The sequence below is a fragment of the Cervus elaphus genome, chromosome 4, assembly GCF_910594005.1.
Source record: "Cervus elaphus chromosome 4, mCerEla1.1, whole genome shotgun sequence".
In the NCBI taxonomy this organism is placed as follows: domain Eukaryota; kingdom Metazoa; phylum Chordata; class Mammalia; order Artiodactyla; family Cervidae; genus Cervus; species Cervus elaphus.
In genome coordinates this window covers 21,813,024-22,101,381 of record NC_057818.1, presented here as the reverse complement: position 1 = coordinate 22,101,381, position 288,358 = coordinate 21,813,024, and the positions used below count along the sequence as shown (strand labels likewise).

At 40.4% G+C, this 288,358-nt stretch overlaps 1 non-coding gene across 1 annotated transcript; it reads right to left on the bottom strand.

Annotated features, from left to right (window-relative positions):
* Positions 1-12,738: 12,738 nt before the first annotated feature.
* On the bottom strand, positions 12,739-12,810 carry TRNAG-GCC. The gene has a single exon. It is a non-coding gene; the product is annotated as a tRNA-Gly (tRNA).
* Positions 12,811-288,358: the final 275,548 nt, after the last annotated feature.

Sequence of the window (288,358 nt, the reverse complement as noted above, 5' to 3'; positions counted from 1 at the left end):
GTCTTCATCGCTGCCTGTGGGCTTTCTCTAGTTGTGGTGAGCAAGGGCCACTCTCTAGTTTCAGTGTGAGGGCTTCTCATTGTGGTGGCCTCTCTTGTTTCAGACTCTAGGCATGTGGGCTTTAGTAGTTTCAGTGTGTGGGCTCAGCTGTTGTGGCTTGCAGGCTCTAGAGCTCGGGATTCAGTAATTGTGGTATGCTGGCTCAGCTACTCCACGGCATGTGGGATCTTGCTGGACCAGGGATCGAACCAGTGTCCCCTGCATTGCAAGACAGATTCTTAACCACAGGACCACCAGGGAAGCCCCATTTTGAATTATTTCTTGTGTTTAGGTATTGCTTTAATAGTAAAAAGGAAGCTCAAAAACAAAGTGGGAGACACTGTTTGGGAATGACTTTCATGTTTGGATCTGGATAAGGGACTCTTCTAACGGCCTCATTCCCTGATTGATGGATATGCTTTCTTACAAGCTGATTGTGTCTACTTTTTGTATAAGGAGATGGGCTACATGTGAAACATTTTCTATTTATTTAAATCATTTTGCATTGAAAAAAACTGCTTGTCAACAAGTTTTTAATCTTTTTAGCATTATCTGCCATTTCTCTGAAAGTAAGTATACCTTTAATTTTATAAGACTGAAGTGGTTTGACAGGCCACAGAGTAAAAGAGAAAAAGATGAGTTGATACTTTAAAATCTAGAAGACCGGGAATCTCTTGCCTTGTACAGTCAGGGCAGATTATTCTTAGTTTTCCTATATTTGAAATAACATCTAGGATGCACTGAATGCTTTCTATTTGACACGTTTGTGCTGAGCACTTTCTGTGCAATATCTTGTTTCATCTTTCTCACAATCTTATGAGGTCAGTTCAGTTATTATTTTAATTTCATAGATGAGGACACTGAGTTTGTTACTGATTAAGCAACTTGTCTGGGTTCCACAGCTAACAAGGGGGAGTCATTTTTTTCCTGATAATTGAGAGATGATCAGATTCCAAATGGTGGAATCGATGTATGAAAAGGGACTGATTAGATGACTGAGATCATATTGCTGTTAAATCTTGGCCATTTTTTCCCTTTGGGTTGGAGTAAATATGGCAAACAGAGGGCATGTATACTTACACTCTCATTCACATGATTGCTTGCTTGTTAGTCACTCAGTCCTGTCCAGCTCTTTGCGACCCCATGGACTGTAGCCCACCAGGCTCCTCTGTCCATGGAATTCTCTAGGCAAGAATACTGGAGTGGGTAGCCACTGCTTTCTCCAGGGGGTCTTCCCAACCCAGGATTGAACCTGGGTCTCTTGCATGGCAGGAAGGTTCTTCATCATCTGAGCCACCAGAGAAGTGGGATTTGAACCCACACCTCCAGGGGAACCTGTGACGTGAAGGCAGCGCCTTAGACCGATCTGCCATCCTGACTACCCATTCACATGACAGTAAGGGAATAAAAGTTATCTACCTATATGTATGCCTAGATCTGTGCCGATACAGACAGAGAGGAGAGGTCACAGATGAGAGGTGTCAGGATGGCAAGCAGAACATAGAGCAGTAATTACCTTAGGCAGAATGTAGAGAACCGTAGCCCAAGTGCTTGTGGTATGAGGAGGTAAAGCAAGGATGTTTGCTCTGGAGATTCATGACAAAGTTCAGAGATTGAAGGAATCCCAAAGAACACCTATTTATTTACCCATCTAGTTATTTTTATTAAAATATTTTATTTTACTTATTTTTCTGGAATAAATTTCTTTGAATTTTGTGTTGGACTGTAGCCAGTTAAGAGTTTCGTGATCATTTCAGGTGGACAGCAAAGGGACTCAGCCACGCATATACATGTATCCATTCTCTCTCAAACTCTCTTCCCATCCTGTGTGCCTATAGCACTGAGCAGAATTCCTTGTGCTATATATTTCAATTTTTAAAATTTTATTGGAGTATAGTTGATTTACAATGTTGTGTTAGTTTCAGGTGTATAGCGAAGTAATTAATTCAGACATATACATATATTCATTCTTTTTTAGATTTTTTTCTCATATAGTTTATCACAGAATACTGAATAAAGTAAGATAGACAAACAACAAGGACATGCTGTATAGGACAGGAAACTCTACTCTTTAAAATGTTTTAATCCATTTTGTAGAATTCTTACTTTCCAATGCATTGCTTTGCGATTGTTTCCTTTTTCTTGGTTTTTCTTTGTTTTTCAAATTAGAAAGTTTTAAGGTTTTTAAATTAATGCAAGCATCATATTCATATTACAAGAATTTCAAACAGCGTGGAAATGTAGACAGTGATAAAAAGAAAGTCTTTCACACCTCCATATGATTCTCTAGCTGTACTATCCAATATGGTATCCACCAGCTATGTGTTGATATTTTAAATTTAAATTAATTAAAATCAGCTAAAATTAAAACTCTGGTTCCTCAGTTGCACTAGCTACATTTCAAGTGTTTAGTGGTCACAGGTGGGGCTTCCCTGGTAGCTCAGCTGGTAAAGAATACGCCAGCAATGCAGTAGACCCTGGATCAGTTACTGGGTCAGGAAGATTTCGTGGAGAAGGGATAGGTTACCCACTCTTGTATCCTTGGTTTCCCTGGTGGCTCAGATGGTAAAGAATCTACCTACTATGCAGGAGATCTGGGTTCGATCCCTGGGTTGGGAAGATCCCTTGGAGGAGGGCATGGCATCCCACTCCAGTATTCTTGCCTGGAGAATCCCCATGGACAGAGGAGCCTGGCGGGCTACAGTCCCAGCATGGGGTCGCAAAGAGTTGGACACGACTGAGTGGCTGAGCAGAGGACAGCAGTCACAGCTGGCCTGTGGCTCCTGTACTGAACGGTGCAGAAATAGCTCATTTCTGTTATCATAGAAACTCTGTTGGCCACCATTGCTCTAGAGGTATTCACTGTTAACAGTTCATTGTATAATTTTTCAAAATTCTTTCAGTTGTACTTAGAAGTAATAATGTGTCACAGGACACATACTCATGGTTTTACACAAATAGTTCAGCTGCTTTTAAGGAAAAACCTTGTTGCCTTTTTCCACCCCTCACTATCCCCAGCTCAGCTTCCCACAAGCACCTACTTATCATCTTTCAAGTCGAATTATAGTTATGCATTGTAACAAGCTAAATAATGCAGAAGCACAAGAAAAGCACCCTTGACCATCTCTAGTCGTATCATATGGAGACCAAGTCTGTTTACTGTTTCTACTTTTTGCTCTTTTGGTGACTGCTTCCAGAATTCCATTTCTTGATTTATCTCTCAGTCAATATCTATTAACTCCTCAATATGGAAGATGAGGATTAGCTCTCCCATATCGACCTCTCCCCTTTTTATCCTCCTCCTCGTGTTTGAAATTGTTACTCTCTAATAATTGCCCCTCTAACTCTAAATAACATTGTTTAACCTCCATTTCTTATTTCATCCACTTGCCCTGGACTTGCAACATAACTCCTCAACCCTCCCCTCTGTCTCTTCCTGCCGTTTCCAAGTCTCACCCTATGCGGCCACTCTTCCCCACGTATTGTATATTCTGTCTGCCTACCGAAGCTGTGTTCTCTGTGCTCACTTCACAGTTCAGCTCTAAAAGTCTGAAGCCAATTAGTGACATTTATTTGAAACAAAATACATGGCTTGAACTTAAAACACTCCAAGGTCGCCTAATTTGGGGTATTCTACATACTATCTACTTAGCTAGATTTGATGTTAGGTCATCTGATAGAAGCTCGACTCACACCAATGAGGGGAGAGTCTGTATGTGTCTGTGTGTGTGTGTGAATGCACACTCCTGTTTGCATGGGGGAGTGCTCTTCTCTGATCATGTCAGGTAGGAGGTGCTTGTTTAGGGGCTTTGGGGGTCCCTTGGAAACAAGCTACAACAGTGTGGTTCTGGTTCCTTTGATTGTGTACAGGCTTCACATCCTGGATCTTTGTTCATACACTGTCTCTCTGGCATGGCCTGGGGGCTGTGGATACTGTGGAGCTTTCTGATCTTCCAGAGTATAAAAGATTTCCTTGACTGAGGTAGAAGCCCATGGTCTAAAAGGCACGAGGAGCAAACTTTCAATCCCAGAGATCTATGCAAATGCATGGAGATATCTATATTACATAGACCATGCAAGTTGACACAATTTATTCATAATTTTAATGACAATAGTGGATTGCCTTTAATATGCACTAGGTGAAAGGGGGAACTAACCAAAAGCTAATATTGGAGCCTGCTTTCAGGCTGCTGGGAGGCCCCCAAGAATCTCACTGGCAGGCTCTTTTGAAGATCAGTTCCCAATGTCCATTAAACCAAGATTAAATTAGTTAGTGGGAGCTGCTTTTAGCATTTGCACTATTACATTATGCATGATTCCTGACTGCACATCGCATGAACAAACTACACGGAGCTCCATTAGTGATTTTTTAGGGCTGTGCTTAACTTGGAAATGGATTGATTTTGTGTAGGTCAATGTGGAGCAGTGGTGCTGCTGTGTCCTTAAAAATACCCTCTTATATTTGATATCAATAGGGAAGCTCTCTTGGGGGATTATGGCTCATTTTAAAAGGATAAATTATGTAGATTGCATGATTAGAGAGCAGTAAACCCTGTAATAGTACCTTGTAATATCAGGAAAAGTAGCATGCCCCTCCTCCATGCCTTCAAGAGGTCAGGCTACCTCATTCAGTGTTTCCCACCACTTCCCCACGTGGTAAAATGATATTCCCAGGATCATTTAGCAATCAGGACAGAGCCAAACACTGAACACATACCTTTTAAATTCTGATTGTGGAAGACTAAGCTTTGAGGAATCTTCGCTCATCTTTCCCACTAGAGGGCTACGTCCATTTTTCTGTTCTTTATAGATCCAAGCAAGGTGCCTAGGTTAGCCAAGATGTTGGTATACATTTGCTGAATGGAGCTAAACAAATGCAGCTTTCTCACTTTATAGAGAAGGTGACTAGGACACAGTTAAATATTTAGTTAAAAAGTACTTTCACCAAAAGTGTATCCTAGGCCGGGCCCAGAAATCAACCATCCATGGCTGCTGCCTTCCAGTAGCTGAGAGTTCAGTGGGAGAGCAGATAATAGACAGGCAATGCCTCTGGAAGGAGCAGAGTGGAGCAGGTGAGCAGGGCGAGAAGAGGAGGGGCTTCCAGCTGCTTCAGGGCCATGGTATCTATGGTGAGTCAGGCAAATGATGTGGAGGAGAGGTGTGAGTGTGGGCACAAGGAGAAGAAACAGCACGAGTGGGCAGGGCTTGGTAAGCATGGTGGGCGATGGGGCAAGACGGAGGGCCAGGCAAGACAAATCAGAGGGGGCCTTCCTTGCCAAGGGAGGGAGCTTGCTTTGCCCAGGGACGTCTCATGTTCCGTGACAGAAGCGGGACTCAGATTCACTTCTCTTGATTCCCCAAGCTGCACCATCCACCTCTACCACACTTTTTCTCACCTCTGTCCTGGAGGGGTTTTTTTTTTTTTTTGCTGCCCCTCCTGGGAGAACTTCTGCTGCACAGCTTTCTGTTTATTAGTATTTTTTCATGAGAAAAGTAATGTGTTCTAATTTTTTCTAAGGACTGAAAAATAGAGAAAAATAAAATCTCCCCTCTTGTCTACTTTCCCAATCTCAGACTGATAATGGTTTCTTACGTATCTTTCCAGACAAATTCCATACACACAGGTGTGTAGTATATATATATACTATGTACCTTCTATATACATATATGCATATATGCAAAATAATATATTTTAAATATAGTAGAAAATGTATGAAACATGAGTTAGATACCACACCTTTTTAGATAGCACCTCCACCACACTCAGAGTGGATTAGATACACTCAGAAGTTAGGCAAAGGATTGCCTTGAAAAAACAAATGGGGAAGCACAAAGTATTTCATGTTTATCTGTAATGTTTTATTTCTTTAAGAAAAGATACATAGCAAACAAAGTAGCTACATGTTATTACATTATTGTTTGTGATTTTCTGTATCTGTCAGTTCTACAGTTTTATTTTAAAAATACACACACACACACACGCAAAGCAAATAACAGTTTCATTCTGTAAAATATGCATTGTTTTATTTCCTGTAGGGATACTCTTGAAAAAACTGTCCATTAGATCACAAGAGAAGCCCCTCTGATATTCTTCTCAAAATCAACCCCAGGATTAAAGGAGAGTTTGTAAGTTTCTAGTTTATTTTAAACCATGCGGCCAAGGGGAAGCAAGAGAGAGGGGAAGGCAAGCAGATAAGCTCCCCCTCTTGTCACCATTTTCTGTGGTTCTTCCTTGAGCCCTTCTGGAAAACTCCAGCGTGTCAGACAGGTTTACTCACCAAGGGACCTCTTGTGTTACACCACCTTGACTCACGAAGATGTGGCCAGTCCAGGAACTTAACTCCTCAGAGGCTCTGCATGTTTCCTTCTGCCTCACCTTCACCACTGTGAGCTTGCAACTTCCAAGTAAAACATCAGGACTTAGATCCCTGCCTGGCCTCTGCATTTCAGAGGAATCAGCACATCCCCATGACCCACATGTTGGTTATGCTGTAGGGTTTCATGGGGAGCCTTGGAAACGGAGGTCTCAAGTGTTTCTAGAACCAGGCAATGCGGTTTAGTCAAATATAGAAGCAAATGTGGAGCCAGGTGTCCTAGATTCAAGCCTTGGCTCTGGTTCTTATTAACTGTGTGGCCTTTAATCTCGCTCATCAGCCTAATGGACATGACATTACCTGCCCTTCTTATCTTGAGATGCCATCATCAGGATTAGACAGAGATAAGGTTTGAGAAAGCCTTATGTGTAAGCTATAAGGTGACATACAGATTGATAAGTAGCACTATTAGACATGAATTTGGTCTAGTGAGTTTGGTTGCCTTTTTAAGTCGGTACAAGATCAGTGTTAAAATTTTGTAAAATTGTTAAACTTCAAGAAGTCTATTGTTTTAGTTGCCTGGGGCTGCTATAAAAAGCTGAGTGACTTAAAGCAACAGAAATTTATTCTCAGACAGTTCTGTAAGCTAGAAGTCTGAAATCAGGGAGCCAGTGGAGCCATGCTCCCTTCAAAGGCTAGAATCCTTCCTTGCTTCTTCCAACTTCTGGTGGCTCCAGGTGTTTCTTTCCACGTTTACCTGGCTGTCTTCTCTCTGTGTGTCTCTATGTCGCCAAATCTTTTTCTCCTTACAGGAAACCATCCTCCTGTTGATGGTTGTTCAACAGCTAGTTGCGATTTTGGTGTTTTAGTGTTCTCCCAGGAGAAGATGAGCACATGTCCTTCAACTCTGCCATCTTGGTTTTTTGAGTCAGGTTCAGCATCTCGGGCAAGCTCTCTACCTCTGGTGTCATCTCCTTCTAGTCCTGTGGTGTAAGTGCTGGCCCCATGTTACCAAGGTAGTGCTCAAAAGCCTTTAAGCTAGGCTTCAACAATATATGAACTGAGAACTTCCAGATGTATAAACTGGACTCAGAAAAGGCAGAGGAACCAGAGATCAAATTGCCAACATCCATCAGATCATAGAAAAAGCAAGAGAATTAAAAAAGAAAATCTACTTCTGCTTCATTGACTATGCCAAAGCCTTTGATTGTGTGAATCACAAGAAACTGGAAAATTCTTAAAGAGATGGGAATACCTGACCACCCTACCTGCCTCCTGAGAAACCTGTATGCAGGTCAAGCAGCAGCAGTTAGAACCAGACATGGAACAATGGGTGGTTCAAAATTGGGAAAGGAGTAGTCAAGGCTGTATATTGTCACTCTGTTTATTTAGCTTATATGCAGAGTACATCATGTGAAATCCCAGGCTGGATAAATCACAAGGTGGAATCAAGATTGCTGGGATAAATATCAACAACCTCAGATATGTAGATGATAGCACTCTATTGGCAGAAAGCAAAGAGGAACTAAAGAGCCTCTTGATGAGAGCAAAAGAGAAGAGTGAACAAGCTGTCTTAAAACTCAACATTTAAAAAACTAATATCACGGCATTCAGTCCCATCACTTCATGGCAAATAGAAGGGGAAAAAGTGGAAACAGTGACAGACTTTATTTTCTTGGGCTCCAAAATCACTGCTGATGGTGATTGCAGCCACAAAATTAAAAGACCTTGCTCCTTGAAAGAAAAACTATGACAAACTAGACAGCGTATTAAAAAGCAGAGATATCACTTTGCCAAACTCTGGGAGATAGTGAAGGACAGGGAAGCCTGGCATGCTACACTTTGTGGAGTCTCAAAGTGTCAGACTTAGCGACTAAACAACAACAAGGAAACTTTTCCTTGAATTTCTGCCACCCTAATCCTATACAATCTCATCTTTTCTTGATTATACCTACAAAGATCCTGTTTCTAAATAAGGTCACATTCACAAGTACCTGGGGTTAGAATTTGAACATCTTATTGGAGGGGGGGTTACAATTCAACCTACAAGGGTTGTGAAAGCTCTTAAAAAATATATACGTATTTGTATATGTATGTGTATGTATATTATATACAATATTATAGATTTATGAAGCTAATGATGTGAAGAGATGTACAATTTTTACTAATAAGCAAAATAATCTAGCTCTTAGGAACCTTTCCCCAAGATCTATGTTCAAATTAATGTCCCTTAATTCCAGATGCCCTGCCCCCGATATATCATAACTTAGCCATATAATGGTCATTTATTTCTGTGTCATGAAACCATCCTTTGAAGAAATCCTTCCAGCGTTTCAGTAACTGAATCATCTTGGCAAGGGAAAAGAAGGAAAAATGGAGAAAGAAAGTCAAATTTACTGAAGCCTTATCATTACTCAGTGTTACAATGATTCTTTCATTTCATCATCATAACCAGCCTGTAAGGGAGATGCTGTTTTTGTTTGTTTTGTAGATAAGTGAAGTTGCTCAGTTGTGTACGACTCTTTGCGATCCCATTGACTGTAGCATAAGAGGCTCCTCCATCCATGACATTTTCCAGGCAAGAATACTGAAGTGGGTTGCCATTTCCTTCTCCAGGGGATCTTCCCGACCCGGGGATTGAACCCAGGTCTCCTGCATTGTGGGCAGATGCTTTACCATCTGAGCCACCAGGGAAGCCCTTTATAGATAAACTGAAGCTCAGAAGACTTGTGTCATGTCTAAAGATTCATCAAATAGGGGAATACGTGACTAAAACTCTACTGTTCTGAATCTAAATCTCAAGATGACTTTTCTTATTCTTAATTTAATTCTAGAGTATATATGGTAGGTAATAATAGACCCATCTCTTTAGACACTTAAGAACTTTAAAGTTATGATCTGAATAGTGAACAATGGTTCCCCAATCTCTTTTACTTTAGTGTCCAAGTTTTATGGTTGAGGCATCTCTTCCTTGTCTTATACTAAGTCTGAATGGGCCAGTTCCTGGATTAAACCTATCTTCCACCTCAGTGCATGGTTGCTTATTCATTCATCCATTCAATAAATATTATTGGACATCAACTATACTCTTAACTGTGGAGTTCCAATGGTGACCAAAAGAAGCCCTTACAAAACTTACAGTTTTATGGTAATTAAAACATTGGCTTCATAGGTCAAATCAGTGTTTCACATTTGGTACTAGAGTTAAAAATGATTTGGGTCAAATCAACTTAAAACTCAAACAAAAGGAGAAAGAAAAAGCAACATGCATACACCTGATGTGAATCAGTTCCCGCAGGCCTTAGAACGCTGCTTGGCTCACAGCCCAGTAAATTATATTAAGATAGAAGGGGGTGCAGGAAAAAGAGAAAAGCTAAAGAATGGAGAAATTGCCAAAGAAAGAAAAAAAAGGGAGGGGATAAAAAGACTATTCATGTGGGTAACTGATGGTTGCAAATTTTCCTTTTTCATATAGAGGATGGTTGAATAGAGAATCTTGCTTCTAAATGCATACATACTGACCTGCTTTAATAATTCAAATCAGAGTGCAGGTTCACGGAGCTTCCAGAACCCTCCATAAAATCAAAGATACATAAGGCGGGAAAGGCTGCAGCCTAATTAGAGTTTGTAGAAGCCAGCCAGCACGAGTTGGGGCGGGAGAGTCAGGTGGGGTCAGCTTCCACAGCGCCAGGGAGAGAGAGCCCTGGACTATGTCTGGAACAACTGGGGACAGGTAAGAAGTAGGGGAATCTGAGGCACCTCAGGGTATTTTTACTTTCTATAGATTCCTACATTAGTGGAGTCTTTGGAAATTTTCAGTGTAATCCATTCGTCATCAAGGCAGATAAAGCACATTTGCAGTCAGCCAAGGAAAATTTAGCAATGGCCTAGTTGTGTCTGGGTCTGGATTTTGAGCACTAGGTCTATGCAGAACTCAAAGCTGGACAAGGTCAGAGTAAGTTCCCATCACCAGGCTTTACCAAGTAGTCATGGGTCTGGAAGGAAGCAAGTCATACATGTTTACTGAACCATTGTTTGTGGCTGTAAAAACTAGGGGCAGCCAAATTTAATAAAGGGAAGTTGATCCATATACTGTGATATATTCAAATAATGTAGCATCATACAAGAGTTCAGGCAGAATAACTGTATCTATATGTAGTAACATGGCTAGGTCTGAGAGGCTTGTTGTAAATACTTTCAGCTGTTCACCCTGAACATACTTAATGTGTATATGTATTTAGTTACACATTATGTACACGTTCAGTTTTGTTTCTAAAGTATATACTACAATGGAAGTGAAAAAGAATGATATGAAAGATAGAAATGATAATACCTCTCAGAATTTGATTATAGTTTAGTGACCCCTGCTCTAGTAGGGTATTATTTCTATAAAAGCCCCCAAACACACATAACCTACCTGCAGTTAGCACAATTTTATAAACTTTTAGCAGTGATCTTGTTTTGACTGAAGGCAACCAGAGATTGTGAGACAAAATTCTTGTTCCACAGCAATAACTATTATGTTATTAGTATATTTGTATGCTACTTCATGGCTTACACTTTGCTTTCTCAAACTTTATCTCCGTCTGATCCTGATGATGGCATTTCAAGATAAGGAGGGCAGGTAATGTCATGTCCATTAGGCTGATGAGAGAGATTAAAGGTCACACAGTTAATAAGAACCAGAGCCAAGGCTTGAATCTAGGACACCTGTCTCCACATTTGCTTCTATATTTGACTAAGCCACATTGCCTGGTTCTAGAAACACTTGAGGCCTCCGTTTCCAAGGCTCCCCCTGAACTCTATGGCATAACCAACCTGTAGGTCATGGGAATGTGCTGAGTCTTCTGGAAAGCAGAGGCAAGGTGAGGATTGAAGTCCTGATGTTTTTACTTGGAAGTTGCAAGCTCACAGTGGTAAAGGTGAGGCAGAAGGAAGCAACGCAGCGCACCTGAGGAGACAGTTCCTGGACCGGCCACGTCTTCTCCGTGGGCCATGGTGTAACACAGGAGGTCCCTCAGTGTGTAAATTTGCTTGGCACACTGTAGTTTTCCAGAAGGGCTCAAGGAAGACCACAGAAAATGGTGACAAGAAGGAGAAATGATCTGCTTGCCTTCCCCCTGGTTCTTTCTTCCCACTGGTTATTATTCATCCCATGATGAGATGACTACCCTTCCACCCACTTCCGGGTGACCTCATTTTACCTTCTGTGGCACTAAATATATATCTCAGGGTGATGAGAGAAGGTTGCACTGCTCATGTATGCTTAATCTGTTTTTGTTACTGACTTTTTCTCCTTTCTGGTCGCTAAAGTGGTATTGCAGAAATGATAAAGGAAAAAATAAAGATCAAATACAACCACAGTTCTCTCAGAAACTTCTGTTTCCAAGGGAAAAGGAAAAAGGACAGGATGCTGTGAGGCCTGTGCTGAAGTATGTAAAAATCAAGAGCTGCTCACATATTAAATACTTGTGTTCTTGCTGCTAAGTGTCTTACATGCATTGTCATCCTCATTATGAAATAAGCATCTGTATTTTGTAGATGAGCTATCAATTCAGTTCAGTCACTCAGTCGTGTCCAACTCTTTGCGACCCACAGACTGCAGTATGCCAGGCCTCCCTGTCCATCACCAACTCCTGGAGCTTGCTCAAACTCACGTCCATTGAGTCAATGATGCCATCCAACCATCTCATCCTCTTCTGTCGTCCCCTTCTTCTCCTGCCTTCAATCTTTCCCAGCATCAGGGTCTTTTCAAATGAGTCAGTTCTTAGCATCCGGTGGCCAAAGTGTTGGAGTTTCAGCTTCAGCATCAGTCCTTCCATTGAGTATTAAGGACTAATTTCCTTTAGGATTGATCTCCTCACAGTTCAAGAGACTCTCAAGAGTTTTCTCCAACACCACACATTATAGAAACCAACACCAACACTATAGAAACTTCTAAAAGATGAATAATTTGAGAAAATCAACAAAAAGTAACATATTTGTCAAGCTCAAAATTTGTGCCCAGATTATCTGCTGCCAAAACCGGAGTTCACAAGCATTGTGTCATATACTGTGTGCGTGGGTGCCAAGTCACTTCAGTTATGTCCCATTCTTTGTGACCCCATGGGTTGTAACCTGCCAGGCTCCTCTGTCCATGGAATTTCCCAGGCAGGAATACTGAAGTGGGTTGTCATGTCCTCCATCAGGGGGTCTTTTCAACCCAGGGATCAAACTCACATCTCTTCCATCTCCTGCATTGGCAGGTGGGTTCTTTACCTCTGGCATCATCTCTTTATCATTATTTCTTCAAATCTAAGCCAGTGCTGATTGAAGTCAAACCATTATTTTATGTGTGATTAACACGAGTACTGGAGTGGGTTGCCATTTCCTTCTCCAAAGGATCTTCCCAACCCAGGGATCGAACCCAGGTCTCCTGCATGGCAGGCAGACGCTTTACCGTCTGAGCCACCAGGGAAGCCTAAAGAAAACTCGTGCCAATTAAATTGGTGCACTCTTTTTACCTATTAAATGTTTTTCATTTTCTACTTACTAAAACTTTTCTTTTAAACTTGTTTAGACATACCGTTATCACACATAGATAGAAAATATAGTTGAAATAAATTTGTTAGACTATTTCTAAAACATGTTCACTTTTGATGTCTTGAAGATGTTTTGAATAACATTTCATCTGGGATGTCAATGCTTGCGTATTCTATATGACCAAGAGTCTTGGTGATAAAAACTTTGCTTAAGAGAACCTGTTATTACCCCCATGATTTTCTTGCAAACTATTGACACCCATTCTACACATGTTGATGCCCATGAAGAGACAATGACCACCACACTGTGACTGACCCCTGGCCAACAGTGATTATGCACCCAGTTTTAGAGATGCAAAAAAGGTGAGGAATACACATTTCAGAATCTATAAAGTATGGAAATTTTATCCCTGGTCCTCACTTAGATGTTCTTTTCCATTTTGAATAAAATGTTTTTCTCTCATGACCTAGGAGATTTTTGCTGGCTGTGTAGGCTTATTGGGGGGGAAAAATGTAGAAAATCTTTCTGTTGCAGGGTTTCAATAATCCGAGCAACAGCCTTAATGATTTGGATTATTTTATAAATAACCCAACCCCCTCCATTCTTTGCCGGCTTTGAGATTAAACTGTGTTTGGGAAAGTTTTCTGCTAAAACTCCTGGGCTTTTAACTTATGTGGCGTCTTAAGTCGAATTCATCGTCTTATCTAATCTGATATCCAAGGATAGCTTTGTCAAAGCAAAGTCAAGTATTGGCAATCCCTCAGAAACTTCAGAAGAATGAATAAAAGAAAAATGATTTAAAGCTGAAAGATTTAGGTAGAAATTTGAAATCTTTTTAAAAGCAGAACAACAGACCCCTTCCTGGATCTGCTAATGCTGGCTTTGGAATATGAATAGAACAGCAGACTCTGAGAGCAGAGATGGATCTCAGGATAAATACCATCTTGTCTATTGCAAGAGGAGTATCCAGCATCCGGCCCAGATAGCAATGTTATCTGCCCAGATAACAAAGTAGTGATTCCAGAAAATTCCCTTGAAGAACAGATTCCCTAACTGCTGTAGCTATTCTGTGCCTCACTTCCCCAGAAAAAAAAACAAAAACAAACATGCTCCACATTTTTATTGATATTACTTTTCCTTGCATTTAGAAGATACAGAGAAAGATGACCCTGTCCCTTATATAGGGCTTCCCTGGTGGTTCAGATGATAAAGAACCTGCCTGCAATGCAGGAGACCTGGGTTCAATTCCCTCGAGGGGATGAATAGTATAGGGGTTAAAATATGGATCCAGTCCCAGTTTTGGATCCCAGCTCTGCCACTCTGGAATTTATTGGCAATGTGACCTGAGGCTAGTTTTGCAGCATTCTGAGGCTTGTTTTCTCATTTATAAAGTGAAGAACATAATTGTGTCTGTTTAATGGTATAATTATGAGTACTAAGTGCTTCCATGGTGGCTCAGAGGGTAAAGAATCTGCCTGTAATACAGGAGACTTGGTTTTGATCCCTGGGTCAGGAAGATCCCCTGCAGAAGGGAATGGTAACCCACCCCAGTAATTTTGCTTGGAGAATTACATGGACAGAGGAGCCTGGTTCGTGAGTTCACAAAGAAATGGGAATATTTGTTAAGCCCTAACACACAGTAAGAACCTGGAACCTTTTAGGTGTTTTGTAAGTGCTTTTTAAATAAAACATAAGTAACAACTATTTTCATTAATTCAAGTTCTTGTAAATAGTGTAAACTGAATTGGAGTCCTTTATCATGTCATATGTCCATTGCTTCTTTCAACTTCAAAGGAAAAGTAGTCAACCAGTAACAATAAACCAGTATAATCACCTGGATTGTTTTTCCTTGGCATATTTATCTCTGAAGATATACTTCCATGTTTTTCCTAAATTCTGAAAGATGAAGATGAGAATTTTCTGGGTTGATGGGCAGCCTGTTCTGTGTGTAAATGCTATATGCATATTTAGCTTTCTTTGGAGTTGACTTTACATTTGTGCTTCTTGCTACATCAGGAAAGATGGAAATTGGATATTGCATTTTGAAGAAAGTTTGACAAAAAATGTGCCTGGCACCAAAGTCAGAGCTCTTAACTGCAAAGTTTAAGGCTCTTTATTCTAGGACTCTGCTCAGCCCACTCCTAGAGTTACCTCTTTCTATTCTGTTATCTTCTGGAAAAATTGTTTTTGGACTTTGGTTTCTAATGGAAGGAACCTAAACGTCAGTATACTTTTCTTTCTCTCAGGCTACTTCTTAGGCCAGCAGCCACCCTCATGTAACAGCATGGCACTACCTTTGTGGTTCGGGTGTGAACAGAGGCCATGGTTACATTGATTGGAGCATAAAAGGCAAGATTTACTCTAGTAGCAAATAGATTGATGTATACGATGCAGACGTCCTGGGTGTACGTTTTCCATTCATGGAAGCAAAATTCATCAAGTCCCGATCAGCACTTCTTTTTGCACACTGAGAATTGACAACGTGGATTTGTTAGTAGAATATGATCTCCACCAGATCGGGCGCACATCACTGAGTCAGCCTTGTCTGGCTTCGTGTGCCCAGTGGCTCTCAAGTTATCCAGCCCACAAGGGACCCTCATTCACTATTAAATGAGAAGGGTTTGTTGTTTCCTTTGAAGTGACTTGTGTTTTAAATTAAAATATTGGTCAGCCAACTCAAGAGGTCACTGTAACTGTATGAAATTTGTAAGGAAAGTTTCAATTATGCTAGATGAGAAGCAAGGTAAAGAGCTGCTCTGTAGCATAGTGCCTTTGGTTAATACGATGCAGTGCACCTCAGAGTTTATTCAGAGGCTGGATCTCATGTTAAGTGTTTTTACCACAAAACAACAACAGGGACAACAGCAGACACCAAGGAAACAGAAATGTTGGCTATGTCTTATTATCTTGATTGTGGTGATGGTGTCATGAGTGTTTTCATAAGTTCAGACTCATCAGATTGTCCACATTAATTCTTCATTGATCAATTATACCTCAATAAAGCTGTAAAGAAATGAATGGAAGGGAGGAGAGATGGAGGAAGAAAAAAATGAGAGGAGGAAGGAACCGGGCCTCAGTCTTTCTGAGTCGTTGAATTGAGAGTGACTCTTGCTGATCATTGTGGTTCAGGACCACTCTTACTTCCTGAGAAGTCCAAAGCCTTGTCCTAGTAACCACCAAAAACTTCAAGCTAGTTGGAAAACCCATTGGATTATAAATGAAAATGCATATCTGGGTCCCTTTCTCTCTTTTAGAAATTATAATAGAAGTAATTGCTCTTACATTTTTTAAATCCAAAAATAAGAAATGTAACAAAATGAAAGTCTCCTTTCCTCTTCGTGCCCTTTCACTCTTATGTCTGTCCTCAAAAGTAGTCTCATAATCAGTTTAGTGTCTACAGTTCCACGACACTCTCCTATTATATAACACAAATAAAGGGGTGTGTGTGTGTATTATATGTATTTACAGAAAAACTGACACGTATATTCGCTATGGATCTTAGAACATAAGCTGCAGGAAATTCAACCTCGAATTAAGGTTTCTCTGGCTCCCGTGTGTTGTGCCAGGATCCTAGGGCTTTATGAGACATCATCCTGAGGGCCCCTTGGCTCTCCCCTCCACGCTGGTTACTGCTGAGGTGTCCATGTTCTCTGCTAACATGGTCCTTTCCAGAAATCCTAGACAAAACCTGTGCTGGTGGCAAGGATTCTGAATGCGCAAAGGTGATGGTAGGGAAAAACAGGAAGAAAGCAGCATTTATTATATAAATGGGCATTCTACCTAGATGTGTTTATATTGTTTCTGGAGAGACAGAAATGAGGATATTATGGCACATGTCTGCATAAAAAAATAATTAGAGTTAGTTCACAAAGCTATCCTTATATTATCTATGAAGTTAAATTGATTTTTCTACTCTCTCTTCCTGATAGTGAATTAACAGATTACAATAAGCATAAGGAAAAAACTGCATATGCCTCTTATCTGATTCAGGCTCTGTGTGTATGAAGTTCTTCACTAATGAATCCTTTGTAGTGATGCTCAGAAACAAGCCTCATAATTCACTAGAAGCACAGCAGTATGCACCGTGAGGTAAATCACTACTTGAATTCCTTGAAAGGTACTGTCGGCCTTGTAAAACTACCCCTGGTTTCTTCTCATTATGCTTTTCTCCCTCTTTCCTCATACTTCGTGGCTGCACTGATTAGTGTTTATTTCTGTTTTCTTTTCCTTCTGTTTGTCCTACTGTTTGTCCTTATTTTCCTAACTGTGGCAGAAGCTCAGCCCACTGCACTGCAAGGGATGAAATCTCTTAATGAAACAGTTGGAGATAAGGACCTGGGCTCCTCACATGCTGTCAGTAACTATCTTTGAAGTTTAAAGGAGAAGCATGAACCTTGTGACCCTGGAGGAGCCAGCTTACTTTGCAATTTAAGCTGATCAGTTTGGATGATATATTTGAGGCACTGAGGGAGGAGAAGATGTGACCCATTTCTCATCGCATACCCAACTTGAGTTCCAACCAGTTTCTGAGGCTTCAGCTGAGTCAAGGAAACTTTAAGATCCCCAGGACTCACAAAATACATGAGTAGTCCAGAAACATTCATCATGTTATCTTATCTGATAGTGACGTTTCCCCCTTCTGTTCACCAAAATAGAAAAGTCAGTGCATTTGCGTGATGTGCCCTTGGCATTGCAATATAAGGCATCTTGAAGTTTTTCTGGTCAAGTTGATAGGTGCTGTTGGGGTGTGAGAAGTCAGTTTTTATCTTTCAGCTCCTGAAATTTCTCTCAACTGGAAGTGCAGCTGCTATCTGAAATCTGAATGTCCATTGAGATAACATGTCAAACTCTAAAATTGATATTGGAGCAGCTAATAAAGTATTAGTTGCTCAATCGTGTCTGATTTTACAACCCCATGGACTGTAGCCTGCCAGGCTCCTCTCTTCATGGAATTCTCCAGGCAAGAATACTGGAATGGGTGGTCATTCCCTTCTCCAGGAGATCTTCCTGACCCAGGGATCAAACTTGGGTCTCCTTCCTTGCAGGCAGATTCCTTACTGTCTGAGCCACCGGGGAAGCCCCACAGCTAATAAAGTTAGATATCAGTTAAATTATGTGCTTAGGGGTGGAGAAAAATGTAAGCAATTGGAATCCTTCATCTTTTAAGCATACTGTCTCAATCACTATTTATTTTTAGTCATTCTAATATTTTCCATTATTGTAAGATAGACGGTTATGGAATTCTGACACATTTCTAGTCCTTTTGCCCCCAAATGGTACAGATGACTCAGTAAATTGCCACATTTATTTTGCTTTCCTCTAACTTCTTCAGTCCCCAGACATTTCTAGCTGTGTCATATCAGACTTATGATTGTCATCAAAATCTCCTGTATCCTGTTCTTTAAACGTTCTTTCCAGCATCGTATTCTGAGACCTGGCTACTCTTTGCAGATATTGTTTCCCATAATCTTGGATCAGGGTTTGGAGATTGACCATCTCCTCCTTTTCCTTATTGCTCTTTCCAGATCATTTCCCTCTCCTCTCCCCTACATAACAGTTCCTTTGAGATGCACGCTATCAAACTGTTTACTCCCACTCCTTTTTGAAAGAGTCACCTATTAATGACCAAGCCACTCTGCATCCCATTCATTGACAACTTAAACAGATTAATGGTTCTCGCCCAGGGACTTCCCTCATTGTCCACTGATAAAGACTCTGGACTCCCAATGCAGAGAAATAGGTCCTGCCTGCTGCAGTGAAGACGTCATACTCAGCAATAGCTGCGTGCTGCAACTAAGACCTCGTGCAAACAAATACATTAAAAAACAAAATGCAAAACTTCTCTCACATTGTCACATCTTTATCATTCCCGGGAAGTCCAGCCTCTACAAGGATGATACTTCTAACCTGTTGGCACCTTACACTCTTGCCCTCCTCCCTTCCAAAGGTCTTCTTTCTGCACGCTGCCTGTTTTAGTCATCCTTTTTCCATGACATCATCCTAGACCTCTAAGCAGCTGACCCCCATTCCTGGGCTTGTACAGTTTAAAAAATATTTATTAATTATTTATTTTATTTGGCTGTACCGGGACTTATAGGATCTTCAATCTTCGTTGCAGCATGTGGAATCTAGTCCCCCAAGACTTTTGCGTTTATCTGGGACATTTTCTGCACATCTCTCATGGGTTGTCCCCTCACTTGTACAAGTCTCTGTAAAAATGAAACTTCCTGGGGAGGCTTTTTGGACTACCTTATCTAAAATAACCATCCTGCTCCAACCCTCACCCCTCCCTATCTTCTTACTCTTTTTCTTCATGCCTCTTATTACCATCTTGACAGTATAAAAGTATATCATTTCTCTCTCTCTGGAATGTCTGCTCGTGGGGATAGGATTTTGTCTGCTTGTTCACTACCATGTTCCTTGCACCTAAACTCTGTCAACTCATACTAGGCCCTAAATAGGTATTTGAGAATTAAATAATGAATGTATTATATGTGTTTATGTATTAGTTACATACTCATTTACTGTGAACACTTTCAGGCCATTTAGTGAATTATCACACTATCTCAATACTCATATGGTAACTCTTATATTAAGAGCATTCCTGGGAATAATTTCCATCAGAATTTTTATATTTCCCCACTTGAAATTTTTCTGATGCATTCTAATTAATCCAATCACATTCATAGCCTATCCTGAAGTGCTGTGTAGATTTCCCCTGGGAGAAATTTTGAAACAGGCAGGCCAGCTCTTAATAATATTTCTAGCATAAGTTTAGATAATTCTCTTTATACTGGATGAGAAAAATTGCATAGATGGCAAGGGTGAGAGAACATGGGTCATTCTTGTGAATGAGAAGATTTATTGCTTGCTTAATTCTCAAGGAAGTACCTTTAACTCCTTCTTAAACTCTGGGTCACAGTTTTCCTGTGTTTATGTAGTAGCTTTATTCATAGGCCCAATATTTGGCCTGTTCTGAGATCCTGAGTCAGAAAAAAAGCTCTGCTTTGTGTACAAAGATGATCTATTGACCTGCTGACTCTGAGGCCTCCTGCTGGGCTATTTCTCCAGAGGTGGGGATTTTTAACTTTTTTTCCTAAGGCCTTTACTAATTCTTTTCTGACTTTTCTTCTGATCAGTGGCCTGTGTTTTTAAGACATCTAGCAGTATCCAAAGACCTAGACCGATATGAAGAAAAGACTTTCCCCTTGTGAAAACCTAACTAAACTTTAGATAGACTTTGACCTCATTAGTTCCCTTTTCTAAGCAAGCCTGTAGCACACTACTGTTAAAAAACAAAATCCAACTGAGTATGAAAACTACTGAGCATGAGAAATTTAAGAAAAGAGTACTGAAAAAATAAAGAAATTGCTGTGTATCTGTGTGGTTTCCTTCACTTTGTACTTTCCAAAGAGCAGATACTCATGATAGAAATTATTTTCAGTCATTTTTTCCCAGTACTGTTATTTAATTGAATGTATGTTTATGTCTCAGGGCTCATTTTTATGAGGTGTGCGTAAAGTGACCCCTGACTGGGGATGGGAGGGATGGTCTTTCAGGCTGTCTCTGGACATTCAGGTGATTAGAGCTGACTTCTTATCTGAGGAATCAGAGAAGGCTTCCAAAAGGGATGGTATTTTACTTAGGCTTCAGAAGGTGGGTGAAATGTGGATCAACAGAGACAAGAGGCAGAACTTCTAGAAGAGGCAACGATGAAAGTGAGGCAGCACAGATCAGGGAGGGGCTTGGGGCTCGGTGTGGCCGCTCTCTTCACCTGGAATATGTTGTTCACACTTGACCATCCTCAACTCTGCTTTTACCTGGGCAAGTCTTACTCATCCTTTAGGCCTCAGCAGACCTCACTCCCTGCAATAAGACTTTCCTGATTCCTCTCTGCGTGGTATTATGGGAGGCTCCTGGGTATGTATGTGGTGAAACCCAGGGCTTCTGTTATTAGAGCACTCATCACAATAATGGAAGCTCCCGTTATCTCCCCTGTATCCAGGAGGACAGAACTTCTTGCTCGTCATCACTTTTACCCAGCATCTATCACCAGGACATGGTAGTTTCTTAATAACTGTGTGGTTTTCTTTTCTTTTTTCCAAGAAATACTTAAATGAGAGAGACAATCATTGGGGATACTTGCTGAAAAATCCTGGAAGATGCAACATGGAAGACACTGGTCTTGTTGGACACCTAACCCAGTGGCTCAGACTGTAAACAATCTGCCTGCAGTGCAGGAGACCTGGGTTCAATCCCTGGTTCAGGAAGATTCCCCTGGAGAATGGAATGGCAACCCACTCCAGTATTCTTGCTGAGATAATCCCATGGACAGAGGAACCTGGTGGGCTACAGTCCAGGGGATTGCAGAGTTGGACATGACTGAGAAACTAGAAAGTGTAAAAGTGTAACCTGCCAGGTGAGTTGATAACTCAATCATAAGCTACCACTGTGGGAGAAGGTCATTAGAAATATGTAAGTTATCTCCTCCTTGTAACAGACATTTTAGAGTTGAGGAAGCAGAGGTGATGAGAAGTAAGGTATCCAAGTTGCTGTTTAGTTACTAAGTCGTGTCTGAATCTTTGACACCCCATGGACTGTAGCCCGTCAGGCTCCTCTGTCCATGGAATTCTACAGACAAGAATACTGGAGTGGGTAGCCATTCCCTTCTCCAGGTGCAATTCCTGACGCAGGGATCGAACCTAGATCTCCTGCATTGCAGGCATACTTGTTACTGCCTGAGCCACTAGGGAAGCCCAAGGTATTCAAGAGAGGCATTCAGTTACTGCCAGCTGACTATTCTTTATTAGTTGCCACACTGGTGCATTTCCCCGTGCCATGTGGTTACCATAGAAATTTAAAAATTAAAATTATTTTAATTTAATGATCAGAAATTTGCAATCCAATACTGGAAAAAAAAATCATCTCTAAAATGCCATGCCCCTACACACTGAGGAAACCAGATCTGAAAGAGACACGTGCACCCCAATGTTCATCGCAGCACTGTTTATAATAGCCAGGACATGGAAGCAACCTAGATGCCCATCAGCAGATGAATGGATAAGGAAGCTGTGGTACATATACACCATGGAATATTACTCAGCTGTTAAAAAGAATTCATTTGAACCAGTCCTAATGAGATGGATGAAACTGGAGCCCCTTATACAGAGTGAAGTAAGCCAGAAAGATAAAGAACATTACAGCATACTAACACATATATATGGAATTTAGAAAGATGGTAACGATAACCCTATATGCAAAACAGAAAAAGAGACACAGAAATACAGAACAGACTTTTGAACTCTGTGGGAGAATGTGAGGGTGGGATATTTCAAAAGAACAGCATGTATACTATTTATGGTGAAACAGATCACCAGCCCAGGTGGGATGCATGAGACAAGTGCTCCGGCCTGGTGCACTGGGAAGACCCAGAGGAATCGGGTGGAGAGGGGGGTGGGAGGGGGGATCGGGATGGAGAATACGTGTAAATCTATGGCTGATTCATGTCAATGTATGACAAAACCCACTGAAATGTTGTGAAGTAATTAGCCTCCAACTAATAAAAAAATTAAAAAATAAATAAATAAATAAATAAAATGCCATGCCCCGAAGCAAACTATAGCTAAGACTCAGAGAAGTGATAGAATTTATTTGCGTGAAATATTAAATATAGAATCCAGTCCGCAAACTCCCCCACCCCACCTACTTCTTATTCCAAAGTCTGTTGTCACTGTTGTCAATCACGACTGCTCCAGCTCTTGCCCACTTACATTTATATTGAGTATACCTGTATGACTTTAAGGTACAAGCAGCCATAATCAGTTCAGTCCAGTCACTCAGTCGTGTCCAACTCTTTGCGACCCCATGGACTGCAGCACCCCAGGCTTCCCTGTCCATCACCAACTCCCAGAGCTTACTCAAACTCATGTCCATCGAGTTAGTGATGCCATCCAACCATCTCATCCTCTATCGTCCCCTTCTCCTCCTGCCTTCAGTCTTTCCCAGCATCAGGGTCTTTTCCAGTGAGTCAGTTCTTCACATCAGGTGGCCAAGTACTGGCATTTCAGCTTTAGCATCAGTCCTTCCAATGAATATTCAGGGCTGATTTCCTTTAGGGTGGACTTGTTGGATCTCCTTGCAGTCCAAGGGACTCTCAAGCGTCTTCTCCAACACGACAGTTCAAAAGCATCAACTCTTTGATGCTCAGCTTTCTTTGTAGTCCAACTCTCACATCTATACACAACTATTGGAAAAATCATAGCTTTGGCTAGACGGACCTTTGTTGGCAAAGTAATGTCTCTGCTTTTTAATATGCTGTCCAGGTTGGTCATAACTTTTCTTCCAAGGAGTCTTTTAATTTCATGGCTGCAGTCACATTCTGCAGTGATTTTGGAGCTCCCCAAAATAAAGTCTGTCACTGTCTCCATTGTTTCCCCAACTACTTGCCATGAAGTGATGGGACTGGATGTCATGAACTTTGTTTTCTGAATGTTGAGTTTTAAGCCAACTTTTTCACTCTCCTCTTTCACTTTCAATAAGAGGCTCTTTAGTTCTTCTTCACTTTCTGACATAAGGGTGGTGTCATCTGCATATCTGAGGTTATTGATATTTCTCCTGGCAATCTTGATTCCAGCTTTTGTTTCATCCAGTCAAGCATTTCTCATGATGTACTCTGCATATAAGGTAAATAAGCAGGCTGACAATATACAGCCTTGATGTACTCCTTTCCCAATTTGGAACCAGTCTGTTATTCCATGTCCAGTTCTAACTGTTGCTTCTTGACCTGCATACAGATTTCTCAGGAGGCAGGTAAGGTGGTCAGACATTCCCATTTCTTGAAGAGTTTTCCACAGTTTGTTGTGGAAAACTGATCCCCACACAGTCAAAGGCTTTGGCATAGTCCATAAAGCAGAAGTAGATGTTTTTCTGGGACTTTCTTCCTTTTTCGATGATCCAATAGATGTTGACAATTTGATCTCTGGTTCCTCTGCCTTTTCTAAATCCAGCTTGAATATCTGGAAGTTCGTGGTTCACGTACTGCTGAAGCCTGGCTTGGAGAATTTTGAGCATTACTTTGCTAGTATGTCAGGTGAGTACAATTGTGCGCAGTTTGAGCCTTCTTTGGCATTGCCTTTCTTTGGAATTGGAATGAAAACTGACCTTTCCAGTCCTGTGACCACTGCTGAGTTTTCCAAATTTGCTGGCATATTGAGTGCAGCACTTTCACAGCATCATCTTTCAGGATTTGAAATAGTTCAACTGGAATTCCATCACCTCCACTAGCTTTGTTTGTCGTGTTGCTTTCTAAAGCCCACTTGACTTCACGTTCCAGGATGTCTGGCTCTAGGTGAGTGATCACACCATCATGGTTATCTGGGTCATGAAGATCTTTTTTGTATAGCTCTTCTGTGTATTCTTGCCACCTCTTCTTAATATTTTCTGCTTCTGTTAGGTCCATACCATTTCTGTCCTTTATTGTGCCCATCTTTGCATGAAATATTCCCTTGGTATCTCTAATTTTCTTGAAGAGATCTCTAGTTTTTTTCATTCTATTGTTTTCCTCTATTTCTTTGCATTGATCACTGAGGAAGGCTTGTTTTTTTATCTCTCCTTGCTATTCTTCGGAACTCTGCATTCAAATGGATATATCTTTCCTTTCCTCCTTTGCTTTTATCTTCTCTTCTTTTCTCAGCTATTTGTAAGGCCTCCTGAGACAATCATTTTGCATTTTTGCATTTCTTTTTCTTGGGGATCATTTTGATCACTGCCTCCTATACATTGTCAGGAGCCTCTGTCCATAGTTCTTCAGGCACTCTGTCTATCAGATCTACTCCCTTGAATCTATTCGTCACTTCCACTGTATAATTGTAAGGGATTTGATTTAGGTCGTACCTGAATGGTCTAGTGGTTTTCCCTACTTTCTTCAATTTAAGTCTGAATTTGAAATAGGAGTTCATGATCTGAGCTACAGTCAGCTCCCAGTCTTGTTTTGCTGACTGTGTAGAGCTTCTCCATCTTTGACGGCAAAGAATATAATCAATCTGATTTTGGTATTGACCATCTGGTGATGTTCATGTGTAGAATCTTCTCTTGTGTTGTTGGAAGAGGGTGTTTGCTCTGACTAGTGCATTCTCTTGGCAAAACTCTGCTAGTCTTTGACCTGCTTCGTTTTGTACTCCAAGGCTGAATTTGCCTGTTATTCCAGGCATCTCTTATCTTCCTGCTTTTGCATTCCAGTCCCCTGTAATGAAAAGGACATCTTTTTTGTGTGTTAGTTCTAGAAGGTCTTGTAGGTCTTCATAGAACCATTCAACTTCAGCTTCTTCAGCATTACTGGTTGCTTCATAGACTTGATTACTCTGATATTGAATGGCTTGACTTGGAAATGAACAGAGATCATTCCGTAGTTTTTGATATTGCATCCAAGTACTGCATTTCGGACTCTTGGTGACTGTGATGGCTACTCCATTTCTTCTAATGGATTTTTGCTCACGGTAGCAGACATAATGATCATCTGAGTTAAATTCACACATTCCAGTCCATTTTAGTTCACTGATTCCTAAAATGTTGATGTTTACTCTTGCCATTTCCTGTTTGACCACTTCCAATTTGCCCTGATTTATGGACCTAACATTTCAGGTTCCTATGCAATGTAGCTCTTTACAGCATCAGACTTTACTTCTATCACCAGTCACATTCACAGCTGGGTGTTGTTTTTGCTTTGGCTCCGTCTCTTCATTCTTTCTGAAGTTGCTTCTCCACTGATCTCCAGTAGTGTACTGGGCATCTACTGACCTGCAGAGTTCATCATTCAGTGTCCTATCTTTTTGCCTTTTCATACTGTTCATGGGGTTCTCAAGGCAAGAATATTGAAGCGGTTTGCCAGTCCCTTCTCCAGTGGACCACGTTTTGTCAGAACTCTCCACCATTACCTGTCCATCTTGGGTGGCCCTACAGGGCATGGCTCATAGTTTCATTGAGTTAGACAAAGCTGTGGTCCATGTGATCAGTTTGGTTAGTTTCTGATTGTGGTTTTCATTCTGTTGGCCCTCTGATGGATAAGGATAAGAAGGTTTTTTTTTTTTTTTTTTTGGTAAGAGGTTTATAGAAGCTTCCTGATGGGAGGGACTGAGTGTGGGGGAAACTGGGTCTTGTTCTGATGGGCAGGACTGTGTTCAGTAAATCTTTAATCCAGTTTTCTGTTGATGGGTGGGACTGTGTTCCCTCCCGGTTGTTTGACCTGAGGCCAAACTATGGTGGAGGTGATGAAGGTACTGGCGACCTTCACAACGTCCCTGCGTGGGGAGCCTGCTGCACTCAGTGCCCCAGGCCCTGCAGCAGGCTCCCCACGCCTTCGCCAGAGACTCCTGGACACTCACAGGCAAGTCTGGGTCAGTCTTCGGTGGGATTCAACATTCGCCTGTCAATGGTTGTTCAGCAGTGAGTTGTAATTTTGGAGTTCTTGCAGAAGAAAATGTGCACATGTCCTTCTACTCCACCATCTTGTGGGTTGAAAAATCCTTCTACTCTGCCATCTTATGTGTTGAAAAATAGAGTGCAGTCATAATAATACGTCTGCCTACAATGTGGGAGACCTGGGTTCGATCCCTGGGTCAGGAAGATCCCCTGGTGAAGGAAATGGCAACCCACTCTAGTACTCTTGCCTGGAAAATACCATGGACGGAGGAGCCTGGTAGGCTACCGTCCATGGGGTCACAAAGAGTCGGCCACGACTGAGTGACTTCACTTTCTTTCTTTCTTTCATAACAATAGGGGCTATATGCTGTGCTTAGCTGCTCAGTCGTGTCTTTGCGACCCCATGGACTGTAGCCCACAGGCTCCTCTGCCCATGGGGATTCTCCAGGCAACAATATTGGAGTGGATTGCCATGCCCTCCTCCAGGGGATCTTCCCAAGCCAGGGATCCAACCCAGGTCTCCCAGTCTCAGTGGGACGTGGATTCTTTACTGTCTGAGCCACCAGCTCTCAGCTGGGGAATTTGGCCTCAGAGTTCATGCTTCTAACCACCACACTAGAATACATGACTCCAGGCCAGAGCTCCAGGTTGGCAGGACAGGAGAGAGGTGTGTGCTGAAAGATGAAGCAGGAGACATAGATGGAAAAAATTTGGTGCCTTGGAAGCTTCCAGAAGGAAATAGGACTCCCTCCTGAGATCAGAAGGACGCCTCTGGGAGATTAAGAGTGAGAGTGACAGGGTTAGGAGATTCTTCTTGCTGCTATTTGGGCGACGAATTAGTTGAGGACAATGATACAAAGATGGAAACAAAGGACGAGACTTTCCCAGTTGCCTGATAAGGAAGGACATTGGCTTGAAGTAGGTTTATGGCAACAGAGTTGGGGATTTCCATAAATGTGCTGGGTTGGCCAAAAAGTTCATTTGGGTTTTTCCCTTAGATGTTATGACTTCCTTGGTGGCTCAGATGGTAAAGCATCTGCCTACTATGCAGGAGACCCGGGTTCAATCCCTAGGTTTGGAATATCCGCTGGAGAAGGAAATGGCAATCCACTCCAGTATTCTTGCCTGGAAAATCCCATGTACTGAGGAGCCTGTAGGCCACAGTCCATGGGGTCACAAGGAGTCGGAAGTTCACTTCACTTCTTAGATGTTATGGAAAAACCTGAACAAATCTTTTGGCCAACCCAGTATCTTTTTTCAAATGGGAGTTTTGGTGCTAGAAGAAATAGGACTTGGTGATTGAGTATATATTGGGAGATGAGCCTTTAAAAATTATGATGGTATGTAAATCAAACCATCATGCTGTATACTTTAAACTTATACAGAGATGTATCTCAATTATTTCTCAATAAAACTTAAAAAATAGCCAAAAAAAGAGAAAAAAGTTATGTGTATAGCATACACTCTATAAGCCAGAGGGGAAAAAGATTTCTTATTTTATTAAATAAATTAAAATAAGATCCAAAAGAAAAAAGAAAGAAAATGTATTATAGTGTGACTTATATATAATATTCAGTGATATGTTATCATTATACCAAAATATTTTAAAACTGCAAAACATCTTGGTGATGACAAGTCATTCAAGATATGCTGAATGTATTTCTGTTTGTCCAAATACATGCTCTGTTGTTAGATTCTGTCTGCTTTCAGTTCCTCCTCCATCCCATTAGGAAAAATTTAAAGATAGGAAATGTACCGCACAGTGGAATGTGTTAATAGCTCATGGGCTCAGACCTCAATTCACTCCCCATGGTTTCTCTTCATATGCCTTTAAAAAAGAATCTATAGTATATGGAGATACAAAATGAGTCTATTTTTAATAACACATGTAGCTCTAAGATGTGCTGTCTTAGCCAAGCCATATATTCGTAGATGAATTGCCTTTTTGTAAAGTATGTTTTTCTTTATTCCTGGTGAAAAGAAGTTTTGGGCCCCTCATAAGGAACGGGGGTGGGATAGAGTGAGGTTTATCAGAGGCATAGGACACATCTGTTTGGTCTGGAGCAGCCCTTCCCCAGGTAGTGATCACTGTGGTGGTAACTTCCTGGTGAACCTACCTCCGGTCCAACACCAGTCTCTGCTTTGCAGCCCAGCTTCTCATCTGGCTGGCTTTGCCAGCGCCTTGTCTTAGAGGGAGAAGGGTGGGGTGTGGGCTTCCCACCAGGTCCTTGGTGAGAACAGTGCTATTAGTTAAAAATATTTTTCCTGAGCAAAAATAATTCTAACTGGAGTTTAATACCAACTGCAGTGAGAAGCAACTGACTCAGAAATAAGGTGAAATGAGTAAATGATTGAGGAGCAAATGGAACAGAGGCTCCCAGCTTCCCAGTAGAATAAATGAATACTCTGAAGACATCTAGACAGGATTGGGCATTGAGCCTTCAGGAAAACCTGAAGGCCATTTCCTTCTCCAGGGATCTTGCCGACCCAAGGATTGAACCTGCATCTCTTATGTCTCCTACATTGGCAGGTGGGTTATTTACCAGTAGCGCCATCTGACAGGGTCTAGCTAGAATGTAATAACATTGTTTTATTTTTCAGGTACTTTCTATTTATGGCAAGGGGGATGCCAGTGTTCCATTTATGTTTGTGTTATGGATCTTCCTTTAAAAATAAATGTATATAAGGAAAAGAGGAAGTTGATGTGAAATACTAGGAAATATTAAAGAAGCTATGCAAATAGAGCAAACATCATGAACAACTTAAGAGGCATAGTTATAACACTTGTGCTCTGATGCAGATAGGCAGTGCTGTCATCTGTCATAGAATCCTGAGTGGTATGTAAAAGAAATCTGTGCAGTGGGCAGAATTATTATGAGAATGAACAAATTATTTTTGCTGAGTTTGGCACATGTTCTTTATTTTCTTCTTTGACCTTTGAACTCCCAGTCAGGTGTGGTCCAACGAACAATCAGTTGAGGAACAGGATTTGGTACTTCTGCCGTATCTAGTGATGTTCATACTTGAACTTCATTAAGTTTATGAGAACTATACTTTTGTAACTGTTTCTTCTGCTTTCTTTTCTTCATCTTTTATTAATTTTTATTTCAAAAGGCAGAGCACAACAAAATTGCTGCCAATTGTTTGAATACTAATGTAAATCAAGGGCCAGCAAGGTCAAACCTGAGCTGTTGACTGCCAGGCAGAGCCCCATTGATGGCTTAGAAGGAGGCGTGAAGAGCAGATACACAGATGTCAAGTCAGGTGGTTGAGGGGTGTTGATGGACAGAGGACAAAATTGTCTATTAAAAGGAAATTGAACCTTCAGAAGTTCCTCTTGTGATTTTACAGAGTGCGGTATACTTGTGTTACATGTTCAGACTTAATCTTAAATGCTGTTTTATGCTGTTTATGAATTGATTTGTGTTTTGCTTCCAATAAAAATTAAATTCTTGAAGCTTAAGTACTTACTGTTTTGATCCCCAGCCCTGATTTGAGGTGGGAATATGGATGCTCTTTATCTTCACAGAATCTCTTCTTTTGGATGGGTGCCCCCCAGTTTTCTTTTGGGAACTTACCCTTTGTCTAATCCATGTAGTTTAGTTGGTACTGACTTCATCCCAGCCTCCAAGGGTGGACACATGAATGAAATATGGTTAAGTAAAGGACTATATCCTGTTGGTCAATGTAACTCATTGAGAATGGGTGCATAGTCCAGATTGCACCAATAGGAACCCTACCTAGAGTTTTGCTTGAACTGGTAGGGTAAAGGCATTATCTTTCTACTGCTAACTAAGTAGGACGTAAGCCTGGAATGACCAAGGCTGCAGTCTAGAAAAATCCTGACCAAGAGGAAAGCCAATGCAGAGGACAAGTAGAGCCCTGAGTGGTGGAGAGACTAATAAAATCCAGATGACTCTTTTTGTGCCCCTTAGTTTCAGCTGTCCCTGCGGACATTACCCTTGGACTTTCCATGTATATGAACCAATGTATCTCTGCCACCTCCCACAGCCATTTTTATGTTTAAGCTAGTTTCAGTCTGGTGTTTGCATCTTGTTTCTGAAAGAGCCTCAGCAGTACATCCCCTCTTCCCGTCTGGCAAACTGTCACAGTGCCACACATGTGATGTGCACATGTGATGGTAAACACTTGCTGATTAGAGGGGCCTAAGAAACATCCCACGGACGGAGGAGCCTGGTGGGCTGCGGTCCATGGGGTCGCTTAGAGTCAGACACGACTGAGCGACTTCACTTTCACTTTTCTCTTTCATGCATTGGAGAAGGAAATGGCAACCCACTCCAGTGTTCTTACCTGGAGAATCCCAGGGACGGGGGAGCCTGGTGGGCTGCCGTCTATGGGGTCGCACAGAGTCGGACACGGCTGAAGTGACTTAGCTTAGCTTCTTAGCTTAAGATCCCCCTAGATTTATGAAACAGGATGATGTAATCCCAAGAGCACTGGGACAAGAGTCTGAAGATTTCAATCATTCTTTCACTTCAAACATTTTTACTGAGCACCTGCTTTGTGCCAGGTGCAGTTTTATTACTGAGGACACAGTAGTGAACAAATAGACCAAGTCCCCATTTTAACAGAAATGGTATTCCAGTAGGAGAATATATAATATGTCAGGAGGTGATATATTATATGCAGTTGTGAAGAAAGACTTCCTACTAATTAGGTCTGGGACCTTGAGAGAGCCACTTTATCTTTCTGAGTTTCCTTTTCCTCATATATAAAAAGAGGGCATTGCAATGCTTACTCTTTGTTTCTTTCCTTTCCAGAACGACCACCATCAACAGCAGTATTTCCATTTCATGATGCACTTTGATGAACCTGAATTCTGGAGCACACCTGAAAATGTGTTCATTGATAGTTGACATTTCCAGGAAATTTTATGTTTTTCTGTGTTTATTGTTATGCTTCTCTATGCATAGTTTTGAGAGTTATGAATTCTTGCCTATTCAGGTTTCCCAGACATCAGCTAGATTCCCATAGGACTTGGGAGCCGCCTAAACTAACTGAATTCCCTCGAGGTCTTCGCTTGAAAGCACTATCTGAGTCTACCTGTTCTGTCCATGAGCTTTCCCTGAAATCAATGACAGATGGTCTGTTCCATCGCTTTTCATTTGGCGAAAAGTTGCTGTTATCTCTCATCTTTGGCTAAGTTGAGACTTTTTCTACCCCCCTCAGCTCCTCAGTTAATCACTTTGCTTATCATGATCTCTGGTCTTGCCTGCCTCTTCTTATAAGTTTTCAGAATTCTCAGAACTTTTCTGGCAGTGGAAATGGTCTCAGTAATGTTATCACTGTTGACTTTTAAAGTGATACCATAAATATAATTTGACTCTGAAGAGGGAAGAGCATTCTGCTTATTTTTTTCCCTTGAATTTATCTTGGAATATAGTTGGCTTACAATATTGTGTTAGTTTCAGGTGTTCAGCAAACTGCTTCAGTTACACACACACACACACACATCCTTTCTCTTTCAGATTCTTTTCCTATAAAGGTAATTTTATGGGTATAGGTAATTACAGAGTATTGAGTAGAGTTCCCTGTGTTAGCAGGTCCTTGTTGGTTGTCTATTTTATATATAGTAGTATGTTTATGTTAATACCAAACTCCTAATTTATCCCTTCCACCTTTCCCCTTTGGTAACCATAAATTTGTTTTCAAAGTTTGTGAGTCTGTTTCTGTTTTGTAAATAAGTTCATCTGTATCATTTATATATATATATATACATATATATATATATATGTAAGTCCCAGTCTTCCATTTCATCCATCCCTACCCCTTTCCCCCTTGGTATCCATACATTTGTTCTTTATGTCTGTGTCTCTATTTCTGCTTTGCAAATAAAATAATCTATACCATTTTTCTAGATTCCATGTATGTGCATTGATATAAAATAATTGTTTTTCTCTTTCTGACTTCCCTCTGCATGACAGACTCTGGGTTGGTCCACGTATACCTGCAAATGACACAGTTTCATTCTTTTGATGGCTGAGTAATTTCCACTGTATATATGTTATTAATACCTCATCTTCTTTATCTGTTCCTCTGTTGATGGACATTTAGGTTGCTTCCATGTCCTGGCTACTGTAAACAGTCCTGCAATGAATTTTTGGATCCATGTATCTTTCTGAATTATGATTTTCTCTGGGTATATGCCCAATAGTGGGATTACTGGGTCATATGGTAGTTCTATTTTTAGTTTTTTAAGGAACCTGCATACTGTTTTCCATAGTGACGGTACGAATTTACATTCTCATCAACTATAAAATGGTTCCCCTTTCTCCACACCCTCTCCAGCATTTATTTTAGACTTTTTGATGATGGTTATTCTGACTGGTATGAGGGAGGTAATAGTACCTCATTGTAGTTTTGGTTTGCATTTCTCTAAAAACTAGTGGCGTTGAACATCTTTTCATGTGTTTATTGGACATCTATATGTCTTCTTTGAAAAAATATCTATTTAGATCTTCTGCCCACTTTTTGATCAGGTTTTTGTTGTTGTTGTTGATAGTGAGCTACATGAGCTGTTTTGTGTATTTTGGAAATTAATCCCTTCTTGGTAGCATCATTTGTATCAGGTAGCCCTACTTTAGTTTACAACTGCTGAGAATGTCCCACCGTCTTTGCCTTGTCTGTCTCCATATGATGTGTGTTGGAATCGCTTCTCTAGTCCCATGCTCACACTATTTGGTGACAGTTCTCCCAGGGAGAGAGAGAGTGCATCTTATTTCTGTTCATCTTCCCAGCACCCCGCACACAGTTTTGCATGCAGTGAGGGGCCAGTGAATGTTTTGACAATTGGATTTTGAATCAGTTACTTTCTTGGATAGCTCTTGACAATATCCCAACTTCTTGATAAAGTAAAACCTGATGTTAGTCATTTAATTTCTATCAAAGGCATTGCAAACTAGCTATTGATTTTTTTTTTTTAAAGAGAAATTAATCTACCACTTGATACTTATTCTTGCACTAAAACATGAGCTAGGACAACCAGATGTGACTCGGGTATCAGATGAAATCCCTATAAATTAATAATAATAAAAATAAAAGACTAATGTGAAATGGGGATTTAATTAACTTCAAACAGCAGCTAGTCACGGTATCCAGAGAAAGTCTCAAGAGCTCTTCATAATTTTGTAAAGGTTTCAGGACTTAACTCTGTGTTTCTGTCTATTTCTCCTTTTCTTTATTCATCTGTGCCGCTCAGGCTGTGTCTCACCCTCTATCAATCTCAGCATGAGACTCAGTCTCTGCTCTGTTTCCACAAAAATTCATTCACACACAAATCTCATAACATGGTTAAAGAATGGGGAGAATTGGGAGAGAAGCCACATGGAGAGTATACACCTACTCCCATCTCCTTCCATCCTGGCAGCCAATGGGGAACAGTTTGTGAAGTGTATTCACTGATACTCTTGCTCTCATATAGAGCCACAGATTCTGGAAATGTGAGGCCTCTCGATGGCTGACCAGGAGAGGAATTTAAACCCCTCACTCACCTGCAATATTTAACCAGTGTTACTGACTTCCAACCCTTCCAGGTCTAAAACGCCACCTCCAGATACCTGCTCCTGCCCTTTCAGTTCTCAGCGCAGAGTGGAAGGCAGGCACACGCTCATTGGAATGAAGGTAAGCAAACAGACTGTAACCTCAGTGATGCCCTCTGGAGTTACCCAGTGCAGAAGCCCAGTGTTACCTGCTCTTTTGGAGGAAACTGAGCCTTATGGAGATCAAGGAAGTTGCTTTAAGTTGTGTTGATTCTAAGGGTGGTGTCTGTCAGGCCCACATTCTTTCTCTGACCACCACTGCCTTGCCTGTTGCTAGTTTATGGACCAGCTTCCTTCAGAGGGGCCCTTCTTCCTTCTCCATCTATTTCTTTGAAAACCCACCAGGGCCTTTCCCAAGAAAAGGACAGCCCAGTGATTCCTGGGGCCTCCTCAAGAGGCCTGGGTCTGAGCTGTCCCTTCTTGGGCCTCTCAGTGGCCTGGTCTCCATTGAAGATTTTCCCCTTCAGGAGGCCCAACTGCCGGCCACATTGTCAATTGCTAGCTGGTTACCATGGAAACAGGTCTCAAGAGGGATCTGCTTTTCTGCCTCCTTGAATGAGGAGGAGTAGAGGGCTTTGTGAGGGGCAGCGCTTCCTGCTTCGTGGCCAGGAGAAGGACTGGCTTTGGGTGATGGGGCCTACACAGTTTGCCCGAGGACCCCACTCTTTGTCAGCATAAGATTGCCAATTTTTCATTCTGAAGGATGACTGTCCTTATTTGGAATACAAATCTTTTTTTCCTTTTTGATGGTTGAAGTGCCTTTTCTTTTATGAAATGATTATGATAGAAAGAATGGTTTAAATGATGTTATTACTTGGTAAATAAAAAGTTTGTTAACACAGGCAACAATGTGGATGAGTCTTAAATCCTTACGCTAAGTGATATAAGCCTTGCAAAAAAAAGAAAAAGAAAGGAGTACATATTATATGACTTCACTTACATAAAATTCCAGGAAATGCAGACCTATCTGTAATGGCAGAAATCAGACTAGGGTACCGAGGTGGGAGGAGAGAGGGATGGACTATAAAAGGGCATTAGGAAAGTTTGGGGAGTGGGAAAAATCTTTCTTACCTTGATTATGGTGGTAGTTTCACAAGTGCATACATATTTTCAGCTCAGTTCAGTTCAGTTGCTCAGTTGTGTCTGACTCTTTGTGACCCCATGAATCGCAGGATGCCAGGCCTCCCTGTCCATCACCAACTCCTGGAGTTTACTCAAACTCATGTTCATCGAGTCGGTGATGCCATCCAGCCATCTCATCCTCTGTCGTCCCCTTCTCCTCCTGCCCCCAGTCCCTCCCAGCATCAGGGTCTTTTCCAATGAGTCAACTCTTCTTATGAGGTGGCCAAAGTATTGGACTTTCAGCTTCAGCATCAGTCCTTCCAATGAACACCAGGACTGATCTCCTTTAGGATACATATTTTAAGACAGATCAAATGTAACACTTTAAATATGGATAATTGAGGGTACTTCCCTTAGACCTCAACAAAGTTGAAACAAAATAGCAACCTTTTGCTGAACTTCAATTTTTATTTTTGTGTGATTTAAGCAATCTGTGGAAAACCAAAGTGTGAGAAGCACAGGGCCCTTTTGCAACGTTTCTGGATACACTAGTGAAGAAGGTGAAGTCTGTCTCTCCTGTCCTCTCTACACTCAGGCTCCATCACCAGGGTTCCTGTGACAGGTGAAAGGGATTCTATAAACTAATTGGTCCTGAGGTATCTGGATACTTAATGTGACTTTTTTCCTAGTGGCAAAGGATTTATGAAGGATTTATTTATAAAGAATTCTTGGCTGTAAAGAAGGGTCATTTTGACTACTGTAGCTTGGGTGGAATGAACTTAAAAGACCACTGTGGCAATCTAGAGAAAGACTGGTGTCCTGAACTAGGGTACCGGAAAGGGGGTGGAGGCAGGCGTATATTGGAAAGGCAGTGTCTTAGTTAGAGCTGCTATAACAGAGTATTATAGACCACATGCCTTAAACATTCATTTCTCACAGTTCTGGAGATTGAGAAGTCCAGGGTCAAGGTATTGGCAGATTCAGTATCTGGTGAGGGCCTGCTTCCTGGTTTGCACATGACGCTCTTCTTATTATATTTTCACGTGGGCGAGAGAGAAGTCCTCACTCTCCTGTTTCTTCTTATAAGGGCTCTACACCTTTGTGAGGGCTCCACCCTCATGACCTAATTACCCCACAAACGCCCTGTGTCCTAATACTGTAACCCTGGGGGTTAGGGTTTCAACATATGGATTTAGGGAGGGCACAAACATTTAGTCCATAAATAACACACAACAAAGTTGGGTTCAACACAGCTAGACTCAACAGAATCATTGGATATGAGTGGGAATTTAGAGAAGGGAAAATTAGGAACGGTGTCCAAGGTTTGTCTTTAGATAACGGCATCATTAGTTGATGCAAGATGGTTCTGGTTTAAGTAAGGTTGTGGGGGATGAGAAGTTCACTTGGGGCCATGCTGAGTTGGATGTGCCAGAGATGCATCTAGAAAGATCAAGGAAGTCAGAGAGACTTAGGGATCTGAAACTCAGGCGGTGAAGCCGGATAGAGATTTAGCATACTGATGGAACATGGAACCATCAGAAGAGAAATAGTAAATGCAGGTTGAATTAAATTGTCTATGTTTGGTTATTTTAGTCATTACTTTTTACATTTTACAGGCCACTTTCTATTTACACAGTGGGCAAAGAAGTCCCAAATGCATGGCAGATTTAACTGATAATCTGTTGTTTTCTTGACGATAGGGAAGGGCATGACTTTTGGGGATAGAAATGTGGAGTTTGGGTTAGAATTACCCAATGTCCTCAGTCCTTTGGTTTTTATCTGATTATATACATTTATTTTTAGAAAATATTCCCTCTTTGATGGTCCTACTTAATTTGATACACACCCCCATAAGAGTACTTCTTAACTTTGGCCCCTTTTATGCATCTGTTTCTCCTTGTGTATTAAGCTCACTGAGGCCAGGTACCATGAGTTATTTTGACATGCAGTCAAGGATGGGTGTGCTAAACTGAGTGCTTCATCTCCACAGTTTTCATGTTGAGTTTTCTAGCAAATTACTCTTGACTTCCCCTTTGACATTTGTGTATTCATGAGAATAAATTTAAAGGGAGTAGTATAGGTTCTCAACTGAAAGGAAAATTTTACTCATTCTTTCATAAGAAAAAATTAAGTGAGTGTATAATGTGTTGCTGAGTCCTACATTTAAAGACATGTTCTTGATGCTTACTGTAAATTTGGAGCACCGGACATATGCTTCTCTTGGTTTTTCGTAGAAACACCCAGGAAATCCTTTTCACTTTGGTCGTTGGGCTTTCTGTGATTTTCCTTAGCTTGCCAGACCAAATCTTAGCTCTCCAAAATCACCCAGAAAAGTCACCAAAGATACTGTTTCTGTCAAATGCTAAGATAAACCGATGACATCAGGATGTTGTCCGTTTGTGTTTACATCTTAATTTTAAGCCAACTGTTTTTGTGTTTACAATCTGCATCAATTAATTTAGGACATCATGAAAACGGTTTATGTTTGATGGTTGAGTTTCGTAATGAGCAGAATTTCTGCATGGATTTCTTCCTCATTTAACAGCTGAGAACATGTCATTATTTTACAAGCACTACTGATAAATCATTTGGCAAAGGACTTCTCAGTCCTTTAAAATAATTTTTATTTCTTGTGATTTCAATTGTCTCTGCATTTTTCCTTGTAAATAGTTGAAGAGTAAGCACATTTTCAAAGAGCTGTAGGGAGGCTAAGATGCCAGTTGCATTTTAACGATATAGGGCATTATCGTTCTTACTGTAGCCAATTCTCTTTTAAATCATTGCAGTTTCTGCTCTAGCCTCCAGCTATAGAATTCTTTTCAAGCTGGCAGTGAACTTGGCAGGCTGCCAGAAGAAATATAAAGGTGTTTTGGTCCACCGAAGTATTTTGAGTGGTTCTTAGTGATACAGTTTTCTTCAGTACATCTGCAAAACATTTTTCTGAAGTGAATTTTCATGTGAAAGCCTCCTTAATCATCACCAGCATTGTTTGTTTCAATGCAGTTATTTAAGTGCCCCCCTGGGTGCCTACAAAATAAACAAGGGAATCTTCTAAAGAGTTTTAAAAGTGGCAGGTGCTGGGGCTGTGCCCTATTCACTTAGTTTGCAATGACATTTTTGTGCTAATCTATAGACAAACAAGAGACAGGTGACACACCAAATCAAGTACAATGAACAAGAGAAGACGGCGTTGGCCAGTGGGGTCAGCTCTAGATAAGATGCTTTTCAGGCAAGCAAGTAGCAACTGCTTTTTAACCCTCTTGCTGTTTGTATTCTGGCTGTAAAAATCTGATATTTAAACTTATAAAAATCTGATTTTTAATCTGATATGTTAGCTAAACTTTTTTTTCCTGTATTTTATTTTGGAAGTTTAAAAAATGAATCTGTTATGTTTACATCTAAAATCCACTTTGAATTTTACATATATATATATGATGTAAGATGCAGGTTAATTTTTTTGCATATAGTAATCTAGTGTTCCAACACCATCTAACTGCAGCTTTCTTTTGATTAGCATTTTTAAAGATTTTACTGAAGTATAGTTGTTTACAATGTTGTGTTTAATTTCTGCTGTACAGAAGAGTGACTCAGTTATGCATATATGTATATATATATGCCTTTTCATGTTCTTTTCCACTATGGGGCTTGTCACAGGATATTGAATATAGTGCCCTATGCTATACAGTAGGACCTTGTTGTTTACTTTAATGATTTTAAATGAAAGCAAAAGGAGATTCAAGATGAAAATATCTCCATCTGTGAATACATAAGTAAATATGTATGTGTGTATGCTTGCTTACACACATGTATATATTTACCTTCAAAGATAAAGAATACTATGATTAAAACATTAAAACATGTAAAAATTCCCATTTGTTTGCTATTTTGGCCATGAATTCAATCCACATTTGTTCTGTTTCCACAACAAACCACCCTATTTACATGCAAAATACCACACACATGATGAAACATAAGAAATAAATGATTAAGCACATTTTTTATATTGTTTCCTCTTTACCAGTTGCCATTTGTATGTATAAGTTGTGTTTCTAGGGAATTTTATTTTTTAAAAAAGTTTGATTAGTCATGAGATACTTGATGGGAAATTAATTTTATTAATGCTAAATTTCGATGCAGGCTAATTATTAACCACCACCCTCCTATTTCTTTTTTGAGGTAATTTTCCTCATGAGTTGGTGACAAAAAGAATTCGGTAGAAGATTTTTTTTTTTAAAGCTTATTTTTGTGTGTGTTAAAAATGAAGCGTAGCTCTTTGGTGAATGCATAAAAACACTGTAAAATCACTAAAATATTCCACTGCAGTAAGGGGTAAAGCTTTGAGAGCATTTATGCACTGCTTCTGAAGAATTAAAGATTTTGCATATAATACCCCTTTCCCACCACACACGAAAAAGTACTAGACAGTAACATTTTATACAGCCTTTTCTTAAGACTCCATTTTGGCAGTCTGGCAAAATGGCAAGGTCCATTTTGATTATTGCAGTCAAGAACATGAAGTAATGACTCTGTTGTTGGTTAGATCTTTCATATCATTAAATTTTAAGCTCTGGGTCTAGTGGTTTCAGCTCAGCTGCTTCCAGGGCAATCAGCCGTGGTTTACAAAAAAACGTATTATTTACTGAGTGGCTAATTTAATTGCAGGATATATTGACCTCTTCTTAATAAACCTAACAATCCTACAATTTAAGAACTAAAGGAAACTTATATATCAGTTATGTGACTTGGGAGAAAATGAACTTTATTACAATTGAATTGAGAATCCATGAGCCAAATGCAGCAGTTCATCAGATTTGGTTTGGTTTGTTTGTGATAGGGTAGTTCAGTTCAGTTCAGTTGCTCAGTCGTGTCCAACTCTTTGCAACCCCATGGACTGCAGCATGCCAGGCTTCCCTGTCCATTTCCAACTCCCGGAGCTTACTCAAACTCATGTCCGTTGAGTCGGTGATGCCATCCAACCATCTCATCCTCTGTCATCCCGTTCTCCTCCTGCCTTCAATCCTTCCCAGTATCAGGGTCTTTTCCAATGAGTCAGTTCTTCACAGCAGGTGGCCAAAGTATTGGAGTTTCAGCTTCAGCATCAGTCTTTCCAATGAATATTCAGGACTGATTTCCTTTGGGATGGACTGGTTGGATCTCCTTGCTGTCCAAGGGACTCTCAAGAGGATGATGTAGAGTCCTCTACTAAAGTTAGAGAAGACTGCCTGTTGATCCAGCAGCTGAATGGTGGAGGACCTGTTGCCATCACTTGGAGGGCTGTTATGTGCTGGGTTTTATCAGGCAACTCTCAGCCAACTAGGTAATAAGTCAGTGGAGAGAAAGGAATTGTTCAGTCTTCAGCAAGGCTGCAACAGCTTTCAAATGTGTAGCCTGCTACTTTTCCTACTCACCATATTATGATTGTTTTTCCATTAAAGAATGACTCAAGGTTTATCAAAACAATAAAACCCCCTGATTACTATCTCTGGACCTTGGCCGTCAGAGCCACCCTCCCGTTTATCAAAATATCATATTTCAGTGCCTGCCAGAGGATGGGAGTAAACAGAAGAGGAACTTAATGGCAACCTCAACAGGAATAAGTGCCTTTAAGGGATATATTGTCTGAGATAAGACTGTTCAGTTTAAATACACTGCAGGTGTTCCTTCCACTTAAAAATGGAAACAGTTACAGTGAGATACAGATTATATAGGTGATGCCTCTTCCTAAGAAGAGGTTAGGACATGAATCCCTCTGGTAACTTGATGAAATATATGTACTTTTGTGTACACTTACCTGGTGGCTCAGACAGTAAAGAGTCTACCTGCAGTGCTAGAGGCCTAGGTTCGATCCCTGGGTCAGGAACATCCCCTGAAGAAGGGAATGGCTACCCACTCTAGTATTTTTGCCTGGAGAATCCCATGGACAGAGGAACCTGGCAGGCTATCGTCCATGGGATTGCAAAGAGCCAGACATGACTGAGCACCTTTCACTTTCACTTCTCATGTACTCTTGAGTACATGTACACACACATGATTACACATGCACACACATATTTACTATACATACATATGAATAAACACATGTGTATAGTAAAACTTTAGAGGAAACAGAGACCCACTTGATGAAATCCACAGACCTTCCCAGGGATGGTGGGCCCCTGGTTGAGGACGCTGTTAGAACACAAACAGTATTGCCAGTACATATTTTCTTGGGTGCTGGACTTCCCAGCTGGCTGTGTTAAAGAATCTGCCTCCAAACACAGGAGACGTGGGTTTGATCCCAGGATCAGGAAGATTCCCTGGAGAAGGAAATGGAATTCCACTCCAGTATTCTTGCCTGGGAAGTTCCATGAACAGAGGAGCCAGCTGGACTACCGTCCATAGCATCGCAAAGAGTGAGACATGGCATTAAATTCTGCTTTTACCTTGATGGCCGGCACAGAGTGGAGGAACAGAATTGATTCCTTGAATTGAACAGAGCGTAACCAAGATAACTTGCATTTCCACTGGGCCTTACACTTTGGAAACCACATTCCCATCTACAGCCTTGTTGAGCAAAGAGTCAGTACTGTAGTAGATTATTATCTGCATTTCACAGGAGAATAAGCAAATGTGGAAGTGAAGTGCCTGCCCCAGGCCAGTGATCCCTAACCTTGTATTCCTGCTGCTACACTGCTCTGACAAGGGCTTTATTTGAATCTGAATCAAATCCTTGTCAAACTTGACTTTTCTTTTTTAGTTTTCATGCACTTGAAGTAGTATGGTTTTTTTTTTTTTTTTTTTAGTAGTATGGTTTTGATATAATTTACTTGTGTTCTTTCATATGAGTTTTGTGTAGACGCTATTGATTTTAGATGTTTTAGGCTAGTATTTGAAGAGTTTCTGTTGCTAAAGAAAACATACCATTTTCACTCTAAATAAGACATTTGAAGATGAAATTTTTAGTCACTCAGTCATATCCGACTCTTTGTGGCTCCATGGACTGTAGCCTGCCAGGCTTTTCTGTCCATGGAATTCAGCAGGCAAGAATACTGGAGTGGGTTGCCAGTCCCTTCTCCAGGGGGTCTTCCTGACCCAGGGATCAAATTTGGGTCTCCTGCATTGCAGGAAGATTCTTTACCGTCTGAGCTATCAGGGAAGCCAAATAAGACATTTGCCATCCCATGGACAGAGGAGCCTGCCAGGCTACAGTCCATGGGGTCCCAAGAGGTGGACAAGACTGAGTGACTAAACCACTACCACATCACTTAATTTAGCTTCCCAGGTGGCGCTAGTGGTAAAAAATACCTGCCTGCCAATGGGGGAGATCTAAGAGACGCAGATTGGATCCCTGGGTTGGGAAGATACCCTGGAGGAGGGCATGGCAATCCATTCCAGGATTCTTGCCTGGAGAATCCCCATGGACAGAGGGTCCTAGCAGGCTACAGTCCATAGAGTCACACAGAGTTGGACAAAACTGAAGCAACTTGGCACGTAAGCAGGTAATTTAGCTTCTGTGGCTTTCTTTACAAATATTCTGCAGAATCTCCAAACCATAGGCATGTAGTTCCTGCATGGATTAATTTTGTTTCATTTCACTAGAAACTGAAATTGAGAACAGTGACAGTTTTTCGGGTGACTAGAACCAATGCAAGAAAATAATTACAACTGCTTCTTGAAATATCCAGACAGACAAATCTGATCCACATGATGAGACCTCCAGACCCTTCCTGAGGTTTTGTTGCTCAGAACTGGCATTTCTGTGCCTCTTTCACCAGCATATTCCAGAAGGTGGCTTGTTTAGAAAGGCAGTCAGAACACTCATCAAAAATAACCACACTTGATATTTATCCCATCTCTTTAACATTGCAGTATGATCTTGCATCTATTTTCTCACGTGCTTCTCACAACAGTTCTAGAAGGTGCTCAATTTAGGATGGTTGCACTCAATTTACAGGACACTCTCAGACCCTGAGAAGTCAGATGTGGTTCAGTCTGTTGTTTTCACTGAGTCCAAGCCACCAGCTTGAAAGATAAAAACTTCAACTAAATATCCAGCAGATAATTTAATACCATCTCCAACGTATTTTCACCTCTATAATTTCATTTTATCCTCAGGTGTTGAATCGCTAAGCAGAGGGCTGGGATCAAGAGTTAAAAGTGGGACAGCTAAGCCTGAGAGGGACTGAGGAAAAGAATGAGACTGGAACCAAAGTCTTCTCAATTCCAACCTTTCCCATTGTCTTGGAGTCACTGGTCCATTTTACTGACATGATTGTTATGCTAGGGAAGGGCCAATGAAGTTTGTCCTGATTTTATACCTGTTTCTTCTGACCCTCCTATGTCCTTGCAGGCAGCACCTCAATTGACTTTCAAGATTCAGGTAACCAATTTTCTTGCTGTTTGCTTAAGAGCACTCGTTTTGAAGTACATGAAACTGGCTTAGACCTTTAGACAGATCCCCAGGGGATGACTTATGTGTGCAATGGTGAAAGTCGATTTAACAAAACCATTAATTTGAGTTTCTGGGAATAAACAGTAGCTGTCACCCGCCATCACAAAATACACAGATAGTGCTTTGTAATCCAAATTGCAAAGTGCCTGAGAATACGACTGAATCAAGGAAAATAACTTTGGTGGTTGTTCAAGTCTGCGTATTGTTTTAACTTTCTGGCCAGGATGGTTCATTTCAGTGTGGTTTTCAGAAAACTAGATATTGGGTTGTGCCTGCCACATTTCATCAGTCATGCTGCATTACTGCATTAGGAGGCCCTATGAATTCTTTTGGTCTCAGATTTACTGCAAGATGAGGCAGAAATCCATTTATGAACCCAAGGAAAGAGACTGTTAAAGATGGTCCCCCTTCACCAGGGGAGACAACACATGCTTCTATGACCATTCTCTTGTGACAGTCCTCCTGCCAAGCCCAGCCCCTCCCCCCAAATAAAAAGACAACTCAAGTAAAGCTAAATTCAAATAGGGAGAAAACATTTTTTTCAAAGACGCGTGGCTGATTGTAAAATTGTCTTTTTTTTTTTTTTTTTAAAAAGAAAACAATCCATAGTAGGCAGCATTACTATGATGAGCATAACAAAAAGCTTCAGCATCAATGATCTGATGAGCTTGTGAGAGAATAGCTACTGATATTCTTAAATGCCTGGAATCTGTGCTTGTGAACAAGCCAAGTTCATGGATTTTTATGCTTTCAAATTACTTAAAAATATTTAATAAGGAATAGTTAAGACATACAGAAAGATAGAGAGCACTCTCCTTGACATCATCATCCAGATAGAGCTAACCAATGTGAACATTTTGCCATATTATCTTCAGATCTCCCATTTCTTATATAAACAACACAATAATCTATATTGCAAAGATTCGGGCACAACTGACACATATACACACACATAGATAGACATATATGTAAATATACATATGTCTACACATACACACATATAGATAAACAGCTTTAAAAAAATTTTTTTTTTGGTTGTGCTGGGTCTTCATTGCTGTGCAAGGGCTTTCTCGAGTTGCCACGAGTGTGGGCTACTCTTCATTGTGGTGTGGGGGCTCCTCATTGTAGTGGCTTCTCTTGTTGCAGAGCTTGGGCTCTAGGAGATGCTCCAGGCTTCAGTAGTTGTAGCATTCGGACTCAGTAGTTGCCCCTCATGGGTTCAAGAGTGCGGGCTCAGTAGTTGTCGGGCACTGGCTTAGTTGCTCTGGGGCATGTAGAATATTCCTGTATCTGTAGGGATCAAACCTGTGTTCCCTGCATTGGCAGATGGATTCTTAACCACTGTATGACCAGGGAAAGTTCTGTAGCTTTATATAATATATGTGCACACATAACTGACTAGAGATCATACTCACTAAAGTCATTGTCAACAAGCATACTGTTTTGGGTATGAGAAGCTTTCTCTATATATCTGGGACCTTAAAGCCTCAGTGCAGTATGTCTGCTGATAATTCTTTTACAATGAACATCTCTTGTCAAATTCTGTAAGTCTTGGCATGTTCAAAAATGTATTTATTTTGGCCTCATATTTGAATGAAAATTTAGCAAATGGTATTCCACTTGGCTTGGGTTACATTTAGGCTTGCATATAGTGGGAGCCAAACCTTAGACACTGTAGGCTTTTGATATTACCTCATTCAGTGCTTTGCAGTTGTCTCCTATTTCTGCCAAGGAGATGTTTATCTTGTCTTTAAACTCTGACTATATCTTTTATCAATATTATTATTTTCACTCTCTATTGCTACACATAGGAGTCAAAGGGGTTTTCATGGATTGGACTATCTACACCACCCTTGGCCTCTACTGAAATAGATATAATGGAAGAAACAGGAGTGAAAGTAAAGTTTTAAACTATTAATCTTATTATGATTGTGTAATAACTTTGGAAAGTAAGAGTATCATGTGCTTAAAAGAAAAAAAGTAATTGGTGACCAAGAAAGAATTCATAGAAAATAAATGTTTACCAACACTGAAAATAGCATACAGACACCAAATAGATGAACAGTGAAATAATGAACCGATAAACCAACAGAAGACATTCTTCAAAGTTCAGAGCTAGAGGACAGCATTTAAATTATGGATAAAAGGGAAGAAGCACAGAATAAGCCTAAGAGATGAGATATCTAATGTGTATTATATAGAGAGAAAACATAGATGGGAAGAAGTTTAAAGAAGTGATAATAGAGCAAGTAAGTAAAATTCCCTCAGACAAAGAAATTCTTGAATCTTCAGATCAAAAGGGCGCATTAAATCCTAGGCAGGTGCTTAGAAAAGGGATGCATATAGACATGTGCTATTTTTGAATTTTGGGGATATGTAGAGAAAAATGCACAGTTGCGGAATAAAAACGAATGTGGCGATTGTTAAGGAATCAGTCTGGCATCCAATGTCTCACCTATAATACGAAAATGCTAGAAGGCATAGAAATAAATTCCAAAATCCTGGGGGGGAAACGATTTTGATTTCAACATTCTTGGGTCCTCTCAAACTATTCTTCATGTGTAAGAAAAAGAAAAATGAAAATGATCCTAATAACAATGTCCAGGAATCAAAATTTAATTAAAGTATAATTTTTAGGTTGCAGGCAGGAGTGTGTATAGATGCTGCTTAATTCTTGATAGAGAACTATAAGCTTTTTGTTACTATTTCAATGGGGATCATTGGTTGCACAGAACAGAAAGATACTGATGCTAGCTCAAGGAAAGGTGGCTTATTTTAAGGATTTGACAGGCAAACTCGGGGTCATAGCCAGGCTCACAGGAACAGAAATGAGAACCTGGTACAAACCCAAGCCTGTCCTCAGTTTCAGGAGCTGCTTGGTCCTGCCTCTCTCCATCAGCGGACACATGGTGTGCTATATCTCTCTCTTGGTGTCTTCTCTGTGAGCTGACTGTATCTATGGCACACAGCCCACAGTGCCACAAGTCAGGAGTCTACAAACTGGACCATCCAAGACTGAACAGCCACCACCTCTGCTACCCTGAACTCAGGTTCTCAGGAAAGAGAGCATAGCTGATTGCTCGGCAGCCTATGAAAGCCTGGCCTTGGGTTATGTGTTTCTTTCAGGGACCAGTTAGCTAGGCTGGGGTGTGGTGGGGTCACTAGATATTACATGGCTTAGTGGACCTGCCTCTTCTTAGGGCATAAGGATAAAGGACGTTGGCAAATAAGAAGTGAGCTAGTGGCAAAGACAAGGAAACATGCCCAGTAAGGAGAAAAACTATATGACTGGCCATTCATAGCATAGAAATAGGCTATCTCAGTGCTTCTCAATGGAGCTAACCTCTTATGGGAATACCCTACTTAGGAGAAAGTTCCTTCTGATGTCAAATTAAAATGTAACTTATAAATATTTAACCAGATATGCTTTCCTGAGCAACTCGGAGAAATATTCCTCTACTTTCTCTGTGGCAGCTTTTCAACTGTCTGAAGACAGCAATTAATACCCACAGCCTACTCATCATCTTTTCTCCAGGTTAAGAAGTCTTGCCTGAATTATTGTTAACGTTAAAGATTTTTGAGGGAGCAAGAAAAAAATTAAACACTACTCTTGCACCTTGTAGGTGCTTCTGTATTTGCATGTATCTCACTGTTTGGTAAAATTTTATCTGCCTTGCATGCCGGATCATAAGCTTTTTGAAGTATTGTGTCCAGTCACCTTTGGAAATGATTTGGTCCCATGCCAGGAACATTGTAGGTGCATAAAGAAACAGATGTTAGTCAAAATAATCTTTGCTTATTTAAGCACAAGACAGAAGTGCTAAATTTGAGAACCTCTTATTCCATGTGCTGTGCATTTTGTTAAGTGCCCCCTCCTTTAATGGAACTTTCTGGCAGGTGTCTTCCAAGTTCATGTGCAGGGGAGTCAGGCACTGAGGGTTTACCAAGGCACACTGGAAGTTAGCAAGAATGAAGAGGGACAGTGTCCATTTTCCTGCAGTTGCTTGACTGTTTGGGAGGAGGAAATGAAGCCCCATTATTAACCTGTCCCACTGGGGTACTGGTAACAGCCATTGGTTTTAAACCATAATTGGCATTTTTTAAAAAAGCCCAATACATAGTTTTGATTTCTCAGACTTAGTGATCCAGAGGTTCCAGAGAGCAAGGGATGAGGTTAGTCCATGATACAATGTTCACCTCTGGAATCTTAAAACAATCCACTGTTGATGAGGGCGATGAAGTAGCTTAAGGTTTGACATTTGGAGTAAAAGAGCAGGTGCACTGATCAAACTCTAAACCAAAATCTGTTATAAAAAAAATGTTCATCCATCTAAACATGTGACATCTAGAAAAACAGTCTAATCCAAACTGAGCTGGCCATTTGCTGTTCTGTAGACACTGTTAAGGGGCCGAGGAGAAATGAATACAAATGCCTCAAGTGATAGAATTTCAAGTGCTACTGCTCTCCAATCTGCTTATTAAAGTCTTACAGTGTTCCTTATCTGACCCAGATTTTGAGTCACTACTTGGAACTTAATTTAAGAAGTGGCTCAGTGTAATGAGTTTCCAACTCTGTGCAGAAAACAAATCTGCATTTTCCCAGCTGATTAGTTTCTCTACTGATTAACTCAGCAAGGTCAACCTTTGGTCATGATGCTGCTGATATGCACAGCTGATATTTTCCAGGTTCAGAGCTGGGAGGCCTAACTTGAGGCTCTTGTTTTCATTACTGAAGGCCAAACTAGAATATTCTAGAAAAGAAGGAAATACTGGAGCACCCACACATCTACCTGGGTGCTTATTAGCCTCAGTTTCTCAGGGCCTTAGTGAAGGAGGAAACTCCCCTCACCTCCTCTGCCTTCCTCACTCCCACTGCAGAATTCTTTAATGAGAATTTCCCAAGATGACCCATGGCTTTCATTTCATGATTTCACTGGAAACACAGTGTGAGGTAGAGAAAAGGGACTTTGGATACAGAAGGACCTGGGTTATAATCCCCAGTTCCACTACTTTCAAAGCTATATAACCTTGAATTAGTTCTGTACCTTAGTTTCCTCATCTATAAAATGGGGATAGTAGCTGTTTCTTTAAGTTATTAGAACCAAAAGAGGAAGCATATGTGAAAATGCCTAGCTTGGTGCTTGGTACGTAGTAAGTGATTAGTAATGTTAATTGTCTACTGTTATCGAAGTCCTAAGTTATACATGATGGCTGATTAAGAAAGCAAACTTAGCATCACTTACATTAGACGCCTATGTCTCAACTCTTCTCCGTAATTGCCCAAATCATTTCTGCCCTTGGGCCCACTAGTTGGATAACTCAAGCCCTATCAATTCAAGCCCCACTCAAAGGCTGTGTCCTTCAGGAAGCCTTAGTAGATCACGTGGCCCACAGATCACTTCCTCTTTTGAATCCCTTTCACTGTTATTTCCTAACTAGTAGATCCTTAATTGTGGGGCACATACTACTGGTTGTGCCATGATGACTTTAAATACAAGAAAAATGATCTGAGATTATACAGATACATAACGGGTCTCAGCTTTCAGCAAGTGAAAATACCTAGCTGAAATTTTATAACACGGTTTTATTTTTAGTGTATTCCCTTTTATACTTACTAAATTTTAGAAAATGATGTTTCCATCTATGGTAGCTGTCTAGTTTCCTTTGACTATGGGATTAATGAAGGGAAAAAATGAATAATTTCATCTATATAAAAATATTGATTAAGTAATAATAATTCCATTGTGTGTGACTATGGTAGAAGGTAAACCACATCAGATTAGCATGCATGTGACTGAAATTTAAGAAACAGCAGCCTGCTCCACTTATGCAGAAGTACATTCAAGTGGGCTGCTGTCTTTTAAGTTTTTATATTGCTTCCTACTCTGAATCCTGTCTTCCTCTTACATGGATTGTTAACTTCTTAGAAGAGAATGTCTAGCACTATTTTCAACTTTCTATGCTAATAGTCCTAATAGATTCATTTTCACAACTACTTATTAGGTGAATGAAGAAGAAAGTTAACTTATTTATTGACCCAGGCTTGTAAATTGGCAGTTACAGGAGTATAATGCAAAGAAAAGTAGTTATGCTGTGAACATGAAGAATTTACATACAATTAAGAAAACATCCATAGTTAAGAATCTGTATCTGTACAAACTGATAAGAATTAAGAATTATAGAAACAGTGAAAAATGTGCCTCACCTGCTGCTACTCTTCTTCCTTAAAGGCTTCACTTACGATGAAGAATATTAGTATAACCCTGGCAATCATAGAAAAGGCTAGAACACATTCCCACTGGCTATTAGATTTAAAATAAGTTCATCTTTGAGCCTCTACCAACAGGGACTCTCTGCTGTGTCAGTCAGTGATGAGTGACATCTGGAGAGAAGAGAATTCTGATGTGGTGGCCCTTATCAGCATCTATTTGTCACAGGAGTTATTCTCTACTGTGATTCTTGGGAGTAGTTCTAGTGCTAAAGAACATGAAAGAAATTCTTTGTTAAATGTGCACTGCCCATGTCCTCGCACACCTCAGAAATGGCTCCTGCACCCTCTTCAGCAAGGAGTTTTATTTGGTTAAAATTAAGTCTTCCATCTGTCAGGAAGAATGACTGTTCATCAGTTATTCAAAGAGAGGTCCTGATCTTACATGATCAGATCATGGCATTGGCAATATGGAAACAACCACACCCTATTAATGCCGCTGGTCCCAGGATTCCCAGAATGTCCCACCCCCAACTTAAAGGTGGCCATCTCTCCTCCCTTCAATTTTACTTTCAAGTGATATAGTCAGATCACCAAAAATCCTTTTTTAATCAATCCTGGCCTGCAAGATGGTCCTTATTTTATGAACAAACAGCTTGTCAACCTTTTCATTTTCTAACATTGAAAAACAGAGAAAAGCAGTCATTTGATGGTGTTGTATATGCTTTTAGGTATAGCATTATACTTTTTGTTTCTTTTTTCCAGGTGGTAAATCTCCATGTTGTGTGCTGAGTTGCAGTTATAACAAAAAATACTTTACTCTTATGATCCTGCTGCTGCTTTGAACTAACCATTTGGGGTGGCTTGGTAGTCACAAAATTAGAACAGTATTTATGGAGTCCAGTAACTCCTGTTTAACCTGGAAGAATAAAATCATGATTTGAAGAATGAAATTTGATTATATATAGGCTATGAATCTATAGCCAGATATTTAATGGCATTAGGTTTTCACCTTTTATTGTTTGATTCTTGATGCTGCGAAGGGAGAAAAAGAAAGCCCAGAGGCCCATTTTAAGCATACAAGGTCAGTGTTGCAATAATGAGGTTAATTTGCAGAGAGCATTAATCAGGGATCCTTTATTTGATAATGGAAGAACCCAGTTCAAACTAGCCTTAGGCCAAAATAACTTTCTGGTTTGTTTTTTTTTTTTTTTTTGGCTCATATGGCTTGTGAAGTTCAGGTTCCTGGCTTGGGATAACTGGTGATAAGCACTGGGGTTTGTCTTCTTCCTTACACTATCCACTGACCTCCTTCTCTGTTCGTTCTTTGTCATTGCAAAAAGGCTTCATAAGCTAGTGAATATATGTTTCACAATAGAGAAAGCACCCATTCTCCAGGAAGAACCCAGGAAAACTTGACTCTCCCAGCTTGTGTCACATGCTCATTTCTTCGGATGTTACTGTGGTCATGGAGGCAGGATCATATATAGAGATGTATTCCACAGTTGGAACACATGTTAAAATTCTGGATGAGGATTATATAGGGGTTGGCAGCAACCAAAAAGATTAAGTTGGCTCAAACTGCGTTGGAGAGTAGGTTGTCATCCTGATTTTGTATCTACTATTAAGAACTGAGAAAGGTAGATGAGAATCAACAGTAGGTTAGAACGATGATCAAGTTGAACAAATGACAGGAGGAAAAATCCTCTCTTGAGACCATGACTACCAAAATCTAATATGCCAGTTAGGTTACAGAATAACTAGACAAAAGAAGGTCTTAATGACCCAGATAACCATGATCATGTGATCACTCACATTGAGCCAGACGTCCTGGAGTATGAAGTCAAGTGGGCCTTAGGAAGCATTCCTATGAACAAAGCTAGTGGAGGTGACGGAATTCCAGCTGAGCTATTTAAAATTCTAAAAGATTGTGCTGTAAAAGTGCTGTATTCATTACTCCAGCAAATTTGGAAAACTCAGCAATGGTCACAGGACTGGAAAAGGTCAGTTGCATTCCAGTCCCAAAGAAGGGCAGTGCCACAGAATATCCAAACTACTGTACAATTGTGCTCATTTGACACACTAGCAAGGTAATGCTCAAAATCCTGCAAGCTAGGCTTCAATAGTATGTGAACTGAGAACTTCTAGATGTACAAGCTGGATTCAGAAAAGGTAGAGGAACCAGAGGTCAAATTGCCAATATTCATCAGATCATAGAAAGAGCAAAGGAATTCTGGAAAAAACATCTACTACTGCCTCATTGACTACATTAAAGCCTTTGACTGGGTGGATCACAACAAGCTGTGGAAAATTCAAGAGATGGGAATACCAAGATACCTTACCTGATTGATACCTGTATTCTGGTCAAGAAGCAACAGTTAGAACTGGACATGGAACAACAGACTGGTTACAAATTGGGAAAGGCTATATCAAGGCTATATATTGTCACCCTGCTTATTTAATTTAAATGCAGAGTACATCATGCGAAATGCCAGGCTGGATGAATCACAAGCTGGAATCGAGACTGCCAGGAGACATATCAACTATGTCAGATATGCAGATGATAGCACTCTAGTGGCAGAAAGTGAAGACGAACTAACGAGTCTCTTGATGAGGGTAAAAGGGGAGAGTGAAAAAACTGGCTTAAAACTCAACATTCAAAAACTAAGATAATGGCATCCAGTCCCATCACTTCATGACAAATAGATGGGGAAAATGGTGAAAACAGTGGCAGATTTTATTTTTTTGGGCTCCAAAATCACTGTAGCTGGTGACTGCAGCCACAAAATTAAAAGATGCTTCTTGGAAGAAAAGCTATGACCAACCTAGACAGCATATTAAAAAGCAGAACATTTTGCAGACAAAGGTCCATCTATTCAAAGCTATGGTTTTTTCTAGTAGTCATGTATGGATGTGACAGTTGGACCATAAAGAAGGTTGAGTGGTGGAGAATTGATGCTTTCGAATTGTGGAGAAACCTCTTGAGAGTCCCTTGGACAGCAAAGAGATCAAACCAGTCCATCCTAAAGGAAACAAACCCTGAGTAACCATTGGAAGGACTGATGCTGAAGCTGAAGCTCCAATATTTTGGCCACCTGATGTGAAGAGTCAACTCATTGGAAAAGACCCTGATGCTGGGAAAGTTTGAGGGCAGGAGGAGAAGGAGGCAACAGAAGATGCAACAGTTGGATGGCATCACTGACTCAATGGACATGAGCAAATTCCATGGGGTTGCAAAGAGTTAGACATGACTTAGCAACTGAAGGACAACATATTGCTGTCAAATAGAGATACTCAAATGCAGATTTATGAGACAGGCATTATTTATTTATTTCTCTGTCATGATACAGCCTGGAATTGGCAGGCAGTACAGGTTGGTTACTTTGTTCCATGAGTCATCCAGGCATCTAGGTTTCTTCCAACTTGCTGCTCTGCCATACTGCTAAGCACAGCTCCATATGGTGAATCTGGCTCACATCATCACCTGAGCATACCAGCCCACCAAAAGGGAAAAGAAGGAGTACAGGACAAGGCTTCTTTCCAAAAAGTTATAACCAGCAAGTTGCATACATGCCTTCAGCCTGCATCTCACTGGTCAAAACATATTCACGTGGTCACACCTACCTGGCAGAAAGGCTGGGAAAAGCAAGCTATGGAGGGCAGCCGTGTGCCCAGGTAAAGCTTCAGAGGTTCTGTAATTATAGATCCTGGGAAAAAATTAGCATTCCTCCATACCCCAACAGCAGAAGAGCTCTCAAAACTGCTCTAGCTTCAAGAGTGATGAAAAGAAAGTGTTTTCAATGTTTATATGGCTGATTAAAATGTATCCAGGTGAGTATGGATCCATCCAACATGTAGCTAATGAGCTTATCTCTGTTACTTATTGAGCCTCCTTAGTAAGAAAAACATCCTTTGTTTTGCCTTTTTGAAAATTGTGTCTGTTAAAAAAAAAGATTGGGTCTATGGTATCCCATTATTTTTTTTTTCCCCAACTTAAGCCTTATTAGTAAGAGTTAAGGGTGGAGAGAGACTTCCTTGGCTTGGAATAAATGATATGCACAGTGGCATTTATAATGAACTCATTTGTACAATCATCATTGTTTTGCCTCCCTTATGTACTTTTCCCATGGCATTCTCCAGCAGTTTTCAGGAGTAGAAAATGCTAGCCCTCATAACATCTCTCCCATCTTAGGCTAAACCAGCCTTCTCTTTCCAGGTCTCCAAGCAACAGCATCTTAAAAATGAAATATTCATTTTCTGCAACCTAATTTAATTTCAGCAGTGACTAGGTTGCAGAACTTATCAGATCACAGAATCTTAAAAATTCTCTGAATTAACAATCCTCTCCCGGTGATAAGGCTTTTTGTTGTTGTTTATTTTATATATTTATTGCTGCACCTTGTTAAAATGTACACACTCAATTTTAACCTTGGTTTGTCTGACAGTGATTTACTCATTTGTGATCTAGAGGTAATGAGAAACACTGTAGGCAATCATCTTGCTGTCAATAAATGAAATATGTCGTTATTTTTCTAAAACAGGGATTAATGTTTCTCCCAAGTGTAGCTTGTGCCCTTACTAAGAAATAAATTTTCTTTTTTAAGTTTTATTTTTGGATCAAATTCTGAAATATAGTAGTAAAAAATTCATCTTTCATAACTTCTGGACCTGATGAGTCATTACTGACATGTAATATCCAATTAAATCAGTGACAAATGCAATTGTGTGTCATGCACCATAGGGGTGATAAATTGTACCACATTCTGAAAGGCATGTTTTGGTAAATGCTGTTTTGCTGAAAGACTGCAATTATAGCCTGCTTTGAATGGGGTGCCTTTGTTTTAAACACAGGGTAATGGAGTTCTAAATAGATCATGTTAACAAAAGACTTTTCAGAGCACAGTGTAACCAAACTAACTAGCAGTTGGAGTTTTCTTACCACTATCACTTTCATCTGTAACCAGAATCTATCTTGTTTCCTTGAAGTAAGGTTGTTCCTAAAAAGTTTAATCCAGTTGACTTCATTTCTCTCTTAGTATCGTGGGTCACTTTGGCTAATACTGTCTCTTTGAAATTTTGTGACACTGCAGGTTTCTACAACAAAATAGAAAGGCAGGAAACGGTCTAATGAGGCTGCCTTATATTCAGACATATGGGAAGAATTTACAGGCTCCAAATTTACCATTTACTGAACTATTTGAGCAGAGAAGGTGGACAGTTTGATTGAGTTTTGAATTTATTAGGTAATCTTTCATTTCTTTGCCTTAGCTATGTAAACCTTCCTTTGCTAGCACATGTATTTTATGATGGTGTCACATTGTTTTATGTATGTTTCTGGTCTAAAACTCTATCATTCCTAATTCTTGATTACGGAGATGAAGGTACATGGTGGTGATTATAGTCTTAAGTTTTTTAGGTAAGAAAGAATCAAGCATTTAGTTTTATATCATGATTGTTTTGTCCATTAAATTAAGCTTGCTGAATTTTGTAAATAGCTAAGCCATTCTCAAACAATTATATTGCTGTGACAGTTACCTTCATTGTTTTTTTTTTTTTTTACCTTCATTATTTTGCTGAAGGTTGTCTTTCAGAAGTAGAATACTGTGTTTATAATAATAGTGATAGTAATAGACTATATTAATTGAGAAACTTTAATATACTTAAGGTGATGATAATTTTAGTGATTTTTAAATTGCATGAATTAAGCTTCAGTTGTTTTTTGTTGTTCAGTTGCTAAGTACCTGGATCCAAATGTACTTCTCTAGTCAAAGATACATCATCTTTGTCTTTGAAAAGACTGTTACATAGCAGAGGAAAAATAGAATTCAGTATAAGGACACCAGGTGTTTTCCTACAGTACAAATATTCCTAGTGACATCTGGATATGAGATACATTAATTATGGAGTGCAATTTGCATTTATTAGTCAGATATTTATTGTAACACATTATTTCCATCTATCATGGATAAGCAAAACAATCCTCTTGCTAAAAACAATTAGAAACATTGAACAAAACGTAAAAAGATATCTTTTTGAATGCATTAGAGAAATACCAGAGTAGGAAGATCTGAGAGGCCAAGATCCTGGAGAGCAAGGAAGTGAAGAGAACTGAGCCTAATAGTCTAAGCCACTTTTCCACTCAGAGCAATTTCTAATTCAAATGTAGTTCAAGGCAAAAAGGAGAAAAATAAATAGAGAGTAGTAGAACGATGCTTATAAAAGGATGAGAATCTAAGTGGAAACTCTTAACAGTTTAGATAAGATGAATAAATTCATAAAAATACAACTTATCAAAATTGACTTAAGAAGAAAGCAAAAATCTGAATAGTCCTATATCTAGTAAAGAAAAGAATTTCTCAAGAAAAATTTTCCGACAAAGAAACTCTGGCCTTAGAGCTAATGAATTGGGCCAAACAGTAAAGAAATATAAAATACCAGTCTTATGCAAACAGAGAGAATACTTTCTGATTCATTTTATGAAGGCAGCATGACCTTTATAGCAAAATATGACAAAGCATTACAGGAAAGGTAATTTGCAGACAAATCGCTCAAAAACAAGTATAAAAATCTAATTCCAAAATTCTAGCAAGTAAAATCAACATATGTGTAAAAAGGAAACTTGGTTTAATATTTTAAAGTCAGTGTAGTTTGCTATGTGAATGGAATAAAAGAATAATCTCAATAGATTATATGATTATCTCAGGAGATACAGAAAATGCATTTGGTTAAATTCAGCATCTGTTTCTAAGAAAAAACTAGGAAAAGAAGGGACATTCATAGCAATCGAAAGTATGTATAAAAACACATACACTATATATATTTAAGAGCAAAATGCTAGAAGCTTTCTCCCTGAAAAGTGTTAACTAGCATCACTGTATTGATCACCATATAAGAGGTCCAATGCAATAAGGGAAGAGAAAGAAATGGATCTGGATTGTAGTAGAAATGGTGGGCTGGAAGAAGCACAAGCTGGAATCAAGATTGCCGGGAGAAATATTATAACCTCAGATATGCAGATGACACCATCCTTATGGCAGAGAGTGAAGAGGAACTAAAAAGCCTCTTGATGAAAGTGAAAGAGGAGAGTGAAAAAGTTGGCTTAAAGCTTAACATTCAGAAAACTAAGATCATGGCATCTGGTCCCATCACCTCATGGGAAATAGATGGGGAGACAGTGGAAACAGTGTCAGACTTTATTTTTGGGGGCTCCAAAATCACTGCATATGGTGACTGCAGCCATGAAATTAAAAGACGCTTACTCCTTGGAAGGAAAGTTATGAGCAACCTAGATAGCATATTAAAAAGCAGAGACATTACTTTGCCAACAAAGGTCTGTCTGGTCAAGGTTATGGTTTTTCCAGTGGTCATGTATGGATGTGAGAGTTGGACTGTGAAGAAAGCTGAGCGCCGAAAAATTGATGCTTTTGAACTGTGGTGTTGGAGAAGACTCTTGAGATTCCCTTGGACTGCAAGGAGATCCAACCAGTCTATCCTAAAGGAGATCAGTCCTGGGTGTTCATTGGAAGGGCTGATTGAAGCTGAAACTCCAGTGCTTTGGCCACCTCATGCGAAGAGCTGACTCATTGGAAAAGACCCTGATGCTTGGAGGGACTGGGGGCAGGAGGAGGAGGGGACGACAGAGGGTGAGATGGCTGGATGGCATCACTGACTCGATGGGCATGAGTCTGAGTAAACTCCGGGAGTTGGTGATGGACAGGGATGCCTGGCATGCTGCAATTCATGGGGTCGCAAAGAGTCGGACATGACTGAGCGACTGAACTGAACTGAACTGAGAAACAAAAGTGTCAACTTGTTTTCTTTTATTGTGTTCACGTGGTAAGTTATATTACATTTTAAAGTAGACTAACAACTGAGGCTTTTCTACAGGTGGCACTCCCAGCACTTTTCAGTTGCCTCAGTTAAAGACAGTTCCCTTAGTCAAGGCCGCAACCCGTTCTCCCCGGCAGCTCTATCTAGTGACTGGGGTATGTGGGTATATAAAGCTGTGGCTCTTTCATCCTACCTTGAGCCTCCTAGCTTCAGAGTACCAGACAGAGCTGCTCAAGGCCTTTGTTGAGATAGCATCACAGTCTAGCTTCTCCTGCTGCTCAGTCCTATTTTATTTACATTCCTTCCATGAGAGTTGATTTCCAAAGCTTCTTTCTTGATAGCTCAGTTGGTAAAGAATCCACCTGCAATGCAGGAGACCCTGGTTCAATTCCTGGGTTGGGAAGATCAGCTGGAGAAGGGATAGGCTACCCACTCAAGTATTCTTAGGCTTCCCTTGTGACTCAGCTGGTAAAGAATCCGCCTGGAATGCAGGAGACCTGGGTTTGATCCCTGGGTTGGGAAGATCTCCTGGAGAAGGGAAAAGCTACCCACTCCAGTATTCTGGCCTGGAGAATTCCATGAACTGCAGAGTTGGATGTGACTGAGCGACTTTCACTTTTAATAACCTATTGCAGGCTAGTCTCTATCTTAGTTTCTGCTTTCTGGGGAACCAGAACTATAACAGGCAGTATGGGAAGTGGTTGGAGAAAGCAGATGCTAAGATGAGATTTTGAAGCTGGATTTCCTCCTACCTGAGTGGCAATGAAGACTCATCATTGGTGGTAAGTGAGAAATAGACAGACGTTAGTATGAGGTAGTTATGGCATTGTTAGAGTTTTTACTGGTGGCAGACTGGGATAATATACTGGCAGAATGGAATTTATAAACTGGTGCAATAGCAGGTATTTCAGAAGTGTGTGGTGACCATAACAAAAAGGACAGTGGACTTGGATAGCTGTTGCTGAGCTTCACTAATGCTTTGGGAAAAGGTTGTTACCTTTCAGGCTGAAAGTAATGAACTGGCAATTAAAAGGTAAGGAAATCTGGATTTCCTTGGTAGTATGTAAAGAGACCTTAATGTCCCATTGCCTGAAAGAAGAGAAAGCTGAAGACCAGGCCTAGGATTTTACAATGAGTGTGTGCGTGCTAAGTTGCTTCAGTCCTGTCTGACTCATTGCGACGCTATGGACTGTAGCCCATCAGGCTTCTCTGTCCATGGGATTCTCCAGACAGGAATACTGGAGTGGGTTGCCATGCCCTCCTTCAGGGAATCTTCCCGACCCAGGAATCAAACCCAAGTCTCTAATGTCTCCTGCATTGGCAGGTGGGTTCTTTACCACTAGCACCACCTGAGAAAACTAGGCAGGTGTTCTGGTCTGAAAGTATTCTCACCCCACCCCCAAATTCGTGTGTTGAAACCTAACTCGTAAGGTGAGAGTATTTGAAGGTGGGTCTTTAGATGATTAAGTTATGAGAATGGAACTGTCATAATTAGTGCTATTATAAAAGAGGCTCCACAGAGTTTCTGCAATAGAAAGAGGGTTATGTGATGACAGAGGGTGAAGGTACCCTCTAAAGGAAAAAGATTCCTACTGAATCTGCTGATATCATTATTTTGGACTCCCTAGCCACTAGAACTGTGAAAAATAAATATTTGTTGTTTATAACCACCCCGTCTGTGGTATTTTGTTATAGCAGCCTGAATAAACTAAGGCAACATATCTATTATACCCGGGTCCAGATCAGAAAAGAATAAAATCAAAGCAGACTAAAACCTTGATCTCAAGGTTCCCCAAACATCTGAACCTATAGAAATGGTGCACACTTCTCTTAATGAACTGCTTCCCCCTTCTTTGAAGACTGCAGACATTTCTCCCTGGTAAGACACAGGCCAGCCCCTCTTCCAGGATCTGCCCCTGGTTTCCTCCTGGCCAATAAGCCAGTAAATAACAACACAGCTTGGGAAGGGTTATACTGGGCCTGGTGAGGGAGGAAAGGAGCTAGATGTGAAAGGAGATGCAGGATCTAGTCAACATCCCCAACAGAGCCAGAAAATATGCTTGGAATTGTAACATGAGGGCCTAGGAGGAGGACGACATAATATTTGATAAAACAGAGGTTATTGATTTGAGAACGCCCTGTCCAGATACAGAGTTTAGCATCCTGGCAAGTATCTTGCCAGATGGGGTAAACATACTGTTAGACTGACTTCTGTGACATGGAAATAGTAACAGCCTACATTAAATGAAGTAGAAAGCTGGTGAAGCCAGAAATGCCATAATATAGAGTCACTATGCCAGACAAAGAATGGAATAAAAAAGCTCACAGAACTAGATATTTTAGGTAGATCTATGTTGTAGGGTCAGAAGAACCATCAGATGTCTTTGGTCCTGAGGCAAGGCCTGATAGATGACAACATTGACTACAGTCCACCCCATGTACCTCTTACATTCCTTTCGTCATATGATTTCCGGGAGCAATTCCCCCCTGAGTCCCGTGAGTCTCCTTCCCCAAAGGAAACTTATAAAAGAGAAGATCAGTGAGAGAGTCTGCAGCCCCTACAACCTGCATCTGGTCTCAGAGCTGTAACTGATACTCACCATTGCCCTCTCTTCCTGCCATTCTAGACGTTCCTCACCCTTAGTGAGCACCTCTGCTGGGCTTAGTGGCTTACCTGGGAGTGTGATACAGATCTTTATTTCTCAGCAATCTGAGCTCCTGGTTACCACGCTTTACTTGTGTATTTACAGGTAACATTGGTCAAGGGAGACCAAAAGCACACAGGGTGATCCTGGGTACCAAATATACTCCTCCCTGCCATCATTGTATTTCTTCATGAGATTTGGGTAGACAAAGATGTCTTCAAAGGGCATAGAAAATACTCTTAAGAGAAAGAAATGATACTTTTTATTACATAAAATTAAGAATTTTTTTCAGATTAAAAAACAACTTTAAGGGAGTGAAGAAAAATCCACAAACTCTGCTCAATATTTTGTAATAACCTAAATGCGGAAAGAATTTGAAAAAGTACATGTGTGTGTGCTCAGTCGTGTCCAACTCTGCAACCCTGTGGGCTGTATCCCACTAGGCTCTTCTGTCCATGGAATTTTCCAGGCAGGAAAAAGTATGCTGCCGCTGCTGCTAAGTCACTTCAATCTTGTCTGACTCTGTGCGACCCCATAGACAGCAGCCCACCAGGCTCCTCTGTCCCTGGGATTCTCCAGGCAAGAATACTGGAGTGGGTTGCCATTTCCTTCTCCAATGCATGCATGCATGCTAAGTCACTTCAATCGTGTCCGACTCTGTGCGACCCTATGAACAGCAGCCCACCAGGCTCCTCTGTCCACGGGATCCTCTAGGCAAGAGTACTGGAGTGGGTTGCCATTTCCTTCTCCTAAGAAAAAGTATACATGTATATGTATAACTGAAGAAAAAACAAACAAACAAAAATCCACAGAGTGGGATAACAGATTTTCAAGATAATAGAATATTGATATAAAAATATGTGATAGATGTTCAGCATATATAAAGAAACTATAAATCAGACAGAAAGAAAAGGGTAACCCAACAGAAAATGGGCAAAAGACTTAGGCCTGTCTAAAAAGAAATCTAAATGGCCAGTAAGTACACACAGAGCTACATGTCATTAGTCATAAAAGAAACATGAATTAAAACCCTAGTGGGATGTCACTTCAGTCTTACCAGAAAGGCTAAAGTGCAGAAGACAGGAAACGCCAAGAGTTGGTAAAGACATGGAAGGGCTGAACTTTCATACACTGTTTGGAAAGATAGGTCAGTATAACTACTTGGGCAATATCTTCTAAAGCTACATATACACACCCTAGGTATTAAGCACAAATATATACATGCATGCAACAAGTGGCATTTTTAATAGTCAAAACTGAAAATAGTCAAATGCCCATTTAACAGTAGAATGGAGAAATAAATTGTAATATACTTAATAAAAGATGACAAATTCATACTTTAGGATTTCATTTATACATTTAAAAACCAGGCAAAACTAAAAAGAGGCAGGTTCACCACTGAAAATGGGCACAAAAGGGACTTCTGAGGGAAGCAGTCACATTCCGTTTTCTGATCTTAGTGGATACATGGACATGTTGACTGGGAGAAAGTTAACTGAGCTGCACTCTGATGACTCTGTGTTTTCCTATAGATATGTTATTTATACTTCAGTTAAAATGTTAAAAATAAAGTCAGCCAACCAGCAGAATCTAGGAGCTAGCAACTTCTACTTTACAACAAAACACTGTTGCACTTGCAATGGGGCCTTTTTGTTCGAGTGGTTCGGCATGATGCCTTTCTGTGTGTCAGCAGCTCACCAAGCTCCTTCCCTCACTCACATGCCCAGGTATTCCCTAGCCTATCAGCCTGTTTTTCCTCATGGTACTAACTGCTGTTTGCAATTATTTACTTGTCCTTGTAATGTAGGACAGTGCAAGCAGGGATCTTGTCTTTTGCTTAATGCTATATCCTTTGCACCTAGATCACTGCCTGGTTCATAGGAGGGGCTCAATTAACATTTGCTGAGTGTATATATGGAATTTAGAAAGATGGTAACGATAACCCTATATGCAAAACAGAAAAAGAGACACAGATGTACAGAACAGACTTTTGGACTCTGTGGGAGAAGGCGAGGGTGGGATGTTTCGGGAGAACAGCATCGAAACATGTATAGTATCTAGGGTGAAACAGATCACCAGCCCAGGTTGGATGCATGAGACAAGTGCTCGGGCCTGGTGCACCGGGAAGACCCAGAGGGATCGGGTGGAGAGGGAGGTGGGAGGGTGGATCGGGATGGAGAATACAGTAAATCCATGGCTGATTCATGTCAATGTATGACAAAAACCGCGCTATAATACTGTAAAGTAATTAGCCTCCAACTAATAAAAAAATAAATGGGGGAAAAAAAACCCAAAAAACATGTGCTGAGTGAAGGGATAAAAGGCGCTAAGAGTATGTATAAAAAGACAAAGACTTTTGCTTTTTCAGAAGTTAAATTTATTCTTATATTGGGTTTGTCCAATGATATTCCCACTTAATAGCTATACATAAGCATCTATTAAAACTAGAGTAGAAAATATTACTTGTTACTGTGAATTTGAGATAGTCTCAAATTTCTAATCAAAACAACTATTTTCTAACAGAATATTTCATAATTTTAGTCTCTCAGGAACACAGTTATGCATGTAAGTAGAAAAAACTGAATGTAATAAAGTGATGAAGTGGAAGGGCTAAATTATAATCAGAACAAAAATTTGAAGGAGGAAGAGATTCTCTTGGGTGAAAGCAGCCAGAGAAAACTTCTGGAAGAAGACAGATCTTGAACTTCTGCAAATAATGACTAGGATAGGAGAAGGAGTGGGCGTTCTAGTGAGAGAAGGAACACTGCAACATGAAAGAGGGGGCCTGTGCCCATATTCCTCTGGCTGGGGTCCAGGGCTACCAGAGAGCTTTGGGAAGGAAACTGGAAGGAAAGGTGTACGTGTGTGCACAAATGCTTGCAATGTCATAATAGTATTTATTCACTTCCCTAATTCACTAAATCTGTTCCTTTTACAAGTAGTGGTACAAAGCTTTCTACATTCATTAAATAATAAAGAGTGTCCATTGTGGGCTAAGGACTGATGAAAGAGACAGCTAAGAAAGATGAAAGAGACAGTTTGGGCTTCTAAAGAATTCACTGTCCAGCCGAACAGAAATAACAACACAAACAATGACCATTTGGTGGGATTATGTACAGTGTCAGAATTACATTTAAAGTACAATAGGAATAGTAGAAATAGTAATCAAAACCAGTACAGGGTGCTTTCAGGTAATTTGACATGTCCATTTGGAACTCATGGGACACACTGATTTGGTTATTTCGAATAAGTGATGTTGTCACTGCCAATCCCTAGCTAATGAAAAGAGAAAAAAATGAAGGATATGCAGGAGCGATAGATGACAGCTCAGGGGTTAAATTCGGCAAGAAAACAAAGGCCTATTTGGTCTATAGAGTTAAAAAAGAGACTAAAAAAAATTTTAGTTACCCTAATTGCAAAGTAGGGAGGTTACAAAAAGATCTGGATTAACAGTTCCTCTTGAGACAGTGGAGGATTTGGCAACACGTGGATTGTGCTCTCTGGTTTGCCATAGTCCCCACTCAGCTCTGCTCAGGCAGCTGCTCTGCTCCCTGCCCACTGTGTGGATTTGAACTCGATCCCTAGTTCAAATGGTGGGGGGGCGGGGGGGGGGGGTCAGAGATCAGCGGGGGGTGTCTGGAGTGCATACTACTGGGTAATAAAAATCTGTACTTTGGGGTTATGTCAAGATATTATACACACATCAGGGAAGACCATTAACACATGGCCATATGTTAAAAGCATTTCACAGATCAGCTATGGAATTGTACACTCAGTGATTAATTAAGAATGGAATCACCAGTAGCATTCATGTCCTTAACATATTTCGTTATTCCAGAGTGGTGGTGAGGATCAAAACAGGATAACAATGCAAAAAGTGTTCTATAAAATAGATGTGGTTTACATGCAAGAGAGGATATAAAGAACAAAACAAAAGATGCAATAACACTTTCATGATGACAGAATAAATTTTAGCATGTGAAAGCAAGGGTCTTTTCTGAAGGAGTCCTCTACAATTTAACAAGGAATATACAATTTTTGTATTGGGTAGACCAGGGAAGCATCCTGGTAGTAGTCTAGTTCTGCTTTAAAAGTCATGGAATGACTATTGTGGATGAATATAATAGGCACATACTGATGATGAGCCCAAGACACATATCTTAACTTCCTGCTTACAAATCTATTATAGACCCACTTTTCATGCATTTAAGCCTTTCTTGAGCCTGTTAAATGGTTCAAGAAAATCACAGATTAGAAAAACAAGGAAGGTACTAGGCACAAACAGTACCGTGAATCAAAGCAGATTAGCAACCCAGCAGTGGATGTATCTTTCCTTGGAATTCAATCCAGCAAGTGGAGATGATTCACAGTTAATATGCTTGCTGGTTATTTTCACTCCGCCATCAGAAACTTGACTCCCTAAATGACCACTCTCTTCTTATAATTAATAAAGGAGTGCTCATACAAATGTCTAGTGGGGTGTCATTGTAAATAGTAAGGAGTTCCCCTCCTTTCTCTGGATAAAAGGAACAGAAATGAAACCAGTGATCAGAATAATTTTCTCATCTGGAGCACATTTTCCAGAATCTCCACCTTTCTGACAATTTGTATTGCAAGTGAATATAATGACATTGGGTTTCCCAGGTGGCACTTGTGGTAAAGAACCCGCCTGCCAGTGCAGGAGACATAAGAGATGTGGATTCTATCCCTGGGTTGGGAAGATCCCCTGGAGAAGGAAATGGCAAACCACTGCAGTATTCTTGCCTGGAGAATCCCATAGACAGAGGAGCCTGGCGGGCTGCGGTCCATAGGGTCAAAGACACGGACACGACTGAGGTGACTCAGCACGCATGATGATACCATGTCTGTTGAGACGAGGGTAAAAATATTAGGAGTAGTGTAAAGCAAAACAGTGAGAAGTGTGGTCCCCTTTAATATACTTATTCTTTCATTAGCCAACAGAGCAGCCCCCCAGCTTGCCCCCAAATCAAGACAGTGCTTCTCAAACATGACTGCTAATATAAGCACTTGAGGAAGTTTTTAAAAAAATACCCATACCTGACTTCACCTCCCCCTACCTCATCAATAAAAATTAGAATTTCTGGTGGTGTTCAGGCACTAGGATATTTAAAATACTCCTCAGGAGTTTTTAATGTACAGTCAATGTGAGAACCACAGCCTTCAAGAAGCAGATAGTTTCTGCAGCCATTGGAGGGCCTTCTAGAGGTGTCCGTGTCAGTTTAGCAGTGAGCAACCCTCTCGGACAGGCCAGTAGACCAGTAAATGGACACCCAAGAAGAGAGAACCTTCTTTCTTGCTCTCCTCCTACCTGTCTTTCCAGTCCTACATGGCCTCTTCTTTCTTCACTCTGGTGAACACCTACCATTTTACTGGGCCAGCATCCATTCACGCTGCTTCTAGAAGTATCATCTCGGTTCCACACACCTCCTTAGCCCCTAACTCTAAGCCTTGAGGATCCAGTAGTTCTGACATCACCCGCAGCTCCAGAAGCTCCCTGTGACTCCAAACTGACCAATCAACGTATGAACTCGCTTCTCTGCAGAGTGATTGGGTCAGGTATTGACACGTGATCGGACTCCAGCCAATGAGGGGCAAGTTCCCGGCACTGAGCGAGGTGCTCTTTCACTTGTGCGGAGGAGACAATGTCAGCGATCCAGCACCCAGGGGGACTGCCTACCGAAAACGGAGTCAGCCCTGAAATCTGCGATGTGTCAGGGGGAGAGAGAACGAAACCTGGAGTAGTCATATGTCTGAACTGGGCCATGTGTGAATCCACCCCTGGACTTCCCAGCTGTGGCGGCCCCTCCGCTTTCTTTCTAGCTGAGCTGATTTAAACTGGGTCTTCTGTCACATTGCAGATTGGCGACCTGACGGACTTAACTGCTCTCTCCCCTGGGAAGTGTCCTTTAGGTCCCTGAAGGGAGAAGATGCCCAGAGCCCTCCTCCATCAGCAGGCCCTCTTGGGTGAAGCCAGCCCGCCGGCTCCGTGAGAGCAGAAAAATGGTACCTGCTCTGGGCCGACACATCCACATGCGTGGAGAGCGGGGCGCTGGCTTGATTTCAGCTCATCCCTTCTCTGGGTGATCGGGTGCAGGGGACACTGTGGACAGTGGCCTCAGGGTAGCCCAGCATGGAGTACTTGGCCTTAGGCAGAAGCCTCTGGCTGGGGACCTTGCTGGGAGAATACTAAGGCCGTTGACTTAGTTTCCTCATAAATTCGGTGAGAACCAGTTCAAGTTCATGCCCCTCTCATGGTACAGTGTTACCAAGGGTGACCTGTAGTAGAGTTTTTAGTCACTGAGTCCTCCGCCTGATTCTCCTGACTTCCCTGGTGGCTCAGACAGTAAAGTGTCTGCCTACAATGCGGGAGACCCGGGTTCAGTCCCTGTGTTGGGAAGATCTCCTGGAGAAGGAAATGGCAACCCACTCCAGTATTCTTGCCTGGAAAACCCCATGGACGGAGTAACCTGGTAGGGGTTGCAGAGTCGGACATGACTGAGCGATTTCACTTTCTGCTTGATTCTTAGCTTTGAATAGAAGCATAAATTTTGTAAGCCTTTGGCAGCTATCAGGAGCTTTATAGCTAATGTTTACTGAAGACTGAGTATGTATCAGACATAATATATATGATTCATATTGTGTATATATCTGACTATATATATATTGTATAAAAATCCATTTTATTCTCATAATAACCATAGGAGTTTATTACTGTTACTGTGTATGCTTTATGTATGAGAAAACCAAGGCACAGAGGGTTCAACTAATTTGCTCATAGTCACGCAGCTGTGAAGTTGCAGACCTGGAATTCCAAACCCCAGAATTTGTATACCAGAGCCTGGGTTCTGAAGCAGAATGCTTCATCCCAGCCTCAACAAGGCCACTTACTCAATCCAGAAAAAATAAGTCATTTATGGCAGAAAAAAGAAAAGTTTGCAGGATCCAAGGTAGGTGCCTTTGGCAAGCTAGTCATTTTTTCCAATATGTGTGTTTATGTAGCCACACTCCTTCCTCTACTCAATGGAATGTTTGCTCTGTTGGAAGTAGGCATAGTCATATAAATACATATTGATCTGGGGGGGGGGGTGCTCCAGGACTGAGGGGCAGAGTAACTGGGGAGTCAGACTTCCGTGACCATGTTCCAGGTCCAGATATAGAATCTGATCAGTGAGACCATAAAGGGTACTTTGTGGACAGAAGGAGGCATTTGTGAGGTTCTCCCTTTTCAGTTTAATATGTAAGTAGCATTTGATTCCCTGGACATTTTTATTTCTAACTGCAGCTCTGAAATGCAGCCTAATTAACAGCATTGCCTCCAAAGTGAAGCTTTTCTCTCCTAGGGAATGGGGGGCCTTCAGAGAGCACTTCTTGCCTGTTGTCCCCACTTGCTGTACACTCATTTCAGCGTGTTCAGCTTGTTCCTCTTTGCCCCAAATAGCCCATGAGAACAAAGAGAATATAATCTTACTTTTTGCCACACCTTGCATTTTGCTCCTTTTTTTCTTTCTTTCTTGGTAAGCTTGAAAAACACATTTCAGTGTGGCTATTCTCTCCCATGGTTGGAGACCAGCCCCGAGATTTCAAAGGAAACTCCTTTGTTCAAGATTTAAGAAAATAATCACTGCACCACAAACATTGATATGACTTTTAATGGCCATTTACCTGATTAATATCCTTTCATGCTACAAGGCAGCGTGAGACACAGTGCTTTAATGAAAGCCAACAACAAAGCGTGGACCAGGTGTGTTACTAAGAAACAATCTCTTGTGTGATTTAATTAGTCAAAGCATTGCATGGAGCAATTATAAGCAACCTTGCAGAAGTGGCAGCAGTATGGAGCCCTCTGCTATAAATTGGTTTTTTAAAGAAAGACATCATGATTTAATAACTGTGCATCTCTAGTGAAAGAAAAAAAACCCTCTTTAATTGGGAGCAAGAGGGAAAAATAATATGCTAATCACAATTTTTAGATCTTTCTCTACTTCCCCTTACCTCTAATTGGGTACCAAAAAACCCCACAAAACCTTTCAGCCATTTTTAGGAGAACTTGAAAATGATTGTTTCTGTTATGTTTGCTTCTTCTGTTCCTTGAGCTCCTCAGTACTGTGTTTAAGATTGGCATTCCAGTTGGTATGGCATGTTTGGAGAAAACCTGGAATAACCCCACCTGGTCAGGCTGAATGTGGGACATCCTATAATTTTAAGAGTTGCCTTTATTGTATTATTACATATAAAAGAAATGGGAGTTTTGATGGTTTGATGGGGCTTTGTTTTTCTTTAATCCTCATGTTTGGTGTAATGATGTGTCAACCTGCCGCAGAAAGATTGACTGGCATAATGCTTATTCCTCAAGATAAAGATAGATTTCTTGTGTGATGTGGGAGCTTTACAATAGATAGGGTCTTATCAGGGAAAGTCTGCCTAACCCAGGTGGGATTTGTGACTGACTTCTACATTTCACTTCTCTACATGCATGTGGGCATGCTTAGTCACTCAGTCGTGACTGACTCTTTGAGACCCCATGGACTGTAGCCCGACAGCCTCCTCTGTCCATGGGATTCTTCAGACAGGAATACTGGAGTGGGTTGCCATTTCCTCCTCTAGGGGATCTTCCAGACCCAGGGATCGAACTCGCGGCCTCCTGCATCTCCTGCATTGGCAGGTAGATTCTTTACCACTGAGCTACTTGGGAAGCCCTCAATTCTCTATATATTTCCACCTAAATTTTGGAGGCAAATATTCAAATGCAGAGAGAAAGAGAAACTCAGATTGGAAAATAAAAATGGAAACTTCCCTTCTTCATCTGGCTCCTGTTCACTTCCTCAGTTGGAGTCTTGGGTGAACTTGTGCCTCTGAGGACCAGGACTTCCTTGAGTACAGGAGGTCAAATATCACACACCATGAGAGAGTCCTTTATCTTTGGGGTCACTGGGCAGTGCTGTGTGGAATCGCTTTGGGGCCTTTTATTCCCTGCGGGTCTCTTCTAATCTATAAAGTCTCAACCAAGACTCAGAGTCCATATCTGCTGTTGGGTTTTTGATACCTCAGACCAGTGATGAGTTAGAGATAGACAAGGTGTTGGCAATGGTAGTTGTCAGCCTCAGTGGTTTATAAACCATGGCTTGCCACAGGCCGCTTTTTGTAAAGAATGTTCTATTGGAACACAGCCATTCCCCTCTGTTTCCATATTGCACTGCAGTGACAGAGCTGAGTAGTATCCACAGAGACCATCTGGCCCAGAAAGCCAAAGATACTTATTTGGCCCTTTGTGTTTGCTGACTCCTGAAAGTTGTCAGAGGTGATTTTGATTTCTGATGAGCAGTCCTTATCTTTGCAGCCTATTAGGTGGGAATGATCCTAGAGGGACCCTCCTCCCCTTTCACTCAGTATTGAAGTGGCTTAGACTGAGGAGGAAGATCACATTTGGGATTTGAACAATAGGGAATTAATCCACTTCAGTGCACTGAGAGGCCATTCCCAGACTGGAGGTGGAATCTCTGGTACATTTCGAGTCCAGCTGGAAGTGTTGAAGAAGCATCCTTTAACTTTTGGAAAACTATGGTTTATAAATCAGTGGATTGCTGGCTATGGACTGCACAGCCATAGGCACTGAGTTCTTTCTGTGGATAAAACGTGTAAACCTTGCACATAGATTCCTTTCTTATTAGATACATGTTTAATTTCAAAAGAAAATTAATTGGCTAAAATACTTGAACAGTAAAGATAAGGCTAATGACCAGGTGAGATTCAAAATGCCTGACAGCAGTTTGGTATGGGCACCGACCAGTCGGATTGATGCCAGCCAGGAAGCCAGAAGTGCCACGTAATGGTACGTCCTAGCACAGTATGTACTCTGCTAATGACCCCTTTGACCGCTCAACCCTGACTCTCATCCATTTTGTTCCCTTTCCTATTGTTCTTAGTTTGGCATGTAACTTTCTGAAGACTGTTGTGTGCTTCTATTGCGCTCTCAGTGACTTTGGAATATTTTGGGGACAGTTTTAATCAAAGCGTAAATATAGTTACTCCAAAACACTTCTCCTTAGTAGATCTTTTAGTACTTTACAGATATATCCAGTCCTTTCCTTAAAGCTGCTGTGTGATACAGCGTCCTAAAGGTGCTCTTAAGCCCCCATAGGAACTGTTTTTCAAATGAATGAGGATGCTATTGTTAAAACACTAGTTTGTTTAAAAAGTCATTAAGTTCAGAATGCATTTTAGCACATGGAAACAAATGTAGCACCTATCATGGAGACCCGAGAAATATTTCCTATTAAAAGAAATAACAGAAAACAAAACTGAAACCAAATATGTGTATTCATATGTTTGCCTACTTGGGCAAAAAAAAAAAAAGTCTGGAAGAATCCAAAAAGCACACCCGAGAACTAATAAAGTCATTGCCTCTAAAGAATGAACTAGAAGATGGGATGAGTAGGAGACAAGTCTTTGGTAATATTTCAAATCACATCTAGCTATATTATTTGTTTTGAAGAATAAAAATAATAAGCAGAAGGAAGTGTCTTGGTGGTTGACTTAGGGATCTCCTGGTCAAGCCTGTGACCTCGAACAATTGTTCTCATATCAGACCAAATAATTGAGTACTTAAATTACTATCAACAACCTCTAGGGAGGTCTGAGGCTAGATTGAAAATCTTTTTTTGAAAAACTAAACATAAAACATAGATCCACTAAATTAAAATCATTTCATTGAAACTTAAACAATAATCCCCAGGAGACCCAGCCCAGCAAACAGCAGCTGCTACTCCTTGGGGCCCTCCCCTCTCCCAGCCTGTGTTTGACCTGTGGGTCCCAGGGGTCATCTGCTCAGATCCACCTCTGCTAACCCTTCTGGCCTATGAGTGGCAAGGGAGAGAGGAGCAGCTGTTTCGGAGAGGCAGTGGGCCCAGATGCCAAGGTTGAGACCTCAGGCCTCAGTCCCCCACCCCCTACTCAGACAGCGGGGTTGAGGAGGAAGGAATCTTTGTCTCTTCCTTCACTTCTAGGACCGATAAGGAACCCCAGAAAAACCTTTCAGTTAGTATGAGAGATGATTTTTGAATGTATATCATGGGAATATATCCATATCAGCAGCTAGATTCTTCTTTTTATTATCTTATATAATAATAAGATATTTATTGAGTATTTATTATGTGTCAGACAGTTTCTAGGTTAATTATTGAATTATTTTATATACTGAATTATTTAATGTATTTTTATATTTTATATTTAGCTATATATACATACATACATATGTATATATATACACACATATACTTATATGTATATATAAGCCTCCCATGTGGCTCAGTAATAAAGAACTTGCCCGCCAATGCAAGAGAGACACTGGAAATGCAGGTTTGACCCCTGGTTGGGAAGATCCCCTGGAGAAGGAAGTGCCAACCCACTTCAGTATTCTTGCTTGGATAATTCCATGGACAGAGGAGCCTGGAGGGCTACAGTCCATAGGGTCGCAAAGAGTCAGGATACGACTGAAGCAACTTAGCATGCGTGCATATGCATGCCTTCTTTATGGTCCAGCTCTCATGTCTGTACATGACTACTGGGAAGACCATAGCTTTGACTATATGGACCTTTATTGGCAAAGTAATGTCTCTGCTTTTTAGTATACTCTAGGTTTGTCAAAGCTTCCCTTCCAAGGAGCAAGTGTCCTTTAATTTTGTGCTTGCAGTCACAGTCTGCAGTAATGTTGGAGCCTAAGAAAATAAAATCTGCCACTGTTTCCACTATTTCCCTATCTATTTGCCTTGAAGTGATGGGACCAGATGCCATGATCATAGATATTTGAATGTTGAGTTTTAAGCCAGATTTTTCAATCTCCTCTTTCACCCTCATCAGGAGGCTCTTTAGTTCCTCTTCGTTTTTTGCCATTAGGGTGATGTCATCTGCATATCTGAGGTTATTGATATTTCTCCCAGCAGTCTTGATTCCAGCTTGTGATTCATCCAGCCCAGCATTTCACATGATGTACCCTGTATATAAGCTAAATAAGCAGGGTGACAATCTAGAGCCTTGACATACTCCTTTCCCAATTTGAAACCAATCCATTGTTCCATGCCTGGTTCTAACTGCTCCTTCTTGACCTGCATACAGGCCTGCCTGCTTATTTGCAAATTTCTTTCTCTGACAGAATCCTGGCTCCCATCATCTACAATTTATTTACATATTTGTTCAAGTCTAGTGTATACACATAGCTCCAGAATTATTAACCCACATCCCTGAGAGAGAAACTGCTAACTAAAGTGCAAAGATTATATACAGTTTTTTTTTTTTTTCTTTAGCTTTATAGTTTCTAGTCAAAATGCCATTTTCCACAGTTACTTAGGTCAGTAGTCTACTCTTTCAGGTCAACTACTTGCTAATATTTTCACTTCTCTTCTTTTGAGCATATGGAGGTTAGAACTAGGTTAGGTAAGAATTTGTTTTGCCCATTGAAATGGAAGAGCAAGTGACATGTTTTGTTTCTAGAAAGAAGGATTTGATTGCTTGGTGTGAGATTCTCCATCCCTTTGTTGGCAGTTGTGGAAGCATAAGCTGCTATAAAAGTATAAGCTGACTCATTAAATGGAAGGCAGCAGCCTGGAAGAATTATCTAGCACCAGAGTAGATTTTGTGTGAGAAATAAGCATTTATTATTGTAAGCTCCTGAGGTTTTGGAGTTGTTTGTTTCTGCAACACGGCTGTGATCTTACCTGATACATAAATAAACATAATAATTAAGAGTGATAAGATATTAAAAGGTAAACTCCACATGGGGAAAATTAGTATAGATAAAGGCTCTGAATAGTGGTTCTTAAAGCTTTTGTGTTTGCAAATCCATTTGGAGATCTGATGAAAGCTGTCTACTATCTTCTTCCCAAAATGCATAAAATCACATATACACAATATTTTACATTCCATTTCAGCCAGGTGCATAGACTCCCTGAAGCCTACCTAGATCACCGACCACTGCCATGAGGGCGTGTAGGCTCCTTAAATAGGGTGTGAACCTTTGGTATTGAGGTTCAGGTTGATCCCTGCAGGGGGAGGCAGTCTGAGAGAGCCTCTGGGAGGAGGTGCCTTTCAGGCTGAGCCTTAAAGGAAAGGCAAAAGTGAGTAGGAATCAGATTTCAGGTGGAAGTCAAAAAGGCAGGAAGTGGCAGGTAAGGTCCTTAAACTCAGGGCAAGCTGACTCCAGATCCTACCAGTTTAACCTCCATGTAAGAGCAGTGTTGGTCCCCATGGAATCTCTTTTCACTGTTTCAGGGAGGCAAGAAGGCACACTAACCCTGACACTGTATGCTACACTGGGCCCTGAAATCCTTGAGTGGTTGCAAACTTTAATGTCCTTAGTGTCTGGCAAGTTAGTGAGCAGAGTGAGCCAAGTGAAGGACATGGGGGAGTGGAATGGATGGCAGTGAGCTGGAGAGCGCTTGGCCTATCTCAAACGGGCGTCTGCTAATTACATGTATGACAGCTGTCATGGGGAATGTGAATGCAGTGTGCCACCATTCTGGTTTTTCAAGAGACAACGTAAATCCGGTGGAGTTTTTTTTGGTAAAATAATCTGATTTTTAAAAAGAGACAAAGCATGTATGGCCTCCGGGGCCATCATGTACAATTGGGTAGGTTGTGTTTTAGCTGAGGGCCCTCGAGTAGGTCTACACAGGTGACCTAAGAGTACCTTTTTTTAACTTGTTGTTTAGTCACAAAATTGTGCCCAACTCTTTGCGACCCATGGAATGTAGCCCTCCAGTCTCTTCTGTCCATGGAGTTCACCGGGCATGAATACTGGAGTGGGTTGCCATTTCCTCCTCCAGGGAATCTTCCCAATTCAGGGACTGAACCTGTGTCTTCTGCATTGGCAGGCAGGTTTTTTTGTTTTTGTTTTTAACCACTGAGCCACCAGGGAAGCCCTTCAAACTCACACACAGGTGTATATTGGACTGCAGAAACCCTGACGCTGTTATTTCCAGCCTGCATGCTTCCAGTTTGAGACCTCTGATTTGAGAGACGCTTGCTTCCTCTGTTCCCAGCAGGATTTCCTGTAAGCTAGTGTGACCGCCTACAAGGCTCACCCAGTTCAAGGCAGTAAGCTTTCTTATCTGTGTGTGAAACCCCAGCCCAGCTCCAGCTTGCATTCAGGCCCCTGAGGTGAGGGAGGTGTTAGTGGACATTTTGAATCTAGCTTCTGGGCATGTCTACCTGCTGCCCATTTTCATGTATGGCAGCCTTACCTGTTTTCTAGGCAGCCATGCAAAGTATCACTATAATCACATGATTCTGGTCTACCCCAAAATGGACTAAAAACAAAAGCTGGGTAAAATCACATGTTTTGCCACTCATGGTACAGCACACATAACTCTAGTAATTTGGAAAAGAGCAAGTGTCTCAGCTATCATTAAAGGCATCAGTATATTTCTCTAGTATTACAGTAGTAATTCCATGAACCATGCCTTGCTGTAGTTTTCTGTTTTTCTTTCTTTTTTCTTGGGCTATACAACTTCCAGGGCAATAAGAATTGGTGGAAAGGTGTTTTGGGTTTTCCCACCAGAACAGCAGGTTTCCATTCTTCTTGCTGAACCTCTGGGAGATACCATCAATGAGGCTTTCAGGGTGAATGATAAATCCCAAAGCATACTCTGCCTCTTTGAAAAGATTAAGGAATTCTCTGGACTTTGGGTATGGCTATGGCCTTGTAGGGCCCCAAGACCCTGCTTGCAGCACTGAGTGTCCACTGGCTTCTGCTAGCTGGTCATGATAGACCAACCAGAGCATCCTCTGAGTAGAGATGGAGTCAATGGCTTAGAAATACTTTGGGCATTATAAGAATGCACAGTCCATACACAGGGGACACAGAGGAAATGTGAAGAGGTAATGCTTCTTTTTCTAGTACACTATTTTTAAAATTTATTTGTTTTTAATTGGAGGATAATTGCTTTACAGTATTGTATTGGTCTCTGCCATGCATCAACATGAATCAGCCATAGGTATACACATGTCCCCTCCCCTTGAACCTCCCTTCCACCTCCCACCCCATACCACCCCTCTAGGTCGTCACAGAGCACCAGATTTGAGCCCCCTGCATCACACAGCTATTTCCTGCTGGCTATCGAATGTTATATATGGTAAAGTGTATGCGTCAATGCTACTCTCTCAATTTGTCCCACCTTCTCCTTCCCCCAGTGTGTCCACTATTCTGTTCTCTATGTCTGCGTCTGTATCAGCATCACCAACTCAAAGACCATGAGTCTGAGTAAACTCTGAGAGACAGTGAAAGACAGGGAAGCCTGGTGTGCTGCAGTCCATAAGGTCACAAAGAGTCAGACACGACTTGAAGACTGAACAACAACAATATCTGTGTCTCCATTGCTGCCCTGCAAATATGTTCATCAGTACCATCTTTCTAGATTCCATACATATATTTTAACATGCGATATTCGTTTTTCTCTTTCTGACTTACTTCACCCTGTATGATAGGCTCTAGGTTCATCTACCTCATTAGAACTGATTCAAGTGCATTCCTTTTTATGGCTAATATCTAGTACATTATTGATAAGACTATTTTCTTTCTTTTTTTGGTAATTTTCTTTTGCTGCCATTAGATTCTGCCATTGCAGTTCCAACACTCCTCCCTTCTCCTATGGTATTAGTTTGAATTACAACGTGCCTCAAGGAGGCCAATCTCTAGAAAAGAAAAGGGGGGAAAAAACCTATTAGAAACCTAATGAGCTTCTTTAGTTTCTATTTTTCCCCCCTTCTAGCCTTGTACATAATCAGAAGAGAGAAGGAACTTGTATACATTTCTGTTAGGGAATCTGCTTTGTGGCACATAGGTAAGAGGCATTAAAGGATTATTGCTTATAGCCAGGGCCCAGAACTTAATGGACAGTCGGCAATGTAGTGGTTCTCAACTTTATCTGTATATTGGAAGCTTTCAGAAGATCCTGATTCAGTAGATCTTGGATAGGATCTAGGCATCCATAGATTTTAAAATCTTCAAAGGTAATTCTGACATATAGCCAGAGGAAGAAATGTGTATTTAATAGATGGAAAGATAATTGGATTAAGGAAGGAGTAAAACTGCAACTAAACGAAGAAGCAGTTGTGCTAGAGTTGAGACTAGAACTCTTTAATGTCAAAATGTGAACCTGAAATTAAAACATTTCTACTCCACTGGCATGCTATCAATTTTGGTTGCACTAGGGCTCGTGGTGCCCTCCTCCCAGGCTTGATGAGGTACTGGTAGGGGTGGGTACACACTGCACCACTCATTTACTCAGTTAATAAATGTGTATTATGATTCTCATGAGCAGCGATAGAAAATACACACACAAATTACAAACAAATAAGAAAAAGATGAAATTCTAAAAAGGTACTTAATGAGTATGAAAGAAGGCAGGAAAGGATAGTCAAGGATCAGAGACTAAAAGAAGAAAAATAGAGGGAAAAGACTCCAAATAGTATATTGAAACTCAATCTTTATCAATGACTCTTTGCACTTAAATGGGAACAAATATTCCAGTTACAAAGCCAAGATTAGCAGGATGGGTAAACAACTAAGTGCTGTCTGCGGTGATGCATCTCAAGTATAAAACTGCAGATAGATGAAGAGTCAAAGAGGAAAAAGATATGCTGTGCAAACACTACTCATAAGAAAACTGGTATGCCTCTGTTAATCAGACAAAAAAGACTTCAAAACAGGAAATATTACCAGACACAAGAGAGAGATATTTCATAAGAATAGAGTCAATTCGTCAAGAAAATATGATAATCCTAAATGTATGTGTGTCAAATAGTACATCAAACTCCATGCAGTAAATGTTGACAGAACTAAAGGGAGAAATAGATCAATCCACAATCAGAGTTGGAGACTCAGTGTTCCTTTCTCAGTAACTGACAGAAAAGGAGACAAAAAATCAGAAAGGGTACAGATGATTTGAACAACAGTGTCAACCAACCTGACTTAATAGACATTTATAACATTCTTATGGGGCTTCCCAGGTGGCACAATTGGTAAAGAACCCACCTGCCAATACAGGATACACAAGAGACGTGGGTTCATGATCCCTGGGTTGGGAAGATCCCCTGGTGGAGGAAATGGCACCCCATTTCACTATTCTTTCCTAGAGAATCCCACGAACAGAGGAGCTTGGTGGGTACAGTCCATGGGGTCACAAAGAGTCAGACACGACTGAAGCGATATAATCAACAAATGTGTAGCATGTGTTCTTAATCAAGTATACATAAAAGACTAAGCAAGATAGATCAATTCTGGGCCATAAAACAAGCTGCCCCAAATTTCAAAAATTGAAATAATACAAAAATGTGTTCTCTGGCCATGTGTTCTATGGCCATGTCTATATTAAATTAGAAATCAGTAATAAAAATGTGTCTACAAATTCCCGACATATTTTGAGACTAAAAACACACTACTAAATAATCCATGATTCAAAGAAGAATTTATAAGGGAAATTAGAAAATATTTTGAACTAAATAACAGTAAAAACCCAAATGTCAAAATTTGTAGGGTACATCTCAGAGGGTGCTAAGACAGAAAATTGTATTTTTAAATGCTTATTTTGGAAAAGAAGAAAGATCTAAAATTATATAAGCTTCTACCTTAAAAAGCTAGGAAAAACAGCAACTAAAGTCAAAGTAAGTAAAAAGGAATGTGTGTTAGTTGCTCAGTCATGTCTGACTCTTTGTGACCCCACAGATTGTAGCCCTCCAGACTCCTCTGTCCATGGGATTCCCCAGGTAAGAATACTAGAGTGGACTGCCATTTCCTTCTCAAGTGTATCCTTCCAACTCAGGGACTGAATCCGAGTCTCCCACGTTGGAGGCAGACTCTTTACCATCTAAGCCACCAGGGAAGAATAAAGAAATAACATAAAAATGGAAAGCAATATATAAGTATGCCAAGCCCAATAGTTGATTATTGAACAAGGATTTAAAAAATTGATAAACTCCTAACAAGACTGATCAAGAAAGAAGAGAGAAAACACAAAAATCAGTGTTAATTATTAAACTGGGTATCAGTTTATGCCACCAAATTATACAACGCTCTTAAAAAATGAATAGATAGATGACCTGAATAGCTCTAAATACTCATTAAAAATTGAGCTCTAAGCCTGCTGGAAAAGACAAATTAAAACCACAATATTATGAGAATTCCCTGTCAGCCCAGTGGTTAGGTCTTGGTGCTTGGTTAGGTCACTGCCTGTGGCCAGGTTTGATTTCTTGTCGGGGAACTAAGATCCTGCAAGCTGTGCTGTGTAGCCAAACAAAAACAAAACAAAACAAAATGCAACAAGATGCTACTATATGTTTACCAAAACCTATAAAACTTGAGAAGACTAACAATATCTAATGCTGGAACAGATCCAGAGCAACTGGACTGCTCATGTATTGTTGGTGGAGGTACACAATCACACAACTACTGTGAAAAACTGACAGTTTCTTATGTAAACATACACCTACCATATGGTCCAGCCATTCAACTTCTACCTGTTTACCCAAGAGGAGTGGAAGCATATTTCTACAGAATGACGTGTGCAAGAATGTTCATTGCAGTTTTATTCATAATGGTAAAATATCCAAACAACATGTTTACATTTTCTTGTTGATGGACAGACAAATGGTGGTAACTCCATGCAATGGAATAGTGTGTGCCAAAAAAAGGAGCAAATTACACATTCATACAACACATGGGTGAATGTCAAAAACATTATAATGAGTCAGTCAATCAAGATGCAAGATAGTTCATACAGTATGTTTCCATCTACATCAAGTGAAAGGACCGGCAGAACTCATCTATGATGATAGAAATCAGAATAGTGGTCACCCTGGTAGAAAGGGCTTCCTAGGTGGAGAAATGATAAAGAATCCACCTGCCAATGCAGGAGACAGAGAGATGCAGGTTCAATCCCTGGGTTGGGAAGATCCCCTGGAGGAGGGAATGGCAACTCACTCCAGTATTCTTGCCTGGGAAATCTCACAGGACAGAGGAACCTGGTGGGCTGCAGTCCATAGGGTCACAAAGAGTTGGGCATGACTGAGTGCACACCCACCACACCAACACACACTGGTAGAAAGAGGGATACAACTGTAAAAAGATGAGAGAGAACTTTCTAGGGTAATGGTAATGCTCTATACAGTGATTGAAGTGTTACTTAAATGAATGGATACCTTTGCCAAAATTCACCGAAGTGTGCACCTAGGATCTGTGCATTTTACTGAACGCAGTTAAATCTAAGAAAGGAGTGTATCAATACCCACTGTGTGTTAAGTGTTGTGCTAGACCCTGAGGTTGGATAGTGAGCAAACACAGACAGTCCCTCTCCTCACAGAGCTTAGAAAAAAGATATTAATGAGAAAAAAAAGTATGTGTTTGAAAATTTGAAAACTTTTAGATGAGTGCAATGTGTGAGCAAGATGAGACTATAGCAGATATGAACATTATGTTTGTAGCTAAAACTCAGATATGCAAGACATATCACATTCTTTTAAATTGCCTTAGTTTTCCTCCATCCAGGTAAGTGGGAGATTCCAACTCTGTCTGTGTTGGGATTGCATCATCCTCCTGGTCACTCCAAACCCAGGGAACTCTGGTGGTACCTGGACAGTGCAGTATAGGCCTCCAGGCCACAGGCCTTTATGGTCATTGCTAATATCTTTATTGTCCAATGCATAAGCATCCTTGAGAGTCAGAGGCTTGCCTCTATTTGACTCTTAAGTTCTCCAGAAACACCATCAGCCATCCTTTGGAAGTCTTGCCATTTCTTTGAAGAGCCATTTTGGAGCAAGGAGAAGGTCTCCACTGCTTATAGGATCTCTCACCTGTCTCCTCTCTGAAGGTCTAGCATTATCTCTTCAATGGTTTTAAACTGCTGGCAAAACAGGAGGCTTTTGCTCTCTGCTCTGCAAAACTTGGTAATGCAAAGAAGAACAAGAAGGTCAAACTGCAAGCTTGAAATGTGAGAAAGAAAGAAAAATCACATATGTATATGTAACAAAAATTTTTCAATAAATTATCCTGCCCAAGATTATATGCTTGAGCAAAGTGATTCAGTTGGGAGGCCAGGAAAGAGTTTCTGAGAGGATCTAATGATTGAATTAGAATTGTTTCCAAAGAGGTGAAATTATCTCTGTAGGGTGGGGTGGGGAGCAAAGCAGAGGGGTACATGAGGAGACCAGAGAGGCAGACAGGGTCCAGACCTGGAAAGGCCAATATTTCCATTCTCATCTTAGGGTAAATGGGAAGCCACTAGTGGGTTCCAACCCACCCCTGCCTTTGTTCTTCTCCATTTAAAACAATATATTTGGCTATGGTCTTTACTAAAGGCATAGCTGGTCTTCAGTTCTACCCACTTCTGAGGCTGCTTCAAAATGGAGTCAGAATGTGGATTCAGAAGGGCCACTGACCTCAGACATGGGTGCAGCCACATACACGGGTAACATTGTACTCCAGCCAGCTCTTACAACTGCATATTTCTGCAACCTGGGATATATGAGGGTTTTCCCATTTGATTCAAAGTAGTTAGGTGAAATGGCTGGAGAAATAAAAGTAATTTAAGTTATAAATGAGAATGCTAACCATATGATAGGTTGCTATAAAGGAAGACCAACATTAATGTGCTGTAATATGCAATTTGAACTTGCAGAGGAGTGAATTATGTACTGCAATAATAAGGAGGCAAAAAAAGTTATATGAGTACTTACTGTAGGGATAGCTATTTCTGCAATGAGGTTTTTACAATCTGAGTGCATGTCTGTGCATAATTTCTGCATGCTTCCCAGGTATCATATGTTATATCTAAAGACAGAAAGAGGTTAGTGTCCAAAGGAGGAAAAATCTGCTATTAAACTCATTAATTTGAGAGTTCTGGTTGTAGAATGATTGTGAAAGACAATTGTTTCTTGACTTGAATGTGGTCTTTTGCTGTAATTCTAAATGTGACTGTGTGAAAATATTGAGTGCATCTGCTAAGTGAAGCAAAATGTGGAGTGGAACTATATTTATTTAACCTTATATTGGCAGTAATAAGGATGGGGAACCTATGAAGAAGGGAAGAGTCCTTCTTAAAATAGAAGCTGAAAATGGGAATAAGATGGAATGATGTACTTAAAATATTGAATAGAATCTGTTTTACTTTCTGTTTTCTAGCACCTTCAAGTACTTTAGAAGCACACATTTATATATCGGTTATGTATCAGTCACTTAGTCCAAAGTATTTTTATTAGGCAATAGTTTGAACTTGTTATCATAGTTTGAATGACTATATGGTCCTAATAGTAACACAGCCAGCTGCATTTCTTTAAACATATTCTAGAATTTTTGCCTAGCTCAGAATGAATGTCCTACTTTCCAAAGCAGTTCTACCCACTGAAGCTTTGGTCAAAGGGAGAGAATTACAACCTAGCATCGCGGGCTGACAGACATTAATGACGGCTGTGAGCCAGAAGCCTGGGCCACTGGATCAGTGGGCAGAGCATCGTGCCAAAGGCCTGAGTGCTGCCTTTTAATTCTACTGGTGTCACTTGGAGTGACAAATCACTGCTGTGAAGTTATTCCACGTGTCCGTGATGAGCTCCATCCCTTCATCAACAAGTTAGCTGCTCCAAACTTTTAATGTTTGGCCTTTTCTGAGCTCCAGCTGCTCATCAGATCACACAGAGGACAGGGGAGGTGTGGATGGGTTGTTCCCTTGCGCACCTCCTTCCTTAAGGTCTTGTATAAGTGGGGTCTTGTCTCTCTTTCCTTTCTTCGGTTAACCAACCCTCCCACTTACCTAGTCTCTTTTACCGTCGTGCATTTTCACTGTCTGTGCAATGGCTCCTTCTCCCTGTTCAATTCTCCTCTCAAATTCTCTCCTATCCTGAAAGAACTCTTACCCAGCTGAATTTACCAGTCCACCTTCTGGCTGCTGCCTCCTTCCTCATTTTGCGTATTTGCACCTTCTCTTGTACGGCAGAACAGGTATGCAAAGGACCTGTCAGCCTAGGATCTATGCAGATTTTGAGAGACTGGTTCTCTTCCTTAGTTTTGCTCACTGGGCAGATGCCCAGCCTCCCTGTCCTTTGTACATCTTTTTTCTTTTCCTCTAATTTTTATTTGTCATGGTCAGTGGATTTTCCGTTCCTTAAAAATATAGAAGGGATCATCCTGTACACACTGCTCTATTTAAAGTGGATAACCAACAAGTGCCTACTGAACAACACAGGGGGCTCTGCTAAGAGTTGTGTTGCAGCCTGGATGGGAGGGGAGTCTGGGGGAGAATGGATGCATGTTCATGTATGGCTGCATCCCTTTGCTCTCCACCTGAACCTATCACAACACTGCTAAGTGGCTATACTCCTATCTAAAATAAAAAGTTAAAAATATATGACAGTGGAAGTATGAGTCACTCAATTATGTCTGACTCTTTGCAACTCGTGGACTGTAGCCCACCAGGCTCCTCTGTCCATGAAATTCTCCAGGCAAGAATGGGTTGCCATTTCCTTCTCCAGGGGATCTTCCTGACCCAGGGATCAAACCTGGGTCTTCCACACTGCAGGCAGATTCTTTACCATCTAAGCCACATTGACCTAAAACACATACACACACACATACACATACACATATATAATATATAATATATATATATATATGTACTAACTTTGAAAAAATATATGTCATGTATGCTCATTATAGAAAAAACAGATTATTTGTTAGCAAAGGGGAGGCAGTAAAACTTTCCTTTTTCCTTCTAGATACTTTATGCATATAAACACATGTCTGCAGCAGTATAGTGTAGCAGTTAAGCATGGGTTGTGGGCCAGAGTCTGTGAATTTGAGAGCCAAACTCTGCCCCTTTTTGGCCATGTGACCTCAGGTACATTAGTAACTTCTCTGTGTCCCAGCAATTTCATCTCTAAAGTGAACTAAAAAATAGTGGTACCACTGGGATTGTAAGCATGAATGAATGGATATTTATAAAATGTTTAGAACCATACCTAGAATTCAGAAAGCCCTTGGTAAATGGGCTACTGTTACATCATTTATAAAGAAGTAAGATATGCTACATGTGGAAATTTACAACTTGCTTCTTCACTTCAAATATATTTGAACATTTTCCATGTCATTCATTTTAAGTCAATGAATGACTAATCTGATAGTCATACTTTAGGCATATTTTAAATGATTTATAATATTCCACTGTAAATATTGAACTTATTAATGTTTACTAGATGACTTGTTTCCAGTTTTATGATACAGACAACACAAGAGTTAACATCCTAGTCTATGCCTATGTCTTTGTAAATATCCCTGGTTTCTGGAAATGGGATTTATAGGTCAACAGATATGCACATTTTAAAGACTCTTGATTTAAATTGCTAAAATGATCTCCAGATTATGCTCCCATTAGTAGAGTGAGTTAGGTTTTTCTTTTTTTAAAGATTAATTCCTTCAGGGACCCACAGGAACTTTATAGTCATTGCCTTTCAGTGTGCCTGATGTGGCTAACTTTTCTGCATACATGGCCTTCTGATAGACATCATGCCAAATACTGATTTCAGATTGTCACAGCACGGCTTAGTAGTCATCAGGTTTCAGGAAAGATCCCTAGATTAGCAAAGACCTTAGGAAGCTCTTGAAGATATATCTAAACCTTAATGAGGAGGTCCTTAAATTTAGCTGCACATTAGAATCTTCTGGGGAAACTTAAAAAAAATACTAGTGTTTAAGCCTAGACTCAGTGGGTCTGGGTTAGGACCCAGGCTTTGGATGATTTAAGAAGCTTTCCTGGGACTTCCCTGGTGGTTCATTGGTTAAGAATGCACCTTCCCATGCAGGGGACTCGGTTCGATCCCTGGTCGGGGAACTAAGATTGCACAGACCTCATGGCAGCCTAGTCTGGGCCCTGCGACTACTGAAACTGCAAGTTGTGGAGCCCATACTCCGCAAGCAGAGGAAGCCCGTGGGCCACGACAGAGACCCAACACAGCCAAAAAAGAGAAGGGTTCTCCAGGTGATGCTGATGTGCAGTCCAGGCTGAAGACTTACACAGTGGATTTCATTCATCACAGGCCAGGGTTACCTGAGTTCATCATATCTGTTTCTTTATACCTACTCTCGGGGTCATCTTAGTGCAACGATTCAGTCATTCCCGTCTTCCTTTGTGAATATAAAATGAACTATTTAAAAAATGGCAGTGTCTAGAAATTCAGGTAGAAGATACTCTTTTTTTTTAATTAATTTATTTTTTAATTGAAGGATAATTGCTTTACAGAATTTTGTTGTTTTCTGTCAAACTTCAACATGAATCAGCCATAGGTATACATACGTCCCCTCCCTCTTGAACCTCCCTCCCACCTCACTTTCCATCCCACCCCCTCTAAAAGATATTCTTGGTACTCACTTTTCTCCTTCAGTTGTATTGTAGACCACCATCCTAACATTAATCTTGCTGCTAAGCCATCATCATCTCTCTTTGATCAGATCTCTCCCTCAAGACACTAAATATGTCTCTTTTCAGGTAATTCCACCTACTGCTATGCTTCATAAGTTGAGTGTGATGTAAACGTCATTGGTTCTATCTTGTTGTTTTTATAAGACAACCTCAGCCCTGGTCATGTTTGTTGGAAATGTGAATTCTTGATGAGGCTCGCTGAACCAGAGACTTGACTAGGAATTTTACAAGCTGTGGGAAACCTCTTAGGTAATGATTCTCAGTGTAAAACTAGGGAAGGCATTTGATAAAAATGCTTTGCAATAGCATGTTCTTGCGATTTTCCCAAGTTCATTCAAAAAGAAATACAAAGAGTTCATCTCTGTACAAAAAATATATTTAGTTATACTCATGATTAAAGAAACAAATCAAACTGGCAGTGTTAAATAGTCGTTAATGTCAGCTTTATAAGTCAGCTAAATAAGGATATAAGGGAATACATACTTTTACAACTTCTGGTGAAAATGTAAATTAGGAAAATCATTTTGAAAAGTGATATGGAAAAATTTACTAAAATTAGAAATGAATATCTCCTTTAACCCAGAAATTCCATATCTAAGAAATTACCTTATAGATATTCTTATAGATATATATATATATATATATATATATGAGGTTATTCATTTGAGCATTAGGTATAATACTAGAACATTGGTAACAACCTCCATGTTCATCAGCAGGGGACCAGTTACATATATATGGCACGTCCACCTAGTTGTTAAAAGTATGTGTCAGAGTGATATGTATAGACAGGGGAATACTCCAGTGATGCAAAATTGAGCAAAATAAGCAAGGTATAGGATTGCTTTGGTGTAAATTTAAAAATGAAATAATGAATGTGATGTTATGTCCTTTTTAAGGACAGATAAATGAGAAGCTGCTAACAATAGCTATCTTTGATATGCAAAAGGTTGGGGAAGAAGAGAGACTTGTACATTTTAATTTTATATCATTATGTACTTTTTGGATTTTTAAACCACATTTAAGTGTTATTTCTCTTTCAAAATTATAAAAAATCATGACAGTTGTGGGATCTGCTGAATGAGTCTGCAATTTGAAAAAAAGAATGTTAAACAGTCACAGAAAATGCTTTACAAATGTTTTTGAAGGGTTTGTGAGGAAGAACATCACATTCAATGTTAAGTGGGCTGGCACAACATTGTCCCTGAGCTAATTGTTCTTCAAAGCATATGTTTCAAAAGTGACCGTCCAGTGGGTGTACAAGAATTGATTCTGTTTTTCTGCATTCCTTTTGTTAGTATATCTAAAACGTTTCCTCAAAAATAGTTACCCTCCTATTGTGTCAAATCATCCAGTGATATGTAAAAGGAAGTGAGGATTGGTGAACAAATTTTCTCTCCTATCCTTTCTTCTCCTGCCCTTACTATATCATAAGTTATGGGGAAACATCAGGTAGAGTGGTTTAGAATTTGTGCCATTCTCATTGTTTTAGTTGTAATCTCTATCACAAATATTCAGATAACTAGAGAAAACAGCAACAACAGATCTTTGCATGAATGTCTGGTTGACTTTTGAAAGGCAGCATTTCAAAAAAACATCCCGACCAAGCTGTTCATCTCTAAGCCAGCTCGCTCTCCTCCTTGCCTCTCTCCCCTCAGCCTGGCTACTCCCTACCCTATGAACTTCTCGTCTGTTCGCTGGACCCATGTTTCCTTTCCACACCACTGTGCTGGCCCTGTGTGAACCTGGCCTGGATTAGAGACCAAGAAGTTTTGCTATTTTCTCCTGGTCTATCTTGCAAAGCCTTCTAGTCATCTTTCCCCTAAAATGCTATATTATCCTAATGCCTCTGATTCTCTATCAACAGAGGTTGCCCATGAGGTTGAATCCACAGTCCTCAGTTTGTATTCAAACTCATTCTAGATTCAGGAAGTCTTTCTTGATTGGACCTAGAACACCCACCTCCTGGGTATAAACACACACACACACACCTGCACATTCACACTTATAGACTGTTCTGTTGAGTCCAGTCCTCCCTAGTGAACTGAATTTCATGGTATCTTGAACTTAAGATACCATGAAGATCTTTCTTCTTGATAAGATGTTTTCAATGATTATCTAAATGATGTGATATGAATTTATGTAAGAACTTCCCTGGTGGCTCAGTGGTAAAGAACCCACCTGCCAATGCAAAAGATGCAGGTTTGACCCCTGGGTCAGAAAAATCCCCTGGAGAAGGAAATGGCAGCCCACTTCAGTATTCTTGCCTGGGAAATCCCATGGACAGAAGAGCCTGGTGGGCTATAGCCTGTGGAGTCGCAAGAGTCAGACATAACTTAGTGACTAAACAACAGCAGCAACAAATTTTATATTAATATGAATGCATGTGCACACAGAGTATGCAAAGACATTCTCAAGACTGATTTACCAAAAAGAGACTCAGTTGACTGAAATACCAATAGATGGTATGTTTAAATCCTTTCCCTGCCTGTTTTGACTAGGTGTAAGATGTCATCAAGAAGTTGAGATCATCTGCAGAAACTGCAGTAGTTGTCATTTCTTTAATTAATTGTAGAATAATGTGTAAATTTTCTATCTTGTCTCACAGGCCTGCTCTTGATAGGTTCCTGGAGGGGGATTTTGTTGGAATGCCTTGTTTCTCTGGAATCATTATGTAGCATATGTACTTCTGAGAGCAGTTGCCTAGACACCCAGTTTCAGAACTCAGACATTACAGGCTATGACAGGTACTTTCATAGTCATAGAGCTTACCCCAAGAAGGATGTGATCATTTGTAGGGTCTTGGGCCAGAGGGTAGAGCTAGTGGTAGCTTGTGAGACCATGGTCCTATCCCCGTAGAAAATACAGGCATGTGGAGCTGCCTTTCAGACCAGGCCAACGCTCACTGCCTCCTGGGTGTATTCACCATCTTTGGAGTCAGTCTCTAGTGTTGCCAGTATTAGGGACCGTATCATTTTTCTCAACCATAGAATAAAAGAATTAGATTGAAGTCTGAACAGTAGTAATGTAATGGGGTTCAAAAGTTGCTTTCAGTACTGCAAAAAGCGCAATAGAAGCTGTATATTTACCTTCATAGCATCACATTGCTTATTAGACAGAATCTTTCACATGTGGACTTGGTAGGGGGAAATGAATCAAAAGGGTCCATGATAGGGCCTACTTTGTCTCTACGTCCTTTCCAGGTCTCTTTTGTTGTTGTTTAATCACTAAGTCATGTCCGACTCTTTGCAACCCCATGGACTGTGGCCCATCAGGCTCCTCTGTCCATGGAGTTTCCCAGGCAAGCCTGGAGATTGAATGGGTTGCCATCTCCTTCTCCAGGGCATCTTCTCGATCCAGGGATCAAACCCGCGTCTCCTGCACTGCAGGCAGATTCTTTACTGCTGAGCCATCAGGGAAGCCCTCCAGGCTATGAATCAGCCCAGGTGATCCATGAACTTGATAGTCAGTAAGATACTCTCATTCCACCCACCATTTTTCTCTTAAGAGCCTAAGCACCATCTGAGCATTTGGGCAGTGCCTCATCATTGGGCAAATATCCTGAACTGAGTTTTAACAGCTTCACCCACCTATCTTGAATCTGTAGTCCTCTGGGTAGGAACCCAGAGGCTGGTAAGTGTTCTTTCTTCTCCCCTCCCTCTTTCTCTTTATTTCTTTCAGCTTGAATCTTTCCGTATAATTTTCTACTTGCTTTTATTTCCTATGTCTCTTCTCTGTTCTGTGTATGCATCTTCTTGTGTCTTCCCCTGAAGCTATGCATATTTTACTCTCTGCCATTTTCTGGACTCAACTTTATCAACTTGTTCACTGTAAAACCCATTTGTTTTCTTCTTTCAGAAGAAGACAGTTATCTGGATATCAAGTATCAGCAATGCCCTGGTCACTGTAGGATGGCTATATTAAGCTTGCTCCTTACAGCTCTCCTTCTGATTTCTACTAATTTGATAAATTCCTGCTAGCTAATTAAGTACAATTAACATTTAATAGTAAAAAAAATGTAAAAAGTCTGTTGTACCTCTCTCAGCATAATGATAAGCAAAACCTTTTATGTTGTGATGTCTTAACAGTTAGCTGCCTGAGTGCTAAATGTTGCTTTTAATTAAACAATAAAGAATGTAACGCCCTTTCTGGTATCATTATAAATTTTGATGTGGCACAACAATTTGATTCTTTAAAAATTAATTGCCTAGAAGTATGTTTAAGTAGTATTGATTATGTTGGTACCTCGTGCTGATCTGTTATACTTAACCCAACATTTAAAATATCTTTTTTTTTCCATTATATGTTGTGATGTAAGAATAAAAGCAAAGTACAAAACAAATAGGCACTTGAATTCTAATAGCAATAAGCAATAAATGTCAGGCATCTGGAAATTATGGTTGCAATTTCATCAGAGTACACTTTGTTCTTCTATTATGCCTGCATGAATTTTGCTGCAGGCAAAATCTATTACAGATAACAGTTAAGAACCTTTCTAATCTACACAGATAGTCATGGCAAAATGCTGGAAAACTAAATGTTGGAAAATGTAATATTGCAGAGGAAAATTGACACTTGTAGAAAATAACGTGGGCCTATTTAGAAGCACAAATGATAATCATTTCTTTAAGATCATGTGCTGCAGAGGTTTCTGTGATGGGTGACCCAGGTGAAGGACATAGCACTGGGCATGAGTCGTGTTCTGCTGGCTGTGGTGTGCATGTGCAGGTAGATGCTTATCTGTAAATTGAGGGGTGGAGGTATATGCTTAATGATTGCTACCTGAAATTGTAATTACAAAGTCAGATTGCACGTGAGAAGCCTGGGTTTTTTCCACTGCCCTTGGGTACACTGGTGAGGAATATTTCTATTCTGGGCCCAATTGACTCCCCTCTGGAGAAAGATTAATTAGTATTCACCACTCTTGATGGCACATAGTGACCCTGGATAGTTGCTTGGTAAATTTACTAACTGAGCTTTCAGGAAATTGGCTCCTGGCTATTAACTTGGATAAATGTCTTTTCTGCACTTAACTCCAGCTTAACCTGCATTTTCTAGGTCTCAGAGCATTAGAACTAGAGTTTGAAGATGCGGAGTCTGCCATTTACTTTATTATCCGCATCCTCTTTTATTTTTCACATCCCTTCAATAACATATGCAGCATTACCATCTAGATTACTTATTTATTGCAGTGTAACCAATTACCCCCAAATTTAGCTACTTAGAGCAACAAATGTTTGTTATCTCACAATTTCTGTGGGTCTGGAATTTGGGAGCAGCTTGTTTCTGGCTTGGGATTTCTAAAGAAGTCACCCTCAAGATGTCAGCCACGGCTGCAGTCAACTAAAGACTTGATGTCAAGCTGGAGGAGGAAGGATAGTTCTTGGCAAGAGACCTCAATCCCTCAGTTTCCAGGAGGCTTCCATTCATTGCCATGTGAATCTTTCCTTAGAGCTAATTGAGTGTGCCTACACCATGGCAGCCAGCTTCCCCAAGAGGAATTGATCCAAGAGAGAGGAAGGAAGCTGCAGTGTCTTCCTTGTCTCTTCTGCCATATTCTATTTATTATGAGTGAGTCACCAAGTCCTACTCATATTGAAGAGCAAAACAAAATTCTAACTCTTGAAGGGAGGCACTTCAAGAAACTGTGGGTGTATTCTAAAACCACTCTACCACCTAAACAAGACACACTAGCATGGGCTCCCAGGACAGACTTGTTTTCCAGGCTTGCTCAAGTAGCATCTCATCTGAAATGACCTCTTTTGCTTCTTGGACCCATATTTTTCTTCTTTCTCTCGCATCTAGATAATAGCATCTCATCACTTTGAGCATGTTGGCTTTGACTGCTATGAATCATTAAGTGTGTGTGTATTTTGTTTTCTCCTCAATTAAAACGTTGGGTGCTTTAAGATAAGAGTTATGCTGTAACTTTATCTCCTCTAGAGGTCGTTCCATGTTAGGCAATTTGATGGTGCTTGGTGAGTGAGCATGAGAGGCTGTTGAGTGTGGTGAGTGAGAGCAGGGCTTTGGTTCAAAGAAGCCAAGAAGTCTTCAGTTCAAATTCTGGCTCCACCATTGTAAAAGCTTGGGTGATCTGTTACATGGCAGGTATTCGGTGAGAATTGTTCCACATGTAAGTAATCAGAGAAGGTGAGCTCCATGTCCTTCTATTCCACTATCTTGATCTGCTACATGGGGAACAATATTAGAACATATCTCATGACCCTGTTGTGATAATTAATGAGTCAGTGCATGTTGGGAATGTAGGAAGCATACACAAATTGTAGGTCTTATCACCGTGGTATTGGTTACACTTCACCTCTTCATGGGCCATTTTTTTTTGTTATGTTGAATAAACTGATATGGATCCTTGTCCTACCAAATTTCTGTTTAACAACAAGCAAGTTACTTCTTTTCTGAATCTCAGTTTTCTGATCTCTGACATGAAGGTGTTATGCCAGATAGTTTCTGTGACCTTTCTGTAGCAAGACTATCTAACTCTGTTTTCTCTTATACAGGTTTAAGTACAGAGAGAAAAGATTTTATCTTTGATTTGGGCAAGTTCTACAGAACATACCGGGTTATATCTTACAGAGAAGAATGTTTCATTGTAAGATAAGACACCTGTGTTAGGCTTGTCTGCAAAGGAAGATGGAGATGAATATTTTTTGAGTGTTCAGGTCTCCACATGTCATACCATTACATCCAACTATCCCTCTGAATGTCCCTTTTCTCCCTTCTACTTATCTCAGCCCATCCGCCATCCAAAGTCTCCACTAAAAATGAAGGTCCCAGGTCACATGGCTAATAAACAACAGCAGGGAGAATTGGATCCAATTCTCCATGATTCCAATCCCAGGTTCTTTCTGTGACCCTTGCTTACCTCCATTTGAGACGGGTGTAACCTCTTAAGTGATTTAACATCAGCTTATGTTCCACAGGAAGATCCTGTGGAAGTGGGCATGGCAACCCACTCCAGGCCTGGAGAATCCCATGGACAGAGGAGCCTGGCGGGCTACAGTCTATGGGGTCGTAAAAAGTTGGACACAACTGAGCAACTAACACATACTTCCTGTCCTTCCACACCTGGCAACAGAAATACTCAAGTAACCCAAGGGAAGCAGTGGTGAGGTCATTTGCATAGCTGCATAGCTCTTGCTGGGTCAAATTGAAGGGAATTATCTGGAGTTCTTTTAGTCCCTTTTTATGTCCAGTAGGCAATTAGCAGCAGTCTTGCCTCTAAGTGCCCACTCAGTCTCAGTGGCTTTAAGATGGTAAAATTCTTTGATATGAAAATTCCAGGGCTTCTGTGAGGGTTCTTGGCGAGTCTGAACGGAAAGAGGTTTTATCTCTTTTGTTTGGTTTTATTTTCATCTTCCTTTGCCCTGGTCCTCTAAGCACAGGAAACCGTTTACTTGGTGTGGAAAAGCAGGGAGGTGGCCTCTATGGGGTTTACCCCATTGCCTTGTTGCCACTTTGCACCTGGTTGAGGCCTGTGAAAAGTCCTTCCCATGGAGAGATCAGAGAGTCTTGCTCAGAGTCTGGGCCACCAGTGGGCCTCACAGCCAACCCTATTTGAGAAAGATTGGAAGGCCCAGCTGACTGGGTCTTGCCTATCCAGACTCCCTGGTGGGGCTTTGTTAGGGTGCCTTGCTGCCTGAGAGCAGGTGAATGGAAGGGAGGAGGGACTTAACTGCTTCTCCACACACATATGAGCGTGAGGAAAGAGGAGAAGAGGCAGGCCATTACACCATGGGCCTGTGAGGAAGGGGGTGACCACAGGGTGGGGGTGATAGGACCTAAGAGTGGAACACATAACAGTGGTGAGGTTGGCTGCGGTGCTCGGGAAGGGGCCAGGTGCCCACAGCTGGTATTTGAGCATAAGACATAGGTGTTTGAGAGCAGGAAGGAGATGAATGGAATGTATATAAAATGCTTAGCACAGTGCCAGGTTCATAGAATGTGTTTAATAATTCAAATTTGTTTTTCCTCAGGATCTTAAAGCAATGTGTGTATATATGTGTGTGCTCACGAGCACATATAGTAGGCGCTAGATGAATACATATTGATTGAACAAAACAAGAATTATTTACCAGAGTCAGATCTCCAGCCTATGATTCCTAATTTGGGCTTTACATCTTGGGTAATTCTCAATGCCAGGCATGCCTGAGGGTGGTTTTAGAGGGGTGGTTTGGAAAAAAGGGGATAGGACATTATGAGAAGTGAGTAGAGGCTGGCTTTCTGGAGATGTTCTTCTAGTTGTGGTTTTGCCTATTTGGGCACTAAGGAAGCCATGTTATGTCTGTTGGCTTCTGTTTTCTGATCTACAAAATGGAGACTCTAGTTTATCACCTGCTTTGCATCAAGGTGGGAGGCACTGTGCTGCCTACATGTTGCATATAATCCAGTTGAGGAGCTGTACCATGGACAGATATTGTCAAGAACAGCACAAGACTTTATCAACTAAACGAGGTCAGAGTAGAACAATCCCAGTTCAGGATTGGACACCACTTGTCACTGGAAGTTGTGATGGCTTAGAATACTCTGGAAGAAAGGCTTAAATTGACTCTTGAAGAACCTCTCTAAGTGATTGTGAGAATGAGATGGTATACGTTATATGAAATCCTTACAGTAGTATAATGAGCTTCACTCTTGTGAAGTGTTAAGATAACTACCCTCTTCCAGATCGATAAGATTTACCCCAAGATAATAGGTCTGTTTGTTCTTATTCTTATACCTTAAGCAAAATGTGACTGAGAGACAAGCGTGCCGTTCTTCCTTTTCCTAAATACAATATGGATGGTTCAGGCTTCATAGTTTAAGTCAGAAAAGTCAAAGTCCTTGTCTAGATACTGCCACTTACTAGCTGTGTGGTCTTGGATGAGGTGTATAACCCCTCTAAACCTCATTTTTCTTCTGTGTATAATGGAACTATACTACTCACCTCATAGGATTGTGCTGAGTGTTACACTGTGAAATACAAAGGACTATCCACAAAGCGATGACGCTGTTTTTGTTGTCTGAATAGCCTATTTGGTATTGAAATGTTCTGAGCAGTAGACTATATGCTTCCTAAGATATGGAAAATTCCTCAAAGGCAGAACCAACCAACAGTATTTGACCTTTTTGTTTTGATTGCATCTTCCATATGGTATCTAGTTAGATGACTCACTTCAGTTGTTCCGTTGTGTCTGACTCTTTGCAACCCCATGGACTGCCCTATGCCAGGCTTCCCTGCCCATCACCAACTCCTGAAGTTTACTCAAACTCATGTCCATCAAGTCGGTGATGTCATCCAACCATCTCATCCTCTGTCATCCCCTTTTCCTCCTGACTTCAATCTTTCCCAACATCAGGGACTTTTCAAATGAGTCAGTTCTTTGCATCAGATGGACAAATTATTGGAGTTTCAGCTTCAGCATCAGTCCTTCCAATGAATATTCAGGACTGATTTCCTTTAGGATTGATTGGTTTGATCTCCTTGCAGTCCAAGGGACTCTCAGGAGTCTTCTCCAACACCACAATTCAAAAGCATTAATTCTTTGGCACTCAGCTTTTTTTATAGTCCAACTCTCACATCCATATATGGCTACTGGAAAAACCATAGCTTTGACTAGATGGACCTTTGTCGACAAAGTAATGTCTCTGCTTTTTAATATGCTATCTAGGTTGGTCATAGCTTTTATTCCAAGGAACAAGCGCCTTTTCATTTCATAGCTGCAGTCACCATCTGCAGTGATTTTGGAGCCCAAGAAAATAAAGTATCTCACTGTTTCTATTGTTTCCACGCCTATTTGCCATGAAATGATGGAACTGGATGCCATGACCTTCATTTTTTGAATGTTGAGTTTAAAGCCAGATTTTCCACTCTCCTCTTTCACTTTCATCAAGAGGCTCTTCAGTTCCTCTTCACTTTCTGCCAGAAGTGTGGTGTCATTTGCATATCGGAGGTTATTGATATTTCTCCCAGCAATCTTGATTCCAGCTTGTACTTCATCCAGCCCAGCATTTTGCATGATGTACTCTGCATACAAGTTAAATAAGCAGGGTGACAATATACAGCCTTGACATACTCCTTTCCCGATTTGGAAGCAGTTTGTTGTTCCATGTCCAGTTCTAACTGTTACTTCCTAACCTGCATACAGAGTTCTCAGAAGGCAGATCAGGTGGTCTGGTATTCCCATCTCTTGAAGAATTTTCCACAGTTTGTTGTCATCTACACAGTCAAAGGCTTTGGCATAATCAATAAAGCAGAAGTAGATGTTTTTCTGGAATTCTCTTGCTTTTTCTATGATCCAACGGATGTTGGCAATTTGATCTCTGGTTCCTCTGCCTTTTCTAAATCCACCTGGATCATCTGGAAGTTCACAGTTCACATACTGTTGAAGCCTGGCTTGGAGAATTTTGAACATTCCTTTGCTAGGATGTGAGATGAGTGCAATTGTGCGGTAGCTTGAACATTCTTTGGTGTTGCCCTTCTTTGGGATTGGAATGAAGACTGACCTTTTCCAGTTCTCACCTCCACTAGAGATGACTCAGTAAGCATAATTATTGATTAGTTTTCAACTAGTCTCCAAATGAATATTTTCTATATTTCTGTCAAAGTCCTGATTTAACCAGTTTTGGTTGTTGTTTTGGTGAGACCATATAGTTTGTATATAAGGGTGGGCATCAGTGGATTCTGGGTATTTTTCAACACTGGGTCTTGAGGAAAACATTGATTTCCAGAGGGTTTTGCAGTATCTTTTGCGAGAGTTTTTTTTTTTTAACATCTCTCTAAAGTAGTCCTTTCCTAGCCGCCATCTTCAACGTCTCCTATTCATTTTCTTTACAGAACTTATAACTATTTAAAATCACCTTATTTGGTTACTTGTCTATTTCTCTTATGCTCTTATATAATGTATGGTTGATAGCCTAGAAGGAGATTGGAGGTGACCAAGAAATATTATAAATAATTATGAATTATATTATGAATTAATTAATATCTTAATATAGCCATCAAGTTAGACACTAAAAACACCAATTAAATTGTCCAGTATTCCTTTTTTCCAAGGATGACTTCCCCTACATCCTAGGGTAGATACATTTGAGCATTCCATATTTATCTTGTTGCGCAGAGTGACAAGCATGACAGAGATTAACATAACTGAGTCTCTTTTACACACAAAAAACCCAGCCAGAAGAGCTATTCCAAAGATCCAAAATGATGTTCTCAATCCTAAAAGCATGAAAATAGTTTCAGCCTCTGTCCTTGCTTGGGATGTGGTCATTTATATCAACCTTAAGTTTATTATTATTATTTTTTTTCAGTAGAGCATATCCCCTCTACAGTGTAATGGTTTCTGAAGGAGAGTTAACTTTGTTTCTCCTTTGAGGACCAACTGCAAAAAACATGTTAAGTTCTCTGCCACCAAAGTTTTAAGGGCAATGAGCTGGAATATGCAGTGACTAAACATGGCCAGGATGAGGGTCCCTCAGGCAAGATGTGCTTCCCAGGTGGCGCTAGTGGTTAAGAACCTCCCTGCCAATGCATGAGATGTAAGAGAGGTGGGTTTGATCCCTGGGTTGGGAAGATCCCCTGGAGGAGGGCATGGCAATCCACTCCAGTGTTCTTGCCTGGAGGATCCCATGGACAGAGGAGCCTGGGGGCTATGGCAAGATCACTGTCAGTCTCCTCACTGCCCACATGGCATGTGATCCCTGGGACCAATCAAGTCTTTCTTGAAGACTTGTGCTGCATTTAATACCATTAAGTTAATTCTCAGTTTGCAGTTGCTTATGGTGGTAACTTCTATATTCATGCAAAATTCCTCCTTGAATAGACTTATTCAGGGTGACATTCAGAGGCTCTCTCAGAATCCTTATTGTGATATCATCTTGAATGAGAATGACTAATCTGAATAACTTTGTTCAGAGGTGTTGATTATGGACTGAAGTTTTGTATTTTTATGTTAATTTCAGGTAATCCCTTTTTGTACTGTATTTGACATTAACATAGCTGGGTAATTTTGAAATTCTGATGATTGTATTTTTAAATGTACAACACAAAGTTCCAGTGCAAGTAGATGTTTTTCACCAACCGAAAGAAAGACTTGAGTGTGTTGTAAATATTACAGAAAAGGCAACATTCTCTTCTGCTGTACTCCTATGGATTTATTTTCTGTGAACCCTAGATCTAAGCTTTGTAATGGTGCACTCACGATATCTACCTTGTCTATCACCTCAGGCCATATTCAGTATTTCCTCACTTAAAATCCATAAAGGTTTGGATGATCACATCTCTACACACCGTGGTCCTCTGGGCCTCCCTTTGATTCTTTTGAATTAAGAGATGATAGAAGTGGAAAAGGCCAGTGATACATATAAACCAGCAGTGCCCAAACTCGTTTTTTGTTGACTGACTGTTTCCAAGTCAGTACACCTGGGGATCTTTAAAAACATACAGATTCTAGGACTTCAACCCCCAGAAATATAGAAGGTTTACGTTCTGATCTTGGAATCTTTATTTTTGAAAAGCTGATGCTAAGTTGGATTTAGGAGCCAATTGCCTCCAGCATAACACCCTGGTTTTATAGACAGTAAACTGAGCTCTGCGAAGCACAGAGGAAACATCCATGGACTCGCAGCTAGCTAGTGACCCATCACATATATTCTCAGTCTCTTCCATCCTGATTTCATCACCATTCTTTAATTATGATGACAACATAACAACTCTGTCTACAACCACCTCTCAAGAGGTCCACCTACTGTGCACGCTTGCTTTTTGTACTATCTCGTTGCCTCATTTTCTCTCATCCTTCTGAGAACACTTATCGGATATGCCTTCTCTGCTTCCCAGAATAATCAGCCCTCACAGTCCTTTCTTATAGAACCAAGTGCCTTTAATGACATTTCTAAGTGTTTCCCAATGACAGTGTGAGTGACTGAGTCAGGAGGCTGTTAATAATTTCCACTGGGGAACTGACCCTGGAGGGTTTCAGTGCCCATGATTTGGAGCAAGAAGATTACAGGGGTACATGGGAGGGAGGAAGACATATTTAAAGGTGCTAAAGCTAATGGTTGTTCATAAGTCTTCTACTTGATTCTGGGGCTCCCAGAATTTGATCATCACTACTTTGTTTTGATCAGAAGCTGAAACTTTCTTGGTTACTCTCAAGGGGGCAAATTCTCAGTGGTAAAATGATTTCCAAATCCCATCAAAACAACCCCCTGCCCCCAAGAAAAAATGTCTGTCTAAGTCTCAACACTTAGTAGATGTGTGTTGTGGGCTCATAAAAATGAAGCCTGCAATTCCCCAGAGTACTTCCCTGATCAAGGCTTCTGGGAGGCACAGGATTCCCTCAGATTTTCTAACAGGGAATCTGAAAAAGGGCTTTAGGATAGTTTTTCCTTTCTGAAGGTGAGTGAGGTGGTATGTGTGTGAGGGGGGAGAGGGAACATGCATTTAGGTGTGCCTGTGTGTGTGCAACTGGATGAACATTCCCCCTTCTCTCAGGAACATATGAGGCTGCTCTACTGGCAGGACAGGGGAGCAAGCAAGCAGGTCCTCCCAGGACTTTAAGGCTCTGGGTGTTAGGCGGCCTTCTGTCAGCGTGGCTGACTTCTCTCTGATGGCCTCAAGTAACTCAGTCCTGCTTTGTTTGATCTCAAATTCTCAAGACAGGTTTTGTTTTTTTCTGTTAGTTAGTTATATTTTTTCTTATCAAAGTAATACATTTAATATAGACTTTATTTTTCAGTTCACAGCAAAATTGAGCAGAAAATCAGAGTTCCCAGATACCCATGTCCCCCCACTCCCCGACAAAGCACAGCCTCTGCCATTACCAACACCATGTAAGACTTAGCAACTGAACAACAGCAACATAATAGTAATACTACATCCAAGTTTAAGTCCTGGTAACATTTGACTGTGTAACCCACTCATCAGTGGGTGTTCTTTTTTCCTTATCAAAATCATACTGGAAATATCATTTTTGCCACTCTTTTCAACTAACACCAGACCTTGAAAATCTTTTGACATTCTTAAATAGTCTAACAAATGATTTTCCATGACTGCATAGTTCCACATTGAATGTCTGATCGTGTTTTTTCTAACCACAAATTATCATAAACATTGATGGCATGGACCACCTCTGCACCTTTTCCTCCCTTAGGACAGATTCCCAGGGAGGAACTGTGACATCAGAGGACAGTATGCTGTCAGATGCTTCTCACAACGAGCCAGGCCAGGCTTGGGAAGGGCTGCCGATGTGCACCTCTACCTGCAAAGAGTGAAACCGCCCCTTTATCTGCAGGCATAGATGCTTAAATTTAAACATCTAAACTAGATGTTTAAATTTAAAGATCTGTTATATAAGCAGTTAAAATATGCTGTTTCAATTATAAATAAAATAAGGGAACAGATCATGTCTCTCTTCCTTGTCGTTGTTGTTTAGTCATTAAGTTGCGTCCAAGTCTTTTGTGACCCGGTGGACTGTAGCCCACCAAGCTCCTCTGTCCATGGGGTTTCCCAGGTAAGAATACTGGAGTGGGTTGCCATTTCCTTCTCCAGCAGATCTTCCTGACCCAGGGATGGAACCCACGTCTCCTGCCTTGGCCAGCGGATTCTTTACCACTGAGCCACCAGGGAAGATTTTTCCTTCCTACAAGTCCCCAGATATTCATTTAAATGAAAAGGTGCTGTTTAAACAGGTAGCACCTCCAACACTGTCCTAATTGTTGGGGCCATTAAATGAATAAGTCTTTCTCTCTCTTCAAGAATGTTATTCATTAGAGTGTAGATAGGTAAGCACAGAGGATGAGATGGTTAGACAGCATCGCTGACTTAATGGACATGAATTTGAGCAAACTCCGGGAGACAGTGAAAGACAGGGAAGCCTGGTGTGCTGCAGTCCCTGGAGTCTCAAAAAGCCAGATTTGACTTAGCAACTGAACAACAGCAACAAGATAAGCACATAACTAAGTTATGCAGTGTGATATAAATTCTTTGTATATGGTTGGTACTCAATAACTATTTTGAATGGAGGCCTAGATGAAGAACACTAGTGGACTGTGGAATTGCAAAGGAGAGAGTCATTAATTTTTTCTGAGGGTGGTGAGGAGCGGCTTCCAAGTGGAGGTGTCTTGCCATCCATTCATTCTCCAGCTGTGCATAAGCACTGGGCACTCTTTTTTTTTTTCTTTTAATTTTTGGCTGTGCTGGGTCTTCATGTAGGCGTTCCCTAGTTGTAGTGAGCGGGGGATACTCTCTAGTTGCAGGACGCAAGCTTCTTATTGCAGCGGCTTCTCTTGTTGAGCAGCACCAGCTCTAGGGTGTGTACTAGGGCTTCAGGAGTTGTGGCACATGGGTTTAGTTGCCCCTCGGCCTGTGGGATCTTCCTGGACCAGGGCTCGAACCTGTGTCCTCTGCATTGGCAGGAAGATTCTTAACCACTGGACCCCCGGAGAAGTCCAGCATCAGGCCCTCTTCTAGGTACTGGAGACATGGTCATTGAGGCCAACAGAGCCCTTGACGTTAAGGAGCTTCCATTTTTGGGGGGGAAGTGTGGAGGCTGGGAAACAGACAACAAACAAGGAAAGAAAAACAACAGCATGCCAGGTCAGGTGTATCAGTGGGGTGAAGAAAATGAGGCAAGGGAGGGGGGTAGAGGGGGGCTGTGTAGGTTGAGCTGCTCTAGCAGCTGACTTAAAAGGTAAGTAGGGTTTCACAGGCTGAGATGAGAAAAGCATCTGGGGATGTGTAGAAGCCTGAACGGAGCCACAGGTGGGTGGTGTGGTTCAGGGAGCCGGGGAGCGCGTGGTTGGGGTACGGCAGGGGTGAGGATAAAAGAAGCGGGGTGGTGGTGGGAGACCGAGGTGAGGATGCTGGGGGCTGCCGGGTTTGGAAGGATGCCCTCCTTAGCTGACAGACCGACCAGCAAAATTGGCGCTTATCGTCTCTCCTCTATTTCCTGCTGAGCAGTTGAAGGACAACGAGAAATTTGGTCTGATTACTAGCCCAGGGTGCCTCCTGGAATAGTATGAGGAAATATTTCATGCAGTTTTTCTGTATGTTCCTTGGCGGCTTCTCTCCTCCCGCCACCAATCAGTAGCTCCTAAAGCCCAAGCAGTCCGGCAAGTTTTGGACCTTCAGAAAAGTGAGGCAGGGTGAGATTAAGTCACAGCGTGGTTAGATGATATACAGGATATCCAGTTAAATTCCACTCTCAGATAAATGTGCAATGTATTTTTTTTTATTACAAGTACATCCCAAATATTGGATGATTAAGTCAGATTTAATAGGATGTTCTGTATTTTCACTTCTAACTCTGGCTGGAAAGCCAGACCTAGATGTCTATGTCATCTTGCAAGGTCTCTGAGAGCAGTAGAGAGAGAATGTTAGAGAAGAATCCTTGTCTTATTTTGGTTTTATATCTCCTAGGAATGATTAAGTTATTTGCTATGTGGTTTCTTCCTTCTGAAAAGCCAGGAAGATGTGTGTTAATGAATACTGAACTAAAGTAATAGGGAGTAACTGCACTTAGAATGACTTCTGTAAGGGGGAGCTGGAAGGGAAGATCCTCATCAAGGTCCTGCACTGGGAGATGGTGGTGATGGGGGTACAGACTTCGTAGACATGTTCCTTTGGAATTTAGTGCAGTTGAAGAGGGGTTGGTATAGTGACTATGTGTCCACATAGCCCAAGGCCGTCCTGGTTTACAGCTGTTGTCCCATAATAGTGCCACCTTCCACTGTCAAAAGTATCCTGGTTTTAGATGATAAACAACACAGTCATTCTGTGAGGTGGCCTGGGAAGCCAGAGAATTCGGCTGCACATTGATGGGCTGGAGCAGTGCCACGGCCTTGCTGGGCCTGCCGTTCTTCATTTGGGAATGAGGGGGCGTTGAGCAAAATTCTAAGTTCTCTCACTCGCTTCCAAACTTGATTTTTAATGTACGTCTTTGGGCAAAGCAAACAGTAAGGGGATGTTCGTTCACCCTCCGTGAGGATGGTATCTGTTCCACTGCTTCGTGTGCTGTGTTTGTTCAGGCTGGCAGAGTTTCACTCAGTTCAGTTCAGTTCGGTTGCTCAGTCAGAGTTTCATTAGTTTCCAAAAATCACTGAAGAGTGAAAACTTAAAAAAAAACTATTATTTTATCCCTTGGATATGAAGACCACATGGTAACTAGAGACTGAAATAAATGCAGTTTTAGCTAACAAACAACTGACCTTTGCTAATTTGGGCCCTATTGAATAAGCAAATTTTTATACATAGAAAAGAGTCATTGTGCAAGTGATAGGAGAGTTCAGTGAAATGTCCATTTTCTTACTCCTCTCCCCGATCCACAGTGCTCCCCCAGAACCACTTGTAAATCCTTCCAGACCTTGTAAAAATAGGCTGTATTCATATTCATTTGTGTAATAGACTTACAATTTTTAAAACTCAAAACAGCATATTTTTAGTGTTTTAGTATACTGCTCATAATATTTTTTAGCCATTCTTCCCTTTCATTAATTATAGATTTATCACACACTTTCTTTTATTTAGCTGTATGGTATTTCATAGTATGAATGTACTAAAATATATCTGAAGAATACCTTATTGATAGACATTTAGATTGTTTCTAATTATCTGCTCTAACAAATAATGCTGCAACGATTATCCTAATTTCTAGAAATGGAAGCATTCATTTTAATAGTTGTTGCTATATTTTTATTTTATAAGACTCTTCTGATTTGCATGTCAAAATACAGGCACTTTGAGCTTGAAGAAAAATTTTGCATGGAGGCAGTTTCAGGGTGTTGGTTCTTCTTGAAATTTAGTTCTGAGTAGCCTTTTTTTTTCTGGCAGTTATTCCTTGACTTGTGCAGTTGGATTAAACTTGTGTGTGTGTGTGTGTGTATGTGCACACGTGTGCAAGCGCGTGTGCATGCACATGCTCAGTCATGTCCAGCTCTTTGTGACCCCATTGACTGTAGCCCACTAGGCTCTTCTGTCCATGGAATTTTCTAGGCAAGAATACTGGAGTGGGTTGCCATTTCCTTCTCCAGGGGATCTTCTCAATCCAGGGATTGAACCACGTCTCTTAGGGATCGAACCCACATCTCTTGGATCTCGTGCATTAGCAGGTGGATTCTTTACCACTAGCGTGAAATGGGAAGCCCCTAAATCAAACCTAGACCAAATTAAATCTTACTTATGTAGAAACCTGGTCTCCATGACCTTGTGTTTATCTGGGGAGTGATTTATTGGTGTAGGCTGTAGTCCAGCTATGAGTGACTCTGATGGGAGGACATACTTATCCCTCCATCTATAGAAGCTGAATTAGGCTTACTGGGATTAACTGAGACTGAAGGACTTGTTCGTCTACTTTAATTATCCTTCCAGTGGGAGCTTTTTCCCAGACTGGATTTTGGATCAGAAGAAGAATGGAGGTTGGAGGGGCAATGATAGAACAGTTCAGTTAAAGATCTTACAGGAAAGGCCCTCAGAACTAAAGGCTGTAGCCTAATATAGATATATAAGATTTTAAAAAATCTTTTTGAAGGGAAAGCCCATATTAAAATTTAAAAAGATGCATCTTGTAAACTTTGAGTTATTTGTCTCCCCTATGAAATTATTTTTTCCTAAGAATTTCATTAAAAGAAAGGAATGGTTTTCTTTGTTCTGAAACAAAGCAGTCCATCCCATACTGAAACTTGCACCCCCGCCAACTCCCCACCCCACCAAACAAAAATTAACAAAAGGATGAAGGCTAGAGGGATGAAGGATTTGGAGAGCTGAAGACAAAGGCTGGACAAAATGGTCATTGTACCATCATTGTGTTCTCTGCTGCCCTCTAGTGGTCACCTGAGGGAGTTGGGTGTAAAAATGTCTCAAGGTCATCCTTATGTAACTAGATTGTAGAAGGGAGAAAGGTAGCATTAGGTAGTGCCCATCTTGTCAACACCGTGACTGGTCATGAGGGAACAAATGTTCCAGGGTGGAAACCAGAGAATATCCAAGTATGTGAAGAACTGCAGCGGAGCTGGGAAACAGGACACTCTACACCCAATTCAATGTGACTTTTTAATATACAACTTTGACTCTGTGTCAGCTTTTGTGTGCAGCATTGAAGATGCAGGGGGGAGTCAAACATCACCCCTATCCTTGGGGGAGATCCCAGTGTGGAGGGTTGGGCCAGAAACACACAGCAAGCTAGACCAGGACCAGTGTTATAAGAGGCATGCGACGAGACATTTGTTCTTGATAGTAATTCTCAAGTTAGAGTGAGATGAATCATTGAGCATTTTCATGTGTTCCAAAAAAAGGAAAACATTTTCTTGTTCTGTACAGAGATGATGCTACAGGGAAGGGATAAAGTTTTCTTTCTTCTCTTCTCTTTTGTAAAACACTGAATTTGAACTGCTGAGGTAGCACAACTATGACAGCTCAAAGTTTCAGTCCTGGTTTGAAGATGAAAGCCAAACTGTGTACACGGGTTCTTTATTCCTTTGCTAAATAAATTCCTCTGTGAACTACGGGAAATGAAAGGCTCTGTGGAGGGAGGCAGTGGGGTTGAAGATGGCCACTCTCTCCCCCATCTGTACAGAGCAGCACCTAATGCTCCTTGGGGGATTTTTCTAGACTCCTCCCCGTCACTAACTTTTAGGAACTCTCTTTATTTAGAGACATGTAGGCCTTGCTCAGTGCCAGATTTTGTGTGTGGCATTGAAGTTACAGGAGGAATTAAACATGAGCCCTATCCCAGTGTGGAGAGCAAGGTACAAACAGCGAGTTAGACTAAGAACGGTGTTCTAAGAAGCACTTCATAAGACATCTAACCCAGGTCCTTCGTTAAGAGCTTTTGGACTGCATTTATTAAGCACTAATTTTCCACTCTTTACATTAACTGAGAAGCCAGAGAGGGCCCACAGAAGAGGGTGGGTTGAAAGGGGTGGGGTTCCACCTTTAGTATCTAGAGTAAGGCTATTATTGTAAGACATGTGGATTTAGGAAGCTGCTGCTGCTGCTAAGTCACTTCAGTCGTGTCTGACTCTGTGCGACCCCATAGACGGCAGCCCACCAGGCTCCCCTGTCCCTGGGATTCTCCAGGCAAGAACATTGGAGTGGGTTGCCATTTCCTTCTCCAATGTGTGAAAGTGAAAAGTGAAAGTGAAGTCACTCAGTCCTGTCCGACTCTTAGCGACCCCATGGACCACAGCCTACCAGGCTCTTCCATCCATGGGATTTTCCAGGCAAGAGTACTGGAGTGGGGTGCCATTGCCTTCTCCGTTAGGAAGCTACCCTTTCTTTAATCTGGAATTTATTGGAAGATCAAGGACTATACCTCTTATGGACATTTTGTTTCAATCTGGCTAGTGTTCATTCTCCTGTTATCCTCCATCCACACTGGATTTTATGTGGGCAACCATCTGCCCTCACTTGCCTTCTCCTAGAGTTCAAGCTCTCTGGGGTGTAAACCATGACTCAGAGTTTGGTATCCTCCCGCTACTAAGCTTAGGGAAGGCACAGGCCTGGACCGGACCAGTGGGAGCAAATGGGACTCTGTTCTGAGACTTCTGCTGAAGCTACTGGGGGAAAGCTTTCTTTCTCTTGTGTGGTAGCTAGGAGCCTAGGAGATAAGCCTGGGGCTCTGGACATCTTGCCACCACAGAGGGAGAAGTTATCTTACAGTTCAGCCATTCTAGATGAAGGAAGAAAAATTGGTGCCAGAGTCCTAATGATGTTGCTTGAACACCTGAATGCAATCATGTCTGAAGCCTCATATATGCATGAACTTTTCCGTTGTATGAACCAGTCTCTTTCTTTCTGGCTCTTGTTCAAGTCAGTGGTTCTCAGATTTTGGTGTGCATCAAATCATTTGAGGAGCTTGTTAAAATACAGATTGCTGTGCTTCACCTGAAAGGAGGTCTGGTCTAGAAACTTACCAGGGACCAGAAACTTACACTTCAAATAATTTTCCAGGAGATGCTGCTGCTACTGGTCCATGGACTGTACTTTGGGAACCATTGGCTGATAAGACTTTTTTGTTTTTTGCTGCTTATGACCAAAACTGTCCTGATACCAGATCTTTTCTAAAGAGAAAAGAATCTTATTCTTAGAAGAATTAATAGAATAAGATAACATAAAGTGTCTGGGAACTCATCAATAAGCACTTGAAAAATGACATGGCTGAACATCACAGCCATCACATAGGATCAATTTGAAGTTTTCTTAAGGTGGTTTTCACACTGTTTTGATGTATACCTGAACACTTTGTATGGCTAAAGGCAAGACCAATGGAGTATATGGCAAATGAGCAAAAACAGCAGGATGAATACATGTTTTGTCGAAGACTTACAACCTGTGCGTTGAGAAAATGCACAGTTTTTTTCCACTGTGATCCAGTCTGTCAACAAAATGCTTTTCATGAGAAACATCAAAGCCATTTCATCTGCAAATTTCATTTTTTTTTTGTATCCCTTAATCTACACTGTTGACAAAAATTTCTGTCAAGTGCCTCAAACCATTGTATTAACAAATTTTGTTTTGTCAATCATGATTTAGCCTGCTTGCAAATGCATTTTGTAATATTCTTCTCCATTCTGCAGGAAGAATACCTAAGTCAATGCCTTCATCTTCATATTGAAAGCAAGTAAAGAGGGAAAGTAAAAGCGGTGTCAAGCCTGTTCATTTAGTACATCTGTTAGATGTCCCTGTGCATTTTAAATAAATCCAGCTCATCTGAAGTCTTCCCTGAGTAATGCAAGCCACAGTGCAGATAAGGATATTACAGTAACATCACAATTTTGCCTTCATCCAGTTCCTTGCAAAGAAAGGATCATCTTATACATGACACTCTTTGAATCCCAAACTCAGTCTGGAAACAGTGGTCACTGCAGAAGTGCTATGGTGGCCAGTGTGGGTGGCTGTGACTTTTGCCAGGGGGACCCTGTGTCCAGTATTGTGGCAAGTCCACTGAATTCTGCACATTCTCTTTTACATTCCTTCTTGACCCCTCTAAGACTCCTTCACACTGCTCTTCTCCATGGCAAACTACCCCGGTTCCTGAGCTCACTCTTCCCAAACCATTCATCATCTCCATGACCACCAAAAACGCATGCTCCCTCACATGACAAATTATGTGCAGCTAATAATAGACTTCCTGGAGCTCTGGACCCCAGGACTGCTGTCTACAGCCAAGGGAATCGAGATTGAGTGCACAGTTAGGGAGAAACGAATCAATTCTAATAAGTGACAAACAATCAAACTCTCCTTTCTGTCAGAAGCCTAAGCTAGTGGGTTAGACAGACAAGGGCTTTCTGGACTCGTGGTTTCTGCAGAGTGGTCCTCAGGATGCATGTTTAGAGGTGTTGGGAGGAAAGGGGCTCTGGGCAGCCCAGAGGTGGAGAGAAGAGCAAAGCGATGGTCTCTGGCTTCAGGTTCTGCATGTTCTGCCCACATAACCTTTACTTCTAGAAGCAGAGACAGGCGCACAACATAAACTACTATATTGGGTTGTATGATGAGAAAGCGTTTTTGATTGCAGATGTTGGAGAATGTAACTCTGACTGGCTTTATTTAAAAAAAAAAAAAAAGAAATGAATGAAACCCTCTTGGCTTCTATACCTTACCCATTAAGGGTGTGTACATGCTAAGTCACTTCAGCGTGTCCAACTCTTTGCAACCCCATGGACTGTAGCCCTCCAGGCTCCCCTGTCCATGGGATTCTCCAGGCAGGAACACTGGAGTGGGCTGCCATGCCCTCCTCCAGGGGATCTTCCTGCCCCTGGATCAAACCTGCATCTCTTAGGTCTCCTGCATTGGCAGCTGGATTCTTTACCACTAGTGCCATGTGGGAAGCCCACCCACAAAGAGTAAATCTTACTTTAGGTGCAGCTAGTTATAAGGACTCAAGTCACCACAGATGCGATTTCTTATTCTCCATGTCTTGGCCCAGCTTTCTCTTTGGAGAACTCATTCTTAGATGCGTTTCTTCTCATGGTTGCAAGATGCCTGCTTCCACTTTTCAGGGTCCCCTCCCGCTAGCTTTGAGTCTGGCAGAAAAGAGTTAGTTTTTATTCTTAGCATTCCCAGGAAACTTCCCTGACTTGGGAGCCTTGGGTCACATGCTCTTACCCCAGAAACAGTGACTCCGTGAAGAGGGCTGGGGCCTTTCATTGGCCTAGGCCTGGGTTGTATATTCTACCCATGAAGGTCTAGGAAGACTGAGATAGGACTGGATGGGCCTTCAGCTGGAAATCAGGACTGATAGTGGAAAAGGAGGATCCAATAGTCACGGCTCAGTGGTGTAATGCACAAATGGTTATTTTTTCAGAAGAAAGAAATTTGCAGGATATTCAGTGCTTAGCAAATGGTTGGAGGAGTTGGAGCTGGGCTCCAGGAATGACTTTCCGAAGAGCAATACAGAATTGATCCCCGTAGGGAATGGCTCTGTCATGCTCAGGAAGTGGAGGATTGAGGAGCTGCCCTGCCACGCTGCCTCCTGGTCATGCCACATTCCTGTCATCCAAGGATTGGGATGTTTGCCATCAGAACCATTGGCGCCAGAGCTGCGCCACTCCTGGGTCCACACCAACAAAATGGTGCCCTGCATCCTGCCTCTTGACACCTACACAGTTGGTGGTCCTCTTCCCTGGACTTCTGCTGACCTTGCTGAATAAAAATCAAACATTGTTAGGGCAACTCTGGATGGAAGAAGCAACAGAAGCATGGTCTCTGCCTCACTGCTGCCTTCCAAGTCTTGTACATTGGAGAGGCCAAACCCAAATGACATCCTGAACCCTGGGGAGTCAGAGAAGTAGTCTTTAGCTTGACATCTGCAGCCACTAGAGAGCGGGTAAGATGGAAGTTGAATGGCCATCTCTGTCCCTGCATGGAGGGCCAGTTAGGGATGTCTGCTGCAGTTAAGATCTGAACAATCCCCAAGGCCCCGCATGGGCAGTCTGCATGCTGAAAGCTTTCCCCAGATGGAGCCATCTCGCTGAGACAAAACTGCAGAGGCTCATGGAAGGACAGACGCACCACATCAGAGAGAGTCACTCAAGAACTGCCACGGATGCTCAGCGAGGGGTCTAAATGTGCACGCCTCGCTGGAAGAAGAGACCCACGGAGATAAACATGGAGAGACATCGAGTTCATGTGATGCCTTGCCGGGGGACAGCAGCAAGCCAGAGAACAGACAGCAGGCCGAGGAGGAAGGAGCCCTCCTGATGACCACCTTGGCTGTACACTCAGGGCTGTTCCTGCTCTGGGGCATCAAACCTGAGGCTGTTACTGTGTCTATTTCTTGTTAGTAATCCCTCATTTCCAACAGTCACGTACAGATGTGAGAGCTGGGCCTTAAGGAAGGCTGAGTGCCGAAGAACTGATGCTTTTGAATGGTGGCACTGGAGAAGACTCTTGACAGTCCAGTCAATCCTAAAGGAAATCAACTCTGAATGCTCATTGGAAGGACTGAGCTGAAGCTCTAATGCTTTCGCCACCTGATGCAAAAGAGCCAGCTTATTGGAGAAGACTGCTCTGCTGGGAAAGATCGTAGGCAAAAGGAGAACAGTGCAGCAGAGGATGAGATGGCTGGATAGCATCACCAATTCAATGGACGTGAACTCGGGCGAACTCCAGGAGATAGTGAGGGGCAGGGAGGCCTGGCGTGCTGCAGTCCATGTGGTTGCAAAGAGTCAGACACGACTTAGTGACTGAACAGCAGCAACAGTCCCTCACTTGGACAAAGCTTATGGACAGTGTTACGACATCCAGTGTTTCTTGTAGGCATACCACGGACCAGGTAGCATCCTGTGACCTGCACTGGTATAATCCCATTTAAGTCATACTGTAGCCTCTGTGAGAGGAGCCATTGTTCATTCATTCAGACACTCATTCAAAAAATACTTGTTAAATGTCAGCGATGTAGCAGACACAGCCCTAAGTGCTGGCGGTACAGCTGTGAACAAAATAGACCAAGATCCCTGCCCTATGCTTTTTACTTCCTAATGGTAACAATTATTATCCCCATTTTACAGGTGGAGGAACTAGAGGCACAGATGAGGTCACCCAAGGTCATCTGGCCAGTGACTCCAGCGACCTGTGCTTGATCCCGGGCAGTCTGGTCCCAGAGCCCATGCCATCACCCTGCCCCCTTGCTGCTTCCTCATGGCTGCCTGGAGACAGGGGGCCACAGCCTGGTCTTACCTCCCTTTCCCTGGTGGTAAACTGAGGCTCAGAGGCTCTTAGTTGATGTGGCCAGGCTCACAGTCATAGAAGTAGGAGAGCTGGAGCCCTCCTACCAGTAAGCAGAGTCAGTTAAGTCTTTTCATGGTAGTTTTCTGCCTCCAGGGTTTGGCCTGATGTTACCACCACCCCCTCCCTGCAGTGTTCCTAGTGATAATGATGAAGATGTGGCTAAGGGCTGGCATTTGAGGCCAGGCTTTGAGCTAATCACTTTGCGTGATTATCTCACTTAATCTTCACTACTCTGTGAAATATATACCATTATTATTCCCATTTTATAGGCAAGAAAACTGACTCAAAGAGTAATATTCCCAAGATCACACAGCTAGGAAAGGGAGAGCCAAGGTTTAAACCAGCTTTCCTGAACCAGAGCTTTATAAAATTCCACTTGAATGGAATCCACCTCTCTCTGTCTTTCCCTCATCCTTGGAGGAAATGCCTTGGAGCTTGGTGAGGAATTACTTTTCTTAATGTGAGAAGCAGCTCTGTATCATCACAAAATAGGTTCAGAATTGTGGTGAAGAATAACCATTGTGCCAAAACCACTTTGGATAAGTGCTCATTCCAGCACATGAGCCAAGATTAGGTGGTACTAAAAATAAACAAACAAAAATTAATAGCACAAATCATCTGCCTGCTTTTTTCTGGCTCTCCTCCCCCCACTTCCCCTTGCTATTCTGGTTGAAGCAGACTTTTGGTTTGGCTCTGTCTCTGATTATTTGCAGTCATATTTCCAAAGGATATATTTTTATTGGAGCAATAATTTCCATCATAAGTTAAATAATTTGGCACTTTGCTTTTTCCATTAAAGGAAAAAGTCTCTGGATCCCTTAAATTTCACAGTCTCATGTCAGTCTCTGGAGCTTTTCTAGTGGGGCAACCTCTGGAGGTTGGCCCCTCATCCATTGAATTGTAGACTCGTATAATGTTAAGAGAGGAGCCTGGAGGGCTGCGGTACATGGGGTCGCAAGAGCTGGCCACAACTTGGTGAATGAGCAACAAATTATGTTAAGAACAGCATTTCTCAGTCAGGGCACAGCTGGCATTTTGGACAGATGGCCTTTCTCCATGGGGGTTTTTCTGTGCCTTGTAAGGTGTGTAGCAGCATCTTTGGTCTCTTCTGACTAATGCCAGTACTGCCCCCCCACACACACCCCTGTTGTTGTTCAATCGCTCAGTCGTGTCCGACTCTTTGTGACCCCATGGACTGTAGCACGCCAGGCTTCCCTGTCCTTCACCATCTCCCAGAGCTTGCTCAAACTCATGTCCATTGATTCGGTGATGCCATCCAACCATTCTGTCCTCTGTCTTCCCCTTTATCCCCTGCCCTCAATCTTTCCCAGCATCAGGGTCTTTTCTAATGAGTCAAATCTTCACATCACATGGCCAGAGTGTTGGAGCTTCAGCATCAGTCCTTCCAATGAATATTCAGGGTTGATTTCCTTTAGGATTGACTGGTTTGATCTCCTTTAAGTCCAAGGGACTCTCAAGAGTCTTCTCCAACCCCACAGCTTGAAAGCATCAATACTTTGGCACTCAGCTTTCTTTATGGTCCAACACGCCTAGCTGTGACAATCAAAATATCTAGAGACATTGCTGGATATCCCTACTTGAGAACCGCTGGTTAAAAGCATGGGTTTAGGAGTCAGAACGACTTGCATTCTGAGTGCAGTTTGGGCTTTGAGAACTTGGTGAGGTACTTGACTTCTCTGTAGTTCAACTGTATGACAGAAATGAAGATGGTACACTTTTTGGTGGGATTAGCTGAGATCATGTGAAAAACCGGTGTTGGGAGAGATTCCTATGCATTTCCTGAAAGCTTCTCCATCTTTTCTGGACACAGAACCAGCCTACATTTCCCAGCCTCTTCTGCATTTAGGTGCGGTCAGATGACTAAGTTCTAGCTATTGGAATATGAAAGTCATGTGTCAGGTCCATAAAAGCCTCTTAGAGGTGAACCTCCATGAGGTTCTTTCTCTGCCTACCAGCTGTTTGTAAGTCTCCAAGGCTGTAGGGAATGAGGGATCCATATGAGGGAATCCATTGTGTTTCTGTTTGGCTGCATGGAGCACAACTAAACTCTTTACTCTGCCACTACTAACTACAGCTTTCTTGAGTGAAAAAATAAGCTTTTATTATGTTAAGCCCCTGAAATGTGGGAGTTCATCTGTTATAGCAGCTCGTTTGATTGTGACTACTACATGTGCATAACAATACATTTGGGATATAGCAATCATCAACAGATGGGAAATAATACTCTTTGGCTCAGTTTAATCACTCAGTCATGTTGTCCTACACTTTGTGACCCCATGGACTGCAACATGCCAGGCTTTCCTGTCCATCACCAGCTCCTGGAGCTTACTCAAACTCATGTCCATCGACTCAGTTATGCCATCCAACCATCTCATCCTCTGTCGTCCCCTTCTCCTCCCGCCTTTAGTCTTTCCCAGCATCAGGGTCTTTTCCAATGAGTCAGTTCTTCGAATCAGGTGGCCAAAGTATTAGAGGTTCAGTGTCAGCCTCAGTCCTTCCAATGAATATTCAGGACTGATCTCCTTTAGGACTGACTAGTTGGATCTCCTTGCAGTTCAAGGGACTCTCAAGAGTCTTCTCCAGCACCACAGTTCAAAAGCATCAATTCTTCGGCGCTCAGCTTTCCTTATAGTCCAACTCTCACATCCATACATGACTACTGGAAAAACTATAGCTTTGACTAGATGGACCTTGCCAGTACTGCCCAGTACTTTGTTGGCAAAGTAATGTCTCTGCTTTTTAATATGCTGTCTAGGTTGGTCATGGCTTTACTTCCAAGGAGCAAGCATCTTTTAATTTCATGGCTGCATTCACCATCTGCAGTAATTTTGGACCCAAGAAAATAAAGTATCTCATTATTTCCATTGTTTCCCCATCTATTTGCCATGAAGTGATGGGACCAGATGCCATGATCTAAGTTTTCTGAATGTTGAGTTTTAAGCCAACTTTTTCACTCTCCTCTTTCACCAAGAGGCTCTTTAGTTCTTCTTTGATTTCTGCCGTAAGGGTGGTGTCATCTGTATATCTGAGGTTACTGATATTTCTCTTGGCAATCTTGATTCCAGCTTGTGTGTCATCCTGCCCAGCATTTAGCATGATGTACTCTGCATATAAATTAAATAAGCTGGGTGACAATATAGAGCCTTGACATGCTCCTTTCCTGATTTGGAACTAGTTCTATGTCCAGTTCTAACTGTTGCTTCCTGACCTGTGTACAGATTTCTCTGGAGACAGGTAAGGTGGTCAGATATCCCCATCTCTTGAAGACTTTTCCATAGTTTGTTGTTATCCACACAGTGAAAGGCTTTGGCATAGTCAATAAAGCAGAAGTAGATGTTTTCCTGAAACTCTCTTGCTTTTTCGATGATACAGTGGATACTGGCAATTTGATCTCTGTTTCCTCTGCCTTTTCTAAATCCAATTTGAACATCTGGAAGTTTATGGTTCATGTACAGTTGAAGTCTGGCTTGGAGAATTTTGAGCATTACTTTGCTAGCGTATAAGATGAGTGCAATTGTGTGGTAACATTGCCTTTCTTTGGGATTGGAATGAAAACTGACCTTTTCCAGTCCTGTGGCCACTGCTGAGTTTCCCAAATTTGCTGGCATATTGAGTGCAGCACGTTCACAGCATCATCATTTAGGATTTGAAATAGCTCAACTGGAATTCCATCACCTCCACTAGCTTTGTTCATAGTGATGCTTCCTAAGGCCCACTTGACTTCGCATTCCAGGATGTCTGGCTCTCGGTGGGTGATCACACCCCATTGTGGTCATCTGGGTCATGAAAATCTTTTTGTACAGTTCTTCTGTGTATTCTTGCCACCTCTACTTAGTATCTTCTGCTTCTGTGAGGTCCATACCATTTCTGTCCTTTATTGTGCCCATCTTTGCATGAAATATTCCCTTGGTATCTCTAATTTTCTTGAAGAGATCTCTAGTTTTTTTTCATTCTATTGTTTTCCTCTATTTCTTTGCATTGATCACCAAGGAAGGCTTTTTTATCTCTCCTTGCTATTCTTTGGAACTCTGCATTCAAATGGATATATCTTTCCTTTCCTCCTTTGCTTTTATCTTCTCTTCTTTTCTCAGCTATTTGTAAGGCCTCCTCAGACAATCATTTTGCATTTTTGCATTTCTTTTTCTTGGGGATCATCTTGATCACTGCCTCCTATACATTGTCAGGAGCCTCTGTCCATAGTTCTTCAGGCACTCTGTCTATCAGATCTACTCCCTTGAATCTATTCGTCACTTCCACTGTGTAATTGTAAGGGATTTGATTTAGGTCATATCTGAATGGTCTAGTGGTTTTCCCTACTTTCTTCAATTTAAGTCTGAATTTGAAATAAGGAGTTCATGATCTGAGCCACAGTCAGCTCCCAGTCTTGTTTTTACTGACTCTATAGAGCTTCTCCATCTTTGACTGCAAAGAATATAGTCAGTCTTATTTTGGTATTGACCATCTGGTGATGTCCATGTGTAGAGTCTTCTCTTGTGTTGTTGGAAGAGGGTGTTTGCTATGATCAGTGTGTTCTCTTGGCAAAACTCTGTTAGCCTTTGCCCTGCTTCATTTTGTGTTCCACAGCCAATTTCACCTGTTACTCGAGGTATTTCTTGACTTCCTACTTTTGCATTCCAGTCCCCTATAATGAAAAGGACATCTTTTTTGTGTGTTAGTTCTAGAAGGTCTTGTAGGTCTTCATAGAACCGTTCAGCTTCAGCTTCTTCAGCATTACATAGACTTGAATTACAGTGGTATTGAATGGCTTGCCTTGGAAATGAACAGAGATAAACTGTCATTTTTGAGATTGCATCCAAGTACTGCATTTTGGACTCTTTTGTTGACTATAATGACTACTCCATTTCTTCGAAGGGATTCTTGCCCACAGTAGTGCATATAATGGTCATCTGAGTTAAATTCACCCATTCCAGTCCATTTTAGTTCACTGTTTCCTAAAATGTCGATGTTCACTCTTGCCATTTCCTGTTTCACCACTTTCAATTTGCCTTGATTCATGGACTTAACATTCCAGGTTCCTATGCAATACTGTTTTTTTACAGCATTGGACTTTACTTCCATCACCAGTCACATCCACAACTGGGTGTTGTTTCTGCTTTGGCTCCATCCCTTCATTCTTTCTGGAGTTATTTCTCCACTGATCTCCAGTAGCATATTGGGCACCTACTGACCTGCAGAGTTCATCTTTCAGTGTCCTATTTTTTTGCCTTTTCATACTGTTCATGGGGTTCTCAAGGCAAGAGTACTGAAGTGGTTTGCCATTCCCTTCTCCAGTGGACCACATTCTGTCAGACCTCTCCACCATGACCCGACCGTCTTGGGTGGCCCCACACGACATGGCTTAGTTTCATTGAGTTAGACAAGGCTGTGGTCCGTGTGATCAGTTCGGTTAGTTTTCTGTGATTGTGGTTTTCATTCTGTTGGCCCTCTGATGGATAAGGATAAGGGGATTTGACACTTAAGGATAAAACTCTTACTATTAATAATTGGTGAATCCTGTCTTGGTTTTCTTAACCTGATAGGCAATTGGAGATTAACTAGGGGAAGAAATGGGAACTGAGCTGACTGACATATATTACAATGTGTTTCTCTCTAAGTCATGAAATCTGATGAGTGAGTCAGCATCAGCTTATGTCAGACACTCAGGAAAAATCTTGTCAGCCCCACCTAGCATCTGAAAAGCTAGCTGCTTTGGCTCTCCCAGAGCATGGATATTCCCTATAATTAGAATCTGTGGTGCCCTCCCTTGAGGGCAAGCCCAGATCTATGCTTAGATCCAAGTAAAGAGCATGATTTAAAGGGAAGGCCCTTTGGGTCCCCAAATTTCTTTTGCTTCAAGTGCTGGAAGGTCATACTGATGTAGAGAACTGCAAACAATGTACATCGGACAAAGGAAATACTTAAAATCAGAGTTCAGATGTTGTAAAATGACAACAAGTATCCTCAGGCCCACAGGGAGGACCTGGTGGCTATTCTTTGTTCTGGGCTACAATCCTCTGCCTTCCCTGATATAGAAGATTCTTAGAACACTGGGCTTTGGAAAGACTGCAAATACATCACACACTTCTTTTCTACAACTGCTTTTTGCATCCAGCTATGCTAAGCTGAATAATGGTTCCTCAAAGATGCCCACATCTTCACCCCTGGAACATGTGAATATGCTACCTTCTATGGTAAAGGAGACTTTGAAGATGTAATTAAGTTAAAGATCTTGAGATGGGGAGATTATTCTGGGTCATGTAGGTGGGCCTAAAAGTTCACAAGGGTTCTTAGAAGAAGAAGGGAGGAAGAACAGAATGAGTAGTAGGAGATGTGACAATAAAAGCAAAAGCCTGGAGTGTTCTGAGGAAGTAACCAGGAGCCAAGGAATGCAGGTGGCCCCAGGAGCTGAAACAGACAAGGAAACAGATTCTCTCAGAAATTTCGAAGGAACCAGCCCTGCCAACACCTTGACTTTAGCTCAGTAAGGCTTATTTTAGATTTATGACTTCCAGAACTGTAGGACAATAAATGTGTTTTTAATATGTAGTTTATGGCAGTTTGTTAGAGCAATATTAAGGAACTATTATGCCAGCCAATTGTCATTTACAGATTGAGGAACTGGGGGAAAATTGATGGTTCCCCTGCCCTGGGAGTGCTCATTGAGCTCACTGTCAGTTCATCAAAATGGACAATTAAAACTCTATTCCAATTAGTGCCATTTTAGAGAAGATACACTAATCCAGTTTTGACAGTGGGGTCACTCTAAGGTCAGATTCTTTCAGTTGTGACAGAAAATCCAGCAAAAACTAGCCTTAGTTAAAAAAAAATAAATTTAATGGCTTCAGGCATACTTAACATGAGGAACGCAAGCAGTGTAATCAAATCTCTCTCAGTTTCACTATTATTCCTGCCTCACCACTTCCATCTCTTTGTCCTGAGCTTCTCCCCATTAGTCTTGCTCTCTTCCTTCATATGGAAGATGGCTGCCAGCAACCCTAGGAAAAAGTAAGTCCTTCTCACTGAGTGGGGAAAATGTTCTTCTTCCAAAGTTTATAGGATAACCATGCAAAGTATTCTGATTGGCTGGTTTGGGTCACATGCTAGTCCCTGGCCCAGTCTTTGGGACCATGGGACTGATATGGTGTGGGCACATATGAACACCTGGGGACTGGGGACAGGGCATGGTAATTGGCTGCCCCATCAGAATCACATAGGGTACAGGATGAATGATTCTTCAGATGAAGTGAAGGATTTCTTTTCAGAAGAAGGAGAAAGCATACTGGACAGATCAAATTTTGATATGACCATTAAAGTCAGGAAAGATTGGGTGAAAGTGATAGTGAAAGTCGCTCAATCGTGTCTGACTCTTTGCGACCCCATGGACTGTACAGTAATGGACTGTACCAGTCAGCTGGTAAAGAATCCGCCTGCAATGTGGGAGTCCTGGGTTCGATCACTGGGTGGGGAAGATCCCTTGGAGATGGGGCAATTGTGTGAAGCTGACTATAATGAAAGTTTTAAATGACTCACCAAAGGGACCCACCTAGATGAGGACTACAATAGTTACCATCACCCCTTCCCTTCCTTTTTTTTTTCTTTAATGAATGGCTGTATCTCCAGTTTCAATTTCTACTAAAAAAAAAAAAAAAGAAACTACTGCTGAAAAGGTCAGTGCTATCTTGGCTCCCCATTTTGCCATTTGCCCTATTATATTTTGGGCTAAGAACTTTGAAGAATCAACTCCTGAGCATAGTTCTCGAGGCCTGCTTTGCAGACTAACTCAAATGGATGTAATTAATCATTGTAACATTTAATTTTCTTACGGAGAATGTCAGTCTTTCCTAAAGAAGCAGCGCTCCTGAATTCTGGCAGTATTTCATACTTGGAATTAGCTCTCTGCCCCTTCTGCCCTGGCCCTGATCTTTTCTGCACATTAATATAGCTTATTTGGTTCCTGTGGAGTTGACCATGAGAGCCATCGAGTGAATTTTCTTCCACTGTGGTGCTGGATTAGGATAATGCCAGTGAGAACCTGCTGATTATCTAAAAATGACTCAAAGAGTGTGTGTCTGACTCTATTAATCTTTCCTAATTTGTGCCAGCCTGTTACATTCAGATTCAAAGCTTTTCTCCTTGCCTTGATATTTAAGTACTCCTGGTTAAGCTCACCCTCCAGTGTTTTGTTTGGGCTGCTGTGGATATGTGTGTGTGTGTGTAGGGGGCAGGGGGACCTAGGTTAAGAGGCTACACCCCTTGCTCCTACCCCTTTGGAAAGCAGACCTGCCAAAATGGAAATGGGCTGGGACCCTGGTGCAGGAGCTACTGGGAAGCTCTGGGCTTCCTGCTTGTCCTGCTCTGCCCATATCCAGGCCAGGCAGTGGGAAAGGGTTACTCCTGGACCAGTGGCCCACGCATGGTCCACGCATTAGATCTGAGAGGCGGGGTGCTAATTGGTGTTACAAAGCAAAACAAATTCCTTAGCCTTAAACAGTCTGGGGGAACAGTGAACTAACCACAGTGAAACATGCTTCTTTCCTGCAGAACTTCTCAGAGGCTGTATTTTTTCTCATTTGGACTGGGGATCTCAAAGAAGAGGGTAAAACCTGTGACACTTCTCAAACTTATTTGACAAGGGACTAAGTTTTTTTTTTTTTTTCATTTATTTTTATTAGTTGGAGGTTAATTACTTTACAATATTGTAGTGGTTTTTGCCATACATTGACATGAATCAGCCATGGATTTACATGTGTTCCCCTTCCCCGTCCCCCCTCCCGCTTCCCTCCCCATCCCATCCCTCTAGGTCTTCCCAGTGCACCAGCCCTGAGCACTTGTCTCATGCATCCAACCTGGGCTGGTGATCTGTTTCACACTTGATAGTATACTTATTTCAGTGCTATTCTATCAGATCATCCCACCCTTGCCTCCTCCCACAGAGTCCAAAAGTCTGTTCTATACATCTGTGTCTCTTTTTCTGTCTTGCATATAAAGTTATCGTTACCATCTTTCTAAATTCCATATATATGCGTTAGTATACTGTATTGGTGTTTATCTTTCTGGCTTACTTCACTCAAGGGACTAAGTTTTTGTGGCAGCTTTTTTTCACTCACTTGTGCATGCGTGTTTGGTGACCTGAGTTGTTTCCGACTCTTTGTGACCCCATGGACTGTAGCCCGTCAGGCTCCTATGTCCATGGGGATTCTCCAGGCAAGAATACTGGAGTGGGTTGCCATTTCCTCCCCCAGGGAAACTTCCCAACCCAGGGATTGAACCTGTGTCTCCCACATCTCCTGCTTTGCAGGCAGATTCTTTACCATTGAGCCACCAGGGATTCCCTTATTCACTCACTTAACAAATGTATATTTGGTGTTTAACACACACACACACACACACACACACACACGAGGCTATCTGATAGTTACAGGGTGTGCCATTTTGAGAAGAGTATACTCAGTTCCACATCTCCTGAGATCAATGTTTCAAGGAATCTTCTGGGAAATGTGACCCTGGCCCACTGTATTTGCCTTGGAATAATAGGTTTCTATGGGGTTTATGTCCTAATCTTCTTGCTCTCAAGGACTGATTTATGGACTGGAGTGAAGCGGTTTGAAGGAGGGAATGGTGTATATTGTTTAGTGTCTCAGAACACACCATTAGAGAGAAGAGCCCACTGTTTCATGGTCATTCATATTCTTGTACGCTTTTATAAGTGGACATTTGTGCTGGTTAGAGGTTCAAATGGCTATACTTACCTCTTTAACTAGGTGTTAAGCTCCTTGAAAATTGAGATCACAGCCTATTTTCTATTTTATTTCCTCTTCTCCTTTTGTGAGTTATAGGAACCAAACTTTAGGTAATTTCTTGGCTTTTATAATACAACAAGAGCAGAGCAAAAGTAAAGTTGGCTTTGGGTGTTACAGATCCTGGGAATAAAATACCCTGAAAACATTCTGCCTCCATCCCTCTGTCTGTCTCTCTCATATACACATACCCAGGGGTACACATGTAAGCATGTGTGTGCACACATCACTTGCATGCACACCCGTTTGCCTCTTTGTGTGCACTTCACTTCCTCATTTCTGGAGTCATTTCCTCTACCAGCTGGGGGATGTAGTCCTTTGACAGCCACAGAGACAGAGTCCCCCATCTCCCTGATCACAGAATAAAGGGAAGTCAGATCATCATCTCCAGTGAAAAAGCCCCAGAGCAGGGCTCTAATCAGGCTGTGTCTCTGTGACCATTCCAGACCATTCCAGGGTTCCCCCATGGCTCAGCGGTAAAGAATCCGCCTGCAATGCAGGAAACATGGGTTCAATCCCTGGGTCAGGAAGATCCCTTGGAGGAGGAAATGGCAACCTCTCCAGTATTGTTGCCTGGGAAATCCTTTGCACAGAGGAGACTGGCGGGCTACTGTCCATGGATCACAGAGTCAGACAGAGCTGAACGTCTGAGTACAGCACAGAATAGACCATTCCTGTGAGCATGGAGACAGAACACACTCAGATGATTCACTGCCCAACTCCTGGTTGTGGGCACAGGCTGTTTCATCCTAAGGGAAATATGTAGTGGGCCGTTGAAACAACCCCCCATCAGTTTCATACCTCTGGGAGTATTGAGAAGCTTGGAGACACTTAGTAGTTACTAGATAAATGGAATGATGAGATACAGAATAATGAATAGTAGCAGGATGTGGAGTGATTGCTAATTAAAGGATGTGTTTCTCCCTTTCTAACAGTCTTGGAGTATAGTAGGTACTTAGAAAAATTTGTATAATGAGAGGTAGGATCTCTGTTTTGGTTTAGTATCCTATAAAGGTTTGTTGTATTTCTTTTCATTTTCTTTGGAAGCCTCTGAACTTAAGATCTTTATAAACATTTGTATTTTATGCATTCTTTTCAGTGAATTTTGGCACGCTCCTGATGAGTACATGCCCCCCAGATAGATTCCCGCTTTTCATCCCGAGTGCTGAAAGTCCTTCCTGTTTCTCATTAGCCTCCTGGCTTTCTGGGTATTAGGTTCTTCACTTCTTGTCCTTGTAAAGACAGCTGACCTTCACTTTATCACTCACATTAATGAGGTTCCACACAGAGATACTGGTCTGTATGCACTCCCCTAACTGCAGCTCAAGAAACCTCATGCCGTTTTACAGGCTGATGAAACACACAGGTGGGGAAGGCCCACTGGTGGTTGGATGGTGACCTTGGGCTGGAGAATTAGAGCTGAGGGCCTCTGGACTCCTCTTCCCTCTGCCCGTCTCCTGACACACACCTGCACGCCATCTCGAATCTAATGGCTGTCTTATTAGGAAAGATGGAACTGAACACCTGTGTGTGTAGGGGGCTGTCTAAACATATGGCCTGTTCCTCAGAGGCTGTTCTGCCAGTTCTTTGCTTCTTTTCTAGACTACAGAGGGGACTAGGCAGAGAACAAAAATGTCTTAGTCATCCTCGTAACTGCTAGTTATTTAAGGATTCATTACAAGCCAGGTATTATATTAGTTCTCTTAAAGTTCATCTCATTTGATCATCAGTCATTTGAATGTTTTTTTTTTCTTCCTATTTTATAGTTGAGGAAACAGGTTCAGAAAAGTTAACGTTAACTAACTTGCCTGTATTCACATAGTAAAGGTGAGGTCTAGGTTTTGAGCGAAGGCTGTTTGATTCTAGAGGACCTTCTCCCACACCCCACCCAGCCCACCCTCCTGCCAAATAAATGTACATACTCTCTTTGCCTGTAAAGTGGAAAGAGAGGAGGCATTTTGCCAATCAGTGTACCTAACAGTCTACCTCAGACACAGGCCAGGTTGCAGCATCCTGAAATGGGAGGCTGAAAGACCCTTCTGGGTCCTGGCATGATGGGTTCAACTGCATAGGAAGAAACAAGCTGGGAGAAGAATGTGGCAGGTCTGGTGTTTTAACTCCAGGACCCCATGCTCCTTCCTAGAACCTTGTAGGACAGTGACATTCAGAGTGTGGCTCACTGACTGAATATATCAAAACCACCCTCAGCAAATGGGGGAAACTGTCCATTCTGTGCATCCCTGCCCCCAGGAACTGGAACAATTCCTACATCTCAGTCAAAATCTCTAGATAAACTTTTTAAAAGAAAAAAAATAAGATTCATGTCAATGTATGGCGAAACCAATACACTATTATAAAGTAATTAGCCTCCAATTAAAATAAATAAATTTATATTAAAAAAATAACACTTGTGAAAGGTGGTCGTTGAGTTCAGAGATCAGAATTTTGCGTTGCCTGTAGCGTGTAGAGGCAGCTGCAGCTTGGGGGAAAGCAGGACTGAGTTTGAGGGTTGCCATGTCCGTTGTGGCTCATTTCCTTGTACAAGCCTTAGATTCTTCAGCTGCAAAGTGAGCTTCCGATACCTCCTTATCCCACAGAAGCGATAACATACATGAGTATACTTTGTGAACAGAAGAGCAGTCTTGTGTAGAAGCTAGCAGTGGGCACTGGGGCAGAGGAGGACCTAGCATGGAATTTGCATCGCTCCTGCGTCTACCCAGGCTTCCCTGGTGGCTCAGATGGTGAAGGATCTGTGTGCAATGCAGGAGACCTGGGTTCGATCCCAGGGCCGGGAAGCTCCCCTGGAGAAGGGAGTGGCACCCACTCCAGTATTCTTGCCTGGAGAATTTCAGGGACTGAGGAGCCTGGCGGGCTACAGTCCACGGGGCCACAAAGAGCCGGACGTGACTGAGTGACTAACACAATGTGTCTACCCTGGGAGCCCGTATGTAGGGATGGACCCAACGATCCATGCGTTTGCTTGCCATTCAGCTCTCTGGGGTGGGAGGAATCCCAAGGGCAGACAGGGACTTTAGGTGGGCAGGGAGTAGCTGACAGAACTTAGGTGGTTGTGTTCCAGGCTGGCAGACTTCCTTTGCCTCTGGCCATCTCCACCATGCATAGCTGTGGTCTGCCTGCCTCCCTTCAGCTGCCTTGGACATCCCTCTGGCCCCTTGCATGCTGCTCAGACATCTCCCTTACCATATTGCAGTAGAAGTTTAGATTCCAACAGGGCAGAGCTGGAAGAGGCTCTTGAAATAACCTAGAGATGAAAGTTTCTAATGTTTCCAGGATTTTTCGAAGCCTAGTACACAAACCACTGGTGGTACTGCAATTTGTTTAAGTGGTAATGGACTGATCCTCCACTGTAGTCATGTGAATGCACATCAGAAAAGAACTTTGGTTCTTTAAATTTATGGTGAGCACATAACATTTCCTTTTCAATATGTTTGTTAACAGATGTAATAGTACAGGAGTTAAACGCAAGCATTGTTACAAAGACATGTGGAAAGAGAGCCAGTTAATGTCGACTCGAGTTTAAATGAGATTAGGAAAGTAAATCAAATCCCTAAAAATGCTCCTCCAAGGGCAGCTAAAATACATCTTGGAATAGAATCTCTGTCTTTTTCTTTTGATTATGTGTTTGTTTATTGATAATCCCCAGTGAGGAAAAAGCCAAGACCTACAGCACCAGCCGGGATTCCATGGCAGTGGCACGAGGGAGGGAGAGGCCGGCAGTGAATTGACCCCTCTCTGCTGAGTAGGGAGGTCAGGTTGGTGTCCAGGGCCATCACCACCATGTCCTCAAAGCCCTGGCCTCTGGAGAGGAGTCTCAGGGGCCTCCGTGAGGCTGGGGTCTGTGTGCGGACAGCTGACTTAAGTCAGCTTTGTTGCCATGCTCACTTCATTTACCTAGCTTAGAAGTCTGGGTGCCACTGCCACATAGGATTCTGATTCAGTTTTTTAAAAGGGGGACTGGTGAGGGGTTACTTAGCAAAAGCTGGAAAAGTGCTTGTATAGTGGAAAGAACACAGACTTTGGGAAATCTGTGCCACACACCAGAAATGTGATCTAGAGTAAGTTAACTGACATGTGTGCACCTCAAATTCTTCAGTGTTAAACTCCCTGTTTCTTAGAGTTTGTTTTGAATATCAAATGAAGCAACATATAGGAAAGCACCTGGCATCATTCTTGGCATCTGGCAGATACTAGATAACTAGGAAACTTCTTATTAATCATCATCATCATCATCATTGTGTCACCTCTCCCAAAGTTATTTGTGTTTTAAAAGGATGCAAAACTCTAAGCTAGAATACTAGACTCAGTAAGGAACTTTCAGGCATCTGAGAATAGAGTGTGTGTGTTCTAGGGTGGGTGGGGGAGAGGGTGGATGGTAGAGGTGGGATTTAGTTCCTAATATAAGTGACATCATCTCTTCATAAATGCATGGTCCCTAATTTTTGTTAGGGACCACAGCCATCAGTTATCCTCTGCTGATGCCACCAAATGCAGAGATCTGTTTCTTTTCTAAAAAAAATAAAACCTCTAGCACACAGGAAAGCGAAGGAGAGTGCCCTGGGTGCATACCCAGGTGGTGGTCAAGGGCATGTGTATTAGCATAGGGTACGGGAGCAGTTTCCATGGTGGTCACCCTATTAACCAATCCCCTTGAATGTGCTTTCTTTCCATAGGATGCCTCATTGCGGGGAAGGGAAAATAAATAGATCCACTCTACTTATGGATCTAGGAGATTATTCATAATGGCCTTTGTTCTTTTTTTCAAATGAATTCTTGCAGGAGTCAGTACCCTGGGCCAGCAGTGCTGAGGAAGTCCTCTCATAACAGATTATCTGAAATGAACCCCACTCAGTCACTGAGCCTTCCCACTCAGTCATCCCATCCTTCGGCCCAAACACTCCATTCTGGCCCAATTAGAAACACACAATGACTCATGTTAATAAAGTGGGTTTTGAACTTTAAGTTCCCTCTTCTTATTTTTCAGTCATTGCATTTGTCTAATTCGCTGAGATTCTGTATTTCCTCCCATTTAATCTGTGCGCTGCTTTCGCCTACCTGTTGCTAGGACAACCAGTTCCTGCTCAGGCTTTCACTTGTTGTCCAGGCGCAGGCTGTGTTAATTAACTCCCTGAAATTGCAGGCCAGGTAATCAATACCAAATGTATGGACTTGACTGGAATGTTTTAATTAAATTTACAGTAATTTTATTTGCAGCTTCTTCTGCAATCTGAATGGTGGGCAATTGATTTTTATTTCAGATACAACGGTCTGCCTGCTAGCCAGGTCATTCCTTCTCCTAAGTGTCTTTCTCCATCGGCTGAACTGCTGTCAAATGAGGAATAACCAAGGCAAATTATTAGTTAAAATAATAATAAAATAAACCTTAAAATATCAAGAGGATTGAGTTTTTGTTAACTAAATCTCCCCTAGGCTGCGTGTGTTCTGTAGGGAATGAATTCAGAAGACAGACCAGGAGGATCTTGAGGAAACCATCTGATTATGATGGGCAGGAAACACAAACACTGTGCGTTGCAGGCACCTCTGTGCCCTTAAAAGACGAACTGCCCTCCACCACCAATATTCTTAGAAAAGATGTGTCCTAAGAGAACTGAGCTCTGTGCCATTTAGGAGAGCCTCTTCTGTGTTCTTTAAGCATAGTGGTTAAATGTTTGGACTCCCAAGACAGGTAAACCTGGCATCAGCAATGTCATTAAGACAAGTTCATCAATTTTTCTTCCAATCTCAAGGAGAGGTGATCATACCCACTTTACAGGTTATCGTGGGATTAAATAAAGTACACATGATGAGGTGTATTAGCTCATGATGTTAAGGCCACAAACTCTTGAATCAGACAGTCTGGGTTTGTGCCCTAGCTCTATTACTTGCTCTTTGGATAACTTCAGGCAAAGTCCTTACCTTTCCAGAGCCTCAGGCTCCTCACTTCAAGAAATGAGGATATTGCTAACCTGTCTCAGAATTATGGTGTAGATCTTGTGAGATACTGCATGTAAAGCATGGACCTCAATGCCTGGCACATACATTTGCCAGGGTTTTCTTAGGTTGAGATCTCACTTTGTTGGGGGTAGTTATATAGTGTCAGCCAAGCAGGTTCCTTGGGCATAAGGACAAAACATGTGTCAGTTGCCTGAGAATGATCGAAGTGTGTTATAAGGATCCTTGAAGATTCCAGGCAGAGCAAGAATCTGTCTCAGAAGTTAAGTGTTAGTTATGCTAACACTCTAGATTCTGTTTCTCCCCACATGCAAGCCTTCAGCAGTACCCCCCAGAGTCTTTATCTTCTTTACAGGTAGGAACCTGAGCTGAGTACCCTACCGTCTTCTTCATTTACTCTGCATTCTCACTCTCCACAGCGAGTGTTCCCTTGGGCAGTTTCCCTCCCGTCAGTCATGGGGAACTTGTACTGGACAAATTCCCTTCAACCACTTCAGGATCAGTTGAATTTTCTCCCATCTGGGTGTGACCCTGCCCCAGTCCTCTGTAGTAGGGCAAAGACTGGCTGTGGTTCCCCCACCGAAGGAAACAGCCCATGACGGAAACAGGAGCAAAACAAGATAGCCATCGCAGGGTGCCCTGACCCAATAGTGGCACTAAGACTTTTATGCCAGCTTGGAGCCAACTTTTATTTGCAGATAAAATCTTTTATTGTTTGAAATACGTAGTAAAAATTTACTGGGTATCACTGTATGAATGAAAGAGATAGGGACAATTGAGGGAGGCCAACGTGATTCTCTGCAGTTCCTTCAATATGGTGAAGAGACAGCCAACGACTTATTCTGCTAATGTGTTTCCATCACCATTTTCTAAGAGTGGATTTAACTAAAGACATTATTGGCCACAGGAGCTTGGAATGGCCATTGGGGAATAAGACTGAGATTTTCTTATGGTAAACACCTGACTAAAAATCCCTTCTCTCTGCCCACATCTTACATTCCAAGTAAACAGAAATTTAATGAGAATATATTCTTTTCCCTTCAAAGGCAATAGCAGAATATTGTATTGGAAGAGCTTCGGCTAATAGAAAAAAAATATGTGTCCCCTGGTGAAAATATAGTCGTCATGCTGGAATTTGAGGATATTTCCCTCGGCAATAAAATTAATCTTTTTTTCATTGCTTAAGATGGTTTCCTGATGAGAGACACTGTGTCTATGGAGATATTTTTGCTAATTTATTTGAGTCCAGTTAGAGAATTGATTCTAGTTCATTTTAGCTAGGGGATGGCTGACCCTTGACAACTGGTTATTCTCTAGTAAGTTTTCCCGACAAGCACCTCTTTTTCACTCACTATTTCTTCACGTTTATCATGGAATCTAGACCCAGAAAAACATTAGGCAGAAACTGAAATCTATGAAGAAGTCATGACTGAGAGATGTGAGGCCTAGTCACTCAACCTTTCCTGTAGAGATGAAGGAGTTGCCGTAGATGAAGAGGCAGCCATGACTCCCAGTGTCAGAATCCCCTCCACCCACCTCAGGAGGCCTGACTCAGGACTGTGTAAGATTTCTGGAATCTCGGGGAGCTCAGAATTGCTTTGCATGCTAAGCCGCTTCAATCATATCCGACTCTTTGTGACCCTATGGACTGTAGCCCACCAGGCTCCTCTGTTCATGGGATCCTCCAGGCAAGAATACTGGAGTGGGTTGCCATTTCCTTCTCCACGGAATCTTCCTGACCGAGGAATAGATAAGAACATAACTTGGGTCTCTTATGTCTCCTGCATTGGCAGATAGGTTCTATACCACTAGCGCCACCTGGGAAGCCTTAAAAGAGCATTAATAGGGACTTCCCTGGTGGTCCAGTGGTTAGAACTTCACCTACCAGTTTAGGAGCTGAGAGTTCAGTCCCTGGTCGGAGGCCTAAGATCCCACATGACTTGTGGCCAAAAAACCAAAACATAAAACAGAAACAATATTGTAACAAAAATTCAATAAAGACTTTAAAAAATGGCCCACATAAAAAAAATCTTAAAAAAAAATATTAACAAAGCTGAAAACCAAACAAAACTCATGTGACTTTTTGGTCATTTGTCTTGTCATTGCCCCTAAGCAGGTTTTCTTTTCATTCACATACATGACTCCACATAATCATCATGTAGCTTTTCTTTTTTCTCTCTAGCATTTCTTGTCTCTTTCCCAACTGCCAAAATACCCGCACTGTGTGTGTTTGCCAAGTTGCTGCTCTGTCCTTAAGACCCAAATTGAGTTTGACAGTCGACACACTATATCCTTCAAATGCAATTCTGATCTGGGTGAATTTGATGCGGGCTCACTGTTCATTATCTCCACAAATAAGAGCAGAATAGGTGCACAGATAGTAAAATAACACAATAGATGCATGTACAATGATATCCATGTACAAGATACCAAGTCCTTATGTATGTAAACTCATTTGATTGTCATAGCAGTCCTCTGAGGAAAGTACTATTGCTTTCACTTTAAAAAGTATTTATTTATTTGGCTACTGGGCCTTAGTTGTGGCACATGAGATCTTTGACCTTCAGTATAGCATGTGGGTGCTTTAGTTGTGGCATATGGGATCTAGTTCCCTGACCAGGGATCGATCCTGGGCCCCCTGCATTGGGAGCACATAGTCTTGGCCACTGGATCACCAGGAAAGTCCCCTATTACCACTTTCTTATAAGAGAAAATTCAGGCAAAATGAATTTAAGAAACTTGCCCTAAATCACACAGTCAGAAAAGGGTAAAACCCAAATTCAAACCTAGAGGTCTGGCTTCAGAATCTGGTCCTGTTGTATTTTCAGTGTTCCTACTTGATTCTTGGAAATATTCAGTGGTTCTCTTCCCAATGGGTTCTCCTCCTAATTTCACTTGGGTTATTTGTCTGTTTTTTAAAATTATTTGCTCAATTATTCATCCATTCAAAAAATATTTACTTGGCACCCAGCACGTTCCACTCTGTTCTATATCCTGGGACTGAAGCTGAATACAATGGCCACAGGCCTGCCTGGGAGCGTACAGTCTAGCGGGGGAGTCAGATAAACAAGTAATTATAGGATTAACTGGCTGTTTATAATTTCTAGTTGTGTTTAATATCGTTACATTTAATACCTACTGATTGGAACAGTGGAAGTATGTGAACTGATTTGTGGAGAGTGTATGAAAAGGGGGCAAGCACTGGGCAGAGAGGAGGAAGGGGGCCTATTGCAGGAGACTGGGTAAGGGAGGCAAGGCCAGAGTGGTGTCTGGGTTCTGAGACCTGGTGTGAGGCTTTTCCATTCAAGAATAGTTGAAGCAAATATGACTAGATGCTAACAATGGACCATACAGAGTAAATTTAAATTTTTTTTTTTTTATAAAAAGAAAGGAACAGGGAAAATGTAGAGAGGAGTATTTTAGACTTATTTTTGTTTCTTGAAAGTGGAGTGGAGTTTCCAGTGTGAGGAAGGGCTAATCTGACATGAAGTCAGATGTATGGACTGACTCATCTGGGAATAAGAGGCAGGCCAACAGACAGCCTTTAACTTCAGCCTAATGTAGTGAGCGTGGGGAGCACTGAAACATCCCTTCACATTCTGAAGGAGAAATAGCAGGTCCATTTGTGCCTGTGGTTTGTGAGTAGCATCTCTCCCCACCTAAGGGAGCAGGGGGAAGAATCTGCCTCTGAACCCTGATGAAGTCACAGCAAGTCCATTATATCAGGGCTCCATCTCTTTGCCCTGTCAGATGAGGGAGCCTCATAAGCACATGTGTTCCATTGTCAGATGTGGTGTTTGATAAAGTAAAGGCCTTGACTTCATAATCTAAGCCCTGAAAATGACAGGATATACCAACCTTTTCAGGGTGTAAACCTCATGTTAGCAGTAGATGACTGGGAAATCACTCCCCTGCCTGCTCTGACTTGGACCCCACCTGGAAGATGAAAAGATGAAACCCAGAATCATCCACTTTCAGAGATGGGAAAGTAAAAGTGAAAGTGTTAGTTGTTCAGTCTTGTCCGACTCTTTGTGACCCTATGAACTGTAACTCTCTCTGTAGTGGGATTGTCCAAGCAGGAATACTGAAGTGGGTCACCATTACTTCTCCAGGGCATCTTCCAAACTCAGGGATCAAACCCACGTCTCCTGCATTGCAGGCAGATTCTCTACCATCTGAGAGATACAGGGGCCTCTTAAAGGTCACCTGACCATTGACTTCCAAATCTGACTGCTCATCCAAAGCAATTGAGAGCATTGGTTAAATATAGATTTTAAAAAAATCTAGAAATACTGATTTAGTGTGTTTGGGATGCAACATGGGAACCTTCAAGCTAGTGATTCAAAACCTGGATCTAGATTAGTGCTTCTCCCCTGGGGGAGCTTGTTGAAATGAAGGTTCTGTTTCAGTAGATCTGGGATGAGGCCCAAGATCCTGCATTTCTAATAAATGCCCCAGTGATGCTACTGATCCAGGGATCATCCTTCTAGTTGCAAGGACTTAAGAATAACTTTTTAACCAATGAGGTTCTTTTTCAATCCTATTTGAATACTTCTAGAGATATGGAATTCTCAACCAAAAGGCAATTCCTACTATTTGAGAGAAGCTTCAATTATTAGTAAGGTCTTTTCTTTTATTGAGTCAACATCTAATGTTAAGAACTTCTAGAAGATACTATGAGCCCTGGAGATGGACGACCTGATTTTGATTTTGGGTATGACTTTTGCAAGCATTGTGATTTTGATTAAATACATTGTCTTCCTATATCTGTAAAATAAGGTAATAATAGTACCTACCTCATAGGATTACTGTAAATTCCTAATAGCATTAATCCATCGTCTGATCCAATAAGATTAGAACAGTGCTTGGCATGGAGTAAGCACTTACAAGCATTTTCTTATTGGAACAGCTGCACTTCAAGTAGAATCAGTTTGACATTAATCCTATTTCATTTCCCAACCTGAAATATTAATAGACCAGGTGACAACTTTTAAACCACTGCTCAGACGAAAGTTAGAATTTACTCTTTCTAGCATTCCACCAGCTGTTCCAACTTTCACACCCTAGTGGTGGGCATTGCTATAGGTCTATTCAACTTGATCTATGTAATATTTTTTGTACAGATAGAAATTAATAAAGCATTCGGAATGTGGAAAAGGACATTTCATCTAGGAACACAGTCATTTGAATATAAGCCATTGTGGTTTCATATTATGCTGGGAAATTTCAATCCCCAACAAGTAGTGGAAAAACAATTGTTTTTTCTTTTCTTCTTAAAATTTACTCAAATATTTTGGACATAACAAAGACCCATAAACCTACCTCCCAGCTTAAGAAATAGAATATTAGTAGTTACTTAAAAGCTCCCTGTATGACTCTCTCCCTGGTTGTCTCCCCTCTTTTTCAGAAGAGGCAGCCACTATTCAGAATTTAGTATTTATCATGTTCACATATTTGGGATATTCTTTGGGCTTCCCTGGTGACTCAGGTGGTAAAGAATCTGCTTGCAATGCAGGAGACCCAGGTTTGATCCCTGGGTCAGGAAGATCTCCTGGAGAAGGGAATGCTACCCACTCCAGTATTCTTGCCTAGAGAATTCCTTGGACGAGGAGCCTGGTGGGCTACAGTCCATGGGGTCACAAAGAGTCAGACATGACTGAGTAACTAACACTTAACTGTAAACTTATATATTCCTAAATAATATAAGGTATATTAAGGCAATACAGGATTCCCTTTCTTTCTCTAATATACATTTAACGTGAAAGTGAAAGTGTTAGTCACTCAGTGATACCCAACTCTTCATGACCCCATGGACTGTAGCCCTCCAGGCTCCTCTGTCCATGGGATTTTCCAGGCAAGAATACTGGAGTGGGATGCCATTTCCTTCTCCAGGGGAACTTCCCAGGGATTGAACCCAGGTCTCCTGCATTGCAGGCAGGTTCTTTACTGTCTGAGTCACCAGGCCTGCATACATTTAATATATGAGTTTAAACATTTAGTTTACTTCTTTGTTCCAGACTGTGTAAGCTTCCTCCTTCTCCCACTATTACTTCTCCTTAACCAGCTATTTCTGTTGATGAATAGAATCAGAAGATTAATGGATACAAGGAAATGGGAAAAAGAGATTGGATAGGAAAAGAACTCTCAGTCAATATCTTAAGATGAATCTCCCATACTGATAAGGACAATTAAATTGGCACTGATGACTGTATGACTCTATGCCTAGCTAATACTATTCATTAGCATTGAGTAACATCCTGCCTGTCAAACTCTGTTAAATTTCCCTATCATCTAGGAATCTTGTGAACGTGTAGATTCTGATACCACAGGTCTGGAGTGTAAGCTAGAGTCTACATTCCTAGGAAGCTCCCAGGTGATGCAAATGCTGCTGGTTCTGGGTCAGGCTCTGAGTAGCAAAGGCGTATGGACACAACACACAATTGTTTTAGACCTGAGTTTAAACCTTGGCTCCATTGTTTTCATTATCATGGAGGAACTTGGGGAAATCAGTTTCCAGTGTGGTAGCTTTTATTTTTGACTGCACATTGTAAGTCCCCTGGGTGAAAAATCTTATACTGAGGTTGCACCCAGATCAATTAAATCAAATGTATATATAGGGATGAGACCCAAGCATCAGTAGTTTTAAAAACTGTTCAGATTTCAGTGTACAGCCAAGGCTGAGAATCATTGCTCCAAGGCAGAGATTCTCAAATTTTGGCAACCATCAGAATCACCTGGAGGGGGTGTTTAAACTTAGCTTCTGGTCCCAGCTCCAGGGTTCCTGATTCAGTAGGACTGGTGCTGGGCCTGATAATTTGCATTTATAACAAGTTCCTTGTTGTTTTTCAGCTGCTAAGTCGTGTCTGACTCTTTGCAACCACATGAACTATGGCACACCAGGTTTCCCTGTCCTTCACTGTCTCCCAGAGTTTGTTCAGATTCATGTCCATTGAGTCAGTGATGCTATCTAACCATCTCATCCTCTGCCACCCCTTCTTCTTTTGCTAGGTGATGCTAATTCTGCTGGTCCTGCTCTAAACGCTTAAGTTCTTATAGCTGAAGTGGGTATAAATGTTCTCTATCTTTTGGCCTATTGGAGGGTCAATGAAATAGTACACCTAATAATGTTTGACATGTAGTAGACAATCAAGAAATGATGGTTTCCTTCTGTTTTTGCTAATAGTAGTATTATGTTTAAGTTAGGTACCTATTTAATCATAAGACAGTTTACACATCATATTGGTTAGGTTATTCTAACTTAACATCTTTTTACTTAAAGTGTCTTGTTACTTAAAGAATCACTTCTGACTGTGGTTCAATTTGTACTGGCACCTCTCAAAAAGATTTACCTCACCCTCTGGTTCCAGTGATGTTCTTGTCAGAGACTCGCCTTGTTCAAGTTTTCCAGATCGCCTGTATACATAGCCAGTGGTTAACAAGTGACCCCTTGTATACCATCCCCTGCTTTGTGTCTGATAAATCCACTGTGGTCCTTACCTGGTGCTTTTTTTACCAAGAAGAACCCCATGGATCTTCCCTTCCTGGTAGTAGAACCAAGAGCCTTCAGGACTTCAGCCTGTGTAAGACCTGATGTTCCTCAGATGGGCTGGCAGACGGGAATGGAGAGGGTAGAGGGGCCTCTCCCTAGGCTGTGCTCTGTTATGGACACTTTTCCTCCACTGGTATATACCCTGGTTTAAGCAGTAACTCCATTGTGATTTTTCCTCTCTTGAATGTTGTATTTGCACACAGCCCTTTCCCAGTAAGAATGGATCCCAGGTGGTATTCTCTGGCCTGAAGGCTTCTACTTCATTATCGTCTTTGTTAACCTGAGAATACCCCTCTTTGGGTTCAGCAAAGGAGCACATCTTTCTCACTAAATTCACTGTGTCAAAAACGACTCCTTGCTGGGCTTTGGAGCCTTGTTGGTGAACTGCAGCTATTGATCTTGCTTCCAGCATTGTGAATAATGCAGACAATACAGTTTCTGGGTGCCTTCTCTGAAAACTGCCCGGATTTTGGATTTGAGCTCGATGCAAACTGCATTATAAACATGCCAAGCTTGTGCTGACAGCACTGGAAGCACATTGGGATAAACATTTGTGTTTGCTAAAAATGCCTCTAAAGAATTGGAAGTAATTCACCAAAAGATTTATCTCTGTGTTTCTGAGGGTGTTTTAAAGCTTTCCATGACCCCAAAGCAGTGGTTCCTGAGTGTCTCCTTTATCAGTTTCTGTCCATTTTTAATCTTTAAGCTTCAAAAGTAAAAGTAAAATGAAAATGAAAAGCTTAATTCTTGTTTAAAAGTGACATGTGTGCTTTATGAGAGATAAAAGATTTTAATTGACAGGATGTTTGAGAGAGGTTTTGGCTTCTATTTGACTATTTGCTATCTCTTTTAGGCTTCTTAGCAAATCTGGGCTTGGGGATCAGATTTGTTGCCTAGCGAAAGATGGTTGGAGTTAATTAGGTCTGTCAATAATTCAGAGGGCAATTGGAGCAAAGTTGAGACAGATTTAGAGCCAAGGCTTGTTGCTGTTTTGTGAGACAATCTGAAATAAATAGGTCTTTCTTCTATCGATAACTCTGCCTTGAGTAACATTCCACCTTTGGAGTTTAGTTTAGGCAGCCGGACCCAGTAAAAGCTTTGTGTTTATTAAGATTCACTAGCCATAGTACATTAAATTCTTCACTATTGTAGAGTGTAACCTAAACTGGGAGGAGGAAATATCCATTAAGGAGAGATTAATGTTGCATGTCAATTTGAAAACTCAGTGTGTATCTATATGATAGTAACCAATGTTATGGCCATATTTTATAAATGATCTTTTAATGGGTATGATATAGTGCTGAATAGAATATATACATCAATATTGATTTTTAATATGTATAAGGAAAGTACTCTTGTAATAATATTAGTAATAAAAACAATAATCATGATAATAATAATAGTGATTCTAATATATCAAGTATCTCCTATGTACCAGATACTTGAATTCATGATTTCCAGCTCTCAGAATGATTCATAAAGTTAAGGATTATTAACTTCATTTTGCAGATTAAGAGATTGAGGCACAGAGAAGTTAAATGATTTGCTCAAGGTAGCATAGTTGGTAAGTGGCAGAGCTGAGAACTTAACTCAAGACTTGTTAAGTTGAGAACTTAAGACTATATTCTTTATATATTAATAAACATCTATCAGACCAAGTTGAAATCTATGTCCACTTCTACTATGATCTTTTCTTTCCTTCCTTCCCAGAGATAAATGTTGTCATGCAATTTTATATGTACAGTCCATTTCTTCTACTTGTATTAATTACTGCATATATACCACATTCATTAAAACACATACATTTTTTTTTGTACTTTCCAAATGTGTTTGAAAGGACCATATGGCATATGTTTTTCTGTAGCTTGCTTTTATCTTTTAAGATGAATAGGTATGACCTTGAAACACCTTTGAATTCCTGGTATGATGTATCATGTCCAAGTGAGATTATTTTTAACGAATAAACTGCTAGTTTCATTTTATTAACAATTTATTGGGAACTTTTTACTTAAGATTGGCCTATAATTTACTTTTCCTGACTGACTTTGCATGCTTATGCATTGTGGTTTTAGTAGCTTATAAAAATGAATTAGTGGCATTTCACTGTTGGAATGGCAATATGATTAGTTCTATGAACCTGCTCTTCAGCAAAGCAAACATAATTGTGGAAATTTATTGAAAAAAACCCAACCATTTAAAGTCTCTGGAAATTTTCCTAAGGGCAAATAGTAAATGAAGAAAAATTCAAGAAAATATACTAAATCTTAGTAAGAGCAGTGGCAGTCTATGGCTTTTCAATCATGACCTGTTTCCTCTCTATCCTTCTCGGCTCAGTATTGAAACCATACTCAAGGTAGATACAGGCAAGAACATGGGACTTCTTATCCCATAAGTTCTAAGTTGAGATCTAAGTTATAGTTCTGGGTAGGGCAAGCTACTAGCATTTCCTATCTTTTCCAGCTACAGTTTCAGAGGCTAAATTCCAGGTGGATGTGGCTGAAGGTTGGGGCTCCTTTCTTTAACCCAGCCACTACTAATAGGGTGGAAGCTCTACTTCAGTCATGACATGCTGGAAATCCTGGGTCCACTATCCTCCTCACTCTAGCTAACTCATAGAGTGGAGCTTCTGTGCCAGGAAAGACAAGCAAATAAAAACATAGGATACTGCCCTACCTAGTATCCTGCTCTTAAAGTAAAGTGAGTTGTTATTTAGAGAGAAACAAGGCTTCTGTCCTTGTATTTAGCTCTGAAGTTCGTGGCTCAGAAATTTCATCCAGGGAGAGGGGCAAGCCTTAATAACTGAGAACCTTAAAGTTCTTCCCAAAGGAAATGACTTTATTTCAAACTGTGTGGGGGAAGTTCAAACCTCAAAGTGCTCTCAAAGACAATAATGATCTTGGAGGTAAAAGCAATAAGCTAAATACTAAGCCAGTTAGTTTATCAAGGAAAATCATGGAAAAGAGACATCTAAGAGCTCTTCCTTGGTCAGAACAAACCTTAAACAATGGCCTCAAAAATTACCCATGCAAAGGGATCCAGATTTAATTGGAGCAGACTGTGGAATCTTTTATGCTCCAGGGCATTGTCAAAAACAATACAGTGATTATCTGGTGATTAATGGAGCTTAATGGCTGGGTGTGATCATGGAAAGATACATTCAAAAGGAGTCCTGCTCAAACTTCTGTCATTCCAGGTTGACTGTGGTCATACCCAAAACTGTACCTCCAGAGGAACAACAGCAAAGGCTACATACCATAGGAATAGTGGTGAGGAATAGATTTAAAATACTCCGGCTATTACTAACAGAATGAACAAACAGCAACAAGTGTCCCCAGAGATAGGGCACCAGTATTCAAAGTTGCTATTATATATATATATATATAAAATGTCACACCACCCCACAGCACAAAATATGAGTCATGCAAAGATACAGGGACATATGATACATAAACTGGAGGCAAAACCCCACAGACAACAAAAACTGCATGTGAAAGGAATCAGATGTTGAATTTAACAGAAACTCTTCAAAGTCACCATTCTAAACATATTCAAAGAAAACCATGATGAAAGAAATAAAATATGATGCTAGTGTAGCATAAAATAAGGAGTATTGATAGAAATTATAAAACAGAACAAAGTATTTTGTACAGCTAACCCTTGAACAACATGGCTACACTTATATTTGGAATTTTTTTCAATACATGCATACTATAATACTACATGAGATGTGGTTGGTTGAATCTGTGGCTGTGGAGCCACAGATAGGGGGGCTAACTGTAAAGTTATGCACAGATTTTTTGACTGTATGGGGGGTCAGTGTCCTTAATTACCTCACTGTTGAAGGGTTCATTATAGTTTAAAAGTACAATAACTAAAATGAAAAACTCACTGATGGGCTCAATAGTAGACTTGAACTGACATCAGAAAAGATTAGTGAACCTGAACGTAGATCATTAAAGATTATGCAATCTGAAGAACATAGAGGGGGAAACAATGAAGAAAAATGAACAGGTCATCAAAAGTGTGGTACACCAACATATACATAGGAAAGGAGACAAAGGGTTGGAAAAAATACTTGAAGAAATAATGGTTGAAAGTTTTCCCAGTCTGATGAAAATGTAGATCTTAGATGCCTTTAAGAAGCACAACACACTGTAAGTGGAGTAAATGCAAAGAGATCCACACACTGACACATCCTAATATAAATGCTGAAAGTCATATATCAAGATATCACATTGAAATAAGCAGAGAATAATGACTCATCATATACAAGGGGACTCCAATGAGACTAAAGCTGACTCCTCATCAGGAAGTATGAAGGCCCGAAGTCAACAAGATGACATATCCAGCGTACTGTAACAGTAATTAAAAAGCTGTTAGTGACAAATTTTATATCCAGCAAAGCTACCTTTCAAAGATAAAGCCCTAAAGAAACTAAGAAAATATCTCAAAAATAGAGGGAAAAAATCTTTAAGCAATTAAATTGTTACATTAGAAAATATTCACTTCATGCAAAAGAAAGACGTTAAAGAAAAATAGAACAGAGAAAGAGGCAAATAGAAACAAAAAGTAAAAGGGCAAATTATATAGATAATTACAGTAAATATGAGTGGATTAAACAATTCAATCAAGAGGCAGAGACTATTAGAGTGAAGGAAGAAAAATAATGTGTAATGTGCAGTCTACAGAAGACATACTTTAGATTCAATGATACAAACAGATTGAAAGAAAAAGAATGGAGAAAATATATCATACAAATAGCAAGCATAAGAAAGCTAGAGTGATTACAATAGTATAAGATAAAATATTTCCTAAACAATGTTACTAGAGAAAACAAAGCATGGGACATCTTATAATGGTCTGTCCTTCAGAAAATATAATGGTTATAAAATACACGCCCCTTTTAAAAGTAGAGCCTCAAATATATAGCATAAAAACTGAAAGAATGAGCGTTAGAAGTAGATATTTCAACAGTAATGTGGAAGCATTCATATCCCACTTAAAAAATAAGTAAAACACCTATGCTGAAGATTAACAAAGATAAAGAGAGCAACCAACAAAAAGGGAGAAAATACTTTCAAGTTGCATGTTTAAGAGGCTTATATTTAAAATGTATACAGACTCCTCCAACTCAATAATAAAAAGACACATAACCCAACTGAAAAATGGGCAAAGGATCTGAATAGACATTTTTCCATAAAAGGTATAAAAATTGCCAATAACTACATGAAAATAAGCTTTGACATTATTAGCTATCAAGAAATGTAAATTAAAGGCATGAGATACCACTTCACAGTTACTAGGATGGACATAATAAAAAGGACAGATAATAATAATTGCTGGCAAGGATGTGAAGAAAAACTGAAACCATCATACACTGTTGGTAAGAATGTAAAATATTGCAGCCACACTAGAAAACCATCTGGAAGTACCTCAAAAGGCTAAACAATGAACAGCATGTGACCAGCAATTAAACTCCTGTTTATATTCAAGATAAATGAAAGCATATGTTAACACAAAATGTATACTTGAACAAATGCTTGTAAGAGCATTATTTATAATAACCCTAAAGTAAAAACAGCCCAAATGTCTGTCAACTAATGGTATATCCATACAGTGCAGTGTTATTTCACAATAAAAAGGAATAAAATGCTTATGCATGCTACAACATGGATGAATCTTGAAAACATTATGCTGAGTGAAATAAATCAGTTATAAATGACCACATACTGTATGATTTCACTTAAAATGTCCAAAATAGGCAGATCCATAGAGAAAGAAAGTAGATTAGTGGTTTAGTGGTTGCCTAGTGCTGAGTGGGATGAGGGGAATGGGGACTGCTAAAGAGGATGGAGTTTTTTGGGGGTGGTGTTGAAAATATCCAAAATTGTGGTGATGGTTGCACAACTATGAATAAATAAATACTATTGACTCTTATGTTTTAAATGGGTGAATTATATGGTATATGAATTATATCTTAATAAAGCTCTTAATAATGAATGAATGAATGAAAAGAAAAAATAATTAGAGAAACTTTATCTTCTTATTGCTAGTCTCTGAAACTGTAAAGCTGTGAAATGCAGGAATTATGTTTTTGTTGTTCATGGAAAAATTGGTGTAAAATGTCTGAGCATGGTATCTTTGTAAGGAAAAGATTTCTTTTTCCCTATTAGATTAGAATTATTTAATGATGATGAGTTTGTTTACGTATCTTCCCAAGTTATTTTTGACTCCTTTCCCCCTAAAATATCAATTTCAGCCAAGTTAAGAAATATTGGTATAAATTAGATCATGGTATTTCTTAATTTTAGTATCTTATTTACTAGATCTATTTTCCAATAAAAGTAGTTGGGCCTTCTTGGAGAAGTGCTGCTTCCCAGGTTGAGGTCACCAAAATATAAGATGAACCTAAAACATCTTATGATGTCCTAGAGAAAAGATGTGCTGAAACAATGGTATCATGTTTAAAATACACAGAAATTCATCCAAGAGCTCTGAATGACCATTTCCTAGATAATTAGATGAACAATAAATAATAATAGCTAGTATTGAATGATAATTCATCGAATAAAACAAAAGCCCATGAGACCACCCAGAGTAACTGTACTAAAAAGGTCTTAATGACCCAGATAACCATGATGATGGAGTCACTCACCTAGAGCCAGACATCCTGGAGTGTGAAGTCAAGGGGGCCTTAGCAAGCATTATTACAAACAAAGCTAGTGGAGGTGATGGAATCCCCAGGTGAGCTATTTCACATCCTAAAAGATGATGCTGTTAAAGTGCTGTGCTCAATATACCAGCAAATTTGGAAAACTCAGCAGTGGCCACAGGACTGAAAAGGTTAGTTTTCATTCCAGTCTCAAAGAAAGGCAATGCCAAAGAATGTTCAAACTATTGCACAATTGCTCTCATTTCAAATGCTAGCAAGATTATGCTCAGAATCCTTCAAGCTAGGCTTCAGCAATATGTGAACTGAGAAATTCCAGATGTACAAACTTGATTTAGAAAAGGCAGAGGAAACAGAGATAAGATTGCCAACATCTACTGGATCATAGAAATAACATGGGAATTCCAAAAAACATCTACTTTTGCTTTGACTAAGCTAAACCCTTTGTGTGGATCACAACAAACTGGAAAATTCTTGGGAGTACTAGATAACCTTACCTGCCTCCTGAGAAGACTGTATGGGGACAAGAATCTACAATTAGAATTGGGAGTGGAACAATGAACTGGTTCAAAATTGGGAGGGGAGTGTGTCAAGGGCTGTATATTGTCATATATACAGCTTATTTAACTTCTTTGCAGAGTACATCATGGGAAATGATATACTGGGTGACATCATTTGATGGACTGGGTGACTCACAAGCTGGAATCAAGATTTCCAGGAGAAATATCAACCTCAGATATGCAGATGATACCATTTTAATGACAGTAATTGAAGAGGAACTAAAGAGCCTCTTGATGAAGGTGAAAGTGGAGAGTGGAAAAGCTGGTTTAAAGCTCAATATTCAAAAAACTAAGCTTACAGCATCCAGTTCCATCATTTTCATGGCAAATAGATGAGGACAAAGTGGAAACAGTAATAGATTTTCTTTCCTTGGGCTCCAAAGTTACTTTGGATGGTGACTGCAGCCATGAAATTAAAAGACACTTGCTCTTTGAACCTAGACAACATATTAAAAAGAAGAGACCTCACTTTGCTGACAAAGATCCATTTGGTCTAAGCTATGGTTTTTTCCAGTAGTCATGTATGAATGTGAGTTGGACCATAAAGAAGACTGAGCACCAAAGAACTGATGCTTTCAAACTGTGGTGCTAGAGAAGACTCTTGAGAGTCCCTTGGACAGCAAGGAGATCAAACCAGTCAATCCTATAGGAAATCAACCCTGAATATTCATTGGAAGGATTGATGTTAAAGCTGAAGCTCCAATACTTTGGTCAACTGGTATGAAGATCCGACTCACTGGAGAAGCCCTTGGTGCTGGGAAAGATTGGCAGGAGTAGAAGGCGATGAGAATAAGATGGTTGGATGGCATCACTGACTCAATGCAAGTAAGTTTGAGCAAACTTTGGGAGATAGTGAAAGACAGGGAAGCCTGGCGTGCTGTGGTCCAGGGGTTGCAAAGATTCAGGCATGACTAAGTGACTGAACAGTAACAAATAAGTCCATATTGATATTGAAGTCCAAACACATATTGAATAAGTGTTTAAGTAAATAAATGGAAAAGGACAGCTCCTCCTTACAGAGGATTTCAGAGGTGGAATGAATAATGATACAAAAAGTCATCACTTTACAAACATCATAGTAATAATTTTTGCAGACAAAAATCATCAATAGATGTTGAAATTAGTGGGAGAAATTATTATGCTATGACAGGTATTTGTATTGCCCCAGTGTATTTCCCCACAAGGTATGCATTAATTCCAAAGAGAAAAAGATAACTTGTTTACAATGGAGAAATTATCTTCAGTTCAGTTCAGTCTCTCAGTTGTGTCCTACTCTTTGTGACCCCATGAGTCGCAGCACACCAGGCCTCCCTGTCCATCACCAAATCCCAGAGTTCACTCAAACTCATGTCCATCGAGTCAGTGATGCCATCCAGCCATGTCATCCTCTGTCGTCCCCTTCTCCTCCTGCCCCCAGTCATTCCCAGCATCAGGGTCTTTTTCAATGAGTCAACTCTTCGCATGAGGTGGCCAAAGTATTGGAGTTTCAGCTTCAGCATCAGTTCTTCTAATGAACACCCAGGACTGATCTCCTTTAGGATGGACTGATTGGATCTCCTTGCAGTCCAAGGGACTCTCAAGAGTCTTCTCCAAGACCACAGTTCCAAAGCATCAATTCTTCGGCGCTCTGCTTTCTTCACAGTCCAACTCTCACATCCATACATGACCGCTGCAAAAACCATAGCCTTGACTATATGGACCTTTGTTGACAAAGTAATGTCTCTTCTTTTTAATGGGCTATCTAGGTTACCCCATGGTTATAGTTAGTATCACCAGTGTAAGGCACGCTGATATTACACGCTGATATTCCTGATATGTTGTGCTGATAAGGACACACATCACTTCTGTGATTTTGTTGCCAAAAATGCATAACCCAAGTTTAATTGTGAGAACATATAGGGTAAACCCTAAGGAACATTTTATAAAATAACTCTTTAAAATATCACAGTCATAAAAGAGAAAGGACACCATGGAACTGTCTCAGCATGGAAGAACTAAAGAGATAATGACAATGAAGTGCAATCTTAAGAAACTGTGGTCTCGATAAGGATATTAGTTGGACAATTGGCCAAATTCAAATTAGGTCTGTAGATTAGTAACTAATGTTGTACTAATGTCAATTTTTTGTTCAGGATCATTATACTGTGTTAACATTGGAAGACATTAATATTTAAGGAAACTTGGATGAGGGCTATACCAGATTTCTCTATTTCCCAATATTTTTAAAATTCTGAAATGATTATAAAATAAAAATTGAAAACATTTTAAAGTATTTAAAAATATATTATTTCTGTTACTTGGTATGTTTTTAGTTTAGTAGTTTTTTTATCCCTATTGTTGTTGAGTGGCTTTCCCCTTTTCTTAGTTTATAAGTTGTTTTTAAATTTTTATCCCCTCCCAAATAAATTCAGCTTTTTTTTTTATTATTGTCTTTATTCCTTTTGTTTTATGTTCTTTTACTTACTATTAAGTTTATTATTTATTTTACTATTTATTCATTTTATTTTTAGCTCATCCTTCCTTTGAATTTTGTTTTAGTTACCTTTATAGTGTCATTTAGTGAATTTCTTACATGAGACTGCTGTAATAAAGTACCCAAAACTAAGTGATTGAAAAAAACACAAATTTATTATTTCCCTGTTCTTGAAGCTAGAAGTTTAAGATCAAGGACCATGTTCTCTCTGAAACCTCTAGGAAAGGACCCATTTAAAAACTGTTTTAAGTTGGAGGATAATTGTTTCACTGTGTTGTGTTGGTTTCTGCTATTCAACCATGTGAATCCGCCGTAAGTATACATATAACCCCTCTGTCTTGAGCCTCCTCCCTCCTTCCCATCCCACCCCTCTAGGTCATCGCAGAGCACCAGGCTGAGCGTCCTGTCTTATACAGCAACTTCCCATTAGCTATCTGTTTTACACGTGATAATATGGATGTGAGAGTTGGACTGTGAAGAAAGCTGAGCACCGGAGAATTGATGTTTTTGAACTGTGGTGTTGGAGAAGACTCTTGAGGGTCCCTTGGACAGCAAGGAGATCCAACCAGTTCATCCTAAAGGATATCAGTCCTGGGTGTTCATTGGAGGGACTGATGTTGAAGCTGAAACTCTAATACTTTGGCCACCTGATGCGAAGAGCTGACTCATTTGAAAAGACCATGATGCTTGAAAAGATTGAGGGCAGGAGGAGAAGGGGATGACAGAGGATGAGATGGTTGGATGGCATCACCAACTCAGTGGACATAGGTTTGGGTAGACTCCAGGAGTTGGTGACGGACAGGGAGGCCTGGCGTGTTGCAGTTCATGGGGCTGCAAAGAGTTGGGCATGACTGAGCAACTGAACTGAACTGAACTGAATATTTATGTTTCAGTGCTGCTCTCTCAATTCATCCCACTCTCTGCTTCATCCCATACTGTGTCCACAAGTCCATTTTCTGTGTCTCTGTCTGTATTCCTGCCTTGCAAATAGGTTAATCGGTACTGTTTTTTCCAGATTTCATATATATGTGCTAATATGGGATATTTGTTTTTCTCTTTCTGACTTACTTCACTCTGTATAACAGACTCTAGGCTCATCCACCTCAATTCAATTGACTCAAACTCATTCCTTTTTATTACTGAATAATATTCCATTGTGTATATGTATAACTTCTTTATCCATTCATCTGTCAGTGGATGTCTAGGTTGCTTCCATGTCCTGGCCGTTGTAAATAGTGCCACAGTGAACACTGGGGTACATGTGTCCTTTTGCATTATGGTTTTCTCAGGGGATATGCCAAGTAGTGGGATTACTGGGTCATATGGTGGATTCATTCCTAGCTTTTTAAGGAATCTCCATAGCATTCTCCATAGTGGCTCTCTCAGTTTACATTCGCACCAACAGCACAATAGGGCTCCCAGGAAAGGGCCCATTTATGCCTCTTCCAGCTCCTGGTAGCCCTGGCTGCTCCTTGGTTTGTGATGGCATCAGTCCAGTCTTTGTCTCTGCCTTCGCATGGCCTTCTTCTTGTCTCTCTGTCTCCTATTCTTTGATAAGGACATCGGTCCTAATGGGTTTAGGGCCTCATAGCTCAGTTGGTAAAGAATCTGCCTGCAATGCAGGAGACCCGGGTTTGATTCCTGGGTTGGGAAGATCCCCTGGAGAAGGAAATGGCAACCTACTCCAGTATTCTTGCCTGGAGATTCCCATGGACAGTGGAGCCTGGCAGGCTATAGTCCATGGGGTCGCAAAGAGTTGGACACGACTTAGTGACTAAACCACCACCACCTACTCCAGTAAGACTGCATCCTAACTTGATTACTTCTTGAAAAGACCCTAGTTCCAAATAAGGCCACACTCACAGGTACCAGGGATAAGGACTTGAGCATATTTCCTGGAGCAGTACAACTTAATTGCTCACTTTTTTTTCGTATTTTTTGAATTTTCTGATACATGCATTTAAAGGACATACTTTTGTCTCTAAGTAACATTTTAGCTGCATCCCACAACTTTAAAAATAAACTTTTGCAGATGTGTAATATGAATAGAAACAAAAGTATATTAATAAGCACAATGCTCTATGAATTTCTATAATTCAACATACCTGTGTAACAAGTACCCAGATTATACAATATTTCTTGTACTCTAGAAGCTGTCTTGAACATCTTTTAGTTACTATCCGCTCAAGAATAATTAGTATCCTGGTTTCTAAAAGCATTGATTAATTTGGCTTATTTAAGTAAGTGGAATCATAGATCATGCAGTCTTATGTAACTGGCTTCTTTTGTTAAACATTTTGTTTGTGAGATTCACCCCTGTTCTTACATGGTATTGACAATGATTCACTCCTGTTGTTGTCTAGGAATCCATTTTTATCCATTCTCCTCGTCAGGCATTTAGCTAGTTTCCAGTTTTTAGTTAATAGTTGCCATAAATAGTCTGTATATATTTTATAAACACATGTATGCATTTCCGTTTTGAATTACCTGGGAGGAGAATTACTTGGTGACAGAGTTGGCAAATGTTCAGTTTTAGTGAGTAGTGTCATATAGTTTCCAAAATCGGCATATCAATTAACTTTCTCATCAGCAACGTAAAAGAGTTTGTCAGTTCTTGCCAACAGTTATTATTTTCTGTTTTTTTCCTTTCCTTTTAGGAATTCTGGCTTGGTGGTGTTATCTAAAAGTCCTAATGAAGTGTCTTGTGAAGATTGGATGAAAAACAGAAAAGTCAGACATACTCAATTTAAAAGAAAATAAAATTGCTTTCTTAGAGGACTTTCTGAGTTGGCTAATTAAGGAATTTGCACAAAGAATAAAGGAATATGCACTTATTTTTACTCTTGCTTAAACCTCTGGCACATGACTTTCTCTAAATGGCTGGAGGTGGTAATATATGAACAGTCAATAATTTCTGAGCACTTCATCTTTACAGTACACATCTAATGAGTTTATGTCTTCATTCTTAATTACTTCAGCAATAGATATTATATGATCCCATGTGAAAAGACATATTTAATTAATATTGCCTCTTAAAGCTTTGTGAGGAAACATTTCCTCGGTTTGTCGTATAAATTTATAGGCTCCATCATGGATATCACTCATGCAGTAAGTGCCTCGGGAAAAGAGTGCTAAGCAAAGCCACTCAGCAGTCTGGTGTCAAACAGGAAAGGGAGGCGGCAGCTTTATTTTCAACGTAAGGTCCCGGGGTGGAACACAAAGAATAGATGTGGATCATCTCAAGTGTTACCAGATTTATGGCAGGTTCTCCTCTTAACCAATTTTTAGAATGAGGGAAGGGAGGTGGCAGTGATTCTTCTGATACTTTGAGGGAAAAAAATAGAAGGCAGACAGCTGGGGTCATCTCTTAAGATTTTGTTGTTGTCTTTTTTTGACAATCTAGAAACACTTTTTAAGGTTTTGGTTTCTTTACTATTGTGAGAAAATTGACATTAAAAGATAGTTTAAAAAGTAGAAAAAATTCCAACACCCTGGTATAATCACTATTGTGGCATGCATTTCTTTCATCTTCTTCCTTTTTAATATGGTTGATTACCCTATATATAATTTATATCTTCAATTTCACTTCACAGTCTTTACAAATATCACTTGAATGCCTACAAAGCATATTATTTAGATATTGCTTAAGTTGATTATCCATTTTCTTCACAATTACCCATTTTTGAGAAAGAGATAATGATAGTTTTGTGGCTATTCCTCAAGTAGTTAGCTGACTAACCTTTTCTGCATCTCCATCTCTAAAATGGAATTCTGGATCATTGCACCTCTTCTTTCTATTGCTGAATCCATACACATCTAAATATCCAAGACAGCCATTGACATTTTGTTGAGGTGAAGAGCTTTTCATAAGAGATTTGGGATCCAGAAGGGTAGACCTGGGGTTAACAGTAGACTGATTTTCATGCATTTTAATTACTGACAAACCCAAATTAGATTCTCAGATAAAATAGCATCAGGTATTAACAGGGACCAGGAGGTCAGAGGTTCCAGGGCTCCGCCAACTTTCCCAGCCATCAATGCTATAATTGATTAAAGCGTCACAGGGTAATATTTTGCGAAGTGTGTCACAGCATTTCTTCTCGTTAGGTGCTGCATTTACTTGCTGCTGTAAAACACGCTGAAATAATTAGATTACTGGCAATCATAGGGAAAATAATGTCTGCCGTGGGTAGGATGTCACAATATTTTAAGGAAAAAAAATCCAAGATACTTCTTTCATAGCCTGCACATTTTCGGTCTCATTTTTATCCTTTGTTCACTTGCTAAAGTCCTCACCGCTTTGCTAACAGGCAGAAAAGAGTCAGATTTCTCTGGGATGTCAATTGCACAATACTTGAATGTGTAGATAGAGCTGATATGTTTCCCTGGAGGTCTTTAGAGATGGAATATCTATCTGGATATTTATATAGAATATCAGAATGAGAACTTTTTCAAGACTCTATAGATTTTACAATATTATAGTGGGTGCTCTGGGGATCCTAGAAGGAACCCTGAATTGGAGACTGTTAGTTTTAGGGTCCCATTTCCTGGCTTTTTGTTGTCTAATGCTACCGAGCTTTACTCTCTTTGTCTGTAAAAATAAGGAAGTTGAATTATGGATTCAGCTGCCTCTTCTTGCTTTAGTTTGCTGTTAGAAAAAATTTTCTCTTTTCAAGCTGCCTACAGAGAGAGAGCAAAAGATCTTATATGTTAAGTCCAAGAAGCAGAATCACAGAATAGGAAATTAAAAAGCCTGGAAGTGGGTGAGGGGTGCATCTGAAAAGTTCTGGTGTCATTGACTAGTGGGAGCAACTGGAAATTAATTGACTTGCTGTTGCTTACTGCACGCCCCGCCCACCAGAATGTGAGGTCCATGAGAGATTGCTCTGTCTTTTATTTCAGCTAGATGTCTATTGTCTAGTATAGTTCCTATAATCCAAAAGTGTCAATAAGTATTTGTTAAGGGGTGAAGTAATGGATAGGTTTGCTCAGTAGTAGAAATTTGTAATATGCGATGCAGGTCCGTGCAATTACTATTCACAAGGAGGAAAGAAGTTCTCGGCAAAGTACCCTCATCTTTTAATTGCCTTCACACCCAAGGATTGAGCTGGAGTTGGGTCTATGTAAAATCTAGAGCTGTCTTCTTAACCGACTGGGTGGCAACTGGATTGACTTTCAGGGATACAGTTCAGGTACTAAAAAGACGGGAAAGGCTAGATTGGTTTTACGTTTCATTTTGAAGTTGTTCACCTACGTAAGTCCTAAATCTTATTATTCACACATCTATGTTTGTATCCTTTCTTAAATACCAACTTCATTTTTTAGAAGTTTTAGAATTACAGAGAAAAATTTAAAGTTTTTTTACTGGAGTAGAGTTACTTTACAGTGTTGGGCTAGTTTTTCCTGTATAGCAAAGTGAATCAGCTAAAGATACACACATATCCCCTCTTTGTTGGATTTCCTTTGACAAGATAGTACAGAGAATTCCTTTATACCTGCATCCAGTTGCCCTGTTGTCGATATTTTACATGAACATGGTACATTTATTACACTTATTGAACCAGTATTGACACATTACTATTAATTAAAGTTCATAAATTCCTTAGTTTTACCTAACGGCCTTTCTCTGTTCCAGTATTTTGTTACATTTAGCTTTTCTGTCTCTTCAAGTTCCTCATGACTGTGACACTTTCTCAGACTTATTGTTTTTAGATGATCCAGACCATTTGGAGGAGTACTGGTCAGACATCTTTTTAAAATGCCACACTACTGGAATTTGTCTGATGTTTTTCTCATGATTATACATGAGTTGTGAGTTTAGGGGAGGAAGACCACAAAAATAAGTACCATTTTCATCAAGGAATTGCGCTATCAACATGACCTGTCACTGTTGCTATTGACCAGATCACCTGGCCAAGGAAGTGTTTGTCGAGTGTCTCCACGGTGAGGTCACTCTTTTCCTTCCTCTTTTCTTTCCTGAACACTTTAGAGGGAAGTTACTGTGCACAGGCCTCAACTAAGGAGTGGGAAGTTACGCTCCACCTCCTTGAAGACAGAGTGCTTCCCAGGTGGTGCTAGTGGTAAAGAATCCCCCTGCCAGTGCAGGAGACTCAAGAGATGAGGGTTCGATCCCAGGATCAGGAAGATCTCTGGGAGTAGGACATGGCACCCCACTCCAGTATTCTTGCTTGGAAAATTCCATGGGCAGAGAAGCCTGGCAGGCTACAGTCCATGGTGCCACGAAGAGTCATACATGACTGAGCATACACACACACACACACACACACGCGCGCGCCCCTACCTTGAGGACAAAATAATATAAAAATATTTGCAGTTCTTCTGAATGAGAAATTCATCACTTCTCCCCTAGTTTAATTTGCTCATCTATTTATGTCCATATGAACTCATGAATATTTATAATATACTTTGAGTTATAATGTATATTATTTAATTTATATTGCTGCCTAATTGTTCCAGCATTGTCAGTTGGGAGAGCTTTTACTTGGCTCCGTTGTCCCTTTGATATGTCCACATCAGGGTAGATTTTTTGTTTTGCTGTGCTTTTTAGTGTTTTAGTACATCTTTGCTTTCAGCTATGAAGAGATGCTCCAGGCTCATTTTTGTACATCTCTCATCCCAAACCTATACTTCTCCAAAGATATGTAACCTTTAAAAATCTACTTTTTTCTTCCTTGAGAATGTTTTGCTTCTTATTTTCAGCTCTAGCTGTGCTCAAAAACTTTTATTGTTAACTTCTCCATATGTCAGTCCAGAGGTGCAGGTATTAAAAGAAAGTTTCCAGGTTCTATTACTAAATAGGAGTTTAGAAATAGTCTTGCAATGTCTCTTCTGAGGCTCCTCTATCACCAGTGTCAAATGCTGTAGCTTGTTAACAAGAAAGCTACTACCCAGAGAGGGCTTAGAAATGCCAATTAGAGTCAGATCATTTATTTATAAATGTACGATTTCATTTCACGTTTTATCATGGGGCAAAGCATGCCTTGCCCCTTTAACTGTCAAGATTACTGAGCTGGGCAGAACGAATGACATGTTCTCCAAATGACATTTCTGACTTCCACAGATGCTTCCTTTCTCCTTAAAGGCTCCTGCCTCTCCTGAATTCATGGAGGGTGGGCTTTTTATTGCTTTTAAAGATTGTTTTCCATGGCAAGAAGAAAAGATGAGTTTCCCTTGGTTAAGTAACAGATATAAACAGACCAGTTTTTGCACGTAAGAAGGATAATTTTAACCCTGGGCAAGTTCTTGGGTTGGTTTATTGAGTGATATTTTTAAAAAGTGGCCATATATAGCACACACCCTTTTCCAAATTATTCTAGGTTGCAGACCTGTGAAGAAAGCCTTTCCCTTGGTGATGTGTAGATTCTGAAAGAGCAAAAATATTCCACTGGGATCCTCCAGGGTATCTCATCTGACTGGGGAGCAATTTTCTTTTGGCCTGGGGGAAAATTGTACATTTGGGTCTGCGGAAAAGAGAGGCCACCTCTGCACTGCTTCCTGCTTCTGGAGACTCAGATGGTTAACATCCTCTTTTGCAGCTGCATCTCACTGGACTGACCAGAGGCAATGTAAATCTCTGTCTCCGAAATCAGGCAACAAGTGAATTATTCCAGGTGAACTCAATTAACAACACCTATACCTGTTATAACATTGTGAACAAGATCCACAATTTAGAGTATGTGCATGTTTAGTGGCTTCAGTCACGTCCGACTCTTTCCAACCCCAGGGACTATAGATCCCCAGGCTCCTTTGTCTGTGGGACTTTCCTGGCAGGGGTTGCCATGCCCTCCTCCAGGGGATCTTCCCCACCCAGGGATCGAACCTGCATCTCCTGCGTCTCCTGCATTGCAGGCAGATTCTTTACTGCTGGGCCACCTGAGAAGCCCTAATTTAAAGAGTAGGAGCAGCATTTAGCCACACCTCAAAAATACGGCAAGGTGAACTAGGAAAACGGAGCAAAGAAGTTTTATTTTTGATTTCTACTAAGATACCTGATTGACTTGTCAATAACTATCACAAGCATGTTTTTAGTTTTACAGCTACTTAGAATAAACTTTAATTATGTGCATGTCTGTGAATGTTCCTCAAAAAAATTTTTTTTTAAATACCATAAAGTTTTTGACCTGGGTTGACTGAGATCTGAAAACTTCAAAATTCACATTGCTGATAGGGTCTCTCCTCTCTTTTTAAAAAAATTCTTTTCCTGGATGAGTCATGTGACAAACTCAAACCTTCCTCTTCAGATACATAATGAGATGCCATTACTATTGGAATTGCTAGACACCCTTTGATACATTAAACCTCACTAGTTCAATCATATTTATTGTAAGCTGTGAAATAATTATTAGCTGTAACTTTCGTTCAGGCAAGTTCAACTTTTCTTTTGAATAGCCTCTTCTTTATATAGGGCTCTGCTTCCAAATTAACCATCAATCAGGAGAAATTTCTGTTGAGGCCAGCTTTCTGGACTTTCTACCCTGGAGCCCAAATTTACAGGTCTCCATCGGCTTCGCTTTTGGTGGGTGGAATCAGATGTGATGAGAGGTGAAGGGCTGTCACCATTCCCACTAAGTGACCTCCTGGTTGATACAGAATGGGAACTCAAATTGCAGGGCTATTAAACTGAAAGGCCTCCTTTACACTTGCCCATTTCCAGGTAGAGCTTGAAAGATATCCACATTAAAGTTTACTACGTATGAAATGTACATAATGGTGCAAGGCAAAATGTGTGACAGTCTCCTGGCAGGATTCATCAATCACTCCGTACTTTTTTTTCAGTAGGGATAAAGGGCTCAGCATGACTCGAGTAAGGGTTTACATCCCAGGAATCTTGGTTTAGTAGAAATATATCCTCTGAGTTATTTTTTATTAATAGCTCTTTGGGGAGAAAAGGTTGTAAGAAAATTCCCCCTTCTTGGACCATGGATTTATTACTAAAAGCCCATATCAAATCTCTTGATCCATTAAGTACTGTGTGTTACTATACATCATAGGTGACTATCTTTGGGGAAACAGTGACACAGTGCCTAAGACAGACAATACTTTGTTACAATACTTTGTGGATTGAAGCTGTTCAGTACACTTTCCTGCTCCTCATTTTTTTTTTTTAAACCAAGAATGATCAGGAAATCGGATATTGATTAACTGATAGAGATTTGATTAACTGATAATTACTAATTTGTTTGCTAATATTTTAGCAACTTTCAAAGATTAAAGGATGATGAGATATTCATGCTTTTAAAATACTCCAACTTTTCACCAGACATTTTTAGCTAAAAATAGCTAATATTTATTGAGTGGCAGTATGTGCTAGACACCCTGTTAACTGCTTTAGGTGCATTGGCTCACTGATTGTTCTCCATTTTCTCTGAGGTCAGTGTAAGTGTTGGCTTCGATTTAATGAGTTGGTAATTGAGGCTCAGGAGGGTTAAGTGTTTTGCCCAAGGTTTCACAGCTGCTCGGTGTTGGGGCTAGCATTTGAACCAAGGCAGGCTGCCTATATTCTTGACTTTTCCTCTCAACTGCCTGCCAAATAATATAAATTGCTGCTGAGGTCTAGTCCAACCTCTTCTAACATTCTAGATGTAGGCCAGCTTCAACACACCTGAATGAGAACTCTCTGAACCTCTAGATAGTCTTTTGTGATTAAAAAAATAATTTTCTCTTATTATCTAAAAATCTCCATTCTTGTAGCTTTTTAATCTGCTGCTTCTAATTGTCCCTAGTATATATCAAGACACTTTAGGAACTAGAGAGTCTTGTGTGGGCCTTGAGTGTTTTTATTTTAATTTTTAGTCTGCGGAAGTTGAGTCTTGCTTCCGAGTGTTAGCCCACATGTGTTTAAAGGCAACTATGAGAAGGAAATGGCAACCCACACCAGTTTCTGGCCTGGAGAATCCCATGGACAGTGGAACCTGGTAGGCTAAAGTCCATGGGGTCGCAAAGAGTCAGACACGACTGAATGACTTCACTTTCTTTCTATCATGACCCTTCAGCCCCATCCACTACTTTTTCAGGCTGACCATCCTCAGTCCCTACAAGTATCTTTAAAGTAATGATGATAATAAATGTAATACCTAGCAATTCCAGAGGAGTGTGCCAAGTATTTAGACAAGCAGGAATGCACTGACTCCTTATGGAGACCCTGTAATACTTTTCCATTTTATAGATGCAACAACTGAAGCTTAATCATTTAGGTTACATGTCCAGGCCTTATAGATGGCAGATGAATTTCAAACCCAAGTCTGTCTACTTCCAGCGCCTTTGTTCCTACTGTGATGCTCCTGCTGGTGGCAGCCCTCCTACAGCTTTCTATGTTTAATCCCCAGAATCCATTATCAGGCGTGGGACCATGTAACCACCCTGTGATCTCCATTTCCTTCCTGATTTTTGATCCCATTGCCCCAGTCCCCTTCTCACCTGGATAACTACCTATATTTACTCTCTTTTTTTTGTGGAGGCCTCTATCAAACTGGCTGCAGAGTGGATTCCAATTTCTTAGGCCCTATTCCTTTCCTTTTTCATTCCTTACCGGTATTCCAATGGAAAATCAAAACAACGCAAACATATCCTATATGGGTAACCTCTAACCAGTCTTTCATTTGGGAGTATGGTGACCTACTGGATCCAGTTTGTTTGAGACGTTTCCAGTTTGGGCACTGAAAGATAACATCTCAGGACCTCTTCAGTCCTGGGCAAATCAGGGCATTTATTCACCTTAACTGGGAGGGTAAACGGGCAAGCTCTTAGCATGGAGGGCTTTTGGATGGGCTTGGGACAGAAGGGGAGTATAAATAAGCCTCCTAAAACTGAACACAAACATGTATTGATTAGAGAGAGGATTGTAACCATGCTGCCAGTAAATGGAAGAGCCATCTTTCAAACCCATGCCAGGCTAAGTCCAAGTAAGACATAGTTGGGCCCTTGTCAGACACTGGCTCTAGGGTGAACTCTCATAGAAAAGTGCCAGTGACATAGACCTAAGTTCCTTGAGTTATTAAAATTTCTGTGGAGGAATAGATTCCCAGAAGGTAGCATTTCAGGCATAGTTTAAGTTATGTAGACTAAGACTTCTCCCTTCCAAGTACTAACCAGGCCCGAGCCTTCTTAGCTTCTGAGATCAGACAAGATTGGGCACATTCAGGGTGCTATGGCCATAGACTAAACTAATACTTCTAAGTCTGTCCTTCTAGATACTGTATCTTTATTAATACAGCCTTAAGATATAGTCATAGCTCTACGGAGGCAGCCTCATCATTTCTGACTCTAGAGTCAGAAAAAAACTCATTCTAGTTTTTTTTCACTTTAACTAATGTTAGTCTGGGATCCTGACATTTGTATTTTTCTTCTCCCTCTATTATTTTTGGTTGCCTGAAAATACCCTTATAATTATTTCAGATTTCTGAATGTTAGTTTGTATTCTAGATTTTCCTGTGGCTAACATCTATCTCTGCATGTAAGCTAAGTGCCTAGTGACGCCTCAAAATAACAGTGTTACAGATAGAAAACAATTGCATGTTCACTGGAATTATAGATAATTGCATGGTATGGAAGCTTCTTGCCTTTTGGAATATGACAACTGCAAATAAAACTTAATGTGACTACCTTAGAAGTTCTATTTTGCCATCAGGAAACATTGATTTCTTTCTTGCTATAATAATAGCTGTTAAACTATCTGGTTATCCAACCTATTTCAACCTGGAAAAGACTAAGAAGACAATATGAGCTCATGTGTACACAGGTATCATTAAGAAAGATTTCTCACAAATAGTTCTTATACAAATAAGAAGTTGGTGAAACACTACATATGTTACTTTATTTAGTCTTCACAACAAATCTATGGGCTTCCCAGGTAGCTCAGTGGTAAAGAATCTGCCTGCTGATGCAAAAGATGTTGGTTTGTTCCCTGGGTCGGAAAAATACTCAGAGGAGGAAATGGCAACCCATTCCAGCATTCTTGCCTGGAGAATTCCATGGACAGATGAGCCCGGCAGACTTCAGTCCATGGGATTGCAAAGATCAGAAGTGGCTGAGTGACTGACTGAGCGTAGCACATACAAATCTAAAGTAATCACTAACATTTACTGAGTGCTTACTATGTATCAAGCACTGTTTTTAGTATCTTACTTGTATTATCTCATTTAATGATGACAATATCCCTAGAAGGAAAGATTAGGAATACTTTCTAAACCTGGCCAAAGTTAAACTGGTAAAATTACTTACTGTTTGCTTTATAGGAAATCTCAAAGTAGCCCTTACCAGTGCTCAATAATGTCCCTAAGGATTCAATCTCTTTTGATGCTTTTTTTCTAACAACTTCAATGAATCATCAGTGTATTGAAAGATGGCTGCAACAGCCCCAAGCATGACATCTTCATACAAAAACACCCAAAGCAGGAAACAAGACAAGAAGTGTCATAGGGCCCCTTCTTTGTACTGCTCTTTAATACTCAGAAATGAAAATCCTTCCTAGGTGACCCCAGAAAATTCCCTTTTTCAATCCATTGGTTAGAATTAAGTCATACCACCATGCTCACCTTCCCGGGAAGCTGGAAAAATGAATATGTGTGGCAAAGGGAAACGAAGTTACCTTGATGGGCTTAGAAGTGTGTGTGTGCTCAATCATGCCCAACTCTTTGTGACACCATGGACTGGCCTGCCCAGGCTCTTCTGTCCATGGGATTTTCCAGGCAAGAATACTGGAGTGGGTTGCCATTTCCTTCTCCAGGAGAATCTTCTCGACCCAGGGATTGAATCCGTGTCTCTTGTGTTTCCTGCATTTGTGAGTGGATTCTTTACCAGGGGCTTAAAAGAGTGGTTCTCAAACATTTTGGTCTCAGGACCTGTTTTCACTATTAAAAACATAAGGCTTTGTTTATATGAGTTGTAGCTCTTGTTATTAGTTATATCTGATAGAAATTAAAACTGATAAATTAAAAAAAATAGTAATGTATTAAAGATAGCAAGAAAAAATGCATCTTAATATTAAAATATTTTTACTAAAAATATTTTCCAAAAAAATTAGCTAGAAGAGTGATATTGCTTTACATTTTTGTAGATCTCTTTAATGTCTGACTTAACAGAATACACCTTGATTCTCATAGCTCCTTCTGTTCAATCTGTTGTGATAAGTTGCTTTAGTTGAAGTATGTGAGGAAAATCCAATCTCACAAAGATATTTAGTGGGAAAAGCTAGTATATTTTTAAAGCCCATTGTAGATAAGTGTAGATATTCTTTATTGACACTACCCAGACTCACCAAGTGGTAGTAATAAATTGCAAGATTTATTGCAATGTGAGATCTGAAACCTTATCGATAAACATTTGAATTCTGTTTTATAAAAATCCACTGGTCTGTTTGTAATTTGAAGGGAACTTGCAGCCACATATGACTTTGTAACCACATGCATTGGTCGTTTGGAAAATATTGGTTCACTGAGTTATGCAGATCTTCCAAATATTATATTTTATTACACAATTTAAAAATCATATTCATCAACATTACCACTGATCTCATCACAAATCTGTACATATCGGGAAATTATCAAGCTCTCAGTGGCAGATACAACTTTTCCAAAAATTCTAATTTTCACTTGAAAGCTCATATTTTGTTATTTGCAGTAAACACTATCAGTTGTTTTCCTTGAAGTGTGAAGTTCATATTGCCTGCCAGATACCTAAGTCTGGATTACCATGGGTGTTTAGTTGTTCTTTTAAGTAAAACTGATGTTCCATGATATTACAAAAAAAAAAGTGGTTAGTTTGGCTTGTAACTCAAACCTTTGCGCAGGTTGCCTTTCCTTGAGACATTGTCCTTCAGGATGCTTCCTGTGTGCTTCTCACTCTATCACACACAACCATTAAAAGATGGATATTTGAAGGTCAGAATTTAACTTGTTAGGACTTAATATTAAGGTCAGAACTAATTTGTCAGTAATTTTTATTGCTCCATCAAGGGTTCTTTTAAGTGAAACTGACCTTTTTTTTTTTTTTTTTTTTATGGTGGTACCTGGCTACTAAAGTGGTTTGGTGCCCTGCCTTGATTCATTCTAGGGTACCAGCAATTTTACCCACTACTCATTTCACCACCGTGAAAAAAGATAAATAATGTCTTAGCATTCTTATGAAAATAGTTTATTTCTTGCAGGCTCCCTGAGAGGGTCTTAGGGACCTCAAGTGTCTGTGGACCACACTTTTAAAACTGCTCTCAGACAATCAGTAATTCACCTTCAGAAGTTATGGATAAACAGCTAACCAATCAAAATCAAAGTTTTATTAGCAGTGATGAGAAAAGAATGGCTGTTGTAGAGACATGGCTGCAGGGACTTCCCTGGTGGTCCAGCGGTTAAGACTGCTCTTCTAGTGCAGAGTGGATGGGTTCGATTCCTGGTCAGGGAACTGAGATCCTGCATGCCGTGTGGCATGGCCGAAAAATAAGACATCCCTGCTTGCCAGACAAATCTGAGTTCTGAGACAGCAGGCCTGGGACTCAACTACAGGGTTGTTTGGCTTCTTAGCATTTGCTTTTAGTCACTATTTTTTCTTCTGCCTCCCAGGAGATATTGTTAATGCCCAGCCCATAATGCTAGTTTGATTCTGCTGTTCTTCAGTTCCCCACCCTTCATGGAATTCATGCCCTCTATTGTCTCTGCAGGACACTTATGCAACTTGTACCCTTCAGCTTTAGCTACAGACAGCTCATTCATTCTCCAGTATATGCTACCCCTCGCTGTTCACATCGTTCCCCACTCACAGAGTGGCACTTGCTGCCATCACTATCTGCTGAAACCCCACCAAGACCATATACCACCTCTTTCATGAAAACCTCCCAGTATGTGCATCAAAATTAATCTGTCTCCTGTGACCTCATATTACTATAACATTGACCACATCTTGATGGGTATTACATAGAGTTGTTTCCGTGCCTGTTTCTCTTACTAAATTTCAATTTCATGAAGGTTGTGGCCCATGACTTGCTTCATCTTTATGTATTTCACTAGAAAGCACAGTTCCTAGTGTCTCATGGATGTTTCACGACCTTTTGTTGGGTGGAATTTCACTCACAAAGTGTTCTGATACACGGAGCACAAAACATACTAGTGAATGCCTAAGTGATCTATTCTGACATTGGCTAGACAAAACATAGGACAATTAGGATTGATTCTTGATACATATTCATCACTAACTTGATGTATTTTTGGTCTCTGAGAGTTGCTTCGTAATCAGATGTAAGTGTAGAAACAAATATCACCTTTTTGATTTTATTTTTATTTTGCTATTTCCTTTAACAAGTTTTATTTCCTCCATACCAATGTGCATGATGAAATGAGAGATCATTTTTGGATATATAAAGTCTTCCCTGACTCAAAGTCTTTGAGGGGGTTGATGTGAAAATTTGACACAGGTGTGTGATTCTTCTGCTAATTTAAGCCGCTTTATCAAACTCAATGCTGATGCAAATGAAAATTCTGGATTAAAATTTTTTCAAGTTACTAAAATAAAAGTGCATGGAAAAATAAAGCTCTATCTAGATTATTCCTCCTAAAGTCTAGATAATGAGCCTCAGTTAGAAGTTTGCAAACCTAGAATATAGCATAGCTGGAAAATGGAGGTGACAGAGCTTGCTCCACCATTACTCTCAAAAGCACTTATCAAATGCCTTTTTTTTTTTTAAGATTAATTTATTCGGGATCAGCGGGGAATTGAGATTTAGGGTCTGCAACCATGGAGAGTGTGTGTGTGTGTGTGTGTGTGTGTGTGTGTGTGTGTGCGCGCGCATGTGTTAAGTCGCTTCAGTTGTGTCCAACTCTGTGCGACCCTGTGGACTGTAGCCCGCCAGGCTCCTCTGTCCATGGAATTCTCCAGGCAAGAATGTATGCGTTGTTGCCACACCCTCCTCCAGGAGATCATCCTGACCCAGGGATCAAAACCACTACTCCTGCATTGGCAGGCAGGTTCTTTACCACTAGTGCCACCTGGGAAGCCCCCAAATGCCTCTATAAGGAGGACTTCTCACTCCAGGGTGTCATACAGGCAGCTCTGCAGAAGAAGGAAAAACTAAGATGCAGGGATTGGTAAACTTGTTTTTAGTCAGGTTTATTTACATACAGTAAAGCTCATCCTTTTCAGAATTTTGACAAACACTCATAGGTGCATCACCACCACCACATTCAAGAAACAGTGCTGACATTCGCCCAAATGCTCCCTCTTGCTCCTCTGAACTTAACCTCTTCTCCACCCCAGCCCTGGGAACACACATTCATTTCTTTTTGTCTCTATAATTTTTCCTTTTCCAGAATGTCATATAGATCAGATCAAAGAGTGTACAGATTTTTGTGTCTGACTTCTGTCACCTAGCACAATGCATTTGAATTCATTTATGTTAAAGCAGATATTGGTAGTTGGTGCTTTTTATTGCTGATTAGTATGGCATTGTATCGATATATCAGAGTTTATTTGTTGGCCAATTAAAGGACATTTGTTTTTAGTTTGGGGATAACATTTGTGTAATAGGTCTTTGTGTGAATATAAGTTTTCATTTCACTTGAGTAAACACCAAGTCAATTTGAAGTGGGATTTCTTGGGTCATATGGTATTTTAGGTTATGTTATGTTTAAATTTATAAGAAAAAAATATTTCTCATGAGAAAATTATGACTATTCGTGGTTACTGAGGTGAGCAGAATCATGAATCAGCTAAAACACTAGATGATAATGTTATTGTTGTTTGGTTTGAGTAGACATTGTATGGTAGCTTTGCAGCAAATTTATCTTCCTAATTACATTTGCTCTGAGCTGATGGTTAAATTAGTCAGTGTTCCCTGGGTACCCACCGGTGTTGCAACCAAGCGGAAGGCTGCAGGTCAGAGAGGGGGCAACCAACTGAAGATATCAGTGTAGCCACAAATAATCTACAAAGTGGATAACAAGCATGCAGACAATCGATTGATGCCTACAATATTCTAATAGCTACATTGACAATTGCCCCATTTTGTTTGTGCGGGATGGTGAGTTTTTATTCTCAGAGTGCAACATGAGTTAGAATGATCCCCTTTCCTTAAAGTGAAAATATGAAATTCGATTTTTCCCAAAAGGCCCATCCCAACTTCCACCTCATCCAAGTCAGTCAGCAGCTGTCCATCGGATGCCCACTCTGATTTTCTCCACTTTGATGCATGCTGGGGGAGACTTTGGCATGTGAAAAATGGTGTTTGTCCTTAGGAAGCCTTACTTAATTTGTTCAGGGAAATGAGGTTTGTTTAAGGAGACACAGTGCCTCACATCAGATAATCTGTCATTGTAAGTGAATGGACAAGAGCAGGAGTGTTTTAGGAGCAAGAGGAGGGAAGACTCATGTTCCAGGGTAGGACAGTTACAAAAGGGGCAACAGAAGGGATGGAGACTTTGAGGCGAGTCTATTGAAGTGAACTCCATGAAAGTTAGGACCTCCTTGTCTCTGTTGTGGCCCCAAATGCCTGATGTGGCCTCTGAATGAGCACATATTTATCAGATATATGACATGTAGTGGGTTTTATTTTGTGCCTCCTGTTTTATTTATTTATTTATTTTGCAAATTATAAGTGATACATGCTCCTTGCAAAATGACCAAAAAATTATAGATTTAAGTAGGAAAACTGTAATATCCTTGAGGTAGCTGTGACCTGTCCTTGAGGGCTATAGCTGCTGGTAAGTTTGATATTTATTCCACAGTTATTCATATGTACATCCACTCCCACATACTCACAGCTCTGCTGCATGCTTTTATCACATCTTCATGCATCTCAGCATAGAGTTTTATTTCATTCTTTAAAAGCCGTGACATGTGACATCCTTATTGTGTAGATGCACCCAGAACTTATTTATTCAACCTCTTATAGATGGGCCACTGAACTTTTTTGGGGGTGCTGCACCGGGTCTTTGTTGTGATAAAAAGGCTCCTATAATTGCGATGTGTGGGCTCTAGAACATGCACACTCAGTTACCCTGAGGCATGTGGGGTCTTAGTTCCCCAACCAGGGATTGAACCCATGTCCCCTGCATTGGAAGGCTGATTCTAACCACTGGGCCACCAGGGAGGTCCCCCACTGGGTTCTTTAAAAGGGAGGCAGTTAGAAAGGTGGCGAGCAGTGAGAGAGGACTATAAACACCAGTGATGGGGAGAATTTAAGAAGAACTCTTCTTCTGGGAAGGGGGAAAAAAAATGAAAAATATGAAGGGAAAAGTCATTGGTGAAAAATTCTGCACCTGATATAAAAGCATCACTGACTCAATGGACATGGGTTTGGGTGAACTCCAGGAGTTGGTGATGGACAGGGAGGCCTGGTGTGCTGCAGTTCATGGGGTTGCAAAGAGTTGGACAGACTGAGTGACTGAACTGGAACTGGATGATAAAAGCTATACCTTTCTTAAAGATAAAATAACTTGGAGTGTGAAAAGCCAGATCATATCTGGAAGACAATATAGGAGGATATTCCTTTGACTTCAAAGTAGGGAAGGATTTCCTAAGTCTCAAAAAGCGCTACAAATAAAGGAAAGGATAGGTGAATTTGATTATATTAAATTTGTTTACAGTCCTTCCCACTAAAAGATACCATAAGGATTGAAGAGTAAGGCACAAATGGGGAGAAGAATTTGCATCACATATAACTGACAAAGGATTAGTATCTAATATATTTGAAAACTGCTCTAATCATAAAAAGAAGCAAAGAAAAGGTAGAATAATGCACAAAAGATAAAAAACAGATGTTTCATAGAAAATACATTTGAATAGCTTATAAACATATGAAAAGATACTCAATCTCATTAGTAAGCTAGGGAATGCAAAATAAAATATCACGAAGATATTATTTCGGACTCACCCAATTGATACGCATTTAAAATTCAAACAGCAAAGCGATAGTGCGGACATGGAGGATTGGGAACTTTCATTCACTGCTAGTAGAAGTATAAATTATTACCACCACCATGGAAAAGGATTTGGTGTTGTTTTGTGTGTTCATTGTATTGTGCTGCATAACATACCACACAACTGAGTGACTTAAAATAACATTTATTGTTCACAGTTTCTCTGGGTCAGAAATCCTGGAATGGCCTTGCTGGGTTCTCTGTCTCAGGGCTTCACACAAGGCTGTAATCAAAGTATTGGCCGAGGCGCCAATCTCATCTCAAGGCTTGACTAGGGAAGAATACACTTCCAAGCTCAGATACATAGTTGTTGGCAGGATTTGGTTCCTCATGTGTTTTTGGGCCAGGGGGCCTTGGCTATTTGCTGTCTGCTGCTTAGAGGCCTCTATCAGATCTTTGCCACCATAAGGCAGCTCATAACATGCCAGCTATAGCTTCGTCAGAGTGAACAAGTGAGAATGAATGACAGAAGCCACAGTCTTGTCTTAAAAGAGTTATAATAATTTGCCCATTTAAAGTATTCAGCTTAGTGATTTTTATATTCACACATTTGTGCAAACAACGCTACCATCTAATTAAAAAATATTTTCATGGCCTAAAAAATCTCATCCTAAACACAGGCAACTGATCTTTGACAAAGGAGCAAAGATGAAACAGTGGGGTAAAGAGGGTCTTTTCAGTGAATAGTGCTGGAACAACTGGACATTCACATATGAAAAAAAATGCATTTAGACATAGACTTTACATGCTTCAAAAAATGAACTCAAAATAGATCATAGAGCTAGATGTAAAATGAGAAACTATATAACTCCTGGGAGATAAACCTAGGTAATCTTGGGTATGGTGATTACTTTGTAGATACAGCACCCAAGGCACAATCCATGGAAAAAATGATTGATAAGTTGAACTTCATTAAGATTAAAAACCTCTCTCCTCTATAAAAGATAATTTCAGGCTGGGAGAAAATATTTGCAAAAATATCTGATAAGAAACTGCTATCCAAAATTTACAAACAACTCTGAAAATTCAACAATAAGAAAACAAACAATCTGATTTAAAAATAGGCCAAAGACCTTAACAGACACCTCACCAAAGAAGATATACAGATGGGAAATAAGCATCTGAAGAGATACTGTACATCATATGCATCAGGGAAATGCAAATTAAAGCAACCATGAGATAATCCTACCCCTATTAAAAAAATGGTCAAGATCCAGAGCATCGACAAAATCACGCACTGATGAGGAAATGGACCAAGAAGAACTCTCATTCATTGCTGGTGACAATACTCATTTGATGATTTCTTATAAAACTAAACATATTCTTAACATATAACCCAGTGATTTTTTTCCTTGATATTTACCCAAAGAAGTTGAAAACACATCCACACAAAAACATGCACATGCACATTTATTCTTACTTTATTTTCGATTGCCAAAACTTGGAAGTGACTAAGATGCCCTTCAATACGTGAATGGATAAATAAACTCTGGCATATCCAGGTAATGGAATATTATTCAGTACTAAAAAGTAATGAGCTATTAAGCCATAAAAAGACAATGAGGAACCTTCAGTGCATGTTGCCAAGTGAAAGAATTTAGTTGGAAAAGGCTACAAAGTCCTGGATTCCAAGAATATGACATTCTGGAAAAGGCAAAACTATGGAGACAGTAAAAAGATCAACCAGAGCTTTGGGGGAAGGACAGGGAAGGAGGGATCAATAGATGGAACACAGGACTTTTAGGATGATGAAAATACTCTGTGTAATACTATAGTGATGAATATACGTCATTATACATGTATCCAAACCATAGAATATACAACAGCACAAGTAAACCATAATGAACTATGAACTCAGAACTGTTTTCCATAGCGACTGTGCCGTTTTTACATTCCCACCAGCAATGTATGAAGGCTGCAATGTTTCCATGTCCTTATCAACACTTATACTACCTGTTATTATTGTTACTATCTTTTTAATTATAGCCATCCTGGTGAATATAGGTTTTGATTTGCATTTCCTTAATAACTGACAGTATTAGTCTTTATTGGCCATTTGTTATCTTATTTGGAAAAATATCTATTTAGATCTATTGACTGCTTTAAGATTATGTTATTTATAATTGTTGCTTTATAATAGTTATTTTTATGTTATGAATGTAAATCTCTTGTCAGATATATTATTTGCAAGTATTTTCTCCCATTTTTTCGGGGTTATCTTTTCACCTTGGTGGTGTCCATTTTTAAAAAAATTGTTATTTTTCATTAAAGTATAATCATTTTACAGTATATTTTTACAATATTTTCATAGATTATACTCCATTTAAAGTCTTTAAAAAATAATGGTTATAATTCCTTGTGCTTTACAACATGTCCTTATTATTTCTCTATTTTATACATAGTAGTTTGTATTTCTTATTCCCATATACTTATTTTGTCCCTCCCTTCTTCCATCTCTTCACTGATAACCACTAGTTTATTTTCTGTATTGGTGAGTCTGTTTCTGTTTTGTCATATACATTCATTTTATTTTTTAGATTCCACATAGAAGTGGTAATATGTAGTGGTAATATGTAGTATTTGTCTTTTCTCTGACTTATTTCATTATGCATGATAGTCTCTAGACCCATCCATGTAGTTGCAAATGGCAGAATTTCCAATGACATGGTATTTTAACATAGAAAACACTAAAGTCTCCACCATACAACGATTAAAACCAGTAAATTAATTCAGTAAAGTTGCAGGATATAAGATTGATATACAGAAATCTGTTGCTTCTCTATACACTAGTAATGAACTATCAGAAAGAGAAAGCAAAAAAAAAAAAATCCTGTTTAAAATCTCATCAAAAAGAATAAAATATCTATGAATAAACATAACTAAGGAAGTGAATAACCTATATTCTGAGAACTATGAAACACTGATAGAGGATTGAAGATACCAGAGCATGGACAGCTATCCCTTGTTGTTAGGTTGGAAAAATTAATGTTGTTAAAATCACCCTACTACCCAAAGAAATCTACACATTTAATGCAATCTCTATCAAAATACCCATGACATTTTTTACAGAACAAGAACAAATAATCCTAAAATTTATATGGAATCACAAAAGACCCTGAATTGTCAAAGCAGAAGTGAGGTAAAAAGAACAAAGCTGGAGATATCAGTGCTTCCTGACTTCAGATTATACTACAAAGATACAGTAGTCAAAATAGTATGATGCTGTCCCCAAAACAGAAACATAGATCAATGGAATAGAACAGAGAGCCCATAAGCCCACATACCTATGTTCAATTAATCTAAACAAAGGAAGCAACAATATACAATGGAGACAGTCTATTCAATGAGTGGTGCTAGGAAAACTGGACAGCTCCACATGAAAGAATGAGATAGGAACATTTCCTCACACCATATACAAAAAGTAAACTCAAAATGGATTAAAATTTTAAATGTAAAACTTAAAGCAATGAAACTCCTAGAAGAGAGCATACACAGAACACTATGACTTAACAATGTTTACATAAATATATATATATATTTGGATCTATCTCCTAAAGCAGAGGAAATAAAATAAAAAATAAACAAATGGGACCTAATAAAACTTAAAAGTTTTTACACAGCAAAGGATACTATAAACAAAATGAAAAGACAACCTACTGGATAGGAGAAAGTATTTGCAAATGATATGAGCAATAAGGGAAAAATATAAACAGCTCATACACCTTAATATAAAAAGATAGCGTAATTAAAATAGAAGATCTGAATAGATATTTTTCCAAAGAAGACATACAGATAGCTAACAGGCATATGAAAAGATCAACATCACTGATCATGAGATTAGATGTCACCTCACACCTGTCAGAATGTCTATCATCAAAAAATCTACAAATAAAAAAATGTTGCCAAGTATGTGAAGAATCCTCTGTTGTGAGGAATCTCATACACTGTTGGTGAGAATTCTCATACACTGTTGGTGCAGCCACTATGGAAAACAGTATGCAGGTGCCCCAAAAAGCTAAAAATAGAACTATTGCATGATCCAACAATTCCACTCCTGGGTATTATATCTGAAAAAAGCAAAAAACAAAATAACCAACTCAAAAAGATACATGCACGCTCATGTTTATAGCAGTATTACTCACATACCGTAGTTAAGATACGCAAGCAACCCAAGTGTCCAGAAATAAATGAGAGTAAAAGAGATGTCATATACTTATACAATGAAATATTACTCAGCCACAAAGATGGTTGATGGTGTCCTTTTATGCACAAAAATTTTAGATTAAGTCCAGTTTATCTGTTTTTATTTTGTATCTTGTGCTTTTCATGTCATATCTAATAAAATAATAAAATACTGCCTATTCCAATGTCACTGAGAAGTAGCCTACTGCATGTAGTAAAAGTGAGCCTGCATTTTTCCCAATAAACCAGCTCTTTGTGTCCTCCTAAATATGAATCAAGTATGGATGTGAGAGTTGGACTATAAAGAAAGCTGAGCACCGAAGAATTGAAGCTTTTGAACTGTGGTGTTGGAGAAGACTCTTGAGAGTCCCTTGGACTGCAAGGAGATCTTAAAGGAAATCAGTCCTGAATATTCATTGGAAGGACTGTTGCTGAAGCTGAATCTCCAATACTTTGGCCATCTGATGCAAAGAACTGACTCATTGGAAAAGACCCTGATGCTGGGAAAGAATGAAGGCAGGAGGAGAAGGGGACGACAAAGGATGAGATGGTTGGATGGCATCACTGACTCAATGGACATGAGTTTGAGTAAGCTTCGGGAGTTGGTGATGGACAGGGAGGCCTGGCATGCTGCAGTCCATGGGGTCACAAAGAGTCAGACACAACTGAGCGACTGAACTGAACTGAACTGAAATATGAATCATTTTATGAGTGCACATCAAGAATATTCAGACCAGCATAACACATAGTATTAAACATAGTATTAAAAAACAGGAATGAAACTTTTGTTCATTAACAATAGAAAGGATGAATAAATTTCATTCAATGAGAATGAAAATGAATGAGCTACAGGTGCACACTTCAACACAGTAAGTATCTAAAATATTGTATATTTGTGAAAAAAGCAAGACAGTAGAATATACCTGCTGTTTTTAATAGGAAGTTCCGTGTGAGGCACAATTAAGCAGAATTTTTTTTAGGAGTAAGTGTGTGTGTGTGTGTATATATATATATATATATATATATATATATATATATATATATGTATGTATATGTAAAATGTATATATATATATGTATATATAGAAAAGCTTTAAGAAGAGAACAGGATGAATGCAAAATCTAGAATATTGGTTGCCTTTGGAAGAGAGAAAAGGGATTTGATAAAAAGAAGTATACATGAGGTTTCTAAGGCTCTATTTCTTATCAAGACAGTTGGTACTTAGATGATTCTTTTGTTATTTTATTGTTGTTGTTCAGTTGCTCAGTCATGTCCGACTCTTTGCGACCCCGCGGACTGAAGCACTCTGGGCTTCCCTGTCCTTCACGATCTCCTGGAGCTTGCTCAAACTCATGTCCATTGAGTCGGGGATGCCATCCAACCATCTCATCCTCTGTCATCTCCTTCTCCTCCTGCCTCAGTCTTTCCCAGCTTCAGGATCTTTTCTGATGAGTCAGTTCTTCGCATCAGATGGCCAAAGTATTAGAGTTTCAGCTTCAGCATCAGTCCTTCCAATGAACACCCAGGACTGATCTCCTTTAGGATGGACTGGTTGGATCTCCTTGCAGTCCAAGGGACTCTCAAGAGTCTTCTCCAACACCATAATTCAAAAGCATCAATCCTTCAGTGCTCAGCTTTCTTTATAGTCTAGCTCTCACATCCATACATGACTACTGGAAAAACCATAGCTTTGACTAGACAGACTTTTGTCGGCAAAATGATGTCTCTGCTTTTTAATACCCTGTCTTTATTTGTCATAGCTTTTCTCCCAAGGAGCAAGCATCTTTCAATTTCATGGCTTCAGTCACTATCTCCTGTGATTTTGGAACCCAAAACTTATTTTATTAACTTTTACACATATATTACATATCTCTGTGTTATCTTTCTTTGAACCATTCTTAAACACTCATGTCTTAATAATAAAAATGAACAATTTTCTGAAATAGATAATAACATTGTTGAAATGCCTAAGGCCTTATTCTCTAGCTTCCTACTGAGCTGCAATCTTTTATCTCATAGACACTGCAGGTCTTAGTTGGAAACTTTCAGCAACAGAAATGGTGTCTAAATCCACCATCATGGAAGCCAGTGTTAAATTTCTTAAAAGCGTGGCTCCTCCCAAGCCCTTAATGTGTTGAATTGAAAACTGTCTTCTAGTGACTTTTGCTACTGGTACTGGTGCTGCCCAAATAAGTCAGTTATAGCTTTTTAATCTCTCATTTAATTAGACCTACCCCTGGTTATTCAAAAATATCCACATATATCTTTCCTTTGACACTCTAGCCTTCTGTACCAAATTTCCTTGGTAAGCATGTTCAATTACTTGAAGGCCAGACCAGATAAGGAATGACAGGAGCCATTTTTATCCAAGGTCTTTTTTCCAAAGCTTCCTGGTTATTTCTCAGAAAAGCTCATTGTCTATTTGGGAGAAGTGAGTTGAACATAGGAAATGAATTTAACTGTCAAAGTCTGTGAACAGACAAAACATACTAAAAGAATTTAAAAGATAATTCTCAGGAGAAGACTCAGTTATGCTTAAAAGAAGGATAAAACATTTTATTATTTGATTAGTTGTGTCACAGTTTAAAATTTTAATCTGACTTCATCCATTGAATAACAAGGCTGCAAACTAAAAAGAAATACACAATTGCAATTGAATTTAGCTTTGATTTTACAGAGTAAGACTTGCCCCTTAGGATTCATGAAATAAACATCAATATTAATAACATCAGCAGTCCCCAACTTTTTTGGCACCAGGGACTGGTTTCATGGAAGAAAATTTTTCCACACACCAGGGGTGGGTGTGGGTAGGGGGTGATGGTTTTGGTTTTACCCACTGTTCACCTCCTATTCTTCAGCCCGGTTCCTGACAGGCCATGGACCAGTAGTGATCTGTGGCTCAGAGGTTCGGGGATCCCTGAACAACATGATGGGCGAGAGATCTCTTAGGTCAGCCTTTAAAAATAGTGGTCCCTTCCCTTCCTCTGGGACAGGGATCTGCCTAGAATTTATTCATCATGTATGAATGGACATTTTTAGAACACTGATGTGTTTAATTAAGCCCCATGGGAAAGGATACCCAGATGCTTTGTTTATCACTTACTAGCGTCATCTTGCTCCTTGGTTTCTCATCTGTATGTTGGTGATAAGAATTGTACCTGCTTCCTAGGGTGGTAGTCAGGACAGGATGTGGTGATGTCACTGAAGAGCTTAGCCCTGGTCCTGGCACATGTTAAACTTTCAACAAACACAGAGTTAGCTTTGCTATAATGTCCCCCACTATGTCCAAGGAATTCTACAGTTCCACAGCCCCAGGTGTCTTCTTGCATATTCTTGGGGATTTCTCCTCTGGAGGATGCCTCCCTTTGCAGACCACACTCAAATGTTTGAGGTGGTTCTAGCATTCCTCCATCCTGGAGACTGAAAGGGGAATACCGAGTTCCAAGAATCCTATTCAGCTTGCCTGGCAAAATAATAATAATAATTTAGAAAACTTGAAAACTGGGGGATTTCACATAAACATCTACAAATCCTGGTGTCTCTTTAAGAACTATACTATCCACCAGCTCTGGGACTGTGGGTCCTGTCCTCAATGCATCATTGGCTAGAGCTGAACAATGTCTTTTCTATTTGACAGAAAGAATGCTTTCTCCGGGCTTCCCAGGGGGCACCAGTGGTAAAGAAAACATCTGCCAGTGTAGGAGATGTAAGAGACGTGGGTTCGATCCCTGGGTCAGGAAGATCCCCTGGAGGAGAGCATGGCAACCCACTCCAGTATTCTTGCCTGGAGAATCCCATGGACAGAGGAGACTGTCGGGCTACAGTCCATGGGGTCGCAAAGAGTCAGACACGACTGAAGTGACTTAGCACCCACCATGCTTTCCCCAGTTCCCAATCATCTCCTGCGTGGTCCCTTCTCTCATAGCCACACATTCAGTCCCTGCACTCAATGAGTTTTCAATCTTTCCTCTTCCTAACTGAAAAGGACTTCCTTTATTGAGAACGTGAGTTTGGGTTTTGCTATGTGGAAAAGGAATGTTGTCTGCCATTCCAGTAAACAAAGGATGTTGCCAGTCATTCCATATCTACAAGGATCAAGTCATCAGCCACTGTGGCTGCCTCCCCAGCTCCGTGGTACCCCCTAAGGGGAATACAGGATGGAGAAAAACAGGAAGCATTCTGTGCTTTGGATACTGGCTCTAGATATTGAAGATGTACATCAAAGGAACAATTTCAATAAGCCCAGAGTCTTGCATCTCCCCATACACAGAAAAGCACTAAAATCATTCATTTGAGATGTCTGATTTTTTTGATTAGCAGTTATACTTTGATATTTGACTACCTGTTTTATTTTTTATTCTTTCAACAATGAAAAAAGAAATCTGTATCTGGTTCCTCCCTTAGGTCTTCTAAGATCCTCCCTGAGGATCTTAGAGAAGATCCTCAGCACTATCTGAGGGACTGTCTCCAGAGTTATATGAAAAGGTAAAAGGGTTAGTTACTTGGTGTGCCCTACTCTTTGCACCACTATGGACTGCAGCCCGCCAGACTCCTCTGTCCATGGGATTCTCCAGGAAAGAATACCGGAGTGGGTTGCCATGCCCTCCTCCAGGCAATCTTCCTGGCCTAGGGATTGAACCCAGGTCTCCTGCAGTACAGGTGATTCTTTACCATTTAAGCCAGCAGGGAAGTCTAGATGGCTTCCTTCTCGGGCTATAGTCCTCAGAGTCCTCAGTCATGTCCCCAGACTTGCACTTTTTAGGTTGTGTGTTTTTCTTCCATCGACAATTATCATAGATTTTAGGTTTTGATTTTTTAGCTGATTTTGAATTTCTTCTCGCTTGTCAGAGAAACCTTTTTTTTTTTTTTTTTTTTCTGCAGCAGGTTTCTTTTTGTACTCTCCAAGAACAGCTTGCTGGCTTGCAAAAAAGAAGAAGCACGGCTCTTTGAGGAGCTGTCAGAAAGAGCAGATGCAGCCCCAGCATGGTGCTCCTGATCCCCGCAAGTGGCACATAACACTTTACTTGTAAAGAGAAGGACAGAGAACTTCTCTTCTCCCCATGTTTTGATTCGCATTTTATTAGGCACCCAGTAGGATGGTTTGCAAATCACCATCTTCACTCACATATTTCTCTATCAACCCCCAACCTACCAGAGGGCAAAACACAGGCATGCAAAAAGCAGAATGGTGCTAAAAGGAATCAGAAGAATGCAGCTCACAACTGTGATGTTTTATTCTTTCTAAAAAGCGCCTTTTGTTTGAAAGACTTCTGAGAGAAATGAATGGTTTCTCCCCAGCTAAGTAGAGGTGGTACAAGGTTAAGAGGTTAAGCAGAGGAAGGCTATTGTAGGGAAAAGAGGCTGAGGCTGAGGTTCTAGATTTACCACCTCCACTTGCTGGCTGCAAGTTTTGGCATAAATAACTTCATACCTAAGCCTCAACTTCAAAATAATTTTTTCCATAGAGTTGGCCTGGATGCAGGGAATCAATGCAAGCAACTTATCTGGCCATCGGCATATGGTCTCCTTCATCTTTTCTGATGATGATCACCCTTTCCTTATCTAGGATTTCCCATATTAAATTTGGCCTCCATAAGCACTAGGAAGACTACCTTCCAAAGAAGAGCTTTGCTTTTCTCAGCTGTTATATTATTTTAATCACTGTAGAGAAGTCTTGCTGTTTAAATAACAAAAATTATGATTTTTCCCCCCAGAATTTTATTAACTGTGGGAAACTATGGCATGAAATTCTGATTATCTTCAACTGGGAAACATGTCCTAGGGAATCTTTTGAAACATGGAAGAAAGCCCAGATTGTGTTTAGTTTGGTTTATCTTTTTTTATAAATTGATTAATTTATTTTAACTGGAGGATAATTGCTTTACAATATTGTGATTTTTGCCATACATCAGCGTGAATCGGCCATAGGTATACATGTTCCCCCCCATCCTGAGCTCACCTCCCTCCCCACCCTGTCCCTCTAGGTTGTCCAGAGCACTAACTTTGGGTGCCCTGCTTCATGCATCAAATTCACACTGGCCATCTATTTTACATATGGTAGTATGTATGTTTCAATGCTATAATCTATGTATGGTGTAGGCATCCTTTGGTGTCAGGACTTCTTGGTAACTGGCTGTTCCGTAAGTGGTTCAGCGTGTTTTCAGTACAGTTTGGCTTTAAAGTAAAGCTATCAGCCATTACTGAGGCGATTGGGAGGTAGAATCAAAGTTTGGGGTCAATGCTAACTTCTTGTCTCTAAGTATACTAGAAGTTTTATTTTCATAGGTACATGGTGGTTGTATTTGCTCTAGCTCTTTCATTTCTTCAGGATGTGGAAAGGGGATTGGACTCTTGAGTTGCTCCCAAGCTTTCTCAGGCTAGATGCTTGAGGTTAGAGCTTCCAAGGTGCTTAAGAGGTTGAAGTCAGTGATCTCTCAGAGTTTCTTCCAAGCCTGGGCTCAGTGAGGTGCCACAAGATTCGCTCTCTGGACTGGCAAACTCCATATCTCTCATCTCTATGTGTTTCTTATACCTCTTACCATGAAGCAAAGACCATATCCTGTAGTGATTTCCTCTGTTATAATCCCTTAATGCCATTGAAGAGCTTCATTTCATCACTTAAACCATTTCACTGTAATTATCTATTTATCTGTAATTATCAGTAGACATTGTCTGCGACTTTCCTGATGACAAATACCAGGTCTAATTCATCTATTTATTCCTGGACTTAACATAATGGGTAAGCATTTTGTTGGGGGGCAAACACAGTACTGCATTGAATGAAAGTGAATAAATGAATATGGCCCCTGATGCAGGCAAAGATGTGGCCCATCTTTTTCTTGGTCTATGTATGTACCCTCAACATAGGAAAGTTTGGCTAAACAGGGAAAGGTTTTGGGGAGAAAAAAAGACCCATCCATGTTCTAGCTCTTTAACTCAGCTTTGCCACTCGGAGAGGGATGGTGGGAGGCAGAGTAGGATATGGTCAAGGGAATCAGAGAAAAATAGTGGGAGAGATCTCTGAATCAAACCACCCCGAAGCTTATTTCAACTCCGAAATTCTGTTACATGATATAATAGAGGCATTTATGAATTGTGCTTTATACTGAAACATATTAATTGAGAGAGCTGATTGAAGTATACTGGTCTATGACTGGTCTATGGAAATAATGAGTAGACCCCTCGGATGGGGGGTTTGAGATTGTGAGAGGTGAGGATGATAAGGGTCTGATTTTGGCTTGTTGAGGTGACACCAAATTCTTGAGGGTCTTGAATACTAGACTGAGGCAGATATATGTGGATAGACATCAGTGCCCTTGCTTGCTAATAGGGAAAGGGATCATAACATTTTATAAAGACAAAGAATGAGACTGGCCACTAAAACTCAGAATCAGAAATCATATAATGAGCTTTGGGAAGACCCTCATCTTAGTTTTCAGTTTCTCTTTTCCCCAAAAGGAAAACCCATTGGGGCCAATTAATACCTCCCCAAGCCTTTATTTTGCCAGATATCATCTTTATACCAGGCTTCTAAAACTGTTCTCATAAAGTTTAAAAGTTGGTGTGTATAAGTTTATGTGTTTCCTTGTAAAATGCATTTGCTATATTGCTTCTGTTTGAAATAAAATGTGTTTTCAAAGTTATAAATATGAAGTTTAGAAGAGAGCATATTTCTTGATAGAAATTTATTCCCTGTGACACAGTTTGAAGTTTGTTTTCCATTTTTTCTTTATCTCTGTTTCTTCACAATAGTGTTTGTTTTTTGCCATTATGCAAAATTTGCAGCCAGCTTCTCTATAGTGTTTGTGTATTACTCTTTAATCATATGAGAAAATCACTCTAAACTTTATCTGAAAATGCCCATAGTAAGTATAGTTTTAAAAAATTCAAGTAACTCTATGTAAGGAGCCAAACTTCTGTAAGTATGAACATTGTATCCATAGTAAATGCAAACTATGGGCAGATAATGCATAGTACAGGTTCACATGTATTTCCAAGCTAAAAGTCTATTTACACTTTCAGGTTATATTACTTAACAGTAAGGAATACCTTGTACTTTGTGATACATTTCAAAACAAATTATTTCTTTCCACTGTACATCATTGGTTTTGGACCAGTGTGGCTTCTAAGCACTTGCCACCACAGTTCAGTTTCGTTGCTCAGTCATGTCCAACTCTTTGTGACCCCATGGACTACAGCACGCCAGGCTTTCCTGTCCATCGCCAAATCCTGGAGCTCACTCAAACTCATGTCCATTGAGTTGGTAATGCCATCCAACCATCTCATCCTCTGTCATCTTCTCCTCCTGCATTCAATCTTTCCCAGCATCAGGGTCTTTTCAAATGAGTCAGTTCTTTGCATCAGGTGGCCAAAGTATTGGAGATTCAGCCTTAGCGTCAGTCATTCCAATGAGTATTCAGGACTGATTTCCTTTAAGATGAACTGGTTGTCTCTCCTGGCTGTCCAAGGGACTCTCAAGAGTCTTCTTCAACACCACAGTTCAAAAGCATCAGTTCTTCGGCACTCAGCTTTCTTTATAGTCCAACTCTTACATCCATACATGAATACTGGAAAAACCATACCTTTGACTAGATGGACCTTTGACCACCACGGATGTTGCTTAAAAACACCTCCCTCTGCCATACATTAGAGCACTGTAGCTCTGGGTGCCCCCTAAAGAGGCTGTTGACCTTGGGAGGACTTGGACTGATGATCTGAGCATTAAGTTTAGTTGACTAGTTGCAGTTTAGTTTTCAGGATCAAAATCAGTGATCAAAATTCAGTTTTCTGAGTCTTTTTGTTTTCTTGTTAATATTGATGCTTTCGAACTGTGGTACTGGAGGAGAATGAAGAAAGCAGTTGCTCAGTTGTGTCCAACTCTTTGTGACCCCACAGACTATACAGTCCATGGAATTCTCCAGGCCAGAATACTGGAGTGGGTAGTTGTTCCCTTCTCCAGGGATCTTCCAATCCAGGGATTGAACCCAGGTCTCCTGCATTGCAGGCAGATTCTTTACAAACTGAGCCATAAGGGAAGCCCAGGAATACTGGAGTGGGTAGCCTATCCCTTCTCCAGGGATCCCAACCCAGAAATTGAACCAGGGTCTCCTGCATTGCAGATTCTTTACCAACTGAGCTATCAGGGAAGCCATGTATGAAAATACCACTTGTTTTTTCTAAAGGGAGGAGGGAGGACCTGCTGGGTCCAATGAACAGGGTTATCAGTAAAAAAATCTGATCAGGATGTATATATGGAAAGGTATTTCACCATTTATTCAACCATTTAGTCATTGATAATGACACACAATGAGGGCTTTATTTGTTTCAAGAACTGAGCCATCTCTAGCAGAGCCCCAGAATCTTAAATTGGCTAGCAATCAAATTCCCAATTAGACTAGAGTATGTGGGTGCTCTCAAAGGGGGAAATGTTGAAACCAGAAATCAACAGAAGTGTTAGATAAAATGATGCCACGGTGGATAACTTTTCCTTGTCTACGACATTATTTTCCAGCTGGCAGATCATATAAAACATGTGTGTTTAAAAAACAAAACTTTAATGGTGAGTGAGAGTCTTTCTCCTTTTCTTCCATATTATGCTAACTTTGTTTAACCTGGTAAGCTTGTAATGCATTAGTAGATTTTTATTTGATTTAACACAGCATTCCTTAAGGTATGTTTCATAGAGTTCTACTCCTGCAAAATAGAAAATCATAGTGTGGGAAGTTCTGTGAATTTTTATAGACCCTCCTTAGAGGATTATCTGCATACTAAAGGCTCTGAGAATGCCTGCAGTAAAAAGACTTGTTTAACTGACCCAGATTTTTCCTAATTTACTTGATTATGTTTTATGCCAGTTGTGGTTATGCCTTTTCCACTCTCCCTCTATAAGAGAGTCAACACTATTGAACACAGAAATAGGCAGCAGCCATTCTCGTAGCTCTGATGCCAAGACAGCTGACAACAGGGCACCAGGAGAGCAAGAATCTAATTTTTCCCAGCTCATGGCTTCTTCTATGTACCATGCTACCAGTTGAAGAGGCAAGGCAATATGGATATGTAACTACATGACTTATTATCTATAATGACCCACCCAGACTTAATAGGAAAAGCAATGAGTTTGTAGTACATGAGAAGTTTTCACACATATAAAATTTACCAATTCATATTAAAAAAAAAAAAAAAAAAAAGCAAGCACTTTCCTGGCCCTGCCCCCTTTCTTTGCTCTATCTGGCTTCCTGCCCGATACCTGTTTTGGTCCATCAACAATGCTGTCTAGGGACTTTCCTGGTGGGCCAGGACTTAAGATTCTGTGCTCCCAATGCAGGGAGCCCAGATTTGATCCCTGATCAGGGAAGTAAATGCCACGTGTCTCAACTAAGAGTTCACATGATGCAACTAAAGACCTCGAGTGCTGCAACTAAGATCTGCACCAAATAAATTAATTAATTAAAATATTTAAAAAAACAAATGAAAAAAACAGTGCCATCTTTCATAATGTCTCACAAGGCTACTGGCAGGGACTCACTGAGATCAACTTAGTTCTGAGCTTGATTACATACACACACACGTACTCTATTCATTATCATCTTTTAACCTGATACTAACAATAGCAGAGCCACTATGGAACATTATTCTAGTAACAGAATTATCATCTACAACTGTTTATTACACACTTTGGTATAAAAGTCCTTTAGGCACAGGTAGGTGCCCCCTGTGGTTCTGGCCCTCGAGCAATTAACCATCCAGTTGAAAAGACAGACACCCACATGGAAAGGAAGTGACAGTGATCTTGCTGGGATGTTTGGGGTCCAATTGGGTGTTGAGTGTTGAGTTAATGAGGAGAAGACTTTCAAATGGAAGTGATACCTCAACCAGAACTAGAAAGGAGGGATTCTTAATGACAGGGCTTCATAATGACAGAATGTCAGAGCTGATGGCTTCCGTAATCACCACTGTGGCAATGCATTTTCCACTCTCCCTCTCTAGGAAGGTCCCTGGACCCACAGTGCAGAAGAGTCTTGACAATAGATCCCTCCATTTAAAAGGAGCAGAGTTGTGTTCTCCCTTTTCTCAGTGGTGACAGTCTAGCAGGAGAGGCAACATAGCAAATGTGAGGAGTTATGACAAGGCAAAGTAATGGACATTATGGAGTGCAGATGGCAGACCAGCTCAAATTGAGAGTTAGGGGCTCAAAAAAGAAAGAGCTCAGTCTTGAAGGATGAGAAGAGCTCTGCTGACCTGCTTTGCAAAGCACAGAGGACATCTGTGCAAAGGAAGAGAGGGATGAGGATTGTCGCCCTGCTCGGGGATCCAAATAAGGGGGCTAACATTCATTGGTCAGGGGGTCAGAAGTCCTAGGTTCCCATTGTGTGTTGCCAGGTGCTATTTATGTAACACTGGTCTTCTCTCTTTGGGCCTCGGGTTTTCCATCTGTAGGCAGGGAGGATTAGCCTCTGAGGTATCTTCTTATTTTTAGCTGTGTATGATCTTTTCAGTAGAGTGTTTAATAAGCTATGGCGCCTCTTGCCTCACTCCTCTTCCTGATCTGCTTTTGTCAGAAAGCCTTTCATTGACCAGGGTTGGTTGACTCATTGCATTCACGGAGGGGAGTTTTCCACTTCACCACATTAGGAAAAGTCCACTGTTCTCTAGAGCTCTTGACCTTTGTGTTAGAGTAGAACAAAGCACTATTTCAAAGTCAAACTGGAGTGAATAGTATTCAGACCTTTTGCCTCTTCCATGCTGTGTGGTCTTTTTCATATTTGTATGACTATTCTGTTTTCGTTGGACAAAATACAACGAATTTAATGAACTCTTTATTAAATTCCATTTCGTATAACTGGAAAGAATTCTATCTCCTCTCCAGTTTATGGGTTTGTACATATTACTAAATACTTGGGCTTTTAAAATATGTTTTGTGGCTATTTGCTGTTTTGTTATGCCTTAGCTTGGTATGAATATTTTTGAGAAATTGAAAAATTGAGAAAGTAGAAAATATAATTAACATGTGTTTTCACCCTCCAGAATTTAACTGCTGTTAAAATTTTTCCGTTTTTGCCTCTGGTTGACTTTAAAATTTTTAATAAGATAATAAAATCATTTCAGATGAATGTAAAATTTCCTTTGATCACTACCAAAAGTCTGTTCTCCAAATCCCTACCATGTGCTCCATTTCCAGATTTGAAATGCATCCATTTAACAATATTTATTCAAATAAAAATATCCAATGGACATGTACAATAAATAGACTTCCGTGAGTTGTATTAGTGTTTCTTGGTGTTTTAATTTTTTTATGTATACCAAAAAATAAAATATAGAATTAAATTATATCAAGGGGTAATCAAGTAAATAAGAATTGAAATAATGAACTAACACCACCAAGGTAACAGGAAAAGGTGGGAGAATGGTCAAGTGACCACTGAATTGCTCCACTGGATATGGCTCCTGGCCCTGTGTTACTTACAATTGGTCACTCCTGTTATAAATTGGATTCTGCCTTGTACCTGTGAATATTGGCTGTGGTGCCATTTGCCTTTCCTTTATCACAGTTCGGGGTCCAGATAGTGCTTTGCTTTTCTATGGAAATAAAGGGAGAGATTTTTCTTGTTTCTGCTCTTGAAGAGCTAGGGAATGATGGATTCAAGTGATCCCATTCAGAAGTCTGAGTCTTGGGAAAGTGAGGCAAAGGCTCAGGGACAGTTGAGAAATTATTCATGATATGATTTGCAAAAATAGTGAGGGTCAGTGATTTTTCCAATTTATTTTCAGTGGTATGTGGCAGGCATCGTAGTAAATAATTTATATGTAGTATCTCATTTGATCCTCATGATAGCTTTGTGGATTGAGTACTCTTCTGTTACGGGTGTCTCAGTGGTAAAGAATCTGCGTGCCAAGGCAAAATACATGGTCTCGATCCCTGGGTCGGGAAGATCTCCTGGAGAAGGAAATGACAACCCACACCAGTATTCTTGCCTGGGAAATCCCATGGACAGAGGAGTCTGATGGGCTACAGTCCATGGGATCGCAAAAGAGTTGGACATAACTTAGTGTCTAAACAACAGTGACAACAACTCCTATGTTGTCTCGGTTTACTACTAAGGCAGGCGTGTTGCTGGATGAAACCCCAGGCACCTGAGCCTTAAAAACCCAAGCATGTTTAGCGAAAGTCCAGAAACATCATGTGAATCAAACTGTTCCTATTATGTTACCTAAGTCATGTTTCATTATGTCCCATCTCTCTCGATTTCTTTTTTCTCAAAGTCAGAGCTGAGCCCTGTAACTGCCCACTGATTCATCGATCCTTTAATGAATTTTTTTCCTCCTTAAGTTAGCTGAAGTTGGCTATGGTTGCTTAGAACTAAAAATCCTGTTTGTTCATAGGCTCTGCTTCCAATTTCTTAATTGTGTAACACTGATCCTTACTAATTTCCAAGAAACTGCTTAAAATACCATTTTAAAGACTAAGCTTGATATTACAGGTTAGATTTACAATCTTACATGCAAGTTACATTCAAGTTACTACCTCTATTCTATATACTCTCTGTGATTAGTGCCTAATTTTAAAAGAGAAGTCAATTTTATTTCCCTCTAAGGAACTTAATTAGTTGATGTGGTTGGTGGAATAATATCCCCCTAAGATATTTAGGTCTTAATCCCTGAAACTTGTGAATGTTAATTTGTATGGCAAAAAGGGCTTTGCGTATGTGACTAAGTGAAGACTCTTGAGTTGGGGAAATTATCCTGGATTATTTGAGTGGGCCCTACATATAATCAAAATGTATTTATAAGAAAGAAGTAGAGGGGGATTTGACCTCAGAAGATAAAAAGGAACTGTGATGATAGAGATTAGAGTGACGGGCTTTAAAGAAGAGAAAGAGGCCACAAAACGAAGAATTCAGGGATCCACTCAAAGGCGAAAAAGCAAAGAAACAGATTCTCTCCTCAGAGTCTTCAGAGGGAACCATCTCTGTCCACTTGGGTTTTATTGCTGTCAGACTCATTTCAGACTTCTGACCTCTGTAACTACAGAAAATACATTTGGGTTGGTTTTTTGTTTTATTTTTTTTAAACCACTAAGCTTCTAGTAATTTGTTACAGTGGCAATAGGAAACTAGGTATTGATGAAATAAGATCATTTTTTAGGCTTATGCTTGGTTTAGAAAACAGCACATTTTGACTCTGTTATGCTTTCGGCCTAGGGAAGATCAATGGCAGCTCACACGCGTGCACTGTAAAATGTTCAGGCAGTTAGTGGGAAATTATGTCATGATTTCTCTTGTGAAGAAGGCAGAGCACTTTTATGATCAATAAGGTGGATAATATGAAAATTCCAGTTGGTACAAAGTCGATTAATTGCAAAAGTTTTTATCCCAAATTATATTATGATTTTTTTTTAAGAAGTATAATTAGCAATATTTCTGCCACCAGTTTTTCTAATGTTGGGAGTCATCCAGTGTTGCTAAGAGTGGTAGCAGCAATTTAGTTTGGCTGGAACACTAGTATAATATGACCTACATCTAAATAAAAATCCTAGAAAAACTTCTAGGAAAATAAAGCTCCCTTTTTTTTTTTTTGGTCTTCTAAGTGCCATTTACCTTTTAGAGAATGTAGTGTAAATTAATCCCTGTAACCGAGTCATTTGAAATATTACAAAGCTTGGAGTATAGAATTCCTGTAGGAAGATACAATATTCCTGATAAGGTTTTAGAAATTTAATTGAAAAAAATGTTATAAAAATTTTAAGTGACCATAGGATGCTTTATTGGAAGGGCAAAAAAAAAGAATCCTCTGATTCTTCTCAAAAGGGTGTGTGTGTGTGTGTGTGTTTTGATGTGTTGAGGGTAGTAAGGTAGAATGAATGAATACCTGTTAGAATTCCCTTGAATAATGTCTCAATACATTGCCACTGTTAATAAAATTATGGTTGATGCACCAAGCAGAATACATTTGAAATAAATAGCTTCTTAACCGATATTACAGAGATTTCCAATATCAACTTGTTTCTGTTTCATAGTGTGTAGATAAAATGGGATGGAAGACACATATAAAGGTCATTGCTTATGCTGTAGTTATATGTCTTACAATGCCTGACTGATGTTTTTAAAAGAGTGGCTGAATACTTATACCATCCAGGATGGATATTCTCTCAGATGCTGACAAACACACATCTATCTAGATAATGGAACTGATTTTTTTTTTCATGTGTGTTTGTTCACATAAATACAACACGTAGAGCATTCAGCTGTGACTCATGAATAAATCTTGAAAATGCATGAGAAGACACAGCATTCAAATTTGATTTTCAACTAAAAGTCAGTGGATGGAGGAGAGAGATCATTCCATGGGAAAGGATGCTATTTTATTAAATTCCTGTGGTTTCATCAGGGAGGTAAGGCTGCACATTATGGAGGCTTTGCATGTCTTAGATTCAAATTGTGCTCATAAAAACCAGGATGATTAGTGGTTTTTGTTGTTATATTACTTTTGTTACCTTGATAGCATCATGATCTTTGCCATCTAGCTCAATGGAAGGCTGTTTTAATTTAGTTGATTTAATGAATGAATCCACATTGAGCAACTAAAGTGTACATAAGTTCAGTTCTGGAGGATTAAAGAAAAGCAATGGTTCATCCCAATTAGGATCAGCAAAATGTGGAGCACATGCTTCCTACTCTTCAGTGTTCATGGCAGACTTTGCTAAGCACTCAGGCCTCTCCTTTCTTTTGAACTTGGATGTATCTTCTCTTCTCAGCATCACACTCCAAGAAGCCACTACCAGTGGACTGAAGATGATATTTTCAGTGAGACTTATTTGCTCTTCTTGTTCTCAAACGTCTATAGGTATCTCTGTCAACTTGGGCTGCTGTAGCAAAAAAAAAAAAAATACCATAGATTGGGGTGGCTTAAACAATAAGCCCTTACTTCTCACAGTCCTGGAGTTTGAAAAGTTCAAGAGTAAGGTGCCAGGAGGTCCAGTGTCTGGAGAGCACTCACTTCTTGTATCCTCACATGGCGGAGGATACTGTCTAGCATCCGTTATCCACTATCAGAGGCAGAATTTCAAGCACTTCTGCCCACTGTATCTTGGTATTAGAGTCACCAAGGAAAAGACAACTCAGGCAAGCACTGGATAGAACAGTGCTTCACTCACGTAGAGAAGAGACAGGACAAGATGTGGATCAGTTGTGGGTTTCCATGGCCAGCAGGTCACGCTCAGCAGCCTTCAGTCTGCACATACCCTGTCTTGTGCTGTAGCAGACGGGCCTTGTTTCTTTCTGGAAGGGGACAGTTATGACAGTGGGCTTGGGCAGGTGCTATAGGACACCCATGCTTAGACAGCAGAGGGGTACGCACTGAGTCTGATTTCCCTGAGAAGATTTCCCACACATGGTGACAAGTCCAGCTCTTTATCTCTTGGGTGGCTCAGTCAGTAAAGAATTCACCTACGATGCAGGAGACCTGGGTTCAGTCCCTGGTTCGGGAAGATGCCGCTGGAAAAGGAAATGGCAAGCCACTCCAGTATTCTTGCCTGGGAAATCCCATGGACAGAGAAGTCTGGCAGGCTGCAACCCACAGGGTTGCAAGAGTTGGAAATGATTTAGCAAGTAAACTACCACCACTGAGGAAGTGTTACAGGCCCGAGGCCCATTCTTCTGTGTCCAAGTAGGGGTCAAGAGGCTGCGTGCAAGGGATTGTTTTTCCCAGTGAAATTAATCTCATCATGCGGGCTCCACTCTTTTGATTTACTGTCCCCTAAAGGCCCCACCTGTTAATACCATCTCATTGGAGATTAGGGTTTCAGAATATGAATAGCAGTAGGTAATCCAGTCCCATTCAGTGACCCTATTTATTTACCTGACAAATGAGGGTAAAAATATCTACCCTCAGAGGAGTTGCTGAGATAGTATAGGTCAAAGTTCTGAGGTGTTGAAAGGCCAAAGGAGGGAGATGTCACCCCCTGGGTGGCTGGATGAGATTTGTACATGTGAGTTAAAGGTTGTGAATAATACTGCAATTACTAACAACTTCTGATAGGCCAGGAGTTAGTTTTGAAACTGAAATCCCAGCAAAAGTGAGAAATTTCCCTTTGTATCTTTCTTTCTTTCTCTCTCCCCCTCCCTCCCTCCCTCTCTTCCTCCCTTCTTTCATTTCCCTCCTTCATTCATTCAGCAAGGAACATACCTACTCTAGGCCAGCATCTGTGCTTTTTGAGGAGACTTCACACTAGTGGGAGGAGAAATGCCCAGGATGCACACTGTTTTGTATCTCAGAATTGTCTGCAGCTCTGGGACCAATTAGCATTTAATTTCAATAAGTGGGGCAAAATGCTCTCCCTGCTAACCTAGTTTGTTACAGTCCTAAGCTCACCTGCCTCACAGATATTCCTAGAATGAACAGAAGAAGCTGGAAACACTGTCTTTTTTGATGCCCAGATGGGGCATGTGTGACTTTTCAGCACAGAAAATTTAGCATCTTTTTGTCAAGCCGTTGCAGCCTTTGTGGGTGAAAAGAATTGTCATTCAGCAGATTGGAAATATTCCTCTGTAGCATTTTTTGGCACCTGCTAATTATGCAGATCTCTTGGTAAATGAGCATTTTGAAAATGATATGTTTGGAACAACAATATGTAGCAAATATATTGTTTTTTTTTTTTTCCAAGATGCTTGTGTGCTTATGGAATCTTGACTGAAAGACTCAAAATGGTATCAGGATTCCTTCTGCACAGGTGAGCATGCTCATGTAGTTAGTTCCTCTGCCACCAGTACGCCAATCACCTTAAAGACACTCCTGTGAAATGATGAAAATATCATTTGTATTTTCTGGTGGAAGTGAAGATAAATGAGATTAAGAAGGTGAGAGAAAGAAGCACATGAAAAGGACATTCATTTAAAAATGAAAAAAAAAAATCTCAGTTTGCTCTCTTAATCAAACAAGGATAATAAAACCTGTATTACCTTACAGAATTGTTTTGAGGTACAAATTGTGTAAGAGAGTAACATTCCTTAGAGAGTTAAGAAACATGAGGTGTGTTCTGATGCCCCTTCCTGTTCTAACTTAAGATAATGTGTTTGAAGTCACAGAAAGTCAAACTGTCTCCAAGTTGCTCGGAATAGTGCTCAATGGATGTAACATGTTAGCCTAAAGGGGTAAATAGATCCATGACTGGTTAGAGGCAGCTAGTCTGGGGGCACTGTCCCCACCTCAAGTCTACCAGGCCACTTTGAGAGATGAGTGGGTCAGATTCTTGCCATACCTGCCACCAGATGGTGTCTTTATTGGATTGCTTATGAAACACCACTGCTTCAGGAATTCTCAGTTCTGTGGGCTCCATGCAAGGTCTGCACCTAATTTTGAATCCATAGGATTTTTTTTTTTCAAAAAATGATTTATTTATTATTTTTCTTCAATTTTATTGAGGTATAATTGACATACAGAACTGTATAAGGTATATAGCATAGTAATTTGATTTAAATACATCATGAAATAATTATCACAACAATTTAGTAAGCAGCTATACATCTCAGATAACTGCAAAATTAAAGAACTAGAAAAAATTTTCCTTGTTATGAGAACGCTTAGGATTAATTCTTGCAACAACTTTCATATTAAATATACCCAGCAGTGTTAATTATATTTATCATGTTGTGCATTACATCCCCAGTGATTATCTTATAACTGGAAGTTTGTACCTTTTGACTGCCTTCATTCAAATTTCCCTTCCTCCATGCCACTACCACTGGTAACCACAAAGCTCATCTGTTTTTTCCATGAGTTTCATCTAAAGTATAACTGACCTATAACACTATTACTTCCCATTTTATACAACATAGTAATTTGAAGTTTCTATACATTTCAAAATGATGACCACAATACCAGGCTCCTCTGTTCATGGGATTCTCCAGGCAAGAATACCAGAGTGGGCTTCCATTTCCTGCTCCAGGGGAACTTCCCAACCCAGAAATTGAACCCAGGCCTCCTGCATTGCAGGCAGATGCTTTACTGACTGAGCTGCATGGGAAGCCCTAGTTAAAATGTCTCACCATACATATTACGTAGTTATTGACTATATTCCCTACATTGTACATTTCTTGTCTATGAATAATTTATTTTGTAACTGGAAGTCTGTACCTCTTAATCTTCCTCACCTATTTCTTTTCTACCTTCAACCCACTTCCCCTCTAGCAACTACCTGTTTGTTCTCTGATCTGTAACTCTTCTTGGATTTTGTTATATTTGTTTGTTTCACTTTTTAGAGTCTACATATAAGTGAAATCATTCACATACAGTATTTATCTTTCTCTGTCTGACAGTATAATACCATCTGTGTCCATCCATGTTATCGCAAATTGCAAGATTTCACTTGTCTTTTTATGGCAGAGTAATACTCCATTTTATTTATATGTATATACATATATACATAAATATGTAACATCTTCCTTATCCATTCACCCACTGATGGACTCTTAGGTTGCTTCTATATTTTGGCTATTATGAATAATGTTGCTGTGAACATAGGGGTGCATATATCTTTTCTAATCAGTGCTTTCCTTTGTTTTAGATAAATACCCAGGGGTGGAATTAGTGGATCATATGGTAGTTCTATTTTTAGTATTTTGAGGGCTCTCCATACTGTATGAGGGCCATACAAATTTACATTCCCACCAACGGTGCGCTGGTGTTCTATTTTCTCCACAACCTCGCCAGTATACTTGTTATCTTTTTCATAATAGCAGTTCTGACAATGGGACTTCCCCAGTGGTAAAGAATCCACCTGCAATGCAGGTCTAGCTGTCCACAGCCCTCACTTTGGTCTTCTGAATTACTGGCAGATTCTCTACATCTGAGCCACTTGGGAAGCCCAGGTAACCTTTAACTGATTCTCAAATGATTTCTGTAGTATCCTTGACAAGTAAGGACATTTGCTACTTGGACACACTCAATAATAGAAGATCCACTATCTTTATCCATTTAACTTTGCCCTGATTGTGGGAATTGTATTTCTAACTATTTGGCTTAAATCATTTCCTCTTCTGTGCATTCAAACATCCTACCTCTCTGTTCATTGGAGATGAACACAACCTCTCTGTTATGACAATTCTTTCCTTATTTTGCTAGTATTTCTACCAAAGTGCTAACTGATGATTTAAGATTTTCTTCTATAAGGACTATCTATCAACAGGAAATTTTAGAAAAAATAGTATATAAAACCTCTTAAGATTCACAAAGGATAATTAAAGATGGTGAAATTCCAAGCTCTGGCTTATAGAGAGGATCCTGCTCCTTAACCATCAATCACATTGGGGAGGATGCTACCTCACCCCCTTTTTGGTGTCACAGTAGCACAATAGGAAGCCCTAGAGGGACACCTGGAGTGTTCATGAGGCGTGGAGGATCAAACACTGTTCTAGAGTTGGCAGGCTTTCCTATGAGTGGGGCCTGGATAAGACAAAACCTCTATGATAGTTCCATATATTCTCATCTGTTGAATGAAGACATTTGTTTCAATCTCAAAGGTTTGTTTCAGTCTCCAGCAGCAAGGTAGATTTGGGGTGCCATATTATCTAACAGTGCACTTATTTAAATTTATGATTACAGAATTCAATTCACACAAACAGAACACTGACTTTGTAATTTGGATTAATTTAACCTTTGGAAACCATATGCTGTCGTACAGTGACTTGGAAAGTTGTGTTTCTTTAAAATCATGTCATCTCTCAGCAGATACTAGTTTTCATTTCTGGTAAGTGCTGGCCAAATTATTTCCATCCATGTTGGCACTGGATTATTATGTATCAGAAGAAATCTGTCAGAGAGTTATATGTGAATAGAATGCATATGAATTACAATAGTTTACTTCTAAGCAGTCTATAATATGCTCAGATAGCGCTTGGAAGCCTTTTTTTGAAACTTAACTGTGTTAAAGTGGTAAAGATTAGAAACTAATTATGCATACGTAGTAATACAAATATTTGTAATTAATTTGATTTACAGTACACTAAATAATAAACTGGGTTAAAATTTTAATAAGTTATGTGAAGAGTCATTAATGTGTTCCTTTTCTATTGCCCTATTCATTTTTAGAAGTAAATAAATGAGTTTTGATGTTTTTAAAAGGAGATCAAAGGCATGTGCAGCCCAGATAAAGCCCAGAGAATGTGATCATTTAGCAGCAATGCAGATTGTTCTTATAGCATTCCCTCAGGCCATTGTGATACTGTGTATTTCAAGAGATGAAAAGAATTCTGAAAAACAATTAATTTCTGTGAATTGGGTTCATCCATTAGGACAGAGGCAGTCCTTGGGAACCATGAATTGTGATGGAAGAGGAGGTTGGTGAAGGTACATCTTGGGTCACGTTCTGTCTAGCAAGTTACAAAGCAATGATGATATATAAACTTATATGTTAGCAAACAGAGCCAAATTGAGATGACATATTTGAGTCATACTTATGACACTACATGGCACTAGAGTAATACAAAGAACACTCTGGAGTCCTTACTCCATTTCTAGAATATACACATTCCTGTCCTCCTTCCACCAATTGATCCTGACAACTCCATAATTATTATTCGTTTCTTCCCTGGTATGATAGAAAGATCCCGGGTGCATATATATCATAGTACCTAGCAAGGTGCTAGATTCATTTTAGGTGCTACACAATTAATTGCTGAATGAATTGTTAATTAAGTAGTTATGATGTTCTGGGTCAAACCAGATTCATAGTTCTCCTCTTAGGACTCTCCTCCTCAGTAGAACTCATTTTCTGTTGCTTTGCCTTGATGCATGTTTGTTCTTGTACGAACATGGGCTGCCTATCTTGTATTCCTGCTTAACCAAATCACAGACATTCCCTGTGGTTCAACTCGGAGGCTTCCCTGCTATTCTAGACTTTTTGGTTGCTCTAGGGGAAGGGTCCTCAATGATAGAAATGAAGTATACAATAAATGGAATGCACTAGAATCATCCCCAAACCAATCACCGCCCTCCCCACCCCCACCTCCACCAAACTGATCCCTGCTTGGAGACTACTCTGCTCTAGAGAGAAGAATTCACTCCTTTCTAAGCGCTTGGAGCAACTCTGTAGTTACTTGTCATATGTAAGGATGTGGCATATAGCTGACTGTAATGTATGTCAGTATTGTCATTTCTGAATTCAACAATGGCTTGTGAAGAATAGTTAATTGCGATATAATGGAAACTAAATTTCTGGTTCTTACAAATGTTTTATTACAAAATATAATATATGTAGCACATATTTGGAAGAAAATCAACTAGTATTAGCACTATTACCAAGGAAGGCTACTCAAGTACCAGACGTTTCCCCAAGACTCTAGAACATTTCCCATAACATAAGAATATGTCATTTTTTCATTTGAGTGTGCAGTTAGGCAGCACTTGGGGTGGTGTGGTCAGATATTGCCCTGTAGGGCCTACAAATGAGTTGAAGGAAATCTAAGCAGTATTAAAAGAGACAAAATATAAGGAGGGGTTTAGATTTTATGGAGTATGAAAACACAAGTGAGTGTATAAGAACTTCTCGAGTACCTGCTTCTGGGTCATGAGTCACGCGTACTTTTTCATGTTGCTTGGCCCATGCCCTCTCTCCCGCTTTGCTTCACTGTAATGCTTGTGTGACTGCAAAATGGTGGCATTTGTGAGCTGGCTGAGATGGTGTGATCTGACAGGCAGTCACTGTGAGCAAGCTGCTCTCCTGTTCCTTGTGACACCAACAAAAAGGCAGATGTGCTGAGGAGGAGGCAGACACTGTCTTATGTGATTCTTATGTGCATATGAATAATAATGAAAACAAAGAGCATTAGAATTATGACTCTTTCCTGCATGCTTGCTATGTTTCAGAGTTCCACGAGATAAACCTCACTTTAAGAAAAATATTTACTCTAGACTGGGGGAAGCTGAGCTGCTCATAGCTAATTTTGTGGCAGAGTCAGGACCTGTCCTTACATCTGTCCTGGATCCATCCTCAGATCTCTGTCTGTCCCACTCCAAGGCCTCTTTGCCTCTACACTACCTTATCTGTCTAGATGAAGAATTCCCATGGGGATAGGGTTCTGGTTCTGGCAGCTGAACACCAACACATGCTATAGTTGACTAAAATAATAGCTAAAGGAGTGCTACTCTCCCCCCCCCATTCTAAAATATTAAAAAAAAAACTGTATGTTAACACACATATATGGAATTTAGAAAGATAGTAATGACGACCTTATACATGAGACAGCAGAAGAGACACAGATATAAAGAACAGACTTTTGGACTCTGTGGGAAGGTAAGGTGGGATGATTTGAGAGAACTTGAGAGAACATGTATATTACCATATGTGAAACAGATGACCAGTACAGGTTTGATGCATGAAGCAGGGTACTCCAAGCCGGTGCCAGGACAACCCAGAGGGATGGGATGGGGAGGGAGGTGGGAGGGAGGTTCAGGATGGGGGATACATATATACCCATGACTGATCCATGTTAATTTATGGCAAAAACCACCACAGTATTGTAAAGTAATTACTCTCCAATTAAAATAAATAAATTAATTTAAAAACAAAAACTGTAAGGAATATTGATCTAATAAAGTAGTAGTTTGTAAACAAGGGTGTTTTTGCCCCCAGGGGCCAATTTGACAGTATCTAGAGATGTTTTTGATGGTTGATGAGGGGCAGTGGTACTAGTTTCTAGCATGTAGAGGCCAGAGATGCTGGTAAACATCTTGCCATGCACAGGGAAATCCTTCACAACAAAGAATTATCTGTTCCAAAATGTCAATGGTGCAATGGTTGAAAAAATAAATAAATGGTTTAATAAACCAGACAGTTTGGAAACCTTTCAATATCCATCCTTGATTTCTCCTTTCTCCCTGAGTTAGGTGTCCCTAGGCATTCTTTTATATATTCTTTTATATCTACTGTAATATATTTACTACTAACATAAGTATCCATAAGTAATACAATGGATTGCTTTAATATCATTCAGCGATTTGATTTTTTTCACTTAAAATGATCTTTTTGATATTTATCCACTTCTATTATATGAATATACCACCATTTTTATCCATTCACTTTTGAATATTTTTTATATACAGTGATTCAATTGATATGCTTGTACACGTGCCTGTACACCAGAGTTCTTCTAAGGTTTATACAAAAAAGGTCAGATTTTCTGTATTGTATCAATATGCATTGCCAGCAAAAGTGAATCTAAGTTACCATTTCCTCACATCCTGTCCAGGGTGTGATATTGTCAACTTTAATTTTTATGGGAAATTCCTTTGCTTACATTTTAAAGTCTGCTGGGAGTCCTTAATCTTAAAAGATTATCTGATTCCTTTAACAGTTATGTGAACAGTCATTAATATGTCCCATTTCTATTGCCTTCTAATTTTGTTTAGAAGAAAATTAAATTAGCGTGAGTGTCTTTTTCAATAGGCTATATTGCCTCTTATCCAATTGCTGACTAAACATCCATTCCTAAGGTCGAATGTCCAAGCTGAAGTATTTCATCCAGGGGTTACCATGGACTCTTCCTTTATTCCTGACCACACCTAGGCAGCCCAGTCTAGACCGTTTGAGTTCAATCCCTTCTCTCTGTCCTTGCCGCTAGTCCCTTTATTGGTCTTCATAACTGCTTATGAAATTTCAGCAACAAGTCTTAATTGACCTCCTTGTCCTCAGTACTGCTCTTCTCTAATCTGTTTTCCATATATAATACAGAATACTCTTTCTAAAACTCAAAACTCTGCCCCTTCAAACCCTTTACTGGCTCTTCCCAGTAAAGTTCACCTTAGCATGGCCTGACACCTGCTTGCTTCTCTAGCCTTCTTGCTAACTAGTCCCTCCACAATCTAGTCTACATTTCACTCAAATGGAAGTACCAGCATTCATTGTAAAGCCAGGCTTCCCACACCTCTACCCTTAGACATGCTCCTCTTAGTGCTGTGATGTCATCAGTAAACTCTTTGCCCAGCTTCTCCTGTTCATCCTCCTCGTTTCTGAGTAGATGTCTTTAGGATGACATTGGAAGACATTAGGATGTCTTCCCTAGCCCTTCCTTCACCCCAGGGAGAGTGAACTTTCCTCTTTGTACCATCCTGACTATGTTTTTTCGACCGATCACATTCCATTTTTGTTATCTCTTTCCTCATCTAGTTTCTTACTAGGACTTCAGCTCTTTGAAGACAAACCTGTCTCTAATTTGTCTTCATTTCTCTGATTCCCAGAACAGAAAAAGTGTTCATTAAATGGATAGGGAGAAATGGTAATGGCCTTCTTAACTTTGAAGTATCTCACATCTCTCTAAGTCATGAACCCAAACAGGGGTGGGCCCTGAGTTTAGAGAACTGACTCCCTCTTTGAAATCTCATGTGAGGTGTCAGATCTCCTCTGCAAGAACCAACCTGCTCCTAATGTTTTATATATTTTAGATTCACCATATTGTGGAGTGTGTTTTTCCTAAGGTATTTCCATTAGTTTTTAAAGCCCACATGCGTCTTAAAGGAAATGTAAACCACATGTTTGACATTCATTTACACTTAACTATGTTATTTTTTTTTCTATAAAAAAGAAAAATGTAAATTGATGTTCACATGCCTTTGGGGCTTTTTAATAAATACAACTTTCAAGTCCTTTTTCTTTCCATGGAAGTATTACAAAGGAAAATGCCTTTGAACAATAGAAGGTTATGGCTGAACCCCAAACTCTAAATGGTGTTTTAGTAGCTTCCACATTTGGTGAAAGCCCTTATCCCAGAGCTCTGAACCACAGATTCCCAGTTGTATTTGCTCTCTTCAACTGCCAGAGGTAGAAAGAGAAGGTACCAACCTTCGATTTATCTTTGCATCTTTAAAGTTAATTTGTCGGAGAAAACGTTCTGTACTTAGGATCAGAACATCTGGATTCTAGCCTTTATTCATGCTAGAAACAAGGGTTACACACCTATATTCTACCTGCTTCATAACATTGGTGGGATCACTGGGTGACATGAATGTGAACGTTGGCAGACACAGTAACAAGCAGTAGTCATAGTCTGGTGGCGAGAGGGTGAATTGATGCAACCTTTTTAGAAGGACATTTGGCAATATCTGCAGGAATTTTAAACAGTGCATAGGATCCTTGACTAAAAATATCTGAATGCTATATACTCACAGAACTATGGAGATATACTCACAGAGCTATGTCAGAAGATATGCTTAAGAATATTAATTGTACTGAATTTTTTCATTAGAAAAAATTATATAATCTAAATTAACTTATTTGGAGCTAGGTAAATAAGTTAATAGAATACAAAATGATTGTTTAAAAATATATATTTATATACATATATATTAAAAAACCACTACAATATTGTAAATTAATTAGCCTCCAACTAATAAAAATAAATGGAAAAAAAAGAAAAACCATAAAAAAATTAAAAAAATATATATATATTTATATACATAAACATACATATAGGAAAATAGCACTAGAATATAATATGTGAGAATAAAAGCTAAGGTACAATTGCATATATTGGATTGTCTCATGAATGAAGAATATGGAGGAGGAAATAAACAAAACAAAATATGGAGGAGGAAATACATGTATTTTGCAAGTGATTACAGAATACCTTTTTACTGGTAGGATATATAAGAAAATGTACAAATGCTTACCATTAGTGAAATCTATTACTTTTCATCTCATGTTACTACTACACTTGTATTTTCATGTCATGTCCACGTGTAGGCAATGGGCTTGTGGTACATTTTTCCTTTATTTTCCATACTCTTTTTACACACACATACACACACAGACATACACACATTCACACACAAAAGAACATTTAAATAATTTAAAAAGAAAAGCAAAAGTATACAGTTCCTTAGCCTAGTAATAAAGAACACAATCTTCAGAGCAGGTGGATTAGGGTGTGAATCCTAGCTCAGCTCCCATTCCAGTTATATCACCTTGGGAAAATTAAGTGAAGTCTCTAAGCTTCAGTTTTATTATATGAAATTGGGCGACAATAACCAACCTACTTTTCAAGCCTATTATGAGTTGCATTTTATAGTAAACAATGCATATAGCTGAATATAATTTGCAAAATAATAAACTCTCGTTAAGTTAGGTTTATAGTTACTGTTTTTGTTGTTATCATCACTATAAGATAGCTAACACCTATAAACCTCTTTCTCCATTAAGAAGACTAGTTCAAGGCAATTTAGTCCTCAGCCATGATTCAGGGCTAGTTTTGGGCAAAAAGAAATGTAAGAGTATGCTTCTGATAAGGTCCAGCTGTTAGATCCGAAAGACTCAGGCTGTTGAGTGGGGACAAACCAAGTTTGGGGAAGCAGCAGCTTTCATTTGAAACACAGCCCCCATCTCCCATGTGTGGCCCTTAGAGTTCCCAGCTCTTAGCCAGCTCACAGCATTGAGCTTTCCCATTTCTATAAGCAGTTCCAGTGTCAGGTTTAGAGTCTAGAACCCCTGGTCCCCAGCTTAGTGTCCTTCAGTGGAGCCGTGGTTTAGGGCATCCCTGGAACAGACTTTTCTAGAATTTGAAAAAGTTACAAAGTATACTCCTGACCCAAAACCATTTCTTGATTCTGAAAAGAAATTGTTCCTGGAAGTGCTTCAGGGGAAAGATTTGGAGGAGCAGCTTTCCATTTTGACTTGAATTGCAAACTCACATTAAAAAACATTAAGGATAATAAACTGGAAATTCAATTACCAGGCTTGAAGCCAGAACACCGCACACTCGATTTGGATTTGCATCTTAACTTATAGCTTGTTCTTGCCAATATTACTTACAATTCAGACCTTTGCTCGTGGTATGCAAGCACTTAGTGCACAGATGATTTCTCACCAAGTGCTTTTTGATGGACCTGCCCAAATGTCGATTTGGGTATAAGTTTAAAATGCGAGGACATTTAAAATATTTCTCCCTTTTCTTTTTATATTTTTATTATTGCACTTTGAGCATCCATAGAATTATATGACAAGGGTTTCAAATTTCCATATGATATTGTGTCTTCTCTTGGATATCAATCAAGGTTTCTGTTTGGCTTATAATCGAATTTGTTTATAAGAGACACTCATGTTGGGATGCTGGACACCTGCCCTTATGAGGATGAATCCTAATAGAGGGGTTGGGGAAAAATTGAGGAGATATGTTTTAGCCTTGGCAAAGAAAGCAGTTATAAGATTATGAAGTTTTGGCTTGCCTTGATTCTATTAATAATTCAGGTGTCCAGATGAGGGCTTCCATGAATCTGGATAAATGACCCTCAAGATGAATCTTTCCAATTCCTTTTTGAAGAGTGACATGACTTAGTCATGAAGGACATAGGCAATACCAAGTGTGTTGTTCACATTCCCTAGGTGTGAATCCATGCTCCATCATTTATCAGCTGTGTGATTATGAACAAGTTACTTCAACCTTTCCGTGCCTCAGTTTTCTCATCTGTAAAAGTGGGATGAAGGTAAGAGTACCTATATTTTAGGGTTGTGTAATGATAAAGCATTAATAATGCTTGTAAAGCTCTTAGAATAGTTCTTGGCAATAGTAAGCACTCAGTAAACATTAATTTTTATTATTATGAGGTGTGATTCACCAAAGACGTACAGGGATCGCCAATCGTTCTGCTTGGTGTAGAGAAAACAGTGGTTTCTCTTTGGATGCCTCCCAGGATTTTGGCTTCTGTCTAGATCAGTGAATCCCAGTCTTGGATGCAATTGCTATCACCTGGTATCAAGGTATAATTTTCAAAAGTTGAAAACTGGATCCTCATATAAATATAGGGTGAGTACTTGCCAAAAATTTATTCAATTCATTAATGAAAGAACCAGCAGGATAAGTTCAAAGAGAATTAGAAAGGCCAAATAGGTGTTCAGTCAAGGTTGACAACCACTGGTCTTTAAGTTTCCCTCATTTCCTAACTGCATTCTGTATTTTATGCAGTGTCAAGAACATGGTATATGTCCTCAGTATTATGTATTTCATTATAAAGTTAATAAATTAAACAAGCACAGATCATTTTGGAGTGGCTGGTGTTGGAATGGATAGAGGTATCTGGCCAGCCATCAGTAAAGGTGGAAGCTTCCACAAGGGATGGCCACTCCATCCTCAGTTTCTGGCAGACAGCAAAGAATTCTCTAGTTAATATTCCCTCATGTCTGGTGCACTGTTTACACAGCTGTACCCAATTTACAGGTCTCTTGAATGTATAAACTATCTCCTCATTCCTACCTGTTCTGGGTAAATCTTTTCAAATACATATATTCTTTCCTCTCAGTCATTAGCAAAAGTCTTCTTATCACAAGGTAAAAGTAATTCTTTTTGGCTTTTATTTTACTCTCACAGCCTCAATGGCTATTGAAACAACTCAGCTGTCTTCAACTCCAGGATTCTCATCTCTTCCACTCAAGGTGATGCTTCCAGTATGGTTTTGCTGCTGGTAGCAAGTAAGATGGATGATTTGGGGGGTGGGCTTCTCAGCTACCATTTCCTCACTGTGATCTCTTTTAAGGAGCCATCAGTCTTTCCTTTTGGTTTTATTTCATTCTTTCTACCCTTCGTACTTTTGTTTGTGCATTCTATAATGGGGATGGAAATGATTTTCACAACTATCACCAAAATTATTTTATGGAAGGAAGCTGCATGATATGGAAAAATAATGGCAGTAAGTGCTAGAATTCAAGATGAGACTGAAAACACAGAAGTTGGCTGGGACTTGAGCAAAATAAGATGATGGCTGAGATTTTCTACCTGAGACAGAGCAAGATATTTGTTTCTGTTCCTGTGAGGGAAGAGGAGCGAACAGCCAAGGTGAGGGTAGAAGTTTGGGCAGCTATATGAGGTGAAAGGCCAGAGTAAAACCTCTGGTGGCAGGGCGGCTGCAAAGACATTTAAGAACAGGCTGACTTTGTCTGAAGCTCTTGACGTTGTTGCGATATGAGACCTACCTTTTTGCAACCCTGCTCCCCAAGTCTTCAGGAAAGTCTATTTCACACATGTGTATCTAGGACACATGTGCATGCACATGTCAATTATAGAAAAAATAGCATGGTCTTTTATGTTTGGATCAAGGTGACAGAGTCAACATGCATAGCCATAGCCAGAAGGAAACTGGTTATGGAAATCTTGGGGAGGACTATGAATATACTGAGGTTCTGATATGGGGTTCAAGGCCATATCATGTGTCCCACGAGTAGAATTATAGTGAATTCACTCTTTTTACAATGATTTAATGTGAAGATGGAGAAAAAATGGATTTCTGTACTGTGTAGGATCTCAAAATCACCCCGATGTGCCTCATCAGGGGGCTGAAGTCATGAAGATGAGAGATGTGACAAAGAGATAGACCTTAACATTGAAACATGTATATTATCTAGGGTGAAACAGATCACCAGCCCAGGCTGGATGCATGAGACAAGTGCTCGGGCCTGGTGCACTGGGAAGACCCAGAGGAATCGGGTGGAGAGGGAGGTGGGAGGGGGGATTGGGATGGGGAATACATGTAAATCCATGGCTGATTCATGTCAATGTATGACAAAAACCACTACAATATTGTAAAGTAATTAGCCTCCAACTAATAAAAATAAATGAAAAAAAAGTGCAAAGATAGGAGTGTTGGTTCAGAGTCAAATGGGATCTCATCTGAATAGGGCAACTATCACAGGTCTAATGGAGGAGATAGTATCTAAGGTAAAGTTTGAAAACTGGACAGAATTTAGATATATCCTTTGTTAATATTACTTTGCTGACAAAGGTCCATATAGTCAAAGCTGTGGTTTTTCCAGTAGTCATGCATGGATGAGAGTTGGATAAAGAAGGGTGAACGCCAAAGATTTGATGCTTTTGAACTGTGGTGTTGGAGAAGACTCTTGAGAGTCCTTGGACTGCAGGGAGATTAAACCAGTAAATCCTAAAGGAAATTAACCTGAATATTCATTGGAAGGATTGATGCTGAAGCTCCAATACTTTGGCCACCTGATGCGAAGAACTGACTCATTGGAAAAGACCCTGATGCTGGGAAAGATTGAAGGCAGGAGGAGAAGGTGATGACAGAGGACAAGGTGGTTGGATGGCATCATCAACTCAATGGACATGAGTTTGAGCTAGCTCTGGGAGATGGTGAAGGACAGGGAGGCCTGGCGTGCTGCAGTCCACGGGGTCACAAAAAGTTGGAGACGAGTGACTGAGCAACAACAACAATAGCAATAGAGAGGAAAGAATTATAATAATAATCGCTCCCATTTATTAGAGAAAATATATCCGTGCAGTCCTGACTCCCATCAAGATACACAATATATTTATTACCTTAGAATGTTTCCTGATGCCCCGATCCAAGAAACACCCCATGACCCTTCACTATGGGCAACCTCTGATCTGACTTCTCTCACCAGAAGTTAGGTTTGCCCGTGGTGCTAAGTATTCACTTGCATTATCTCATTAGATCCTTGCAATAGTCTTTCGATGTAAGAGACTGTTAGCCACTGTACACATGAGGGAACAGCTTGGTTTACTGAGGAATTTGCTGCAAATCACTCAGCTAGAAAATGACAGAGCTAGAACTTGAACCCAAGGATAATTCCAAAGCCCAAACTCTCATCAAGTACACAAAGAGAATAACATGAAAAATAAAGGAAAATGGTAGTATATGTATGGTCAATAGTGAGTAGTTTGAGTGTGGTTTAACTTATATGAGGGAAAATATAGGGATTCTGTAGTTTTTTAGTGGATCTCTTTTCTACCCAAAGAGTTGTGTATAATCCTCCAATAGTCTAATAACTCTGACCCCTGAACCTGCAGGTTTAAATTACCTTCTAAATGATTTTTACATGTCAAAGAGTGTCCTCTTTATGAGGAAGAGAATAACTCCCGGGTGGCCCTGGGAAAAATTGTGTTGACTTCATAGTATTTGCTGTTATTTATACATATGCATGTACACATTTGTACAGAAATAAATACACATTGTACACACGGGCATCTGGGCTGAAGTATGCAGCCAAGTGTCAGCACATTATCAGATTTAAATTAGCTGCCAGACTATTAATAGCTCTGGTTTTCCAGTTTCTAAAATAAAAGATCCCAGAACAGCTGGACTGAAATCTGAAGCAGAATGGAAGAACACAACCCTGTAAGCAGTAGTAGTCTGTCTCCAACTGCTAAAAACAGTTTGTGGCTCCATAGATTTGTGGAGACGCCTATAGAAGAACCCTTGAAATGCTAAGTACTTTTTAAAAAACAGCATAATTCCCATCCAGTGAAAGGGATTGATTATGCCTTATCAATCATGACATTTTGAAGACCTCTGTGACATCCTGTTAAAATTTGAAAGCGGAGCTGAATCCAGGAGCAGAGAGGGTGCATGTTAGCCACATGGTTTAGTTGAAAGGCAGGATGCAGGCCTCCACCTACGCACTGTGATCTCCCTCTCACCAGTGTATCATTTCAGGGATCCCACCGTTGGAAGTTTGGACTTAGGAATCCGCCTGCCAACGTAGGAGAAATGGGTTCGATCCCTGATCTGGGAAGATCCCACATGCTGCGGAGCAGCTAAGCCTGAATGTCACAGCTATTGAGCCTGTGCTCTCTGTGCCCAGAAACTGCAGCTACTGAAGCATGCACACCCAAGAGCTTGTGCTCCACAGCAAGGAAAGCCGCCACGATGAAAAGCCTGCCCGCTGCAGCTAGAGAGTGGCCCTGCCCTCTGCAACCAAAGAAGAGCCTGCGCAGCAACCAAGAGCCAGCACAGCCAAAAATTAATGAATTAATACCTTTTAGAAAAGTCTGCACTTTTAAAATGTAGTGCCTTTCCCAGTCCTGTCAAATATCTTCTCTAGACTTGGCTCCTGCTGTCCATTCCTTTCTTTAGTTCATGCTGTTCATCTAACCCATACATCCTTCCTTCCTCTATTTAGACAAATGCTAGTCACACCTCACAGATCATCTCAAACATCACCACCCAATGAAATATACCAAGACCCTCTTTCCACTGACTCCCCATCCAAGCAGAATGAACGATCGCGTCCTCCCTATGTTCCTACAGCACTTTGTTCTCCATCTGTGGTGCAAAGTATCACATCCTTGAGTGAGCGCCTACCTCCTTGTGGCCTTAAAGTGTGATCCTGGGACCAGCAGCTTTGGTTTCACCTGGAAGCTTATTAGAAAATCGAGATATTAGACTCTGTCCCAGATATACTGTATCAGAAGCTCATTTTAACAGTATGCTCAGGTAGATTCATATAAACATTAATGTGTGATGGAAGTGCCCTGGAGGATAGAGAACATGGCTTAGGGAGCCTGCCCTCAAAAGTTTGGAGTTCATATTTGTCTGACCTGTTGACTGTGTTTGTATTGTTTAGTCTGGCGATTTAACTATTGAACATCTTCCTAACCTTTATTCTCAACTGGATTGTAAACTCTTAGAGCAAAAGGAAGACTTATAAGTGTTTGTTTTTTAGTCTCACTTTCACATTGGCACTCAATAAGTATTTATTGTTGATTGAACATGTCTACCTTGCAATGGAGCAGAGGCTGAAGGCTTGGTGGATGCTTGATGAGTATCTGATTGACAATAGGCCCAAAGGGGATTTAGCGTGATAGGGGAGACATTAGAATGGGGATTGTAATCTTGGTTCAGCCTTTAGTGGTGTTGATTTTGAGCCCCTGTCTTAAAGCCCTAGAATCCACTTGTATTGCCAGGCATAGACACCCGTGGAGTCTGGATCTGCAAGCTGATGGCTCTTCATGTAGATGAAGAGAGATTTGAATTTAATTTTAGAGAAAATTTTAGTCTCTGTTTTCCCAGAAAATTGTATTTGAAGATGGGAGAAAGTCCATATTTTGGAATCATTTAGAGGAGAGTTGCTCCCACGGTCATTACACAAAGTCTTCTTGAGAGAGAGTTTTCAGGCCTGATAGTCTGTGATCTGTAAAATGATAATTGTATGTTTCCCTCTACCATTGTTCATTCTGAACTTGAATAACTCTGAGGAGAGGTAGCCTTATAATTTTAAAAGTAACTACTAGAAATATGAAGAAGGAAATGGCAACCCACTCCAGTACTCTTGCTTGGAAAATTCCATGGATGTAGGAGCCTGGTGGGCTACAATCTATGCGGTCGCAGAGTCGGACACGACTGAGCAACTTCACTTTCACTTTCACTAGAAATATGGTGGTTTAGTCACTAAGTCATGTCTGACACTTTCTTCCCCGTGGTCTGTATGCAGCCCGCCAACTCCTCTGACCATGGAATTTCCCAGACAAGAATATAGGAGTGGGTTGCCATTTCCGTCTCCGGGGGATCTTCCCGACCCAGGGATTGAACCCAGGTCTCCTGCACTGCAGGCAGATTTTTTACCAGTTGAGCTATAAGGGAAGCCCATAACCATAACAACAAAAGAATTTAAATATATGTCAAACTCGACAGCATTATTAACACTAGGTTAATAAATAATACTTTATGCTTGAGAGCATGGTTCTTCCAAGCTGCTCAAAGCACTTGACATGGATTATTGGGACTGTTAATATCATTTTATGGATAGAGGAGCAGAAGTCCAGAGTGGGGCTAGCTGACTGAAATCCCAACGTTCTAGCCAGAGCTGAGCATCACAACTGGACCTCGCATTCTCAGCATGGCCTTTTCTCCACCAACAAATACGCAGAGTATTCCTTCTGATCTCCAGCCTCGTTGATAAAAGCTGTCTTCCTTCTGAAATATGTTTATATTTACTAGATTGCTGCATATTTATGTGCCTCATACGAGACATGTGATTTCCTGAAACCTGCAGATAAACAATGATAATTGAAAATGGACTGTGTGCTTTGGCAGATTTGAAATACTGTAATACTTCATATAAGTATTAAGTCCGAATGCTTCCTGCAATAGCAGCCTTCACTTACTCGAAATCGGGGCCCATGATTAACTGGCAATTGACTGGTGATAATTATGAGGCATGTCCTGTAAATTTCTCTGCTGATGGGACCCCAGGCAGGTCTGAGGCCAGGTCTGCAGCATGGTTGAGTTTGGAAACAGGGGCCAGAGCCTAATGCTCTTCCTCCCGAGCCTGCGTCTGCTGCCTAGTTCCTGGCAGCCCCAATTGCTTATATTTCAAACTCCATTTCCATCTCAATGAGTTTATGTCCAATGTGATTGTACCTTCCCCTGGCAGGGCCCATCCACCAAGCTTGCTCTTTTTTCTCCCCCTCGGCTTCTTACATCGGAGGACTTGTACCTCCTTATGATCTGCTGAACATTAATATTCACTAACTTGCTCCAGGGAGCTACGCTTCACTGAGCGCATTTTCACCTGAAAGGAGATGTTTAATATAAACATTTGGTTAATATTCTGTACATTTGAAAGTATTTTATCAGCATCAGTGTAGGACCAAAAGTCATTTAAATTCAATGGGAACTGATTATGCGCCAAGAATCGGTCCTTTCCAAAAGAGTGTGTTTTTCCCCCTGCTATAATGTGTACATTATAAAACTCACTTACACGGTTGATGGGAACACTTTGTGGACAAACCAGCAGCCCTGCATTTCATCTGACTGAGTATTCATCAGCTCTGTCACGAGTGTTAAATGGAGGAAAATATTATACAATATTGCTTTAAAAACTGTCTAAATATAATTATCAACATCTTTGGAGTGATAATAATTATCATAACAAGAGCTCATCAGAGGAAACACACAGTTTGATGAGGATCCGCTATGCCTGAGTCCCTGCCCCCTTGCAGAGAGAAGATGTAATTCTCTTTTTTATTTTTTGCCTTTCTAAAGATCCCTGGCTTTCTGAACTCTTCTTCTGGTCCCTCTACAATTTTTCTTTACATGCATCTCTGTGAAACTCATTATCCCAAAGAACAGGTAGGTAGACAATATAAGCAGCTCCAAGAAGAGTGAAACAGATGAATGAAAAACGCATTCCTAGATGGTTACTGAGGTTTGTTATCCAAACTTTTGGATAACATCTTCATGAAAACAGTCATTACTGCTTGAGGCACCTGTTGGGTACTGATTTTTCATTAAACATTTTTCTATTGCGAATATACTTTACTGAGGAGTAAAATGTGTGTGTGTGTGTGTGTGTGTGTGTGTGTACATACAGTAAATACAATTCTATGTGGCCACCATCCAGCTCAAGCACCCATATGTGCCTTCTTGACAACGACACTCCTTATTCCATAGAGTTAACTGTGTCTTCAGGTTTAGCTGGAGTTTGTTCATGTTCAATGCTGTATAACATTCTTTTGGTATATGGATTTGCTTATCCACTCTAGTACTGATAGACTCGGTACTACTCCAGGCAATGTTGCTATGAGCATTCTCATTGGTGTGCACACACAATTGTATCTTGGAAACACATACTGTGGAGGATGACTACTGGATCATAATATTTGCTTTTCTTCAATTTTATTGAGGAATGCCTAGCTGTTTTCCAAAGTGGGGTTACTGGTTTACACAGTTTATGTTCCTTCCAGCAACATAAGAGCTCTGGATGCCTCTCATCTTCATCAGTGCTTGATGTTGCCAGACTTCAATTTGAGCCAGTCTGGTGGAGGGGTAGTGGTATGTTCCTATAGTTTTAATTTGCATTTCTCTGATTATGAATAAGATTAAGCTTGTTTTTGATTAGTTGGTTGTTTGGCATTCTCTTGTGAAGCATCTTTTCAAGTCCTTTGCCCATTTGTTTAGTGGGTTATCTGTCTTTTCCTTATTGATTTGATGCTCTGATAAATGAAAGCCCTATCATGGTGTCTATTTAGAAAGTGCATAGCAACATGACCTGGTGCTTTGATATAATTGAACCACCATAAAGACAACACATTCATGTAGATCGCCTAGGTTGGGGCCATATCTCTTAGTGTCAAAAGTTCTTTTTACATGGTTGGGTTGTTTTGGAAGGGCTCTGGCTCCTTCAGGAGTTATTTTGATCACTGCAGCAGGAATCTAATAATGTGTAGCACAGAGTTCCAGAAAAAAATAAACTCCTCTATTAGTGAACAGTCAATTTACTCACATGACACTGGAAGAGTACCAAGAAGTAATCTCTTGGACATTCAAAACACTCATTTATGTTCTGACAGAGGACATAGTCATGCCCTAATTGGCAACATAACATTGAGTCAGACAATGCAAGATGAAATTTTTTAAGGAGAGAGAGTTTGGGCAAGAAATGTGACCAACTTACCCTTCGACATGTTGCTTCAGAGGGTCCAGTTGCCTTCCAACACTTAAGACTCACTTAGGACTTATCTCCTATGACTAAACACTTCTCTTAGAATTTACATATTCTTTCTGCATGTCTCAAGTTCCAGCTTCCCAAGACAGGACATTGGTTGCTCCAGTTACCCCTCTAAAATATATGTCCCTTGTTGGCCATACATCCTTTCCAGATCACCTCATAGGCCATTTTTCAACATATAAGTACTTTATTTGGGTTAGGTACTGATCGGCCTCCTCAGGGAGTGGTTAGTAAGAATCCCTTGCAAATGTGTTTGCTTAGAGACCATGGCCATGGTATATTTTTAGGGTCAGGCCCAGAACCGAGGCTCATAAGACAACTCAGTGCTGATTGGCATCTTGGGATAGGTGAGGCTACATGGCCCTCCTCTGCTCATTTGTCTTTTGTCACGGAATCAGTTGACTTGAAGCTGAACATATGGCAACTGCCATCACAACATAGAAACCATTCCCTCTGCCATGGCAACCAAAGAATCAATGCACATTTATGGCTTGGATTTATTCAGTAAATGCACAGCATCTAGGAGGGTTTTTTCTTTTCTTTCTTTTCTTTTCCTCCTTCCTTCCTCTATTCACCCCACCCCCCACTCCCACATTGGGAACAGCAGCAGGGAATTAAGTCTTTTTCTTCAGACATAACTCTCATATCTTTCTGTGGAGAGGAGCACTTGGGATTTCCTACATATCTTGTTCTCCTTCATTTCTGCAGCAGCTTCTTAATGGGGACACGTTTCATTTCCAGACTCCATCCCTCACTGCATTGGATCCAATTCAGTTTTCTCCCAAAGATCTTTGAAACTGATTCGCCAATCTGTTGTTCATAAGTTTCACACCTGAGGGATAGCACTGGATTGGATGAACTGTCTTAACACATCTGACATCAACAGACTTAATAATTTGACTCAATGGTGATGAGAAAATCAGAGGCATGCATTCTGCTTAGGATGTAAGGAACATCTCTTAGTTTTGGTCCAATGTTCATCTTGGTTTATTCCCCCCTTTCTCAGCCCTGTAGGATAATTGCATCTTATTGTCTATATCAAAGCAGTTCCATCACATAAATGGTTGGAGGGGGAAGGGGAAAAAAAGGATATTTTCTGTGAAAAAGCATTGCCAGGGGCTGTTTCTTCAGACTTCATCTAACCTTATTCCAAGAAAAACCAAGCCAAACAGTTGAAAGAAGCAATAACTGGGATTAGGAGCCATGAAAAGTTTGGTTTCGGCTTCGGCTTCTGTCCTACTTTTGCTGTCTGCAGCCCCTCAAATGGAGCGGGGTTGAACAGACTGCGGTTCGAAGGACCTTTCTGCATGAAACCCGTGTTCCCTTCACTCTCGGCAGCACGCTGTTCTCTCTGTGTCACGCTCATTCATTAGCATTTTAATTTAGCTTCATATGGCACTGTTCTGCAGATGGATTTGCTTTCTTGCTTTTGTTTATTGTACGAACGACAAACATGAGGGCATTTTCATCATGTGAAAAAATGCCGTGAAGTTGTGAAAATGAGGTGACTTCTCCTTGCCAAGCCCCAAGGAATGTTAAAGCAGAGATGGCTCTGACAGAGAACTGCACATGTTCCCAATACTGAAATGTTCAGGGGCCTAGATCTACTTGAAATGAGAAGTTCTGGCAAAGGCCTAGGCACTCCGACCTGACCTGCACGTCTCTCTGATAATGGGATGTGGCTTGTCCAGTTCTTCAGGAAGTCACTCAGTCCTCTCTTTAATGGGGACACCTCCTTCTTTATGTGGAGTTGGAACAGTACTTGGAAATCAGACACATACTGCTTTGTGGGCCTAGTGGTGGGTTGATAGGCTGTTCATTCTTGTGAAACTATTTTCGGACATCGAAGGACTTCTGTTTTCTGAATCCATTACTGCCTGAGGTCTGTAAATTCTTACATCTACATGGAACTCCCCAAGGACCCATTTATGGCTTTAATCTAAACTAAACTACTTCCTCATTGTTGTTGTTGTTACTCAGCTGTATTCAACTCTCTGTAACCCCACGGACTGCAGCATGCTAGGCTTCCCTGTCCTTCACTATCTCCTGAAGTTTGCTCAAACTTCTGTTCATTGAGTCAGTGATGCCATCCAACCATCTCATCCTCTTTTTCCCCCCTCTCCTCATGCCCTCAATCTTTCCCAGCATCAAGGTCTTTTCCAGTGAGTCAGCTCTTCCCATCAGGTGGCCAAAGTATTGGAGCTTCAGCTTCAATATCAGTCCTTCCAATGAATATTCAGGGTTGATTTCCTTTAGGATTAACTGGTTTTATCTCCTTGCAGTCCAAGGGACTCTCAAGAGTCTTCTCAGGAAAATGACAGTTTTGGGGATAGGAAACATAAGAAACTGTCCTCAAAAAGTTATCTCTTCTCTGTATGCTGGACATTTCTAAGCACTTGCCTTTTGTTTAGTATTTGTGGGGCCTTCATCATTTTTATAATTACTACTAAAATTGATTATGTGCCCAGTCATTTGTAGGACCTTAAGGTGGTAAAGGAAAAATCCTATGTACCACCTGCCTGTGTCACAATAGATTAAGCATCACAGTGGCTACTATTCAGTCAGCAGCGGGTGGGGCTTGGGAGCCAGAGTATAAACTGGGAGACCTGAGCTTGCTTTTCAAAGCAGACAGCCGAGCTCCATCAATAGCGAAGAGGCTAATCCAGAAAGGTAGATTACAGGGCTGAGATGGGCGGGGCAGTGGGGGGGAGTGGGTAGTTGAGAAAAATCTCTATTTGGGGCTTTTTATCAACTAATGGTGTTGGTAGGAAAGAGAATTGAGTGGATGTTTATAAATTTTCAGAATCAAGAAAATCCTTTGTCATCTGGGAGTCAGAGTTGATTATGAAGATAATGGGATGTGGTATGAGGTACCTAAAGAGTATGCTGAGTCAGTATGGTTCCTGTCAGCTTTCAATATTTCTGGGCACTCAGAAAAATTTAAGTTAAATCATTAAGTTGCCAGTTTCATCTATATACATGTGCGTGTGTGCCCATGTGTGCACAGTATAAAATTCAGTCGAGGCGGTTTAGGTGTCTATAGGACCTTACTGAATGTTGTTCTGTCCTTGCTGTCCCAATTATAGCTAAGCTCAGCAACAGCTTCTTTATAAACCTAGGGAGTTTCAGCTTTTCTGCTGTTTGGTCTGTATAATCTTTGCGTTTTACATTTTTAGCCCTTTAAAAAATGTCATTCTTTTCCCAGGGTTCTTCTGATCGTTGGGTCAGAAGCCTCCGAGTTCTTGTCATCAGTTGTCCTTCAGCCATGCTGGCACTAGCAGTATAAGAATATCATAATCCCAGAGTGATATAAAGACCTTTCCAAGGAAGATGAGATACCCAGAGGCCATAAAGGAAAATTCTGAAGGATCTGACCACGTTAAAATGAAAAGCTTCAGTTCAGCAAAACACCAGAAACAAATTCAAAAGATAAAATACACACCGGAGAAGTCCATTCTCTCCACACATCTGACAGTTCACAAAGAGCAGCTCCAGTCCAGCTTGAAAAATGAACAAAATGATAGGAAAATGGGCAATGTACACTAAGAGGCGACTATACAAGAAGAAATAGGAGTGCCCGATCAACCAGCAAAAGTCTGTTCCATCTTAATAAAGGGTGAAGAAAAAAGCTAAGTTAAGATTAAAATTTATTGGAGATGAAAATGATACTCCTACCATAGACAAAAACATTGTTGGCGAGGAAGTGGGTCATCAGGCAGACTCCTGTGGGTGTCCAGGAAAGGGGGGAGGGTGGTGGGAAGCCAGTGAGAACAGTAAACAGCATCCTCAGCTTAAGCAATGCTTGAGTTTATGGTCCAGAATCTGAGCAGAGGTCCAAGAAGGTGAAGGCTCCCCTTGAGTCATGGGCCCCACGTCTATATTAAGTTCAAACAAAGAATGACACATCTTGGTGGTGGTGTTCGGTCACTAAGTCGTGTCCGACTCTTCGTGACCGCATGGCACCAGGCTTCCCTGTCCTTCAACTCTCTCCCGGAATTTGCTCAAACGCATGTCCATTGATTGAGTCAGTGATGCCATCCAACCATCTCATCCTCTGTGTCCCCTTGTCCTCCAAGTTCTTTAGCAGTATTATAGTGTTCATTTGATTAAAATTTTCCTTTGTGCCTTTTCCTGGCTAGAATTTTTTTTTTAATCCTTGTAGTTCATTACCAGAATGTCTCAGTATTTGCCCAGGATATGGACAGTCCATTCTAGCTTCAGTTTGGTCTTTCTTTCCTTTAATTCAGCAATGTTTTCTTTTATGATGCTTAATTTCTCCTTTTCTGTCCTCCCTTCCTACTCTAGAGGCTACCGGTTACTTATATGTTAGATATCTTTGTTACTGTGCCATGGATTTCTTTTTTATTATACCATGTCTGCCATCACTTTTTACTTTGTGTCAGGGATTTTTGTCCCCTGGAGAACATTTGGCAGTCATCAAATGCTAGAGACAAGCTACTGGAATCTAAGGAGTAGAGGCCAAGCATGCTGCTAAACATTCTACCAGGCACAAGACAGCCACTGTCACAGCAAAGAATTGTCCTACCCAAAATTTCAAAAGTGAGGTTGAGAAACCCCATTTGAGGGTCAAGGCTGGATTCTGATAGCTCTTTAATTTCATATCATTTCAAATGATCGTGGGGAAAAAAACAGACCTTACACAGAAGCAATATGTAAATTTCCTCCTATAGGTAATATTTTTGATACTAATATTGATGTTGGGAGCATTTGGAAGCATATATATGAATATAGGTATAGGTATAGGAATATGGGCTTCCCTGGAGGCTCAAACAGTAAAGAATCTACCTGAAGTGCAGGAGACCCAGGTTCAATCCCTGGAGAAGGAAAAGGCGGTCCACTTCAGTATTCTTGCCTGGAGAATTCCATGGAAAGAGGAACCTGATGAGCTACAACACAAGGGGTCTCAAAGAGTTGGACAGGACTGAGCAACTAACACTAACACGTTTTTCCTGTGACTATGTGAAGCACAAAACCAGAGAGATGTCCTTATTATACATCTAGCTGATAATTTTGATTAACAATGGATCTTGATTAAACTTTAGTTATTCAACATGCTAAGGGATTGTACTACTTGTTTGGATTATATTTTCTAATTAGTGGTTCAAAATACTTTTGTTTCAATCTTTGTTTTTCAAAAAGATGGCATTTTCTGGCTGAGGTTCTGAAGTTTCTCTGGATTCTCAAGTAAGTTGGAAATCCAGAATGACATGTAAAAGCTGAAATCCCACATGCATTTAGGAGGAGAGAATTTTTGGTTATTAACATAAATTTTTCTAGTTACAAGACTGGACTAAAATGATACTGAACACAATATGTTTTCTAAAAGTGACTTTAAAAGAAGTTTATATGAAGCCATATTGAACTCCAGTTAGGTATTCATCATCTGAAATTTTTATTTAGCGTTCAAATCGCATGTGTACATTGCTCTTGTCAGGACGTAGAAATTCCACAGAGACTAACAGACTGGTCCAGACTCACTCTATCTCTTTTTCCCATAAATAAACATGTTTGCATGTCTGATGTTCTAATTGTTTGCAAATTCATTTGCATGATTTCCTTCAATATTTCATAGGACTTACAAAATTAATTACTTGATCTCAGTAATAATAACCATCCTGTCTCCTCCTTTTCTGTATTAAGGCTAATTTAAAGGGAGGAAATGAATTCAATAGAGTCTCATTGTTTACTCAAATTACACATGCATAATGAGATCTCAGTAGGAAAGGATGCTGAATGCCACCTTTGAGACTCAATACCTTGGGGCAAAAATATAATAGTCTAACCATGTAGTCATTAAGGCTTCCCAGATTGTAGCCATTGGGTGGCCAGACCTGTAGTTTCTAGGGTTCTTCTTAATTCTAAAATGCTAAAAAGCAGTTTCAGAGAAGGATGGGCAAAAACTTCAGGAGGCAGAAGTCCGCACAGTCATTGCTACAGTGTGTGGTGTAGGTTTTTTAATTTCCAAAACTCATTCATTCTTTACACTTGATAAAATTATGTGATATCCTCAGTCTATTTTCCTTCTCTCTGGCCATCCTTGGTATCTCCCTAATATACCACAAAGGGTTAAAATAAAATATTAAGAAAGCTAACAGGTACTATCATCTATGTAGACCAGGTTTTGGATGCCATTTTCATTTCTCTCTCCCCTTCTCTCTAAGCTCAGCAGTTCTGTGGGATTGACCACAACAATCTTAAATGAGATTTTTTAAAAAATTTAAGTTATGTCGTTTTCATTTATATAGGTATTTAATCCAGAGATTACTCAACCCATGGTCTCTTTGGAAGATGTAGCCCTTTTTATTCAAGGTTAGTTGGATCACACCACTTTGCTTACGTCTAACCAGGTTCCAGGATGAATTTAAGTTGCTTTACAGAGATGCAAAATTCAAACCATGCTGTGTTTGTTTTACTACAGTATTCAATGCAATCAACATAGCCGCCAGTGTGAAGAATCTTCTGGTCATTATTGGACACTGATCGTAGTTGAAGGCTGCAATCAACAAGCAATTTGTTCAATATCTTCTGTGGGTTCAGCATTGTGTTGGACACTGTGGAAGATAAAGACAACTACCTATGGGAATTCCCTGGAGGTCCAGTGGTTAGGACTGGGTGCTTTTACTGCAGGGAGACCCAGATTAAATTCTTGGTCAGAGAACTAAGATCCCTCAAGCTCTGTGTGGTGTGGACACGAGAAAAAAGGAAGCAGGGAGCAATCTTACTCTATTTAAAAAAATGAAAGAAAGAAAACATTACCTAACAGATATAGAAAAGAGTGTTTAGGAACATTTCCTGGGGAAATAGAAAGGAACGTTTCCCTTATCCAGAATATTTATCTAGAAAACAATCAAGAGACAGAAATTATATCTTTGATCAGCCCAGATAATGAGATAGTACCTTTAGCCCTACACAAAGACTTGTTTACTTGGACTTTGCTTACAGACCTAACAAACGTGATTCTCTGATTTCCAAGCTAGAAGCACTTTGGGAGCCGTGGATTGGGAGGTGATAGATTTCTACTGCAGGTGCACAGATGGCTGAAAGCTGCTGCTAGTAGGAGGAGATAGATTTGATAAAAGGCAGAAAGTTCTTGAATGTGAGGCATTAAGTACCGAGTAATAAGGCACAATGCAGTAATACACGGCAAAGATGTACTGCATTTTTATGCGTTGCTTATGCTTTGTATGTAATGCAATGCATGGCAATGATGCTTAAAAAGACATGTATAAGATGTACCATAAATGTGCTTGTTGCCAAAATTTTTACACTTAAAAAAAAAAAAAAAAAGCTTGGGCCTAAGAAAGAACACCCTCAGTTATCAGGAAAACAGTTACTCTGTTGGATTTATTTTCTGGATAGCTGAGATTTTACCATTACTAATGAGGCTAGACTAATAGCAAACAGCAAGTGACAGGATGTCATGAAATACTGGATTGTCTGCCATCTCTTTTGATAGATTTCAAGGGAAAGTAACTGAATGCAATGGCACCCCACTCCAGCACTCTTGCCTGGAAAATCCCATGGATGGAGGAGCCTTGTAGGCTGCAGTCCATGCGGTCGTGAAGAGTCAGACATGACTGAGCGACTTCACTTTCACTTTTCACTTTTATGCATTGGAGAAGGAAATGGCAGCCCACGCCAGTGTTCTTGCCTGGAGAATCCCAAGGATGGAGTCGCACAGAGTCGGACATGACTGAAGTGACTTAGCAACTGAATGCAAGCTCTAATGGTGAAAGAAAGGTTAAGTATTGGTGCTTAGACCTTGTGCTGCACTAGAACTTGAAGAGATGGGTTTCATGCTGATTAAATGTAAACTTAATTTAAAAAAATCTTTTCTTTCTGAAAAGTGGCCCAAGGAGTTGGACTGCTTAGAGGTAAAGATTCTTAAAGGGGCAGGTAGTGGTGCCAAAGCAAAATCTTCCATTTTCACTATTTTCTTATCGGTTGGTGCAAAAGTAATTGTAGTTTTACATTGTTGAACTTGGTCATTTGATAATTGAAATACGTTCTTAAATAAATGTGGTCATGTTACACATCATTTTAATGCACATTTCTCGCTTTATGACTTATTGCTTGCTGTTTATATTTATTTTAGACTATAGAAATGATCTTAAAAAGCATATTCAAGTGATTCTTTTATTAGAGTTAAAATGGGTCATAAAGCAGCAGAGACCACTCACAACATCAACAAGGCATTTGGCCCAGAAACTGCTAATGAATGTACAGTGCAGTGATGGTTCAAGAATGTTCAGGAAATGAGAGCCTTGAAGATGAGGAGCATAGTGGCCAGCCATCGGAAGTTGACAATGACCAATTGAGAGGCTCATCAAAGCTGATCCTCCTACAACTACATGACAAATTGATGAAGAACTCAATGTCGACCATGCTATGGTCATTTGGCATTTGAAGCTAGATAAGTGGATACCTTGTGAACTGACCAGAAATAAAAAAATACCATCATTTCAAAGTGTCAAAAAAAAAAAAGCCAAAACAAAACAAAGTGTCATCTTCTCTTACTGTACACAGCAACAATGAACCATTTCTCGATTGGATTATGACATGCAACAAAAAGTGGATCTGACTGGGACAACAGTAATGACCAGCTCAGTGACTGGACCAAGAAGAAGCTCCAAAGCATTTCCAAAAGCCAAACTTGTACCAAAGAAGTTCATGGTCACTGGTGGTCTGCTGCTGGTTAGATCCACTACAGCTTTCTGAATTATGGTGAAACCATTACATCTGAGAAATATGCTCAGCAGATAGATGAGATGCACCAAAAATTGCAACACCTGCAGCCCGCATTGATCAGCAGAAAGGCTCCGGTTCTTCTCCACAACAATGCCTGACTGCACATTACACAACCAATGCTTCAAAAGTTGAATGAATTGGGCTATGAAGTTTTGCATCATCTGCCATACTCACCTGACCTCTCGCCAACCACCACTTCAAGCATCTCAAAAACTTTTCGCAGGGAAAATACTTCCCCAACCAGCAGGAGGCAGAAAATGCTTTCCAAGAGTTCCTCGAATCTCCAAGCACAGATTTTTACACTACAGGAATAAACGAACTTATTCCTCATTGGCAAAATATGTTGATTGTAATGGTTTCTATTTTGACTAGTAAAGATGTGTCTGAGCCTAGTTATAATGATTTAAAATTCTCAGTATGAAATCATAATTACTTTTGCACAGCACCTCCTTCTATCTTTCTGACTTTCTTCCTTCCTCCACTCATCTTGAGTCAAAGTGTTTTGTTCTAATGTAGGAAAGTAGAGAATGGCAGTGGGAGCCATGTCCTAGGTTCAAATTCTAGAGTCTTTCTAGCAGGGGTTTTACTAGCATGAGCAAGACATTGAACCTGAGCTCTTAGAGATGACACCAGTACTCACAAAATCACAGTGACAAGTCAGCAGGACAACATGGGTGATGAGTGTGTTCCAAACCTCAAAATCCCATGAGAAATGCTTTAAATGTTAAAACATTGACTGATACTATTCTTGAGGATTCCTATTTTCTCTTCACAAATCTAGGACCTCAGGGGCCTGATTATGGGGACAGACGACCCTCTAGGATTTTAAATAACTCAGCAGCAGTGGTTTAAATCTCAGCATGAAGAGCAAACAGTTGAAAAGCCTTCTTTCCAGCATTTGCTCTAAGAAAGTATCTAAGGATGGGTATTATGTGGTAGATTGCATGAAATGTGCTAGAAATTATAAAAATGTAGATGACAGGACAGGGAGGGAAGAGTAATGACTCCAAGTCAGTCTGTCTGGACGTTTGTGGAGAGTGATAATGATCAGTGACTGCCCATTCGAGCCATTATGACCTGTTAGGTTCAAGTACACAGGCTGGAAATCCTTCTCAACCAAATGAGGAGGGTGGGGTGACCACTTATGTGAGACAAGCCATTCCCAACCAAACCAGCCTGTCCAGCAGTCTATTTACCCAGAGCAAGGCCTGCTGTGTCTCATTCAGAACTGTACTCAGCCTGAGTTTTGCTCCTAATGAGAAAGAGCTCATTGTTCTAATTGGTTTGAGAGTGAATCCCAGTCCATGTCCCCTGGGGAAATCTGCAGATGCCCAGGGCTCATCTTGTCCTCTCTCATCACCATCCAGCCTCTTCTCTTTGAACCTCTTCTCACCATTGAAGCCAGAACAGTCTATTTAAAATGCAAGTCTAACCACTACTCCTCTTCTTTTGTTCTCTAAGCCCTCTAGGATAAATCCTAAAATCCTTAGCATGGACAGTAAAGCCCTCTGTGATCTGGTCCCCTCGGTCAGTGACACAACCTTACCTCTGTCTCCAACTAGAAATTTATACTGTAATAATGCCAGGGTACTTGAAATTCATGTACACCATGACTTTTACCAGGCTACTGTTTTATACCTTCATGCCTTTGCACTGTTCTTTATTAGAAATCTCTTGTTTACTCACCTTACCTAGCTAGTCTCTCTCAGCCTTCAAGACTTAACTCAGATATCTTTTCCTACAGTCTTCCATGACTCCAAGAGTGGGGTCCAAGGAGGGTTGTGCTCTATACTTGCATCAGACTTTGTGCATGCCTCTTTACTTATGATGGTACTTTGAAATGAGCTGTTTACATGCAGTGTATGTGCCCTTAGAATGTGAGCTTTTCAAAAACAAGGACTATATTTTGTTTACCATTAAGCCACAAGCACTTACAGACTTGGCAATCTAAAAGTGTGTGTCAAATTGAGTAACTAATTGCACCTCTAGAATATTCTTACAATGAATTCTCTCTGTTGACTTGTTGAATGGAGGTTTACCTTGATTACTGGACAGAGAGGAGAACTGAAGTGCTTACCCAGCAAATACAGATTAATTGTCTCTTGTCTACATCGTCTATTGCATGAATATCCCTATGTTTCTTTTTTTTTTTTTTTAAATTTTTTTATTAGTTGGAGGCTAATTACTTCACAACATTTCAGTGGGTTTTGTCATACATTGATATGAATCAGCCATAGATTTACACTTATTCCCCATCCCGATCCCCCCTCCCATCTCCCTCTCCACCCGATTCCTCTGGGTCTTCCCAGTGCACCAGGCCGGAGCACTTGTCTCATGCATCCCACCTGGGCTGGTGATCTGTTTCACCATAGATAGTATACATGCTGTTCTTTTGAAACATCCCACCCTCACCTTCTCCCACAGAGTTCAAAAGTCTGTTCTGTATTTCTGTGTCTCTTTTTCTGTTTTGCATATAGGGTTATCGTTACCATCTTTCTAAATTCCATATATATGTGTTAGTATGCTGTAATGTTCTTTATCTTTCTGGCTTACTTCACTCTGTATAAGGGGCTCCAGTTTCATCCATCTCATTAGGACTGGTTCAAAAGAATTCTTTTTGACGGCTGAGTAAAATTCCATGGTGTATATGTACCACAGCTTCCTTATCCATTCATCTGCTGATGGGCATCTAGGTTGCTTCCATGTCCTGGCTATTATAAACAGTGCTGCGATGAACATTGGGGTGCATGTGTCTCTTTCAGATCTGGTTTCCTCAGTGTGTATGCCCAGAAGTGGTATTGCTGGGTCATATGGCAGTTCTATTTCCAGTTTTTTAAGGAATCTCCACACTGTTTTCCATAGTGGCTGTACTAGTTTGCATTCCCACCAACAGTGTAAGAGGGTTCCCTTTTCTCCACAGCCTCTCCAGCATTTATTGCTTGTAGACTTTTGGATAGCAGCCATCCTGACTGGTGTGTAATGGTACCTCATTGTGGTTTTGATTTGCATTTCTCTAATAATGAGTGATGTTGAGCACCTTTTCATGTGTTTGTTAGCCATCTGTATGTCTTCTTTGGAGAAATGTCTGTTTAGTTCTCTGGCCCATTTTTTGATTGGGTCATTTATTTTTCTGGAATTGAGCTGCAGGAGTTGCTTGTATATTTTTGAGATTAATCCTTTGTCTGTTTCTTCATTTGCTATTATTTTCTCCCAATCTGACGGCTGTCTTTTCACCTTACTTATAGTTTCTTTTGTAGTGCAAAAGCTTTTAAGTTTCATTAGATCCCATTTGTTTAGTTTTGCTTTTATTTCCAATATTCTGGAAGGTGGGTCATAGAGGATCTTGCTGTGATTTATGTCGGAGAGTGTTTTGCCTATGTTCTCCTCTAGGAGTTTTATAGTTTCTGGTCTTACATTTAGATCTTTAATCCATTTTGAGTTTATTTTTGTGTATGGTGTTAGAAAGTGTTCTAGTTTCATTCTTTTACAAGTGGTTGACCAGTTTTCCCAGCACCACTTGTTAAAGAGGTTGTCTTTTTTCCATTGTATATCCTTGCCTCCTTTGTCAAAGATAAGGTGTCCATAGGTTCGTGGATTTATCTCTGGGCTTTCTATTCTGTTCCATTGGTCTATATTTCTGTCTTTGTGCCAGTACCACACTGTCTTGATGACTGTGGCTTTGTAGTAGAGTCTGAAGTCAGGCAGGTTGATTCCTCCTATCCCTATGTTTCAAAAGTCATTTCAACATCTCCTCTGTTCCTTGAATTGTCATAGATATTATGGCAGAGCACCTGTCCCCAAGAGTTTGTTTCCTAGGGGCACAAAGCTAAATAGAAGTGTTGCAAGAAAAGTCACAGCCTTGAGGTTTTAGTGAAGAAAAGACTGCGTGCTCCTGGAGGAATAGGGGGAACATGAAATAGCCTTAGAAAATGGCTAAGTTTTTAAAAAGTAGAGATTGGAAAAAGGTAATAGGGGGAGGGGCAGAGATGATGCATTTTTGCTAGAAGAAGCGTATGTGGCAAAGTGATGGAAAGCCCTCAGTATATTTGGGAAACAAGAGAACACCTGATGGTTTGCAATTTGAACCTAATGCGACTCATTTTCCACCACTTACCCCCATCTCCATGCTCCAACCATCCCAACTCCTTTTCTCTAGCCCAGTGGTTCACAAACTCAAATGAGCATCAGAATTATCTGGCGGGCTTATAAAACATAGATTGCTGGACCCCATTCCAGCTACTGAATTTCTGATTCAGTAGGTCGGATGATGCTGATGCTGTGGTCTGGGGCCCTGTTTGAAAATCACTGCAAGACTTTCCTGCTGAAACCACCATGGCTCAGACCTGGAGATGTTGCTCCCTGCTCCCAGCCCTGACACGGTAGGATATGAATCTCAGATCTCAACTGGAGCCTTGGGTCCTCTGGACTCTGAAGGAGCAACTGCCCCTTGAAACCACTGCCAACCATCTATTGGCAGAGCAGCCGTCACCGTCAAAGTTGTCAAGCAGGCAGTGTTTTCCCATCATCCTGGCAAATGAAAGACTAATTTGAACCATCTGGTTCTGTAACACCCTCCTACACCACTGCTTAAAAGCAGCCGAACATATTTTCTCTTACATTTTGTCAATAAAATATTGCTCCCCGGGGCTGTCGGCTTGTCAGGTTTGCAGCCCATAAGCAAAGCTGGAGCAGTTAGAGGTGGCACCAGCAAGAAGAGGGTTATGGGGGCAGCCCCTCAGCCTTTGCTGCTGAGGCTCTGCACACCCTTCTATTCGGGGCAGGTTCTCTAAACGGATGCATTAAAGTATTTTTTTTAAACTGGAACTGAAATGTGTCCAGACCCTTCCTGGCCACTGTGCCCTTTGTGTCCTGTTAGTTTTGCTTTGCCTTATGACAGTGAGGAATCAATGTCTAGCATTTCCAACCTCCAGGTAGAGTGTGTACACGTTTATTAAGATTAATTAAAAAGTCACAAATTCTAAAGTAATAACATTAACAACCAGTAGAAAAAGTGCAGACATTTTGACAGTCTTTTTGAATTTCATTAAAAGATGGTAGTGACAAAAACCCCAGAGACTATTTCTACTTTACTAAAGAAATAGGTCACAGATTCAATTACAGTCACTGAAGCATGGACTCAATCTATCATGGCAAATTAAGTACATTTTAGCAACCTACTTTCCTTTAAAAATTTTATAGACACTTTCAGTGGAAGAAGAAAGACTATAGAATAAAAAAAAAAAGGAATTGCAAAACCAAGTTCCACCCTTACTCCCCCCTCAGCTTTGAGTAAGCATTTGGCTTATTTGCTTTGGGTATAAGACAGAAAATCATTAAGAAATACTCAGCTCTTTCACAATTATTACTCTTCACTTGTTCCTGGTTTAATGATGCAGATTTGGAATTGGGAGTGGGAAATGGCTCCAAATTAGAATCAAAGGGGGGCTTTGTTCTACGGGCTCTGCCCCACCCCCTTCTTTGAAAAGAGGGCTATTTGTACCTTATAGCTTTTATGAAATTTTTGCCTCAGTCTCTCAGAGCAGACACTCTATGTTCATTTCTGGAAAGATAAATAAATAAATCAAAAGTGCTCATTCAGCCTGTGGATATGGTTTAGCCAAGTGCAAATATTGGGACAATGGAGCGCCCTTTCGCCCATAGCAAAATTGATTGTGTGTTGACAACTGGAATTTATGAAGGGCCTCTTGCAGTGAAGCGGCAGGGGCCATCTTTAAGACATGGCAGCCGCGGCAGCAAGTGTAGGGCAGAAGAGGGTGAGACCCTCACGTTTCCCCTCTGACAAGTAAACACCTGGGCCCGAGACGCTCACAACTCAGGAGTCTTAGGAATCTGTTGCTTGGCTTGGCCAGGAAAGCTTCCGAAGCTTCTTAGGTCTTGTTCCCCAAGAGCCTGTGCCACCAAAGCACCTACTCAGTTGAGAGTGGGTGTTGCTTATCATCCCCACAGTCTTGCTTTCCCCCTTAGAACTCAGACTCGCCTTCTCCTGACGCCTCTGTGAAATGGGCACAAATGAGACAAGCCATTGCACTTGCTTCCAAAAGGAGAGACAGAGATGCTTCGTGCATCTCCGAAATGTCTTGATCTTGCCTGATTAAACAAGCACCTCTCTTCAGCCAGGCAGAAGACTAAACTCACTGTAAAGGCCCGGGGAACCTCTTTTCTAATTTTGATTGCAAAGTTGCAACTTCCTTGGGGCTTAGGTTTAATAGTAGATAGGTGAAAAATCTCACATAGTCAAAATATCGCAAATCCATAAGTCTCCACAGCCTGTTTGCTTGGGAGTGTATATATAACTCTGAGTTGAGAGCCATCAGGTCTTAGAGGATGAGTTCCTTCAAACTCCAGAGTTAAGATAAATGTGGGCTGATGTTATACCTTGTGTGATGTGAAACTCGGATCTATGTGACTGCCCCTAGAAAGGGAGAGTGATGAGTCGGGGAGTGGTCATAATTGTTGGGATGATTCATTCAGTTACATTTTCTTTTCCTAGCTTAAATAATAGGAAAAAAAGATATGTTTTCAGAAAAAAATTACACATTCATCTTTAGGGCACAACTCTCAAGGGTGTGTGCGTGTTCGCATGTGCTGAGTGTCTTTGGTTGTATCCATCTCTATGGACCAGAGCCCACCAGGGTCCTCTGTCCATGGGATTCTCCAGGCAAGAACACTGGAGTGGGTTGCTATGCCTTCTCCAGACGGTCTTCTCAATCCAGGGATGGAACTTGCGTCTTTTATGTCTCCTGCTTTGGCAGGTGGGTTCTTTACCACTAGTGCCGCCTGGGAAGCCCCACCATTGTCAAGACAATGTAGTATTGTGGATTTGGGACAGGAAGACCTATACCTTTCAGCTTCCAATGAGCAGCCTTGGTCAAATCTTTGGAGCTTTTTGAGTCCCAGTTTTATTAAATGCAAACGTGGAAATTCTATTTTGTTTGTATCCTTTACTAGGATTCTCATTAGATCCTTAAAAAAAGTTTCATGCTTACTTAGCACTTATTTTCATAGCATTTCTCATTAAGCCTTGTACTAACATTTTGCAATATATATTATCTTCCCCAATTTACAATAATGAAATAGAGGCCAAGAATTTCCCAAGACCACCAAACAAGTTAAGAGGCAAGTTTTTGAGGCTCCCAACTTCAGCAGTATTTCTAATAACCCTTAAGTGTATTGTTTTAGATTAATGAGATATGAGAACATGCTTAGAAAATTGCACTGCATCATGGAAATGGTACATTGTATTATTATTTAGAGATCCCCCATTTGATATCATGCTTCCCTGGTGGCTCAATGGTAAAGAATCCGCCTACCAAGAATGCAGAAGACCTTGGTTCAATCCCTGGGTCAGGAAGATCCCCTGGAGAAGGAAATGGTTACCCACTCCAGTGTTCTTGCTTGGGAAATTCCATAGACAGAGGAGCCTGGCAAGCTGCAGTCCTTGGGGTTGCAAAGAGTTGAACACAACTTAGAGACTGAACACACACACATGCCTTTGATGTTATATAAAGAAAAAGGTAGCCAGAAACAGCTAGCTTTAGTTACAAGAGTCAGTCACTCATCACTCATTAGCAGTGAACTTAGCACCTAAACAGAAACTGCATCCCTGTGTCTAGTGTTGACTTAGGAGAGACTTCACACTATTGATTCTTTTGATTATTCACCCTGCTTTCCTTCGCTGGTTTTCACTTCAGGGTGACACATAGCTGACCTATTAAACAGTCATCTTTGTCCACATGGAAATTAATTAACTGGTAACTGTCTCCAGCATATGACAGTGGATTAAAGCACAGGAAGGAGAAGGAAGATCTCTGGAAAGTGGACTAGCCAGGGTTTCTCGGTTGAGTCATTCTCTCCCATCCGAGTCTCGTTCTGTTTTCCCCTACACCGGCTTCCTGAGAAACTCAGCCACCTCTTGTTCAGCTTGGGATAATAACCATGCACAGCTGGACTGCAATATGGCTGGAGAAGAAATACACTCACAGCCTGTGATGTGAGATGAGCTTCAATTTGTTCAAACCACTTGCTGTGTCAGTCTGACTCCAGGCATCAGTGTGAAAAATGGGAAATTTAGTTACCTATATAGATATAATAGCAATAGTCATACCTTGAAATTTTGTAATATTTTTCAAGTTACTATGCACATTCACACACAGATCAGGCAATTTTTCTAAGAGTTTGGTGAGATAGACGGGACTCTTGTTGTTACTATACAGTGAGCAAACCTGAGACTTTGGAATTTTTGACCTGTCCTCTCCTACAGCTGGTGAGGGACACATTGGTATCTTGACTCACCTGGCCTCTTTGTGTGGACACTTGTGTTTTGCCTATCTAGAACTCTCTTCCTGGCAATAAGCCCCCTTTTATTTTCCCAACTCCAGACATTTGTTTCCAGCTACTATTTCTTATTGTCTTCCTGGTCATACTTGACTGATAGAGGGTTGGGCATGTAACCCAACTTAGGCCTATCTTTCCTTAGAATTTTTCAAGTGAGAAATGGAAATAGAGTCAAGGGTTCCCCTGGTGGTTCCAGGGTAAATGATCCTCCTGCCAATGCAGTAGACAAGGTTTTGATCCTTGATCCAGGAAGATCCCACAGGCTGCAGAACAGCTAAGCTCCTGCACGACAACTATTGAACCTAGAGCCCAGGAGCTACAACTATAGAGCCATGTGCTGTAACTAGTGAAGCCCATGTGCCCTAGAATCTGTGCTCCTCAACGAGAGAAGCAACCACAGTGAGAAGCCCAAACATGGCACCTAGAGAAAATCCCAGGCAGCAATGAAAAACCAGCATAACCAAAAAATATTCATTAAAAAGAGAGAGAAATCCCTCTATAGGAAACTTAGACAGCCATGATTATTACTACAGTGAGTAAGCTGGTTGAGGGGAAAGAATGAAGCTGACAGCGGAACAAGATGTTTTTTATGCCTCAGTTATCTCATCTATAAAGTAGGGGATAATTATAAAGCTATTTCCTATGGTTATGCAGAGGTTAAATAAGTCAATATTTAAAAAGTGCTTCCAATAGTGCATTGGGCATTATCTATGCTTAGTAAATATAAGCTGCTTATTATTATTCAATGAACTTCTAGTTTTAAGCAGAGGTAAGTGGGAGAATCTTGGCAACACTGAAGTCTCTAGTTCTAATTGTTCCTAAGACTGCATAACTTGGGAAAGTAGTATTTCAAGAAATTCTTTTTTTTTAAGTTTTTCAACATACTCTCATATTTATAAATGAATTATGTGTTCAAAGAGTGAACATTTTTTGATGTTTGTCTCTGCTTAGTATCTGCTTTTCTGGCTCATCTGCACAGTTGTGGGCATTATTAAATGTGATACAGAGACTTGAATAAGGTTGCTAAGTAGTTAAGTGAAGTGAAAGTGAAAGTCGCTCAGTTGTGTCCGACTCTTTGTGACCCCATGGACGATAGAGTCCATGGGAATTTTCCAGGCCAGATTACTGGAGTGGGTAGCCTTTTCCTTCTCTAGGGGATCTTCCCAACCCAGGGGTGGAACCAAGGTGTCCTGCATTGCAGGCAGATTCTTTACCAGCTGAGCCACTAGATCATATATATTTAAGGTCTTGCTGTATAAATTGGCTTATATATAATTAAGTGTTCCTTCCACCCCTACCAAATCATTATCATTCAAAACTGTGAAGGTCATTAGTTTCTAATTTGACATAAGCAAGATAATTGCATTCCTGAATATACTTTGGTCGGATCTCATTTCTCTGTTTTTTTTTTTAATCAAGTTTCCAGATCCTTAATGTCATAGCAATATTTACATTGGTTTGGAACACAGAATATGCAGCCAGATTGCTAGGTTAAAAACCTCACCTCTGACATATATTCTCTAGGTAACCTTGGCAAGTTTCTTTATGCCTCAGGTATGTCATCTGTAAAATGGGGCTAATAATAGAGCTGTTTCCTGTGGTTATATATTCGTGTGTTAGTCACTCAGTCGTGTCTGACTCTTTGAGACCCCATGGACTGTAGCCCGCCAGACTTCTCTGTCCATGGGATTTTCCAGGCAAGGATACTGGAGTGGGATGCCATTTCCTTCTCCAGGGGATCTTCTTGATCCAGGGATCGAACCCTGGTCTCCTGAATTGCAGGCAGATGCTTTACTATCTGAGCTACTAGGGAAGCTCCCCTGTGTTTATATAGAGGCTAAACAAGTCAAAATCTAACAAGTCCTTAGAGTAGTGCTTTGTGCATAATACATGCTACATAAATATAAACTACTTATTGTTACTCAATGAACTTCTCTTTTTAGTACTTTTCACATGTGAAGAACTCGTAATTATTACAAAGGAATATGTTAAAATTGTGCTTTTGAATGTGAAGAGTAAAAGTATAACCTCTAAATAGAAGGTCATTTCAACATACTTCTCAGGAGTTAAATAAAAGACGCTGAAAAACATAGTTAATGGATAGTTTTAAGTGATTCTGCGGAAAGAACATTTATGATGCTATTGAATGGCAAAGGGATGTTAAAGGAAGAGAAATTTAGATGAAGAATCTAACATGGATCTAACATGAAAAATCCATATTAAAGATGAAGATATTTCAAAGGGCTTGGAATTAAGTATATGATCAAAATTTGGAGACAATTTCTCTTTACATTGAGCTATGTTGACAGCAAGGGCTAGCAACTTGGAGATGGGGACTAAGAAGCAAGCAAAATGTCTGAAGAAAAATAGTGGTTCTATTTCATATTAAACATGAAAACTCTTTTCCTTTGACTTTACATCGCTGTCACAGAGTCCTGGTGGCAGGGTTCATTAGTGGAACCGAGATGGTAAGAATGCCATCTTAACTCCAACGCAGATTTCCATGTCCGAAAAAAAAAGAAAGGGGAAATTTTTCATATTGTTCTCTTTTTAAAACCCAGAAGCTTAAGAGGACACAGAATTAATTCATATAGAACTTTAGGTATTAAGAAAAGAACCAAAGTGATTATTTTTACCTTAGAAAAAATTGAAAGACTAAGTAAGCAATTACTATTGAGAGATAAAGTGAGGGAAAATATGTCTGTGCATTAGGAATTCTATTTTTTTAAAAAAAATTCTTGCTCTTTGCCTAATTCTTTCGTTTATGTCCACTGTTATAGGTGGTAAACTATGATTCCTATAAACTGCATGCTTTATATGCAATAAGCAATGCTTGGACCATGGGCAGATACTCAACTCAGTTCAGTTCAGTTCAGTCGCTCAGTCGTGTCCGACTCTTTGCGACCCCATGAATCACAGCATGCCAGGCCTTCCTGTCCATCACCAACTCCCGGAGTTAACTCAAACTCATGCCTATCAAGTTGGTGATGCCATCCAGCCATCTCATCCTCTGTCGTCCACTTCTTCTCCTGCCCTCATTCCCTCCCAGCATCAGGGTCTTTTCCAATGAGTCAACTCTTCGCATGAGGTGGCCAAAGTATTGGAGTTTCAGCTTCATCATCAGTCCTTTCAATGAACACCCAGGACTGATCTCCTTTAGGATGGACTGGTTGGCTCTCCTTGCAGGCCAAGGGACTCTCAAGAGTCTTCTCCAACACCACAGTTCAAAAGCATCAATTTTTCGGTGCTCAGCTTTCTTCACAGTCCAACTCTCACATCCATACATGACCACTGGAAAAACCATAGCCTTGACCAGATGGACCTTTGTTGGCAAAGTAATGTCTCTGCTTTTTAATATGCTATCTAGATTGGCCATAACTTTCCTTCCAAGGAGTAAGCGTCTTTTAATTTCATGGCTACAGTCACCATCTGCAGTGATTTTGGAGCCCCCAAAAATAAAGTCTGACACTGTTTCCACTGTCTCCCCATCTATTTCACATGAGGTAATGGGACCAGATGCCATGATCTTAGTTTTCTGAATGTTAAGCTTTAAGCCAACTTTTTCACTCTCCTCTTTCACTTTCCTTAGCAGGCTTTTTAGTTCCTCTTCACTCTCTGCCATAAGGGTGGTGTCATCTGCATATCTGAGGTTATTGATATTTCTCCTGGCAATTTTGATTCCAGCTTGTGCTTCCTCCAGCCCAGCGTTTCTCATGATGTACTCTGCATATAAGTTAAATAAGCAGGGTGACAATATATAGCCTTGACGTACTCCTTTTCCTATTTGGAACCAGTCTGTTGTTCCATGTCCAGTTGTAACTGTTGCTTCCTGACCTGCATACAGGTTTCTCAAGAGTCAGGTCAGGTGGTCTGGTATTCCCATCTCTTTCAGAATTTTCCACAGTTTATTGTGATCCACATAGTCGAAGTCTTTGGCATAGTCAATAAAGTCAATAAAGATACTCAACTAGCCACATCCAAAAAATATTTCTGACTCTTGTATAGTAAAAGCTATGGTTTTCCCAGTAGTAATGTATGGATGTGAGAGTTGGACAATAAAGAAGGCTGAGTGCTGAAGAATTGATGCTTTCAAACTGTGGTGCTGGAGAAGACTCTCGAGAGTCCCTTGGACAGAAAGGAGATCAAACCAGTCAATCCTAAAGGAAATCAACCCTGAATAGTCATTGGAAGGACTGATGCTGAAGCTGAAGCTCCAATACTTTGGCCACCTGATATGAAGAGCCAACTCATGGGAAAAGACCCTGAAGCTGGGAAAGATTGAAGGCAGGAGGAGAAGGGGATAACAGAAGATGAGATGGTTGGATGGCATGACTGACTTGGTGGACATGAATTTGAACAAACTCTGGGAGATGGTGAAGGACAGGGAAGACTGGTATGCTGCAGTCCATGGAGTTGCAAAGAATCAGACATGACTTAGTGAATGAACAACAGCAAAAACACCTTATGCACTCAGTATCCTTAAGGCAGAGCTACTTGATGACATCTGTTGGAAAAATACAAATGACTTATCAGAGGATGTTCGAAGAGTATTCTATTATAAGGGTATACTTTCAGATCCAGCTCAATTAAGCAATGGCAGGAGTTGCATTTCAGAACTTCTAGCTTTTTTTTTTTTTTTTTTTACAAAGGTAATAACATTTTAGGTTTTTATTTGATAATGCTTAGATTTCTACGCAAGTGGGGCTAATTAGCCAATCATGAAAACAAAACTTCATAGTGTACTATGCGGAGTCTTTTAGGTGAACTTCTGAGAGATTTACAATTGATGGACTGTAGCCACTTGGGCTTCCCTAGTGGCTCTGCAGTAAGGAATCCATCTGCCAGGAAGGGGTCACAGCTTCCATCCCTGGGTCAGGAAGATCCCCTGGAGAAGGAGATGGCAACCCACTTCAGTATTCCTACCTGGAAAATACCATGAACAGGGGAGCATGGCTATAGTCCATTGGATCGCAAAGAATCAGACACAGCTTAGAGACTGAGCATGCATGCACACATGGACTGGAGCGGATGGGATGTTTGTACAAATGAGATATATCCCACTCTCTTTGGAAAGTTCAATGTAGAACCTGTTTTAGGTTTTATAACTTATTTTTAAGAACTTGTAGCAAACATTCCTTCATAGCAACCTAACTTAAATAACTATAAATAAAATGTCCAACAATATATATACATAATTCTTATATGTGTAGCATTCATGTTGACAAAACCTTTTATGCACATTTTTGGCTTTAAGTTTTAAAAAACACTGTGAGATCAATATCTCTCTCTATTCCAAACATGTGTACTAATAGGGAAACTATGGCTTGGAGAAATAAGTGGTTGGGTAGACAAAATCTGTTCTGAAATTTAATTAGATAACCCTTCTCCTTGTAGATGTTTATATAAGGGACACAGCAAGTTTTCAACCCATGTAGATTTTCTATTCTTGCATTTTTTTTCCATCTGTAGCCTCTTAATCCCTGGTGGTTCAGATGGTAGAGAATCTGCCCACAATACAGGAGACCTGAGTGTGATCCCTGGATGGGGAAGATCCCCTGGAGAAGAGAATGGCTATCCATGCTAGTATTCTTGCCTAGAGAATTCCATGGACAGAGGAACCTGGTAGGCTATAGTTCATGGGGTTGTAAAAGCTCATACACGACTGAGCAATGAACACACACACGCTCGCGCGCGCATACATACACTCATACACACACAGCCTCTTAATACTTACCTGTTCTAGAATTCTGAATGTTCCAGGGTTACTGAGCAATATCTTACTTTCTAGGCACCAAATATCTCTCATATAATGTCTACGAGTTTGTTTTCTAAGCTTTCTAAAGCTAAGAACTAAGACTTTCTTCAGGACATTTTACAATAGATTTTCTTATATTACGCAGCAATCAAGATAGACCCAGAACGCTCACAAAGTTTTTACTTGTTCAAGGAGCCAATATATTATATTTAAATAACTATTAAATTCCAGAAAAAGTAGATACATTTTATAATTTTCCATTTTCTATTTCCTCCTTTTTGCTTCCCTTTTGGACCAAGCACCTCTCACTCTTTCTTAGCTATGAGAGCCCAGATGAAATAAATGGATGCTCTTCCCAGCTTCAGTGTAGTGATTCTGCTTGGATTATAATCAAGCCACGTAGATCTTCCTAGCTGAGACTTGTTCAGAGATGTACCCATGACCCACTCTGAACCAATAAGAGGGTCAGTCACAGAGGAGGGAACTTTAGAAAGTGACACTTTCTTCTGCAAATGTGATTGAGCGGGACCCAGTGAGATCTGGAACAGCTTAGATAATTTTGTTACCACAAGAACATAGTTGGGAACCACTGAAGTTGTGAGGCGAAGCTGGCAGATGAACCCAAGACCTCGAGGACTGGGTTCATGAGCACCTCCTTTGAGCAACTAGGACTTCTGGACTTCTCCAGTGTGTGAGCCAATAATTTTTCTTTATTATTTAAGCCTGCGTGGCTGGGTTTCCTAACTTAAACAATGTGCATTTGGCCCTCATATGAGGGCAGGCTAGTCCCTTTCTAAGTCCCTTTATTCCTTTCTTTCCACCACTCCCATCCATGGAGAATGAGAACTGGAGTCCAAAAACCTGAGTTCATGATTATCTTTAGTACTTACTTACTCTGCATATTGAGTAAGAAAATAACCCATGTTGTATATTAGTGAAACAGTAATAATAAAAGAAACAATATTTAACTTTCAGGATTATCTGGGGGATCAAATGAGATAATGAAGATCAAAACACCACATAAATATTAATTTTCTTCCTGAACAGTGCTAATTTAATCTTGAAATTGGTTTTGAGCCCATTTCCCCCAAGTTCTTTCCAGGGCTAGATATATAATGATGTGGTAACAGGTAGAAGCAAGAAGGGTTATGTGCAGATAGGTCATAAGTAGAAAAAGAAAACTCTAGTTTTTAGGGTCATAATTATTTTATGCAGGCCCTGACTTAATGCATTATGGAACGTTTCACTGAATGAAGTCATTGCAGACTTTAAGCAGCAAGCTATTAAGAGACACAATTTGTACATTGTGATGGATCGTATTAAAATAATTTAGTTCAAAGTAGGCTTCATTATATCTCATTTAGAAATTTCTCCTAATGTGAAGAAATATTTCTCCATGGTAAATTTGCTGCCGGAGACCCCTGGAGCTCCCTGGGGCTGGAATGCTAGGAGTTCTGGAAGTTGGGCCAGGTCCCTTCGACGTCACTAAGGAGTGAGCATGTGTTCTAGGCTCTCCCCTCTTGCCTCACTGTTGTCTGTCCCAGGCCTGATCTATTCAGAAAATGTTATACAGTTGCACAGACAAGTTCAAAACGGACTCCATTTTTCCAGTCTCACCGAATCAAGCTTATAAATGTAGAAAAAGAATTCGCGAGTGCTTCCTGCTTCATAGTTGAATTCATTCCGATTGCCCCATCTTGTGGAAGAAAGAAAAATAGCCAGAATTTTTTTCCCCCTCTTTGGGCATAAGCCCCAGAAGAACAAATTCATCCCATCTGTCTTTCTCTATCTGTCTCTCATCTCTTCTCTTACACATAATACAATTCAAACAATTTATCCTAAAGAAAGGCCAGTATTCCTCATGTATTTGCATCTGCCCAGGTGGCTCTTGTGGTAAGGAACCTGCCTGCCAAAGCAGGAGACTCTGGAGACGCAGGTTCGATCACTGGGTTGGGAAGATCCCCTGGAGAAGGGCATGACAGCCCACTCCAGTATCCTTGCCTGGAGAATCCCGCGGTCAGAGGAGCCTGGTGGGCCACAGTCCATGGGGTCACAAAGAGTCAGACACGACTGGGCCGCTAAGCACACATGCTTCTTTCCTTACTGAGAGGACCAGTGTATATTGGTTATACTGTGCGTGTTAGACAGGAGTCTGTTGCTCTTTGAAGACTCTAGTCCTGCTACCGTAACTGAGCCCCAAGTCAGACTGCATCTCTGCAGGTCTCTTAGCTTTCTGATTTCTTCTCAGACTCTGGGAACTATCACCTTTCCAGCTATCTGAGCTATTCTCCCCTACTTCCATCCTACCTTTTATGCATGCTTTTCTACATGGAAGTCTGTTCAGAGGAAGAATGAATGAAATCAATTCACTTGTTTGTTTGTTCACCAATTCACTTATTTGTTTCTTCATTCACCCACTTAACATTTATTTACTGAGGCCCTTCTGTATGTCACGCCCTCTACCAGGTGCCAGGGAAATAGAAATGGGCAAAACAGCCGCTCTGTTCTCTACTCTGATGGAGCTTATACCCTAAAGTTGACTACAAAGACATTAATCATATAATCAGAAAAACATATAGTTGGAAAGTCTGATAAGCCTATGAAAGGAAGTTAAGGGTACTCTGAGACCATCAGAGAAGAGACCTGACCTGTGGGACCTGACCTTTCCTGATGAAGGACAAATTTGTGCTGAGATTTGAAGAAGCAGGAGCTAAGGGAGTGGCAAGAACATTCTAAGAAGAGCCTTTGAGCCTGAGGGAACATAGTGCCTGGAGGAGAGAGAGCTCAGTGGCTGGAATGAAGAGAAGACAGGAGAGTGGTTCTTGATGAGGCTGCAGAACCTGGTCGGGGCCACGTCATGTCAGGCCTTGAGGACATGCTAGGAGTTTGACCATCTGACCATGTGGCTTGCAAACATGAAGCCCTGGTCATTAATCAAACAGAGCGATTTGGTCTCACCTCCCTCTGCTCTGACTTACAACAGTTGTGGCGAGGGAGTCAGACCCCTGGTACTTCCTGGATGTCTCTGTCAGAAGAGAACTGTAGGTTCTGCCATCCATCCTGTGCTTGTTCACTCCAGCCCTTTATTCAGGGCTGGATCTTCAGAAGCTGCTGCGTCATTGCCCAGGTTACAGTCTGCGTGTGATGGACCTCTACGATTTATCTAGCACCTAAGGGTGTTTGTGTTCGTGCATATGACTGTTACTCTGTCTCTAAGCGACGGAGACCCGCTTGCCTCCTCAAACAGTCAACCTGAAAGTTGCCCAACACTGACATCTGGTGCTTGTGTGAGGTCTGCGATTGTACCAGGTCAGGAGGAGGCTCCTGAGACTGTCCGTGCAGTACACGGAGAGAGACCCAGTGTTTGAAAACGTGAACAAGTGTGTGTGTACAGATGTGCTCCCACGTGCGTGCACACACACACACATACCCACACATACCCACATACCCCACACAGTCTCTCTATAGTTTCTGGTTTTCAACTTCTTCTGATCTCCAATAATATGCTTGATAGAAGGCTTCAATATGGTATTTTCTTATTGTCAATATTTGTCAATTTGGACATGTGGTTCCTGTGATGGAAGGTGAGGTGTCACCTGGGTTTGGGAGAAAAACAATTGACAAAAAGGTAAATCAGTGTTTACTTAGCATGTCTTAATACAAAGCATAAATTAAGTGGGGGAAAAAAAGAGTCTCATAAAAGGAATTTAATAATGTGATTTTCTGGATGATAAATAGTATTTGCATAATAATTTATAATCTCTAAAGCATTTTAGCATGCATTTCCACATGATTCCCTCAATCATTCAACCATTTACTCATTCATCTAAGAACTATTTATTGAGAGCTTACTCCATGAGAGTGATTGGTCTAGGCTGTGAAGAATCTGTAAGTTCTGGCTGCTGCTGCTGCTGCTAAGTCACTTCATTCGTGTCCGACTCTGTGAGACCCCATAGAGAGAAGCCCACCAAGCTCCCCTGTCCCTGGGAGTCTCCAGGCAAGAACGCTGGGGTAGGTTGCCATTTCCTTCTCCAGTGCATGAAAGTGAAAAGTGGAAGTGAAGTCACTCAGTCATGTCTGGCTCTTTGCGACCCCAGGGACTATAGCCCACCAGGCTCCTCCGTCCATGGCATTTTCCAGGCAAGAGTACTGGAGTGGGTTGCCATTTCCTTCTCCAAGTTCTGGCAGAGCAATTAAAAAAGAGGACAGTGTAGTTCTTAAGTAAGTATGCTGTGGATTCAGACTTAGCTGCTCTAAGTATCTGAGTCTTTGTGTGTTAAATGGCCAATGATAATAACAGTGCCTAGATTATTCAATGTTGAATTAGTACACATTATTTAAGAACTATATAAAATAAGTAGTTTCTTGCCAGTTTTCAGTTTAGGAAATAAGATTTTCAGCAATGGGAAAGTTAAAGAAAATGAGTATGGAGTTCATGAGTTTATCAGTCTGGGAAGATATATAAGGATTAATGGAAATGAGTAGGTTGAAAGGGTTAGAAAAAAGGGCTGGCCCTGTTGTCAAGGAATTTTAGTGCTTAAGAGTTTTGACACTAAAGTCAAAACTTCACTCTCTGACTTGAAGGAAATTATGTTCTCAGAGGAATGGCTTTGGAGTATAGGTTATGGGAATGAATGATGGAAAGGGTCAGAAATGGAAAGCAGAACCGTTAGATATGAAGCTTTTCCAAGGGGCCTGATCTGAATTAACTGGACCTTGAACTACACCAGAGATAATGGTGGGACTCTGTAGAGAAGGAGGTCAATGCAAGATATTGTGAAGGATGAATCTAGATGAGATGATTGTTCATTATTTATTGATCTTTTCATAGGATAGCTGCATTGTCACCTGTTTTAATCCCAGTCCTTGGAAGTATAGAACACTCTGTTTCTTTTACTGGTGTTGTTTGTACTTTGTGGAGATTAAATTCTCCTCCAGAAAATTCAGTGTATCTGAGCAACTTATTTATGCAGTGAGCACTTAATCAGAAAGTTCCCTGGCAGAGTACTGCCTGTGGCCATCAGAACTTTCAGACATTTTTCTTTCTGAGAAATGGAACCAAAAGGGACATTGCAAATATAATATGGCTGGTCTTGCATCTGTATGCCCAGCATTTAGACCTCCCAAGAACATCTCTAAAAGATGCTCCTAGAAAGTGAAGAGAATTGAGTCTTTAATGAAGTGAAAGCAAAGAGAATGCTAAGAGGTGGACACTATTAACTCATTTAGTAAATATGTATAAATTTTTTTGACCTGGAGAAAATATGCATTCTTTTCTTATGGCTAGAACATTTATCGGTGTTGATTATATGACCATAAAGAAAACAAATTCTAAAATATAGGGGTATTGTGTGCTTAGTCACTCAGTCATGTCTGACTATTTGCAACCACATGGACTGTAGGCTGCTAGGTTCCTCTGTCCATAGGATTCTCCAGACAAGAATACTGGAAAGGGTTGCCATTCTCTTCTCCAGGGGATCTTCCTGATCCAGGGATCAAAACCTGGGTCTCCTGCATTGCAAGTAGATTCTGTACCATCTGAACCACCAGGGAAGCTCTATAGGGGTCTTAGGGAAACTCAAACCTGGATTTATAAATAATTTAGAAAATTGTGTCGTTCACTGTAGATATTTCAGTTATTAAACAAGAAATATTTAAAACATTGAAATAAATTAAATTTAAAGACATAATTAATGATGATAAAAACTGAATGTAATGGGTTTGAAAACTAAATGCACTTAATAAATCAAAAGCCTCTTCTTTACAGTATCACAGTGACCCTGTCTCCCCTGAAAACCTAGTGGACAAGATGCTAGAAGAGAGAGAGAGGTAAAGCCTTTGCTTTATCTAAAGCAGAAATGTAACTATAGATTTTAAGAGTTTAGAAGAACTAGAAGGAATATTTTGTTTAAACTTATGCCGATAAATTTCAAGTGAGTGAAAGTTGCTTATTCATGTCCTACTATTTGTGACCCCATGGATAGTCCATGGAATTTTCGAGGCCAGAATATTGGAGTGGGTAGCCGTTCCCTCCTCCGGGGGATCTTCCCAACCCAGGGATCTAACCCAGGTCTCCTGCATTGCAGGCTGATTCTTTACCAGCTGAGCCAAAAGGGAAGCTCAAGAATGCTGAAATGGGTAGTCTATCCCTTCTCCAGGGGATCTTCCTGACCCAGGAGTCGAATCTGGGTCTCCTACATTGCAAGCAGATTCTTTTCCAGATGAACTACCGGGGAAGCCAATACATTTCAAGACTTAGATCAAATGAGTAGCTTCCTAAGAACATGAATTATAAAAAGTGGACCAACAAAGGTAAATGGCCATATTATTTTGATAATCATGGAAGAAATATAAACATTTGTCTAAGATCCACCATTTAAAAAGATAATGGAAAAAAAAAGATAATGGAATTGTGAAAAGCTCCTAGGATAACCTTGTGAAATGGACCAGTTTCTTGAAAGACACACTACCAAAACTCATACAGGGAGAAATAGATAAATTGAATAGACCTATATACCAAAGAAGGAGAAGGCAATGGCACCCCACTCCAGTACTCTTGCCTGGAAAATCCCATGGATGGAGGAGCCTGGTAGGCTGCAGTCCATGGGGTCACTATGAGTCAGACACAACTGAGGGACTTCACTTTCACTTTTCACGTTCATGCATTGGAGGAGGAAATGGCAACCCACTTCAGTATTCTTGCCTGGAGAGTCCTAGGGACGGGGGAGCTTGGTGGGCTGCTATCTATGGGGTCGCACAGAGTCGGACATGACTGAAGCGACTTAGCAGCAGAAGCAGCATATACCAAAGAAATTGAATCAAGTAATTACCTTCCAAAAAAGAGAGCACCAGGTTCAGATGGGCTCACTGGTGAATTTGAACAAATATTTAAGGAAAAAATGATAGCAGATTTTTCCCACAAAATAGAGGCAGAGGGAAGGGAATACTTCCTAACTCATTCTATGCAACCAGCATTAACCTAACGCCGAAGCTAGACAAAGAAATGAAAAGAAAACTATAGACCAATGTCTTTCATGAAAATAGATATAAAAATCCTTAACAAAATAACAAAACATTAGCAAATCAAATCCACCATCATATAAAATCTACATACAAACAAAACAAAGAAACAAATTTTTGGCAACCTAGAAATAGATGGAAACATCCTCAACTTGAGAAAGAACATCTACAAAAAACCCACAGCTAGTATCATAGTTAATTGTGAGAAATTAGATGTTTCCTGCTAAGTTCAGGAACAGGACAATGATGTCTACTCTCCTGGATAAAGCAATGAGACAAGAAAAGGAAATAAAAATGTATACAGATTGAGAAGGAAGGAGTAAAACTGTCTTTGTTCATACGTGGTATGATTGTCTATGTAGAAAATTCCAAAGAATGGACAAAAGAAAATCTCCAGGAATTATTACACAAATACAGCAAGGTTGTAGGATATAAAATTACTATACAAAAAGTCAATTGCTTTCCTATATACCAGCAATGAACATTTGGAATTTGAAGATAAAAACACAATACATTTATATTAGTGTGAGAGAAGAGAGACATGGATAGAGGGAAGGAAGAATGTATAAGATATACATAAGGAAAACAATAAAACTCTGCTGAAAGAAATTAATGAAGATCTAAATAAATGGAGAGGTATTTTATGTACATGGTCAGGAAGACTCAATATTGTCAAGATGTCAGTTCTACCAAAACTGATCTAAGATTTAATGCAATCTCAATAAAAATGAAAATGGATAGCCATCAAGAACCTAGGGTACAACAAGGCAACTCTGCTCAATATTATGTGGCAGCCTGGATGGGAGGGGAGTTTGGGGGAGAATGTATACATGTATCCCTCTGTTCACCTGAAACTACCATGAAACTAGCTAGTTTCATGTGAAACTAGCATTTGTTAATCTGTTATAACCCAGTACAAAATAAAAAGTTGAAAAAATCCCAGCAAGTTATTTTGTGGATATCAACAGATTCTAAGATAAATATAGACAGGAAAGACTCAGAACACCCAATGCAACATTGAAGGTGAAGAACAAAACTGGAAGGCTTCACTACTTGACTTTAAGAATTACTATAAAGCTACAGTAATCAAGACAGTGAGATATTGGAGGGAAAAAATAAACAAATACATCAATAGAATAGAATACAGTGCCCAGAAATAGACCAACACCAATATATTCAGCTTCTCTTTGGCAAAGGAGCAAAGGCAATTTAATGGAGAAAGAATAGTATTTTCAACAAATGATTCTGGAGCAACCGGGCATCCATACACAAAAACATGAATCTTAGACATGAATCTAGACTAACTTTCACAAAAACATGAGTTCAAAATAGATCACAGACCAGAATGTAAACTGCAAAACTATTAGACATCTAGAGGATAACAGAAGAGAGAATCCAGATAAACTTGGGTTTGGTAATGCCTTTTCTTTTTTTAAGGTACAGCACAAAAATCACATTCCATGAAAGAAAAAGGAAAAGGCAAGTTGGACTTCATGAAAATTAAGATGTTCTGCTCTGTGAAATACATGGTTAAAAAAAAATAAAAGATAGACCACAGAATGAGAGAAGATATTTAAAAAACATATCTGATAAGGGACTGGTATCTAGAATATACAGATGGCTCTTAAAACTTAATGGTAAGATAACATCTCAGTTAAAAAAAAATGGGCAAAGATGTAAAGAGACACCTCACCAAAGAAGAGATACAAATGGCAAATAAGCATAGACGATGATGCTTAACATTACATTTCACTATGGAACTGCAAATTAAAATGAGATATTAAAAAAAAAATGAGATATTACTGCACACCTATCAGAATGGCTAAAATCCCGAAACACTGACAACACCAAATACTGGGAAAGATGTGGAGCAACAGGAACTCTCATTTATTCTTGGGGGATGCAAAATGGTACAGACATTTCAGAAGTTAGTTTGGCAGCTTCTTATAGAGCTAAAAATACTGTTACCATATGATTGCACTACTTGGAATTTACTCAAGTGAATTGAAAATTTATGTCCACACAAATGTTTATACAGCTTTATTCATAATTGTCAAAACTTGGAAGTAACCAAGATGTCCTTCAATATGTGAATGAATAAACAAATGGTGGCATGCACATATAGTGCAATGTTATTCAGCAATAAAAAGAGATGAGCTACCAAGCCACACAAAGACATGCAGGAACTTTATGTGGGCTTCCCTGGTTGCTCAGACAGTAAAGAATCTGCCTGCAATGAAGGAGACACAGGTTTGACCCCTGGGTCAGGGAGACTCCCTGGAGGAGGGCATGGCAACCCACAACTTTATGTACACATTGCTAAATGAAAGAGGTCAGTATGCAAAAGTTACGTGCTACGTGATTCCAGCGAAATGACATTCTGGAAAAGGCAAAACTATGGAGACAGTTAAAAGATCAGTGTTTTCCAGGGGCTTAGGGGAAGGGAGGGAGAATGAACAGGTGAAGCACAGGGAATTTTTGTATAGTGAAATTATTCTGTGTGATGCTGAAATGATGGAAACATGTCATTATACATAGTCAAAAACTTAAATATACAACACAAGCATGACCCCTAATACAAACTCTGGACTTTAGTTAATAATAGTATATCAACATGGACTCAGAAACTGCAACAAATGTACTGCACTAATGCATTGTGTTACTAAGGGGAGACTCTGGGTGGGTGGGGTTGGGAGTGAGACGGCCAATGTACTTTCTGCTGTTTTTATGTACTTTCCACTTAATTTTTCTAAAAACTTAAAACTTCTCTATCAAATTAATTTTTAAAGGTATAGGATAAAAGACTAAATAAAAAATAAAGGATACAAAGGGTAAATTGTTTTATAGGGCATTCTTTTTAAATTTGGGAGACAGGTAATGTTTAAATTATCCAAGTAATGCTAGAATTTGGGGGAAAAAGATATATCTTCCTAATTCTTCTGAAAAATTACCAAAATCGAATAAAAATGATACAACTATAATCCAATCTTACTTACAAATGATGATGCAAACATCTAATGCAATATTAGCAAAGAGACTACAGTCATGTATTAAAAGAAAAAAAACTTATAGTGTTGTCGATTTTGTTCTGAAAGTGCCACAAAGGATCAATATTTAGGGGCTATGTTGAGAATTTGGTGTCAAATCAGTTTAGAAAATATGCTCTTGGAAAGTTACTGTTCTGACACATCAAAAATTCTGAAATTCCATAGTTAAGAAAACTCTCTTTGGTTTAGAACAGTTTTTGAAAAATGTTTGATAAGAGGATACTCTGTTACTCTCATGTATCACCCATTAACATCCCATCCTAAGGGCATCCACAGAACACACCGCTCAACCCAGTTACCTCTCTCCTTCAACTTGCATAAGGAGTGTAGTAAATAGACTAACAGTCCCAAAATATTCATGTCCTAATCCCTGCAATCTGTAAATATGTTACCTTCCGTAGCAAAAAGGAATTAAGGTTGCTAACCAGCTGCCTTTCAGAAAAGGCAATTTTCCTAGATTATCTCCTAGGGTGAAATGTAATCATTAAAAATGGAAGAGGAAGAGAAGAAGAGAAAATCAGAGAAATAAGTGTGGACGTGATGGAAGTAGGAGAGAGTGCTGTGATGTGAGAAGGAACTGACCTGCCCTTACTGGCTTCACAGATGGAGAAGAGGATGTGGGCCAAGGAATGTGGGCAGACTCTAGAAGATGGAAACTACAAGGAAATGGGTTCTTCCCTGGAGCCTCCAGAAGGAATGTAGCCCAGCTGACACCTTGATTTTAGCCCAGTGAGATCTATGTTGGATTTCAGAGTTGTAAAATAATAAACCTGTGTTGTTTAAGCCATCAGATTTATAATAATTCGTTACAGCAGAAATAGGAAACTAATACAAAGACTGCCTTGACACCCCTTTTAAGACCCTGTTACTTATTTTTTGGTTTTTCATTTTACAATTGATCCTATGAAATAACCATACTGAAGGGAAAGTGAGTCGAAATCAGTATGGAGTCGAATTTTTAGAATATTTTAAAAGTATGATTATTTTTTTTGTTTTCCCATGGCAGCGGTATAATAGAAAGGAACCCGTGTATGTAGTCTGAATGTTTGTGTGATTTGGGGAATACTTTTTTCAAGCTCTACTTGCACTTCCATAATTATATCATGGTGTTATTGTGAAGACTCAATAAGCTTCATGTTGGAAAGTACTTGAAAGCAGGGTTGTGGAATAACCTGGTGGAGTTTGAAACCTGGCTGTGGTCCTTGCTGCCTGTGTTACCTTGAATTTCCCCCCTGTTTGCCCTGCCTGCCTTCCCTACCTTTGCCATTCTTTCTTCTCTTCTTTTTTCATGCAAACTTTGCACAGCTAATACACTCCATGTGTACATGCTAGGTCACTTTAGTCACGTCCAACTCTTTGCAACTCTGACTGTAACCCACCAGGCCCCTCTGTCCATGGGGTTCTCCAGGCAAGAATACTGGAGTGGGTGCCATGCCCTCCTGCAGGGGATCTTCTCTACCCAGGGGTTGGACCCACATCTCTTATGTCTCTTGCATTGGCAGGTAGGTTTTTTTTTTTTTTTTTTTATCACTAGCACCACCTTGGAAGCCCTATATGTGTCCATAAATAAAGACACTATAAAATCTCCAGCAGTGCAATGTCTTTTTCTTAACCTTGTCCTACACCTGCCCAGGTCCCCTGTTACATCCTCCACCCACCCATTCATAACTGTTGTTCTTGGTTTCTTATAAATTTTCCAGACCTATTTAATGAAATTCAAGAAAAAATATAGATTTGTATTTCTCCATTTTATGTAAAAGTTGGGAATTAAAAAAAATTATTCATTTATTTGGCTGCACCAAGTCTTAGTTGTGGCATGTGGGATTTCAGATCTTCATTGCAGCATGCAGGATCTTTTTTACCTGAGGTATGTGAGATCTTTAGCTATGGCACATGTGAAGTCTCAGGAGCTGCACGTGGAACCTAGTTCCCTGACCAGGGATGAAACCTGGGCCCCCTGCATTGAGAGTGTGGAGTGTTAGCCACTGAACCACCAGGGAAGTCCCCAAAGTGGAATTTTATATATATTATTCTGCACTTTTCTTTTTTTGCTTAACATTTTTTTGTCTTGAAGGCCTTTTCACATCTGCACACAGAAGACTCCTTTGTTTTTTTTCCCACTGTATAATATTCCTATATGGATGAACTGTAACTTATTTATCCTACTTATGAAGCAAGACTGTTTTCAGTGTTTTCTATTACAAACAGTGCTGAGGTGAATCATCTTGTACAGAAATAATTTTACACATTCACAATTATATTAGTAGGGGAAAATCCCAGAAGTTGCACTGTTGAGTCCAAAGGGTTTAAACCTTTGTAATGGATAGATACGAGAAAGTTTCTGATCTTTTCTTAGATGCAGTTTCCTTGTCTATAAAGTAGGGGTAATGATAAATGTGCCTCATAGAGTGGTTTGTGAGTATTATATGATATGGTATGTGTAAAGCACTTGGCATTAAACAAATTTCATCATCAGTTATTACTACTGTTAGATAATGTAACATTATGTCTTGCAACATGCCAGTTATAGCACTTAAATATTGACTATTAATATTGTTATGAAATTCCATAGGTGCTAACTTGGGGGTAGTACACATAGCAAGACTTAAAGAATTTACCTAATGAACAGATTGGAGTTCTTTTCAGTCAGCATATTTACTTATATATTCGTTATGCTAATAATTTTCTTAAACATTTTCCCCTAAAATATGTTAAATACTTTCCCAATTATCCAAATTATGACAAATTGAAAAACGTCTCTAATGGCAAGTCACTTTTACTCTATTAAAACTGTATTTTGGTTAAAACAGTCCAGATTGAAAACTATTCAAATGTGCCATGAGGGTATACCCCAATATGGTTTTGGGTGATTTGCATAGTCATTAGACTGGTCAGAAGATGTAAACCTAATCCTAAAGAAGATGAAAATTTCAATTGGGAAAACATCCCAACCCAGAGAATTCAATTCCTCCAGTTATTAAGCTTTACATAAAATAATTTGAAAATTGCTAAAATTTTTAACTGCACACCTTATATCTTTCCACATCTTATTAAAAAGTGTCTAGTATATATCCATCATTATTATATTTGCTCAAATATTAATGCTTGTCCCTATTCTATTCATTTGCAGAATAATTTTAGAGGTCCTCCCAGACCCACACACAAAAATGATAAACATACAGCCACAATTAGCATCTTACAAAATTTTCAGTTTGGAGTCTTTATTTGAATGTGACAAAAAGAAGTTATGTGGCATTTTGAAGTAATGTACTAGGCCAAGATTTAGGATGCTTCTTTGATACTCAGCTTTGATTATTGTTGTATTGGTAGGATATGATGACATCTCAGGAGACCCAAGGGCAAGAATTGTAGTCTTTTTTTCATGAGTTTCTGAAGATGAAATTTCTTAATTAGTAGCTCCATTTCTACAGGTTTGATGGTCTATGTTCTCTCTTTTTCTGCCATGATCAGCTAACTTTCCATATGATGGGTTTTAACTAGATTGTTTTGAAACAATTGCTACTCCAAAAGGGTATCTTCCTAACTACCTGCAGCTTCTTGTAGTTTCAATGAAAGAACTCTCTAGGAACTTACAGTGCAAAGAATATCAGACTAGGCAGTGGTCAGAGTTCCAGGATTATCTCCACCATGATCTTGCTACATTAATAATAAGAAAAAAAAGCATGTAACTACTTTGACCCTTAGTTTAACTTGTCCTACCACATTGCAAGGATATTTATTTCTGAAACCTGTCTCAGAGTGCCTCTTCTCTCCACCACTATAACTGGGGCCTTAGACTTAACCTTGCACATTACAGTTGCAGCCTGGTTTCTCTCTGAAGATCTCACTGCTGGAATGAATGCTGGAATGATATGGTCAATAGACTGAGAGAATGAAGATTCAAAGATGTTTGCATTTTTTTAGCTGGATAATAAGTTTTATTATGACCCCTTGAATAGAGATTTGTAATGCAGAAAGAAGGCAGTGGTAGTGAGATAGATTCATTTTTCTATATGCAGAGGTCAGAGTTGTTAGGCAAAACCTAAGTTGACTTGTCTAAGGCTTAACAAGGAGATCTCCCCTACAGGTATAAATTATAAATCATCAGAGTGTAAGTGGTAGTGAATCCATGGGAGTGAATGAGATATCCAGGGAGACTATTTACTGAAAGATAATATCTAAGGCAAGTAATGTGATGGCTGTCGTGTATTATGTTCCTCCCTAAAACAGAGTTTAGGATAGTGGGTTCCATACAGTTTGTTTATTTTGGGAGGAGTTCTCAGGGAGCAGGGGCAAGGTGCTATTAGAGTGGGGGGGAAGGAGAAAAAGCTGAATACAGGTGGTTATTAGGCTGTTCACTACTGGGGGCAAATGGCACTGAGTTGCTCAGAAGGATGCACCTTCGAGGGGAGGATTATCTTTCTATTATCTTTGTTATAATGTGCCTCTAAGTCTTGATTATTTCTCTTTTCACATATCGTCTTTGAAGGTCTGTGTCTGGATGTCTCAATTCTAGCTCAGGGGTGATTGTAAGGATTTCAGGAACCATAGGCATCCTTGGGTGAGACTGTAGTAACTCATTTCCCGCCCAGCACCTGAACCAAGTGCTGCAAAGCTCCATATGCTGATAGAACTGCAGCATCGCCCTCCAGAGACAGGCCAACCACTGGGTACCTGCGTTGAGTTGCCAGGTTGAGCAAATTAAAACACAGACAGTATTTGGGACATACTCATACAAAAGAATTATTAGTTGTTTTTCTAAAATTCAAATTTAACTGAGCATCTGCATTTATCTTGCAGTTTTATACCTTGGTAGTAGCTGCCCTGGGGCTTCCCAGATGATGCTAGTTGTAAAGAACCTGCCTGCCAGTGCAGGTTAAACGTAAGAGACTCGGGTTCAATCCCTGGGTCAGGAAGATCCCCTGTAAGAAGGCATAGCAGCTCACTCCAGTACTCGTACCTGGAGAACCCCATAGACAGAAGATCTTAGCGGACTACAGTCCATGGGGTCACAAAGAGTCAGACGCAAATGAAGTGACTTAGCACGCATGCACAGTAGCTGCCTTCTCAGATCAGCATGTACCTTGTTATGCCTGTCTCATCACTGATAGGAAAACAGAGTGACTGTGTTTGGTTGCAGGAGCATTGCAACCAAGCAATGAATCTTCTATGTGCAATAGACTGAACACTTGAACCCCTTCTAGATTCATATGTTGAAACCTCCTCCTCAGTGTGATGGTATTTGGAAGTGGGATCTTTGAGAGGTATAGGTAATGAGGGCAGAGTCCTCACGAATGGGATTAGCACCTTCATGAATAGGACCAGACCCAGAGCGGTCCCTTGATCCTTCTCCCATGTGAGGACACGGCGAGAAGACAGCCATCCATGGATCAGTCAGCTAGCCTCATCAGGCACTGAATCAGCCAGCTCCTTGATCTTGGACTTTTCAAAAACCTCTAGAACTTTGAGAAATAAATTTCTGTTGTTTGTAAACCACCCAGTCTGTGGTCTTTTGTTATGGAAGGCTGAACAGACTAAGACATCTACGCCTTTGGATGTGAGAAGCACGGCATGGTTTCTTATTCTCTCAGATGAATGTGGTTTCAGCACAGGCAGTGCAGACCAGACGAATCTGTGGCACCAAGAGATACTGAGCACTGTGTGGTCTGGTGCAGTTTATCCTTTAGCTTGAATTATATTTTGCTTGGGTTGATGATGTAAGTTACACTGGGCATGCCCTGCACTTCATTAGCCTCACACTCATAATGCAGTGAAATCATATCTCATCAAAGATCAGGTTCAAAAACCAGCTCAATGTCACACCTAGTAGGATAGGTATAACATTTGAAAAAGCAGAAAATACCAAGTGTTATGAAGGATGTGAAGATACTGGAAATCTTGGGCATTGCTGATGGTAATGTAAAATGGTATATAGTGCTTGTGGAAAAAAAAATAATGGCAGTTCCTCAAAAAATTAAGCAGAATTATCGTAAGGTCTAACAGTTCCATTTCTGGGTATATGCCCCAAAGAATTGAAAACAGGGGCTCAAATGGATACTTGTACACTATGATTTACAGCAGAATTATTCCCAAAAGTAAAAAAGATAGAAAAAGCTCATATATCCATTGATAGACAAAATGTGATATATACATACAATGGAATATTATTGAGCTTTTAAAAAGGGATGGGATTCTGTCACATGTTATGACATGGATGATCCTTGAGGACATTATGCTAAGTGAAATGATTCAGACCTAAAAGCACAAATATTGTATAAGTCCACTTACATGAGAAATGTAAAATACTGAAATTCATAGAGACAGAATGTAGAATGATGATTGCCAGGGCCTGGAAGAGGGATCTGGGATGGCAGAAAGAATAGGGAGTTAGTGTTTAATGTGAGCAAGAGGTTCACTTCAGGAAGATCAAAATATTCTGGAGATGGATGGTAGTGCAAAAGTACTTAATGTCACTGAACTGTGTACCTAAAATGATGAAGATGGTAAATGTCATGTTATCTATAGTCTACAATGTTAAAAGAAGATGGTGCATGAGGTGAAAATTGATCAAACTCAAAATTATTAAAAAAAACTGCTTAAAGTCAAAATGCTTTGATCTACCCAGCATTATTTATTTTTTAGATACTATAACAATCTAATTTTATTTTGCTTGTTTTGTTTATTATTTATTTGGCCATGCCACGTAGCATGTGGGATCTTAGTTTCCTGACCAGGGATCAAACCTGCATTGGAAGTATAGCATATTAACCACTGGCCTACCAGGGAAGACCTCCAACATTATTTTTTAAATCCTGTAGAAAGGTCTCACTGGAGATTTCCAGGGCATCTATTTTTCCTCCAGTGTTGTACCAGGCTGTTGAGCACAAGATGAAGTAACTGACCATGTTGTACCAAAAATGCTTATCTTTAAACATCAGAATCCCAGGCAACATGGCAAGATGCTCACACTGTGAGAGATTCACAGGGATTGAGACTCGTTGTGGGAAGGAGAGAGCCTTTTCTTTCATTTCATATTCAATCCAGGCAATATTCTTTGAGTATAATGCTGGACTGAATGATGGGAGTCCTGAGATGTTTTCTTATTCTCCCTTTCCCTTTCTTGGGTGTGTATAGTTGAATTCATGCAAGCACAATGAATGGTGCAACTCTACTGGAATAACTACTATTTCTCAAAATTTTACTGCATGCCAGACATTGTTCTGGGTTGCCCAGGTGACTCAGTCATAAAGAATCTACCTGCCAATGCAGGAGATGCAGGTTTTATCCCTGGGTTGGGAAAATCCCCTGAAGAAGGAAATGGCAACCCACTCCAGTATTCTTGCCTGGACAGAGGAGCTTGGTGGGCTGCTGTCCATGGGGTCACAAAAAGGACCAAACATGACTTAGTAACTAAACAATAACAATGAGGCATTCTTCTAAATGCTTTACTCAGATTATTTCATTTATTTTTACAGTCAGTTCATGAGAAAGGTCACTTTGCTGCGTGTGCCGCAGCCTCTGTAGGGACACAGAGTGTTAACCTCATGTGCAGCCCCTAACTGTGAGAGACCTGACCACTGACCAGGTTGCCTCTGCTAGTAATTTAACTAGGAGAAGTGGAGGTAACCGTCAATGGGAGGGTCAGGTGCAGTAGAATCAGAGCTAGTGGCTGGTAGCCAGGTTGGGTCATTTATAAGCAGAATATGATGGGTGAGAAAGAGGAGACCAAGAAGCAGAGGTGAGAGAGACCAAGGCGAGAGATGGAAGGAGATACTTCTATTTACTGAGGATTTTCAAATATCCCTGAAATGTGACTACATTTAGGAACTTTGTGTTCCAAGTGGTTACCTTGCATATGTTACATGTGGTTACCTTCTCTTTTATTTGAGGTAGCTTGAGAGGGTTTCTGTTCTTTTCAGCCTCTGTTAGAGCCCAAGCCCACATTATTGGTGGGGCTTCCCAGGCGGCACAGTGGTAAAGATTCTGTCTGCCAATGCAGGAGACACAAGAGACATGAAAAAGGGTCAGACATGACTGAGGGACTCAGTGTGCATGCGCGTGCACACACACACACACACACACACACACACACTCTATATTATTGGAGCTCTATTTGCATTCATAAATGGTTTGTATACATTATGAGAAGAAAGATAGCTTTGTCTGATGAGAATGGCCAAGAACGAGGGACCAGAGGATGTGTTTTAGTTCCTGTACTACCATTAACTTGTGTGACCTTGAGCAAACTGTTCACCCCTTCTGGGCCACAGTTTCCTGATCTACTATGTGAAATAAAGACAGCATTGCTTGCCATGACTACTTCATAGAAGGAGAATATATAAAAGTAATATATGTTCAAAGCATTTTCAAAGGTTACAAAGCAGTATAGAAATGAAGACAAATCTCTTCTGTCCTACTGATAGTTCTTTCCAGCTTGGATTCTGGAATCAGATTGCATATACTGGAGACTTCCTATATACTCTGTAATACCTGTTGATAATAATGCCCAAACTTCAAGGAGTTTATATTCTGGAACAGGGGTCAGCAAACCGTGGCCACAGAGCAAATCTGGCCTATCACCTCATTTTGCAAATAAAATTTTATTAGAATATAGCCATGCTCATGCCTTTATTCAATTTTTTACTGTCGTTTTTGAACTATAACAGCACTGTTAGTCGTGATAGAGACCATTTTGCCTACAAACCCTAAACTTTTACCATTTGCTCCTTTACAGAAAAGGTGTACTGGTCTCCATGAGCATTAGGCTACAAAGTTTAGCACAGCCTTCTCAAAGGGCGCATCCTTACGTACTGGGATAAAAGGTATGTTAGAACTTCTACATCTTACCTTATTTTTAATTTTTGACATTTCTAAGTCTTAGGTTCCTCACCCCTAGAGTGAGGATATTAAGAAAACCCACTTCGTTGGGTTGTTGTGAGGGTTAAAAGTGATGGTGCATGTGAAACCGTTCACACAACGTGAACCTGAGTTCCTAACCACTGCCCTGTACTTCACTAGAGGGAGATAAATGCGCACTGGGAAGGTACAGGAAGGCTTGTTGTAAGAGGTGTGACTGGAGTTGTACCTTTGAAGAGAGGATGAGGACTGGAATGGTCATGGGGATGCTCTTCTCTCTCTTAGTAGCAGCGAGGCTGGGTAAGCGAACATCTAACCTTCCTAGAAAGAGCCCTCCTACCTCCTTTCCCCACACCTTCACCATGTTTTAAAAGTTGGGAGAGATTTTTTTTTTTTTTGCCTGCTAGTCATTCACTTGATCCAGAGAAGTAAGTGCCTCTGGAATTTCAATCTGTGCCTTCTATCACTAAGATAAACTAGTAATGATTTGCCAATAAGATGCAATTACAGTGCCTGCTGAGGTCAATATTCAATCAGTGGTTCCATTCTGAGTGCTGCTTTGATCAGTTGGTCAAAAATTTCCTTTCTTTAGATGCTTTGTAAACCATGATTGATCGAGAGGTTTAGGGGTTTAAGCCTGGGATGTGATTTCATTTTTAATCCAACTTGTGAGCAGCACCTCACACTGGTTAAATGTGACATCGTCTCCCTTGGGAAGCTCTAGCCCGCCCAGACACTGGGCTTGGCACTTCTTTGCATTACTCCTAACCATCTCCTCCCCTCCCCCAAATAACAGTACAACTCTGTAAAGTACCATAAATGAAGTAGATCATTCTGAAGGTTTTGTGGGGAGATCACGAAGTCACATTGCTTTCTCCATAGCAAAAACTTGATGCATATTTTTAAAAAACATGACTCTCTCCAACATTTTTAATGTACTGCTGTGTCTAACATACCTCGAACAATTTATTTATTTTTAAATACTTTTATGTATTTATTTTTGGCTGTGCTGGGTCTTTGTTGCTTTGCATGGGCTTTCTCTAGTTGCAGAGAGCCGGGGCTACTCTTCCTTGAGGTGCGTTTACGGGCTTCTCATTGCGGTGGTTTCTCCTGTTGCAGAGCACAGTCTCTAGGCACGTGGACTCAGTAAATGCAGCGTGCAAGTGGTAGAACATAGGCTAAGTGGTTGTGGTGCATGGGCTTAGCTGCCTCTAGCATGTGGAATCTTTCCAGATCAGGGATCAAACCCGTGTCTCTTGCATTGACAGGCAGATTCTCATCCTCCAAGCCCACCAGGGAAGTCTGAGCAATTTATTTGTATTAAACACTCAGATTTTGTTTATTTATTTGACTGTGTCAGGGCTTAGTCGCTCTGTGGCATGTGGGGTCTTAGTTCCCTGACCAGGGATCGAACTTGTGTCCTCACTGGAAGGTGGATTCTTAACCACTGGACCGTGAGCCAAGTCCCAAATGAGTATTTTTCATTAAACATTTTTGTCAGTTCTTTAAACATTTTTGTCAGTGTCTCCCTTTCTGCTTGATTCCCTTTTCTCTCCTTTCTCCTCCCTCTTCTGGCCTCTTAGCCTTTCCTCTATCAACTGCAACAATCTAGGTTTCCCCCTCACTTTGGAAACATCAGTTTAAAATAACAAAGTCCCTCTAGATAACCAAACAAGGCGACTGATTGTTCCTCAAACATGCCCTTTGGGAGTATCAGCCCAGATCACAGAACTAGGAGACCCTTGGCTGATTTATAGAAGTAAAGTGGGACTTGGCTGAACATAAATCAAAGTGAAATTGAGAAATTTCATCCCAGAGGCCCAGGATGATGATATTTGATTGACTTTGGTGTTCACCTGGGTCATATTCAAGGTTCCTCTCTCTCTTTCACTCCCTGTCTCAGTCTCTCTGACTGAACTTATCTGCAAGTCTGATTTAAGCTTGGTTCAAAGCTGAATTTTCATCTTGGTTTTGATAAGAATTCACATTTACTTAAGACATAATCAGGGACTTTAAGTAGCTAGTGGCAGCTCTTCTGTGAGGCTAAGATTTTATTTTTTATGTTTAAAATGTAAATCTTTAATCCTTCTGGATTTTATTTTTCTAATGTGACAACATGCCTTAAATTTAAAATATATAGAGTTTTTGTCCCGGAAATCCCTGTTATAGTAACCTATCCTAATGAAATACTAGCTCTGGGACTTTTATGAACAAGGGCGTTTGTCAAAGAAAAAACAAACAAACAAAATGCATGATGTCCATCAATAAGGGAAATATTGAATAAATTCTGGTATAATCATATTATGGAAAATTAAATGTTTCCCAAAGTAGACAAGTTAAATAGCTATTGATCCCAAGCACTGTCAATAATGTATTGTTATATGAGCAAAGCGCCAAATGACAATAACAATCTCAAATCCTTTATATCAGTGTTTACTTTTTAAAATGTAGAAAAGATATGGCTAGAAAAACATCAGGTTGGGATATTTTACTTTTGTGGGAGATAAAGATAGGTAATATTTTCTTTACACAAATTTATGTTCTTTCTCTGGTTTCAGTGGTTGTGGGGAACACATGTCAATTTTGTAATTTGGTAAAAGATTACATCTGACAAGAAAAAATTTTAAAACCTAAAACAAGTCAACAAATAAAAATGTTTGTTCTCTCCTTGGGAAATTGGTGCCAATTTTTCTGGGAGCCACACACATGAAAAAAGAGCCATCTTATGTGATTATCTTATAAAATTATCTTCTAATTTTCTTATGTGATTATCTTATTATCTTATATCTTATGTGATTATCTTATAAGATTGCATGAAAAGGAGTCTCATGTGATGTTTTGCCTATAGTCCATTTTTCTGATAGCTGGGACAGTTCAGGCAAAGGCCAGAGCCCCAGGACTGAATTGGTGACAGGCGGGATCCTAGAGCCAGTCCTCCTGAATTCTGATGACTTGACTTTTATTTTTCCCCTCAATGGAGTCCCATGGACACTCACTTCCCTGCTGACTCATCTGCCACTTAACCCACTAGATGTTAAGATGATTTCAATCAAACAATATCACAGCAAGTCTTTAACCTGCCCCTTCCTGTTGCCTTCTGATTTTGAGTTGTTGCTCTGCTTTTCAGAGAGAAAAAAGGATTGGAGGACCAAGGTCCATGAGTTGAGCCTCCCTAGCACCATGTATGTGACCTTTGATAAATAACCACTAGGCTTAGATTTCTCCACTACACAATGGAGATGCCTTCAGCAGCCCTCACGCAGGGTAGTAGGAGCCTAAACAAATGGATAGTGGTTGTGAAAATAGTTTTTTGTTTTCACAAATTCAAAACATGGTAAAGTCTCCCTTTCTCCATGTCTCTAACTTCCAACAATCACTAATCTCTCCTTAATTTCTAAAATGTTGTCATTTCAAAAAGTTATAGAATTGAAATCATATGGTGTGTAACTTTTGTGGATTGTTTTTTTCATTCATCATGGCTTCCTGCTGATTCATCAAAGTAGTTGCATGTATCAATAGTTCTTTCCTTTTTATTGCTAAGTACTATTTCATGGTATGGATCTACCATATTTTCTTGAACTATTCACCTGTTGAAGGACACTTGGGCAGGTAAATAAAATGACCATGAATAAAAAAACATGATAAAGTATCTCATTTCTCTATGATCACCTTCCTTTTGAGAATATATTAAATAAAATTTTCTCCCTTCCTGTGTGAGGGTCTCAGTGGGAAGTCATGTTTGGCTCTTCCTCGCTCAGGTGCTTCTGTAGTAGATGGTTGAGTTCAGTACGATAGGTGTCAGGGGAAATTCTACAGATACCGAGAACAGTTTTCAGTCAAATTGCTCTTTTTGCTTTTTGGGGGAAACATGCCTCCCATGATTGGCAATCAACAAGACTGGTAAAAACAAAGCCACTACCTCATTAGCTCTGCATTTATTTATTTTTGTGGTTATCACTGGATGATAACAACGAAACAATCACCTTGAAGTTGTTGTATCTTAGATGCTCAATCTGTTGTTTTCTCTTTGTCTTGTTTTAGTTTGAGCATTCTGGGTTATGTGTCTACTCCCTCTTTAAAGATAGAGCAGAGGTATTGCCTTAATAATAGGAATGGTCTGTGTATCAAGTTGGGTATTTTTGAAAGCATGTGTGCATTATAAGAGCGTATTAATAGCCAGCACTAGTCCATTGTCTGCAGGTAACTGACGGCCTGCCCATGCTTTCTCACTGAATCCTCAAAGCCAAGGCTCAGAGGAAGTAACCCACTTGCTCACATTGCTAGTGAGTGACAGAGTCAGGACCTAATCCATTATCATCAGATGAGCAACCTAAATTATTTTAACACAGGGTTAATGGAGGACTTGCCTTGACTGAATTAATGATTGTATCAAATAGACACAGGGGACAACCAGCTTAACCAATTTCTGTTTCATGTAACCCTGAGACTTTTTTTTCTGGGACTTCTCACATAAACTAACAAGTATCCCACCTGTCAGGCAGTCCCACTTAGTCACGGAACTCTCTTGAAGGCCATTTCAGGGGAATGGGTTCTAAATGTATGCCTCAGGAAAAGCTACTGCAGCCAGTGGCAGACTCTCCCTCCCACCTCAAACTCTAGAGACTCCTGCTTAGCTCTTGTAAGAGGTAGCATTTCAATATTGTTCCTTGTTCTTCTTTGGGTGCACAAGCTATTAACTACTTTTTGTTGTAGAGAAATGGGGATTGCCAAGTGTCCTTCGGGCTTGTGATCTTGTATTCTTTTGTCAGAAAGCGCTGAAGCTCATTGTTCTAGCCCCTCTTGTGTCCACGTTGTATTTTTCATGACAAAGCTTATTTATTGTCTTCCACCCAGATTTTGGATTCTGTGTTTGGGCTTTTTTGTGGCTGCCATTCTGAAGAGAAGCAGAGCAGGATGGCTCTGCCAATAGTGTTCTTGAACGAGGGTGCTAGAAGTCATCAGCTCTGTTTCTTCTTAGTCTTGTGTGTTTCAGGTGGATTTTCCAGTGCCCATGCTAATTAAGAATAGAGGAGAGACTGCTCACTGCTTATATATGACTTTTCTCCCCCAGGGAAAAGAAAGAGCTGGGAGATGGATCTCTGGATGTTTACCAAGCACAGAGATGTAGTCTGCATTCATCTATCTTCCATTCAGTCTCCCTTCAGAGAGACATTATAGTTGAGCTCCAGTCTTCTAACTGCAAGTATCCCCAGTGACAGCTTTGCAAGTGGCCTTAACAGCTTGTCAGGAAACTAATCAATGCAGCTTTTCACAAAGGAATCTACTTGATCAATATCACCAAGCAACCCAGACCTAACAACAGATCACATAAGCGTTTTCATGAGCAATAGGCATTACATGGAAAATAAATTATTGGTGATATTTCAACAAATATAACATAAATATTTCTTACAAATAGCTCTTTCTCTGTGAGTTACAGTAATATACCAAAGGTGATAGGAGAGACAGTGTGTAATTTCATTAGGCCCTTAAAGATACAGTCCCGACATCGGATATTAGTTTAGGAGATGTAACTCTGGTTTGGAAGGAAAAAAAATGGTTTAAATATTTGACATCCTAATTTTTCCCACCATGTGTATTGCAAATGGTTGAAGGGATGGGGTTATTTTGGTGTCTCAGTACCATGGGCTTGGTCATACAACAGGCATGTGAGTACATGTTTGCCGAGTCGATCGTCATCCCCTCTACCTATCTAGGAACGAGTGCTAATATCAAGAGGTCATCCCTGTCACATCTGCCTTCTGACTTTTTCCCTAGCCTCCTCAGGGAAATTCCAATTCTAAATGTTGTAAAATTTCCTGACAAATAGTCTAGAAGTGCAGACAGTAGGAGATGCTGGGATGCCTGAAGAGAAGCCTAAAGCACAGCCATGCTACAATACATTGATACGTTGCTCAACTTCCTCTCCCTGGTGTTGTCTGTCTGTGTCACTTATTGCCTCATGACAAATGTGGCCATAACTTAGTGGCTTAAAATAACTGCTGTTATTATGATTTTGTGGGTTAGCCACTTTAGGTTGGGCTCAGGGTTGGGCTCTTCTGCTGGTCTTGTCTGAGGTCACTTGTGTCTTCACTGATTTGGGGGCTCTTCTGGGCTGAATGGTCCAAGACAGCCTCACACCGTGTCAGGCAGTTGGTGCTGGTCATCAGCTGAGCCTCTCTCTCTAGGAAGGGTAGCCTTGACTTCTTTGCATCATGGTACTGCACTCCAAGAGGATGCAAGTGAAAGCAGCAAGGGCTTTTGGGAGTTACACAATATCACTCCCTTCACATATTGGCCAAAGGTAGGACTCAGGGTCAGCTCAGATTCAAAAGGAGGGGAAACAGACTTCACATCTTTATGGGAGGAGCAGCACAGACATACTGCAAGGGGTCAGAGTAAAGGATGCTAAGGATTACTGAAGCCATTTTCATTAAAAAAAAATATATAAAAGATTACCACAATTTAGCTCAATACCCCCTCTCCCACCCCATCACATCTTCTCATTCAAGTGGTTTCCTCTGCTCCAAAAGGCTATAGCAGGGGAAAGAGTGGAAAGCATGAAGAAAGTGAGTGAGGGGGAAGCAAGCCATAGACAAAATGTAGGGAAGAAACATCTTGAATCAATTCCTTCAGAGACTAGGTAGAATTTCATTGGGCTGGGCTTTGGGGTCAAGGTTGAGGAGGATGCAGAGGGGAGGATTCAAAGAACTATGGGAGGAACCTGAAACAAGCTTGCCTCACTGGTTATGCCCCAGTGTTATGGGAGAAACAAAATAAATCTCACTGAGTTGAGCATGTCTCAGAAGTAACGGCAGGGCCACTCAACCTGAAGGAGCCATGGGTCAACGGGAAAATGGAGACCTATGTGAAACAACAATGGCCAAAGTTCAGAAGGGAGGTGGTGTCTCAGAGGGTATCAGATCCAACAGAAGACTCAGAGGATCTTGCTATCAATTTCATGAAACTCCCTACACCCAATCCCAGAACCTTACCTGGGGGAAGAGGAAGAACCAAGTTGTTTGAGATTCAGTTCAGTTCAGTTTAGTCACTCAGCCATGTCTGACTCTTTGCGACCCCATGGACCGCAGCATGCCAGGCCTCCCTGTCCATCACCAACTCCCAGAGATTACCCAAACTCATGTCCGTTGAGTTGGTGATGTCATCCAATCATCTCATCCTCTGTTGTCCCCTTCTCTGCTCGTCTTCAATCTTTCCCAGCATTAGGGTCTTTTCCAATGAGTCAGCTCTTCCCATCAGGTGGCCAAAGTATTGGAGCTTCAGCTTCAGCATCAGTCCTTCCAATGAACATTCAGGACTGATTTCCTTTAGGAGGGACTGGTTAGATCTCCTTGCAGTCCAAGGACTCTCAAGAGTCTTCTCCAACACCACAGTTCAAAAGCATCAATTCTTTGGTGCTCAACTTTCTTTATAGTCCAACTCTCACATCCATACATGACTACTGGAAAAACCATAGCCTTGACTATATGGACATTTGTTAGCAAAGTAATGTCTCTGCTTTTTAATATGCTGTCTAGGTTGGTCATAACTTTTCTTCCAAAGAGTAAGCATCTTTTAATTTCATGGCTGCAGTCACCATATGCAGTGATTTTGGAGCCCCCCAAAATAAAGTCTGCCAGTGTTTCCACTCTTTCTCCATCTATTTGCCATGACGGGATCGGATCAGATGCCATGATCTTTATTTTCTGAATGTTGAGCTTTAAGCTTTAAGCCAACTTTTTCACTTTCTTCTTTCACTTTCATCAAGAGGCTCTTTAGTTCTTCTTCACTTTCTGTCATAAGGGTGGTGTCATCTGCATATCTGAGGTTATTGATATTTCCCCTGGCAGTCTTGATTCCAGCTTGTGCTTCATCCAGCCCAGCGGTTCTCATGATGTACTCTGCATATAAGTTAAATAAGCTGGGTGACAATACACAGCCTTGACATGCTCCTTTTCCTATTTGGAACCAGTCTGTTGGTCTATGTCCAGTTCTAACTGTTGCTTCTTGACCTGCATACAGAATGTTTGAGATTACATTCCTACTGTCATAGTGGGGCAGGGACTTGATAGTTGCATATCTTGTTTAATTCCATGATCAGACCTCTTGAAGCTGTTATTGACTGGTCTTATTAAACATGAGGCCAGTGGAATTCTGGGTAAACAGTACCAGGGAGAGCTCCTTTTCCTGGGGACCTTTCAGTCTTACAAGGACTGAGAATGTAATGTGTGTTTATTTTATTCCATTTAATTGAAAATGGACAAGATTTTCCCAGAATCCAAACACAGATTTGTCCTATATATGATGATAAGGCACATAGTGTTTATCTTATGGATCTGATCCATCATTCCATGTTCAAAATGTTTTCTCCAACTCCTGTTCTTACATTGAGTCAATATGTTTGAGCACCTATTATGCGCCAGATGCTTGGAAGCCACAGTGGAGAGTCTTGGCCTCCATTTGGGAGAAACAAAATAAATCCCATAGTGTCAAGCATGTCTGAGAAGTAATAGAAAGTCCATCCAACCTGAAGGAGCCATGGGTCAGAGGGAAAATGAAGATCCATGTGAAAAAATTGGCTTCCTTGGTAGCTCTGTGGTCAAGAACCCACCTGCTAATGTAGGAGATGCAGGAGATTCGGTTCAATCTCTGGGTCTGGAAGATCCCCTGGAGGAGGAACTGGCAACCCACTGCAGTATTCTTGCCTAGGAAATCCCATGAACAGAGGAGTCTGGTGGGCTGCCGTCCATGGGGTCGCAAAGAATCTGGACATGGCTGAGTGACTGACACATGTGAGAAAAAATAGTCAAAGATAAGAAGGCAGGTGATGTCTCTTATGAAAGTTGCTCAGTCGTGTCTGACATTCTGCGACCCCATGGACTATACGGTCCATGGAATTCTCCAGACCAGAAAACTGGAGTGGGTATCCTTTCCCTTCTCCAGTGGATCTTCTCAAACCAAGGGTCGAACCCAGGTCTCCTGCATTGCAGGCAGATTCTTTACCAACTGAGCCACAAGTGAAGCCTGAGAATACTGGAGTGGATAGCCTATCCCTTCTCCGGGATAGATCCCCAGTGGATCTTCCCGTCCCAGGAATCAAACCGGGGTCTCCTTCATTATGGGCAGATATATCTTGGTCTTTGCCTTTTTGGAGTTTAGAAGGTTCAAGAAAGCCCCTCAGTGTAACCTTTATGGGTTCCACTAGAGGGAACGACTGCATAGGCCTAAATGGGTCCCAACAAATCCTGGGGGGGATGCACCAAAGAGGTATTATTAGAACCAACTTGATGTTAACCTTCTATAAGAGAAACCACATCAAACAGGCTCACTAGCAACCAAAGTATTTCCTATCTGTAACCAAGAAAGAAAATAATTAATTACCACCACTTACCATGGGTCAAACAGTATGCAACAGAATTTACCTATATCTCTTAATCTCCTCAACACATCTGGCTGTCTAATGTCTCCCAGTTCTGCGTCCCATCATCATGGGTCCACTGGGAAATTACCCTATGTACTGAGCATTATCTCCCTTTCATCTTAAACAAACGACATTTTGACATTTCTGTTCATTTTCATTCAAAACCTCATTATCTCCTAGGAGTGATAGGAGCTGATCTGATAGACTAAGGCAATGTGACAGTGGGTTATTATGTTCCAATGGTGAAAACAATTTGGGATCCATACTTTGTAGGAAATGCAGCCCTGAGTACCATTAATAATAACCCAAGAACAGAAGCAGGAATACCGCAGAAACTCAGTATTGATTCATCAGTATAGTTTTTATGATCCATTGTTTAACCTCACTCCAAGCATGATGAAAACTTATTATTTCCTCCCTTTTTTAGCTTTCAGAGAACCTGGCAGTCAGCTGGAGAGAAAGAATGTACTGACATCTGTGAATAAGCACCCAGCCCTCTCTCATTGATCACTTTTCCTCTGAGTGTCCTTTCAGAGAAATATATACAAAATTCTAGGGGCAAAAATCTTTTATCTGACAATAAACAATTTGTAGTTATATCCTAGAAAAGCCCAGTCATACTTAAAGATTGGTTAGATGTCAGATAGAGCTTGGAGGGCAACTTGGAATTTCTTGGGGATATAAAATAACTGTTGGATTTCAATCCAAGCAAAACAAATAGTTAAAAAAAATTTAAAAATCCATTAATCTGTTTGCTTATCTTCAAAAAAGGATCCTTTGAAAGTTTACAATATTTTGATTTTTTCAAATAGTGAATCAAGATGAGAAGTCCTTGGAAATGCTGGTTTAAAGATTTTCCTGCTATTAACCTAGGGGTAGGCACCTGCAGGGGCTTCCTCGGTGGCTTAGTGGTAAAGAAACCACTGCCTGCCACGGCAGGAGACACGGGTTCAATCCCTAGGTCGGGAAGATCCCCCAGAGGAAAGGGCAACCCACTCCTGTATTCTTGCCAGGAAAATCCCATAGACAGAGGAGCCTGTCTGGCTACAGTCCATGAAGTCACAAAAAAGTTGGACATGACTGAGCACTTGGGCACCTGCGGGGAGCTCTGTTTACTAGTCAAGTTCTTTGGGCTTTTATTTCTATTGGCATTGAGTAGCTAAAATCGGCCAAGGGCTGACTCTGAGGCTGGCAGTGAGAAAGCAATGCTCTTCTGAGGTTTTAGTTTCTCCTGAAATATTCTTAAATACTTTACAAGGTCTCAACAACTGACTCCTTAGAAGACATTAAGTACCTTGAAAAATTGATAGGCAAACATTGATAGGGTACGCTCCTGGCTGCACATTGTATGGAGGGATCTGTTCTGCAAGCCCTCAAGTCTGGGTCTGTTGATCAGATGGAAGGCTAGAATGAGGGCTAATGCCAGCTGGCACAAGGCCCCGGAGTGACACATGCGGGGGTTCTAATCCCAGCTGCAACCTCTTTCCACCTGCTTGACCTGGGACAGATCGCATACCCTGTCTGATCCGGTTTTCTCATCTGAGGAAATGAGAACAAGGATGGTTCTTATCTAACAGGTTTGTCGTGGGATAAAAAAATGACTGCTATGGCAGTTAGCACTGTCATACACACAGTAAATGCCTAATAAGTGATATATATTACAGGGATACCCTGTGAGCTGCTGGGTTCCATTAAGTGGAGGCTGTTTCTATACAATCAGAGATTTTTATCACTGTAGGGGAGGGGTTATGTGGCTAGGAGCTCAGCAGGGGAAGGGAATGAACTTGGATGGGAAAAAATAACATCTCTGCTAACCTCTACCAGAGATCTTCAATCATGAATGTACATAACAAACCACAATAGTATTAATGACACCTGTAATTTTTTCACCAACAGAAATCCCTGGTATTTTCATGTTATATTACAGTTGTCATGGGGATCTTGAAATAGTGTTTATGCACAACAGTGCTTCAAAATTATAGTAGTTATTAGATCTGCTACTAGATCTTGTTTCTTGGCCCATACATGGGCAGGCTCACTCTGGTAAGGTGTGGAAAGATAAAGCAGTGGTCCTGTTGCATGTGCTGTCTGCACAAGACAAGAACATCCAGGAAGAGCTGGCTTCTGAGTCAGGACTGGCCTTCCCATCTCTTTTTTTGTTTCCTTCTGTCTGTGGCTATTGACCCCTTCAGTTTCAAGGGAAAGACATGAAGTGAGAGCTCTCATTTAGTTTTCTGTCTTGAGCAACATTGCCCGATCTAGCTTTGAACTCTACATGGAAGAGTTGAAGCAGCAACTATAATCCCAACTAGCTACTGTTCCCTGTATTCAGAGTTCTTTGATTGGAACTCCATAGAGGAAGAGAAGTAAATGGTCTTGTCTTCTATGACAACCCCCTATCAATATCCCTGTTAGGTAACCCCTCTAGTAAGATATTAACATTTAATGAGCACTTACTATGTCCCAAGGACTGCACTAAGTTCTTCATATATATTATCTCATCTAATTCTCATAATCATCTGAGCTATGGCTATCAATACCCTGATTGTACAGAAGAGTGAATCGAGCTTTAGGCAGTTTCAATAGCTTGCTCAAGAACCCAAAGGATAAGTGGGAAAGTGGAATTCAAATGCAGGCTCCTCTGTAAGTGTGCTGTTGTTTCTACTACTTCCCTCAAAGCCAAGTAGAAAAAGCAGGTTTTACTTTCCTGTTTGGTTTCTTAATAAGAAATCTGATACTTTTATTATAAAATATTTGGGGAAGAAAACTACCCTGCCTCTACAATAATGACATGGAAAAAATCTTTTTCTAGATGATTTTCCTTGAGTGAGAGCAAGGAAGCTTTTTTTTTTTTTTTTTTTAAAGCAAATTCTTTCTTTGCTTCAGTGATGAAATACTCGGAATTGCATTCTCAGATGGGGTTAAACTTTTTTTTTCCCCCTGGTGGATGAATGTTGGCATAAGTCCTCTGCTGGAAACTATTCCTGGACACCATAAACTTTTTGCTAAAACCCTGTTTTTGGCTTCTCTTTTATTAGGGCTCATTTTAGTAAGTGACCCCATCATTTATGCAATTGGACAAGCCAGCAATCTGAGAGCCTCCCCTTCTCTCAGCACCCGTTATAAGTCATTATCAATGGCTCATCAGTTTTAATCTTCTAAATAGATCTCAGATTTATATAGTACTTCCCACCACCACCATCACCACCGTAGATAAACTATGATGGTCTTTTACCTGTGCAATGGACTCAAAACTGATCTATACATTCTTATTCCCCTATGATTTGGCTACTTTTCCATCTCTTCTCCATATAAAATCAGTTTGTTTGTTTCAGATCTTCAGTGATTTCCCTTTGCTCCTAGAATGACATGAAGTCTTTTTAACACGGGCTACAAAGCTCTTAACTATTTGACCCCTAAATACCTCTCTGTCTTGCCTCATACAAAGTTCCACCTGTCAGTTACAATGACCTTCTTTATCAGTCAGGATGTGATCAGTTAAGCTACTATAACAAACAGCCCCCAAATCTTGGCATCCTAAAAGTACAAAGACTCATTTACTCTGTGCTCAACGTGTATCAGCAGTGGTGGGGGTGGGGGTGTATTGATTGGGAGAAAAAAGCATGGCAAAATGACATACTGGTTCTTGAGGCTTCCATCCAGGAACAATACACAGGTGTATACTCGAATTCCATTGGCAGGAGCAAATCGTGTGTCCATACCCACCATCAGGGAGGTGAGGAAGCTCAATCCCAGTATATTCCCAGGATAACAACCTGTATCACCATCAGGGCATTCTTTCTTCCTTCCTCTGTAGGCCTTGAACATACTCATCCCTCTGCCTGGAGCACCTGTTCCTCCATTTTAAGAATAATTCTTATTTTTTAAATGATTAATTAATGTATTTATTTGTGGCTGTGTTAGGGGTTAGCTGCAGCACGGGGGATCTTTCATGGCAGGGCACACGGGGCTCCTGCCTGCTTGTGGCATGCAGGCTCAGTAGTTGCAGCACGCAGGCTTACTTGCCTTGCAGCATGTGGGATCCTAGTTCCCAGACTGGACATCCAACCCATGTCCCCTGCATTGGAAGGCAGATTCTTAACCACCGGACCACCAGGAAGTCCCCTACCCTTGAGTTTTAAGTTCAAACTTTGGGAACCCTTACCGACATGGTCAAATGCATTTATTATAGCCTCTTACAGCAATGTAACTATATATAAAGCTTGCCGTAACTGTCATTTTGTCTTCATTTGAATGAGTGATGCTCTCCTTTCCATAAGATTGTAAGCTCTATACAAACAGTGCCTATGCTGATTTTTGCTCATCAGTGTTAGAACAAGAAGAAAAACAATTTAACAGATATCTCATATCGGGCATAGTTCTGAGTGTTTTTCATATTTACAGTAACTCTCTGAGGTAGGGTTATTGCCACATTTTATAGATAAGCAGATTGAGGGACAGAAGGGTGAAGTAAACGTCCAAGTTCATGTGGCTAGTAAGGGATGCGAAGCCAGGATTTAGACCTAAGCATTCTGCCACCAGAACCATTCTTAGCCACTACAATTTACAGCCTTGCAAGAATATCACTATTTCATGGAGCCAAAAGAAATGCTAGGGGATGAGTTGATGAAGTACTAATATTACATGGAGAACACTCAAAAAAATAAAGGCTAACTCAGAGTGATCTTCCTGGGATGTCAAAACTGAGAGGTGCCTTAGAGATCACCCAGTTTAATCCTCTGCTTTTACAGACTGATAAGCCATAGCTCAGTCAAGGTTTATGTAGAGTCTGCAGTCAGGCTCCCTTGGCACGAATGACGTACTAGTTCATGTCTCCCAGAATACCACCTTGCTTACTTCATTGAGCAACAAGACAGAAAATGGCCCCAATGGAGTTTTCTTCCAACAGACCTATGGAAACGTGTGTATGTGAAGAATCTGAGTACAAGGAGTAGAAATATTCTTTTATCTTCCCTACTCTGTTCTGAAATTAGACTCTCTAGGACAGAAGAGAATGCCAAAGGTAATGAAATCTCCACAGTTACACACATAGTTTAAATTAACAGTATGAGTCAGTGTTCAGAATAGAAATAGCAGCAAAAACTGACATCCTGGGAACAAATGACTCAATTAACTGTCTGTGCTCTGCCACCCAGTTGAAATTCCCTTGATGATTTATAATCAGAGACTCATGAGAGTTAAACCCCAACAAGGCTATGGCAAAGTTATATCTAGTTACCAGGGGGGCAAGTTCATTGAAGTAGATTGGGGGTGCTGCCTAGGAACCTTTGACTTCCTACCCCCTTGTTGAGCCTAAATGCTTTTTTACCATCTCTCAGAGGTATGGTGTGACCCATGGACAGGGAAATGTGCCAACCACCTCCATAATTCTCTCTACTGGAATCCAGGTCCTTGGAATGCAAACTCAATTTCCTCAGCTCCCTACAAAGGAAGAAGGTTACAGATGATCCTCGTTCCTTTATATTCACTGGGAATTGGTTCCAGGACCCCCTCATGGATACTAAAATCCATAGTTGCTCAAGTATCTCATGTGAAATGACATAGTATCTGCATATAACTTATGCACATCTTCCTGTACACTTTGATTCATCTCTAGATTACTTATAATACCTAATAAAATGTACGGGGATTCCTTTGTAGTTCAGTCAGTAAAAGAATCTGCCTGTAATGCAGGAGACCTGGGTTCGATTTGGGGGTGAGAAAAATCCCCTGGAGAAGGAAATGGCAACCCACTCCAGTATTCTTGCCTGGAGAATCCGACAGACAGAGGAGCCTGGCCGGCTGCAAGTCCATGGGGTCGTAAGAGTCGGACACGACTTAACGACTAAACAACAACAATACAATGTAAAGTACTTTGCAATTCGTTGTAAATGGAATGGGCATGAACTTGGGCAAACTTTTGGAGATGTTGAGGGATAGGGAGGCCTGACGTGCTGTAGTCCATGGGGTTACAAAGAATCGGACACGACAGCGACTGAACAACAATGTGAATGCTGGGTCAGTAGTTGATGGGTATTGGCAAATTCAAGTTTCGCTCTTTGGAACTTTCTGAAACTTTTTTTTTTTCTGAATATTTTTGATCTACTGTTGGTTGGGTCCAAAGATGTGAAATCTGAGGAACCAGTGGTGGGTCTAGGAGGGGAACCCAGGTGCTTGATACCCAGTCTAATATTTTTCCACTGCTTTAGTTTTCCAGCATGGTCCCCATCCTCCTGAATTCTAGCTTAATAGTGTGGCATCTAGAGAGGATGTACTGGTTTCTGCTCCAAGGGAGCTGTGTTGTGGGTGTGGACTCCCAGTCACCCTTTGTCACTCTAGGGGAACTGTTGCTGGCAAAAACCTTAGATCCATGGGGTAAGAGCTTTTTAACTTGAATTCCTTGAATGCCATGAGCTCAGCTAAATTGGAATACCTAGAATAAGGAAATTCACTTGGCAAGTGAACTCAGTACGTGTGTGCTCCGTTGTGTCCGACTCTTTGCGACTCCATGGACTGTAGCCTGCCACGCTCCTCTGTCCATGGAATTTTCCAGGGAAGAATACTGGAGTGGGTTGCCACTTCCTCTTCCAGGGAATATTCCCAATCCGGTGATCGAACATGCGTCTCCTGTGTCTCCTACATTGACAGGCGGATTCTTTACCACTGAGCCACGTGGGAAGAACATTTGGCAAAAGAAACACCTAAAAATGTAGGTTCATCCATAACTAGAGTTAGTTGGTAGGGACTGGGCTTCTTTCCAGCATGCTGGGCAGGAAATAGGGGCTTCTCTGGTGGCTTAGATGATAAAGAATCTGGATGTAATGCAGGAGACCACTAATGCTGAGGACTTGCAAAGTAGGTAGGTAGGTATTCTTATCTCCTTTTTTTTTTAATCTTTTTTTTTTAAATCTCCTCTTTAAAGTTAAATAAAGTGAGATTTAGAGAGGGCAACTGGTGTGCCCCAGGTTACACAGCTGAAAAGGCCAGCTGAGCTTTGAATGCTGATCCCTGTGATTCCTAAATCCAGTCATCGTTAGGCACCCTCAGCCTGCCAGAGTCAGAACAGTGGCCTCCAAATGGGGGCCACAAGAGTGAGCAGGCGTGGAGACAGGAAAGTCAGAGCAGATATGGGATGGAATGCAGGTCAGCTCTAGGTAGTGGATGCCTGCCAAGGTCTCTGCTTTTTCAACTTAAACCAGAAATGCAAAATAATACCCAGGAGAGAGGCACACTCTTCTCTTTGGCATGACTGCCCAATATATAGAGTTCCTTCTTTGTCAATGAAACATGTAAAATTCCACTTCTTTCTTGAAATTTACAGGCTAGAAAATTTACATTTTATTGAAATTTGCCCTCCTTATGGATTTAAACAGATATAAACATTTACATATTTATACGATTTTTACTGGTGCCAGGTGGAATCTCCAATTCTGTCTGATTTTGCTAATTGCCAGAGTGCCTCCTCTCTACTAGAGTATCAGTAATAATAATGAAAGGCCTAAAGACACATAAGCATTTTCTGTTCCCAGCTTCTATTTTACGAATAAAACATTGATGTTCTTTTTAAGTTGGCCATCACTCATCTGGTAGGTTTTGCAGACAATAACAGTTCATTAGTAATATCTAGTGGGGAAGATGTATGATGTTGTAAATATTTAAAATCAAATTTGAAAAAGAAGACAGAGATGAATGCATGAGATGGAGTGGGTAGGGGGGCTGAGCATGGTGCTCAGGGCTATGGTTTTCACAGGAACTTCCACTCTGGCCCTGCCATTGTTTTCCCTTCCAAGTCTTTTGAAAGGGGACTTAGCCATGGAGGTGCACCCAGTCGGGTCCAAAATGGCAGACATCAAATTTAATGAGTGTCTTAGCCTATGGTCCTACTAAAAGTACCCCCCAGACAGGGATTTAGGTTTGGGAAGAATAAATATAGGAAGAATCATTGTGAGAGAGTGAGAACATGTGATAGAGGAGGCCCATCAAGGTCATGATAAGGGGAGAGTTTTGCCGTGTATTTAGACTGAGTAGGGTCAGTCCCACTGGGGATCCTCTGAGAAACCTCTTTGAGAGGACCTCAGGGACCAGGAAACTGAGTACCTCCTCCCCCAGCTCTTTCTACTCATTGATGAGAGTACTGTTCCCAAGAAGGCCTTTGGGGAACACACCAGGTGGCTGGTGTGTTCAGAAACTGTCTGCGTGTCAGCTCCCCCTGGGAATTTGCAGGACCCTGACAGCTCAGCTGCAGTGGCTGGGAGTGGAACCTGGTGGTTGTTGGAGGAGGAAGGGATGGCTGATGAGAGTCCAGCCAGGGAAACTGAGGCCCAGAAAGAACAACTGCAGTGACCAGAAGCCACAGCAGCACCTGGTGATGGAACTCAGCCAAAGGAGAAGTGCTCTTCAGAGAAGCAACAGTTGGGAGGCAGCCCTTGATGACACCCCTTTTGCTGTCTCTTTCCTTTGAGGCGCATTTGGAGGGATATGACCCTACATGGGACTGACTGGCCCATGTGCTCCCTTCAAGCCATCCCTCTGTGTCCTTTACTCCTCACAGAGGCCAGTCCTAGCTCTTGGGTCCCCAGATTGACCCCCCATTCTACCTTTCTAAAACTCCCTTGAATATGTTTTATTTCTTTGAATCTCTGTTTTCCACCAAAAGAACCAATCTGTACTCTGATGTTAATAATTGAGATTGAATATTTAATTTTTTTTAATTTAAAATTTAAAAAAAATTAAAATTTTAGTCTATTTTTCCATGAGCGATTCCTTGAGTTAAAAATGTTTTAGCCAAAGTATTTCTAAGCTCTCCTCCAGCTTTGAATGCATTGATAAAATTGTGACATGTCAGATCAGGGAGGACCTCAGGCCCATCTAATTCAGTGTCCTCCTTTTGCAAAGTTGCAAACCAGGGCTCAGAAATGGGAAGAGACTTCCTCGAGGCCATGGCTGTATGGCATTGTGACAGGCTGGTAAAAGCGGTGTGTCATATATTCTTCAAAGATCTTAAAGCTGAGATAGAAGCTGGCGGAGATCAGCTGTGATCCGGGAGCACAGGAGATGGGGGAGGCTGACAGAACAGAGTTTGAGTGCACATTTTTAGCACATCTGCCTTTTTAGGAATGTGTTTTAGGATCTAGTATAAAACTTTCGCCAGACCCTCTATAACATAAAAAAAAGTTATTTAACTTTTATAATATATAATACATTATATATATATACATACATACATATACATATATATGTATATATAATGTTATTATAACTGGGAAAGTTGTATTTAATTCCTCATATGAACTTGTATTAATTTAGCCTAAAATGATAATTTGTATTTGTTTCTAGCAATATCATAGTGACATATTTTACCTTAAACTGAATGGGCAACTTTAGGTTTTTTTCTGTTTGCTTTGCTGTCAATTACTAACTACCCCTCCCTCCATTCTATACTTCGGTAACCTATATCTGAGAGCAAGAGTTTCACTTTGGGCAAACCTAGTCACCTGTGTTATTTGCTAACTGGAATATTGTTTAATAACATATTTGCTCTGTGTAGATGTTGTAATGATGATTGAGGAATAGGCTTTACATAACATTACATAATCAATCTGTGAAATAAACAGGCTTAGTAGAAGAGTTACTTTAGCTGAAGAGAATTCTCCTGAACACACTGTTAATTCTAATAGAGGATTCTGCATAGACAGGGGGTCGGGGGTGGAGAGGATGGGAACCAGCCTTTCTTCTGTCTTGAGGGAAATCAGGTACCCATGTGCTTGGCTAAAAGGCCTCAATGGAGGGCTTCATACCAGATGAGTGACCATGGATCAGAGGTCCAAAAATACGACTTGGGGAATTCTAGACCCTGAGATACTCTGTGGAGAGAGGGTTCAGGTGGAGAGTCTGAAATGTTGCAGGCTAACTTCCTCTCTTGTGGGGTATGAGCACAGTAAATGTATTGAGAATCTTACAATGACAAAACACAAGTAACTTCAGCTAATCATGGTTTCCCAAGCCTTATCTGACCACCAAAGCATTTTCTTTTACAAAAAACTCCAGCTACATTTAGTAAAAATTGCAGACCATGTGTCTCTCTTCTTCAGTTTTCTCATCCAAAGTTTACCAGCTTCTGAGTTTGCTCTTTACAAGAGGCTTTACTTAGAGGTCATCTGTAAACTTGCAAATATTTGCTAACCTGGCCCCTTTTCAAGCCATGGGGTGTAAGAATTGAGACCAACCCAGTGAAACACCGAATAAAAGATGTCCTTTCTTGAAATTCCACCACCTGACTGTTTTCTATGTAGAACCAAAGCATTTGCCCAACGATCTCACTATTGGATAAAGAAGAAAGGAAAGTGGACATTGTTTTTCTTCTTCCAAGAGGAGATTTTTCTGTTGTTATTGACTCTGTATGAGAGCCTACAAGTATTTGCTGAGCCCAGTCTATGCACTTAGGATTATTCTAGGACTTGTAATAGATGTAGAAGGAAAATGAGAAACTGTCATTATTTCCAATGTAGTTAGGGTCCAGCAAAGCAATACTGATGAAGGAAAAGGTATATGCCCCAGTGTTGCTCGGAATACAGCACTTGTAAGAATTAAGCAAAAGAAGAAATCGGTGGGGTGGCGTAGATGTAGGGAAGATTTCCTGAAGTTAGTGGGACTTGAATATGTCTGGGAAGACTGGAAAAAAAATTTTTTTTTTTGGAAAGAATTTCTAAGACAAGAACATAAATGGAATTCCAGGCAATAAAATAATCAACTCTTGACAAAAGGCCTCTGGGAAAAATTCCTTTTCCTAAGGCTTGGGCTGCTCTAGGAAAATGTCACTGTGTAATGAGAGTGTCTCTGAAAGTAGTTGAGACCCATAAGCTTTAAACATAAAGCTGGCTGATGTAACCAGATTATGTGTCAGGAATTTGAGGTTTAGATACCAACATGTAAATTCAGTATCTACTATTTGAAAAGTAAGAAAGTAATTGGCTTTTATTCTTCTGTATTTTTATAAGGGCTAGTGAGTTACTTGAGTAGGAGCAGACCAGTCCCAGAATATGTAACTATTTTTAACAGTAGTCAGAACAACGCTCAGCTCATTTAATAGCCTGATAGATAGCCTGCTCTCTGGGGCAGTAGGACAAAGCCCAGGAGGTCATTCCTAATTGCCAAGATTTTATGGTAGATATGTATTTCCTCCCCCTGACTAGACGGAAGAGCAGGGACCCTGTGGGCTACTGGGCTGTCCCTTTCCCAATTTCTATATATTCAGCATGAGAAGCTTCTTGTTTACGGTGCTGGAGAACTATAGCCTGAACTTTTCTCTGAAAGGGCATATTCCCCTTCTTCTACCCTAGAGATTGGGAAGTAGCAGATGGTTGTTTGGGGGGACATGTGTGTGTACTCAGTCGTATCCAACTCTTTGAACCCCTGGACTGTAGCCAGGCAAGTTCCTCTGTCCATGAGATTTTCCAGGCAAGAATACTGGAGAGGGTTGCCATTTCCTCCTCCCAGAGATCTTCCTGACCCAGGGGTCGAACCCACATCTCCTATGGCTCCTGTATTGGCAGGCAGATTCTTTACCATTGAGCCACCTGGGAAGCCCTCTTCTGGGGGGGAGGAGGTAGTGATTCTTTTTTGAATTAATTTTTTAAGTTTTTATATAAATTTTAAAGGTTGCACTCCATCCACAGTCATTATAGGATACCAGCTATATCCCCGTGTACAGTACATCTTTATAGCCTATCTCACACCAGTAGTATGCCCTTCTCACTCCCCCTCCTCTATATTGCCCCCCACCACAGTAACCATGGAACCAGTTTGTTCTCTAGGTCTGTGACTTGCTTCTCTTTTTTTATGTTCACTAGTTTGTTGTATTTTTTAGATTCCATATATAAGTGATATCATACAGTATTTGCCTTTGTCTGACTTATTTCGCTTAGTATAATGCCTTCTAGACTTCCCAGGAGATGCAAAAGATGTGGGTTCGATCCCTGGGTTGGGAGGATCCCCTGTAGTGGGAAATGGCAACCCACTCTAGTATTCTTGCCTGGAGAATCCCATGGACAGAGGAGCCTGGTGGGCCACAGCCCATGGGGTCACAAAGATTTGGACACAACTGAGCATGCATAAAGCAAATGCATTTCAAATTCATCCATGTTGCTGCAAATGGAAAATTTTCATTCTTTTTAAATGGCTGAGTAGTGTTGCATTATATATATATTTGTGTGTGCGTGCATGCATGTTCAGTCGCTCACTCATGTCTGACTCTTTGTGACCCTTTGGACTATAGCCTGCAAGGCTTCTCTGTCCGTGGGATTTTTCAGGCAAGAATACTAGAGTGGGTTTCCATTTCCTCCTCCAGGAGATCTTCCTGATTCAGAAATCAAACATATATATATATAGATAGATACACACATGAATTTGAGATACACACACACACACACACACACCACATTTTCTTTATCCATTTATCTGTTGATGGACACTTAGGTTCCTTTCATATCTTGACAATTGTAGATAATATTGCTACAAACATTGGGGTGCATTTATCTTTCTGAATTACCGGGTTTTTTTTTCAGACATATACACAGGCGTGGAAATGCTGGGTCATATGGTAGTTCAATTTTTTTTTTTTTTGAGAAGCTTCCATACTGTTTTCCACAGTAGCTGTACCAATTTACATTCCACCAACAGTGTACAAAGGTTCTCTTTCTCCACATCCTTGCCAGCATTTGTTATTTGTGATCTTTTTGATGATAGTCATTCTGATAGGTATAAGGTGATACCTCACTGTGGTTTTGATTTACATTTCCCTGATGATTAGTGATGTTGAGCATCTTTTCATGTGTTTTGGCCATTTGGTCATCTGTATTTCCTCTTTGAAAAAAAATGCCTACTCAATTCTTCTGCTCAGTTTTAATTGGGTTGTTTGTTTTTTTGAAGTTGGGTTTTATGAGCTGTGTGTATATGTTGGATAGTAATCCTTTATTGGTTGTATCATTTGCAGATATTTTCTCTCACTTTGTTTTTGTTCTGTCCATGGTTCCCTTTGCAGTACTATCTAAGGAGGCAAAAAAACTTACACTTGGAAAACTTTAAGATGCTGAGAAAAGAAACTGAAGATGACAAAAACAGATGGAAAGATATGCCCTGTGCTTGAATTGGGAGAATCAATATTGTTAAAATGATCATACTACCCCAGGCAATCCACATATCCAACTCAATCCCTACAAAAATACCACACATACTAGAACACATAATTTTAAAATTTGTAAGGAAATATAATAGTACCCAAAGAGCAAAAACAGTCTTGAGAAAGAAGAACAGAGCTGAAGGAATCATGCTCCCTGACTTCAAACTACACAATAAAGCTGCAGTAATCAAAACAGTATGATACTGGCACAAAAACAGACGCATCGAGAAGTGGAACAGGATAGAGCCCAGAAAGAAACCACACACTTCTGGTCAATTAATCTATGACAAAGGAGGCAAGATATACAATGGAAAAAAGATAGTCTCTTCAATAACAGCTGCATATAAAGGAATGAAATTAGAGCATTCTCTAAGAGCATATGCAAAAATAAGCTCAAAATGAACTTAAGACCTAAATGTTAGACTGAGTACTGTAAAACTTTTAAAGAAAAACAGGTAGAACACTTTTTGACATAAATCATAGCAATATTATTTTTTAGATCCCTCTCCTTAAGTAAAGGAAATAAAAGTAAAAATGAACAAATGGGACCAAACTAAACTTAAAAGCAGTTGGTTTTAATGTGTCTTTATCTATACTTCTATTTGTTTGTGTCTAGATAAAAATCCCACCATTTAAAAAGAAAAGATTCTGCTTCTCAGCTTCACCCTTGAAACTAGAAGGTTAAGGTTAGTATTAGTTAGAGAAATAAATGGATTTTCTCCAAGTCCCCATTCACTAGGTGCCTTCCCTCTATCCTCTCTTTCCACTTCTTGGACCAAAAATTGACAAGAAAATATAAGCAAACGAAGACTGGTGGATGTAATCAAAGACTGATCCACAGCTCAGTGTACCACTGTGGAATGGGTGAGCTCTTCAGAATGCCATGAATTACCTGCCAGTTTGCAGACAGCATTCACCCATACAGGACCATCTACACTTGAAATTATTTTCAGCATAGTCAGAAGAGTGGAATGAGGACCAAAATAAGGCCTATAAAACCACCAGCACAATGCCTACAATACAGCTGGAGTTCATTCAATGATTCATCTTCTTGCTATCATTATTGTGAGAATCCTGGAAACTGTTTTGACCCACCTGGGAACAATGCTGGCTCCAGAATGGCAAGCTCCATTAATTTCATAATATAAAATAAAGTATCAGAAGGATGTAATTTGGTAACACACTGTAGTACTTCAATATTGTGCAGCAATTAAGAAAGGGTGAGGTAGGTGTGTGTGCATTAATGAGAAATGAGTTTAAAAAAAACAGGTTGTAGAACATCATGAATAATGTGATCACATTTTTTACTTTAGAAACCAAAACCCTGTATAAAACATAGCTCTCATTTAATGACTTATTACTGTTTATGGAGCTCTGCATTAAGTGCTTTTAAAACTCTGATCTCCTTTCAAGCTCCCAGTTTTGAAAGAGTGGTCTCACTATCAATGTCATTTTGCTAATGCAGAAATTGAGGCTTGGGTAGGTGAAATAACTTTCTCAGGGGACACAATCAAGTGGTCTGATTCCAGAGTCTATTCTAGAAGTCATTATGAAATTTAAGTGTCCATGGCTAGAAAAACACACACAGATAAACTAGACTGTTGTCAGCAATTACATCTGGAGAATGCAAATGTGGAGGAGATCCAAGGCAAGTTTGGGATATTTACATTTTACTATAAATTCACATACTGTAGCAAATATATATATCTCTTATACTTAAGAAGACAGTTCTTTGCACAAAAGGGCAAACACTGTATGATTTCACTTACAGGAAATATCTAGAATAAGTAAATTCATAGAGGCAGCAAGTAGATTAAATACCAGAGTCTAGAGAGTAGGGGAAATAGAGAGTTACTGATTAATGGGAATAGAATTTCTGTTTAGAAGTGATGAAAACTTTTGGATATGGATAGTAGTAGCATTGCAAATATAATTAATGCCCCTAAATTGTACACTTTAAATGATTAAAATGGTAAATTTTATGTTGTGTATTTCACCATGATTTTTAAAAAGAGAGAAACAGTCCTTTGAATTTCAGTCATACGGTTTTTGGAAAACTCATTCTTGTACCCTGATTTTTCTCATTTTGCCTCTACCGTGTTTTGTCTCCCAGAGATATGGAGTCTTCAAATGCCTCACAGTGAGATATAACTGCAGCCTTATCTAGTTGGGTAACTGGCTCAGACAGTAAAGAATCTGCCTACAATGTGGGAGACCCAGGTTCGATCCTTGGGTCAGGAAGATCCCCTGGAGAAGGGAATGGCAACCCACTCCAGTATTCTTGCCCAGAGAATCCTGTGGACAGAGGAGCCTGATGGGCTACAGTTCATGGGATCACAGAAGAGTCTTGGACAGGTATTTGCATCACTATCTGTGAGTTTTGAAAAGTGCCTGCCTCCAAGTACCAGCTCTTTTGTTTTCCTGTGTTGCCTGAAGATGTATGACTGTGATCAGCCAGTGTCAGGCAGAGATTCCTTTGCCTTGTTAGGGTACCTGGAAGTGCTCTTTAAGATCTGAGAGATAGCCAGCACAGTAATGGGAAGCATCTTACATTCTGAATTTGCAAAAGATGGAATTGGGTCAGACTCTAGACGTTTTATTTACATGAACTAGGCTCTCAAATGGAAGATTAGAGAATCAGACAATTACTCATCCATCCATCCATCCATTCACCCACACAGCCATTATGCATCCATTGTAACTCCTGTTAACAAAACTTTAAGGTGCACCAACTGAAGCTAGACCCATGGCCAAATCCTGAGTATTAAGAGTCACATTTCTCATAATATGCTCATAACATAGTGTTATAACAAAGAAATTAGAATAGACACCGAGGATCATGACTTCTTCTCCCATCATTTTTACACACTTGCTGTGTGACTTTGGGCAAGTTTCTTCTCTTCTCTGAGCCTTCAAGTAATTTACAAGTTGCCCTCCAGTTCTCAAATTTGCTGATTCTGCTCATGTCGTTAGTATCAAGCTGTCCACATTTTCTGATATGTTTGCTAGTCTGTGATCATAAGTGAGACATGCGTAAATTGAAAGAATGTCTTTCTGCTTGCACCCATAGAAACTGATAAGATGTTGTTACTATGCCAGTCAGCTCTTGAGTGCTTAATGTTGGTAACAATGATAATAACAGGAAAAGTATGAACACTTGCACGTATAGAAGGAATATGTGATTATGATTTATAGAATTGAGATAGAGAATAGTTGTTCATCTGCGAAAAGATGTTATTAACACCACATGGAAAAGCGTGTTCAGCTTTCCCATAGGTGGCATGAAGGAATGCTCAATAATGGATAAATATGCTTTTTTTGTGGCATGTGTGTGTCTTTAACAAATATTGACCTGTCCTTTACTGTTATTTTTCAAAACGTGAGTAAATCAAAATAAGGTGTGTTTTATGGGACTCTCTTGTTTTATTATGTGTCATTTAATTTTTAATACCTAAGTGACACCTGATGTATTACCTAATCAAAAGAGGAGAATTATACATTGCACATAATCAGTTATTTTTGCCATATCACTGAAATTAGACTAACAGATGAGGAAAATAAATAAGATGAACTTTAAAAATGAAAATGCTTAGCCTTTGGAATTTTAGTTGACAGCTTTTGAAAATTAAATTATAAGTCAAGTCCTGATAGGTTTGATATCTTCCTTGCAGCTTTGCTGATGATATATTGCAGCTTTAATGGAATATCATTTATCATCTGATAATAACAAATGTAGTATTTCTGAGCTTGTCATCTCTTCTGTGATGACAAATAGTCCAACTTGTAGCGGTGATAATGGAATTTTATAATGATCTGTCCTAAACTGACTCAACTGCAGCCTGAGCTATTTTTCTTAAATCTCATAATGCCTATTACATATAGATTACAACAGTCAGCGCCTCCCATCTTAGCATGGGAGCCGATCAATGAATCCAGATTTTAGGCAAACAACCTTAAAGTATCAAATAATATTTACTTGTTTATCAAGATTATCCTTCTTAGGCTAATAAGCGAGCTTGTCGGAGACTGTTGGAAATGGGAAACTATAAAACTTAATAGTTAAAAAAAAGAAAGTGATGCAAACTCTGTTTATCTCTTAAACAGTAGGTAACACATTTAGTTTGCAGCTCTACTCCTTCAATCCATCATTTTCTAGAGATTTATTTAATGAAGGCATAGTGCTGAGAACACAAGTTAGAGAGCCCAGGCACCCTTCCACTTTATCTTGAAGCAGGATTTATTTTGTGTCTTAACTCTCCGCTTGTCTGATATCATAGCGTTAGTTGATAACATAGTTGCACCTGTACATTCCGTAGTCAAAAATCTCTTGCCCTCTTGGCTCTCTTCTGAAACTTCCTATCAGCCCGAGACATCATAGAAAGCCTAGGTCCGGAGGATATGAGCGTCTTAAAATATTCTGGTGATATGTGGATGTAACTGTAGCAGCCATGGCGCTCTGGAGGCTGCCTCACAGAAAGGGACTTTGTCAGTACAACCAGCGGAGGCATCTCAGTGGACACTGGAGGGTGCACTATTTCTCCTGGCAGATCTGATTTTCTGCCTGTGGTCACAGCAGACCAGCGTATGACAAAGGAACAGGCCCACGTGAAGTCTCAGTTTTGACCCTGAGGGAGCAGAGAACACTGTTAGTGGCACAAACTGATACGCAGATCGATGCCCGACAGGTGTTAAGTGTTCCCTGGTGGGGACAGACAGAAGTACTGGGAGGTGTGCATTTCAGATGGGCTATGATGACAGAGCCAGTAGGGATATCTCATAGCTATTCAGTCTTTGAGCGTGTGTTTCAATGTCATCATGGATGCAATCGTTTTTATCCTTCAGTGGAGTTGCACTCTAGCTGCAACTAAAGTGTCTGATTCCTTCCTGTATGTTCTGGAGTTTCTGCAGTATTTCTTTGTGCTGTGATAAGGGCCCCAGTAGGGGCCCATCATCCACCTAGCTGCAGAGGGACTGGCCCTCATGCTGCTGTAAAGGCCATGTTCCCTCCCTTTTTTCTTCTCAGATTTTTTTTTTAATGTGGGCCATTTAAAAGCCTTTATTGAACTTGTTACAATATTACTTCTGTTTTATGTTTTGTTTTTTTGGCTGCAAGGCATACGGGATCTTACTTCCCTGACCAGGGATTGAACCTGCACTGTGTGCATTGGAAGCACAGTCTTAACCACTGGACCACGAGGGAAGTTCCAATCCTGACCTTTCTTGAGTCTTCACTTCCTTTTGTTCTCCCCCTTCTCTCTTTTCCTTTCTCTTCTCTTCTCTTTTTCTTTCTTTTTCTCCCTATTCTTTTTCTCGCTTCCATTTTCTTTACACAGAGAATCACAAAGAAAGAAGCCTATAGGGCCATGTAAATAAGATAATGGGGTAAAAGGGAGATTCATGAGTGTCCCTTTTGTTTAAAGAACATCCAAATCCAGCTCATTGTTGCCAGTCAGGAAGAGCCGGTGCCCAGATCTATAAGTTTTTCAAGAGAAGCTGGAAATCTGGTTCTTCTATTAAGATGCATATTTTGAAATATTGAAAACCACTTCAATTTTAAAAAATATTGTGAGGGCTGAAAAAAATAGAATTCAGGTCAAGGACTAACTCTGTGTGAGCTGTGGTTTAGAGACTCCGCTTGGGTGACTTTCTCTACTCCAGTGACATTAAGCACCTACTACTCAGAAACCAGTGTCCCCGAGTATGTGGGGTCAGCTTCCTAGTCTCTCTTTTCCTGTATCTGTATTTTTCAATATCTGCCAAATGCTTTGGACACATTTGAAGCTCAGAGACTATTGAGAGAGAGAGTCTTGGTTTAATAAAGACTTATTTCAGAAAGAGCTGGGAAACAAGATCAAGTAGGTTGCCAGGACTGTTTAGAGAATATGCATGACAAGAAAGGAATTTCAATTTGTTAAGCAGTTGGGAGCCATTGTAAGTTCATGAGTAGGAGAGTGACATACGGGAGGGACATTTTTAGGAAGATGAGTTTAGGACTGCATATGGGATAAACAAGGGAAAAAATCAGGGAGAAATGAAGGATGATCAATGAGGAATTGAACAGAATTTCAGTACTAGGGATGGAGATGTGGATGTGAAATGAAGGAAATTCAGAAGACAGAGATGACTGGTTCTGGCATATTTAAGATGGAGAATTAACTTTCCAGAAGAGATTGATGATAAATTCTTGTGCAAATGCAGCAGCTGGGCAGTGGAGCCCTCTGGTAGGAGAGATGAACCTCACCAGGTCGGCAACTTTTCCCTTCATCTGGATTTTTCCTGGAGTGTGTGGTGTTGATCAGAGTCAATTATACTGTAGGCCTTCGAGCGCTAGGAAAAGCCATTATATCCTGTATTTTAATGGCGGAGAAGCTCCTCAGAGCCAGGAACTGTTGCAGGGGCAGGCACACAGAGATGAGTAAGACAAAACCCCTGCTCTAAGAAGCTCAGAATCCATAAAGAAGATTAACAGTGTAGATTTCAGTGGTGAGAGACACGGGCTAAAGAAGACGTTCTGTGTGACCTTGGGGAAGTTATACAACTTTCCTTCGTTTCCTTTATCTTTTTAAATGGGCATAAGCCCTTCCCTCCCTAACTCATTGAGTTGCTATGCTAGTATAACCAACTATCCTATTTTTATTCATTGTTGTTCATATCAGACTTTTTGCAACTCCATGGGCTGCAGCCCACCAGACTCCTCTGTCCTCTGCTATCTCCCAAAGTCTGCTCAAATTCATGTCCATTAAGTTGGGGATGCTATCTAATCATCTCATCCTCTGCCACCCCCTTCTCCTTTTGCCTTCAATCTTTCCCAGCCTCAGGATCTTTTCCCATGAGTTGGCTCTTTACATCAGGTGGCCAAAGTATTGGAGCTTCAGCTTCAGCATCAGTCCTTCTGATGACTTAAGGGTTTCCTGGGACACAAGACTTTCAGTGCTAATATTGGGACAGACCTTGGCAAACCAGGACTTTGATCACCTTACCTGAAGCCTAAACATTATACTATATATGTGAAAATCCTTTAGAAAAGACAAAGACCCACAGAAATGTTAGGTAGTGCAGCTTGTTAGGAATGCCTTCTTGGTGTGCTGGAGCAGGATGAGAAAATTCAAATCTGAAAACGGATGTTTAAAATCCAGTCAGAGGGTGGCTTTTCCAATATGTCTTATCAATTTATGTAATTTTACCTTTTTCTCTAAATTTCAGATATGGAGTGTTTGGTATTTGATAAGTACTCTTGAGTTTTGACTGAACAGTATTTGTGAAGAGTTAGGTCAATTATAAGGCCTGGCAACTTCTCCCCCAAAAAAGTACACAGTAAATAAAGACAGCATCTTAAATCAAAGATGAAGACTTTTCCTATTGCCTGGGAAATAATCAACTTGCATATAAACCAGAATATGGTAAAAACTTTCAGTACATTTGATTTTTTAATTTGCTTTATGATGACTTTGAAGTTCTATTGCCATGGCCTTTCTGTTTAAGAAATTGTGCACTTGTCAGCAAAATCTCCAGAAGCAGTGAAAGAAAAAAGCAAAAGAAGGAACTTGGAAATCTTGGGCAGTGATGCCATCAGTTCAGTTCAGTTGCTCAGTTGTGTCTGACTATTGCCAACCCCGTGAACGGCAGCAAGCCAGGCCTCCCTGTCCATCACCAACTCCCGGAGTCCACTCCAACCCATGTCCATTGAGTTGGTGATGCCATCCAACCATCTCATCCTCTGTCGTCCCCTTCTCCTCCTGCCCTCAATCTTTCCCAACATCAGAGTCTTTTCAAATGAGTCAGCTCTCAGCATCAAGTGGCCAAAGTATTAGAGTTTCAGCTTCAACATCAGTCCTTCCAATGAACACCCAGAACTGTTCTCCTTTAGGATGGACTAGTTGGATCTCCTTGCAGTCCAAGGGACTCTCAAGAGTCTTCTCCAACACCACAGTTCAAAAATATCAATTCTTCAGCATTCAGCTTTCTTCACAGTCCAACTCTCACATCCATACATGACCACTGGAAAAACCATAGCCTTGACTAGACGGACCTTTGTTGGCAAAGCAATGTCTCTGCTTTTCAGTATGCTGTCTAGGTTGGTCATAACTTTCCTTCCAAGGAGTAAGCGTCTTTTGATTTCATGGCTGCAATAACCATCTACAGTGATTTTGGAACCCCCAAAAATAAAGTCAGCCACTGTTTCCACTGTTTCCCCATCTATTTGCCATGAAGTGATGGGAACAGATGCTGTGATCTTTGTTTTCTGAATGTTGAGGGTTTTTTTTGAATGTTGAGTTTTAAGTCAGCTTTTTCACTCTCCTCTTTCACTTTCATCAAGAGACTCTTTAGTTTTCCTTCACTTTCTGCCATAAGGGTGGTATCATCTGCATATCTGAGGTTATTGATATTTCTCCTGGAAGTCTTGATTCCAGCTTGTGCTTCATCCAGCCCAGCATTTCTCATATGCATTTCTCTGCATATAAGTTAAATAAGCAGGGTGACAATATACAGCCTTGACATACTCCTTTTCCTATTTGGAACCAGTCTGTTTGTCCATGTCCAGTTCTAACTGTTGCTTCCTGACCTGCATACAGGTTTCTCAAGAGGCAGGTCAGGTGGTCTGGTATGCCCATTTCTTGAGGAATTTTCCACAGTTTATTGTGATCCACACAGTCAAAGGCTTTGGCATAGTCAAAGCAGAAATAGGTGTTTTTCTGAAACTCTCTTGCTTTTTCGATGATCCAGCGGATATTGGCAATTTGATCTCTGGTTCCTCTGCCTTTTCTAAAACCAGCTTGAACATCTGGAAGTTACTGAAGCCTGGCTTGGAGAATTTTGAGCATTACTTTACTAGCGCGTGAGATGAGTGAAATTGTGCAGTAGTTTGAGCATTCTTTGGCATTGTCTTTCTTTAGCATTGGAACGAAAACTGACCTTTTTCAGCCCTGTGGCCACTGCTGAGTTTTCCAAATTTGCTGGCATATTGAGTGCAGCACTTTCACAGCATCATCTTTTAGGATTTGAAATAGCTCAACTGGAATTCCATCACCTCCACTAGCTTTGCTCGTAGTGATGCTTCCTAAGGCCCACTTGACTTCACATTCCAGGATGTCTGGCTCTAGGTGAATGATAACACCATCGTGGTTATCTGGGTCATGAAGATCTTTTTTGTATAGTTCTTCTGTGTATTCTTGCCACCTTTTCTTAATATCTTCTGCTTCTGTTAGGTCCATACCATTTCTGTCCTTTATTGTGCCCATCTTTGCATGAAATATTCCCTTGGTATCTCTAATTTTCTTGAAGAGATGTCTAGTCTTTCCCATTCTATTGTTTTCCTCTATTTCTTTGCATTGATCCCTGAGATAGGCTTTCTTATCTCTCCTTGCTATTCTTTGGAACTCTGCATTCAAATGAATATATCTTGCCTTTTCTCCTTTGCTTTTCACTTCCCTTCTTTTCACGGCTATTTGTAAGGACTCCTCAGACAGCCATTTTGCGTTTTTGCATTTCTTTTTCTTGGGGATGGTCTTGATTCCTGTCTCCTGTACAATATCATGAACCTCCGTCCATAGTTCATCAGGCACTCTGTCTATCAGATCTAGTCCCTTAAATCTATTTCTCACTTCTACTGTATAATCATAAGTGATTTGATTTAGGTTATACCTGAATGGCCTAGTGGTTTTCTCCACTTTCTTCAATTTCAGTCTGAATTTGGCAATAAGGAGTTCATGATCTGAGCCACAGTCAGCGAGGAAGTTGTAGTCTTAAGAATTAATGAGTGAACAATCTATCTAGTCTTTTGATGATGAAATCAGGGTGTTACCATCAAGAGAGAGGTTGACACTCTCAGCATTGCCTGTTAAACACGGCAATGATGACACAGTCTAGAAGCATCACATGGCATCGCTGGATAACGTGAAATATTGGGAAAGCTTCGTAATTAAGCCAGAGCCAAGATCACTCTCTGTATTTTATCCAAGAGGAGATCACACTTCAGTAACTACCTGGAAATAAAGTGAAGGTGTTTTAACTTCCAATACCACTGAGATCTCTCCAAAGAATCTTGTGGTGAATCCTGACTTTTCTACAACTTTATAATTACCCAGTTGAGGTTGGTTTAGACATGGCAGATTCTAGCCATTTGATGGCTTTCATGCTAGGATATAAATCAGACTCCCGGAAGCATCCAGCCCAACCTCTGTTTGACAGGCCTTCTAAACCTATTCTAGTGATAAGTTTGTGTGGAGAATGCGTATTAGGTTAGGTGAAGTGAGAGATCCCACAAAAACTATATCCTGCATATTGTCCCTGGAACTTGCTCTCTTAAATGGAAAATAGATCTGTACCTCTAGGAAATTACATAATCCAAGGTTAAGTGCCAGATAATCTGTACAACCAAAAAAGTGAGGGGCATGGAAGGCTTGCAAGACAGGTAGAATCTGAAAGGAGATCTAGGTATTCTCCTGGCCAAGGGGATGCCACATGCTTGCTTTTCCCTGCTCCTAGGGAAAGGGAAGGACAGTTCAGACCTCTCTCTCTCTCTCAGGTGCAGCCATAGCTGTCAGTCAAGACTTGAATTCAGGTTGTCCCATCAATGCATTTTTCATCACAGGTTGGGAATGACCTCCCTCCCTTGGTGACTTATGAACCAATAGCATGATTTTGGCATCCTTGTAATCTTACCCTGTAATTTACTTAACATTTCTTTTGAAATGGATAACTTGATACATCTTTTTACTTTAACTTTTGATGGAGTTGTTGGTCCCCATTAGAATTTCAGAGGTAACATGAAGATTATTTTAAAGGGAAGAGCTTTGAGGTTCAGAAGATATAGAAAGACGCCTTCTTGGAGCTTCCCTTATGTGACTATAAGCAGCAACTTCTGGGGAATATATATGTCATAATTCCCTCTTTGGGGTGGATCTACACCCAAAATAGAGAATACAAATAAAACTACCCCAAATCTCTTCTCTGAGGGAGTTTTATGGCCCTAAAGGAGACAGACCACTCATACCTATTAAGACAAACAGTATCAGAAACTTTCTTCTTTTCTATCGAGATATAATGATATATAACATTACATTGTTTCAGGTATATAATATTTATAATGACTATATATATATATTTCAAGATGATCACCACAAGTCAACATTCATCACTATGCATAGTTATTTTTGTGTGTGTGTGATGAGAACTTTTAATATTTACTCTCTTGGCAAGTTTCAAATATTTCAGACATGTCTTCCCTGGTGGCTCAGATTGTAAAGAGTATGCCTGCAATACAGGAGACCCTGGTTTGATCCCTGGGTCTGGAAGATCCCTTGGAGAAGGGAATGGCAACCCACTCTTGTATTCTTGCCTGGAGAATTCCATGGACAGAGGAGCCTGGAAGGCTATAGTCCATGGGGTCACAAAGAGTCAGACACAACTTAGGGACTAAACAATAACAACAATTGTATTATATTATAGATCTTATAACTGTTAGATTATATATTTTAAACTATTATTAAAATGTATATAAATAAATTTTCATTAGCTATTATAACTTAGTCATTTCTGATTCTTTGAGACCCCATGAACTGTAGACCATCAGGCTCCTCTGTCCATGGGGATTCTCCAGCCAAGAATACTGGAGTGGGGTGTCATGTACTCCTCCAGGGGATCTTCCCAACCCAGGGATCAAACCCGGGTCACCCACACTGCAGGCAGATTCTTTACTGTCTGAACCATGAGGGAAGCCCTTAGGGTTCCCGTAAACATTGGCTCTTCAAATATCGCCTTTATTATTCTTGCTCTGCCTATAAAGCCCTGTGCACTCATGAGTTATGTGATTCTTTGAATTTTGGTTCTTGAATGCTAATTCCTATCTTTAAAACACCAAAGTTGATCATGAAAAGTAATAATAAAGGTGCACAAATATGTAATTAAAAACATGGGTTGGGTCACAACTATCTTCAAAATGGTTATAAATCAAATCCTTACTTATGACTTAGCTTTGACCTAAGCAATAATATCTACAAATTCATGGGTGTACCCTCCCCCCCAGCAGATCACAACTTTGATGTGTGTCTCATAATACATTAAAATAAATATTTAATCTTAAAAAGTTTGTCTGACATCTTAAATCATCCTGAGTAGCATTAGGGGTGTGCATTCCATACCCCTTGAAAACACTGGTTCAGTTGTCCCTGTGGGTTATTCTGCTATTCAAAGAGATAATATCTGGGAAATTGTGTCTTTTTTTCCCAATCTGTGTACATAGAAGAATGTACTAGTGATTGTGGGGGCAGGCAGGACCATGAGCTTAAGAAACCTAAGCTGTATTTCTAGCTCTGGAACAAAACATCTGTGTGATGTTGGCAAAGTCTTTCCCCATTCTGGGCCTCAGTTTCTTCATCTGCTCAGTGAAGAAGGGATGGGGACCGCCAAGCCTTTCCATCCATGACCCTCCAGATTGCTTGATTCGCCTGCAGTTAAGTCAAGTGTGTTTAAGTAAGCAAGCCACCTCCTGCTTGCCTCATCCGGGCCTCTTATCTTAATAAGTAATGAATGTGCCAAAGGCTGACAATGACATATTTTGAAAATAGTTTTAATGCATGGCTGGCAGAGGACCTGTTGGGCGTTGACAAATTACACAAACAGAGATGATGAGGAGTGCATCAAATATTAATGGCCCAGGGCCCAGTCGGTAATGGAGAACTTACCTGTATCTTACACAGGCCTACTCATGTTCGGCTGAAGGGAACATTTCTTTTCAGCCTCTCCAGGCAAGTGTAGGGCTGGCTCTCAGGGAAATGGAGAAGAAGTCAAAAGTTGGTTTTTCAGATCTTTGACTTTGGTTTAATGTATTCCTGGAGGCTATTTGAAAGTTGAGCTCTTTTAAGTGTGCGCCTTACGTGATATGTAAATATCATGCATTTGTGTTTCTGAATGCTGATTCCTATTTTAAAAGTTCAGAATTGACTAGGAAAAGTATGAAAAACCAATAGGAAGGTTACAAGCATATGCACTTAAAAACGTTTACTGAGAACATGGCCCTATTATTTTAATGTAAATGCAAGAATTCTTCTTATTGGGGGATTTTTCAACGTAGGCATCTTCTTAAACGTTAGTACAATAAAATTTAAATCATTTTTCCAGTAACTATTTAAACTGTTCTTCTCACTCCATGCAGCTTTGCATTGAGTTAAAATTTAAAGTCATGGTGTCCACAATATTCACAAAATATTTAATTTGAAGAGGCTAGAATTCTCCATGGTAGATTTTTCATCAGTATCTCTTGTTCTTCTCTATCAATGAGATCTTGATAAGTCTTTACTGTGAACAAATGACTATATTCTAGTCCAGGTAGGATTATCAGATTTGCAAATAAAAATACAGAATTCCCAATTAATGCTGAATCTCAGGTGAACAAAAAATATGTTCTAGTATATATGTTCCATGCAATATTTGAGACATACTAAAAATCATTTATTGTCTGTCTGACATAAAATTTTAACTGGGCATCCTATATTTTATCTACCTAAACCCAAGGGTTGGAAAACCTTTTTTATAAAGGGCCAGATAGTAAATATTTTAGGCTTTGTGGGCCATAGATAATTTTAACTCTGTCACAGCCACAGAGAATAATTTTGCAAATGAATGAGCATGGCTGTGTTTCAATAAAATTGTTTATGGACACTAAAATCTAAATTTTGTAGAATTTTCATGTGTCATGAAACATTATTACCCTTTTGATTTTTTTCTCAATCAGTTAAAAATGTAAAAACAACTGTGACTTTGTGTGTGTGCAGTTGCTCAGTCATGTCCAACTCGTTGCAGCACCATGGACTCTGCCAGGCTCTTCTGTCCATGGAGTCTGTCCATGAGTCTGCCAGGCTCCTCTGTCCATGAAATTTTCCAGGCAAGAATACTGGAGTGGGTTGCCATTTCCTACTCTAGAGCATCTTCCTGACCCAGCAATCCACCCAGCAAATGTCTCTTTGCATTTCCTGCATTGGCAGGCAGGTTCTTTACTGCTGCACCATCTGGGAAGAACTTGGCCCATGCACCTAAACTCTCCTCTCCCCCAGCAATTTTAGAAATGCTGAATCACTATGCTAAACACCTGAAACTAATATAATATTTTAACTCAACTATAATTTAAAAAACTAAAGACAATATGAAAAGAAAAATGAACTTAAATGAAGAAATAGAAAATCTGAATAGACTATTTACTAGTAAAGGGATTGAATCTGGAATCAAAAATCCCTCAACAAAGAAAAATTGAGGACCATATGACTTTACTGGTAAATTCTACCATACATTTAAAGATGAACTAATACCAGTCCTTCTCAAACTCTTCCAAAAAACAGAAGAGGAGGGGACATTTTTAAACTCATTTTTTAAGGCTAGCATCACTCTAACACCAAAGTCAGACAAGGACCCTACAACAAGAATAAAAAAGAGAAATTACAGGCTGATATCACTGATGAATATAGATGCAAAAAATTGCTAAACAAATTATTAGTGAATCAAATACAGCAATACATTAAAAAGGTCATACACCATGAAGTAGGATTTATTTCAGGGATGCAAGGATGGCTCAGCTTCCACAAATTAATAAATGTGATATATAACATTAACAAAATGATTAACCATATAAAATTTATGTAGTCATCACAAAGGATTAAAAAAGAATATTTGACAAAATTCAACATCCATTCATGATAAGAAACTCTCAATAAACTGGGTACAGAAGAAATTGTGGGTGTGCATGCTCAGTCACCTCCAACTCTTTGCAACCCATGAACTGCAGCCCACCAGGCTCCCCAGTCCATGAAATTTCCCAGGCAAGAATACTGGAGTGGATTGCCATTTCCTTCTCCACAGAGAAAGTGTATCTCAATATAATAAAGGCCATATATGACAAGCCATAGTTAACTTCCTACTTAATGGTGAAAAAACTGAAAGTTTTTCCTTTAAGATCAGGAACTAGACTATAATAGGACGCTTACTGTTGCCACTTTTGTAGAACATAGCACTGGAAGTCCTAGTCAGAGCAGTTGGGCAAGAGAAAGAAATGAAAAGCTTCCAAATTGAAAATGAATAAGTAAAAATGTCTCTATTTGCAGATGACATGATATTATATATAGAAAAGCCTAAAGGCTCCACCCAAAACTGTTGGAACTAATAAACAATTTCTGTCAACTATTAGGATACAAAATCAATGTACAAAAAGCTTATATTTTATATATACACTAACAAAATACTAATGGAATGAAAAGTTAAAGATATAATCCTATTTGTAATTGCATCAATAATAATAAAGTGATTAGAAATAAATTTAACCAAGGGGGAAAAATATCTGTTCACTGAAAATTAAAATACATTGATGAAATACATTGAAGAAGGCAATTTCCACGTTCATGGGTTGGAAGAATTAATATTGTTAAAATGCCCATTCTACTCAAAGTGATTTACAGATTTAATGAAATTTCTATCAAAATTCCAATGAATTTTTTGAAGATAGAAAAAAAAATCCTTAAATTTCTACGGAACCACAAGAGATTCTGAAAAGAACAAAGCAATATTGAAAAAGAAGAACAAAGCTAAAAGCATCATATTTCCTGATTTCAAACTGTATTACAAAGGTATAGTGATCAAAACAGTATGGTTTTGGCCTAAAAACAAACACATGGATCAATAATACAGGATAGAGACCCCAGAATAAAACCACATATATATGATCAACTAATTATGACAAAGAAACAAATAAATGATGTTGGGAAAACTGGATAACCACATGCAAAAAGTAAAAGAAAAGAAAGGAAACTAGACTCTTATCTTACACCATACTCAAAAATCAATTTACATTAAATTAAATACTTAAAGATCTGAAGCTGTAAAACTCCTAGGAGAAAATGTAAGGGATAAGCTCTTTAACCTCTGTCTTGGCAATGATTTTTTTGATTTGACACCAAAAGCAAAGGCAACAGAAACAAAATAATCAGATCAAATTAAATTAAATTAAAATGTATATGAAATTAAAAAGCTTCTGCACTTCAAGAAAATCAAAAGACAATCTAATAATGAGAGAAAATATTTGTAAATCATATGTCTGATAAGGGCTTAGCATTCAAAATATATAAAGAACTCATACAACTTAATTGTGAAGAAAAACAATCTGATTGAAAAATGGGCAGAGGAACTGAATAGACTTATTCCCAAAGAAGACATACCAATGGCCAAAAGGTACATTAAAAGAATCACACTGGTGATCAGTGTCATCAGTCATCAGGAAAATGCAAATTAATGCCACAATGAGATATCACCTCACACCTGTAAGAATATGGTGATATCAAAAAGACAGTATATTAATAACAACTGCTGAGGAGGGTGTGGAGAAGAGGAAACTCTTGTGTACTGGTAGTGGGAACGTGAATTGGAACAGCCACTATGGAAAAGAGTACAGAAGTTCCTCAAAAAGAATAAAAATAAGACTACCATATGATCCATCAATACCATTTCTGGATATATAGTCAAAGGAAGTGAAAATAGGATATTGAGAGATATCTACACCCCATGTTCACTGCAGCATTATTCACAGTAGCCAAGATACGGACTTCCCTGGTGGCTCAGACATTAACGAATCTACCTGCAATGCAGGAGACCTGAGTTCTATCTCTGGGTTGGGAAGATACCCTGGAGAAGGGAATGTCTACCCATTCCAGTATTCTTGCCACGATAATCCCAAGCACAGAGGATCCTGGCAGGCCACAGTCCAAGGGATCGCAGAGAGTTGGACACTAGTGAACAATTAACGCTTTCACACTAGATATGGAAATAGCTTAAATGTCTGTCAGCAGATGAATGGATAAACAAAATGTGGTATATGTATACAATGGAGTATCATTTAACCGCAAGAAAGAAGGAAATCCTCCCATTTGTGACAACATAGATGGACCTTGAAGGCATTACTCTAAGTGAAATAAACCAGACAAAGGCAAATACTGGATGGTAACACTTATATGTGGAACCCTGCTTGCTCAGGGTTCTGCCTGAGCAGAACCCATCTGCCAATGCAGGAGATGCGGGTTCAACCCCTGGGTCAGAAAGATCCCCTAGAGAAGGGAATGGCAACCCACTCCAGTATTCTTGCCTGGAAAAATCCCATGGAGAATGGAGCCTGGTGGGCTACAGTCCATGGGGTCACATAGAGACACAATATAGAAACTAAGCAACAGCAAGAACAGAATAAAAAGCCAAACCCATAGAAGCAAGAGAGTAGAAAACGGTTTGCAGGGGCTGGGAATTGGAAAAATCAGGAGAGGTTGAAAAACTCTTTCAGCTATAATATGAATAAGGTCTCATGTGTAACATTATCTACATATCTAATATATAACAGCCTGCCTATCCTAACACTGCATTGTGCCACTGAAATAAGAGAGTAGAACTTGAATGTTCTCACAATGTTTATGCATATCAAATCACCATGATGCATACTTTAAGTATCTTACAACTTTATTTGTCAACTATACCTCAGTAAAACCGAAAAAAGGAAATAAGAGAATACGCCCTCCAACATTTTCATTTTTCAGTTAGAAAAGCCTTCAGTGAGGAAGACACAGTTGAGTTGAAACCTGACCGAGAAGTAATTGTAAACTGAAGGATGGAAGGAAAGAGAAGGGAAATTTCAAATAGAGATGTGTGATGGTCACAGAAAGAGTCTGAGGGTTTAAGGATCAGAAGGAGGTCATGAGCTTGGGCACAGCTCTGAGGGCTTGGTGAGCGATGGAGCTGGTGACAGAGCCAGGAACCAACTCAGCCAGTCACTCTGTCTTTCTCTCTCTCAGTATTTGCATTTCAAAAGCCTCTCTTTGCTGAGTGTCTTTGGCCCTTAAGCTGCCACATGAGTCACAACTCACACTAATAAAATTCCCTGATGGCAATCCATGACTCAGTTCGTGGTTGATGGTGAGGTGAAGGTGACCATTGCCAAGGTATTGAATCAGCATTTCCCAGAGCTTCTAAAATCTCAGCCTTGACTGTGTGTTCTGTGGAGCAGTTGTGGCAGAGTGGCTTTGGACTCACAGCTGAGATTACCATCATCCTGAAAGAGAAAGAAGATAAAATGTTGACTTGGGGATAGGGTATGTTAGTCCCCAAATAGCCAATGTGAAAACTGAAGCTGATATTACCTTCAGTAAATGGAATTACTTACTCTAGAACTGGAAAATCTTGAAAAAGTGTAGGTTCCAAGTGTCAGAACCAAAAAGTCTTACTCTTGATATTTCAGCCTAGGAGAGGACACATGGTAGAATTTTAGGCAGTGGCTTGACCACATCACAATCTTTCCTCTCCTGCATGCACACTTGCACACTCACATACCTCAGGATTCTGAGCCCTGTGTCTAAAGCAGATTATTTCATGAGTTCTCTGCTTTTCATTTCTATTTTGACATAAAGTTTGCTGTGTTGACTTGATCACAGAGCAAAAAGAATTTTGACTTAGGTGTCAGAATTTATGCAGCCGATTTCCTGTGAGACTGTTTAATCTCCTGTCATTATATTCACCTTCTATTTACGCTGCTCTGGCTGTTGGACATTGGTCGTATCCTATGAGAGCAGAGCTCTGGCCCCTCAGCAGGGCAGGCAGGAAGGCGCTTAGGGGAAGGGGTTCAATGGCTCTTCTCGGCCTGTACCCTCTAGGCAGCTGCCTTCTCTAGCAAAGCGTGGAGCCGGGCTGGGCCAAGGGATGCAAGGATGCTGAGATGTAAAGTCCTCCTATAGCTTGGATGACCTGCTGAAGAGGTGTGTGACATGACAGACATATGGGGAAGGAAGGGAGGGTGGGAGGGAGGGGGAGGCCCCAGGACCTCATGGCATCGACCCTTCCCTCTGTCAGGAGGTTCCAGGCTGGGCTTCTCTCACAGGCATCCCCCACTGTTACCTGGCATTTTCTTCATTTGAGCTGAAGTCTGCCTCCCTCAGCTTTCTCCTCTTCTCCTGCCCTTGGGAATTTGAAGCAGTTCATCCTGGAGCGCTTTTCCCCAGTGGGATAGGGGATGATGGAAGAAGTTCCCTCTGGAGGGATGTATCTGTGGAGCAACCGCTGGAGAATTGCTGAAGTTCATTGCCTCCAAAGACTGGTCCAGTTCCTCTGTTGCAGAGACACGCTCTAGCTCCAACCTTGTGAGGCCAGGAGGAACAGGGACAGGGGTTTGGGCATCTTGTGCTGTCCCTCTCTTCAGAATGTTCCTAATAGTCCTGGACTAGGTCTGAGCAACTTTCTTTGTTCCACTTGACCTTTACCAAAGCTCATTGTTTCTGGGTTGTGTGTTAGGTACTCAGTTGTGTCCGACTCTTTGCGACTCCATGGAATGTAACCCGCCAGGCTCCTCTGTCTGTGGAATTCTCCAGGCAAGAATACTGGAGTGGATTCCCTTCTCCAGCAGATCTTCCCTACCCAGGGATGGAACCCGGTCTCCCGAATTGCAGGCAGACTCTTTACTATGTGAACCACCAGGGAATTACCCATTACCAAAGCTGAGGGACTAGATGGTCGCCTGACCTAGGCTGAGCTAATCAGATTCTCTCAAAAAGCTGAGTGGCAGGGAAAACACAGGCTGGCCTTAGAGAATGTTAAGACTGTGGGGAGTTAGGATCACAAGGAGTAACATCTGAATCAAACTTGCAAAGGTTTGGGGAAACAGAAGAGTCTCAGAAAGGAAGAGTCTGCAGGGCAAATGGAATGGGCTTGCAAAGACAAGCAGAAATGAGAGGTCAAGCGGTTTCCCAAATAAGGAGGCAACAAGTAGAGCTGGCTGGTGAGTTTCCAGTTCCCATAATGACCCGCTGTATTTCTGAAGATAGGTTTCACAAGATTTTCCTGCCTCCTTCTAATAAATTCCTTATTGCCAAAGCCAGCTTGAGTATCTGTTTCTAGAAATAAAGTGATCCTTCAGAAGGGCTTGTAAAATTTGATATCATAGGGGAAAAGATAACCCCACTGCTTTGTGTCCTGGAGTCATTGCCAGCCCTTGGCATATGGTTTAGGTAAGGAGGGGGTTCTCCAGGTCTACATTCTCCCCTCCTCTGGCATGCCATCTCGCTGTAAATTGCAGCATCAGAGAGCCATTCCTTTGGAAGTCAGTCTTTGCCTCTTAAGGAACTTGGCTCAGTGTTTATAAACTAAAACGAGCCATTCAGGGATGATTAACTTGGAGGAGGATGGATGAACCAGTGAGTGAAGACTGAGAATTCTTACCGGGAATGAGAAGTTATTTGGAATTCCTGTTGGGAATTGACAATACTGCCGATGGTGGGCGAGAGGTCTGGGCACAGAAGTCATTTTTCCCTCTCCCTTTCCATCTTCCCTCCCACCCTGTGCTTCCATTTCTATTCCTACCTATTCCGTGGGGCCTCCTGTGACTTTCTTGTGTCGGGCCGACAATTTCTGTTCAGTGACTCCTGCATTACATGGAGGCCTGGCAGAAGCCCAGAGAAATGGCATGTGAATAACGCTGTGGCTCCGTGCCAAGTACAGTGGAATTTGTCACTGAGGATCTCCCAGGGCCCAGGCCACGTGTTCCTGTGACATGCAGAGATGCTCAGTAATGCACTAATGTCCTTGGTGCGCAGGTGGGCTGGGATCTTGCATCCCAGATGCTAGATCTGGTGGCCTTGCTGATGGTCCTCCTCGTTCACTTGATGTGGGGATATCTCCCCAAACAATGCGCTGGGCCAGGCACCCTTCTAGAGCCTCCGTGTTAGTTCCTGATCCAGCCTAGCTGTGATGCCTGACTTATTCATCATTCTTGCTGCTTGCTCCTTCTGAGTGTCACCTTGAATCTTGTCCTAGGATGATGATATTAGAGATATGGGTAAGGTTTTGGT